This window comes from Macaca fascicularis, chromosome X (assembly GCF_037993035.2).
Source record: "Macaca fascicularis isolate 582-1 chromosome X, T2T-MFA8v1.1".
Taxonomy (NCBI): Eukaryota; Metazoa; Chordata; class Mammalia; order Primates; family Cercopithecidae; genus Macaca; species Macaca fascicularis.
The window spans coordinates 44,193,749-44,465,853 of record NC_088395.1 but is presented as its reverse complement, the minus strand read 5'-3'; the positions used below and the strand labels follow the sequence as shown (position 1 = coordinate 44,465,853).

The following is a 272,105-nucleotide window of genomic DNA, read 5'->3' as shown; positions in this document are numbered from 1 at the left end:
TCTACGAATGTTGTGGCTGGTTTAATCTTCTATCCAGACCACTAAAACTTTCTCTACATCAGCAATAAGGCTGTTTTGCTTTCTTCTCTTTCATGTGTTTACTGGAAAAACACTTTTAATTTCCGTTAAGAACTCTTTTTTTGCATTTGCACCTTGGCTAACTGGTACAAGAGGCCTAGCTTTGAACATATCTCAGCTTTCCACATGCCTTCCTCACTAAGCTTAATCATTTCTAGCTTTGGATTTAAAGTGAGAGATGTGCGACTCTTCTTTTCACTTGAACACTTGAAGGCCATAGTAGGTTATTAATTGGCCTAATTTCAATATTGTTGTGTCTTAGGAAATAGGGAGGACTGAGGAGAGAGAGAGAGAGAGAGACAGAGAGAGAGAGAGAGAGACAGAGAGAGAGAGAGAGAGAGAGAGAGAGAGAGAGAGACCAAGACGAGGGAACGAGCAGTCGGTGGAGCAGTCAGAACACAGAAACAATGTTTATTAAGTTTGTCATGCTCTATGGGTGAAGTTCATGGTGCCTCAAAGCAATTACAATAGTAACATCCAAGATTGCTGATCACAGATTGCCATGACAGATAGAATAATGATGAAAAAGTTTGAAATGTTGTGAGAATTACCAAAATGTGACACAGAGACAGGCAGGGAGCACATGCTGTTGAAAAAATGGCACTGATAGACTTGCTTGACACAGGGTTGCCACAAACCTTCAATTTCTAAAAAACACAGTTGTCTGTGCAGCACAATAAAGTGAAATGCAATAAAACAACATATGGTCTATTCCTATATCGCCACAAAAATAAGGATGTATTCTCTCCTGAAGATACATTCATCAGTGAATTAAGGAAATGACGACAGGGTGGGAGAATGTAGCCAGTCTGTCCCAAGTCATTATTAGTTTTAGAAAAATTCACTTTCCCAGCCGGGCATGGTGGCTCATGCCTGTAATCCCAGCACTTTGCGAGGCTGAGGTGGGCAGATCACGAGGTCAGGAGTTTGAGACCAGCCTGGCTAACATGGTGAAACCCCGTCTTTAATGAAAATACAAAAATTAGCCAGGCATGGTGGCAGGAGCCTGTAGTCCCAGCTACTTGGGAGGCTGAGGCAGGAGAATCACTTGAACCCGGGAAGCAGAGGTTGCAGTGAGCCGAGATCGTGCCATTGCACTCCAGCCTGGGTGACAGAGCAAGACTCTGTCTCAAAAAAAAAAAATAAAAATAAAAATAAAAAATTTACTTTTCCCTTGGTTGATATTTATGAAAACTCCATTATGCTTTAGTTTTGTTTTTTTTTTACCTGCTACCTAGTCTGTCTCTCTTTTTCCTTTCAAGAGTGATCTTCATATTCTTTATATCATTTCTTTAAAAAAAAAGTCTAAGAATTACCAAGACTCTTAATCACTTCCTGCAGGTTTTGTACCTTCTTCAACTAAACTTGATCTGGAGGAAAAAAAAAAAAAAGCCCTATCATCCCCATTCGTGCTTATTGAAAATGGGTTTGTCAGGTGCATTCTGTAAGGATTTATTCCCCCCAGAGTTATTTAACATTTCCTGAAATTACTTAGATGAATAACTTGGATGGGAAACCCTGTACCTACAGCCTTGATATCATAATTGATCACATCCGATTTAAGAGGCAAAGAAGTGGTGGGTGGGCCCACTAAAGGGCAGACTTTCAGGGCTCTGGCCACTTGGACAAAGGGGTAAAAACCAAATGAAGTCTGCTGAACCAAACAAAGGAATTTTGGAAAGCAAACCAAGCAGGCTCTCAGGATCCATTCACTTTCTGTTCAGCCCACTACACATTTCTGGGTGACTATAATAGTCAAATAGGTACAGCTTGTGGTTTTTTTTTGGAAAGAATTCTTGCCTTTTTTGTTAAGGTCTTGCTTTAAATAAACATCATGACCAAACATTAAGGAAAGCAAAATCCCATATGTGAAAAGAAGAGGAATAGTATTGTCTTCTTATTTTTTTTAATGCCTCCATCTTTTTCCATGCATATACTGTATAAAATTTTTCTTATGAAAAATAGGGCCTTTGGCCGGATGCAGTGGCTCATGCCTGTAATCCCAGCACTTTGGGAGGCTGAGGCAGGTGGATCCCTTGAGGTCAGGAGCTCGAGACCAGCCTGGCCAACATGGTGAAACACCGTCTCTACTAAAAATACAAAAATTAGCCAGGCGCGGTGGCACATGCTTGTAATCCCAGCTACTCAGGAGGCTGAGGAGGGGAATCGCTTGAACCTGGGAGGCGGAGGTTTCAGTGAGCCGAGATCGCGCGATTGCTCTCCAGCCTGGGCAATAGAGCGAGACTCCGTTTCAAAAGCAAACAAACAAACAAACAAAAACAGAGAAAGAAAAATGGGGCCTTTTTTGTTTGGGGTCAGGATTTGTGTTTCTATTTTTGTTATTTTGTAGAAGCTTCCTGTGGAAAATGCGGCCATTCTTAGGTAAAATTTTGTGTCCTGTCTTTCCCACACTTATGCATTTCTCCATGTTACTAATAGTATTCAGAAAAATGATTTTAAATAGTCATGTCATAAGCCATTCTATCGAAATACCACTATTAATTTAATTATCTCCTTTTAAATGTATTATGAAAAAAAAATTTAGAGCCAGGGTTGCACTGTCACCTAGGCTCGAGTGCAGTAGCATGATCATAGCTCACTGCAGCCTAGAACTCCTGGGTTCAAGTGATCCTCCTGTCTCAGCCTCCTGAGTAGCTGGGACTATAGGCACGTGCTACCATGCCTGGCTATATTTTAAACTTTTTGTAGAGATGGGGTCTCTTTTTGTTGCCCAGGCTAGTCTCCAACTCCTAGGCTTAAGTGATCCTCCCACCTCAGCCTCCCAAAGCACTGAGATTACAGGTATGAGCCACCGCACCTGGACTTTTAAAATCCTTTACTTTTATTTTTAAATGGAGATATAATTTACATCTTGAAATGCACAGATCTAAAACACACATTTAAATGAGTTTTGACAAATGCAAACACTCTAATCAAGATAAAGAATATTTCCATCACCCCCCAAAATGCCCTCGTGCCTCCTTTGATGGAATATTCCATCTCCTTGCAACCACTGTTCTGATTTCTATCAGCACAGATTCGTTTTGCCTGTTCTTGAACTCCGTATAAGTAGAATGATACAGATATACCCTTTTATGTCTGGCTTCTTTTTCGCTTAACACTTCTAATTCACCCATGATGTTGCGTTTATTAGCAGTTCATTCTTTTTCACTGCTAGTAATACTCCATTGTATGGACATATCACAATTTGTCTCTTCGCCACTTGATAGACATTTGAGTTGTTTCCAATTTGAGTCTATTACGTATAATACTACTCTAAACATTTTTCTTTCAAATCAATTTTAAAGGAGGGTGAGAAATGGAAAAAATGATTGCTGCATTAGTGATGATTTTCTTTTGTAAGAGGAGCTACAGAGAAGCAGGGAATGCAGTTGAAACACTGGGGGTAGGGGAGGTGGATGAAAAATGAAATCAAAGGGGCTTTTGAGAAAGCTAATCCAAGGGGAAAATTAATTTCCCCTTGGCAAGGATACGAAGAAGCAATAAACAAACAAGCAAACAAACCGTTGATGATCGAGAAGTGAGAAAGGAAAAACCTACAAAAATGAGAATAAGTTAAAAAGAATTAGAATCATGACATTTCTGTTTTTAATCATGTTCTTCGAAAACTCTTGGAATGAAGACAAACAAAGTTTTGAGCCTCTTCCATGGGGACTTCAGCCCTTCACATGTTCCTGATGCTCTAATGTTTCACATTAGCTTTTTCTATGGGCAACGTTCTTTCCTGTCCCTGCCAGAGCAGAAGAGTGTTCAAAGCAGCTTTGATCAGGGCAGCACACTCAAGGCAGTCTGTAAGGGAAGCCAGGAGGCTTTTTAATTTAAAAATAAGTGCTGCTTTGTCTCCCATGTTTCCTTAATTGAGGCAGAAGCTGAATCTGGGACACAGCTTGGTGGGAGATTGGCTATGACATGGTCACATGGAGCCTGGATTCTGAGCAAGAAGAGGCTGTGTGTGTGTGTGTGTGTGTGTGTGTGTGTGTGTGTGTGTGAACAGTTACAGGGAAGTATTTTCAACTGTCAGGCCTGTCAGATTAAGACGTCTGAATGGGCTATGAGAGAGAAATAACTGAATCCGCATTAACTGTATTCTCTGTAGAAATTTTGCAGCAGGATTTAAATGCCTTCAACCAGAGACAGAGGGAAGCAAGGAAAGGAAAAAGGGCCAAGGTGGCTACAATTGTTTTTATCTTAAAGAGACTCTGCAGGCCTGAGACTTGAAAAATTGTTTTTTTTCCAGTGATGTTGCTGACATTTTAACGTAGAATATCCGCCTTCTCTTAAAATCAGAGAAGAGGCACAACAATAATTACAGGAAATAGGAGGAAAGAAGAAGGAGGAAATATACAAAGTATATGTGAAGACATTGCTGATGTAGTTTTATGGGGCTTTCTGGCATTCTACCTGCCTCCTCTCCATGGGTTTGAAGTAAATTTGATAGTTAAAAGCATGAAAGGAGGGAGGAGAATGGGCCGCAGCAGCAGTCTACAGCTATTGAAAGGTGTTAACACGGAGGAGGATTTATTTAGTCTATAAATCCCAGAAGACACAACCATGAGGAATACAGTGCAGTTTACAAAAATTCTGATTAAAAAAGAGGAAAAATATTTTGATGTTAGAACTATCGGAATACAGAATAAAATAACATACACAGACACACTTGGAGGAGTAAAAGTGTTATGCAGATTCAAATCATTATTATTATTCTTCCCTTAAGGGAGATGGTGGTAAGTCCACCATGAAAATGCACCAGAGCGGTTATGTAGATAACCTATCCCATAGTGGCTGCCGATACCAAAATACAGCTCCCAGGTGTCCTGGGGACCAGGGGAGATCACAGTGCATGTTGAGGTCCCTCAGGGAAGAAAAAATATTCTGCCTGCTTCCCCAAATTCCCAGGAAATTTGGGAAAATTTGATGGGCTTTGCTGCTCCCTGATGTAAATGGCTGCTTCTGTTGAAAAATCCAAAGTGATTTATGTGATTGAGGCCATTGCTTGGTTTGAGGTGATGAGTTAGGTTAGACGTTAACTCTTCGAGAAACTTGCTGAATTATCAGCTATTAAACGTTAGAGCATATTCCTCGCAGGAATCAGGCTGGAGTGGGGGATTTTTCCACTTTAGGTGTTTGAGAGAAATTGGAATGGTTCGTGTGAGTGTGAAAGAGAGTTCTCTCTGGGAGGCCCACCCCCACCTTTTTTTTTTTTTTTTTTTTTTTCTGAAGACAATGTCTCACTCTATCGCCCAGGCTGGAGTACAATGACATGATCTTGGCTCACTGTGTCCTCGACCTCCCAGGTTCAAGCGATTCTCGTGCCTCAGCCTCCCGAGTAACTAGGATTACAGGTGTGCACCACCATGCCTGGCTAATTTTTGTATTTTTACTAGAGATGGGCTTTTGCCATGTTGGCCAGGCTGGGAGGCCACTTTCATATAAAAAGTACAGTTTTCTGTTCCACTGCATAGCCTGGGGGTGAGAATTGCAGGGATTTCCAGTAATAACAATCTCATCTCTTTTTAAGTTCATCCTATATTCTGTGCCCTTTACACATGTTATCTTGTTTAATATTTATAGCAACCCTATAAGGTAAGACTTTAGGCCGGGCGCGGTGGCTCAAGCCTGTAATCCCAGCACTTTGGGGGGCCGAGACGGGCGGATCACGAGGTCAGGAGATCAAGACCATCCTGGCTAACACGGTGAAACCCCGTCTCTACTAAAAAATACACAAAAACTAGCCGGGCGAGGTGGCGGGCGCCTGTAGTCCCAGCTAATGTAGTCCCAGCTACTCGGGAGGCTGAGGCAGGAAAATGGCGTAAACCCGGGAGGCGGAGCTTGCAGTGAGCTGAGATCCGGCCACTGCACTCCAGCCTGGGCGACAGAGCGAGACTCCATCTCAAAAAAAAAAAAAAAAAAAAAGACTTTAAAAGTGAGTAAACTGAGACTCAGAGATAGTATATAATTTGACCAGCGTTACAGAATTGGGATATAGACAATTAGAGATTAGCATCCAGCCCTATCTGACTTCACAAAGCCGGTGCTTGCCTCATTTCACCATTAGTCTGTCAGCGGATAGTGGTAGCTCTCCTCCCTGCACTGTGCTTCAATGTCTGGGTTTTCATTTGGGTCCTTCCAGAAGCAATTCTTTAAACAAAATAAAATAAAATAAGTTTTGGCTGGACAGTGGCTCATGCTTGTAATCTCAGTTCTTTGAGAGGCCAAGGCAGGAGGTTTGCCTGAGCGCAGGAATTTGAGAGCAGCCTGGGCAACATAGCAAAACTCAGTCCCTACAAAAAATGTTTAAAAATTAGCCGGGTGTGGTGGTGCACACCTGTAGTCCCAGCTACTCAGGAGGCTGAGTCAGGGAGGTCAAGGCTGCAGTGAGTCGTGATTGTATCACTGCACACCAGCCTGGGTGACAGAGCAAGACCTTGTCTGAAAATAAATAAAGAAGTAAATAAATAAATAAATAAATAGTATTGTGTATATTTAAGGCATGCAACATGATGTTATAAGATATATATATACTAGAATGGTTACTATAGTGGAACAAATTTACACATCCATCACCTCAAATTGTTACCCATGCTCCACCTCTCTACCCCCTACACCCACCCCACCCCTTGGCAAGAGCAGCTATAATCTACCCATTTAGCAAAAACCCTGAGTAAAATACGCTATTATTAACTATAGTCTTCATGTTATACATTGGATCTTTCAACTTGTTCATCCTTCCTGCATATCTGCTACTTTGTATCCTTTGACTTACATCTCCCCATTCCCAGGCCTGGTAAACACTGTTTTATTCTCTCTTTACATATTTGACCCTTTACAAACTATTGCACATATAAGTGAGAGCGTGCAATATTTTCCTTTTTTTTCCCCTCCATTCTCTCACGTGAAATATTTTTCTTTGTGTGTCTGGCTTATCTCACTTAGCACAGTGTCCTCCAGGTCCACTTGTGTTGTGGCAAATGGTGGGATCTCTTCTTTTTCTTGAGAGAGAGACAGGGTCTCACTGTGTTGCCTAGGCTGGAGTGCAGTGGCATGATCACGGCTCACTGCAGCTTCGACCTCCTGAGCTCAAGCGATGCTCCTGCCTCAGCCTCCTGAGTAGCTGGGACTACAGGCATGCTTCACCATGCCTGGCTAATTTTTAAAATTTTCTTGTGGAGATGAGGATTCACCACGTTGCACAGGCTGGTCTCAAAACTCAGGAAGGCTCAAGCTATCCTCCCTCCTCCTCATTTAAGGCTGAATGACATTATATTGTGTGTGTATATGTGTGTGTGTGTGTGTGTATACATATACATACATGTATGTGTATACATATACATACATGTATATGTATGCATATGCATAAGTATATGTACATACACACACTCACACATATACACACAGTTTCTTCATCCATTTGTACATTGATGGACAAGTAGGTTCTTTCCATATCTTAACTATTGTGAATAGTGCTGCAATGGACATGGAGTTGCAGATATCTTTATGAAGTGATGATTTCATTTCCTTTGGGCATATACATAGAAGAAGGATTATTGGGTCATATGATAGTTCAATTTTTTTTTTTTTTTTTTTTTTGAGACAGAGTTTCATTCTTATTGCCCAGGCTGGAGTGCAGTGGCACAATCTCAGCTCACCACAACCTCCGCCTCCCGAGTTCAAGCAATTCTCCTGCCTCAGCCTCCGGAATAGCTGGGATTACAAGCATGCACCACCAAGCCTGGCTAATTTCGTATTTTTTTTTAGTAGAGATGGGGTTTCTCCATGTTGGTCAGGCTGATCTCAAACTACAGACCTCAGGCGATCTGCCTGCCTCGGCCTCCCAAAGTTCTGGGATTACAGGCGTGAGCCACTGCGCCCGGTGATAGTTCTATTTTTAAGTTCTTTAGGAACCTCCATACTGTTTTCCATAATGGCTGCGCTAATCTACGTTCTCACCAACAGTATACAAGAGTTCCCTTTTCTCTACACCTTTGCCAACACTTATCTCTTCTTTTTAATAGTAGCCATCTTAACAGGTGTGATGGGGTATCTCACAGTGGTTTTGATTTGCACGTCCCTGATAATTAATGATGTTGAGCACCATTTCATGTACCTGTTAGCCATTTTTATGTCATCGTTGGAGAAATATCTATTCAAGTTCTTTGTCCATTTTTAAATTGGGTTATGTGTTTTTGCTATTTAGTTGTATGAGTTCTTTATAAATCTTGGATATTAACCCCTTATCTGATACATGGTTTGCCCGGGGTGCTGGCTAACTTGGTATTTAGCCTTAATTGACTCAAGTATCCCCACTCCAACCCCCATATGAGAGTGGAAGGGAGTCCAGGCGCCATCTTGCCAGGAGGGAAGACCACGGTGTTGTGCAGAGAGAGAACAATGGTGTTATTTTTCTTACCAGAGGAGTCTTTCTTAGACATATGATTGCCCAGAAACCCAGTGATGTGCTCACCATCTATAAGGAGATACAAAAACAAATTATATGTGACAGTTACTGGAGAGGATGGGAGTGTGACAGAGGATATGCTGATTCTTCTAGATGCTGTATTCCAGCTACTTTGTATGTTACATAACATTCTCAAGGCTCTCCCAGGTCTCTTAGCAATTAACATGTATCATTAAAATCTTATCTACAATTATACTCCCCAACATAAATTGTAGTTTCAAGTCTTTCCTTCCCTAAGCGCACAAGTAATTCAGAGGCCTGCAAAATATACTAACCCCATAGGGGACTTGATATCCCACATCACACTGAAATCTCGAATTTCACCCAAATTTACCAAGAAGATGAAACTTTAAAATAAATCCCACTGAAGCTCAAATGTAGAGGTTGGTAGCTGTTACTGTTAGTTTGGTCAATACTTTTAGTAACAGAAAAATTTTCCTGAAAGTAGCCAAAGAAGTAACTGGGCTCAACAACAGGATGAGAGGGCCTGCTCAAAGACATCAGAGCCACATTTGAGACGTAGACATAAAGACACTTCCAGAGAAAACAAACTGCTTCCTTATTTATTGGGTTGTTTGAAAAAAGTAATCTGAGGATTCTAGTATTTGGATATGCAAATCCAAATGTAGTATTCTCTATGGATTACATTGTATGACTTCTCAAAAAGTGGAAGTTAAGTGTGCCACTTAAATAACTGATTTTCTTACTAATAAAAATCCAAATTCCTAATCAAACAGGACATACTCATTGAGTCAAATACTCTTTGGGACAAAGTTATCCAATTGTAAACTAAGCATCTTGATATTTTCTTAAAATTTTCTGGGAAATTTAGGAAAAGTATTCAGTAAGTCATTTCTTCAGGAAAGAGAGTCAACTTTTGGTCTGAAAACTACATGAAGTTTACATAAGCAGAATGTAGTTGAGGCCCCAGAAGATCTGCAATCCACAAAAAAATGATGGTTCTTTTTATATTATGTTCACGCCTACATGTACACTTTAATAGGGATCATACTTTTTGTATTGTCCTATAACTTGTTAGATTGACTAAACAATATGTGGTAGTTGGCATCTTAACAGCTGCATAGTATTCCATTTGGATATATTTACATAACTGATCTCCTTTTGATAGATATTTAGGCCATGTTCAATTTTTCCCTATGATAAATAATATCTACCATAATTGAGGATTTACTATGTTCCAGGTACTATTCTAAACACTTCATATATAATAACTGCTTTAATCCTCATAGTAAGAATTATAAAGTAAATATATTATTATCCCATTATTGATGAAAAAACTGATGTGAGAGAGGTAAGCAACTTGTCCAAGATTGTTCAGGTAGTAAGTAGCTACAGTATCAGTATTGATGATCAAACTCAACACCCTTTGGCAACCCTTTCTCCTTTATCCACCTCCACCATTACATTAGAAAAACACCTTCTTGGCCAGGCACAGTAGTTCACACCTGTAATCCCAGCACTTTGGGAGGCTGAGGCGGGTGGATCACAAGGTCAGGAGATCGAGACCATCCTGGCTAACACGATGAAACCCTGTCCCTACTAAAAGTACAAAAAATTAGCCAGGCATGTGGTGGTGGGTGCCTGTAGTCCCAGCTACTTGGGAGACTGAGGCAGGAGAATGGCATGAACCCAGGAGGCGGAGCTTGCAGTGAGCCGAGATCTTGCCACTGCACTCCAGCCTGGGCAACAGAGCGAGACTCTGTCTCAAAAAAAAAAAAAAAAAAGAAAAAGAAAAACACCTTCTTTGCAGCTAGGAGAAGCCAATGAGACATACAAAGAAGTCTGCTGGGAGCTTCTTGCAAACACTTTGCATTTCTTATAGTCTTGAACATGGAAGAGATAATTTAAGATGATGCAGCTATCTCACCATCTTGCAAATATAAGGAAAAGGTCAAGGGAGTTGCAGAGATGCTAGACCTGACATTGTTAAGCTTGAAACCAATGTCAGGAGCTGCCTACTTTTAGACTTCATATAATGTGAGAAAAATAAACTCCTATTTTAAACCATTACTGATTTGCTTTTCTGTAACTTGCAGCCTAAAGCATTCCTACCTGATATGTAGTCATCCCTCAGTATTGGGGAGCTTCTTTCCAGGACCCCTTAGGGTAGCAAAACTCATGATGCTCAAGTTCCTTATACAAAATGGTACATTTCATCTGTGTACATCCTCCTATAAACTTTAAATAATCTCTAAATTACCTGCAATATTTAGTATAATGTAAATGCTATGTAAATAGCTGTTACACTGTATTGGTTTTTTATTTGTATTATTTTTATCATTGTATTATTTTTTATCTCTCTTTTTTTTTTTGGAGACAAAGTCTCGCTCTGTTGCCCAGGCTGGAGTGCAATGGCGCAACCTCAGCTCACTGCAAACTCCGCTTCCCAGGTTCAAGGGATTCTCCTGCCTCAGCCTCCTGAGTAGCTGAGATTACAGGTGCATGCCACCACGCCTGGCTAATTTTTGTATGTTTAGTAGAGACAGGGATTCACAATGTTGGTCAGGCTGGTCTCGAACTCCTGACCGCGTGATCTACCTGCCTCGGCCTCCCAAAGTGCTGGGATTACAGGTGTGAGCCACTGTGCCTGGCCATCTCTATTTTTAAATATTTCCCGTCTGCAGAACCCATAGATAAGGAAGGCCAACTGTATTCTTGGAGTGGAGCAGGGACTTGGGTCAGGCCGTCTGCATCCAGAACCCATGTTCTTAATCTCTGCACCGTTGTGCACATTTGTATATCTAAACAAGCTGGGACAAACATCTTTTTGCACACATACTGTTACAAGAAAGAGATCCCAATCCAGACCCCAAGAGAGGGTTCTTAGATCTTGCGCAAGAAAGAATTTGGGGTGAGTCCATAGAGTAAAGTGAAAGTAAGTTTATTAAGAAAGTAAAGAAATAGGGCCAGGCACGGTGACTCACGCCTGTAATCCCAGCACTTTGGGAGGCCGAGGTGGGTGGATCACGAGGTCAGGGGATGGAGACCATCCTGGCTAAAACGGTGAAACCCCATCTCTATTAAAAATACAAAAAATTAGCCAGGCGTGGTGGCACACGCCTGTAATCCCAGCTACTCAGGAGGTTGAGACAGGAGAAGCGCTTGAACCCAGGAGGCAGAGGTTGTAGTGAGCTGAGTTCACGCCACTGCACTCCAGCCTGGGCTACAGTGTGAGGCTCCATCTCAAAAAAAAAAAAAAAAAAGTAAAGAAATAAAGAATGGCTACTCCATCGGCAGAGCAGCAGCATGCACTGTTCACTGCTTATGCTTATTGTTACTTCTTGATTATATGCTAAACAAGAGGCAGATTATTCATGAGTTTTCCCAGAAAGGGGTGGGCAATTCCTGGAACTGAGGGATTCTCCCCCTCACCCAACCGCTTAGACCATATATGGTAACTTCCTGAGGTTGCCATGGCATTTGTAAATTGTCATGGAGCCGGTAGGAGTGTCTTTTAGCATGCTAATGCCTTATAATTAGCGTATAATGAGCAGTGAGGACAACTAGAGGTCACTTTCATCGCCATCTTGGTTTTGGTGGATTTTGGCTGGCTTCTTTACCTTGTGCTTTTTTATCAGCAAGATCTTTGTCACCTGTATCTTGTGCTGGCCTCGTATCTCATCCTGTGACTTAGAATGCCAGACCTCCTGGGAATGCAACCCAGTAGGTCTCAGCCTCATTTTACCTAAGCCCTATTCAAGATGGAGTCACTCTGGTTCAAACGCCTCTGACAATACCAGTTCTCTTGCTGTTTTATTAAGAAATGCCTCTGACAATACCACTTCTCTTGCTGTTTTATTAAGGAAGAAAAGTTTCCAGGATTACCTGTCAGACTCTCTGCTTGTGTCCAAACCAAACAGTACAGATAAAGGATGGGGGAGATAAGTTTCAGCAGCAGCATGCATGAGAACGATTGAAGTAATTTAGTATAAAGAACACTCCTTGGGTCATCTGTGGATGCTGAAAATGCCAACTTGACCTGAAGTGTATATAGAGAATTGTGATGTCTCCATGGAAATGCGGTGTTTAGCTCTGACAACACAAATGAAGACATTTTCTGACAATATGCTGAGTGAAAGAGGCCTTACGATAAAGAACGCTGTCTTATCACAGGTGCATTGAGAGGCAGACACCAAGGCAACATTAAATGGGTAAAAATTTTATCAAGGAAAATGACCAAGAGACAAATAGAGAGGGAGCTGGGGAAAGCTGGGAGAGCTGAATCTTTCCAACTGCTTATAAAAGCTTTGACTAGGCCCTTGTGTAATCCAGAGAGCAGCCTGGGCTGGGCATGGTGGCTCATGCCTGTAATCCCAGAACTTTGGGAGGCCGAGGCGGGTGGATCACCTGAGGTTGGGAGTTCGAGACCAGCCTTGCCAACATGGAGAAACCCCGTCTGTACTAAAAATACAAAATTAGCCAGCTGTGGTGGCATATGCCTGTAATCCCAGCTCCTCAGGAGGCTGAGGCAGGAGAATTGCTTGAACCCGGGAGGCAGAGGTTGCAGTGAGCCGAGATCACGCCATTGCACTCTGACCTGGACAACAGGAGCGAAACTTCATCACACACACACACACACACACACACACACACACACAAAGGTGCAGCCCGGAAGATGGGCCACCAAGGATTTACCAACAGAGTAGGAGGGCACCTATTTCTTTGCCCTTCTTTTCCCCAGGAAGCAACATACCAATGGAGGAGGAAGTTTGTGTCTAAGGAAAATAACAAAGTGTTATTATTACTATTTTGCACAATAACAGGAGGCTTGCAAATCAGTGCAATCAAGAATTAAGAAGGAAAAGATTTTTTTGTGGAAATATTTTAAAACATTTAAAAGTAATGTGGTGGTGGTGGTGGTGGTGGTGGTGGTATGTGAGACAAAGAGAGGGAGAGAAAGATCCATTCACCAGCTCCCTGTTAGATAAACAAGAATGAGAAGACACTGTGCCGTGTTCTCTGATACCAGCCTGGAAACGCCCACATCTGCCCTGAGCAACTGTGCCGGGCTTGGAATCACTTTGGAGCAAATCATCTGGGACAGAGGGGCTTCAACCCTTTCTTATCTTTCTTATCTACCACGTGACTTACTGGGGTTAGACACAGCTTAGTACAGTTTTAATATAGATTCTCATTCTGAAAAGTAAGGATAATCTGTTATCTCCCTTTTAAATGCATGTAAATGCTTTAACTATAATGAAGGTTTACTTTAAGAAATTTGTAAATCTTCTTTCATGTGTAGTTTAAATCTATGTCTAAGGGACTTATCCACGGTGAAAACAGAAAGCAGCTATTGATCATCCTTCATACCATTGTGTTTCTTGTACTTGGAAGCTTTTATATTTTATTTTTTTAAATCCCTACTTTTCATTTTTCTCCCTTCTTAGATAATTAATCCCAGTTTCTCAAGTTTAGTCCTCTCTTTTAAATCTTGGGTCTTTGAATTCTAGTAAAGTGCTTTGCCTCTTGAGGTTACATTTTCTTTTTCTGGGAAGTTACAGAAAGATTAAATTATTCACTTGAAAGTTGTTAAAAGGTTTAACAGCCTCTTTGCCTTTTACGTGCAATTCTAGGTTCTTATCTTGTTGAGAACAGCTATACTGTTTTGTCAATTACCTTTTTTGTTCGTTTTTCCAAAAACAAATTTACATTCTTATTGAGTTTCCAGGAAAGTTGTTTGGAGTATGGGGCCAGGATGAAGACAAGGCAAGGAGGCCTGCTAGGGTGGTTTAGATATGGTTTTGACTGGAGGCCTGGAGATGAAATACATAACCCTCTGTGTTCTCTCCTGCTTCGTGGATCATTACTGACCTATGTTCATGCTATTCTGTTGAATCAGGCATGTTCGATAAACAACATTGACTCTGGGGGAAAAAGAATTGCTTCTTAAGGAATACAGGACCTGTAAATATTAAAGGAACGTTTTCTCTCACAGGGATTGTGGTCAACCAAGCTCTCTCCAGTGGGAAGTGAATTAACTCAGAGCATCAATCTAATTAGAAAAGCCATAGCAATGGTCCTCAAGAGAGGAAGACCTGGAACAAAATCACCCAGGGAGCTACACACATTGCTTCTCCCCTTCTCCCTACTCCCCAGGGTCTGATGGGGGTGAGCATGGCTCAGGGGGAATGGGCACCGGTGGTTTTGATGTGTTTCCCAGGCAACACAAAGAGGCAGCTCTCCCTCACCCAACTGGGAATCACTGGGCAAGAGACATACCCAGTGTTACTTATGAAAGTTTAAGATACATACTCTTGATTTTACTTGTAGAAATTTATTATGCAGAAATACTTGTACATTCATTCAAAGATAAATGTGCAAGAATGGGAATTATAGCATTCTGTAATAGTAATGTAATAATAATAATAACCTTGATGTACATTAGTAGTGGACTGCTTACATTTATGGTTTAGTCATAATGTGGAATTCTGTGCCTTAGTTAGAAAAAATGAGGTCGGCCAGGCGCGGTGGCTCACGCCTGTAATCCTAGCACTTTGGGGGGCCTAGGTGGGCGGATCACTTGAGGTCAGGAGTTCAAGACCAGCCTGGCCAACATGGTGAAACCCCTGTCTCTACTAAAAATCCAAAAATTAACCGGGTGTGGTGGTGCACACCTGTGATCCCAGCTACTCAGGAGGCTGAGGCAGGAGAATTGCTTGAACCCGGGAGGTGGAGGGTGCAGTGAGCTGAGATCGCGCCACTGCACTCCAGCCTGGGCAACAGAGTGAGACTCTGTCTCAGAAAAAGAAAAGAAAAAAGGAGGTCGATCTTTATGGTTCCAATTTTAGTATTTGTGCTGCCGAAGCAAGCATGAGGCCGATATTTTTGCACTAACATGGAGTGATCGCCAAGGTATACAGTTGGATGGATAAAGTAAGTGGCAAAACAATATGTATAATGTGATATTTTTTGTGAAACAAACAAAAACAACTAGATTATTTGTATACATGTTTAAGTGTATAAAAAATTATAGAAAGAGATACACAAATTCCTAGCACTGGTTGCTTAGAAGATGAAAGTAGAATAGGGTGGAACTTTCGATTTTTAAAGTGGACTTTGGAATTTGAACTTTTTTTACAACTAAAATTTATTCATGAATTATTTTTGTCCAGTGAAAAAGTCAATTAAAAAAAATTAGGCTGGGTGCAGTGGCTCATGCCTGTAATTCCAGTACTTTGAGAGGCCAAAGCAGAAGGATCATTTGAGCCCAGGAGTTCAAGACCAGCCTGGGCAACATAGCAAGATCCCATCTTAAAAAAAAAAAATACCTGGGCATGGTGGTGCATGCCCGGAGTCCCAGCTACTCGGGAGACTGAGGTAGGAGGATTGCCTAAGCCCAGGACGTTGAGGCAGCAGTGAGCTGTGATTGCATCCTACACTCCAGCCTGGGCAACACAGCAAGGCTCTGTTTCTAAAGAAAAAAAAAAAAAAAGTAAAGTAAAAGAAAAAGAAAGAAAAGAAAAGAAAAAATGCCCAAGAAGTTTCCTTTGCCTCATGTGGTCCTCAATCTCCTCTCCGTTACCCTTATGAGCCTCAAGGTGACCCTGAGAGGTAGCGTTTTCCAGATTTTATCCAAGCCAATCACGATCTTTCTGTTTTGTTGGTTTGTGTGTGGCAGGGGAATGGGGGAGGTTGAGAAAGAGTCTCACTCTGCCACCCAGGCTGGTGTGCAGTGGTACAATCACAGCTCACTGCAGCCTCCATCTCCCAGATTCAAGTGATCCTCCCACCTCAGCCTCCTGAGTACTTGGGACTGTAGGTGCATGTCACTGTGCTTGACTAATTTTTAAAATTTTTGTTATGTAGAGACAAGGTCTCACTATGTTGTCCAGGCTGGTCTTGAACTGGGCTCAAGTGATCTTCCTGCCTCAGCCTTCCAAGGTACTGTGATTATCAGCATGAGCCACGGTGCCTGGCCTCTCTGTTTTGAATACAGCTTAAAATGTGGACTTGGCTGGCCGTGGTGGCTCACGCCTGTAATCCCGGCACTTTGGGAGGCCGAGGCGGGCAGATCACGAGGTCAGGAGATCGAGACCATACTGGCTAACATGGTGAAACCTCATCTGTACTAAAAATACAAAAAATTAGCCAGGCGTGTTGGCGGGCGCCTGTAGTCCCAGCTACTCGGGAGGCTGAGGCAGGAGAATGGCATGAACCCGGGAGGTGGAGCTTGCAGTGAGCGGAGATCGCGCCACTGTACTCCAGCCTGGGTGACAGAGCGAGACTCCGTCTCAAAAAAAAAAAAAAAATGTGGACTTAAATTACGAATAAGTAATTCTTATTCACAACAGGTCAGGCCCTCATAATCCCCCACTGGGATTAGCCAGCATCTTCCCAAATGGACTCAATGTCTTCCATTCCAGTCCCCTTCAGTGTGTTCCAAGAGATATTTCTTCCTAACATAAACCTCAACACATCTCTTTCTTACTTAAAATTCTTCCGGGATTAAACATTGCCTGCAGGACAATATCAAAATTCACAAACATAGTTTCCAAGTCTGACAATGTTTTCAGTTTTACCTCCTGCCACTTGCCCTACCCTTTGGCAAGCTAAGCTAGTGACAATTCCTTGAACATGCCATTTGTTTTCATTCTTTGGGTCACTGTACATGTGGAATATTGGGGTTTCTCTGATGAATTCCTACTTAATCTTTTGAAACTGAGTTCATGTATCTGAAACTTTTTTGATCCACTTAAACTCTATCTCCTTTACTTACTCCATGTCCTGTATACCTGGTGTTTTAGACATTTGTGTTTTTTTAACCTGTTTTATTTTTTATTTTATTTTATTTATTTTTTTTGAGATGAAGTCTTGCTCTGTCGGCCAGGCTGGAGTGCAATGGCGTGATCTTGGTTCACTGCAACCTCTGCCTCCTGGGTTCAAGCCATTCTCCTGCCCCGGCCTCCCGAGTAGCTGGGATTACAGGCTCTCGCAGCCACACCCAGCTAATTTTTTTGTATTTTTAGTAGAGATGGGGTTTCACCATGTTGGCCAGGCTGGTCTCGAACTCCTGACCTCAGGTGATCCGCCCACCTCGGCCTCCCAAAGTGCTGGGATTACAGGCGTGAGCCACCGCACCCGACCTTTTTTTTAACCTGTTTAATTGTCCTAATAGACTTTTAACTCCTTGAGCATGATGACTTTGTTTTCTTTAATATTTGTATATCCAATACCCAGAAGGCATATGATAGACATTAAAGAAATTTTTAGTCCACAAATAAATAAAAAATGAATATATAGTCAATTGAAATAAATTTGGAGAAGATAAGGATTTGAAGAAGAGCATGTGCAAGAGAGTCATTATTTGAAATAATCTCCCAGGAGGAAAAGTTGAAGGCCATTGATATGCAAGATTGGGGCACCAGATGATATAGAAGAAGTCTCAGAAAGTAAGAGCCTTATTTGAAGAAAATGTGATTATCATTGATTTCGAATATTTGTTTACCTTGGAAGCTTTGACTTTGCTTTATATAGGATTGTATGTTACAGACACGTCAACTACACAGCAAAGAAGAAAAGAGGTGAAAATCAGACCCATACCCAAACTGAGAACTAAAACTGTAGTTGCAGTTCCACACACAACAGATGAGGTGTGGACTTAAAAAAAAAAAAAAAGTGACTGAAGTGAAGAAATGTTACCCAGAGGTGTATTTTTATTTTTGTTCTTTTACTAAGTACCTGCATGTAAAAATTGATATTAAAAGCAGCTGAAGCAAATTCTAATGGGTGGGGAATAATTTTAAAACAGAAACAGTAGGCCACTGCACTTTCTTGTAATTACTCATCTGGGTAAGGGCTTCAAAATGTATTAGCCATAAATTATGGAAAGACTTCAGACAGACATCTGCAACTCAAAATGCTTAGGCTGTTTCAGTTATGATGACTATTTTAAGCACTCACTCACTCACTCACTCTCTCTTTCTTTCTTTTTTGAGATGGAGTCTTGCTCTGTCACCCAGGCTGGTGGCATGATCTCACCTCACTGCAACCTCCACCTCCCAAGATCAATCTCCTCTCCTGCCTCAGCCTCCCAAGTAACTGGGATTACAGGCACCCGCCATCACACCTGGCTAATTTTTTCCTTTATATTTTTAGTAGAGATGGGATATCACCATATAGGCCAGGCTGGTCTCGAACTCCAGACCTTAAATGATCCACCCGCCTCGGCCTCCCGAAGTGCTGGGATTACACTGTTTCTGATCTTTCTCTCTCTCTCACACATACACACACACACCCCCTCAAGGCCCAAATATGTGTTGATTCATTTTACTAATAGGCCTTTGCTTTAGATCTTAAGAGATGGGAATAATGACACAAGCCACGAGGAGAGAAAAAAAAGTACTCATGAGATAAACTATTACCCCAGTGCAGTAAAGAGTTAACATAGAGTCCTAACTGCTTATCCTTAGAAAGGCTTTCTCACAAGGTTGGCTCTTAGCTGGTATCCCAGAACTTGAATTTCAGGAGGGTTCCTACCATTTCTAGAATTGGTAAGAGTGGCTCACTGTCTAAACTTCATGCAAGCAATGTGGTTTATGCTGAACATCTATCTGCTTTCCTTCTGGGAGTCTGGAATTTGGGTACCTGCCAGACAAGGGGTACTTCCATGACCAGCCCCCCAGGAAAAGCCCTGGGTGCTGAATTTCTAATAAGCTTTCCCGGTAGACATTTCAGAACTCATTGCTGGGGAAATTAAGTACATCCCTTGTGACTCCACTGGGTGAAGATTCTTGGAAGCTTGCTCCTGGCTTCCTCCAGACTTCACCTCCATGTGCCTTTTGCTTTTGCTGATTTTGCTTTGGGTCTGTTGGCTGTGTTATGTCCTAACCGTGAGTATAACAGTATGCTGAGTCCTGTAAGTCCTCCTAGCAAATTATGGAAACTGACGATAGTCTTTGGGGTCCCCCACTCCTCCAACACCAGTTTGGATGCTTTTACAACCTTACTTGAAAATTATTCTTATTTAATATTCTCAGACCCTCTCCTGGCATATTTTCCTCTTGGATGTGCTGCAAATATCCACTCACAGCAGAGCCGGCGTTTAAAAACAAATCTCAGTTTTACATACATAGTCCTACAAAACAAAATATAGCTAGAAGTTAAAATTTCCCCCCAAATAAGCCAGCCATTTCTGTCTAAACTTAAAGTATTAGAATATTGTAACTGACTTGATGAAAAAATCTGTAGACAGTGTCACCCTTTGGGAATGTTCTGTTTCCTTGTCAAGTCACCTGCCTGACTTTCTAAAAAAGAGGGATGTCTGAGATTTCTTTTTTTCTCTTTCCCACCTGGCAAATCTCTACTCAGCCATTGTGTTAGTCTTGCGTAGGTATAAAGGAATACCTGAGGCTGGGTAATTTACAAACAAAAGAGATTTATTTGGCTCCCAGTTCTGCAGGCTGTAGAGGAAGCATGGTGCCGTCATCTGTTTCTGGTGAAGCCTCAGCAAGCTTACAGTCATGGTGGAAGGCGATGGGAAGCCAGCATGTCATATGGTAAGGGTGAGAACAAGAGAGAGGGGAAAGTGCCACACACTTTTAAACAGCCCGATCTTGCGTGAATTAACTGAATTAGAAGTCACTCATTACTGCAAGGAGGCACCAAGCCATTCATGGGGGATCTGGCCACATGACCCAAACACCTCCCACTAGGCCCCACCTCCAACATTGGGGATCATATTTCAACATGAGACTTGGAAGGGACAAACATCCAAACCATATCAGCCTTCAAAATTTATTTCAGATGTCTCCTCCTCAGTGCAGTCTTCTTTTGTAAAAAAAAAAATTTAACTTTTATTTTAGATACAGAGCGTACATATGCAGATTTGTTACATGGGAATAGTATGTGATGCTGAGGCTTGGAGTGCGCATCCTATCACCCAGGTAGTGAGCATAGTACCCAACAGTTTTTTTCAACACTTGCTGCCTCCTCCCTCCCTGCTCTGGTAGTTCCCAGTGTCTATTGTTCTCATCTTTATGTCCATGTGTACCCAGGGTTTAGCTCCCACTTATAAGTGAGAACATGTGGTATTTGGTTTTTCGTTCTCACATTAATTCGCCTAGGAGTATGGTCTCCAACTACATCCATGTTGCTGCAAAATACATGATTTCATTCTTTTTTATGGCCGTGTGAGATTTTATCATGTATATGTACTACATTTTCATTATCCAATCTACAATTTATGGGCACTTGGGCTGATTCCATGTCCTTGCTATTGTGAACAGTGCAGCAAAGAACATATGAGTACATGTATCTTTTTGGTAGAATAACTTATTTTCCCTTGAGTAGATACCCAGTAATGGGACTGCTGGGTCGAATGGTAGCTCTGTTTTAAGTTCTTTGAGACATCTCCAGACAGCTTTCCACAGTGGCTGGGCTAATTTGCATTCCCACCAACAGTGTATAAGCATTCCCTTTTCTCCACAGCCTCACCAGCATCTGTTGTTTTATGACTTTTTAATAATAAACATTCTGATTGGTGTGAGATGGTATCTCATTGTGGTTTCGATTTGCATTTATCTGATGATTAGTGATGTTGAGCATTTTTTTCATATGTTTGTTGCCTGCTGATATGTCTTATTTTGAGAAGTCTCTGCCCGTGTCCTTCACCCATTTTTAATGGGGTTATTTGGGTGTTTTCCTTTTTTTGCATGTTGTTTGTTTAAGTTCCCTATAAATTCTGGAAAATGAAACACCTAGGAGTATAGCTAACCAAGGAGGTAAAAGATCTCTACGAGAAGAGCTAAAAAACACTGCTGAAAGTAATCAGAGATGACACAAATAAATGAAAAAACATTCCATGCTCATGGATTGGAAGAATCAATATCATAAATATGGCCATACTGCCCAAAGCAATTTATAGATTCAATGCTATTCCTATCAAGCTACCAATGTTATTCTTCACAGAATTAGAAAAAAACTATGATAAAATTCATACGGAACCAAAAAAGAGCCTGAATAGACAAAGCAATCTTAAGTAGAAAGAACAAAGCAGGAAGCATCACACTATGCAACTTTAAGCCATAATATAAAGCCCAGTAACCCAAACAGTTTGGTACTGGTACAAAAACAGACATATAAACCAATGGAACAGAATAGAAAACTCAGAAATAAAGCCACACACCTACAACCATCTGATCTTTCACAAGGCTGACAAAAACAAGCAATGGGGAAAGGATCCTCTATTCAATAAATGGTACTGGGATAACTGGATAGCCATATGTAGATTGAAGCTGGTCTCCTACCTTTCACCATATACAAAAATTAACTCAAAATGGATAAATATTTAAATAAAATACCTCAGATTATAAAAATCCTTGGCAGGGCACAGCGGCTCACACTTGTAATCCCAGTACTTTGGGACCTGAGGCAGATGAATCACTTGAGCCCAGGAGTTTGAGACCAGCCTGGGCAATATGGCAAAACCCCATCTCTACAAAAAATACAAAAATTAGTAGGGTGTGATGGCTTGTGCCTGTAGTCCCAGCTACTCAGGAGACTGAAAGGATCACTTGAACCTGGGAGGTGGAGGTTGCAGCAAGCCAAGATCGTGCCGCTGCACACTCCAGCCTGGGCAACTGAACGAGAGACGCTGTCTCGAAAAAAAAGGAAACGAGAAAATCCTATAAGATAACCTAGCAAATTCTCTTCTCAGCATTGGCCTTGGCAAAGAATTTTTGGCGAAGTCCCCAAAAGCAATTGCAACAAAAACCAAAATAGACAAGTGGGACCTAATTAAACTAAAGAGCTTCTGCACAGCAAAAGAAACTATCAGCAGAGTAAACAGACAGCCTACAGAATGGGAGAAGATATTTGTAAACTCGGAGCGGCCTTCTAAACACCGCCAGGCTAAGTGGGTCCTTCCTTTATCGCTTTGCACTTTGTATTTTGTGCCCACCTCTTCTGTATACTGATCATGTGACATTAAGATGGTTTCTCTCTCTCTCTCTCTCTCTCCAGAACTTTGAGGTTCGAGACTATATCTGACCATCCAGCAATTCCCGAAGCATACCTAAGTAGGTGAAACAAAGCAGAGACCCAGAGTTGTTTACCACAGGGGAGGAGAAACTTCTTCCATCCTCTTAGTGTCTCTGGCTGGGTCTGAAAACTGAACTGACAAAGTGAAATTAACAGGAGAAAATCACACAAATGTATTTAATGTAAGTTTTCTGTGACATGGAGCCTTCATAAGGAAATAAAAACCCAAAGAAACTGTGAAACCTGAGCAGTCCTTTCTGTACTTGCTGTTTCTCAAATTCCTTCGGCTTAAAACATTCAATATGCCAAGGTGCCATATGTTGGGATAGTGTGTTCTGAACTCCATCATCTCATAATATTAAATGAATCATTAGGCATCTATTTAATTCATAGATCAAATATATTTGTGTTTGAGGGACGCAAATCTTTTATGAATTGTGGTACTCTGAGATACAATTGAATGATCTTGAAATTTTTTTGAAAACTGTAGAGCATTATATTACTTTTGATTTTTATTAATTATCATCATCATTGAGAGTTTGTATTATTATTATTATATTACTTTTGATTTTTATTAATTATCATCATCATTGAGAGTTTGTATTATTATTGTTACTGTATAAAAATACAAGTTCTGGAATTTTGAAAATCTGCAGTTGAGCATTACTGTTCTAGCTGTTGCTGTGGAGACAGACAATATCTCATTACACAATATTTCATCTTTTTAGAAACTGACCAGACGTGATCACAGAGGAAGCAGCAAAGGGCTAACAGTTGTACTACTTCAAAGCAAGCCAGATAACAAGAAAGTACTATTGGCCAGTGGCTCTGGTCCCTTAAAGATCAACAAGGACCTCCTACTTAGCAAATACGGTGGCCTTTTCACCTTCAACTCTCTGCAGTGTCTGAAGCTGTTGTCTTCCTGTTTCGTGAGAGACTCTCTTCCTTTGCTTTCTAGGACCCTGCACTCTATTATCCACCTTCCAGTTTTTCTGTCCCTTCTCTACTTTCTTCTCTGGCTTTCCTTCCACTTCCCACCCCTTAGATGTGTTTATTCCATGACATTCTATCCATAGCCCTCTTTTCTTTCTATTCCCTCCCTTGGGAAATAAGATAGTTAACAATTACTAAGCATTTGCTATTTAATTTAATCCTCAGACTATGGTATAGGTATTATCTCCATTTAAAGATGAGGAAACTGAGGCCCAAAGAGGTAAGCAGTCCAAGACCACATTACTCATGAGGATAGAGGCTGGGATTGAAACTCAGACAATCTGGTTTCAGAGTCCAGGCTCTTAACCACTCCGTCACTCTTTCTAGAGACCATCTGTGAAGCAGGACCCTTTGGTTCAGTCTGGAAACCATTTGCAGTAGAATGCTGAGCCTGGAAAAGCTGAAGATTGGCTGGTTTCTTGTGAATTCCTGAAAGGGATCTCGATCTCAAAATCAGTTTATTTAAAACAGAAGCCACTATTTACTCTGAAGTTGTGAGACAAGGCAATTGAAAAATTCTTGGCAACACTGATCTCACGCTAGTTTCCCTTATGACTTTCCTGTCTCTGTTATTGATGCTACTGTTCATGCTTTCATTAGACATCAAATCTGAATTATCTTTGGGTCTTTCTCTTTCATTTTCCAAATCCAATCTGTTGCCTAGTTTTGAATGTTTATGTATGTATTTGTCTTCCATATTCACTTCAAATCTCCTTTGTTATTTCTCATCTGTTCTCATCTGTTTGTAATAATCTCCCAACCTGTCCACCTGCCTCATTTTAGCTTCCTTTACTATTCTATAGAGTAGATCTCTACTGGCTGATAAATAATAGCCTCACTCCTTAGCCTCACTTATAGGCCTCTTCTCAGTTTGGTGTCAACTCATCACATTCTCAGCCTTATCCTATCCCTAACTCCAACCCAACTGTTCTACCTGTCAATTCTTTTTTTGTTTTGTTTTGTTTTTGTTTTTGAGACGGAGTCTCACTCTGTTGCCCAGGCTGGAGGGCAGTGGCGCAACCTCAGCTCATTGCAACCTCCGCCTCCTGGGCTCAAGCGATTCTCCCACCTCAGTAGCTGGGACTACAGGCGCGCACCACCAAGCCCGGTTAATTTTTTGTATTTTTAGTAGAGATGGGGTTTTACCATGTTGGCCAGGCTGCTCTCAAAGTCCCGACCTCAGGAGATCTGCCCTCCTCGGCCTCCCAAAGTGCTGGGATTACTGGCATGAGCCACCATGCCCGGCTTCCTGTCAATTCTTGAATGAGTCTTGGGCTTTTCCTTATGTTTTTCCTTTTATCTGGAATGTTCTTTTCGCCATGTCCACATATTAGAAGTCCACTCACTCTTTAAGGCCATTCTCCAATGCCAACCCCATTCATTAAGTCATCCATCCATCCATTCATCTATCCACCCTTCTTTCCTTCCTTCCTTCCTTCCTCTTTTCTCTTTTTTCTTTTCTCTTTTCTTTTCTTTCTTTCTTTCATCAAATATTTAATGTCAGACACTGCTCTAGGTTATAAATGTCATCAAATATTTAATGTCCAAGGCTTAGCCTTGCCCTCCAGATATCCATAGTCCCATAGGGAAGAGAGATGGGTAATATAGAGCATGCTATAATCCGCACATGTACATGGTGGCAAGGGAAGAGAGCGAGCAGATCATCTAACTCTTCTGAAGGGGATAGGGCAGGAAGGCATAATGATGGAGGCTTAACAGATAAGTTGTTTGAGCTCCATGACTGTATCAATTCAAAGTAACCTCTTAACCCTCCACTTACTTTTGGTAAGACATAGACATCACAATCAGGCACACAGTCATCTTTTGTGAAAAATATTTAAGGGAGGAATGAATACATTTCTACCAGATTGTAAGTTCCTGAAAAGCAGGGGTGGTGGTTCTCTTAGATTGTATTCTGTAAAGTACCCACTAAGTAATCCTTCAATTAGGTACATCTGTTAAATTCCATTGATTGGAATTAACTTTTCAGTTGGGCACATCTGAATGCAGTGGAAAGCTTATTTCAGGATTTAAGAAATATTTGCATCACTTTAAAGGAGCTTATTAAATTCTAAAAAAAAAAAAAAAATCCAATTTAAAAGCCTTTTTATTGAACCAGGAGCGAAAGTAATGAAAACCAATTTTGTGAAGTTAAAAAAACAGTGAGACTCTTAATAATAATTGTTTTTGAACTCCCTATTGCTTGACTCAATACATTTTGTCTCTAGGTAAAACTTTTCTGTCCTCTTGGGAGCTCCCTAGCCAATCCCAAAGTTACACAATAATTGAAGTTGTTAACTACTCTGCCAAATGCAGATCATTTGCCTGGGAGTTTGAATCACTTTTAAAAGCTTGCTAATATTGCTTGTGGTGAAGGAACAGTTCATGGATGGTTCAGAAAATTCCTGCAGATTCACTTCAGGTTTTTTTCTCAAGTTAAATTAAACTACTATTAAATTTCATATGTTTTGTTAGACATAGCATGTCTAGTCCAACTGTATTCTTATGAAATTACTTCAGGGTGTCTGGATGTGTTATATTCTCTATATCCATCATTGGATCTGTTGACATTGGCTAATTCCATATGATGAGACTCTGGGGTATTTTTACTTTGATGTATTTCTTGATTTTTTAAAAAATAAAGAGCGTTTCTCATTTTTATAAAATCAATGTCATTACTTGATTTAAAAAATTTTACTCTCTGTGTTTCAGATTCAATTCAGACAACAAAAGCCTATTGAGTTTCTACTATATGCTAAGATGCAATGCTGAACAGGATGGGGTTGATTCCCTTAAGGACTTTTTAGGTCAGCTGGAGAGAAAAACATATTCATGGACAAAACATGTATGCTGGCAATATGCACAGGAGACAATGGGAACAGAGGAGGAGTTCTCTTAGAAGAGAGAGCCCTGGCATGACAAGGAGGACAAATAGTAATTGATCAGGAGGCTGGGGACAGGAAAGGCAGAGGTTCCAGCATGAGCAAAGAAAGGGCTAGAGATAAGAAACAATGTGGTTTATGTGGCTCACTGCAAGCCTCGCTAGGATTGCTGGTGAATAACGTGCTTCTTGAGACAAGGTCTCACTCTGCCACGCAAGCGATCTTCTCACCCCAGCCTCTTGAGTAGCTGGGATTACAGGCGCCCAGCTCATTTCTGTACATTTTGTAGATAAGTACAGTCAATATGGGTACAGTGCTGGATACAGTCAGTATGGAAAGATACTAGAGAAGTGTCCAAAGACCAGCTCAAGAAGGGCTTCCTCGCTACTCCAAGCCAGCTATGCCATGCTAGGGAGCTTAGTAGGAAATGAGGCACCATGGAAGGGTTGTGAAAAAGAAAGTGATGTGGTCAGATTTGCAGTTTAAGTAAATCATTCAGGTGGTACCAGGTATGGATGCAAGGCAGGCAAGACTAGAAGTTAAGACCACTTGGGAGGTTTTTTGCCATGATTCTTAGATTGAATTAAAGCAATGAAAGCAGGAGTAGAGAAATGAATGGTGGCTTTGAAGCATAGTTTAGTAGGTGGAATTACCAGCGCTTGGTGTTTGATTGCTGTGGAGGGTGAGAGGACAGCCATAGGTTCATCCTCAGGTTTCTGGTTGTGTGTCTTTTGCTGAGATGAAAGACAGGAGATAAATTTCAGGGAAAAGAGTAATAAGCCCTGTTTTGGATTTTTTGGATTACAGGGGCCAATGGACCACCCAAGTGGGCCCATGCAGCAGGAATTTGGATGTAGTATTCTGTAGGGGAGGAAAAAATATTTTTTTCTTTCTACCCTCCCAGGTTCTCTGTGTGGGGCTCTATAAATTAGGTTGACAAAAGACAGATTAACAAGAGAAAAACATACATATTAACTAAACATAAGTTTTATATGACATGAGAGTCTTCATAAGGAAGTGAAGAGCAAAGAAATAATTAAACCTGAGCATCTTTATACTGGTGTGATAAAGAGTGAAGTGTCATGAAAAAGTGTGATAAGGTAAAGTGGTATAAGCTGAGGGTAGTTAACTGGGGGAAATTTAGCAAGGCCTGTTCATTTGGATTCTTCTTGGTGTACCATCTTCGGTGATAAGGATGCTTCTTTCTTCTTGGTCTAGGGAGGGCACCTCTCACATGAGGGTCTTCAGACCTGCTTCAGGAGAAGGTCAGAGAGTCCTTTCTGTACCTGCTGTTTCTCAAATTCTTTCAGCTTAAAATATTCAATATGCCAAGGTGCCGTACTTTGGGGTAGCATGTTTTGAGCCCTGTTGATTCCAAAGCTCAGGGGACATTTTTGGGCTAGGGCATAGATTAGAAAGTACTTATGGTTAAGTGTATGAGGTCAGGTCATATCAATCAGAGAGCATGTTAAGAAGTTATAGACTGAGGACGAGAATCAGGGAGATTGAGAGAGGAGTGTGAAGGAGACACAGAAACAACATTCAGGGGTCATGAAAAGAGGCCTCAGAGAGTGCAATGCTATTGAAACTGGGGCACTAGGGACTTTCTAGGAGGAACTAGTAGACCCCAGTGTCAACTGCTTCAGGACAGTCTAGAAAGTAAAGACAGTAGATGGCCGGGCGCGGTGGCTCAAGCCTGTAATCCCAGCACTTTGGGAGGCCGAGGCGGGCGGATCACAAGGTCAGGAGATCGAGACCACAGTGAAACCCCGTCTCTACTAAAAATACAAAAAATTAGCCGGGCGCGGTGGCGGGCGCCTGTAGTCCTAGCTACTCAGGAGGCTGAGGCAGGAGAATGGCGTGAACCCAGGAGGCGGAGCTTGCAGTGAGCCGAGATCGCGCCACTGCACTCCAGCCTGGGCAACAGCGTGAGACTCCGTCTCAAAAAAAAAAAAAAAAAAAAAAAAAAAGAAAGTAAAGACAGTAAAATGTTGGGGCCAGGCACAGTGGCTCATGCCTGTAATCCCAGCATTTTGGGAGGCCCAGGCAGGTGGATGACTTGAGGTCAGGAGTTCAAGACCAGCCTGGCCTACAAGGTGAAACCCTGTCTCTACTAAAAATACAAAAATTAGCCAGGAGTGGTGACACGCACCTGTAATCCCAGCTACTTGGGAGGCTGAGGCAGGAGAATCGCTTGAACCTGGGAGGTGGAGTTTGCAGCAAGTCAGGCTGGCACTGCACTCCAGCCTGGGTGACAGAGTAAGATCTCGTCTTAAAAAAAAAAAAGACTGTAAAATGTCCATTGGGTGTGGCAATCAGGGGTTCATTTGTAACCTTTGTCAGAGAGGTTGCAGCAGGTGAAAATAAATATTCTAACCTTGACCTGCATGAGGGCAGGCCTATGGCTAATGGGAGATTTATTACCCAACTTAAGCCAGTCCAAGTCAATTAAGTGTCTTCATACAGTCATGTGTTGCTTGACAACAGGGATAGGTTGTGAGAAATGCATCATTAGGGTGATAGTGTGTGCAGACATCATACAGTGTCCTAACACAAACCTAGATGGTATCACCTACTACACACCTAGTCTGTATTGTATAGCCTGTTGCTCCTAGACTACAAACTTGTGCAGCATGTGGCTATACTGAATACTGCAGACAATTGTCACACAATGGTATTTGTATATCTAAACATAGAAAATGCACAGTAAAAATATGGTATAAAAGATAAAAAAAGATATACTTGTAAAGGATACTTACCGTGAACAGAGCTTGCAGGACCGGAAGTTGCTCCTGGTGAGTGAGCGAGTGGTGAGTGAATGTGAAGGCCTAAAACATTACTGTACACAACCGTACACTTTATATACACTGTCCACTTAGACCACACTAAGTTTATAAAAATATTTTTCTTGGTGGCTCACGCCTGTAATCCCTGCATTCTGAGAGGCCAAGGTGGAAGGATTTCTTGAGCCTAGGAGTTTGAGACCAGCCTGGGTAACATGGCAAAACCCCTGTCTCCACAAAATGTATAGAAATGAGTTGGGCGCCTGTAGTCCCAGCTACTTAGGAGGCTGAGGTAGGAAGATGACTTGGGTGACAGAGCAAGACCTTGTCTCAAAAAAAAAAAATTTTTTTTTCTTTTTCTTTCTTCAATAGCAAATTAGACTTAGCTTAGTATAACTGTTTTACTTTATAAACTTTTTTCTTTTTTCTTTTTGAGATGGATTTTCACCTTTGTTGCCCATGCTGGAGTACAATGGCATGATCTCTGCTCACTGCAACCTCTGCCTGCCGGGTTCAAGCGATTCTCCTGCCTCAGCCTCCCGAGTAGCTGGGATTACAGGCGCCCACCACCACGCTCGGCTAATTTTGTATTTTGACTAGAGACAGGGTTTCTCCATGTTGGTCAGGCTGGTCCCAAACTCCCGACCTTAGGTAATCTACCCACCTTGGCCTCCCAAAGTGCTGGGATTACAGGCATGAGCCACCGCGCCCGGCCAACTTTTTCATTTTTTAAACTTTTTTACTCTTTTATAATAAAACTTAGAACACAAACACATTGTACAGCTATACAAAAATATTTTCTTTCTTTACATCCTTATTCTATGAGGTTTTCTCTATTTAAAATTTTTATAATTTTTTTTCCTTTTTATACATTTTTGTTAAAAATGAAGACATAGGCACACACACTAATGTGTGCTAATACCTAGACCTACACAGGGTCGGGCTCATCCTTGTCACTGTCTTCCACCTCCACATCTTGTCCCACTGCAAGATCTTCAGGGTCAATAACACGCATGGAGCTGTCGACTCTTGTGATAATAATACCTTCTTCTGGATACCTCCTCAATGACCTGCCTGAGGCTCTTTTACAGCTAACTGTCTTTTTTCAATAAGTAGAAAGAGTACACTCTAACATGACAATAAAATCATTTTATAGTATAGTAAATCCATATGCCAGTAACAAAGTCATTTATTATCATTATCAAGTTTTAGGTATTGTACATAATTGTATGTGCTAGATTTTTATACAACTGGCAGTGCAGTAGGTGTGTTTACAGCAGCATCGCCACAAGCATGTGAGTAATGCATTGTGCTATGGCATCACGATGGCTACTGCGTCACTAGGACAATAATAATTTTTCAGCTCTATTACAATCTTATGGGACCGCTGTCAAATATGCAGTCTGGCATTGACCGAAATGTTGTTATGTAGTGCATGGCTGTATCGCCATTGCTGGTGGGGGGAGTGCATCTTAGGGTGCCACTCAGAGTGTAGCCCCTGTATGATCCCAGCCTTGTTTGGGTCCCGGGCGTCTCTCTTGCTCCTGCAGCCTATAGACTTTAGTAGTGTCCTAGTTACTGAGGTTGGGAAACTAACCTGGGATAGAGCAGCTGACACCATCATTGCCTGCTCACTACTCTGATTCTCAGCATCCTCTACATTTTTGGATCCTAAGAGTTTCCTTACTTTCATCAGACTCAGCTATCTATCCAAAAGGAATTTGTTGCTTTTTTAATCCAGGCTTTATACATGCCTCCTAGTGTTTAAAAGGATTTCTATTGTATAATATTGCCAGAAATGAAAGCACAGTTCTTGTTCTGTACATTTATTAAACACATTGCATGTACATAGTTTTTCTTTAGCCCCATGTCTATCTTATTTTGTTGCTTTACCACCTTGCCTTGAGTTCTTCCTTTATTAAGTTCTTCTAAAGCCTAAAATACTCTTGTGGGGATTTTTTTTTTTTTTTTTTTTTTTTAAGATAGACTCTCACTCTGTTACCCAGGCTGGAGTGCAGTGGCTTGATCTCAGCTCACTGCAGCCTCCACCTCCCAGGTTCAAGCAATTCTCCTGCCTCAGCCTCCTGAGTAGCTGGGACTACAGGTGCACACCACCAAGTCCAGCTAATTTTTGTATTTTTAGTAGAGACGGGGGTTTCACCATGTTGGCCAGGCTGGTCTTGAACTCTTGACCTCAAGTGATCCACCTACCTTGGCTTCCCTGAGTGTTGGGATTACAGGCATGAGCCGCTGCGCCCAGCCCAGGTTCAGTTTTCTAATATTTTATTTAGGATTTTAGCATCTATGTTGTAAGTGAGATTAACTTGCAGTTTTTTTCGTTTTCTTTTCTTCCTAACTTTTCTCTTTCCCTTTTCCGCTCCCTCCCTTCCTTCCATGTTTTCTCTTTTTGTCTGGTATTCATGTTAGTATTTTGCTAGCTGTCATCACAGAGAATTGGAAATAATAGATTTGTAAGTTCTTGAACAGTGTAACAAGAGAGAACCTGTTCTTGAAAGAGCTAGGAGACATCTCTCACCAAACCTTCTGGCCATGGTAACGTTTTTGCACATTTTTTGCTACCTTTTACATTTCTTCAATAGTTATTGGTTTATTCAGGTTGTCCACTTTTTATATTAAAATTATTACATAGTCAAAGGATACAAAATTTCGGTTAGACAGGAGGAGTAAGTTCAAGAGATCTATTCAGCAACATGGTGACTATAGTTCATAACAAAGCACTGTATACTTGGAAATGGCTGAAATTGCTAAGAGAGTACATTTGAAGTGTTCTACCTCAAAGTATGTGAGGTAATGCATATGTCAAATAGCTTGATTTAGCCATTCCGCAATGTAGACATATTGCAGAACATCTTGTACACCATAGATATGTACAATTTTGTTTATTAAACAGAAAAAATTAAAAACCCATTGAATTATACACTTTAAATGGCTGAATTCCCAGCACTTTCGGAGGCTGAGGTGGATGAATCACCTAAGATCAGGAGTTTGCGACCAGCCTGGCCAACATGGTAAAACCCCGTCTCTACTAAAAATACAAAAAATTAGCCAGGCATGGTTGCAGGCACCTGTAATCCCAGCTACTTGGGAGGCTGAGGCAGGAGAATCACTTGAACCCAGGAGGCAAGGGGTTGCAGTGAGCTGAGATTGCACCATTGCATTCCAGCCTGGGCAACAAGAGCGAAATTCCATCTCAAAAACAAAATAAATAAAAAATAGGTAAATTGTTTAGTATGTGAATTATATATGTCAATAATGCTGTGACCAAAAATTACCATATAATAAAATTGACTATTTTTCTTTTGATGCACAGTTCTATGAATTTTAATACGTGTAGATTTGTGTTACCCCGCCACAATCAGCATACAGAACAGTCGCAATGCCCCCAAACTTCCTTGTGCTCCCTTTATGGTCACACACTGCCCTCACCTCTAACTTCTGGCAACCATAGATCTTTTCTCTATCACTATAGTTTTGTCTTTTCAAGAATGTCATGTAAATGGGATCATACAGTATGGAACCTTAAGTTGGGCTTCCTTTTCTTAGCAAATTGCCTTTTCGATTTATCCATGATGTCCCATGTATTGAGAGTTCGTTTTTATAGATGATTAATAGTTAATTTTACCGAGGTACCATAGTTTGTTTATCCATTCAGTCATTGAAGGACATTTGTGTTTTTTCCAGTTTTTGGCAATTACAGAGATAGCTGGTATGAATATATGCTTACAGGTTTGAGTTCACACAGGTGTTTGAGCATATGTTTTTATTTCTCTAGGGTAAATGAAAGTGGGATATCTGGATCACATGATAAGAGTATGTTTAACCTTATAAGAAACTACTAACTCATTTTCCAGAGCTGCTATACTGTTTTCCATTCCTATAAGCAATATATGAGAGTTCCAGCCTCACCTGTTTTTGTTCACTTGGCTTGTCTTTAAGTTTCTCTGTAATGTTGATGGTGGCTTGTTGCTGTATGTGTTTGATAAATACTCATTGTGAGCTTTTGTGACTGAAATCTCTTTTTGCTTATTTGGTTTGTGATCTGCTGTACTTTCTGTAAATGATGATTGATGTCATTCAACCCCTCTGGAAAATCTTTAGTCAATACAACTTTGAAGGTTGCTTTTTCAATGTTCTATTTTTTTTTTCTGAAACTCTATTAAGCATATGTTGTATCCTCTCATGCTTTTCTACCTGTGTCTTTTTTTCTCATTCATAATTTCCAGTCCTTACCCTCTTTGTTTTGCATCCTGGGAAATTTCCCGTCTTCCAAGTCACCAATTCTCTCTTCAAATAAATCTAATTCTTTAAATTGTCCATTAATATTTTAGTTTTAATGGTTACATTGGTTGTTTCTAGAGGTTTTGTTTCAATTATTCCTCATCTTGTTTGATGATATATTGTCCTTTTCTCAAATTCTTATTTCTTTACTTTAAATATGTTTTAAACATATTTATGTTACAGTCTTTATTTCTGATATGATTCTAACACCTGCTTTAATTTTTGCTGTTTTACTCCTATGGTTCTCTCTCTCAAAAAAAAAAAAAAAAAAAAAAGAAAAAGAAAAGAAAGAAGTAAGAGCATCTCTTCTTTGAAGGAAAATAGATCAAATAATGAGGGTACACTAAAAGCCCAGACCTCAATATATGCATGTAAGAAATCTATACTTGTACCCCCTAAATCTGCAAGTAATGAGTAAAATGATCCTTAATTTGGTAACTGGGAGGCAAGGAAGAGATCAGCTTACCAACCTGTTCCCTACAATTTTTTCTGATGGAGCTGCCAGTGAACATTGGTGAAACAGTTTTTCTAATTGCATATTTCAAACTCTGTTATTTTTGTTTTTTTCTTTGTTTTTCAGATTATGCCAAAATTTGTAGATCACGGAAAATAGAAAATTATTATGAAAATTATATTCCATATAATGTACTTTGAATACTTCCTGCATGGAGAACTTTTATGAAAACCTCAGCAAAAAAACCACATTTAAAAATAATTTTTAACATATATGTTTATATGCCTAGATATTACTCTCTCAGTCTCTGATCTTCCTGTTTCTAATACAAAATTTAGGCCGGGTGTGGTGGCTCACCTGAGGTCAGGAGTTTGAGACCAGCCTGACCAACATGGAGAAATCCAGTCTCTACTAAAAATACAAAATTAGCCGGGCGTGGTGGCGCATGCCTGTAATCCCAGCTACTAGGGAGGCTGAGGCAGGAGAATCTCTTGAACCTGGGAGGCGGAAGTTGCCGTGAGCCAAGATCACACCATTGCACTCCAGCCTGGGCAACAAGCGTGAAACTCCGTCTCAAAAACTAAAATAAAATAAAATAAAAACAAAGTGGAATTTATTGAGTGCATATTATGTGCATGCTACAACTCTAAGTGCTTTATGTATATTTTTCATGTAATCCTCATGACCATCCATTTTATAGATGAAAAACTAAAGCACAGAGAGGAAAGTGATTTTCCCAAGATTCCTCAGCTAGTAAACAGCAGAGCTGGAATTTGAACACATGCCTTTCTTTCTTTAAGTCTTGTTCTTTCTAGGAAGTCATTTGACTTTGGTAAGAAATATTGATAATTAAGGGAGTTGTCTGCCAACGTTTATTCCCCAGTTGGCTGCTTTGCCTCTTTTATAATCTCCCATTAGAGAACTCGTTTTCAGTTTTAATAGTCATCTGTGTGTAGCTTACTCCCACATATTCTGTCTTCACTCCTAACATCTCCTTTAAACTCCCCTGAATTCTAATATCAAAGGTGTGAAACTGGATGTTACCTAATGAGTATCAAGAGGCACAGTTGTGTAGTAGTAAGGTTCGAAGGCCTTGCATGCAGACTGCCAATGTTTGAATCCTGCTTCTACTACTTGCCAGATGGGTAACTTGGGCAAGTTGCTCAAATTCTGTGTCGAAGTTTTCATTCATAGAAACAGAGTAAGATAAATTTGCTATTACGTCTCAAACATATAATTTCTAAAACTAATCTCTTCAATCTCCCCCTAAAAGCACATCATCCCTCTTTCTAATCTCTCCCAACCATTAGATTTGGGTTCTTTCTTGTCCAATTAGCCCCTAGAGGCCTTCTGTAAAGTGTTTCGAATCTATCCTTTTCTTTCCAGTTCCTTGGCTACAATACTTTACTTCTGTATGTATTACTTTAAGAACTTTTTTTTTTTTTTGCTCTGTTTCCAGGCTTTTTCTAAGGGCTTTTCCCTTTTAATCCATTCTTGTTCATGTAATACGCTTTGAATACTCCCTGCATGTCTCTGATTCTTTGTTATTGATTTTGTTATTCCTTTTTTCTTTCTGATAATGAATTGTGAAAAATTCAACTGTTACAGAACAGAGAAAATGAAAGACTGCCAAACTTGCCCTTGGATATGACCACTATCAACAATTTGGTGCACATTTTATTTAATATTAAACGAAACTATTATTAAAATTTGGTGCATATTTTGTTTAATATTATACATATCCACTGTTAACTTTGTGGTGTGTATTTCCGCTATTATCAATTTGTGCATATTCTATGTAATATTTTATGTAACCACTACTAATATTTTGGTACATACTTAATATTATATGTAGGGTTTTCCAATATTATCATTTAACCATATATATTGTTGACATATTTCCATGGTAGTGATATAGACCTATCTCGTTATTTTTAAAAAATTGGTTCTATTCAACATGGCACATGTATACCTCTGTAACAAACCTGCATGTTCTGCACATGTACCCTAGAACTTAAAGTATAATAATTTTTAAAAATTGGTTTTATTTGGCTGGGTGCAGTGGCTCACCCCTGTAATACCAGCACTTTGGGAGGCCGAGGCAGGTGGATCCCCTGAGGTCAGGAGTTCAAGATCAGCCAGGCCAACATGGTGAAACCCCATCTCTAATGAAAAGTAGCCGGATGTGGTGGCACATGCCTGTAGTCCCGGCTACTCGGGAGACTGAGGCAGGAGAGTCACTTGAACCCAGGAGGCAGAGGTTGAAGTTAGCCGAGATCGTACCACTGAACTCCAGACTCCAGGCTGGGTGACAGAGTGAGACTCCATTGCAAAAAAAAAAAAAAGGTTTTATTTAATATTGATTGAACACAAAAGAATATTTATGAAACTTGTGTAAGTTATAAAGAATTTTTATACAATGATCACCCACATTCATACCACCCTGTTTAAGGAATAGAACATTATCACTACCTTTAAATTTCTATTCTCTTTCCTCTCAAATGTAACCTGTATCATTTATTTCCATTTATCATTTTCTTGCTTTTCTTTATAGTTTGCATATATGTGTGTAACTAAACAATACGTCGTTTGCTTTTGCATGTTTTTGATATTTATATAAGTGAATCATTCTGTATGTCGTCTTCTGCAACTTGACTTTTTCCCTCTCTACATCATGTTTCTTTTAGGATTGTGACTGGAATAACGTTGAGGAGAATTGATATCTTCATGATTTTGAGCCTTTCAACACATAAATGTTATTTATCCATTTATTTAGGTCTCCTTTAATACCTTTCAACATAGTTTATGATTTTCTCCCTAACTGTCTTGCTCATCTTTTGCTAGATTTATTCCTAGATACAAGTCACTTTTTTATATTAATCTTAATAGTCTTTTTAAAAATTAGTTTTCTAGCTGTTTGTTGTTGGTAGGTATGAATGCAATTGATTTTTTTGATGGAATGAAGCCTTTATTTAACGTCTAGAAAAAGGAAAACAACACATTTATTGCTTCTTGGATACATGACAACTTCAGTGGAATTCTATAAATTTGGTTGGAAAAGATGGACGCAAACTTCAGGAGAGTGTTATTTAGAGAGGCAGAGGGAAAGAAATCAAGGAGAGGCACAAAGAGGGCATTAATGGTATTCATAATATTTTATTTCTTTTTGAAGTAAATATGGCAAAATATTAAGATTTGTTAAGGCTTCATAGCTGGTACATGAGTGATTGTTTTATTATTCTTTGTACTTTTTGGAAACAGATCATAATTTTAAAAGTGAAATATGCAGTGTTAGACATATGCTCAAGATAAATCACTTTTATGATGGATGACCTCAGAATCCATTTAATTCCATCAATTATTCTAAATTGGACATTGCAAAATGGGAGCTGTGTGCTGAATTCAAGCTCCAGACGTAATTTTTTTGTGCCCTATGATTAAACAAATGGATCAGTAAACACCAAAGATTTTACATTAGAATTTGGACTTCAGAATTATCTTAAAACATTAGAAAATCTGACCCTACTGTTTTTCTATGTGGTAATAGTCAATTAGATATGAGTAAGTATTGGCTGCCTCTATGTGTTTTGACTGTTTATTATTTAAAGATTTCAAATATTTTCAAAGATAGAAGAGCATAATAATTCCTCAGATACCCATCATTGAAATACAGCAATTTTTGATACATGGTCAATTTTATTTATTTAAGAGGCAGGGTCTTGCTCTGTTGCCCAGGCTGGGGTACAGTGGCATTATCATAGCTCACTGTAACCTTGAACTCCTAGGCTCAAGGGATCCTCCTGACTCAGCCTCCTGAGTAGCTAAGACTATAGGTGTGCACCACCAGCCTGGCAAATTTTTAAATTTTTTGTAGAGACCAGGGGTCTTGCTGTGTTGCCCAGGCTGGTCTCAAACTCTTGACCTCAAGTATTCATTCTGCCTCAGCCTCTAGGAGTGCTGGGATTATAGGCATGAACCACTGCACCCAGCCTGTTTTTTGTTGTTAAAATTTTATTTTTAATTGACAAAAAAACTATATATGTATATAATGTACAACATGATGTTTTGAAATATGTATACACTGTGGAATGACTAAATTGAATGCTAATTACCATGTCCATTACCTCACATATTTATCATTTTTTTGTGGCGAGAACACTTAACATCTACTCTCAGCAATTTTTAAGAATACAGTGTTATTATTATCTACTCTCTCAGCACTTTTTAAGAATACAACATGTTATTATTAACTATAGTCACCATGTTGCTCAATAGATCTCTGGAACTTATTATTTTTATCTAACGGAAATTTTGTATCGTTTGGCCAACATGTCCCCAACCCTTCCTCCCTCTCCCCAGCCCCTGGTAACCACCATTCTACTCTTCGCTATTGTCAGTTCAACATTTTTAGATTCTCTACATAAGTGAGATCATGTGGTATTTGTCTTTCTGTGCCTGGCTTATTTCACATAACATAATGTCCTTCAGGTTCATCCATGTTGATGCAAATGACAGGATTTTCTTCTTTGTAAAGGCAAAATAGTATTCCATTTTATATATATGTATATATATACACACACACACACCACATTTTCTTTATCTGTTCATCTGCTGATGGACACTTAGGTTGATTCAATATTGTGAATAATGCTACAATGAACTTGGGAGTGCAGTTACTTCTTCAACATACAGATTTCATTTCATTTGAATATATACCCAGTACTGGGGTCATATGATAGTTCTCTTTCTTTCTTTCATTTTTCTTTCTTTCCTTCCCTCCCTCCCTCTCTCTCTCCCTCCCTCCCTCTCTCCCTCCCTCCCTCCCTCCCTTCCTTCCTTCCTTCTTTCTTTCTTTCCTTTCTTTCTACCTGTATGTCTTCTTTTGAGAAATATCTATTTAAATCTTTTACCCATTTTAAAATATGGTTACTTGGTTTTTGTTTGTTTGTTTGTTTGTTTGTTTGCTATTGAGTTGTCTGAGTTCCTTATATATTTTGAATACTAATCCCTTATCAGATGGTTGATTTGCAACTAACGCCCATTCTGTAGGTTCTCTCTTCCCCTAATTGTTTCCTTAGCTCTGCAGAAGACTCATGGCCAATTTTGTTGTATCTATTTACTCTGTTCTCCTGAATTCTAGATTATTTCAAATTCTAGATTATTTCAAAGCAAATACCAGATACTTCATTGCATCCATAGTATTTTATTTTATTATTTTATTCTTTGAGACAGAGTCTCACTCTGTCATCCAGGTTGGAGTACCATGGCACGATCTCAGCTCACTGCAACCTTTGCCTTCTGGGTTCAAGCGATTCTCCTGCCTCAGCCTCCTGAGTAGCTCGGATTACAGGCATATACTACCATGCCCAGCTAATTTTTGTATTTTTAGTAGAGATGGTGTTTTACCATGTTGGCCAGGCTGGTCTTGAACTCCTGACCTCAGATGATCTGCCCACCTTGGCCTCCGAAAGTGCTGGGATTACAGGCATGAGCCACCACGCCCAGCCACATCCATAGTATTTTAGTATTTATCTCTAAAAGATTAGTACTTTTAGAAACAATAACCACAATATTATTGTCACGCCTAAAATCATTAACAGTAATTCCTTAATAAAATCAACTATCAGTCAGTATTCAAAATCTCCCAATTTTCTCAACTTTATTTTACTATTTCTTCAAATAGAAATTCAAATAAGGCTCTTACATTGCACCTGCTTAATATGTTTTTGAAATCTCTGGCATCCAGTAGTGAGATCTAGACCAGCAATGTCCAACACAATTTTCTGTAATAACCAAAATGTTCCTTATCTGTGCTGTCCAGTGCAGTGGTAGCTACTAGCCGTATGTACTATTGGGCCTTGAAACATGACTAGAGCAACCAAAATAATTGATTTTTAATTTTACTTAATTTTTATTAAGTAAAAATGATGGCCTGGTGCAGCGGCTCATGCCTGTAGTCCCAGCACTTTGGGAGGCCGAGGTGGGCGGATCACAAGGTCAGGAGATCGAGACCATCCTGGCCAACATGGTGAAACCCCGTCTCTACTAAAAATACAAAATTATCTGGGCATGGTGGAGCATACCTGTAATCCCAGCTACTTGGGAGACTGAGGCTGAAGAATCACCTGAACCAGGGAGGCGGAGGTTGCAGTGAGCTGAGATCGCGCCACTGCTCTCCAGCCTGGTGACAGAGAGAGACTCTGTCTCAAAAACAAACAAACAGCAACAACAAAAATGTTTACTGGCAGCTTTATTGAGATAAAATTCACATGCCATAAAGGTTACCTTCTAAAGTATACAATTCAGTGGCTTTAATATGTTCACAGAGTTGTACATTGTTCACCATCTACTCCAAACATTTACATCACCTCTAAAAGAAGCTCTTTAGCAGTCACTTCTCATTCTCCCAAATCCCTGCCAATCACGAATCTCCTTTCTATCTCTATGGATTTACCTATTCTGGATATTTCATACAAAGGAGTCCTATCATATGGGCCTTTTACATCTAGCTTCTTTTACTTAGCGTCATGTTTTTAAGATTCATCCACATTGGCAGGGCGCGGTGGCTCAAGCCTGTAATCCCAGCACTTTGGGAGGCCGAGACGGGCGGATCACGAGGTCAGGAGATCGAGACCATCCTGGCGAACACGGTGAAACCCCGTCTCTACTAAAAAAATACAAAAAACTAGCCGGGCGAGGTGGCGGGCGCCTGTAGTCCCAGCTACACAGGAGGCTGAGGCAGGAGAATGGCGTAAACCCGGGAGGCGGAGCTTGCAGTGAGCTGAGATCCGGCCACTGCGCTCCAGCCCCGGCGACAGAGCGAGACTCCGTCTCAAAAAAAAAAAAAAAAAAAGATTCATCCACATTGTAGCATGTGTCAGTTAATTCATTTCATCTTATGGTTGGATAATGCTCTATTGTATGCATATTCCTCAGTTTGCTTATCCATTCATCAGTTGATTGACATTTGGGTTATTTCCACTTTTTGACTATTACAAATAATGCTGCTATGAACATTCTTGTACAAATTGTTACGTGGACATATTCTTTCAATTCTCCTGAGTATGTAACTAGGGTTGGAATTGCTGGATCATATGTTAACTCAGTGTTTCATTTTTTGAAGAACTACTGAACGGTTTTCCGAAGTGGATGCAACACTTTACATTACCACCAGCAACATATGAAGGTTCCAATTTCCCTGCATTTTTGCCAACACTTGTGATATTTATTTATTTATTTATTTATGAGATGGAATCTCACTCTGTCACCCAGGCTGGAGTGCAGTGGCACAATTTCAGCTCACTGCAACCTCCGCCTCCCGGGCTCAAGCGCTACTCCTGCCTCAGCCTCCCAAGTAACTGGGATTACAGGTGACCACCACCATGCCTGGTTAATTTTTTGTATTTTTAGTAGAGACAGGGTTTCATCATGTTGGCCAGGCTGGTCTCGAACTCCTGACCTCAAGTGATCCACCAGCCTTGGCCTCCCAAAGTGCTGGGATTACAGGCATAAGTCACCCGTCCCAGCGTGATTTTCTACTTTTTAGAAAAATGATGGTTATTCTAGTGGGTGTAAAGTAGTATCTCATTGTGGTTTTGCCTTACATTTCTCTAATTACTAATGATGCTGAGCATTTTTGCATGTGCTTACTGGTCATTTTTTTATCTTTGTAAAAATGACTGCTCAAATCCTTTGTCCATTTTTAAATTGGGTTATTTATTTTTTTCTTTGTAGTTGTTCTTGAATTGTAAGAGTTTTTACATATAGATTCTAGATACAACTCAGTTGCTTATTAGATAGATGATTTGCAAATATTTTCTCCCATGCTCTGAGTTGCCCTTTTATTTTCTTGATGATTTCCTCCAAAGCACAAAAGTTTTAAATTTTGGTGAAGTCTAATTTATCTGTTTTTCTTTTGTTGTTAGTGCTTTTGCTGTCATATTTAAAAAACCATTGCCTAAACCAAGTTCAAAAAAAATTTACTCCTATGTTTTCTTTTAAGAGTTTTGTAGTTTTTGCTCTTACGTTTAGGTCTCTGGTCCACTTCAACCTAATTATTGTATATGGCGAGATCTCCATGTCTTGGTGTATGGCAGGTGTACAATTCCCTTCTTTTCATGTGGATATCCAGTTGTCCTCATATCATTTGTTGAAAAGACTGTGCTTTCCCCCGTTGATTTGTCTTAGCACTCTTGTCAAAAATCAATTGACAGTAAATGTAAGAGTTTATTTCTGGACTCGCAATTCTATTCCTTTGATCTATATATGTGTCCTTATACCAGGATTACATTGTCATTATTACTGTAGTTTTGTAGTAAATTTTGAAATCAGGAAGTGAGTCCTCTAACCTTATTATTTTTTAAGATGGTTTTTGCTTCTTTTTTTATTTTTTACTTTTTTTGAGACAGAGTTTTGCTGTTGTTGCCCGGGCTGGAGTGCAATGGCATTATCTCCTGATGTCAGGTGATCCACCCTCCTCGGCCTCCCAAAGTGCTGGGATTACAGGCGTGAGCCACCATGCCCGGCCAGTTTCTGTTTCTTTTGATCCCTTGTATTACTACATAAATTTTAGGATTACCTTGTCCATTTCTACAAAAATGGGCAGCTGAGATTTTGGTAGGGATTGCAATTAATGCGTAGGTCAATTTGGGGGCTATTGCCATCTTAACAATATTTAGTCTTCTTGGCTGGATGCTGTGGCTCACACCTGTAATCCTGGCACTTTGGGAGGCTGAGGCAGGTGGATCACCTGAGGCCAGGAGTTTGAGACCAGCCTGGGCAACAGAGCGAGACATCATCCCCATTAAAAATACAAAAATTAGCTGGATGTAGTGGTGCATGCCTGTAGTCCCAGCTACTTGGGAGGCTGAGGCATGAGAATCGCTTGAACCTCGGAGGTGGATGTTGCAATGAGCTGAGATTGTGCCACTGCGCTCCAGCCTGGGCTACAGAGCAAGAGTCTGTCTCAAACCTCCTCCCCCAAACCCCACAATATTTAGTCTTCCAGTCCATGGAAAAGATGTTTTTCCATTTAGGTCTTCTTTAATTTCTTTCAATGATGTTTTACAGTTTTTAGTTCAAGTCTTGTACTTCTTTTGTTAAACATATTCATCAGTATTTTATTCTTTTTGATGCTATTGTAATTGAAAGTTTTCTTGTTTCATTTTTGAATTGTTAGTGCATAGACATACAATTGAGTTTTGAATATTGATGTATTCTACAACTTTACTAAATGTGTTATTTTCAATTGTTTGTGTGTGTGTAAATTCCTTAAGATTTTCTATATACAAGATTATGTCTTCTGTGAATAGAGGTAATTTTACTTTTTCATTTCTGATCTGGATGCCTTTTATTTTGTTTTAGCTTCATTGCCTTGGCTAAAACTCCCAGTACGAGTTGAACTGAAGTGGTGAGAAGGAACATCTTACTCTTGTTCCTGATCTTAGGGTATAAGCATGCAGTATTTCACTGTTAAGTGTGGTGTTAGTTGTGAGTTTCATGAACTGCTTTTGTCAGATTAAGGAAATTCCTTCTATTCCTGGTTTGTTGAGTGTTTCTATTGAAAAATGATGATGCATTTTGTCTAATACTTTTTGTGTCTATTGAGAGAATCATATGGTTTTTGTCCTTTCTTCTGTTCATATGGTACATTACATTGATCGATTTTCAGATGCTAAACTGACTTTGCATTCTTGGAATAAATCCCACTTGGTCATGGCTTCTAATCCTTTTTATAGGTTGCTGGATTTGGTTTGCCAGTATTTTTTTGAGGATTTCTGTGTCTCCGTTCATAAAAGATACTGACCTATAGTTTTCTTTTCTTGTAATGTCTTTGTCTGGTTTTGGTGTCAGGGTAATACTGGCCTCATAGAATGAGTTAGGAATTGTTCCCTTCTCTTCTATTTTCTAAAGAATTTGTAAATGATTGGTGCTAATTCTTCTTTAAGTGCTCAGGATGAGGACTTGAAATGTGGATATAACCAAGGAAGCACAGAATAATGAAGAAGAGTGCTAGCTTTCAGGAGCTGAGAGGAATGGGGCAGTGATATTTCTGAAGATATCAAGAGAAGGGAGAATTGACAGACAAGGCTTCGCTGGAGGAGAAAAGGAAGTTTGTGCAGAAATACCATCAAAGGCACTCCTTCCTGCTGCCAAGGGCTCTTGCATCTTGTAGAAAGGCTCCAGATTACAAGATGACCTCATTCCTCAGAAGAAATTCTCCAACTGGGCAAATATTTCCTTGCTCTTAGGCCAGTTTGAGCTTGCTCAGAAGTGTGAGTTCTGTTGGCCTCCCCTGCGCTTTCTTCATCCACGGGTGTGTAACAGACTCTTTGAACATCAAGAATAGTGCTTCCCAGTGCTGGTCTTGACATGTCCCAAGGTGTCTTCGGTTATTTCAGGGGGTGTCTTGTAATTCCCAGAATTAGTTTACTTTACATTTATTTTAAAAAGAGCTATATACCATTTCAGATGTTCCTTTGTGGTAGACATGTCAGGAGAGGCAGTATGGGAAGATATGTATCACAGAAGGGAAACGAAGCAAGAAGTTACAACTGATAAAAGACTGAGAATCTCAGATCTCGGGTGTTTGGAAGTGTTCACTCTGTCCCAATCACTGATTTGTCCCAGTGTTTAGAAGAGGTTCTGGCATATCAGAGTAGAAGTTCCATAAATATTTGTTAAATGAGAAACTATGGAATCATGATTCTAAAACTCTGTGTGTGTGTATGGGAGAGCAGACATTATGTGGGGAGTATCTAAAGAGGTACAAGAAGATATCATTGTCCCCAAAGGAAGTAGCAAGTATGAACATGTAGGCAGTAGATGGATGTGTATGGTAGCCTTAGGTCCTAGACTTTTCCTATAGCCCTAATTTACAATATTTTCCTTTATCAGTCATTTAAGAAAATCATTCTTATCAGACCTGCTTTTTGCTTTGTAAAACATCCTCACTGCGAAAGGCAGAGACCTTCTCGGTGTAGATTGTGGCTGTAATGGAGCAGTGGTCAGTGTGTGTGAGCTATGGCATATTAGAGAGAACACTCCACTTGGAATCAGAAGGTGCCAGTCCCACCTTGACGAGGTGCCACATAGGTGGGATCACCATAAACATTGATAAACACATAAGGAAACAATCCACCATGAAGGAGAGTCAGCCAACACAAGAAGCAGGGTAAGTGGCACCCCATGAACATAAGAGATCAGAATTGTTGGTTAAGGACTCTGCTAAGTATGTTTAAAATGATTAAAGAGATAAAATTAGCAAGGGAAATTATAAGAGTAAGACTCTATTTAAAAGAAAGAACATACAGATTTAAAAAGAACAAATGAGATTTAGAGAAATAAAATTAAATTTATTGAAATTAACATGTTAATGTATCAGCTATGTTCACTTTAAAAGGAATTTAATATTACTTGGTAAAATTGAAGATGTCCATACCCTATCTCTTGAAAATGTTGTAAGTACAAAGGCAAACAGTAGAACAAAAATACAAGCCTTCCTAAATATTCAAAGATATTTATAAATTATAATAGCAAAGAAAACAACAGCATGAAGAAAAAGAAACAGTAGATATACATAATATACATGGTGATTACAATATAAAATAATATATTGAAGTTGAGACCACAAACATCAATCTTATCAACAAATGTGAATGGGCTTAACTCACCTACTAAAACAAAAATATCTTCAATGTCGCTCATAAAGCAAGACCCAAGTATATGTGGTATATGTGAGATACATCTAAATCAAAATAATTCAGATGGGTTAAGAATAAAGGCATGGGCAAAAAAGTACCAGGCAAATGGAAATAACAAGTAAGTGGGGGCTGAGATCCTGATATCAAAGTAGAATTTAGGCCAACAAATAATTAAATGTGACCAAAAAACAGTCAATTTCACAAGGTAGGTTTAACAGTTGTGACAATCTGTGCACCAAATGACCATCTTTAAAAAGCAGAAACTACAGCTGAAAGGAGATACAGATAGAAACACTCTGCTAGTAGGAGAGTATAATACACTGCCCAGAGCAAAACAGATCAAGTGGTAGAAATATAAGTAAGGATATAAAGTTAACAGCATAGTCAATAAAATAGATTTATCAATCTATACTGAACTTTAGAATCAAATAATAGAGAATACACCTTCCCTCTCAACTGCATATGCTATAGTTACAAAAATTGATCAAATATTAGATCACAAATAAAGCATCAATAAATTCTATACAATAGAAATATTAAGGGCTGGGTGTGGTGGCTCATACCTGTAATCCCAGCACTTTGGGAGGCTGAGGTGAGGGGATCACCTGAGGTCAGTAGTTCAAGACCAACCTGGCCAACGTGGTGAAATCCCGTCTCTACTAAAAATACAAAAAAATTTAGCCAGGCGTGGTGTCTCACATGTCCGTGTGAAGAGACCACCAAACAGGCTTTGTGTGAGCAACAAGGCTGTTTATTTCATCTGGGTGCAGGCAGGCGGAGTCCGAAAAGAGAGTCAGCAAAGGGTGGTGGATTATCATTAGTTCTTATAGGTTTGGGGATAGGCGGTGGAGTTAAGAGCAATGTTTTGCAGGCAGGGGATGGATGTCACAAAGTACATTCTCAAGGGTGGGGAGAAATTACAAAGAACCTTCTTAAGGGTGGGGGAGATTACAAAGTACATTGATCAGTTAGGTTGGGGCAGAAATAAATCACAATGGTGGAATGTCATCAGTTAAGGCTATTTTCACTTCTTTTGTGGATCTTCAGTTGCTTCAGGCCATCTGGATGCATTCGTGCAGGTCACAGGGGATATGATGGCTTAGCTTGGGCTCAGAGGCCTGACAGTCCTGTCTTCTTATGTTAATAAGAAAAACAAAACAAAATGGTGGTGAAGTGTTGAGGTGGTGAAAATTTTGGTGGGAGGTATGGAGAGATAATGGACGATGTTTCTCAGGGCTGCTTCAAATGGGATTAGGGGTGGCGTGGGAACCTAGAGTGGGAGAGATTAAACTGAAGAAAGATTTTGGGGTAAGGGGTGATATTGAGGGGGTTGTTAGAAGGAGCATTTGTCATGTAGAATTATCGGTGATGGCCTGGATGCAGTTTTGTATTAATTGAGAAACTAAATGAAAGACACAAGGTCCAAATAAGAGAAGGAGAAAAACAGGTATTAAAGGACTAAGAATTGGGAGTACCCAGGACATCCAATTACAGAGTGTCCAAGGGGGTTCAGCGTAATTACTTGCTTGGTTGGCACAAGTTTAGGCTCTATCCTTGAGTTTTTTTATGTTGTCATATACCATGCCAGATTGATTTAGATAAAAACAGCACTCTTCATTTAAAAATATTCAGAGTTCCCCCCCCCCCTTTTTTAAGCAATAAGTCAAGGCCTCGGAGATTTTGGAGGAAAGAGAAATGCAAAGCCAGCAACTGTTTAAGGATTAGAGTGGCATAAGAACGGGAACCAGAATAAGAGTATGAAAGTAAAGAATAGGACTTCATCAGGGTGAAAGTATTGGAGGGTACCTTGTCACTGAAGATCTATCCACTTCAAGAGAGACTTAAGGGTGGCGATTTGAGGTAAAACCAGGAGCCACTAAATACCAAGAGCCTGAGAAACTGCTTGGGTGATTTGACTAATAAAGGCCGGTCCGTTATCAGACTGTATAGAGGTGGGAAGGCCTCTATAAAGGTCTTCCTTATTTGACTAATAAAGGCTGGTCCGTTATCAGACTGTATAGAGGTGGGAAGGCCAAACTGAGGAATTATGTCTGACAGAAGGGAAGAAATGACCACGGTGGCCTTCTCAGACCCTGTAGGAAAGGCCTCTACTTGGCCGGGCGCGGTGGCTCAAGCCTGTAATCCCAGCACTTTGGGAGGCCGAGACGGGCGGATCACGAGGTCAGGAGATCGAGACCATCCTGGCTAACACGGTGAAACCCCGTCTCTACTTTAAAAATACAAAAAAACTAGCCGGGCGAGGTGGCGGCGCCTGTAGTCCCAGCTACTCGGGAGGCTGAGGCAGGAGAATGGCGTGAACCTGGGAGGCGGAGCTTGCAGTGAGCTGAGATCCGGCCACTGCACTCCAGCCTGGGCGGCAGAGCGAGACTCCGTCTCAAAAAAAAAAAAAAAAGAAAGGCCTCTACTCATCCAGTGAAAGTGTCTACCCAGACCAAGAGGTATTTTAGTTTTCTGACTTGAGGCATGTGAGTAAAGTCAATTTGCCAGTCCTGGGCGGGGGCAAATCCCCGAGCTTGATGTGTAGGAAAGGGAGGGGGCCTGAACAATCCCTGAGGAGTAGTAGAATAGCAGATGGAACACCGAGAAGTGATTTCCTTGAGGATAGCTTTCCACGATGGAAAGGAAATTAGAGGTTCTAAGAGGTGGGCTAGTGGCTTGTAACCTACATGGAAGAGGTTATGAAATGACAACAGAATAGCATAGCCTGCCTTTGCTAGTGTGTGGCAATTAGGCCCGGTGGAACTGCTATCAATAAACTAAGTGTGATCAGGGTGAGGAACAGGAAAGAAGGAAATACAGGGAAATGGAGTGAATGTCAGGTGGATCAGAGAGATACAGTCATGGGGGTGGGGCCAGACTAAAACAGTAAGGTCAAGTTGTTTGGATAGAAAGGCTACAGGGTGCGGTCCTGGCTCTTGTGTAAGAATTTTGACCTCACAGCCCTGTACTTTGGCTGTGTGTAATGAAAAGGGTTGGGATGAGTTAGGGAGAGCCAGCATGGGGGCAGCTTCTAGGGCTGTTTTTAAGGAACGGAAAGAGGAGTGGCGAAAGGATTTAGGATCTATGGGGTCAGCTAGGTTTGCTTTTGTTAGTTTACACAATGGTTTAGTCACAATGGTAAAACTAGGTACCCAAAGGCGGAAGTACCTAGCCATGCCTAGGAAGGAAAGGACTTGTTTCGTAGAAGGGGTTCGGGTTTTGGAGATTAGCCGGACACGATCAGCAGGGAGAGCATGTGTGGTTTTCATGAGAATTATGCAGAGATAGGTAATGGATGAAGAAGAAATTTGGGCTTGACTGCAGTAATGGGTGCTGTCCATTAAGCCTTGCGGCAGTACATCACAGGTAATTTGCTGAGCCTGATGGGTGTCAGGGTCAGTCCAAGTGAAAGCAAAGAGGGGCTGGGATGAAGGGGCGAGGAATAGTAAAGAAAGCATGTTTGAAATCCAGAACAGAATACCGGGTTGTGGAGAGGTTGTGGAGGGAGGTTTTGAGGATAGGAGACTATATGGCTTTGGCACCACAGGATGGATAGGCAAGACAATTTGGTTGATAAGGCGCAGATCCTGAACTAACCTGTAAGGGCTTGTCGGGTTTTTGGACAGGTAAAACGGGGGAATTGTAAGGAGAGTTTACAGGCTTTAAAAGGCCATGCTGTAGCAGGCGAGTGATAACAGGCTTTAATTCTTTTAAAGCGTGCTGTGGGATGGGATATTGGCATTGAGCGGGGTAAGAGTGATTAGGTTTTAATGGGATAGTAAGGGGTGCATGATCGGTCACCAAGGAGGGAGTAGAGGCGTTCTATATTTGTGGTTTAAGGTGGAAAGATACAAGGGGAGGATGTGAAGGAGGCTTTGAACTGGGGAAAAAGGAGGCAATGAGGTGTGGCTGTAACCCAGGAATAGTCAGGGAAGCAGATAATTTAGTTAAAATGTCTCAACCTAATAAGGGAGCTGGGCAGGTGGGGATAACTAAAAAGGAATGCATAAAAGAACGTTGTCCAAGTTGGCACCAGAGTTGGGGAGTTTTAAGAGGTTTAGAAGCCCGGCCATCAATACCCACAACAGTTATGGAGGCAAGGGAAACAGGCCCTTGAAAAGAAGGTAATGTGGAGTGGGTAGCCTCTGTATTGATTAAGAAGGGGACGGACTTACCCCCCACTGTAAGAGTTACCCAAAGCGTCTCTGATGATCCTGTGGGCTTCTGAGGCGATCGGGCAGTGTCAGTCTTCAGCCGCTAAGCTGAGAAGATCTAGGAAGGAGTCAGTCAGAGCCTTGGGCCAGTTGGACAGTCCAGTTTCCAGTGGGGTCCCACACAGATGGGACACGGCTTAGGAAGAATCCCAGGCTACGGGCATTCCTTGGCCCAGTGGCCAGATTTCCAGCCCCTGAAGCAAGCTCCTGGGGGGAGGAAGTCCTGAAGGAACGCCTGACCACTGTGGCTTAGGCGTTTTGAAGTTTTTGTGTGCTTGAGATATGGCTGGGTTTTCTCTCACAGCACAGGCAAGTAACTGCAACTCTTCTTTATTATTGTACACCTTGAAGGCGAGGTTAATTAAGTCCTGTTGTGGGATTTGAGGGCCGGAATTTAATTTTTGGACCTTTTTCTAATGTCGGGAGCGGATTGGGTAATAAAATGCATATTGAGAATAAGGCGGCCTTCCTCTGGGGTCTGGCTCATGAAGCCGGTGGTTATCAGCATGAAATGGGGCTAGAGAAAAAACTCTGCCATTCATCTGGGGAGAGGGTAGAAGTTAGGATGACATTTAAGTCACTCCAGGTTAAATTATAGGACAGAGGTAGATATCGGAATTCTTGTACATATTTAGTGGGGTCTGATGAGAAAGAGCCTAAAAGCTGGCTGATTTGGGAAAGGTCTGATAGAGAAAAAGACACATGTACCCAGACTATGCCTTCAGCTCCAGCCACCTCTCTAAGAGGAAATTGCTGGGCAGGTGGGGGAGGGCTAGTCGTGGAACGAAACTGTAAGCCGGACCAGGTGTGAGGAGGGGAGTTGATAGAAGGATTATAGGGTGGGGGAGCAAAGGCTGAGGAAGAATTGGGACCTGGATTGGCCTGGTGAGGAGCAGCCTGGGGAGAAGGGGAGAGGAAAGATGAGTCCGTAGAAAAGAAGGATTCAAAGGACTCAGAGCTTGGGGTGGAGACTGAAGGAACAGACAGGAGAGAAAGAAGGAAGATTTGGGACGAGTCTCACTGGGAGCAGAGACTAGGGAGGGACCAATGTGTAAAAGAATGCCTGGACGTCAGGCACTTCAGACCATTTGCCCATTTTTCGACAAAAATTATCTAGGTCTCATAGGATGGAGAAATCAAAAGTGCTGTTTTCTGGCCATTTAGAACCATTGTCGAGTTTGTATTGGGGCCAGGCGGTGTTGCAGAAGCAAATAAGACGCTTAGATTTTAGGTCAGGCGAGAGTTGAAGAGGTTTTAAGATCTTGAGAACACAGGCTAAGGGAGAAGGAGGAATGGAGGGTGGAAGGTTGCCCATAGTGAAGGAGGCAAGTTTAAAGAGAAGGGTAGAGACACGGAGAAGGGGGTAGGGAGCAACCCTGGGCTGCAACATGGGTGAGCAGCCAAAGCAGGCGTCCCCGCAATTGACTTGCCACCAAGGGAATGTGGGTGAATGATCAAGGCAGGCGTCTCCACGGAGATCAGACACCAATGGAACGTGGGTGAGTAATCAGAGAGGTGTCCCTGCAATGACTAAACACCAAGGGAAGGCTGCCTTCCTGAATTCGTGACTGGCCCCGGAGTTTTGGGTCCACAGATAAAATGTGTCTCCTTTGTTTCTACCAGAAAATGAAAAGAATTGAAATTAAGAGAAGGGAGAGATTGAAGGGTGGTGCCAAGACTGAAAGGAGAAAGAGGTTGAGGGATAGTGAGAGAGGTTGGAGAAGAGAGTAAAAAGAGGCCACTTACCCGATTTAAAATCGGTGAGATGTTCCTTGGGCTGGTTGGTCTGAGGACCCGAGGTCGTAGGTGGATCTCTTGACGGAGTGAGGATGAGGACAGGGGACTGGTCTCCCAAAGGAGTCCCACGGACCCGGGTCTTTGGCACCAAATGTCTCATGTGTCCATGTGAAGAGACCACCAAACAGGCTTTGGGTGAGCAACAAAGCTGTTTATTTCACCTGAGTGCAGGCGGGCTGAGTCCGAAAAGAGAGTCAGCAAAGGGTGGTGGATTATCATTAGTTCTTATAGGTTTGGGGATAGGCGGTGGAGTTAGGAGCAATGTTTTGCAGGCAGGGGGTGGATCTCACAAAGTACATTCTCAAGGGTGGGAGAATTACAAAGAAGCTTCTTAAGGGTGGGGGAGATTACAAAGTACATTGATCAGTTAGGTTGGGGCAGAAATAAATCACAATGGTGGAATGTCATCAGTTAAGGCTATTTTCACTTCTTTTGTGGATCTTCAGTTGCTTCAGGCCATCTGGATGCATTCGTGCAGGTCACAGGGGATATGATGGCTTAGCTTGGGCTCAGAGGCCTGACACATAGTGGTATGCGCCTGTAGTCCCAGCTATTTGGGGGACTGAGGTGGGCGAATTGCTTGAACCCAGGAGGTGGAGCTTGCAGTGAGCTGAGATCTCGCCACTGCACTCCAGCCTGGGCGACAAAGCGAGAGTCCATCTCAAAAAAAAAAAAAAAAAAAAAAGAAAGAAAGAAAGAAAGAGAAAAGAAATATTAAAACAAATCTTATCAAAGTGCAATAAAACTAAGAACAAAATAAAAGCTTCCCCCCCAAATCTTTTCCAACTAGAAACTGTTAACATTTTCTATTAAACAACTCTTGGGTGAAAGGGAAAATACAAGCCAAAATCACAGAATATCTAAAAAGCAAACAAATAAACAACAACAACAAAAAGCAAGTAATGAAAACACTACATATCAGGATACTGGATATGTTTAAAGTAGAGATTATAGGAAAATTTATAGCTGTAAACACTTATATCGATAAAAAATGGATGAAAATGAGTGAATTATATTGTCAACTTTAAATAATGATATTCAGGCAGGGCACGGTGGCTTACACCTGTAATTCCAGCACTTTGGGAGGCTGAGGTGGGTGGATCACTTGAGTTCAGGAGTTCGAGACCAGCCTGGCCAATATGGTGAAACCCTGTCTCTACTAAAAACACAAAAATTAGCTAGGCGTGGTGATGGGCGCCTGTAATCCCTACTACTCGGGAGGCTGAGGCAGAAGAACTGCTTGAACCCGGGAGGTGGAGGTTGCAGTAAGCAGAGATCGTGCCACTGCACTCTGGCCTGAGCAATAGAGCAAGATCCTGTCTCAAAAAAAAAAAAAGAAAGAAAGAGAGAGAGATTCAGAAAATATGATTAAGTGTAGAGGTTATCCAAGCACAAAGCTTGAGGATGGCCACTGGGAAAGCATGGACTCCAAACGAATGGGGTCAGTGGTTTTAAAATGGAGAAGTTAAAGTTTCAATTATATAGGCAGAGACAGAGACGATCCAGCAGGATTACGTTTTCCATACAACACCAGTGCACATGCGCCACAGTGATTTGATTGGTTACAGATTGCTACATTCCAATGAAGATTACTTTATTACTCTGTGAGGAGGCGTAGTGACTTGAGTCAGGGATTCTTATCTTTGGAGCTATTTGGTCTTAATTATTTAAAGGAAAAAGAGAAAAAAAGGCAGAAGTTGCAACAGCATGCCTTGTGACCCAGGTTGCATAGTTAAAATCCTCTCAAGGCTCAGGGTAATTTAAAGTTCCAACAGCTTTAAGTTTGAATTATTTAATTTTACAATATCAGCTTAAAAAGTGAGAAAAAGAACAACAAATGAGTCAAAAGAAAGCATAAGGAAGAAAACAATAAAAGTAAAAGCAGAAAAACAGCAAAGGTTAAGAATAGAAAACAGTGGGTCAAATTAATAAAGAAAAATTCTGGTTCTTTGAAAAAAGTAAGAAAATATGTAAACCACTAGCTAAATTAATCAAACTACAAAGAGAGAAACACATTTATACAAAATAAGACAAAGAAGAAATAGGCCGGGCGCGGTGGCTCACTCTTGTAATCCCAACACACTGGGAGGCTGAGGCAGGCGGATCACGAAGTCAAGAGATCGAGACCATCCTGACCAACATGGTGAAACCCCGTCTCTACTAAAAATACAAAAATTAGCTGGGCTTGGTGGCAGGCGCCTGTAGTCCCAGCTAGTTGGGAGGCTGAGGCAGGAGAATTGCTTGAACCCAGGGGATGGATGTTGCAGTGAGCCGAGATTGCGCCACTGCACTCCAGCCTGGCGACAGAGCAAGACTCTGTTTCAAAACAAAAACAAAAACAGACATAATGTGGAATATGAACAGGCGTGAACAGACCAAACTGTTTTGTAAATGAATAACATAAGCATTCTAAACAGGGAAGGGGGCAAAAGCCTAAGTAATTTTTGAGCCTAGTATTTTGACTGTGTACATTAAGACCAAAGAAAAACACTGCAAACAAAGATTGAACTCTAATTAGTAGGTTTGTCTTTTGTTTTACAGAGATATGAGTTAGGTGTTCTGAAGCTGCTTTCAGGGTCTTGTAGTATAGAGCAAATAAGTAAATACAGTTGCCCCTCAGTGTACACGGGGGATAGGTTCCAGGACCCCCGAGTATACCAAAATCCTTGAACACTCAAGTGCCGTGGTTGGCCTTGCAGAACCTATGTATACAAAAGTCAGCCCTCTGTATATGTGGGTTTTGCTTCCCACCAATAATTTATTTTATTTTATTTTTACATGGCAAGGTTGCAATCATCAGCACAGCAGAGAAAGGGCTGTCTGCTCCAAGAATAATTTTAAAAGTCTGCGTATAAGTGGACCAATGCAGTTCAAGCCTGTGTTGTTCAAGGGCCAACTATATTTTGAGGATAATTGGAATGAGATTTCTTACAGCTTGAGCAGAGCGTCACCAGTGCAGAAAGGGGAATACCAGTAGGTACTCTGTTGATTGGAATTGGAGGTATTAGTATAAACTCATGACTTTTAATATATCTATTTCTATGTATATCTATATCTTCATCTTTCTAGCTGTAGACAGAAGCTTGGCACACTTCACCTTAACCCAATGATCAAAGTGAACCTTATCATTGATGGTAAAAATGCACATTATGGACCTGTTCCTTTGATGAACTAGGACACAACAGTCCTGTGACGTTCTTGTCCAAAAGCCATAAACTGAATCTCCTCGTGAGGAAACATTAGTCACACCTAAATTGAAGAACTTTCTACCAAATATCTGGCCTATCCTTTTCTTTTCTTTCTTTCTTTCTCCCTCCCTCCCTCCCTCCCTCCCTCCCTCCCTCCCTCCCTCCCTCCCTCCCTCCCTCCCTTCCTTCCTTCCTTCCTTCCTTCCTTCCTTCCTTCCTTCCTTCCTTCCTTCCTTCCTTCCTTCCTTCCTTCCTTCCTTCCTTCCTTCCTTCCTTCCTTTCCTTTCCTTTCCTTTCTTTCTTTTCTTTCTTTTTTTTTTTTCTTGAAACAGAGTCTCAATCTGTTGCCCAGGCTGGAGTGCAATGGCATGATCTTGGCTCACTGCAACCTGTGCCTCCCAGGTTTAAGCAATTCTCCTGCCTCGGCCTCCTGAATAGGCTGGGATTAAAGGCACCTGCCACCACGCCCAGGTAATTTTTGTATTTCAGTAGAGATGGTGTTTCGCCATGTTGGCCAGGCTAGTCTCGAAGTCCTGGCCTCAAGTGATCCACCCGCCTCGGCCTCCCAAAGTGCTGGGATTGCAGGCGTGAGCCACCACACCTAGCCATGACCTATCCTTTTCAAAAATATCAAGGTCACAAGAGATGAAGAAAGATGGAAGAACTGTTCCCAATTAAAGGAGAATAAAGAGACATGACAACCAAGAGACATGACAACCAAATGCCATGTGTGATGTTGCATCAGATTCTGGGTCAAAACAAATTATTTTTCTTTTTGCTAAAAAAGGACATTATGGGCCAGATGTGGTGGCTCATGCCTGTAATCCCAGCACTTTGGGAGGCCAAGACAGGAAGATTGCTTGGAGCCAGGAGTTTGAGACCAGTCTGAGCAACATAGTGAGACCCTTGTCTCAACAAAGAAAAAAAAATTAGCTGGGCATGGTGGTGTGTTCCTGTATTCCCAACTACTAGGGAGGCTGAGGTGGGAGGATCGCTTGAGCCCAAGAGATGGAGACTGCAGTGAGTCGTAATTTCACCTGGGTGATAAAGCGCGGCCCTGTCTCCAAAAAAAAAAAAAAAATTATTGGGACAATTGCAAAACTTGAATAAGTATTTTAGATTAGAAAATAGTATTAGGCCAGGCGCGGTGGCTCAAGCCTGTAATCCCAGCCCTTTGGGAGGCCGAGACAGGCGGATTACAAGGTCAGGAGATCGAGACCATCCTGGCTAACACGGTGAAACCCCGTCTCTACTAAAAAATACAAAAAGCTAGCCAGGCGAGGTGGCGGGCGCCTGTAGTCCCAGCTACTCAGGAGGCTGAGGCAGGAGAATGGCGTAAACCCGGGAGGCGGAGCTTGCAGTGAGCTGAGATCCGGCCACTGTACTCCAGCCCCAGTGACAGAGCGGCCGTCTCAAAAAAAAAAAAAAAAAAAAAAAAAAAAAACATATGTAACAAACCTGCACGTTATGCACATGTACCCTAGAACTTAAAGTATAATAATAATAATAATAAATAAATAAATAATAAAATAAAATAAAATAAAAATAAAATAGTATTATAAGGCCGAGATGGGTGGATTGCTTGAGGTCAGGAGTTTGAGGCCAGGCTGGGCAACATAATGAGACCCCATGTCTACAAAAAATTAAAAAAAAAAAATTAAAATAGCTGGGCACGGTGGCACATGCCTGTAGTCCCAACTACTTGGGAGACTGAAGTGGGAGGATCACTTGAGCTCAGGAGGTGGAGGCTGCAGTGAGCCATGATCATGCCACTGCACTCTAGCCTGGGCAACATTGTGAGACTTTGTCTCAGAAAAAAGAAAACAGTATTGTATTAATATTAAATTTCTGATTTTAATTATTGTACTTCAGTTATATAAGAGACTGTCCTTATTCTTAGGAAATACACACTGAAGTGTTTAGGAATCAAGGGGCATGATATCTGCAACTTACTTTAAAATGTAAAAAACTATATATGGGGAAAATGACAAAATGAATGTGGTAAAATATAAAACAATTGGGAAATCTGGGGAAAGGATAAATGAGAGTTATTTGGACTGTTCTTGCAACTTCTTACTAGCTTGAAATTATTTCAATTTAAAAAGCAACAAGGAATTTTGAAAATGTTTGCAAGAACATGTAGGAGAATAACTGTTCTTTTGGAGCAGTAAAAGATTTTTGAATTCACATATAAGACACCAAACAGGCCAGGTGCAGTGGCTCATGCCTGTAATCCCAGCACTTTGGGAGGCCAAGGTGGGCAGATCACTTGAGGCCAGGAGTTCGAGACCAGCCTGGCCAACAAGGTGAAACCCCGTCTCTACTAAAAATACAAAAATTAGCCAGGTGTGGTGGTGCATGCCTATAATCCCAGCTACTCAGGAGGTTGAGGCAGGAGAATCACTTGAACCTAGGAGGCGGAGGTTGCGGTGAGCCTAGATCACACCATTGTACTCCAGTCTAGGTGACAGAGTGAGATTCCGTCTCAAAAAATAAAAAGTAAAATAAACCAAAAAACCCACCAACCATAACTGAAAGAATGATATATTTGAGTAAAATAAAATAACAAATTTATGTACAATAAAGAACTCTATATTGAAGTTAAAAGACAAACAACAATGAGAAAATATTTGCTATGCCTCGGATTAGTATCCAGATTATCTATCTATCTATCTATCTATCTATCTATCTATCTAAAAAAAAAAAAAAAACTACAAATGACGGAAGAGAAAAATAAGCAAAGGATGTGAATAGCTGAGTCACAGGAGAAAGTAACAAGCATGGGAAAACATGACCAACTGTACTAGGAATTAGGGAGAAACAAATTAAAATAACAATAGTATACCATTCACACTTATTCAGATGATTATCCAAAATTATATAATTTGGTAATACCTATTGTTGAAAGGATGAACAGGGAAGGGGATTTTCTTAATTGGTTTATCTATCTGGAGATCGTCTAGCAAAATCTAGTAAAACTGAAGGCATGCACTCAGATATGTATGTAATTCCATCTTTCAGTATGTGCCCTAGATTATTGCCAAAGGAACAGGCAGAGTTGCTCACTGCAGCATTGTTGGTAACTAGTGGAAAATTGGAAACAATTTAATTGTCATCAACAGATGAGAGCAGATAGTTAAACAATTTGTGGTATAATCATACAATGCATTTAAAATTAATGAACTCGGCCGGGCGCGGTGGCTCAAGCCTGTAATCCCAGCACTTTGGGAGGCCGAGACGGGCGGATCACTAGGTCAGGAGATCGAGACCATCCTGGCTAACACGGTGAAACCCCGTCTCTACTAAAAAAATACAAAAAACTAGCCGGGCGAGGTGGCGGGCGCCTGTAGTCCCAGCTACTCAGGAGGCTGAGACAGGAGAATGGCCCGAACCCGGGAGGCGGAGCTTGCAGTGAGCTGAGATCCGGCCACTGCACTCCAGCCTGGGCGACAGAGCGAGACTCCGTCTCAAAAAAATAAATAAATAAATAAATAAATAAAATTAATGAACTCTACATGTGTTAATGTGTAGAAATCTCAATAACAGAATTTTATTATTATTATTATTTTCAAGACAGAGTCTTGCTCTGTTACCCAGGCTGGAGTGCAGTGGAGCAATCTCAGCTCACTGCAACCTCAGCCTCCCTGGTTCAAGCAATTCTCCTGCCTCAGCCTCCCAAGTAGCTGGGATTTACAGGCATGTGCCACCACACCCAGCTAATTTTTGTATTTTTAGTAGAAATGGGGTTTCACTATGTTGGCCAGGCTGGTCTCGAACTCCTGACCTCTTGGTCCGCCTGCCTTGGCCTCCCAAAGTGCTGGGATTACAGGCATGAGCCACCGCACTCGGCCTCAATAACAGAATCTTAGGCAAAAAAAAGCAAGTAGCAGAAATTTAGAATGTAAAATTTATAAACACAGAAACAATAATGGATATTGTTGATGAATATAAAAGGAGATACAGTCCCTGCCCTGGAGGAATTTGGGGGCATTTAAAGAAATGTCAAGTAAACAGGTGATTACAATGTAGTAGGATGAAAGCCACGATCAGAATAGACACCAAATACAGATGGAGGTGGCAGGAAGAAGGTGAAAGAATATACTGAAGAAATGACAATACCTTCCATGCCCCACTCCCACGCTGAATCAAGTCCTGAAAGACAAGAAGAGGTTACTTAGGTGAAAGATAGGAAGGAAGGGTGTTTCTAGACGATAGTGTTATTTGCAAAAGCCCCAGAGGAGAAACCGCAGAGCCTGATTTGGAAACTGCCAGTGGTTTCTCAGAGCTGGAGTAGATGGAGGAGGGGGCAAAGAAAGGGATGGAGGGCATTGGTAGGTGCCCCCTGACAAAGGGTCTTCAGACCAGGCTATAAGGAGTTTCACCGCCTTCTGAAGGCGGCGGGAAGGCTAGATTATTGAAGCAGAAGAGTAACAGTTGCATCATGAATTATAAAAACGACGGCTCTGGAGGCAAGATCAGTTAGTTTTTTTGTGTGTTTTTCTTTTTAAAGAAGAAAACCAGACAAGAAACAATGGGATCGCAGCTGAAATAGACGAGGTGCTGACTGAGAGAGAGTATCGAGTCCAACCTTTAGGGCTTCAGGGAGGGATTAGAGGTAGATGTTGGGAGAGGAGGTTCCTGGCTATCTTGGGGTGTACGATGGAGTGACAGGGCTTGCGTTTTGTGACACCTGACTCTGCCCCTGGCCACCCCTTATTGGACCTTACAAACGTTTAGTTCAAATACAAAAATGGGCCGGACACGGTGGCTCATACCTGTAATCCCAGCACTTTGGGAGGCAGAGGCGGGAGGGCTGCTTGAGCCCAGGAGTTCGAGATCGGCCTGGGCAACATAGTGAGACCTTGTCTCAAAACAAAAACAAACAAACAAACAACAAATATAAAAATATCCAGAGGAAAAACTGAAGGCGGTGGTTACCATTACAACGCGTTTTCGTTAGGGGTATATGTGGCTTTAGAGTCATCTTGAACGTTTTAATTACAAAATAAAAGCTGAAGTCTATGCAACATAGGAAAACATCAACTTGTGTAACATCTCAGTGAGCACACGGGCGTCATATTATTTTCTGTACTTTGCTGTGTGTTTGAACCACATAGCAAAAAACTGTTGGCGACAAGAATTGGAAAAGCAAAGTACAAGAAAGGCTTTGAGTTCTATAAAGGGGTTAAACCAGAAAGCGGCGGGGGCAGGGAACAGTCAATCTTTGTGTGTGCACACTGCGTGTGCAGACAGGAGACTCCTCAGGAGACCAGGACCTGTCTGAGTGTGTGCGGGGATGAAGCGGGACGAGGGGAACTGGGGCGGAGGAGGAGGGGCGCGCCGCGGAGGTGCCCCCCGCCCCCCTACAATTCTTCTCCCCACCCCCCCCCGCCCCTCCTCCCTCAGTGACGCCGCTTCCAGTCTCCAGGCAACGTGGGGGCCAAACAACGCGGCCGGGAGGCGGCCGCTGCCTGCCGGGCCCTCTCTTCTGGGACTCTCGATTTTCGGACGCTGAGCGCCATGGCCCTGCCTCTGCTGCCGGGCAACAGCTTCAACCGCAACGTGAGTAGGAAGGGCGTCCGAGGTCACAGCTCCCGGCTGGAGTCTGGGGTCCAGGCAGGGTCGTGGCGTGGCCACTTCCGCGGACTCTCCTGGAGACCCGATGCTGCTGCCCTGGGTTGGTGGCAACTTGGACCAAACTTAATAGGCTCCTTCTCCCATCTCTCCAACTGCATCTGAATGTTTTTCCTAATTTAGAAACATATATATAGACCCCTTATAGGTGACAGGACCCTCAAAGGTAACGAATAATAGTGACGATAACCATTGCGGGTTTAATGTGTGCCAGGCGCTGTGCTTTAATCACCTTATGCAGCATCCAGTGTCCCAACAGCCCTTTGAATTAGGTAGTTTTTATTCCCAGTTACTATTGAGGAAACTGAGGCACAGAGCTACACAGTCTCAGTGGTGAAGCTGGGTTTCTTTCAAACAACCTTGTCTCCACAGCCCAGAAGCCTAATCATTATCCCCCGTATCCTGTGTGAAAAAAGATACCATTTCAATTATCAAATCTAAGAAATTTGGCACTTATCAAGAGGGGTAGGTGGCAGATAAGAGTGGCAGCCTGTAAAGTTTACTCCCAAACTTTATGGAGACAGGCACCCAAACTTGGAGGGATTTTTTTTTCCCTCTATTTATAATTGGGAGGTTGGGAGGGGTTCATTTCTTCTTCTTCTTCTTCTTTTTTTTTTTTTTTGAGACGGAGTCTCACTCTGGAGGCTGGAGTGCAGTGGCCGGATCTCGGCTCACTGCAACCTCCACCTCCCAGGTTCAAGCGATTCTCCTGCCTCAGCCTCCTGAGTAGCTGGGATTACAGGCGCCCGCCACCACACCCGGCTAATTTTTGTGTTTTTAGTAAAGATGGGGTTTTTACCATGTTAGCCAGGGTGGCCTCAAACTCCTGACCTCAAGTGATCTGCCCGCCTCGGCCTCCCAAAGTGCTGGGATTACAGGCTGAGCCACCGCGCCTGTCCTGGAGGGGTTCATTTCAAAAGAACATGAACGTACAGAACAAAGCAACACAACACAAAAAGCCCTGAGCATGAAAGAACTTTTGACAATAAATAGCACCTCATTTAAACGACAGAAGGAAAATGATTCAGGCTTTTGTTTATACTGGTTACTACTCTTCACTTGGGTCAGCCATCTGTGTCTGCAGGAAAAGCTAATTCCCAATTAGATGGGAGGGAATTAGATGGAGCCACTCAAAGCAATTGTGTAAACCTTTGATAACTTTAGAAAGCAGGCAGCAGATTGAAGTACTTGACTTTATAGTTTCCAAACAGTGTCTGTATCTAAGTTGTTGGCCCTAAAGTACCAGTTTTCTTTGTAGCTTCAGGTCATTGAATTCTGACCCCCACATGTCTGGTCAGTCCAACTTTGAACACTGATTTGTGCATTTCTTGGTTGATGGGTAGAGGCTGGCCTTCCAGCATAGCATTGTCCTTTGGTAAGTTTAAGCCAGCCACGCAAATAAGAAAGGTCCCTGAGAGACGGGACATGAAAACAGATTCCAGAAGTAAAGAAGCATGCTGTGTAAAAGTAATTTTAATAAAAAACGAAAGTAAAGCCTACAGCTTTTTGCCCAGCAACACTCTGATTACCAATGCCTGCCTCCTGCAGAAGTATCATAGCTCTCACGTGCAGTGATTAAGGATGGGAAGGAAAAACAGTGGATGGATGAGATATTTATAAATCTGCAAGGTTCTGAGTGTATTTTTGCTTTTTAAAAAACTTTTAAGATCATGAAGTACAACACATATACAGAAAGATGCACAATGGATGATCACAAAATGAACATCAAGAAATTAAATATGGGGGCTGGGCACGGTGCCTCACGCCTGTAATCCCAGCACTTTGGGAGGCAGAGGTGGGAGGATCCCTTGAGCCCAGGAGTTGGGGACCAGCCTGGGCAATATAGTAAGAACTCGTCTCTACAAAAAATTGAAAACATTAGCCAAGCATGGTGGCACATGCCTGTAGTCCCAGCTACTCAGGAGGCTGAGGTAGGAGAATCACTTGAGCCTGGGAGGTTGAGGCTGCAGTGAGCTATGATTGCATCACTGCACTCCAACCTGGGCAACAGAGCCAGACCCTGTCTCAAAAAAAATAAATAAATAAAATAAAATATTACCTGTTCTCCAAAAATACCACCCTTGACTGGGGCTGCTAGATTTAGCAAATAAAAATACACATCTTAAATATCGCATGGAACCTGTTTATGGGAAAGGATTATTGTTTACCAAATTTAACTGAGCATCTTGTATTTTATGTAACAACTCTACCTATGAACCTTTCTGTTCATTACGCCTTCCCTGCTCTCCAAATGTAACCACTGTTCTGGCTCCTATCACTATAATTAGGTTTTGCTTGCCTTTGAACCTTTTATCAATGGAAATGTTTGGTGTTTATTCTTTTGTGACTGGCTTTTTTAGCTCAACAGTATGTTCGTTAGATTTGTCCATGTGGCTGTCTGTAGAGGTAGTTTGTACATTTTTATTACTCTGTAGTATTGCATTGTATGATTTTCACATCATTTATATATACATTTTACTCTTGATAAATATTTGGCTTGTTTGGGGTTGTTAAGAATAGTTTTACTGTGACTATTTTTGTTCGTGTCTTTTGGTAGGATTGCTAGATCATGCAGTATTCATATGTTCAGCTTTAGTGGATGTTGTCAAAGTGATTATACTACTTAAATTCCCACCAACATTTTATGTTCCTGTTGCTCCACATTCTAACACTAGGTATTGTTAGTCTTTTAAATTTTAGATTTTTTGGTTGGTGGGTATAGCAACTCTTTGCAGTTACAATCTGTACTTCCTGATTCCTAATGAAATTGAGCATGTTTTACACATTTATTGGTCATTTGTATGACCATTTATTGGTCACTACTTTTTTTTTTTAGACAGATTGTTGCTCTGTTGCCCAGGCTGGAGTGCAATGGCACAATCTCGGCTCACTGCAACCTCCGCCTCCCAGTTTCAAGCGATTCTCCTGCCTCAGCCTCCCGAGTAGCTGGGATTACAGGCATGCGCCATCACGCCTGGCTAATTTTTTTTTTTTTTTTTTTTTTTTAAATTTTTTAGTAGAGACACAGTTTCACCACGTTGGCCAGGCTGGTCTTGAACTCCTGACCTCAGGCGATCTGCCTGCCTCAGCCTCCCAAAGTGCTGGGATTACAGGTGTGAGCCACGGTGACTGGCTTTATTTGTATGACCATTTATTGGTCATTACTTTTTTATGTAGCACCTACTTATCTCTTGTCTAATTTTTACTGGGTTGTTTGCCTATTTCTTAGTGATTTGTAGAACTTATATATATAAATTTTGGATATTTTCTTGTCTGTGGTTGGTCTTTTCCCTCTCTTAATGATGTTTTTGATGAATAATTTTTGGAAAAGATCACTCTCCGCGTCTCTGCAGAGCCACTTTGTCAAAAATCAAACATCCATCTACGTGTGGGTCTACTTCTAGACTCATGAGTATTTAAAACATTTATTTACTTTGTGCCTGAGAACAATGGGAGTGGGTGTGTGTGCGTGTGTGTATGTGCATGTGTAATAGAGAATGACAGTACCTTGGACTGTCTGTCATTCAACAAATCAGTATCTATTTATTTCTTGAGTATCCTAGTATGTGCCAAAATTAGGTGACTGCATTTAAAAAATTGTTACACTAGCCTTGGTACTAAATGTACTATGTGTTTCCCACAAATTAATATTTTGAAAACTTGTACTTAGTTAAAAGATTGGATGTTCTCTGGCATAGAATGGTCAGAAAGTCAGTAAAGCCATATCTCGCCTTTTAATCCCCCCCCCCCCACCCCTGCTTGCTGAATTAAATTACCGAGTGAAAAACCTTGGCCTCCTGTAGATAGCATAATTACTTGGCTGTTTGGATTTAAAATTATAACACAGCTAACTTTTATTGCTTTTCCATATAAATTGAAAAGGAACTTATGTGCCCCTTACTTAGCTGCCAGTGGTCAGTCATAAGCAATAGATTGATTTCTGTCCACGGCTAGATGATATGCAACCTATATTTCTCTCTCTGAAATACAAGAAGTATTGTGCCTTCTAAAATATGAACATTTGTACCTTTGATGACATTAGAATTATTTTGATATAAGTTGAAAACCTTAGGGAAATATCACAACTAAATTCCAGATACACCGTATCTTTTTTCCGACAATTTCCATGCTGAACTTGTATTGAGCAAGAGAATCTTGGGCATATTATTAAAATTGAAAATATTAAAATTAAAAGGGACATTTCCAGCCAAAGCCAAAAATCCTTTCTACAGTATTTTGGACAGATGATTGTGTGGCCCATCCTGATCCTGAGTGTCTCTAATGAATGATGAGGAGTTCACTCTTTCTGCTTTTTTTTTTTTTGAGACGGAGTCTCGCTCTGTTGCCCAGGCTGGAGCACAATGGTGCCATCTCGGCTCACTGCAACCTCTGCCTCCCAGGTTCAAGCGATTCTCCTGCCTCAGCCTCCTGAGTAGCTGGGATTACAGGCGTGTGCCACCATGCCTGGCTAATTTTTGTATTTTTAGTAGAGTTGGGGTTTTACCATGTTGATCAGGCTGGTCTCGAACTCCTGACCTCAGGTGATCCACCCTCCTCAGCCTCCCAAAGTGCTGGGATTACAGGCATGAACCACTGTGCCCGGCCGCTCTTTCTGCTTTTAATGAAGCTACCTTGACACCATCTTAGGAGGGTTTGCTGTAAATAGCCCACCATCTAATTTGTAGTGAAGCAAAGTCCTCCTTAAGAAGAAAGAAAACATATTTGAATTCACAGCAATTAAAAAAAAAATAATAAGAATGTAATGAATCATGACCAGCATTTGTTTTTTTTTTGGTTTTGTTTTGTTTTTTTTTTTGAAAAGGAAGAAAGAAAAAGAAGAGAGTGGGATAGAATAAAGAATTAGAGTGTATTATGCTTGACAAGAGTTAAGTGTTTCACGGACTTTTTTGTCTTTCCTGTGTGTGCTTGTGTATGTATGTGAACTGGCCTGCACTGAAATATGCCTGGTACTGTGGTTGTGCAATCAGTGTTTGAAAAACATTCTCATTTGAACCACCTCCATCTTTTTTTTTTTTTTTTTTTTTTTTTTTGCGATAGGGTCTTGCGCTTTCTCCCAGGCTGGGGTGCAGTGGCAAGATCACAGCTCACAGTTCACTGCATGCAGGCTCAACCTCCCGGGCTCAAGACATTTTCCCACCTCTGTTGCCACAGTAGCTGAGACTACAGGCATGCACCACCATACCCAGCTAATTTTTAAAATTATTATTGGTAGAGATGCGGTCTTACTCTATTGTCCAGACTGGGCAATTCTGATTTAAATTTAGATCTTCAGCTTCTTTCAAGGTCAGATCTCATCTCTCACCCTTCAAAGAGCCTTGTCAGCCTTTCTCAATATATTTTTAAAAATGTTTTGAGGTAAATTTCATGTAACATGAAATTAACCACTAACTATTTAAAATTATACAATTCAGTGGTACTTAGTACATGCACACTGTTGTGCAACAACTAACACCTCTAACTAGTTTCAAAACATTTTCATCACCTCAAATCTCAATCTTTTTACCCTGGAGGAGTCTTTGAAATGATTTTCAGGTCTTAGAGAACTCCTGCATAAAACCTGTATCTATAGTCCATGGTACATTAGCACAATCTGTGATAATAAATATATAATTACATAACAAGATGTTCAACATTATAGCTATTAGGGAAATAAAAATAAAAATCAAGATGAGATACCACTGTATACCTATTAAAATGGCTAAAATCCAAAACACAATACTAATTGCTCACATGGATTTGGAATAACAGGAATTCTCACTCATTACTGGCGGGAATGCGAAATGGTAATTTCTCATAAAGTTAAACACCTGCCATATGGCCAGTTCCAAATTTATGTGAAATAAATAAATTCCTGTAAATAAGTCTGGGTTAAACTTGAAATAAGCACACATCAATTTCATTTTCAACTGGAATGAGAATATTGTAGCTATAACAATCCAATAATTATCTTTTTAAAGTAAAAAATGGTAGTTTTCTGTGAATCTCTTGATTTCAGCCAACTTATTTACCTTCTCTTTCCCTTTCTCACAAAGGGTATCAACCTTAAAGCAAGTGGGAATGTAATAGAGGAAACTTCAGGTTGTTTTATGGGTAAAATTTCCTACTTGATTTATTTTTCCTTTTTACCTTACCCAGGTAGGCCTAAAAGTTCTCTATAGTTTCTATTCTAGAGGGTGCTATTGAGGAATGATATATGGTATATGGTATGGACAAGAGTGGTTTTCTCCCCTATTAAAAACTGAAAAGGACTTTTCACCAGCTTTTTTGAGGGGAAAAAAAACCACCCAAAACAGGTAGTTAAACTTAGCTTACATTTCTTTCCTTTTCATACATTCAAAAAACTTTTCAGTCAGCATAATGTAAACATGTTAAATAATTCAAGATTATTTCTGTTTATATCTAAGATGGAATTTACTTTTTCAAAAAGTAGGCTAAGATGATTTAATTTAAATAAAGGTTGTAAACTCATTGTAATTAATGCTGTTTTCAACATGAAAATGTATTGACAATGTTACATAATAAAGCTACTAAAACATATGACAAAGCATTATGAGTAAAAATATAACCTAAGATACAATTTTATACAAGACTTAAAAATTAAGTTCTTTTACTGACTGACATGATTGGGCTTAAATATAGGCAGTTACAAAACTATAATCTTGATTTCTTTATAGACCTGTATGTACATAAGAGTTATTTTTTAAAAGCTAAAAATAAATAATAAAATTTACCTCTCCACTCTGAAATCTATGTTTATATTTTGCCACATGAATAATTCCGGGTCAAACTTGAAATAAGCGCACATCAATTTCATTTTCAGCTGGAACGAGAAGATTTCTGGCCTTCTTTTCGATACCTGTTAAACAAGGAAAGCTTTGCTTGCATGTATAAGAAGTTGAAAATTATAGCAAAATGGTCATTGCTTTCCTGTGAATGGCAGGATACTTCCTTTTATGTAAATTTTGAACTGGCCATATGGTAGGTGTGTGTTTATCTTTATAAGAAATTACCATTTTGCATTCCCACCAGCAATGATTGAGAATTTCTGTTATTCCAAATCCTTGTAAGCAACTGGTATTGCCAATGTTTTGGATTTTAGCCATTTTAATAGGTGTATAGTGGTATCTCCTTTTTTTTGAGACTGAGTCTCACTTTGTCACCCATGCTAGAGTATAGTGGTGCGATCTTGGCTCACTGCAACCCTCTGCCTCCCAGGTTCAAGCGATTCTCCTGCCTCAGCCTCCTGAGTAGCTGGGATTACAGGCATGTGCCACCACGCCCGGCTAATTTTTGTATTTTTGGTAGAGACAGGGTTTCACCATTTGGCCAGGCTGGTCTTGAACTCCTGACCTCAGGTGATCCATCTGCCTTGGCCTCCCAAAGTGCTGGGATTACAGGCCTGAGCCATCGCACCTGGCCTGATATCTCCTCTTGATTTTAATTTTTATTTCCCTAATGGCTATGATGTTGAACATCTTTTTATGTGCCTATTTCCCATCTGTATATCCCCTTTGGTGAAATGTCTGTTCGTGTCTTCTACTCATTTTTAATTGGGGTGTTTCCTTACTGATGAGTTTTGAAAGTCATTTTTAATATATTCTGGATACAAGTTAGATGCAAGTCTATTATTGAATATATAGTCTGTAAGTATTTTGTTCCAGTCTATGGCTTGAATTTTCATTCTCTTAAAGCAAGGTTAAAAATTTAAGGATAAAATATAACATGAGTTCAAAAACTATTGTTTCCAATGCAAATTACGGATTATAGGGTTTTTATTTAACTCCTTTGATTTTATATATTTACATGTAATCTTGCTCCATAAGTACATTAGCTGAATTACTTATCCTAACATAAATAAAAATATACAATCACATAATAATTTTTAATTAATAATACCATTATTAACAATTTGAGTTTTGAAAATAGTTTAAGATTTCTTTATAGCTATTTCTGTTGTGAGGGTATATCCCACCAGGAATGTATTGTCAAATTACTGGATTTTAGTTTCATTTAAATCATTGCTGTTAGTATGGTTAAGTTACCAGTTCAGTATCCAGTTAGGTTCATTTGTTTCATTGTGCTTTTGATTCTGAACTTTAAAAAAAGCATTTGTGTGGCCTCAAAGTCAAATTTGCAAACTAAGTTACTTTCAGAGAGCTCTAGCTTTTATTTGTCTCTTCAATCTTATTCTGTCCCTCTCTCCCTAATAACTTTAAAAAAAAACAAAAACCTTTATTTAGTTTGGGGTTATCCTCTTTCTCTTCTTCCTTCTTTCTTTTTTTTTTTTTAGTTTTTAAAACAGCAAATTGTTAAATATATTCACATGTTCCCCTTTTATTCAATACATGGTAGCATAATCTACACAGTCTCTTGAACCTTGTTTTTTTCATTTTAACAGTGTATCTTGGCGATCACTTGGTAGTGGTATAGGTATATAGGGCTCTTCCTCATTTCTTTTTACAGTTACATAGTACTCCATTGTGTAGACTTACAAGTTTATTCAACCCATCCCCTTTTGGTGTACAGTTACATTATTTCCAGTTGTTTGTTATTATCCAATAATGTTGCAATAAATCGCCAAACTGTGCTTCAAAAGACACTATCAAAAAAGTGAAAAAGCAGCCGACAGTGTGGGAGGAAATATTTATAAAGCATATTATCTGATAAGGTACTAGATTCAGAATATGTAAAGAACTCTCAAAACTCAATAATAAAAAGACAAATAGGCAAGGTGTGGTGGCTCACCCCTGTAATCCCAGCACTTTGGGAGGCTGAAGTGGGTGGATCACCTGAGGTCAGGAGTTCGACACCAGCCTGACCAATGTGGAGAAACCCTGTCTCTACTAAAAATACAAAATTAGCTGGGCGTGGTGGTGCATGCCTGTAATCCCAGCTACTCAGGAGGCTGGGGCAGGAGAATCACTTGAACCTGGGAGGCGGAGGTTGCAGTGAGCCGAGATTGCGCTACTGTACTCTAGCCTGGGCAACAAGAGTGCAACTTCATCTAAAAAAAAGAATAATAATAATCCAGTTTTGGTGGTATGGGATTGCTGGGCAGACAAAACAATTGATGTCTACTATGCCGGATCACAGGATGGTTTTGATATAATGAATTATGTAACTTTGTTCCCAGTACCTATTAAAATATCCTTGAAATTACATTATTTCAGATTGGGCCGCTTATTGAAGCTGCCATCCATACTTTGGAAATCACATATTCTATTACTATTCCTAAATGTTCATTTGAAGTTCAGAAATTAGAGTCTCTTTGCCTATTAGGATTCAAACACCTAATTTTGGTCACTGTGCATTCTGTACTGAACTTCATAGCTCTGTCACCTAGGGTACATTTGACTATAAGTGACAGAATACCTGACTAACAGTGATTTAAGCCAAACTTAATTTTCTCATATCATAAGAAGTTTAGAGGTGTAGCATTTTCAGATTTAGGCAGTGACTGATGAATGTCATAAAGAACTCAGGCTCTTTTTATCTCTGCATTCTGCCATCTTCAGAATACTGGCTTTTCTTTCTTAGGCTTGTGACCTCATAGTTGCAAAATAGTTGCCTCAGTTCCAGTCATCACAACTACATGTAACCATGTTCAAGACAAGCAGGAAGGAGAGGGAGGGGAAACAGCTCTTCTTATATGAGAAAATAAAATGTTTTCCAGGAGCCCCCCAATAGATTCCCTCCTTCCATCTTATTTGTTAAAGTTGATGCACATGGCCATCCTTTGCTACAAGGAGTGCTGGGAAATTATCTTGATTTTTTTTCACTATGTACTTTTGGAGATGGGAAAGGGAAAAGAGGGTTCACTAGTGGCTGTTAATAATGGCCAACAAACTTTGTATGCCACACCAGCCACAGACAATACCTGTGAGTCTGGTATTGTCAGACTTAGTAGTATCCCTTTCATTACAATTTCTTTGTGTTTTTAAATTATACAAGTAACACATGAGTATATCATCATTGCAAAGGATTCCAATAATACTGTTCTTTCTAAACTGTCTTCTTTTCCATAATGGAAAATAAGCCTAATACTCCGGTTAATCCAGCATGTTCACTCTCTGTCCTTTGGGTATACTTTGGACTTTTCCACTCAATTATTAGTTTGTTTGTCCCCTTGCCTGATAGCAGCATCCTCATGCCTCTTCCTCTTCCCATCTAGATCCTGACCTTCCCTCAAAACTTGGCTCTAATCCCCCCTCCTCATTAAAGCCTTCCCCAATCTTCTCAGCAGGAACCATCTGTCTACATAATCTTGCATGCTCATATTGCCCATTTACCGCCTTATTTCCTGTGTTGTGTTTTGTGTTCTTTATGTGTGATCATGGCAGTCCTCAGCTGACTAAGAAACTGTGATTGGTGGCTCTTTGGGTCATGTTCTCAGTGCCTTCCTTATACAAACCGGGTCCTTAATAGGTGATTGTCCATTGCTGCCTCTACCTGCAGCAACCATGGTTAAAACATAGACGGGAATAAACACGGCTCGGGGGAATCCTCTCTGGAATTAGTTTCCTGCTTATGTCTTCCGCTGCTGCTGTAGAACAAAATAGTTCTTATTTTAGCAATAGTGAATATAAAGGACAAAGAGTCATTTGTTTTTGTGGCTTAAATAGGAGATAAGCCTCTCAGGATACATGGTTTATACACAGCAGCCAGGGCAATATGAAGATGTCCCTATCTAAATTGTGACTCAAAGCCTCTCTGTGGCCTCTTGTGCCATGCGGAGGGATATTTTTCTCTCTCTTATTGGCATCCAGTTTGGGTTTTCCTGGAAGCAGCAGGTTTGTCTGTGCATATTCATCAGTCAGGACTCCTAAGGAGACCATTCTCCCCACAGTAGGATTCCAGCTATGCTAATGGTACAGATGTAAAGGGATTTCTTAGGCCATTTCCTGGGGGAGTTTATTCTGTTTTTACAGTTGCAGAAAGGGCAGAGCCAACTTCTTCCAGAGGGGGATTCCCTAAAGCAAAGGGCATTTTTATTTCCCCATTACCCAGGCCCCTGGGTGCTCAAATTCTACCTGGCAACTCCAGTGTGGCAAAGTGACCAGCTTGACCAGCTGAAGGCTAAACAAATTATTTGCTTTCCTAATGGTATGTTTGACATCCCAAAGGAGGGAATGGTCAAAACCGCTAGATCTTTTTCGGGGTGTGAGGTCGGGGGGAGTTTAGGTCAATTGCATGGTTTAACTGTAATTTAGATTACCTTTTCTTCTTCATATGAATTTGGTAATTGAAACATACTGTTCTGTCAGATTCAAGCAGAGATGTTTGTTCAATCAGTTACAGGACTATTTCCATATCATTTCGGTTAGAGTTTAGTCATTTGTTGCTCAACTATGTTCAGACCTAAACTTTATAAAAGGCATGTGAGTAGAGCCTCTCCTAGTGACCAAGGAAAGTGGACCTTCTCTTTTCTTTTTTTTAAATTGAAAATTTTAAAAAATTTTAAATCCTTTTTTTATTGAGATAATTGTAAATTAACATGTAGATTCACTTAAGAAAGAATACAAAGAGGTCCTGTTTACCCCTCACCCCATTTACCCCAATGGTAACATTTTTATTTTCTTTTCTTTTTGTTTTTAGGATAGGGTCTTGCTCTGTCACCCAGTCTGGAGTGCAGTGGCATGATCATAGTTCACTACACCCTCGACCTCCCTGGATTAATCGATCCTCCCACCTCAGCCCCTTGAGTAGCTGGGACCGCAGGTGCACACTACCACACCTGGCTAATTTTTTAAAATTATTTTTTCTAGAGTTGGAGGGTCTTGCTATGTTGCCCAGGCTGGTCTCAAACTCTTGGACTCAAGCAATTTGTCTGCCTCGGCCCCCCGAAGTGTTGAGATTACAGGTGTGAGCCACTGTGTCCAGCTCATTTTTCAAAGCTATGGTATAATATCACAATCAGTATCTTGACATTGATATACTCCACTGATCTTATTCAGATTTCCTCAGCTTTACTTGTATTCATTGGTATGTTTGTATGTGTGTCTTTAGTCTATACATTTCATCACATGTGTAAGTTTTTGTGGCTACTACCACAATAAAGGTATAAAACAGTCTTATCACCATGGGGATTCCTCACGTTATCCTTTTATAACCACACCTCACTCCCTTCCACCAACTTCCCCAACCCTACCATTCCTAACCCCTGGCAACAATGAATCTGTTTTCCATTTCTAAAATTTTGCTATTTCAAAATGTTACATAAATGGAGTCATAAAGTATGTACCTTTTGGAATTGTTTTTTTCCACTTGGTATGAGTCCCTGGGGATTTATCCAGTTGTTGTGTGTATCAACTGTTCGTTCATTTTTACTACTGAGTAGTAGTTCATGTATGTATCACAATTTCTTTACATTTGCCTTTAGAAGGACATTGGGGCTATTTCTAGTTTTTAGCTATTATGAATAAAGCTGCTGTGAAGATGTATGTACAGGCTTTTGTGTGAGCATACATTTTCATTTCTCTAGGATAAGAGCTCAAGAGTGCAATTGCGTGTTATTTGATGCTTACATGTTTAATTTTACAAAAAGACTATCAAACTATTTTTGAGAGCAAATTACCATTTTACATTCCCAACAATATGAGTAATCTAGTTTCTTTGCACCCTGGTCAGCATTTAGTGTTGTCACTATTTTTATTTTAGCTGTCTGATAGGTGTGTAGTGATATCTCATGGTGGGTTTAGTTGGCATTTCTCTGATGGTTAATGAATTGAATATCTTTTCATGTGCTTATTTGTCATTTGTATATCCAGCTAAGTGAAATGTCTGTTTATGTCTGTTTATGTCTTAGCACACAGTGCTAAGATTACAGGTGTGAGCCACTGTGCCTGGCCTCCTGTGTTGTTGTTGTTTTTTTCTAAAGGATTTATAGTTTTACATTTTATATTTAAGTCTGTGATCTGCCAGGCATGGTGGCTCATGCCTATAATCCCAGCACTTTTGGAGGCTGAGGTGGGAGGATTGCTTGAGGCCAGGAGTTCAAGACCAGCCTGGGCAACATAAGGGGACTTTGACTCTACAAAAATGATAATACAAAAAAAGCCCCGTGTGGTGGCGTGCAGCTGTGGTCCCAACTACTTGGGAGGCTGAGGTGGGAGGATGGCTTGGGCCTGAGAGATGGAGGCTGCAGTAAGCTGTGGTCACACTACTGTACTCCATCATGGGGGACAGTGTTTGACCCTGTCTCAAAAAACAAAAAGTCTTTGATCCATTTTAAGTTAATTTTATTTAAGGTGTGAGATTTAGGTCATGATGAACATTTTTGGCCTATGGGTGCCCAGTTGCTCAAGCACCATCTGTTGTAAAGGATATCTATCCTTCCATGGAATTACTTTTGAATCTTTTACAAAACCATTTGAGCATATTTGTGTGGGTTGTCTTTTGAGTTGTCTGTTCTGTTCCATTGGTCACTGTATCTATCCATCTGCCATTGCCACACAGTTTTTATTACTGTATCTGTATAGTAAACCTTAATATCAGGTTCAGTTCTTCCTCCCACTGTATTTTTCTTTGTCAAGGTTATTTGTCTTTTTTTGTTTTTCCTAATATATAAAGAAAATTACTCTTTAGATCACTTAATCTTATTCTGCTAAAAAAAAATTAAAAGATAGCTTTTAGAGACTGCATGCATTAGTTTGTAATGCTTTCTCCTGAAAGTAATGGAATACCTGACCAATAGAGGTTTAAACAAGCAGGGATTTATTTTTTTCACCAAGTAGGAAGTCTGGAGGTGTTACCAGTGGAGGGTGTCCAGCTTCTTGGCATTGTGAACAAAGAATTGGACAAAATGTACAAACAAAGCAAGGAAAGAACTAAGCAACAAAAGCAAAGATTTATTAAAAATGAAAGTAAACTCCACAGTCTGGGAGCGGGGGGAGCATAGGGGATCAAGACCCCCTTTACAGAATTTTCTGGGGTTTAAATACCCTCTAGAGGCTTCCTGTTGGTTACTTGACGTAGACCCTATATAAATGAAGTAGTGGCCCAGCAATCAGTTTGACTGGTTGGGAGAAGCAACCAATCAGAGACTGAAGTGAAGTTACAAAGGTTACACCCTATGCAAGCATCTGATTGGTTGTGGAAAGCAACCAATCAGAGTCTAAAGTGAAGTTACATAGTTACACTCCTATGCAGACTTTCTGCAATCAATCAGAGATACTTTTTGCTTTCTGCAGCCAATCAGATACTTTCAGTTTTCCATCTGCCATGCAGAAAAAGGTGGGGGTCGCAGGGGGATTGCAAAGGGAGTAGCCTCCCTTGGGTCCTTTTGTTACTTAGGTGTGGAAAGTTGTGGCTTTCCTTTTGATTTAGTTCTAAGAAGTCAGCGTGAATTAGCCTTAGGTTCCCTGCCTCCAGACCCTATTCTCTTGCCTCAGAGGTAGGTGGCTGCTGGCACATGTTTAGAGGCTCAATTTTGTCTCAGCCAGCATTTCTGCAATCTTGCCCATGATCCCAAGATGGCTGCTGCAGCTCCAGGGATCATGTATACATTTCAAGGCAAGAAGAGGTGAATGAGGGGAACGTGACCTGCATCTGTCCCTTGGCTCAAGGGAGCAAAAATCCTTCAGAGATTCCAAAACAGATTCCTAAAAAGAGGCTGAGGAAACAAGTGCAGTGTTTAGCTTTTTCTGGAGTTTTTAAATGGAGACTTGCAAGGGAGAAGGAATTTGGGAATGGCTGCACGAATCAGCTACAATGAGCCAGTGGTTTCAACTTACTTTGGGGGAAATCTTTAGAATTCTCTTTATTGACTGGTGCCTTAAGTTCAGTTATTTAGAGAAAAAATATCAGAGCCTTGTGAGAAAGATTCTGCAGATCTCCAGATCTTATTGATTTAAATTTTGTTTTTCACTCTACTGATTTAAATGTTATTAAATATATAAAATCAATCTTATTGTTATTTTGAGTTGATGGCTAAGAATCATGAGCACAACACTTTTTCAAGTTAGTTTTAGAAAGAGAGGAAATTAGCTTAAAAAATGTTTGAGGTTTTCTTTGGTGTGCCTTTTTAATTTGCACATTTAGGGTTAGTTTTTGAGTGATTTAGCTTAATTAATAAGTAATGATGGCTTTCACGCTCTTATAGTCTTACACTGTCAGATCCCACTATACCTGAGGCGATTTTGTTATTTTCTCTGGGAGGTTCGCAGTATCTGCTGAATGACTTTTTCTTCTCCATAAAAGTAAAGAAAAAAAGAAAAGAGAAAATGAACTTTTAAAATAAATATTAGATGAAGGAGGAAAAAACCCCACACTATTCACAGAATAGGAGCAAATTAGTCCAGAACCTGATCAGACAGAAATATCTAAGAATGATAGTTTTAGATAATTCTGTATCAAATTTTCTATTAACCTAAAAAAAGAAAAATAAGTTTTGTTAATGTTTATTGCAATATTAAATATTAACTGTCTCTCTTCAGTTCCCAAATTTCCAGTAACTGCTGGTGACTATAGAGGAATTTCTACAGAACTCTCTTTTAATACTTCCCCAGCTTTTAAGAGATTGAGTCTAGATCCAATTATTTGGTCTATTTCCTCCCTTCTGGGTCATGGTGGATGTTTTGGCTGTTATATTTGCCAAAAGCAAAAGTAACAGTTCAACCCTGATGACTTAAGCAAGGAGACATCTATTACTTTTCTCAAAAAAGTACAAAGAATATGAGGCCTAATGCTTAAGGGCTCAGGTGTTGGATTTGCATTCCTGGATTCACCACTTAATACTAGTTGAGTGACCTTGGGCAAATTACTAAAACTCTGTCTCTCAGAATCCCCATCTAGGCTGGGCACAGTGGCTCACACCTGTAATCCTAGCACTTTGGGAGGCCGAGGTGGGCAGATTGCTTGAGCCCAGGAGTTTGAGACCAGCCTGGTCAACATGGTGAAACCCCGTCTCTACAGAAAATACAAAAATTAGCCAGGCGTAATGGCATGCATCTGTAGTCCCAGCTACTCAGGAGGCTGAGGTGGGAGGATTGCTTGAGCCCAGGAGGTTGAGATTGCAGTGAGCCACGATTGTGCCACTGCACTCCAGCCTGGGCTACAGAGTGAGACCCTGTCTCGAAAAGAAAAAGTCAGACTCCTCATGTATAAAATGGGGATGACAATAGAATATACTCATAGATTTTCTCTCTGAGGATTAAGAGCATTTTTAAAAATTTGCATATCTCATTTATTAATGAGGTTAACTATATTTTAGTATGTTTATTGGCTATTTCCATTTCCTTTTTTTGTGAAGTGCCTTTTGAAATCCATTGCTCATTTTTCTGTTGGGTTTTCCCTTTTTTAGTGTACATATATGTGAGATAAAGAGTGGTATTTCCATATGTGTATACAATGTGTAATGAGCAAATCAGGCATATTTATCACCTCAAATATTTATCATTTCTTTGTGTTGAGAACACTCAAAATCCTCTCTTCTAGCTTTTTGAAAATATATAATAAATTATAATTAAATATATTCACCCTACAGTGCTACAGAACACTAGAACTCATTTCATCTATCTACTGTAATTTATCTGTTAACCAACCTCTCCCCACCTCCTCTTCTTCCCCTTTCCAGCCTTTAATACTCCCAATGATTAAGAAAATTTAATGTGGCTGGACATGGTGGCTCACTCCTGTAATCCTAGCACCTTGGGAGGCCGAGGTGAGCAGATCACTTGAGCCCAGGAGTTCAAGACCAGTCTGGGCAACATGGTGAAATCTCGTCTCTACAAAAATTACAGAAATTAGCAGGGTGTGGTTGTGTGCACCTGTAGTCCCAAGCTACTCAAGAGGCTGAGGTGGGAGGATAGCTTGAGCCCAGGAAGTCAAGGCCGCAGTGAGCTGTGATCACGCCACCGCACTCCAGCCTGGGTGACAGAGCAAGACCCTGTCTCAAAAAAAATAAATAAATAAAAATTAATGCTTCTAAAGTGCTTAGAGCAGTGCTACAATTGTTAGCTATTATGGCAACAGAAATGACATTTATATTTGCTTATCTAGCCCATGGTGGTCCTAGTAAGCTGTCCCATTCTTACCAAGCACCTCACTCTACCTGCCTTTGTCCTGTGGTTGTCAAGCATCTGGGCTTTTGAGTGTAGCCTAGAAAGAAACAAGAGACTGCTGTGCTGGGGTTCTAAAACCGAGGTTGCAAACAGATCAAGAGCTCCTAATGTAGATGACTATAGCCAGCTTCTCAGTTTGGATTAACTTTACGGTTTCTGTAGCGGCCTTGATAACTAACTGATTAATCAACTTATGCATGTAATAAAATTGCCCTTCCAATTTTTAGCAGCGAGGAAGGGGTGCTGATATTAGCTTTTAATTTGATATGAAGCAGAGTCTGGATTTGGCTGCCACCTTTCCAACAGTGGTAGAATGGGAATCAGGGAGTTGAGATGCCAAGGAGCACTGATCTAGGATCTAGGAATAGTTATGTTCCTAACTTTATCATTTGCTAAGACATTTGCTAATTTCCTTGAATTGAGACTGAGTACCAATTCACAGTCACTATGGCAAAGGTTAGGTTGCCATGCCATCTTAAGAGGCTATAATGGCAAATCTCAAGCTTGTGTATGTGTGTGGGGGTGTAGGGCTGTGGGGCAAACATTTTAAACAAGTGCCCCATGGACTGTTACATCATATCAAACAAATTCTCAACATGTTAGTTTCTAAGGTATAGAATTCTGAATTGAAATCTCAAGCTAATACTCTAATAGTGCAAAAATGGAGTTTTGCATGCTATGTCAATTAGAATAACAATAGCAATTGGCGTCACTGAACTTAAAAAAAGTGTGTGTGTGTTTTGTTGTTTTGAGTTTGTGTGAATTCACAACTCACAAGCCAAGAGTTTTGGAGAGGTTTTAGCAATAGTTCCTTTCATGCTAAAAACATTGTTTTAAATAATTAGGTGTGGCTGATTTTATTTTATTTAGCACGAGAATTGGAAATATTTAACAAGTATCTGGATAATACTCTTTGGGTGGAGAATTTGCTCATAAATTTAGCAGCAACTTGGTTGAATGAACTGCATTCTGACTTTGATATATTTTGGTTTCTCCTCAATTTTTATAGCATTGTTGGATTTTATGGGCCCCACATGCTTCCATACAACTCTGTTGGCCTTGTTGGAGTTTAATGTTTAAAATTAAAAGGCCCTGTCATATGATATTCTTAGTTATTGTTACTATTATAGCTGGACAAAGATATGCTGGTAAGTTTGTAGCAATTGTGTGTGTGTGTGTATGTGGGCGGTGGGGGGGGCGGGTGTGCAGTGGTTACTGCCCCTCAAAGAAGCAAGCATGTAGCTACCCAATGGGTTCTTCTCACCTGCTGCCCAGATAGAACCGATTTATCAAGACAGAGGGATTGCAATAAAGTTTCATATAATCAGAGCCAGCTAAATGGGAGACCAGAGTTTTATCACTCTCAAATCATTCTCCCTGAAAATTTTGAGACTGAGGTTTTTAAAAGACAGTTTGGCAGGCAGGGGCCTAAGGAATGGGGAATGCTGATTGCTGGTTCAGGGATGAAATCATAGGGAATTGAAGCTGCCGTCTTGCACTGAGTCAATTCCTGGATGGGTGCCACAGACCAGATGAGCCATTTTACCTGTCTGGGTGGTGCCAACTGATCCATCAGAATGCAGGGTCTGGAAATTATCTTGAACACCAGTCTTAGGTTTTATAATAGTAATGTTATCTATGGGAGCAATTGGGGAGGTTAGAAATCTTGTGGTCTCAGGCTGCGTGATTCCTAAGCCATAATTTCCAATCTTGTGGCTAATTTATTAGTTTTACAAAGGTGATCTGGTCCTCAAGCAAGGAGCAGGGGTTTGTTTCGGGGAGGCGCTGTTATCATCTTTGTTTCAAATTTAAACTATAAACTCCTCCCAAAGTTAGTTCGGCCTATGTCCAGGAGTGAACAAGAGCAGCTGGGAGGGTAGAAGCAGGATGGAGTCAGTTAGGTCACGTTTCTTTTACTGTCATAATTTTTGCAAAGGCAGTTTCAGGCATACCTCTTTTGCCCTTGTTTTTTCCAGCCCCTTCTCTTTCTCTTGCAGTGGTGGTGACCAGGAAAGGAAGGTTAGCCTTGTGGAGGGCTCTTGAATTTCAATCCACCTCTTCAGCCTCCTTTAGAAATACTAGCAGAAATGAGCCTTATACCCCATAAGATGTTGTTTAAGTGTCTGACTTTGCTATTTAAGGCTCTCTATGGATTGATTTCCACATTAACTGTTCCAAGTTCATGTCCCACTACTGTAGGAAATGCCCCTGTATCTAGCTGGGTCTAGTCCTGGTCCTTCAACATGCTTCAGCATCTTTTCTCTTACTCTGCCCAAATTCAGTGCATGGTTCAAGGTTCACTTTAAGACTCAAATTCCACATGAAGTTTTCTCTGGCATCGACCAGTCCATAGTATACTTCTTTGAATTCCTATAGCCCTAATCTGTATACATAGGGTTGGCTGTTTGCTACAGTGGGTTGCCCAAAAAATAAATCTTAAAAACAGATGGTATGTTTAAGTTGAAGAACTATTGACTATCAGACCCTGTGTTAAATGTTGAATATTTCTTATTCAACATTTAACATGTGGCCCTGCTTCCATGGAACTAAGAAAAACAGTGTTAAAAGTGACATTTGACCCAGGAATGAAGATCAGATAATTAATGTTCATGGAGCAAATATTATGGCCAATAATGTCATAAAAATGGAGATAAATCTGTAAATCTACTTGTGGAAAAAATTATATAAGCTCTTAGGTTGGTTAGTAAGGGAGTCATACTTGGTCCCTTTTTTTTTTGGATGGAGTCTTACTCTGTCACCCAGGCTGGAGTGCAGTGGCGCGATTTCGGCTTACTGCAACCTCCACCTCCCAAGTTCAAGTGATCCTCCTGCCTCAGCCTCCTGAGTAGCTGGGACTACAGGTGCATGCCACCACACCTGTCTAATTTTTATATTTTTGGCAGAGACAGGGTTTCACCATGTTGGCCAGGCTGGGCTCGATCTCCTGTACTTGGTCCCTTTTTATTGGAGCTCTGACTCAGTTCTCTCTAAAAGCTAATACCAAGTCCTTATTCTTGAGAAAACAAAATAATAAATGCTAACAGGCAAGCACAGTCGCAGATATTCTCTCACTTAGTCCTAACCACTGTCTTGTAAAGCAGGTATTATTATTCTCACTTCAGACATGGCAAGCCAGAGGCCTCTGGAGAAGTAAAGTGACTGCTCCAACATCACATGGCCCATAGAGGCAAAGCTGGAAGGTGAATGCCAGGCTTCTGATGCCAGAACTCCTGTCCTATCCTTTATGACCCTATTACTCCCTGGTTCTGCTCTCCATTCCAAATGTTTGATTATTAGATTTAAGGGTATCTAAGCCAGGTAACATGAACAGGGAAAGATCAGCTGACAGTATCTGATTTTTTGAAAATAATCCACAGCTTATGTTCTATTCATTCAATAGATGCTCATTGAACACCTACTATGTGCCAGGCCCTATAGTCCTTACTGTCAGAAAGTACAAAGTCTGGTATAAAATGCAAGTATATAAACAGGAAACTATAGTATAATATGCTGATTACAGTGATGGCTATACAGGAATTATGGGTATAGAATGAATGAATCAAGAATAAATCTTGTGAGATTGTTTGTTTCTCTCTGTACCACTGCTGCCCTTTCAAGGAGCACATGTATTATTTTTTAAAAAACATTTTATTCTCTGTTCTAGGCACTTCGCCTGGCCCTGGTGATACAGCTGGGGGTGGGGGAGGGGAAAGGGTAAGTTCCTAAATAGTTAAAGACAGGGTAACCTTCCAGACTTTAATAGAAGATCTCTGCAGGAACAGAATGTTCTGTCTCTGGCAGTCAGAGAAGACTTTAAGAGATGACATTTAGATGATCTTTTATTTATTTCTTGCATTTTTCTGAGCTTGGGCTATTTTAAGGAAATTATAAATACTAGAAACTCAAGAGTTTTGATTTGCAATACCTTACCTAGAGCTGTTCAAAGAGCCATATGGTTCACAAGCTATTTCTGTTCCCATGATTCCGCTGCAACCATTCTCGTCAAGGTCACCAGCCACCTCCATGTTGCCAAATCAGGGGGTCAAGTCTCAAGCCTCGTCTTCATTTGACTTATTAGTAGCCTTTAACACAGTTAGTCATGTGTTCCTTCAAATGCTTCTTTATGTAGTTTCCATGATACTGAACTCTCCTGGTGTTCTTCCCATCTTACCAGCTGCCCCTTTTTAGTCTTGTTTGCTAATTCTACCCCATCTCCCTGATCACGTAACATTGGGATATTTTAAAGCTCAGTCTTGGACTTCTTTTCTGCACTGTCATCATTCATTCTAGCACTGTAGCCTTAAATACCATCCATCAACTGATGTATATCAAATTTTTATATCCAGCCTTGACTTTTTGCTTGAACTTCAGACTCCCATATCTACCTGCTAGTTCACATTTCTACTTGCTTGTCTGAGTGGTATCTTGAATGTAACGTGTCCAAAATAGAATTCTGGACTCCTGTGCCTGCCTCCTACCTCCAGAATTCTCATTTAAGTTCTCTCCCACCATTCTGCATCCCAGCACCTAAAACTCCATTCTTCTCGTTGTTCAGACCAAAATACTTGGGGTTGTTAACAACTCATCCCTTTTTCCACACCCTACATCTAATCTATTGGTAAATCCTTTTTGTTCTACCTTCAAGATACACACAGAACTTGATCACTTCCACTGTCTCTACTTCTATTACCCTGGTCTAGGCCACTATCATTTCTTGCCTGGACTATTGCAATATTCCCAGTTTTTTGTATTGTGACCAGAGCGATCCTTTCTATGCCCTGCTCAAAACAAAATCCAGTGTTCTTTAAACCCCTAAGGCACTGGCCCCTGTTTATACTCTTAATCTCATGTCTCAAGTTAGAGGACTCTAGACCTTTCAAACATTAGAATAATGTGGTGTGCTACAAGGTAAAGCCTAACAGGGGAGGTTGTATGACAATCCAGAGTGCAGGAGTGAATGGAGGGGAGAAGGGACTCTCGGTGACTGCAGACTACTGTTTCGTGAAACATGAAGATAGAGGATGGGAGGGAGTGAAGACAGTAATGAAAGCAAGACTAAGGGCTGAAGGAGGCTTTTCTTCCTCTAAGAGGTGAAAGACTTGTCTTTATGAGTCCATTGAAAGGAGGTCATGGAAGGGAGAGGCTAATGCTGTTGATCACTGACTTACCAGGGACACAAGCAAGCCAGTACTGGAAGGAGAGACAGTTAGAGCCCATGTGAATATGGAGATAAAAATTGACTGCAGTCACTTTTGTTTGCTTAGGTGCGTGGCTTTATCCCACCACTTCACTCTGTCTTCTGACCAGAGCCTTCTAAGTATCTTCAGTCTAACCCCTCCCAGCCCTTCTATTATGCCTGCCAGTCAATCCCAGCACCTTCTCCCTTGTTCTGCTCCAGGCTCCTGAACACTGTGGATGTGACACAGCTCCTGAGGGTCACATTGCTTCCTGGATCACTATTCTTCTCTGTCTCCTAATTCCTGCCCTCTTCCCAGGTGCTTTAAACTTATCTACTCTAGGCCAGGTGCGGTGGCTCATGCCTGTAATCCCAGCACATTGGGAGGCCAAGGTGGGTGGATCAACTGAGGCTGGGAGTTCGAGACCAGCCTGGCCAACATGGTGAAACCCCGTCTCTACTAAAAATACACAAAAATTAGCCAGTTGTGGTGGTATGCACCTGTAATCCCAGCTACTTGGGAGGCTGAGGCAGGAGAATCGCTTGAACCCAGGAGGCAGAGGTTGCAGTGAGCCGAGATTGCACCACTGCACTCCAGCCTGGGCAACAGAGTGAGACTCCGTCTCATAAAAATACATAAATAAATAAATTAAATAAATAAATAAATAGTAAAAAAAAAAACTTATCTACTCCTGTGACATTTGTTTGATAGGGTCAGAGGCTATGAAACTTTAGAAGCATACATGCTACCTTTGGAATTTAAAAAATGTATTCGATCCATTGCCATGGATCCATGCCAACCGATCCATTATTTACTTAATATCTCTCTGTGAAATGAATCACTTTTGGAAAACTAAAACCTATTTAAAAGGGAAACTTTATATCCTTACCATAAATGAAAACCACACCATTTGATCTAAGTGGAAGGTCATGGTAAGAAAAAAAGAAAACAAAACAGTGTTTTTAGATTTGATGCCTGTAAAATGTTATGAGCCTGAGGCCTGCTTTCTTTTTATAGGCAAGTATTTGGGAGTATAGTCAGTACTACCAAATTAAGACTTACCCTTGCCTTAATCAAAAGGAAGAGGATAGAGCAAGGTGAACATTCTTGCATACCCGCTGAAATAGTCTCCATTACCAACTAGGGTGGCATCCCTGGAAAGAGTGAGGCCCGGGTGGTTGTGTGCACAAAGTGTTTGTGTGCACAGTTAGCTCAAGTGTTGGCATGCTGTGGCTTGCTTAATCAGTTTCAGTTTAAGATTGGTTGAAGATCTTCATGTTAAGATATAGCAGTGGCCTCTTTAAAAGTCTTTTGTGCCTGTCGCGGTGGCTTACGCCTGTAATCCCAACACTTTGGGAGGCTGAGGCAGGCGGATTACTTGAGCCTGGCAGTTCGAGACCAGCCTGGCCAACATGGTGAAACCCTGTCTCTACTGAAAATACAAAAAGAGCCAGGCGTGGTGGTGGGCACTTGTAATCCCAGCTACTTGGGAGGCTGAGGCAGGAGGATCGCTTGAACCTGGGAGGCGGAAGTTGCAGTGAGCTGAGATCGCGCCACTGCACTCCAGCCTGGGTGACAAGAGTGAGACTCCGTCTCAAAAAAAAGAGTCTTTTGCCTTCAGACCTTTCCCCTTCCAACCCACCCTGCCCACTCTTAGTGGATCTGCCTTCAGATTTGCTGCCTCATATTGTCCCTGTGTCCCTCGGGAAACTTTAATGGCTCCTTGTTGCCTATTTGATCCAGACACAAGGTTCAATTTGGCAACCAGTGAATCTACCACTCAAGTTTTACGGGCTTCCTATATCTGCAGCAATATGTTAGATGGTGAGGGGACATAGAAAAAGGAAGAAATACACACCATGGTCCTAGAGTTTAAAAAATGTGTCATCTGGTTGAGGAGACAAATCAGACATGAGTATGTGCACATATTATGGTGCATGTACATGACGAAGGGCTGGTGGTCAGGGAAGGTCATGAATCTGCCCATCCCTGGGCTTGGTCATCATATAGCTCATTTGTGGTGTGTGAATCTCATGCTGGCTGGGGTTTTCTTTTTTATTGTGGTAAAATACACAAAGTATAAAAGTTACCATTTTAACCATTTAAATTATACAATTCAGTGGCATTTAGTACATTCACAATGCTGTGCAGCTGTCCCCACTATTTCAAGAAAATTTTCATCACTTCAAAGGAAACCTGTGCCCAGTAAGCAGTCACTCCCCATTCTTTCTTCCTCCCAGTCCCTGGCAACCACTAATCTGCCTTCTGTCTCTGTGAATTTGCCTATTTTGTATATTTCATATAAATGGAATCATAATACGTGGCCCTTTGTATCTGGCTTTTTTCTCTTAGCATAATGTTTTCAAGGTTCATCCATGTGGTAGCACGTATCGGTGCTTTGTTCCCTTTGAAGGCAGAATAATATTCCATTGTATGGATATACCACGTTTGTTTAACCATTCATCAGCTGATAGACATTTGGGTTGTTTCCACCTTTTGGCTATGGTAAATAATGCTGCTATGAACATTTATGTGTAAGTTTCTTTCTGTGGATGTATGTTTTCAGTTCTCCTGAGAATATACCAAGGAATGCAACTGCTGGATCATATGATGATTCTATGTTTAGCTTAATGAGGAACTGCCAAACTTTTCCACAGCAGCCATACTAGTGTACATCCCCCACCAGCAAGGTGTGACAGTTCCAGTGTCTCCACATCCTCACCAACATTTATTTTCCATTTTTAAAAAATTATAGCCACCCTAGTGAATGTGAAGCATTATCCCATTGTATGTATGTATATATCTATGTATGTATGTATTTTTGAGACAGGGTCTCTGTCGCTTAGGCTGGAGTGCAGTGGTGCGATCATAGCTTCATACCTCACTACAGCCTCAGCCTCATGAGCGCAAGCAATCCTTTCACCTCAGCCTCCCGAGTAGCTGGGACTATAGGCATGCACCGCCATGCCTGGCTAATTTTTGTATTTTATGTAGAGACAAGGTCTCACCATGTTGCTCAGGCTGGTCTCAAACTCCTGGACTCAAGTGATCTGCCTGCCTAAGCCTCCCAAAGTATTGAGATTAAAGGTATGAGCCAGTGTGCCTGGCTTCATTGTACTTTTGTTTTACATTTCCCTAGTGACTAATGGCATTGGACATATTTTCATGTGCTTGTTGGCCATTTGTATATCTTCTTTGGAGAAATGTGTATTCAAGTCCTTTTGTTACACGCCAAAAGAATGAGGGTCATGGTCAACTCAGTATACCACTGGAGGCTATATGAGTAAACAGCAAACTGTTTCTCATAAATGCAGAATGTTGGCAAACTGACAAACTGTGTCTGCCACCCAGAAGGAATGCTGAGGGCAGTCATGCCCCAAGCGCAGTGTTTCTTGTGATTAGGTACATCTGAAGCCTGTTAGTAATAATATGAACCTGTGATCAATTAAGGAGCTGACCAATCATTACCTCCTCCCTGCTCATTCTACCCAATAAATACAAAGGGCTGTGGAAGCTCAATGGGGGAGCGGCGGGGGTGGGGGGGGCTGCCTTTGCTCACTAGAAGCAGAGAGCTCTCTTCTTCCCTGGACTCTTCCTTTAAAACAGTTTCTTTTGTCCTAAGTTTTCATTTCTATGTTTGTTCCCGTTCATTCAGTCTTGTAATGACGGTCTCAAGTACTAACAGTAGTAACTGTCGTAATGATGGTCTTAAGTAGTAACAGTAATAACTGTCATGGTGATGGTCTCAAGTAGTAACCATGGCAGTCTACCACATCCTTTGCCCATTTTTAAATTGAATTGTTTGTGTTTCTGCTGAGTTGTAAGAATTTTTATATATTCTATATAATAGACCCTTATATGATTTCCAAATATTTTCTGTCATTCTCTGGGTTTCTCTGTTTTTTAGAAATGACATCTCACTCTATTGCCCGGGGTGGTCTTGAACTCCTGGGCTCCAGTGATTCTCCCAGCTTAGCCTCTGAAAGTGTTGCTGGGATACAGGCTTGAGCCACCTCATCCAAACTTCATTCTATGGGTTTTTTCACTCTCTTGATAGTATCCTTTGACACACAGTTTTAATTTTGGTGAAGTCCAATTTATTTTTCCTTTTGTTGCTTGTGCTTTTGGTGCCACATGTATGAAACCCATTGCCAAATCCAGAGCCATAGTGACTGGCTTCTTTACTAGGGTTGGGAGCTATGGCTTGCCCAAGGCCATGTCCCCAAAGTCTCTCACAACTTAGCACCCAATGGATGCTCACCAGATGTTTGTAGAAGGGATGACTATGTAGTGGGATGTCAGCTGGCCCTTGGTGGGGAGAGGGGTTTGTGTAGAGGTATAGCCTGACCAGGGACATGACTTTGAATGGACGTTAAGGTACCTTGTAAGCTGTAAGATGTGGTCTGACCGAAGAGGGGGTACACATGAACAAATTGTGGAATTCTGGGGGATAGGTAGCTGAGTGAGGACTTCAGCGGTGGCAAGGGCTTCTTCCATGTGATTATGGAAACCTAGATCCATGGAGGAAACTTGTGAGTAGTGGAGAAAGTTCCTCGGGGGAGGAAGGCTGGCTGTGACTTCATCTTTATACCATACTCTCTAGAATAGGGCCTGGCCAGTATTAGGCCTTAGTAAATATTCCAGTGGCCTGATGAAGGAGACTTTTAAGATATTTACATGAGAGGCTTTTCATGATATAGTCCTCCTTATATATTCTACTCTAGCTCACCCTCCTTCCAAACTTGACCTTGACTTTCTTTTTTACTAGATTTGCCCCTCTCCCTGGGTGCTGTCAGCTCAGCTGCAGTACATCCCTCATAACCCTGCTTGGAACATCCTTGCCTCTCCTCTCCTATCTAATTCATCTCATTCCTCCAGGCCCAAGACAGTATCCAGTTATCCACAGAACCTCAACACTACTACTCCAGCACATCAGTGTGTGGCTCTGATCAGCCATACACTTAGCCATACACTTACCAGAGCTTAGGGTCACATGATCTTAGGTTCAGATCTCAGGCTCCAGTAGTTACTGTGTAACTTTGGGTGGGCCAGTCTCCCTCTCTCTGCCTTGGTTTCCTCATTGGAAAAATGGCAGTAATAACACTGATAAAATAGTTTTGTGACAGTGAACTGAGATCATAAATGAGATATAAAACCCTTAGTAAAGCATCCAGCTCATAGTAAGTGGTCAAAAATGGTAGCTGTACTGTTTTCTAGTTGTTTTCTGTATTTGGCTGTTCTCGTGTTGCTACAAAGAAATACGTGAGGCTGGGTAATTTATTTTTTTAAAAAAAAGGCTTAATTGGCTCATGGTTCTGCAGGCTGTACACCAAGTGTGGTGTTGGCATCTGCTTCTGATGAGGGCCTCAGAAAGCTTCCAATCAGGTGGAGGGCAAAGGGAGAGCCAGTATATCACATGGTGAGAGTGGGAGTAAGAGAGAGAAGGGGGAGGTCCCAGACTCTTTTAAACAACCAGATCTCATGTGAACTAACTGAGCGACAACTCATTTATCACTAAGGGGACGGTGTGAAACCATTCATGAGAGATCTGCCCCCACGATCCAATTACCTCCCATCCGGCCCCACCTCCAACACTGAGAATCACATTTCAACATGAGATTTGGAGAGGACAAGCATCCAAACTATCATTTTATATATCTAAATCTTGCTTCCTCCACAAGATTGTGGGTTTTTTTCTTCGGGGCAGGGGCTGAGTCTTATGCTTATTTTAACTCGTATATTTGGCACAAAGCTAGGACTATAGTAAGTACTTAAGAAACATTTGTTGGTTTGAGGTGACTTTATGATTACTCGGAGTTACTTGCTTTAGGAGACAGTATATCATTATTAAATTCTATATTATTCCACTATTCATTTTCTGAAAGGCAACTTTTGCTTTGTTTTATGGGGATCTGGGACTGCCTTGTGGTAATCTGATTGTGTGTGTGAGCAAGTGTGTGTGTGTGTGTGTGTATGTGTGAGAGAGAGAGACAGAGACAGAGAGACAGAGTGGAGGGAATGGTGGAGGTAGTGACAATTGATTCCCTAAGGGGCAGAGCCAGCTATAGCTCACCATCCTAACCACTGCATCTAGCTTTCCTCTCCCAGCCCTAGAGCGGGGCTGTTATCTGCCCAGGGCAGCTGTTATGGCCCTGACTCCCCTGGGGAGGGCTGCTCAGGCCTTCCTCATTCTTCCAGGCTGCCTTTTTCCACAAAAGGAAATGAGGTCTTTTTGACCCTATCAGACTTCTCTGCCAAGGCATCATGTTTTGCAAGAGGCTATTGCCCTGGCTATATACAGTCCTGGGCAATGTGCTAATATTAAAGAAGCAAATTCAGGATAATGGTTACCTCTGGAGAAGGGAGGCAGGGCTATGAGCTCTGAGATAAAGCTTCAGTTATCTCTGAGGTGTTTATTTTTTATGCAGGGCTGTGGGGCATATGAGTGTTCATTTATTATCGTGAACATTATATGATCTTGAATGTGCCGCTTATTTCTATGCATGTATTATCCATAAATATTACCATATTTTTAGGGTATTTTCCAGCCTTATATATGTGTTGTGAAATTTTATGTGTACTTCAGCTACCTGTATTTTTTGCCTGACAGTTTTTGAGATTTGTCTGTTTTTTTGTTTGTTTTTTGAGACAGAGTTTTGATCTTGTTGCCCAGGCTGGAGTGCAATGGCATGATTTTGGCTCACGGCAACCTCTGCCTCCCAGGTTCAAATGATTCTCCTGCCTCAGTCTCCCAAGTAGCTGGGATTATAGGTGCCCACCACCATGCTCGGGTAATTTTTTATATTTTTAGTAGAGACGGGGTTTCACCATGTTGGCCAGGCTGGTCTTGAACCCCTGACCTCAGATGATCCTCCTGCCTCAGCCTCCCAAAGAGCCGAGATTACAGGCGTGAGCCACTGCGTCCGGCCTAGATTTGTCTATATTGATATATGTAATATGAGACTTTGTATTAATATTCCATTTTATAAAGAGATATATGTATCTTTTCTGCTATGGGTAGACATTTTAGTGGTTTCCTATTTTTCACTTTTGCAAACAGTGCTATAACAAATAGTCTGGTATGCACTTCCTTGTGCCTAAGAGAAGATACTTGTGTGGGGGTGGACTGGCTAGGCCATAGGACATATATGCCTCTCTCTTTGTTCGTACTGCCACATCGCTCCTCAGAGCGATTGTCCTGCTTTACCTTCCCACCAGCAGTGCACAAATGTTGATGTTGGCTATGTCCTTGCCAACCCTTGGTAGTTGTATCTGTGATTTCTCCTTTCTCTCCAGATCACCAGAAAAGGTGGGAGATAAGGTTTTGCAATTAAAGGAGAATGTCAGCTCTGAAGAATTTCCTGTTACATTTACTTTAATGAGGAAAAGATTTTGTTCTCTGTTTTGGTGAAAATAATGTTTAGACCTCTGTGGAAAACAGTTACATACACTTTTTATTCTGAAGCAGAGCAGTTTTTTCTTTTCTTTTTTTTCTGTTCGCATTCTTGGCAAACAAGTAGGAAAGACCAATTAGGAAGCTAATGTTCTAAATATTTACTTGCAGTAATAGTCATTTTTTTAATGTTTTATGTAGCATGGAGCATTAGGTTTATGTTTACTGCCTTTCGATGTTTTGAATTGGTTAAAATGAATTAAGAGTGTGACACAACTTTATGGATAAAGATTGATCATAATTATTTGCCACTTTATTTGCATTTTGTGAGGGAAAAATACATGGTAAGAAAATGTGTTGACATTTTACAAACAGGTTAGAAAAGTCATAAAGAGTAATTTTGGCTATTTTATGTTGTCTCTTATGTTCACAGGTGGGAAAGGAGAAGTTTCACAAATCCCAACATTGGGGCTTTTGCAACAATGTTATGATGTTAGTGAGTGATGAAAAGCCTGGAATAGGTGGAGAACCACTTCTGGGACAAAAGATAAAGCCGAAATGTAGCATATATCCTAAAGGAGATGGAAGCGATGTACCATCATGGGTAGCCTTTGATAAACAGGTAAGTCACATGACATTGGGAGGAATGCAATCTTAGAATTTTACAGATGCTAAATAGCTTTGAGAAAGTAGGAGTCTTCAGTGTAAATGTTAAGGCTAATTCTTTTTCTTTTTGCCTTTTCTACTTATTATTGCCTTTATTTTTAGTGTTTTATTTTTAGTGTTTCTCCCCTTGTCTTTATTTAAATGGACAAACATAGTTGTTTATATTTGTGGTGTACAACATGATGTTTTGAAATATGTATACACTATGGAATGGCTAAATTGAGCTAATGAACATATGCATTACCTCATGTGCTTCTCTTTGTGATGAAAACACCATCTATTGTCTTACAATTTTCAAGTGTACAATACATTGTTATTAACTATAGTCATTGTGTTATACAATAGATCTCTTAAACGTATTCCTTCTAAGTGAAATTTCGCTTCTTTTGACTAAGGTTAGTTCTTCTGAAAAGATAAATTCAAAGTATCCTAAACAAAGAAAAATTATTCTTGCTCTGCTCTTTTTTGTCAGGCACATTGGTTGCAGGATGCCACATGTTTATCTTTCTTGGCTAATGCTTATTAACCTTTCTCTCATCTTCACTGAACAGGATAATCTGTCCTGTTCAGAGTCTGGTCAGATTGTCACTTTTGGTTTTGAGTTGCCATTGACTAAATAATTGTATTTGAGTCTGAACGTGGCTTTACATAGGAATAGAAAAATGCCTTCTCTTCTTTTCTCCATACTAACTAGTAATAAACCATAGTAATGATTCTCCATCCCTAAGGGCTAAAATGTGATATGGCAAGAAGAATAGTGAAAGGAAGCGATGCCATTATTAGACAAGAGCTGGAATTTTTTAATGTATATGTCTATACACATACACACACACACATACATATGGACATATTGGCAGTTAGAAAAGGGAATGTATTTGAATATTTTTTAAAAAGGCTAAGATCAAAGGAAAGAAAAGGCAACCAGCTATATGGATATGCTGTGTTGATCAGACAGCCCTGTATCCCAGCCCGATGTTCTGTTCTCCAGAAAGAACTAGTTATTAGATTATTTTAGATCCTGTAAGTGCAAGATAGTTCAGGACTAGATAAAGAATTGAAACCATAGCATGCTAAGTTTGCCAGGTGGTTTTTAGCAGCTTTCAACATGGATTGATTGGCAGTACTTTGATTCTAATTAAAATGTCCTCAAATTTGGTAGAATTGACACATCCCCATGTCATCTGTGATAGGGTAGATCAATTAGAGTGCACTTTTTTTTTTTGAAGCCAACAGTGATCTAACAGACCACAGGGAGGCTTCCTTCCTGGGAAACCATCTCTCCTTTCAACGTGGGCCAATATTCTTTTCTTTTCTTGGATTATTTTCAGTACCTGGCTCAGTGCTGGACCCAGAGCCCAAAAATAATTCTGGACTGACTGACTTGGGTGGATTATGCATAGTTTTCTGTTACTCTCAATCTTATAGGATGTTTACTTTGCATGGGCCAAAGAAAAGATTCTATTTTTACCTCATGTAAAAAAGAGGGTATTGACAATATTTTAAAACTAATCCACTACTGAATAAGTAACATAGGCCACAATGTATTAATATTAAACTATTCTCTTGCATTTCAAGTCAAAAAGTCATTTCATGTTTTTCTCAATATTTAATATATGCCTTTCAAGCCTATTTTGCAGGCCTTTAATTACTTATAAAGTTATGTAGAATATTTCGTGAATCCGGAATAATTTTAGCTTCAGACTACTTGAGAAAATGAAGAGCTTGCTCATTTCAGGTCTAACTAAATGCAACATAATTCTTTCAGTTATTTTGTTGGTCAACTTCTATTAAATATTCATTGAGCTTTAAATGAGACACTAAGACTGAAATATTTACGTGCTCTGATGAGACTGTGAACTACAGACTAGATCCTGGTTAATACCCCAAGCAAATTATAAAGCGCTTTCTACAATAGCGGTTCAACAAAAACAAGTCAACGCCTGTTAATCATTTTTTTTAAAAATGAGACATTTTCGGTGCACCCCGTCCCAGCCGCCCGGTCCAGGCCCCTCACTCTCCTTCGCTGCACCGCCACCGGGCTCTCCGTCCGCGTCCCGCTCGCGCACATCGCGGACCCGCAGCAGCTGCAGCTCTCGCGGCTGAAGGGGCTCAGCCTGGGCTACAAGGAGAACACGCCGCCGGCCCTGAGCGGGACCCGCGTCCTGGCCAGCAAGACCGCGAGGAGGATCTTCCAGGAGCCCGCGGAGCGGAAAACTAAAGCAGCCGCCCCCGGCGTGGAGGATGAGCCGCTGCTGAGAGAAAACCCCTGCCGTTTTGTCATCTTCCCCATCGAGTACCATGATATCTGGCAGATGTATAAGAAGGCGGAAGCTTCCTTCTGGACCGCCGAGGAGGTGGACCCGTCCAAGGACATTTGGCACTGGGAATTCCTGAAGCCCGAGGAGAGAGATTTTATATCCCATGTTCTGGTTTTCTTTGCGCAAGTGATGGCATAGTAAATGCAAACTTGGTGGAGCGATGTAGCCAAGAAGTTCAGGTGACAGAAGCCCGCTGTTTCTGTGGCTTCCAAATTGCCATGGAAAACATACATTCTGGAATGTATAGTTTCCTTATTGACACTTACATAAAAGATCCCAAAGAAAGGGAATTTCGCTTCAATGCCATTGAAACGATGCCTTGTGTCAAGAAGAAGGCAGATTGGGCCTTGCACTGGATTGGGGACAAAGCAGCTACCTATGGGGAACGTGTTGTAGTCTTTGCTGCAGCGGAAGGCATCTTTTCTGGTTATTTTGCATCGATATTCTGGCTCAAGAAACGAGGACTGATGCCTGGCCTCACCTTTTCCAATGAACTTATTAGTGGAGATGAGGGTTTACACTGTGATTTTGCTTGCCTGATGTTCAATCACCTGGTACACAAACCATTGGAGGAGAGAATAAGAGAAAGAATTATCAATGCTGTTCGGATAGAACAGGAATTCCTCACTGAGGCCTTGCCTGTGAAGCTCATTGGGATGAATTGCACTCTAATGAAGCAATACATTGAGTTTGTGGCAGACAGACATGCCAGAACTGGGTTTTAGCAAGGTTTTCAGAGTAGAGAACCCATTTGACTTTATGGAGAATATTTCACTGAAAGACGAACTTCTTTGAGAAGAGAGTAAAGGAGTATCAGAGGATGGGAGTGGTGTCGAATCCAACAGAGAATTCTTTTACCTTGGATGCTGACTTCTAAATGAACTGAAGATGTGCCCTTATTTTGCTGATTTTTTTTTCCCATCTCATAAAAAAATCAGCTGAAGTGTTATCAACTAGCCACACCATGAATTGTCCATCATGTTCATTAACAGCATCTTTAAAACTGTGTAGCTACCTCACAAACAGTCCTGTTTATTTATAATGCTGGTAGTATCACCTTTTGCCAGCAGGCCTGGCTGGCTGTGACTTACCATAGCAGTGACAATGGCAGTCTTGGCTTTAAAGTGAGGGCTGACCCTCTAGTGAGCTTGGCACAGCAGGATTAAACAATCATTTAACCAGCACAGGCAGTTGAAAGATGCAGCCTCCCTGCTTCAACACAGATTTTAATGTTTACTTAAATATAAAACTGGCACTTTACAAACAAATAAACATTGTTTGTACTCACAAGGCGATGATAGCTTGATTCATTTGGTTTCAACACCAAATACCAAGCATTCTCCTGACCACTAATGGGAGCCAATTCACAATTCACTAAGTGACTAAAGTAAGTTAAACTTGTGTAGACTAAGCATGTAATTTCTAAGTTTTATTTTAGTGAATTAAAATACTTGTTAACCAACTTTAAAGTCAGTCCTGTGTATAGATAGATATTAGTCTATTGGTGCCAGATAGAAGACAGGTCGTGTTTTTAACCTGTGGCTTGGGTAGTGTCCTGGGATTCTCTTCTCTGAGCAAAGTGTTGTGGGATAAAGAAATCTCTCAGGGCAAGGAGCTTCTTAAGTTAAATCACTAGAAATTTAGGCATGATCCGGGCCTTCATATGTGTGAGAAGCCATTTCATTTTATTTCTTACTGTATTTTCCCCAACTTCTAGTTGATAAGAAAAAAATCTTGAAGAGTTTTCATATGTGGGAGCTAAGGCAGTATTGTCAAATTTCAAGTCATCCTTAAACAAAATGACCCACCTAAGATCTTGCTCCTGTTAAGTGGTGAAATCAACTAGAGGTGGTTCCTACAAGTTGTTGTTTATTCTGGTTTTGTTTGTGTGTAAGTAGGTTGTGTGAGTTAATTCATTTATATTTACTATGTCTTTTAAATCAGAAATTTTTTATTATGTATGTCCTTTTAGATTTTGCCTGTAGTTCATACTTTAAAATAATCACCCAGTGTCTTATTCTAGCATTGTCTAAATCTGAGTATTATCTAGGGGAATCTTAAACTTCAGTAGGAAACCATGAGTTATTAATATGGTTTCCATTCAAATAATAAGTTCAGAGGGAAACAGATTTTTTTTTTTTTTTTAAGACTGAGTCTTGCTCTGTCGCCCAGGCTGGAGTGCAGTGGCGCGATTTTGGCTCACTGCAACCTCCACTTCCTGGGTTCAAGCAATTCTCCTGTCTCAGCCTCCCGAGTAACTGGGACTGCAGGTATGTGCCACCACACCCGGTTAATTTTTGTATTTTTAGTAGAGACGGAGTTTCACCATATTGGTCAGGCTGGTCTTGAACTCCTGACCTCAGGTGATCCACCCACTTCGGCCTCCCAAAGTGCTGGGATTACAGGCATGATAAACAAATATTCTTTATAGGGCTACTTAGAATTAATCTGCCTTTATGTTTGGGAGAAGAAAGCTGAGACATTGCATGAAAGATGATGAGAGATAAATGTTGATCTTTTGGCTCCATTTGTTAATTGTATTCACTATTTGAACATTGTCCTGTTCTATTGTTAAGTTTTCTTCATCATTTATGGTATAGTCAATTTTTAAATCTCTGTAATATACATTTTCCCATCTTTTAAGTTATTGTTACCTAAAGTTAATCTAGATTATATGGTCCTTATATTTGTACAACATTAAAATGAAGAAAGGCCAAAAAAAAAAAAAAAAAAAAAGAGAGAGATTTTCAACTTGTTGCCAGTTTTTCCAGTAGCTTTTAATCCTAGCAATATATCTAGCATTACGCTCTCAAATAATACAAAGTAAAAATAAAGGCGGTTCTTTGGAAAGTGTATTAAAATTAATATTTATAGTAGATGCTCTTTGTGCCCAGCCAGATCCATGCTGGGGTGGTGCTCCCCAACCCCCAGCTGTGACAAATGCTTTGACAAACAGCTCACACCTGTAACCCTCGCTGGAGCCTTGCTCTTGGCTGATGGGCGTTGCATCTCTCAGAGACACCTGGGAGGTTACACTGGCCCCTTTCCACCAAGAGGGGGCAGCTAATAACTGATTTATCAAGGGTAAAAAAAAAAACCAGCTTCCTTGCCTGAAGGAGGGATAATTCTTTGCTATGATTCCGGCTCCATAGCCCCTCGTGCATCAGGCCAAGGCTACACTTGACCTGAGAATGCATCCTTGCTTGCACGGCTCATTTCCCTTTCCTTTGCTGCTTCCCTCGCACTCTTACAGGTTTCTCCCAAGAGTCTGCCCTTAATAAATCACATGCACTAAAATCCCTGTTTTCAAGCTCTTCCTCTATGGAACCCAACCTAAGACAACATTCCAGGTTTTAATCCGTAATTCTGAAAGCAAAGACCAAAATGCCTTGCTCAAGTAGACTATCACATTACAAGCAGAGAAAAGGCCATTTGCAATCACGAAAAGGAGCCAGTATTTGTTATCCCGCATGGCCCCTGTGGCAGACACTTCTAGCTGTTTATCCTTTGTGCATTCTACCCTTCCTTCTTATGGGCAGAACAGTTTTATACAGGCTGGAATTGTGCCCACTTAAACGTGTTACCTCCCCAGGCTCCTTGCAGCTAGGGCTGGCCGCATGACTCACTTTTGGCCAATGATATATGCATTAAGGTTTATTGGGTGGGGCTCCTGGGAAAGTTACTATTTTTCTAATGAAAACAGGCTCAGCGGGTATGATTTCCTTGCCTTTTGCCCTCCTTTTGTTTTTCCTGTCTGGAACTAGTGTTACCGAACCAAACTGGGTCCATTTACCTGCATGCAAGGGAAAGCCGAACGCCAAAACACAAGGTTTTTTCAGCAAGAAAGGTTTATTGAGTTGATTGGCAAGGAGATAGGAGGAAACGCTCAAACCTGTCTCCTGGAGCTGGGGGCTGGGTCAGGTTTTATAAGCATAGTGTAACGAGGTGTGATCTGATTGCATCTTGCAATGAGGTGATGCTGGGAGGCATAATCTAACTGGATCCTGCTATGGGGTGACACCAGAGCGTGATCTCTTTGGTTCCTGGATCCTGCCATATGGGGTCCATTTCTTAATTCAGTCCCTGTTCCTTGGTCCAAGCACTTAGATTTCACCTGTGCACACTTGGTTCAACTGGTCATGCTCGGGTTGTATGACCTTCGACCCTGGGGTCCACGGCAACTGAAAAACAACTCACGATTTTGTTATATAAAAGTTGAACTAGACTAGTCTGGTTGCGGTTACACTAGGACATAATTCCTAGGGCACAGCAGCCATCTTGTGAGCATGACAGAGATAAAGGAAACCTAGGTCCTTGCTGGCATCATGGAGCCACTGTTTAAGGCAGAGGCTGCCTCTCTTCGGACTTGTAGTTATATGAGAAAAATCAAGCCATATTTCAGAGATTCTCAACCTAGCAAGGTATTTGGAAATATGTGGAGGTGTTTTGGGTTGTCACAATGATCAGGAGCAGGGCCGAACTAGGGTAAGGCAAGTGAGGCACTTGCCTTCGGTGCAACATTTAAGGGGTACTCCCACACTCAGCAATTAAGCTAGGTAATATTTTATTATTATCTAGTTATTATTAAGCTAGCATAATGTTTAAAAAAATCAAATTAATGCCAGAAATTCATGATGAACAAAATGCCAACATTTTAATTAAAGACAAGATCAGTTACTGTGCCATGGAAGTTATACTGGAGCCTGAGGCAAAAGGAAAAATCAGTAACACTGATCCAATCTTTTTTTTTTTTTTGAGACGGAGTCTTGCTCTGTCACCCAGGCTGGAGTGCAGTGGCCGGATCTCAGCTCACTGCAAGCTCCGCCTCCCGGGTTCATGCCATTCTCCTGCCTCAGCCTCCCGAGTAGCTGGGACTACAGGCGCCCGCCACCTCGCCCGGCTAGTTTTTTGTACTTTTTAGTAGAGACGGGGTTTCACCGTGTCAGCCAGGATGGTCTCGATCTCCTGACCTCGTGATCCGCCCGTCTCGGCCTCCCAAAGTGCTGGGATTACAGGCTTGAGCCACCGCGCCCGGCCTGATCCAATCTTTATTAAAAATTTGGCATTTTGATATTTTGTTCCTCCTGGATATTTTGCATTATTTTTGTTTTATTTTATTTTATTTTATTTTTTGAGGTGGAATCTTGCTCTGTTGCCCAGGCTGGAGTGCAGTGGCACGATCTTGGTTCGCTGCAACCTCCGCCTCCCAGGTTCAAGTGATTCTCCTGTCTCAGCCTCCCGAGTAGCTGGGACTTCAGGCGCCTACCACCACACCCAGCTAATTTTTGTATTTTTAGTAGAGACGGAGTTTTGCTATGTTGGCCAGGCTGGTCTTGAACTCCTGAACTCAGGTAATCCACCCCCCTCAGCCTCCGAAAGTGCTGGGATTACATTAATTTTCCTGGCTTGCATTAATTTTGATGTTTTAAATCACCTCACCCTAGGGCCAGCCCTGATCAGGAGGTGCTGCTACCATTGAGTATCCAGGGGCCAAGTGTATATTTTATATCCTGCAATGTGGGGAAGGCAACCCTACATTGGGGAATCATTGTTCTACCTCAAATGCCAATACTGTTTCCATTGAGAAACATAGTGTGTGTACTACTTGCTTAAAACCCCTAGCATCGGGAGAATTTCTAAAAGCAGGCAAGAGAATTTTGCTTAATACTGCATCCACCCTTCAAAGACTTAGTTATTTCATTGAATTCATTTAAATAAAAGCAGACTATGGTGGGACCAAGACAAAAACAAGACTACTCCATAATCATAACTGTCTGAACACAGAACACGAACACCGTCCAAGTCACAAAATGCGTCACTCACACCAGTTATTTCCAGTCATCATCCCAGTACCTCCATGAGTAAGAAGCAAATGTTGATGGTTGTCCTCACCGTATAAATGAAGAATCATTCTCAAGGAGAAATGGAGCAGGAACCATAGTCTGAGACTGGGTGTTGGTGGCACTGATTCTGGTTCTGGTCCCGCCATTAACTATACGTGTGATTGTGCCTTAGTCACTTTACCTCTCCGAGCCTCAGTTTCCTTAACTATAATGCAAGACTTGGCTAGCTGATCTGTAAGGCCCTTTTACCTCTGGCAATTTATGTCTAAGACTTGACTAAAGTCAAATTCAGCTTGTTTATCCTAGAACTGAGCCCAGACCCTGGATCTCATGGTCTAGGACTCTCTAATTACATCAGGCACCCACTACTTCATTATTAATTGAAATTTGGCATTTAGCAGTTTATGCTACACTGTGGTGGCTGTATAAGATCTATAGTTAGCTGCTTTTATAAAACGTTGGAATATTTAGAAATATACAAATGACTGAATGTTTTTATATGACTTTCGTCTGGATGTTAAGCCCCATTTACATAGACTCTACAATTTTGCTCTCATTTTTCATTTGTCAACAGCTCCTAGTTAGCCTAATTTGTTTGCTATTTCACAAATGACTCAATTATAGTAAGTGGCAAGATAAAAGTTGATCTTATGGGATATGCATACATTTAAAAATATTATTTCTTTTTTTCCATCTATTGTAAACATAATGATTATAATCAAAACTACTGACCGCACAATTGGAATTTTAATCACTTACATTAATTGACATCAAGTTTGTAATGAGCTGATTATTTATGTAGCACTGTGTGACTCTATGATTTGAACAATATAAAAATAGATTTTTAAAATATAATTTGGTCCCTTGGGTCATCTTGATTTTTTTTTTTTTTTTTGGATTAAACAAGCTAGTTTATTATTCATTTGCAGCAAGGGAAAAACACACCCTAAGCAACTGTGGGATGTCTAATGAAGCAGGTGTTAGAAAAGGCTTATTATAGGATTTGGGCTTGTGTTAAGTAATTGTGGGGAGTGATTAAGGAAGCAGGGCTTTGCTCGGGATTGGGTGCTATCAGGAAGTAGGGGTACTTCTACAACTGGGTATCTTAATAAATCTCATTATAGAGAGAACAGACTAGAGTGAGTCTATACCTATAATTGGGAGAGAAGCAGCTGTCACTTCTGTGAGCCAGGAGAGGGGGGTGTTTGACATTTTGTGGCTGGACAAGGTTCATTTTCTGTCTGTGTTTAGATGTGACTGTGGAGTGGTCTTGGTTTTGTCTTGATCCATCACGGTCACAGAGTGGCCTTGTCTGATGTTGGTGGTCTCTGAAATTATTCTTGTTCAGCAGGAGAACACCAAGGCCTAGCTGTGGGTGCCAGGCCAGCTTGTAGCAGCACGAAGACCAGCTGATGGTATAGGCCAGCTCCTGGATGTCAGGGGCTACTTTTCTCTTTCTTACCCAGTACTAGCTAGAATTTTTAATTTTCCTGCAGGGAGATTAAAGAATGATCAGGTACATTACAATTTCACTTGGTTAACAAAGAATAATACGTAAATACAGATTCTCGAAGTTTTGCCTAAAGCCAGTTAGGAATGTTACAAAATATAATCAGTATATATAAAAATAAAATATAATTAAGCTTTAAAAAAAAACTGGAAAATGCATTTAAACCTTTAAACCATACCTGAAATTTCAAATGGAAATCTTTCCATAGGTTTATATAATTTTTAGATTATCTGACTCCTGCTATTAGCATGTCATAAAAGACACCAACATGTATAATTATAAGACAATGTAATTGTAATACATTGCCATTTTAATCCCATGTTTTACATCACAATTACACAGATCTTCAGCTATTCAGTTTTAGAGAAGAAATAAAAAATCTTGCCTGAAATCAACCATGTCATGCCCCAAATTCTCAACTATGCATTCTGCATTTGTCACTAAGAATAAAACACTTAGTCTTTAAATTTATATTAAAGTGATAAAGTTTCCAAATTCATTATATTATGTGGGTTTCTTTAATCTTCTTTTGAAAATTCAAAAGGCACTTAATAAAAATAATCCCCAAGTCTGGAATAAATGTTTTTGGAATAAAAAGAATGAGAATCATAAATGAACCTTTTACTACAGAAGACAGTTCTTCCTCCCCTCTTTTCTAAAACCTAGAATGTAGCTATTTGACAACATTTTAAGGCCCTTCCCTCAGGCCAAAACTTTTTATCAGTAACTAGGCCTGTGGCTTATTCTGATTAGTCCAAAGTTAAAATTGTCTTTTTGAACTTAAACTTCTGTAGATACCACTACATCCCCATTAGAATGGCTATAATTTTAAGACTCTTACCACTCACTAAGTGTTGGTGAGCATGTGGAGAAACTAGAACCTTCATACATTCCTGCTAGGAATGTAAAATGGTGCTGCCATTTTGAAAGACAGTTTGACAGTTTCTTAAACATATACTTGCTGCATGACCCAGTAGTTCTACTCCTACGTATCCATCTAAAAGAAATTAAAACATGTTCACACAAAATCTTGCGTGTGAATGTTTATAGCATCATTATTCATAGTAGCCCCAAAACAGGGAACAACCCAAATGTCCCTTAAGTAATAATGGATAAACAAAATATGGTATATCCACATAATGAAAACTATTCAGCAACAAAGAAACCTAATGATATATGTTACAACATGGGCAAACCTCAAAAACATTACACTAAGTAAAAGAAACCAGACACAGAAGACTTCCTATTATATGATTCCATATATGTAAAATCCTAGAAAAGGCAAATACATAGGAGAAAGCAGATCAGCAGTTGGCTGGGGCTGATGGTGGGAGAGGGGACTTTTGTGGGGGGGTGATAGAAATGTTCTAAACTGGATTGTGGTGATGATTACACAGCTCTGTAAATTTACATAAAACCGTTGAACTGTATGCTTAAAAGTAGTCAATTTTATGGTGTATAAATTACAGCTTAAAATATTACTTTGTTTGGGTTGCCATTGTAACTGTCCAACTGGTTCACCATGCCTGCTGCCTAGACTGAGCCGATTTATCAAGATAGGGGAATTGCAATAGAGAAAGAGTTATTCACACAGAGCTGGCTGTTCGGGAGACCAGAGTTTTAATATTACTCAAATCAGTCTCCCACAAACCTCAAGAATCGAGATTTTTAAGTATAATTTGGTCAGGGTGGAGCGGGGAGGGGGTGGGTTGGAAAGTGGGGAGTGCTGATTGGTCAGGTTGGAAATCATAGGGAGTTGAAGCTGTCCTCTTGCACTGAGTTGTTCCTGGGTGGGGGCCACAAGACCAGATGAGCCAGTTTATCAATCTGGGTGGTGCCAACTGATCCATCGAAAACAGGGTCTGCAAAGTACCTCAAGCAATGATGTTAGTTTTTTTTTTTTTTTTGACAGAGTCTCACTCTATCGCTCATGCTGGAGGGCAGTGGCGCGATCTCGGCTCACTGCAATACTGCAATCTCCAACTCCCAGGTTCAAGCGATTCTCCTGCCTCAACCTCCCAAGTAGCTGGGACTACAGGCATGTGCCACCACACCCGGCTAATTTTGTGTATTTTCAGTATAGACGGGGTTTCGGTGTGTTGGCCAGGATGGTCTCGATCTCCTGACCTTGTGATCCGCCTGCCTCGGCCTCCCAAAGTGCTGGGATTATAGGTGTGAGCCACCGCACCTGGTGATGTTAGGTTTTATAATAATGATCTTATTTATCCCCAGGAGCAATTTGGGGAGGTTTAGAATCTTGCCGCCTCCAGCTATGTGACTTGTAAACCATAATTTATAATCTTGTGGCTAATTTGTTAGTTCTGCAAAGGCAGTCTAGTCCCTAGGCAGGAAAGGAGTTGTTTTGGGAAAGGGCTAGTATGTCTTTGTTTCAAAGCTAAACTATACACTAAGTTTCTCCTGAAGTTAGTTCGACCTATACCTCAGATTGAACAAGGACAGCTTGGAGGTTAGAAGCAAGATGGAGTTGGTTAGGTCAGAGCTCTTTCACTGTAATAATTTTCTCAATTATGATTTTTGTAAAGGCAGTTTCACCCTAACTAAATACTACAGACTGGATGGCTTAAACAGAAATTTGTTTTCTCACAGTTCTGGAGGCTGGAAGTCCAAGGTCAAGGTGCTGGCAGGGTTGGTTTCTCCTGAGACCTCTCTCCTTGTCTTACAGATGACTACCCTCTTGCTGCCTCATCCTCTGTGCACACTAATTATAGTTATTTTGAACATAAAATCCTTGTCATTTGTAAGATTTTAGTTCACAAATTAGGAAGAAACTGATAGTTACTATTTGACTTGTTGACTTAAATTTTAGGCTGATTTATATTTTGTTCTGAATTTTTAATCTATAGAAGTCATGGTTATTTATGTATTTTCCCCCTCTGAATTCAAACCAGCTACAAGCTTATTTGAAATATTAAAAAAAAAAAAATTCTTTACCTTCCTTGATTTTGCATTAGCAGGACTCTGCCCTATGGTAAACTCACTTTTTGTAACACTGATAGTGGGTGATAGCACAAATGCCATAGACCATATAATCTAGCTGTATTCTTAATACAATTTTTTTGGAGTAATTTTGGACTCACAAAAAGTCACAAAAATGGTACAGAGAGTTCCTGAATACCCTTTTCACAGCTTTCCCCGATGATAACATCTTATATAACCATAATGCCTTATCAAAACCAGGATTTTACCTTCTGCAACATGGTAAAACAAGAACAAAAATGCAGGAAATCAGCATTGGCATTGTGAACCCCAAAGTATCTGAGATGGGTCTCAATCAATTTAGAAAGTTTATTTTGCCAAGGTTAAGGATGTCCTGTGACACAGCCTGAGGAGGCCCTGATGACATGTGCCGAAGGTGGTTGGGGTACAGCTTGCTTTCATACATTTTAGTGAGACATAATACATCAATCAATATATGTAAGATATACATTGGTTTGATCTGGAAAGGCGGGCCAACACAAAGCTGGGGAGAGGCTTCCAAGTCACAGGCAGATCGAAAGATTTTCTGATTTGCCATTGGTTGAAGGAGTTATTATCAATATAAAGGAATGTCTGAGTTATGATAAGGGCTTGTGGAGACCAAGGTTTTATCATGCAGATGAAGCCCCCAGGAAGCAGGCTTCAGATGGAATAGACTGTAAATGTTTCTTATCAGACTTAAGGTCTGCGTTGATGATAATGCTGGTCAATTTTTCCTGAATTCCAAAAGGGATGTGGGTATAATAAGGAATATCTGGCTCCCCCTTCCAAGCATGGCCTGAAACTAGTTTTTCAGGCTAACTTTGGAATGTCCTTGGCCTAGAGGAGGGATCTGTTCAGATGACTGGGGGGCTTAGAATTTTATTTTTGGTTTACAGTATAATACTATTAACTAAACTGCAAACCTTATTTGGATTTCACCAGTTTTTAGATGCACTAACTTTTCCCCCCTTAGTTTAATAGTTCTGTGGCATCTTATCCCATATATAGATTCATGTAACCACCATCATGTTCAGGATACAGAATAACTGTATTCTTTAGGATTTTGCTGTTTGAGTCCTCATTTATTGAGGTAAACTTCATTTTAATTCTTAAAATCAATTTTATTGAGGTATAATTTATATGTAATAAATGAGTCTTTCTTTTTTTTTTTTTTTTTTTAAGACAGAGTCTCGCTCTGTTGCCCAGGCTGGAGTGCAATGGCACGGTCTCTGCTCACTGCAACCTCTCCCTGCTGGGTTCCTGCGATTCTCCTGCCTCAACCTCCCAAGTAGCTGGGATTACAGGTGCCCGCCAGCACTCCTGGCTAATTTTTGTATTTTTAGTAGAGACGGGGTTTCACCATGTTGGCCAGGCTGGTCTTGAACTGCTGACCTCAGGTGATCCGCCCACCTCAGCCTCCCAAAGCACTGGGATTACAGGCATGACCCACCATGTCTGGCCAAAATGAGCCTATTTTAAGTATACAATTCCATTAGTTGTGACAAATGTATGCATCTGTGTAACCACCACCCCAGACACCATCTAGAATGTCTCTGTTGCCTCAGGAGGTTCCCTTATTCCCCCATTTTGTTTAGCCCTTTCCCATTGTTCTGACTTCTATCACCATAGCTTAGTCTTTCATGTTCTTGGATTTCAGATAAACGGGATCTTATGGTGCGTCTGCCCTGGCGTCTAGCTTACTGTTTGAGATTTAAGATTTGAGGCATAGCTTTGACAATGTGTATATAAACAAAGTGTAGCAAATTCATGTAATAATCTACTATACCAGATTTCTGGGCATTTGACAGTCCTTTTTAGTCCTCTGGTTTTATAACCCTTTACTTTAAAACATTCTGGTTCCACTTTTTCAAATTACTCTCTAACCTCCTTCAGGGGTTTTAAAATACTTTAAGATGTTAATAACGCCACATTATTCAAAGGTATGAAGAAATGCTTATCTCCATTCTTTTTTCAATGTTGTCCCATTTCCTTTTCTTTTATTCTATCTCTCTCAATTTTCTTGTCCCTTCCCCTTCTGGTTTTTATTTTTATTTTTATTTTATTTTTTACCTTTTTTCTATTTTCTTTTCTCTTTTATTGGACTTCTTCTATCTCTTCATCCTCATTCTCTTTACTTTCATCAATTTTTATTCATCTTCTATTGTGAGTGCCCTATTTAGCTTTCTTCCCTTCCTTACTTTGTCTTCTCCTGTTTCTGGCCTTGCAGTTGCTGACTTCTCTTCTTAGGAGAGTATCATCATTGTTGTCATCATCATCATCGTCATCGATTTTTTTTTTTTGAGATGGAGTCTTGCTCTGTCGCCCAGGCTGGAGTGCAGTGACATGGTCTCAGCTCACTGCAACCTCCACCTCTTGGTTTCAAGTGATTCTTCTGCCTCAGCTTCCTGAGTAGATGGGATTACAGGTGCGCGCCACTACGCCCAGCTAATTTTTGTATTTTTTTTTTTTTAGTAGAGATGGGGTTTCACTATGTTGGTCAGGCTGGTCTGGAACTCCTGACCTCGTGATCCACCTGCCTCAGCCTCCCAAAGTGCTGGGATTACAGGCGAGAGCCACCGTGCCCAGCCCATCATTGATATTATTACTAGGGCCCTTCCCCTTCCCCTTTCCCCTAGGGCTGGACCCAGGGTATATATGTCTCTTCAAATGGAGTGTTGTCTGAAATTAACTCTGTGTGCAGTGTCTAGGGTATTCTTTGGAAACATGGCCTGTCTGCAATACCTCTTTAATGAGAGGCTGTTTGGTATAGTAGAAAAAACAAGGCTTTTCAGTTAGACTGAGAGTTAGAACCTGGATTTACCATCTATTACCTATTTCATCCTGGCCATGTTTTTAACCTCTCTTAGCCTGAGTTCTCTCATCTGTCAAGTGGGAATAACAAAACCCACCTTAGAGTTTCTGTGAGCATCAAATGGGTAATGCATGTCAAATGCCCAGGACATAGTAGTCACGAAGAATTATTTCCTTACATGGGGTGGGGAGAGCAGTTTTCCTAGGGGAAGTGAAGCATAAGCTGGGACTATCCCAGTGCTCATTTGTGCTACAGGATTCTTGCATTTTTCTTTGGGATAAATTCTGGGATTTTCTAGAATAATAAGTTTGGAGATGCTACCACTGAGACCAGTGAGTTCTAAAAAGCAGCTATTAAGCTATCAATGTATTGCTCTTTCCAATTGTCCTGTGCACCATTTATGTTGAAATTAGGGTAGTTCATAAAATCATATATTGTTTAAACAAAAGATTTTGTCATGTCTCTTCTATTTTAGCAAATTTACTTAATGGTCTTTTAGGAGGAAAGGTGATAAATAACTACCTTTTAAATTATTTTTTCATTATTCTGAACTAATAGAAGTCAGTAATAGGCTGCTACAATTGTATTTACATGCCTATTATTCATAACTGTACTCATAGATTTTATACCATGATCCTCTAGGTTCTAGAAATTTCATGCAGGTCCTTTTATGTTTAATTGAAATTCTACTTCCTTTGCAGTCTACCATGTTCCCCCCCTTTTTTTGGCTTAAAATATGAAATATGTTTTGCATGCATTTTACTATTTCTCTTTGATTCTACTTGTTGATATTTTTCATTCAGAATTTCAAAGCATTTATTTTTGTATTTATATTTGCATATCAAAATATTATATTTTAATAGTTTTACATATTAAAACTATTTTCAATTCTGGTCTACTTGGGTTTTATAGTCAGCTTTATGAATTGAAGCTTTGGTTCTTATGGATAGGTAAAGGAGATAATATTATTGTGTGTTCCCAGCTTTCTCCTTTTCCACATACCCTGCCTGCTGAACAAAAATTTGTCTTTGCTCACTCCACTTTTTTCCGCCTCCATGCTCTAAGGATTCTTCTGACTTTTTCCGTTGTTCTTATGCTTTGTGGGATATAGAAAAGGAAGAAGGGGATAGGAGGGAGAGAGAGTGTGAGTGGGAGAGCACTGATGGTGATGAAATGTGAGACTTGTGATAATTGAAAGAGAGAGAAAAGGCTTTTTTGGGGGGGAAGTGTAGATGTGGAGCATAAATTGGATCACCTTTAGATTTTCCTTGGAGGTCTAAGTGAAGATGAAACAGGATTTTCAATTGCTATTAGTTGTTGGGCCTTTTCTTTGAATATACTACCATGCTGAGACTAAGCCACACTGGCTTATTATTTGAATTGCTTCTAAATGTGAACTTACTAAATTATATGTTTTTGTGTATGCTTACACAAATAAGAGAACTGCCATTATCCACCCCTCTCCCAACACCGATCAGTTGACCTAAGTCCTCTTGTTTCCCTCTGAAATCTCCCTTTCATCAGTCTCCTTCTTTCCATGGCCACTGCTGCCATCCTAGTTCATCTTTCACCTGGAGAGTAGCCTCCATTGAAGGCATCCCTGCCTTCAGTATAATTCCCTTTCTCAACTGCCCACTCTGCTACAGAGTTAACTTCCTAAAATGTTTAGACTCCTTTTCATGGCTTAGGGACCACCTATATTTTGGCTCTTGTACCTTTGTAGTCTCATCTCCTTTGCTCCCCCATCACCACTCAACCCTTAGCCACACAAAATGACTTGCAGTACCCCACATACCGAATACTCCTATGCTCCCATAACTTTGCACATACTGTTCCCCTTTGCAGAGAATGCCCTTCCCCTCTTGTCCACTTCCTCCATCTTTCAGCCCATTGAAGACCCATTTCAGATGTTACCTCCACCATGATGCCTTCTGCTTAATACTTTCAGGTGATTGGCAATTTCCTCTCCTTTTGGAGCATTTTCATAAACGTTTATTAGTCTTCTCTGTGTCCTCCACTGAGCAGGAGTGAGTGGAGATTTTGTGGCAGTTCAGGGCATAGTGGTTAAGTTTGTGGCCTCTGAGGCTAGGCAACTGGAGTTCCCAGCTGTCTCATTCTTTTACTTTGAGACGGTGCATAGATTACTTAACCTCCCAAATCTTGACCTCTATAAAATGAGAATCACAGTATTACCTACTTTATTGGTGTTTTGTGAGGAGTAAATGAGATAGAGTATAAAAGTACTTAATACAATGCCTGACCCATTATAAGTACTTAATCAGTGTTGGCTATTTTATTTAGCTTTGAATTCTCAGGCCTTAGCACAACACCTGACACATGGAAGACAACTTGGCAATATATACAGAGCTGCAATATTATTAAGTCTTTCCTAATGGCTTTTAGCTTTTATCTCCAATGCATTACCATTATTTGGAGGTACCATACTCTGTTTTGCAGTTATTTGCATATAGTCTTATTCCCCTTACTTGACTGTGTACCCTTTGTAGCTGGAGAGATTGTCTTATTGAGTGTTGTATCCACTGCACAGAGCTTTGAACTTAGCAGGTATTCTGTGGCTGGTTGGTTTGTATTATTTTCCATCAGTAAGGGAGGCTTTCAGTATGAAATATCCATTTTGTGACTTTGGTTGTTGATGCACTTGTGGGAAATAAATAACATACTTTGGGATCATTAAAATCATCCAATGTATGGGGAGGTCCAATTCATTGGGTAATTCCTAGAATTATAGAACAAATTCTTTGGATTGGAGAACATAAAGGGCATCATATCCAAGCATCTTTCTTTTGATCTTTTGCATGGAATCCAGCCTTTTAAAAATACATAATGTCGGCCGGGCACGGTGGCTCATGCCTGTAATCCCAGCACTTTGGGAGGCTGAGGGGGGTGGATCGTGAGGTCAGGAGATCGAGACCATCCTGGCTAACATGGTGAAAGCCTGTCTCTACTAAAAATACAAAAAATTAGCCGGGCGTGGTGGCGGGCGCCTGTAGTCCCGGCTACTCGGGAGGCTGAGGCAGGAGAATGGCGTGAACCTGGGAGGCAGAGCTTGCAGTGAGCGGAGATTGCATCACTGCATTCCAGCCTGGGTGACAGAGCGAGACTCCGTCTCAAAAAAACAAACAAACAAAACCATAATACCACAAAATGATGGCATGAAGGAGTGTTTTTGCCTTGGCTCTCATATTATTCCTGCTAATTTTACACACACACACACACGCGCACACACACACACAGAGTATACCAAATCTGAAAACTTTTTGAGTGCTAACATGATGCCACAAGTGGAAAATTCTACATCTGCCCTCATGTGATGGGTCACAGTCAAAATACAAGTGCACAACGCAGTTTATTCAGCATCCCAAGGGAAGAAGAAGCCCTCCCAACCCCCTTCACCTACAATATAGATTCTTTGCACATGCCCAGATTCCCCCAAACAAGCATGCCTACAAAGTATAATAAAATGGCACATGTGCAGGCTGGATATGCCAATGGCACGTTCCCCACAATGCCCCGTGTAGGACCAAGACCTTCGTGCATTACTCATTGTGTATTTTTGCTTATTCTCTGCTCTGTGGTGTAAAGATATTGTTGAAAATGTCAAATAGGTCTGAAGATAGCCTTATGGGTAAGAGGAAGGTTTATGTGTATCTGTAGCATAGAAAGTCAAGCTGTGGGGGAAACTGGACAGCAGTGTAAGTGTGAAGTGTCTTACAGGAGTAGTATGGTGTTGGAGTGACCACAATATATGACCTGAAGAAACAGAATGATAAACAGTTGAAGCTCTATGCAAAAGTGATGTATAGAGGTTAACGAAAAGTAGAAAAACACTGCATAAAGCTAAAAACGAAGGTCTTGAACATGTATTGAAAGAGTGAGTCCATCAGTGTCACAGTGAACACGTGCCATTTAATGGTATGCTGATTATGAAACAAGGAAAGAAATGGCAAAAATTTTGCCATTGCTTTCAATGGCAAAAACTGTAATTGTTTTTGCACCAACCTATAATAGCTGAAATGGTTCTAAATCAAGGTGATGATGATGACATTGCTAACTGTAAAAAAAAAAAAAAGTGCCTATAGATGATGTGGTGAAATTGTGATGGGATTATTGGATGACTAGAGCCATATGCATTCATAACAGAACAAGAAACCATGTCAGTTGATAAAATCAGGGGCACTTATGAGACAAAAACCTCTATTAATGAGGCTGATAACTCTGGAGGAAACATTTAAGAAAGCCATCCAGCAGAATGCCTCCTCATCTCTAGAGGACCTATTTCCTGGTCCCTCAACTGCTTCTGATGTTTCTTCCCCCCTAAAAAAATAGAGCATATGAATTAGCTGGGCATGGTGGCGTGTGCCTGTAATCCCAGCTACTCAGGAGGCTGAGGCAGGGGAATTGCTTGAACCTGGGAGGTGGAGGTTGCAGTGAGCCGAGATCACACCACTGCTGCACTCCAGCCTGGGGAACAGAGCGAGACTCTGTCTCAAAAAAAAAAAAAAAAAAAAATGGCCGGGCGCGGTGGCTCAAGCCTGTAATCCCAGCACTTTGGGAGGCCGAGACGGGCGGATCACGAGGTCAGGAGATCGAGACCATCCTGGCTAACACCGTGAAACCCCGTCTCTACTAAAAATACAAAAAACTAGCCGGGCGAGGTGGCGGGCGCCTGTAGTCCCAGGTACTCCGGAGGCTGAGGCAGGAGAATGGCGTAAACCCGGGAGGCGGAGCTTGCAGTGAGCTGAGATCCGGCCACTGCACTCCAGCCCGGGCTACAGAGCAAGACTCCGTCTCAAAAAAAAAGAAAAAAAAAAAAAAAGAAAGAAAAAGAAATACCTGAGACTGGGTAAATGATAAAGAGGTTTAGTTGGCTTATGGTTCTGCAGGCTGTACAGGAAGCATGGCACATCTGCTTATAAGGAGGCCTCAGGAAGCCTCCAATCATGGTAGAAGGCAAAGGGGGAGTGAGGCACTTCACATGGCTGGAGCAGGAAGAAAAGAAAGAGTGGGGAGGTGCCACATACCTTTAAACAACCAGATCTCATGAGAACTCAGTATGGTGAGGATAGTACCAAGGGGGAAATCCACCCCCTTGATCCAATCACCTCCCATCGGGACCCACCTCCAACATTGGGAATTACAATTTGACATGAGATTTGGGTGGGTACACAGATCCAAACCATATCACATGTGAATAAGTGTAAGAAAATGATTGCTTATCCAAAGCATATAGATTCAGTCAGGAATGATGATTATGCCAAATAACCAGATTGTCCATATGAGTGGTTGAGATAGTGACACCTTTGCTTTCTGATGGTTCAATGCACACAACTTTGTTTCATGTGCAAAATCATTAAAAATAGTACATAAAATTATCTTTAGGCTATGTGTATAAGGTGTGTATGAAACATAAATGATTTCTTACTTAGATTTGTGTCCCATCCCCAGGATATCTCATTATGTATATGCAAATATTCCAAAATCTGAAAAACATCTGAAACACTCCGGTCTCAAGAATTTCGGATATGGGGTACTGAAGCTACATATTTCCATACGTGTGTGTGTATATATATGATAAAGGAAAAGTATTATAAAAGATAAAGGAACAATCATATATATATATCCACACAAACACACACACACACATATATATATAATCATTTATATGGTAGGTGTTTTCCATTTCTATTTTTCGTATTGAATGTCAGTTTTCTTGATTCAGTTTATAAAACTCCATGATTAGCAATGTGACATCTGTGGGATAGGGTGACCCCCTTTCTTCTAGTCCTAGTATGATTTTTCCAGGAAGTCTGATTTTAAACAGTGGTTTGGAATCTCTTCTCTTAGTAATATCAAGTGTTTTTTAATTGCTTGCGCAATAGACTCCATAAGGATGTGAAGACTATTTTAGATATGGTTTTGACAGTATTTTCAAGCTTCCAGCTTTGCATCCTACACTGATTTATATATTATTCAGTATTTTTATACATTCATTTTCTCTCCAAAGCCCTGTTATATATACATAATTTTCTTAATTCTTTAAATAGTGCTGTGGTTATCACTGTGGTTAGCAAGTGTTGATTTTCTAATTTTTGCTGAAAGGTTAATCAGTGAACAAAGAGCTTAAGTGGTTTGTACCATTGCTGTAGTTAATTAGTGATGAAGCTACATGAACATTCTAGCATTCTAGCCACTTCCCGTTCCATTTTTATGCATCATAAAATCATGTCTTTTTTTTTTTTTTTTTTTTTTTTTTTTTTTTTTTTTTGAGACGGAGTCTCGCTCTGTAGCCCAGGCTGGAGTGCAGTGGCCGGATCTCAGCTCACTGCAAGCTCCGCCTCCCAGGTTCACGCCATTCTCCGGCCTCAGCCTCCCGAGTAGCTGGGACTACAGGCGCTGCCACCTCACCCGGCTATTTTTTGTATTTCTTAGTAGAGACGGGGTTTCACCGTGTTAGCCAGGATGGTCTCGATCTCCTGACCTCGTGATCCACCCATCTCGGCCTCCCAAAGTGCTGGGATTACAGGCTTGAGCCACCGCGCCCGGCCAAAATCATGTCTTATGCAGACGAGTAAAACTAAATTTCATGAATGCTTACATTGCCCATACAGGTGCATTTTATCTTAAACCGTAGATTTAGTCATGACAATTTGAGTATCAATTATAAATAGGTTTATGATATTTTTGTGATACAAAAATATTCTTTGGAAGTCATCCCTCTGTAATTTACCTTTTTTGTTATTCATTTATGCAACTTACCTTTGTTGACCACCTCTTATGTTCAACATGCTAAATGAGATTCAGGTTTGTATAACTTGAGTTTTCTTAAAATAAGATACGCCTATATAAACACAGTATCCATAGGAACATAAATTTATCAAAAAATGAAGTGAGAGGGAAAAAAATAAGAATTTGGAGTGAGATTATAACTTGAGCATTGGTATTTAGATGGTACCCCCACCTCCACAATCCCAATTGAAATCACTGCAAAATTTTAAAATGTGGAGAAACTAAATTAGTGTTGGAGGCCAGGGAGGGGTTCCATCTTCATGTTGCAAACTTTTAAGAGTTTCCACCTGATATAGTGCAGATGGGATCATAATGAAAGAATATACCCAAACCAACTTGCAATTTCACTTCCCGAGAAAGTCACAAGAATCGATTTGGGGGTTAGGACAACCTGTAGGGGTTTCCACCTGGTTCACTTTCACAACTATTGATGGCGTAAGAGTGTCACTAGGAGGCCCAGAAATATAGTCACACTGAAGTCAAAGCAGGCCCTGCATTCGGGCTTTTCTCTGATGGAACAGGCAATGGCATACAAAGGACTGGCCACTCTTCCTGGAGTGGAGGTTGGGTCAATTCATAAAATGTTTATATGGAAAATTAGAAGGTTTTCCTGCTGGGGACTACCCATGGTTCCAGCTCCCTTCCTACTTCTCTTGACCACTCTATATGAATTTATATTAACCAGAGAGGAGGGATCTAAGAACATTAGGATAGATGGTGAAGGGAGTGAAAGAAAACCCACCCACCCACCCTATTTTGTGGAAAACACCAGCCTAGATAGACTGCTCTTTGTTCAGGATTGAACAAAGAAACTTAAGGTTTCTGAAAAGATTCTACAACATAAATGGAGAACATAGTATTCAAAAGACAGAGGAAGAAAAATACTTATTTTAAAAGGATGTTTTCTACAGAAAAAATAAATATTTTTGTTAACAACGTGCTTTGTGTAAGGAAGTATAAAACACAAAGTGAGAAGTAAAAGCAAATTAAAATATTATTGAATGAGACTGCAGTCAAAGGGAGATTGCTGAAGAAGTATAAAATGTGAGGAATCTAAAAATGCATTATATGTGGTAAAGAAAAATATTAAAACTGGGAGAATGGGATGAGTGATGGAAAAGGTAAACTTGAGAAATTATCCTGAAATGCAATGGAAAAAGATAACAGAGCAATGAGATAATGGCAGGTTGGACAGAGGATGGAGCTCTAACATGCAGACAATTGTTCCTAAAGAATTAAAGGTTAGATTAAAAGCAACCAAATTGATTAAGCATACCATAAGAAAACAATAAAAACAAAAGCAACTTTCTGGATTATAGAAAGACGTAGACCGGCAGATAGAATACTTATTCTGTACCAGAGAAAATAAAAAAAGAGATCAATAATTAGATCTATCCTGACAAATTTTCAAGGATAAAGCAAGGAAATTACCAAGCATCAGGACAGAAAAAGTAATTTAACCCTCAAAGGAGAAGTTGACTTCGGAATTCTCAGCAATACTAAATGCCAAAAGACAATGAAGCAATATCTATAACTTTTAGGGGAAAATGTCTGTGACTTAGAAAATCTAGACTCAGCCAGGGTGTTATCATTAGTGAAAGCAGCAGTAAGATCTCAGTTATATAATTTATCACAAATATGCTATCCACATACTTTTCCTGAAAAAGTTGCTTAATTGCTAGCCAATTAAGAGATAAAGCAAATTAAACAGTTCAACCATGGGGAGGTAATGAAATAAAAGGATTAGTGGTGAGTAGTGGAAAGAAACATATATAATAGGTCATGAAATAGAAATAAAATTCAAAACATGACATAAACATTTTGAATATTTATTGAAAGATAAAAGAATAACAATCATAAAATGAGCCCCAAATGCAAGATAGGGATAGAAAAAAATATATAAATTATTTAGAAGAATATGCAATTTAACAGAGCTATATGGTCACAACTGTGTCAAGGAAAGACATCAACAACAGTGGGGTTCTAGATAATAGAAATGCCATATACTTTTTCCTGTTACTATTTCCATATTTTTGTAATACATTTGTATTTTTATAGTGTGTAAAGTAAACTTTATCAAAATAAAAAAATCCATGTATACAGCAGAGTTATAATTACAGACACATTTGTGATATTGACTGCTTTGTTCTTGTTCTCCAAATTAAAAATAAATTAAGCATTTAGCTTAGGACATTAGAAAATACACAATAAAATAGACATCAGAGAACAGAAAGAAAAACAAATTTCAAAGCACAATTTTATGTATCAGTAACAATAGTTTTGAAAAAGCACATGCTGTCTGAGTTGATCATTTAAAACAAATAGAATTAAACCTAAACAAAAAATACAGAAAACAATATATTTAAATCATAAACTCAGAGGAAGTAGAATGCATAGCTATGCTAACTATGAAGTGAATAGTATTAACTAGCAAAACTGATGTAAGTACAGTGCTGGAATTTGCCAGTAACTATGGAAATATTAGAGAAAACTGCCAAAGAGCTACTCCAAATGTTAGTGATTGTCTCTAAGTGGGTAGCATTATGGGCTATTTTACTCCCTCTTGGCATGTTTTTTTTTTTTTAATTTTTACTTTTTACTCTTTTCTCCACTACAAGCTACTTTAATTCTTTGAACAATTTTTTCCATGTGGGTAAACTGTTACCATATTTTCCTATTAAGAAATATTTTCAATAGATTTTTTTTCTACAATAAATTTTACTGAAAACATTTGGTTCATTAATTTTTGTCTACATGAATGCTGTCCATCATGGCTTTTGACAATCTGAGTTTTCTTAATGATCACATTTCTACCAAAATCAATTTTCCTGAGTCAAATTTTTTATATCCAGATTTTGCCAATATTTGACTCTTCTATTGATTTTTAAAAAATCAATTTTACCATGTGCATTTTCCCTTCTGTTGCTTTTGTTTGGGTTTTTAAAAAATCACATTTATATTTTTGCTTGTCTCAAAAATTTTTAATAAGCAGGTATGAATTTTGAAGTTAGATATAATAAAAACCAACTGAAAAAGCAAATCCCTCTGTCTCCCATGACAAAGTAGGCAGGTTTGTTTCTTTTGAGCTTTAAGGTAGAAATAGCTGCCTTTCTAAAATTTAAGTGAAGCGAAATGTCGACATGCCCTGAAAGGACTGCCAAGGTTCAGGGAGCCTGTTAATGGGCCTTGAGAGGCTCTGCGACTCTGGACTAATGACCTAGGGACCACTAAGAGTAAACTGAATTTCTAGATTACCGGCTACCTTCACAGCTCTCTGATGCCTCCAGGATGGGAGAGTAGACACACCAAATGCCAGACAAATAAATGCTAAATAGTAATTCTTTGAGGTTCAATGGAATATCTATCACTTACATAGCAAACTATTTACAAAATGTCACAAATTTTGCATATTTGCATTGCAAGATTTTACTAGTAACATGAGTAGGTGCACTGTTCTTTACGTCACTCATGGAATAAGTAAATGAAGATTGTGCTTTTTGATTTAGACCACTCTTTATATACTACACTGAGAACTACATTGCTCGCTCCTCTTCCTAAAGAAATAAAGGTGAATTACAGCAAGGTTCTCTCCTGCATGTTAGAAACACTGTAGAGTATAATACTTGCATTTGCCACACAGAAATGCAGGGAGAGAGGAGCAGGTTGGAAAAGTATTTTTCCCATCTAAAATTTAAAAAAATTTTGATAGAAAAATTTTTTTGGAAAGGAAAACTCATTGTGTGTATATCTTGCTTACCTTGTTCTGTGTATTCTTACGTTTTTTTATTTAAAACATTTTTTTTTTTTAGAGACGGGATTCTCTATGTTGCCTAGGCTGGTTTCAAACTCCTGGGCTCAAATGATCCACTCGCTTCGGTCTCCCAAATTGCTGGGATTATAGGCGTGAGCCACTGCGCCCGGCCTATTTTTTATTAAAAAACATTTTTTTTTTTTTTTAGAGATGGGAGTTTCACTCTGTTGCCAGGCTGGAGTGCAGTGGTGTGATTATAGCTCACTGTAGCCTGACACTCCTGGATTCAAGTGATCCTCCCACCTCAGCCTCCCACATAGCTGGAATTACAGGCGCGTGCCACCACACCCAGCTGTTGTTTTTTGTTTTTGTTTTTTTTTTGTAGAGACAAGGTTTCACTATGTTGCCCAGGCTGGTATCGAATTCCTGGGCTCAAGTGATCCGCCCGCCTCGGCCTCCCAAAGTGCTGGAATTACAGGCGTGAGCCACCACGCCCGACCGATTTTTAAATTTCTTAAATAGAATTCCTATAATATACAAATACAAAAATCACCTACCCCACTTTTAAAATTCTACATTTTTTTAAAGACAAGTAGGAGGGTGACTTTATTCACCAAGTGATCAAAAGCAGGCTGCAGAGGACAGGGATTTAGATCGGGAAACTCTTTGTATTCTATCAAGCTCTCTACTGGCTACCTTAAGGCATTTTTGCTGGGAAGAAAAACCTTAATAACATCAAGGGCAGTTTACCTTAACCCTCCTTCCATCCCATTGTACCCCACCCTACCAGCCAGAAGCAGAAGTCTTATGAAAAAGTTTTGAGGAAAATATCCTGTCCTAGTTTACTCCATTCCAACGAATTCTTCAAATACATCCTTGACCCGGGACATAGGCAGAGTTCAAATCTAGTCTATATGTTTTGTCAGGCTACCAGTCTCCTTTCTTGGGAAGACTCCTGACTGTGCCTTTTCTGTTTAAAGATGGTAGAGGCGACGGGTGTTCTCCCGCAAGATGGCCAAGGTGTGCGAGAGCGAGAGATCTTTGATTCTGGCAATCTCTCGCACCGTATGCAGGGCCAGGCCTGGGTGGGCATACTGGCAACAGCTTTTGGAAACCCAGCGAGGGAGGAAGAAGGGAGCATCGGTTTCTACGATAATTCTCTCTAGCGGGATCTTTTTCACAGTTTCTCGGGCTTGGTCAGCAGAAGAGTAAGTCAGAATTGCCGTGAAGCCCACATACAGGTTGGGAAAGTGGTTCAACAGCGGCTCGATGACTGGGTAACTGCCAGTGAAGCAATGCCGGTGTATCTTGTGGTCAGAGGGCACATATTTTTTCAAGATGCCCAGTAGGTCTTCATCGGCTTCTCGGCAGTGGATCATCATGGGCTTCTTTAGAGAGACAGCCAGCCGCAGCTGTCTCTCAAACACCTTCTGCTGCTCTGGGACATGCGTGGTACACTTACTGGAGTAATCCAAGCCCATTTCTCCAAATGCCACAGCCTTGGGGTGTCGTAACGCTTTTAAAATATTTCTTTCTTGATAGTTGTTATAATAATGGGCAAAATGAGGGCGACAGCCAAAGGCCCCCCAAACCAGATCATCTTTCAACTGATCCTCCCACAGGTCATCACTTAGGTTTTGAGGATTGCAGAAGCAAGAAATGCAGCCCTGAAATTCCTTGGGGAAGGTGTTGCTATAAATTTTTCTGAATTTGGCAAAGGTGCCTTTGAAAGGCAGCCTGGAATACAGCAAGTCCAAATGACAGTGGGTATCAATGAAACCCTGTTGCTTTGGCTGCCAGAGGGTCCTTGGCGGAAAGCTAGATGCATCTCCTCCATAAGGACGTCGTAATGTCTCCTGTTGATATGCTCTCTCCTCCTTCGCCTCTGCTTCCACATTTCTGGAGTAGTAAAATAAGGAAGAATTCTTGGATCTGCCTTCCTCTGTCATCTTCAGATCTCTGGACGTGTTTTGGGAGCTCACTGGAAAACTGGTGGAATAATCACTCAGGAAACTCTGGTGGCTGCTCCTCTCACCCTGGAATATGTTGTTCTTGCTTCTGCTGCTGCTGCTGCTGCTGCTGCAGCTGCTCTTCCCAGCCTGTAATGTGTTACTGCTGCTGCCCAGGGAGGGAGAGCAAGAAGACTTGGTATTGCTGAACCAAGAGCTGGTGTAGTCATGCCAAGGACTATAATGAGGTGGAAAAGTGGTATAGTCAGTGGCGTAGTATGGCGGCTCTGACACTACAGGGAGACACAGTGAGAATGGCTTCTCTTCAGAGAATATAACTGTGGTTCCACCTACATCAGACCAGTCACTCCCTGAAGAGGGGCGCTCAATCACCATCTTTTCTTTGTGATTTTGGATTACTGAATGGGAGTTACAGTCATCCAGAAAATTTAAAGGCGGAGAGCATTTTTCACAAATGACTCTACTTTGTTTATTAGGTCGCCCCTCACTGAATTTCTTAGGAGGACTAACAGTCACCCTCTTGTCATAGGAGCTGCTCATCTCTGGGGCTGACTCTTTCTCTTTTTGAGGAGCAAAGATAGTGGCATTCCTGGCTGCTCTTTCTGCATAGTAGGGACACTGTCCTAGGCTTGATTGTGAGCTAGTGACAGCCTCTTCTTTGCCTTTTGGCATGTCATCTTCCAGGATCTCCTGGAGAACCCTCAGAGGCAATGAAGCATCACAATCCTGAGGTCTGCCCTTCCTGTTCTGGAACTTGTCTGGTTCCTCAGTTTCATTTTGACCCTCACTTCCAGCTGCAAATTGAGGGTTCATGAAATTATAGGAGCTATGTTTGGAATTAATGTTAAGGCTGTAGATGCCCTCCTCCAGAGAAGCCATTTCTTTTAGAAAGGGGCTGGCAGACTGCATTGGGGATCACAAGGACGAAAGGAACCCCAAATGTTCCAAATTAGGCAGTCTTTGGAGCCGGCCCTAATCACGCCAGTGGCTGAGGAATGGGAGGAGGAGGAGAAAGAATTTCTGTGGCAGGATGAACCTCAGGAAAAACACTGTGTGCAGGCCACAAAGTACTCCTTTGGGGCTTTCAGGCCTTTGGGGCCTCTGTCCCCTTCCACACCACGTTACTGAGCTCCCCGGGGCACCTGTGTTTGCCGCAAACCACGTTACTGAGCTCCGCGGGGCGCCTGTGTTTGCTGGGGGATCCTACCTAAGTGCCGCTCCGATGGTACTTTTCCGCGTGCTGACAGGCCCGAGCCAGAGGGCCCTGAGGCCACTCCGGCGCCTCAGGAACGTTTCCTCCTTTTTTCAACTGTCTATCACAGTTCTCCGTGTTCTAGAGATGCCAAAGTCCTTCCACGATTATTTCAAAGTGCTTTGGAGAAGTCCTAAGAATGCAGGCCCAGTATGGCGTCCGAGCCCACACCGTACTCCTAAGACTGCCCCAAATGGTCTGATTTTGCGCTGTGCAACTTCCCGGATGTTATTAAAAAAAAAAAAAAAAAAAAGAAAAGTGCTTCCGGGGAGTCAAAGTGCTTCCGGGGAGTCAAAGTGCTTCTGGGGGGTCAAAGTGTTTCCTATCGACCGGGCGCCCTGGCTCACGCCTGTAATCCCAGCACTTTGGGACGCCAAGGCGGGTGGATCATGAGGTCAGGAGATGGAGACCATCCTGGCTAACATGGTGAAACCCTGTCTTTTGTATTAAAAATACAAAAAATTAGCCAGGCATGGTGGCGGGCGCCTGTAGTCCCAGCTACTCGGGAGGCTGAGGCAGGAGAATGGCGTGAACCCGGGAGGCGGAGCTTGCAGCGAGCCGAGATAGCGCCACTGCACTGCAGCCTGGGCGACAGAGCCAGACTCCGTCTCAAAAACAAACAAAGTGCTTCTGATCAAAACTCTTACTTTTGGCCGGGCGCGGTGGCTCAAGCCTGTAATCCCAGCACTTTGGGAGGCCGAGACGGGCGGATCACAAGGTCAGGAGATCGAGACCAGCCTGGCTAATACGGTGAAACCCCGTCTCTACTAAAAAATACAAAAAAAAAACTAGCCGGGTGAGGTGGCGGCCGCCTGTAGTCCCAGCTACTCGGGAGGCTGAGGCAGGAGAATGGCGTAGACCCGGGAGGCGGAACTTGCAGTGAGCTGAGATGCGGCCACTGCACTCCAGCCTGGGCGACAGAGCGAGACTCCGTCTCAAAAAAAAAAAAAAAAAAAAAAACTCTTACTTTTGGTTTGGAATACAAGGCCCGTTGGAGATGTCAGAGTTCATGAAATGACAACAAGACACTTTAGGGATCACACACAGGGTGCCCCTGGGTGGGCTACTGGCCTAGAGGCCCTGATCCCCAACGGCCAGCTGGAGGACAGAGCAGAACACAGTATAGAAGCAGAGTTGGGAAGCCTGCCCAGCCCCCATCACCTCGCCCACCAGCCTGGGTCAGGGCACCAGCCCGCTCCATCTAAGGGCAACACTCACCCGCCACCCCCCCCCACGCCCCTCCTTTACCACGCCTCTTTTCACTGCCCAGCCACGTGTCTACCGGAGCTGCCGCCATTACATGCTTTTTGTTCCTCCCCTCCACCCTCAGTTTTTTCAAAAAACGTAGTTGTGGTTTATAGAGCATAGTTTAAAAATGTAGTTTTAAAAAACATAGTTATGACCGTGGTATATAACAATTTTCAGTCTTGTGGTTCCCCCCCCCCCCCCCCACGGAGACGGAGTCTCAGTCTGTCGCCCAGGCTGGAGTGCAGTAGCGTGATCTCGGCTCACTGAAACCTCCACCTCCTGGATTCGAGCTATTCTCCTGCCTCAGCCTCCCAAGTAGCTGGGACTGCAGGCTCGTGCCACCATGCCAGGCTTATTTATTTATTTATTTATTTATTTATTAGAGACGGGGTTTCACCATGTTGGGCAGGCTGGTCTCAAGTAGCTGGGACTGCAGGCTCGTGCCACCATGCCAGGCTTATTTATTTATTTATTTATTTATTTATTTATTTATTAGAGACGGGGTTTCACCATGTTGGGCAGGCTGGTCTCAAACTGATCTACCCGCCTCGGCCTCCCAAAGTGCTGGGATTACAGGTGTGAGCCACTGCGCCCGGCCCAGTCCTGTGTTTTATTCACTTAACATTACTGTATAGCCTCAGTATTTTTCTTATTGCCTCATGTTTTTCAAAAACATCTTGCTGGTGTCTTTATAATACTCCATGGAGAACGTAGATGTGCCGTAATTCACCAAGCTCTTCCCTTTTTGTTAACTCTTCAGGTCCCCTTATTCTACCTTTTTTTTTTTTTTTTTTAAATGATAAAAAGCTGCAAAGAACATCTTTGCACATCTAATTTTTTTCTGTATTTTGGGTTGTTTCTTTGGACTACGTGCCAGGAAATGGAGTTCCTGAGAGGAGGTAGGAATTTTAAATTGGTTCCTCATAGCGTTACATTGCCGCAGAAGAATTGTACTAACTTAAAATCTCATCCATGATGAATGGTCCATTTAATAGGAGAAACACACACATAAACCTGATGCCTCGTTGTTATTTTAATTTGCACTTAATCTGACAGTTTCTTAGAGTGAACTTCTTTTTATTTGTTGACCTTCTCATGAATTTTGTTTATGCTCTTTTCCCATTTCTCTTTTAGGGTCTTTAAAAAATTAATTTAAAAATGTTTATAAAATTAAAGTTTAGCCATATTTTCTAAAATTTTTTGTTAGCATGTTTTTGTTTATATTTTAGTATATCAAAGTTATAACTTATTTATGTAGTTAAATTTTAATTTTTAAAAATGTTTTCTTTCTCTTTTTCTCCCAAGCCTGCAATGTCATTCCTCCTTCTGAGGCTTGACACGTATTAATTTTTTTGGAAGGTGAAAGGTATTGATTTATTATATTTAAGCCAATACTTCATCTGATATTTGGGTTGGATTTTACAGGGAGCTATACACTGATGCTTTTCCAAGTTGGTACTTTTTTGATTATTGATATATGACTCCTCTTTCATTATGTGTTAAATTCCTGTTAATAGAGTCTATTTCCAGGCCTTCTATTCTTTTACACCTACTATGTCTCTTGTTATTCTGGTATTGCACTACTTTAATAATTGAACTATTATATTAAGGTATAAAGTCTGAGAGAGCTGTATCTCCTTCATTACACTCAAATTTTATAACTATCTTTAATAGGCTGAACTGTTTATTTTATCAGGTAGACTTAAAAAAATAATTCTAGGCCAGACCCGGTGGCTCACACCTGTAATCCCAGCACTTTGGAAGGCCGAGGCGGGTGGATCACCTGAGGTCAGGAGTTTGAGACCAGCCTGGCCAACATGGTGAAACCGTCTCTTCTAAAAATATAAAAGTTAGCTGGGTGTGGAGACGTGCACCTGTAGTCCCGGCTACTTGGGAGGCTGAGGCAGGAGAATCACTTGAACCCGGGAGGCAGAGGTTGCAGTAAGTCCAGGTCGCACCACTGCACTCCAGCCTGGGTAATAGAGTGAGACTTCATCTCATAAATAATAATAATAATGATAATAATAATAATAATAATAATTCTAAGTCCCTCCAAAATGACATTGAAATACCCACTTGAAAAGTTGTTTTAGTCTCTACTTATCCAGAATATACTTCACCTATCCTTTTAGTCAAGCTCTTCTATTCATGTATCTTCTAGTAAATCGTTTTAGAGTTTTATCTGGGTCAGAGTTTTTATTAAAACTATTTTTAAGTATTTTGTAATTTTTTATTATGAACATACTTTCCCCCCACTGTATGGTCTAGCTGGTTATTGCTGACACATAAGAATATTTTAAATTCAGGTATGGTTGTACTGAAATCTTTGTTAGTTTTTCAGCCTTTGTCTACATCATTATTTTATCTACCCATAATGATAATTTTTGTCTCTTTCTTGCTAATATTTTTACTTCATATCTTTCTACATTGTCAGTGCTTTTAAAAACAATATTAAATAATGATGCTAGTAGGGGCATTATTGTTCTGTTCTGATTTTGGTAGGCTCATATTTTAATTAAGTATTATGTTAGATATTTAGGCTGTTGTTTTAAAGCAGATCCTTTTGTAATCTTGTTAAGGAACTACCCCTTGCATTTAAAAATGTATGTGGTAGGAAATGGTGTGAGATCATTATATATATGCTCATATTTCCTAATTGGGAAACATGTTGGCATCTGTGAGTAAAATGCTGTTTTTTTGTGTGTATAGGTGGCTTGTAACTGTTACAGACTATTGAATTCTGTTTGCTTGTATTTTACTTAGGATCTTTCTTCTATAAATCATAAGTAGTGAAAGTGCTCTGTAGCAGTAGTTCTCAACTCTCGCTTGCAGTTTGTAATCACTTGGGGAGCTTTAAAAATTACTGATGCCTAGGCCCACCCGGAGAGAATCTGATTTCTCTCTCTCTGTGTGTGTGTGTGTGTGTGTGTGTGTGTGTGTGTGTGTGTGTGTGTGTTTAGGGGATGGTGGATGTCTGTGGTCGGGGTGGGGATGCTGGTGGTGGGGACAGTGTGGCCAGTGCATCAGGATTTTTAAAAGCTCTATAGGTGATTCTAAGGTGTAGCAGGGTGAGAACTATTGTTTTACAGTTACTTTTTTTTCATGGTACATCTATTAGGCATAGGAATTCACCTTCGTAGCTGTCCATCTTTTTTTGGTATCCTGGGGAGTTATATAATTTGGTGATTTTCTTTTCCTTGAAAGTTTGAACAAATTCATTAGTAAGTCATCCTGGTTGGAGGCTTTATTGGGGCAATTCTTTGGTTACTTTTTTTCACTTCTTACTTGGTTATTAGCGTATTCATTGTGTTTTTGATAAGTCACGGTTCGTACAGAACATCACTTATTTAATTGCAATTTTAAAATTCATTTTCATATGTTTGCATGATTATTATAAAATAATTTATCTTATAGTTTATATCTTATAATTACATCTCTGTCATGCACAATCTCATTTCTCATTTTATTTATATTTTTCTTGCCGAGCTTTCTAAAATCTTATCTCTTTTATTTATTTAAAAAGTCCTTGGGTTTATTTATTGTAGTTGTTTTTCTTCTTTCAAATTTATATATCCATACTATCTTTTTTGCTTCCTGTTTTTCTTATGACAAATTTTTGCTTTTTCAAAACCTTTCGTTTGTTGTTTTGAGGTAGTCTCATTCTTTCGCCTGGGCTGGAGTGCAGTGGCACGATCATGGCTCACTGCAACCTCTGCCTCCTGGGTTCAAGTGATTCTCCTGCCTCAGCCTCCTGAGTAGCTGGGATTACAGGCATGCACCACCAGGCCCAGCTAGTTTTTTTGTATTTTTACTAGAGACGGGGTTTCACCATGTTGGACAGACTGGTCTTGAACTCTTGACCTCAGGTGATCTGCCCGCCTTGGCCTTTCAAAAAGTGCTGGGATTACAGGCGTGAGCCACCGCGCCCGGCTTTAAAAGCTTTTGTTTGAATCATTGCTCACTGATTCTAAACTCTGGCTATGTTTCAGAATTATCTGGGGAGAGTAGGAAAGAAAAAGGTATTTTGTACTTGCCTATCTCAAGGTTCATGGTTGAGACCTCTATAACAAAAGACAGATTAACAAGAGAAAAGCATACAAATTTGTTTAACGAAAGGTTGAGGAGACATGGAGCCTTCAGAAATGATCCAAAGAAACAGGAGAAAACTGTATTTTTGTGAACAGTCATGTAGAACTATGATTGGAGGACAAAAGGATATGATCTAATGGTAATAAACTGGGGGGAACTTACAATAGCAAGACTTGTTTGTGCAGATTTTTTTTCTTCATCCCTATGTGACACTCCTTTCCTCTGGTTATAGGGCAGGACACCTGTCACATGCGAGTCTATAGGGAAGGAGGAAGGGAGAAGGTCAGACAATGACCTTCCTAGGTTTTATGACCTGCCTCCAGGGAGAATGATGAGAAGGTCAGAGAGAACTTCCTGCTTCTACCTTTTTCTCAAATGCTAAGGTGCCATATGCCTCGGCATATTTGCTGAGGTAACATGTCCTGAACCCCATCAGTAGCTTTTAAAAAATAGTAATAGTCCCCTCCCCAAGGTTTTGATTTAATTTATTTAGGCAAGGTCTGAGTTTTTTGTTTGTTTGTTTGTTTGTTTTTCACGGAACGTCACTCTGTCGTCGCTCAGGCTGGAGTGCAGTGACGCAATCTTGGCTCACTGCAACCTCTGCCTCCCAGGCTCCAGTGATTCTCCTGCCTCAGCCTCCTGAGTAGCTGGGATTACAGGTGTCCACCACCGTGCCCAGCTATTTTTTGTATTTTTAGTAGAGATTGGGTTTCACCATGTTGGTCAGGCTGGTCTCAAACTCCTGACCTCAGATTATTCACTCACCTCGGCCTCCCAAAGTGTTGGGATTACAGACATGAGCCATTGTGCCCGGCCGGGTCTGGTCTTTTAAAACTTTTTTAAAGTTCCTAATGCGTAGCCAAGGCTGAGAATCACTGTTAGCGATTTATCCTGTCTCTCAGACTCTCAATTCTTTTATGTAATAATTTTAATCTATTAATTTACCCCAGATTGCAAATTTGCCTAGATCCTATAGGTTTGTATGGTCTTATATTTTATTATATACTTTTATAGGAATTTTATTTTATACATTTATATAAATTTTATCTTTATACTTTTTATATTTTTAAATTTATTTTTGGTACAATTATGAGGAGTGACAATTTTTGTTTATAGGTACATTATACACTTCTAGTTGTATCACTTTGTGATCAGTGAGTATAACTTGTGTAATTTTACTGTTTTTAAAATTTATTAAAATTTTTGTGAATTAGCATATAAGTTTCAGATATATTTCTGTAAATATACATATTGTCATGTATAAAGGAGCCATCCTCTATACGCAACACAAAATTTATTATCATTTATTTCCTTGATTATGGGACTTCATAATCATAAGAGAAACCATTGATTTAATAATAGCTTTTTCAGGAAGAGTAAGCAACATTGTATTAAATGTACACAAATTTTTATTGTCTACTAACATATAGAGCACGCATTTATCCTTACCATTATGTCCCTTTTATAGTATTTCACAATTTAAGTCTGAGCCTTTTTCATAAAATCGAGCTTAAACATATTAAACTTGGACATGTGATGTTGACCTCTTTATAAAATGTTGAGGTTATTGAACATTGCCAATGTTTTGTCTTTCTTTCCTGATAGCTTCTCTAGAAATTCAGCTGTAAGTTTTTGACACTTAGATGTTTGGTTCCTGAAGTAATAGTCTTTCTGACTCACGTATTGGCCACATCAGCCTCCCCATTTTTAAAAATTATATGATTTATTCTAAGAGATTAGGCTTTGGCTTTTGCCTTACAGTTGCATGGTCTAGCCTGCAATGGACAACCTTCTCCACGCAATTATTTTTTGTGTCATACTGCATCAGACAACAATTATTTTCAAACATTTTAAGTGAAAATTAGGAATCTAGTGTTAAAATCCAGCTGTTTGGGATATGCAATGCAAAGCAAATAACTCAACTGACATGAAGATAGGATAGATCCTACTCTACAAAGCTAAATTTGCACCATACATCAAGTTGGAACTACTTGCCCATCAAAATGCATTCTTGATTGCTTTGAGATTCTTTTTGCTTTAATTGTAAGAAGATCCTGACTTCAGAAATATTAACATTTAAAATTTTTCCTTTGTAATGAGGAAATCATATACCTGTTATTTAAAGCTAATTGATTTCAGATTTCAGAGTTTTTTTCTTTTTCTTTTTTTCTTTTCTGTCAACCAAACTGGAATGCAATGGCATGATCATGGCCCACTGCAGCCTTGAATTCCTGGGCTCAAGCAATTCTCCTGCTTCAGCTTCCTGAGCAGCTTGGACTATGAGGCATGCACCACCATACCTGACTAGTTAAATAAAGAAAAATTGTTGGAGAGACGGGGACCCATGTGTCGCCCAGGCTGGTCTAGAACTCTTGGCCTAAAGTGATTCAGTCCTCCTGATGTAGCCTCTTAAAGTGTTGGGATTACAGGCATGATCCACTGTGCCCAGCCTAAGGTTTTATATCCTCTAGGCTAAGATTAAAATTCCAAATGCCTTGAGGATCAGGCAGGTAACCTCATATAATATAGGGTCTGCAGAGGCCTGTGGAGGACTGAAGATCACATGCCCCCACCAAATGATATATATATATTCTGTTTTCAAGAAAATTGCAGCAAATTACATCCTCTAGGACCTTTTTTTTCTTTTTTATTTCTTTTCTTTTTTTTCTTTTTTCTTTTTTTGAGATGGCATCTCACTCTGTCACCCAGGCTAGAGTGCAGTGGCACAATCTTGGCTCACTGCAACCTCCACCTCGCCAGTTCAAGTGATTCTCCTGCCTCAGCCTCTTGAGTAGCTGGGATTACAAGCATGTGCCACCACACCTGGCTAATTTTTGTATTTTTAGTAGAGACGGGATTTCTCCATATTGGTCAGGCTGATCTCCATACCCCTGACCTCAAGTGATCCACCTGCCTCGGCCTCCCAAAGTGCTGGGATTACAGGCGTGAGCCACCGTGCCCAGCTTAGGACCTTATTTATCTAGTTTCTGCTTGATATCATAAGTGATGATAACACCTTACATCATAATTATGTTCCTATAAATTTTCATTTTTAACAGTTTTTATTTTAGGTTCTGTTTTCTGGATTCTCTGATACATCAAGTTCCATTGCAATTAGATCATTTATTTTTGCAAGATCACTTTTTAATCTATTTGGTGTCTCTCCTCTTACATTCTACTTTGCCACATTTTACAATTTCCTCTTCCTCTTCCTTTTTTATCTTTCCATCTCTACCTCATTCTGACTTGCTCTGTATCTTTCATGCTGGAGTTTGACAGCCCTGTATTCTCATGGGACCAGAATATGAAATATCACTCTGTCCCTCATCTGGACATATTGAAGCCCAACCTAAGATAATGTCTTTCCTTTTCTCTTTATTTCAATTTAGCATCCTTCTCTTTTAATGCATCATTTGATTGATAAATATTTAATGATTACATACATGACGGTTGACCTATGCCAGTTGTCAATTGACCTGTGCCAGTGCAGTCATTCACAAATTTATACTGGTAGCATTCAGTATATAGAGGGGGGTGAGAGCCAAGAATATTCTCTCTACACTTTCCTACTTGATTACAAAGAAAAAAAAATCTCAGATTAAATATTACCTACCCTGAAAGTTTGATGAAGCCCCAGCTCTTTCTCCTTTTAGGTGTTCTAACATCTTTTTTTCCTTAAAAAGATTTTTTTAAAAAAAATTATTTGAGACACAGAGTCTCATTCTGTCACACAGGCTGGAGTGCAGTGGCGAGGTCGTAACTCACTGCAGCCTCAATCTCCTGGGCTCAAGCGATCCTCCCACCTCAGCCTCCCTAGTAGCTGAGACTACAAGTACATGTAACCATGCCTGGCTAATTTGTAAATTTTTTTGTAAAAACAGGGTCTCATTATGTTGCTCAGGCTGGTCTTGAACTCCTGGGCTCAAGTGATCCTCCTGCCACAGGCCTGGGCCACTGTACCCAGCTCCCTCCCTCTACTTTTTAAAAGTTGAAATATAATTCACATAACAAAAACTCACCATTTTAAAGTGTCCAACATGACTCAGTGTCTAATATCTTTTTTTTAACTGAGGTAAAATTCACGTAACATAAAATTAACCATTAGCCATTTTAAAGTGCAATTCAGTGACATTTAGCATATCCACAAGGCTGTGCAACCATCACATCTATCTAGTTCCAAGACTTTTTTGTCACCCCAGAAGGAAACTCTATACTTGTCCAACAGCATCTTATCTGAAATGTTCACTCAATACAAATGTGACAGCATTCTAGCAATGGGGTTTAGCTAACCTAATTGGAGTCAGGCCAGACAAATTCCTTAAGAAAGCAGCTGAACATAGGACTATTTGGGAATGAAGCCAAAGGTGCCATTTTGAAGGGAGTAGATCTCTGGGCTCATCAGACTCTTAGAACCTGTTCCTGTAAGGACAGTGCCTGGTTAGTATTTGTAACTGGTATGTGCATTTTGAATATAATCATTTCACTAAAATTTATTTCTAACATCACTTATGGCAATTGACAAAGCTTCTTATGTTGATCAGAGAATAAGCTACTGAGGCATTTTGTTAGCTACTTCTGAAGTGTGGGCTTCTGATAAAAATTTGCTAAGCACTCCTGGAGTATATATTCTTAATTAGGTTAACTGACCACCACCCCTAGAGGGTAGATTGCGTCTAACAGACTCACTCATATATATCATATTGTCCACATTAAATAACCCTGGAGTTACATCATATGCACAGTTAACTTTTGCAACTTCAATTATAAAAATTGATCAAAAGCGAGAAACACAGAGAATATTTAAATGGAGCTCTCACAGAGCTTGAGCCACAGGTCAAGCTTGAAATGGTAGCCTGAATCTACTTTTCCCACAGTTGTCCTCAGTTACCTTGTCGTGCTCAGTGTGTGAGCAGGATGCCATATTAAGAATGTTTCCAATGGTTAAAGATATATATTATTCATACAACATGGCACCTAAGCATAAAGAAATGATTTTAACTGGTCTTCAACTGAAGAAGCAGGCAGTCATCTGCTTCAATATGGGAGAAAAATGGGCTGTGTTTTACTTTACTGAGAGGCACAGTTTTCTAAAGTAGTTAAGGAATTTTCAAAGATATTTTTGACTATCTCTGAATTTTACCATAACTGCTTTAGAATCCACCTGTCCTTCCCTTCCTTATTCCCTACCGCCCCCATACAAGATGAGTCTGAGTCTAGCATTGGGCTAGGCTCCTTGAGGTTCCCGAAGTGTAAGGTGGCGTCTCCAGGGCATTGGATGAATTTCAGATATGCCTGCTTGGATTGCCTGAAGGCAAGCAATCGTCTGGACTAACAGTCAGGATAATTTTATGCCAGAACCAAGGCAGCTTTGTGTTATTGTTAATGGGGAAAAAATGACAAAACTTATTCATCTTGTGAGAAAGAATATTTTGTCTCTATAACACATACATTTAGAATCCCACTGTGAAATCCCAAAGGCAGACTCTAGTTCAGTTTATGGTAGAGCTGAACGATGGATGTATTACTTGAATATCATTTCCTTGTTCTAACCAGATGGTGATAAAAGTATAAAATAATCTTTATGTATTGTATCTTAGATTGTATATCCATTCGCATAGCTGATGTGTAGAATGTCTTCTTGGAAAAATTCTCTCTACTTTTTTCTTTATATTAACAAAAAGTATGCACGCAGCTGCTATGTTGATTTTAAGTTTGCTGAATTTTCTTTTCATTTCTTAGTTTCTAATTATGATTCCAACAGGTATTATCTTTTGATGCCTATTTGGAAGAGGAAGTACCTGATAAAAGCCAAACCAACTACAGAATAAGATACTACAAAATCTACTTCTACCCTGAAGATGACACAATACAAGTAAATGAACCAGAGGTGAAAAATAGTGGATTGCTTCAAGGTATCTATTTAAAGCAGAGTTATGGTTCCTTCACTTCTGACTCCTGCCTTTATATACTGCCTGCCTTTAGCTTTTCAAAAGACTGCGTGCTACTGTTTAGGCTGTCTAACCTGCTGGCAGTGGTGAATATAAACATGCCATTAGCATGTAGTTATTGATGGTGACTTACCAGCTTTCTACTCTCTGCACCTCAACATTGGCTGGGTCTCTCACTCCTCTGTGGCATATTTGTATCCTTTCAGGTGCTGTTCTGGTATGAGTAAACTCTCCTGTGCCTTTAACTTTTTCCTCAAACCCTTTGGTCACTTTGCCGTGAGCAGATCACTTCCTTCGCAACACCATTAGGGGAGAAGAGAAAGCTGTTCTCTACTGCAGCTTCCAGATTGGCATTCTCTTCTTTCTTGAATTTACTGTCATTTGTTTCAACCACCCCCTCCTCATCCTCATACCTGGTAACTACAGACTTCAATGGTACCTCACCAGAGAGTCATTGTTCCTTCACCCTGTGTATGCCAGTCATCTTTGTCCATACTCCTCTCAGCCACAGATAAGAGTTAACTCTGTGATGTGGCCACCAGAGAAGCTAATCCTATGTTGCATTAAGTATGACAGAGATCAATGGAGGTGACTGTTTTCTTCTGTTTGTGCTGTGGGTCCTTCTCTTGGGATGCTGCTGAGTTCTGGTTGACTTCAGGGGACAGCAACTACGACGGTGAAAGAACTGAACATTTGCCATGTGCAAGACCGAATAGTGAAAAGGGATATTTGTCTGTAATGGGGAGACTCAAGTGTGCTTGATAAATGTCCTCAGGAATCTAAAGGTGTCATGTGGAGAAGGGGTGACCTTATTTCTGTATCTTCATGTCTTCATGGATGGGACCTAGGGATCAGAGTTCAGGTCAATAAGAGGAAGAACTTTCTGGCAGAGAGCTGCTGGAAGTTGTAGGGAATGGACTTGGATAGGGTTGGGGTTAGGGGTCTGGTGTAGGGGCGGAGGAGAGGAGAGTCACAGACTTGTTTGTTCCCTCGTGTAAATAGATGGCCCTGGGGGCAGGTCAGGGGTTGTTTTTCACCGACAGCCTGCTAGAAGTATGAGACGATTTGAGTGTTTGTTTGGTCGCTGGTGTAAATGACCTTTCAGGGTACTTAGTTCCTTGAGGAGCTGATTCTTGGGTGTGTTGTTGTTTCTTTGCCTTTTAGAGTATTGCCACCTCCAGTATCTCAGTCTCTGAAATTGTCTTCTCTAACTACAATCTCTACTCCTTTTACTTTCCCCACTTGCTCATAACTACCATCCCTGTTCTTCAGTCTCCTAGAAAAACATATCCTGAATATGTCCATGTCTTTCTATCTCCTTCTCTACCATCCTCATTCAAGTTACCCTCATCTGTTGACTAGAGGAATGGAATATCTGCCTAATGTGGTCTCCCTGTTTCCATTCTTGCTCCTCCTACAATCTGTTCTGTATGCGGCAGGGAGAGTGTTATGTGGGATGTCACCTATATGCAGTGGTGGCCTTTGAGAATTATACATGCAGGCTGTCCCAGAGGCCACAAAACACAAGGCTTATGGATCACATTAAAATCCATGAATCACATGATACATTAAAGTAATTTAAAACACATGATGAGAAACAAGAGGGAACGAGATAGGGTAGGTTCACACACTTGGGACAGGGTACAAGTAGGCAGAAGGACCATACTGCCTGAATCCTGGCATCAGCAATGGTTCTGTCTCTGCTTCACTAACCTTCCCTGCTACTAGTATGGTTTGGAGACCAGAATTGAGGGTCAAGCAAGTAGAACCACAGACAGAAGGGGCCTCGGGCTGAGGGCACACACTTGCTCTGTTGGAGAGATGCAGGGAGAAGTGTGCCTGGCCATGGCTGTAGCTTGTCAATAAGCCTGCTGTATAGTCTTGGGTTTTGTTTGTGTTTCTTGGGCAGAGGTCACATGGGGCCAAAATGGGTGTCACCGATGAATGAGTGGCCAAATTGAGGCCTCATAAATATTGGGTGCTCATGAATATTTAGTGTCCCTTCTATATTTAACATATCATGAATATTTAGAGCCCAGGTGCCTCATGTATATTTACGACCTACTGAAGATCAGTTATCTTTTGGTTTTGCCATCCCTTTCTTTCTATGTTTAACATGCCCATGCTCTACTTAGCCTACCTTCCTATTGTTATTTAACACATCTCATGATTTCTGCCTATGTTGAACAAATTTTGCTTTCTAATTACTAATCTAGGCCTGAGGGCTCTGTATTGATGTACCACAATGAGTACAAGGGGGAGAAGCAGGGATTTGAGGGCCATGGGCTCTGAGAATAAGGTGGTCATGCAACCTCATTACATGTGCAGAAGACTTCCTTCAATGCTCATGAGATTGAGGTTTTTCTCAGAGCGTGGCTTCATCGTGTCTGGTGGTTGGAATAATGAATTTGGAGCCAGCCAGCATTGCCAAGAAGTGTTTGTTGGATGCCTACTCTGTGTCAGGCACTGTGCTGTGTTTTGGGAAAATGGACAAAAGGACTGAGTCCCATCATAGCCCTATCTCATGGAGCAATAATAGGCCACCAGATTGGAAAGGAAAGGGAGCAAGGCCACCAGTCCAAGAGTTTTGCAATTGTTCAGGCTAGAAATGCTGAGTGTCCAAACCAGGACAATGATTGTAGGAACAGAAAATTAGGGAAGGATTTGAGAGACATTTGGTTGGCAGAGTTGATAGGCATTGGCCTGTGATTAAATACAGAGAGTGAGGAGGGGGAATATCTAATGAAAAAGTGCCTACCTTATCATTATCTCATTTAATCTTCTGATGACCATCTAAAATAGTTATTGTCACTGTCAGCTTTTACAGAAAAGGAAACAGGCGTAGGGAGGTAGTTTGCTCAGTCTGTTTTGCATTGCTCTAAAGGAATACCTGGGGCTGGGTAATTTATAAAGAAAAGAGGATTATGTGGCTCACAGTTCTGCAGACTGTACAAGAAGCATGGTACCAGCTTCTGCATCTGGTGAGGCCTCAGGAAGCGTTTACTTGTGGTGGAAGGTGAAGGGAGAGCAGGCGTGTCACATGGCAAGACGGGGAGCAAGAGAGAAAGGAGGGGATGCTGGGCTCTTGTTAACAATCAGATTTTACGGTTACCAACAGAAAGAACTCACTCATTACTGCGAGGACAACACAAAGACATTCATATGGGATCCACCCCCATGACCCAAACACCTCCCAGCAGGCCCCACCTCCAACATTGGGGATCACATTTCATCATGAGATTTGGAGGGGACAAATATCCAAACTGTATCGGCCTCAGAGGTCTCTGTGGTTGAGTCATGATACCTTTATAAAGCCCAGGAGCACAGAGCAAGAAACAGGATTGGGGTTTGAAGCTGGGGTATGTTTCAGGGCATGAGGCCTTTGAAGGGGTGTTAGGACATCTGTGTGGTGATGTCCCTCCAGGCAGGTGGAAACTTGGGATGTGTTTTCAGGAAAAAAGTGAAGACTAGAAATGGAGATTGGGAATCAGAGGTGCCCAGATCATGACCAGGCTATTCTACCATGTTAGAGGAGAGCCACTGGTGAGGTGACGGAAAGAGAAAGAGAATTCAGTTTAGTGTCTCTACTTGGTTTTACTAGTGGTGGGAAAAGAGGAAGATTAGTATGAGGAGGTATTATGAGCTGTCCTCATTGTTCTTTGTGTTCCAACTGACACACTATCCACTCCCTGGCCATTTTATTTGGTGAATTTGGCTTAATGGTAAATCTTTCAGGAAATAGGGAAATACCTTAACATTTTAAAAACAGGTTTTCACAAATTTTAAGGTTAAAAGTGTAACATTTTACAAAGAGACAAGAGGTTTTAGATTCTTTAGGGTCATTTAAAACATATAAGGCAGTTTTTAAAGAGTGGCGAGAATGCATTAGAAAATGGTTGAAGATTATTTAGGAACAAAGAATTTACAATTTATAATTTCTGTGGATATCTATTTTACTTATGTGTATTTGATTATGTAATAGTATTGCTGTAGCAAAAAAAAATTCTTACAGGTTTTTATCGAAACATTTTGTTCTGATATTCTGTAACTAAGCTCTGCTTATTTTCTGATTACTTTCCCACCATGACACCTAACTTGCAAAAATGATAGACTGGAGGTCACAGGACACCGCAGGCCTGGGTTAGTGACTTGCATTATTGTTTTCATTATTACCTTTCAAGTGAAAGCTCATAATCCTATAGCTCACTGGCTCCTGTCCAGTTCATCTTAGTTTTATTAAACTATCCAAGAAGAAATATGAAATGTGACTTCTTTTAGAATCTTGGAAAGGCTTTTATTAAGACTTCAATTCTTTCAGACTCTTGATTTCAAATCTCACATAGGCAGATTCCAAAGGCAAGCCGAAGATAGTCATAATGATGTACTTGAAAATCATTCTTGTGTAAGGAGGGAGGAATGCTATCATAAAGGCTCAGGAAAAAAAGACCTGAGTAAAAGACAATTTTAAAGTCTCTGGAAATTTTCCGAATTTTTTATTGGTTCACTGTGGTCAGGACATTTCCCTGTGTGAAGACACAGCTCAAGAGTTGTGTATAGAATACACAGTAATCACGCTGCGTAATGACATTGAATTTGTTAGCAGAGTAGAGAAATTTGGAAGGCTGTAGCAAATCCTGTAGAAAGCAAACATGAATAACACTCTGTCACCAAGCTTTGTTTAGAGAGAAACCAGTCTCTCTTGAAATATTTAATATGAGAATTCTTGTTAAGGAAGGTCTATTTGGACTGCAGATAGTTTGAAAAATCATTTAAATGCCTTCTTCGAGCTTTTCTAAATTAAGTGATTGGAAAAAAGAAAACACACTTAATGAGCCAGTGGTTCAGATGTCAGTGGGACAGGGTAGGTAGTGTTTCTTGCAGTTGTGACGAGTGGCCTGGGCTTGCTTTCCATGCATCTGGGCCCTGGGAAGAGGCAAATGGTCAAGATTAGGTGCTGTGCATTGATGGTCTTCCTGTCACTTCCATAGGATTTTGATATTTTCTAAATGAATTTGGAGGTCAGATGCATTTGTTTCTTGTGTGACCATTTGAAAATTTGTGCAACTGGAGGAATTATAACCCTCCCCTGCTCCCTTTTAGTTACCTCTGTTATCATGTAACTTTTTACAGTGGGGGGAGTTTGGAATCAGCCAGAAACAAAAGAGGCATCTATTAGCATGGTACCAAAATAGGCATTCATGCAGCTTCTAATCAGAACAACATATTTTTAATATTCACAAGTTCTTGTTGGCAAGGAGATTTGTGTGTGTTATGAGTCAAGAAAGCCAGTGTTGCACTTCAAGGCTTGCTTTCATTTCTTGCCAGGACATCACTCTCTTTTCGGTTAGATGTGTTATATTTATAGAATGTGTTGCTTTTCTGCTGGAATGTAGTTAAAACAACATTATATCAAGCCAAGAATGTCAGAGGTTAACCCAGTAGTTTTACCTCTAATTGTCTAGCAGAATAATTGTCAGTTAAATACACCAAGTCCAGACTAATCTGTGCTAAAGAAAGCATAATGATTAGAAATGTGCCATGATTTTCTTTTATGGTCTATATCAGTTGTTCTCAGTTGAAAGTGATTCTCAGAATCTCCTAGCCCATCCTAGAATTTTTTCTTCTGTAGACATGGGGTCAAGAACTGGCTTCCCTGTGGTTCTTAGTTCATCTTAGTTGAGAACACTGATTTCCACTAATGACTTGTTTTGGCCCCTTAAAAAGGTAGTATTTCTTATATATATTTTTATTACTCTAAGATAATCTACTTGATCAAGCAAATGTAATCACACAAAATAGAAGTCATTCATTCATATGCCATTCACTCTTATTGGGCATATACTGTATTTAGGTATTATATCCCATAAAGTGGTGGAGGGGTGGTGGGAAAGTTGCCAGATGAAGTATAAGATACTCAGTTATATTTGAATTTCAGGTAAGCAGTGAAGTTTTTAGTATAACTATGTCCCAAATATTGCATAGGACATAGTTATATTAAAGAATTTGGCTGGACATGGTGACTTACACCTGTAATCCCAGCACTTTGGGAGGCGGAGGTGGGCTGATAACTTGAGGCCAGGAGTTTGTAGACCAGCCTGACCAACATAGCAAAACCTCGTCTCGACTAAAAATATAAAAATTAGCTGGGCGTGGTGGCACATGCCTATAATCCTAGCTACTCAGGAGGCTAAGGCAGGAGAATCACTTGAATCCAGGAGGCGGAGGTTGCACTGAGCTGAGATCACACCACTGCACTCCAGCCTGGGTGAAAAAAAAAAAAAAAAAGAATTCTTCGTTGTTTATCTGGAATTCAGATTTCACTGAGCAGCCTATATTTTAATTTGCTAAATCTGGTGACCCTAGAGGGTGAACACTGGGGAGGGAACCAGGTACCTGAGGGATCAGAGGAGGAAAAGCCAGTATCCACTAGAGAAGCTGGCATTTGAATGGTACCTCAAAAGTTTCTCTAGATAAAGATGGAAGAGAAAGGCAGAATAGTCAAAAGGAGCAACATGAGATAAAGTGGTGGGACAATAAATTGGGAAGTATTTGGGAGCAGATCATAGATTGAATAGGGAAAACTGGGCAAGAAGGTGGTCATGCAAGAGGACATTAAAGCATCTGTTATTTTGGTGCTTATTCAGTGGCTAAGGGGGAGATGCATAGGGTTACTGTTTCTTATTGTGAGCAGAAATGTGGAATTTTAAACTTCTTACTCTTGTGCTGCGAGGTGGGTGCCAGGTTATGTATATAAAAATAGTTATTCTTGTGAAACCAAAACTCTAAAGGTAACATGTTAGAATAATAAAAGTAAAAGTATACAAGTCATTTTAGTGGAGGAATATAGTAAGCACAAGAGGAAGAAAAGACTCTGGTATGTGTGATTGTGGTTAAGGCTCTTAGTATTTTTAGGGCACAAACTTGTAGATGGGATGACAAGTGGCAATTGCAGTTATATCTTCATTTACCTAAGAAATATCTGCCTCTAGACTTGGGTGTACTCTAAGTCTGCAGCATTACTAAAATGAAATTAACATACTTAAATTAAAATAGAGGTGACCTAGGTGCACTGGCTCACGCCTGTAATCCCAGCACTTTGGGAGGCCGAGGCAAAAGGATTGCTTGAGGCCAGGAGTTCAAGACCAGCCTGGGCAACAAAGCAAGACTCTGTCTCTACAAAAAATAAAAAATTAGCCAGGCGTGGTGGTACATGCCTGTAATCTCAGCTACTCGGGAGGCTGAGGTAGGGAGGGTCGCTTGAGCCTGTGAGGTTGAGGCTGCATTGATCCATGATCATGCCACTGCACTGTAGCCTAGGCAACCATGTGAGACCCTGTCTCAAAAAAATAAATAAATAAATAAAAAATAAAATAGAGGTGAGAATTTGGAGTCTTAATTCTGGAAGGTGAATTCCAGAAAAGTAAATTTAGTAGTATGAGCAAAGATCTAAGGCAAGTCCCAACTGAATAACATGAAAACACATTAAACATAAATGGATATATGGTCACTTTGATCTAAACCACAGGGAAATGTTAAAAAGTTAAAGCTTGAAAAGTATAGCCTGATAGCAGGGCTTTTACAAAGGAAGAGAGATATAAAACATGAAGATGAAGAAAAGCTGGAAAGCAGGCATCTGATCCCTGGACATGTGTCCTAATAGTCTTTATGGGGCAGTTAAGATAAACACCCGAAAATTTAAAGGGCAAATACAGTGCTTTGGTTGTTTTTCTATTTTGTAACAATATCTTTATTTATCTACCTTGATGATTTCACTTGCTCTTCAATGTGGGCCAAGGACATGATATCCTGCCCATTTCTTTGACATCTCAGAACAAATTCCTGCTGATGGAGTTTCTGCCATTTATCGTGGAAGACTAAAAACATACAAATTCTGATAATTAGAAATTTTAATTCTCAAAGGACACAGTTCAGAAACCCTATGAATATGTTATTGAAAGCTCTCATGTGCAACTGTACATTTCGAATGGCCCACATTGGTTTTCTGATTAATATGGAATTGTGACATTAGATTTTTGGTTATCAAAACTTTACTGTTAGTGTTAGACCTGCCTTTTCTTTCTAACTCATGGGTATTCAGGACTCAGGACTCTTTTTTTTTAACACCAAGAACTTCCCTAGTCTTTTCTGAGAAGTATCTCGTGAGAGAAGTGTAGCGGCTAAGAGAAGGAAGAGTTGGGGGGGCTTGAAATCTGCAGGCTCCTGCAGGCAAGTCACTTGGTGGGGCAGGCCCTGCAGGGTGCATTGCCATAGCAGTGGGTGGGCATCTCTGGAAACTTCCCCTTAGAGCAGAGAGGCTGTTCTTTCAGAAGAGCAGCTTCATCATCTCTCTTTTCTTTTCATGGTGGCTGGTAGCTCTTTTATCCATTTCCATCCTGTTATGCCTATGGCTCTTCCTCCTCAAGTCATATGTAGCTGCAGTACAGTGAGATAGAGCTCAGGGCAAACTATGGAAAGTAATGGTATTTAGTTAGAGTCTGAAAGCCCAACTTCAAGATCTTTTACTGCCATTTGTTAGGGCATGACCTTGGGCATGGCATTTAACCACTCTGAGCTTTGGTTTTCTCATCCTTAAACTGAGTATTCATATTTCATGTATTATCTGCCTTATAGAATTATTGAGGATTAAATGAGAAAATGTAAGTGGAAGTTTATCCTAGGGCTATGATGATGATTGTGATTAGTATTATTTAAAAGTCCAGTGGGTGGGCCAGTTTTTCCCATCTAGAAAAATATAGGACTCCTGTTCAAAGTCTTATGGAACAAAAATCATCACTAACTTGCTTATTTGAATTTCTATAATGAAGTAAAAATTCAAGATAGATGGAATTTTTGAAGAAGCTCCTGACTGTTGAATAATTCTTATATATTTTAAAAACTGTCACAATATAAGTATTTTTAAAGTGGTATATAATGGTTCCTGAAAATACCTGAAATGCCCATCCTTTTATACATGTTTAAGTATGCAATTTGTTCTAAATGTCTAATCGTGAATGATTAAATAATTTGCATGCTGTTTTCAGTGCTATGAATTAAAGACTAATTGAAGTATAATTTTTTTGCAGTAAAATTATATCATCTTTTATGTAGTACATTTAAAAATATTCTAGGCCGGTTCTAATTTTATAGTTTTATTATTTTAATTTAATGCACCAAGTAATTAAAAATTGCTACAAAGAAAAGAAGCCAAAAATGATTTTAGTTAATTTCCCCTCAACAGAGTGAAAAGATGATAAGTAGAATAATGGAAGAGAGCCCAACACAGTTCCTGGCACATAAAGATATTCATTAAATATTCCTTAATGAATAAGGAATGACTAATTTCTAAGTGGCTCTAGACTTTGAGAAAAGGCACCATTTTCAGTGCTGTATAAAATACAAAGAAGATAGGTTGACATCTTCATATTAAAATACCTCCATGCAGAGTTCCCACAAGCCAATTTTTATTGAATCATTAGATCCACAGTTTGCTCTGCTTTCCTTTTTCTCTTTGTTCTTGGAGTAGATTCTCAGGCCTAAGTCAGTTACAGATATTGAGAGACAATTCTCCATGGGTATCATGCATTTCTGTATCTCTTGCAAGCAGAGGCACTGACTTCTCTTTGTTCTGGACTATCTCTTCAAGGATGTTTATATAGCAAGTAGCTGTGGAAGACAAAAATAATCTCTCCCTCTGGAGCAAAGTATAGGTTTGCTTATAGCCTTGGAAGATAGAGGCTTAGTGTCTCCTTCCAGAATAAAGTCTAATAAAGATAGTAGCTCCCTCTGAGATAAAGAGCAGGGATGCTTATTGCTATTTATAGAAGATTTGGGTTCCCTAAGCTAAGGGTTCCTCTCCTGTAACGTAACCCACTGCATGTACAAATGTTACCTGGCCCTTATTGTGTCATCCTGTGGGAATTGGGGCTTAGGAAACTGGAACAAGAAATGCTGATATTCAGGCTACTCTTACTGCTGTTGATTAATAAACTGCCTTTTGTCTCTGACCAAGGCACCTTCTGTCTTCTACCAGCATCCGTGAAACTATGGAAGGCTAACTTGTCATCTTGCAAGTAGGATAAAATCTCAAACCCTAAACAATTCTTTTTTTTTTTTTTTTTGAGACAGGGTCTCGCTCTGTTGTCCAAGAGAGAGTACAGTGGTACGATCATGGCTAACTCTAGCCTCAACCTCCTGGGCTCAAGCAATCCTCCCACCTTTCAGCCTCCCGAGTAGCTAGGACCACATGTGGGCACCACCACACCCAGCTAATGTTTTTTTTAATTAATTTTTTTTTCTTTTGTAGAGACAGAATTTTGCCATGTTGCCCAGGCTGGTCTCAAACTCTTGGGCTCAAGCAATCTGCCTGTCTCGGCCTCCGAAAGTGGTGGGGTTACAGGCATGAGCCACTGTGCCTGGCCCCTAAACAATCCTGGACAACAGATTGCAGCAATATTTGGGTAACTTGGCTGGTATGGTGTGGTGTAGTTGATACACTCATATAGGCAAGGAACCCTTTTACCTCCAGTGGCTGACCACTCTTTTGGATATACGTGGGGACCCTGGGAACATATTCTTCAGCCACCATGAGGAGAAATGAATGGGCATCAGGGCTGGAAGTAGAAGATGGGATGAGACCTAGAACTTTTGGCGCAGAGCCCTGGCTAGAACTATGAAGACTCTGATAAAACTTGAGGTAGTGCTTGGGTGGAGGTGGACAGAGGCTATAGAGGAAGGAGGAGGAAAAATAGGTTGATAGAGGAAAGAAGATTCCATGAAACTTCACAGCAGCCAAAAGTCATTCATCCTTATTGAAACTTCTAAGTCAGCGTTGGCACCTATCATTCCAAAGCTTATTAGCTTTTTTTTTTCTTTTTCTTTTTTTTTTTTTTGAGCCATGAGTACACATTTTTGTGAGTACTCTGCATTGGTGCCTTAATGCCTTGTTGAGTATGCCCACATTGAGTGCTTGCTGGTGGCTGAATGTGAACAGGCTTGTTCTGGGAAAAGACATAATGGCAGCGTCTGGTATTTTTGGTCATTCTGCCTATGTCCCCTTTCCTTCATCCCCCATCCTCACCCTAGTCTTTATGGTTTATTAAAATACTTCCCAGCTACCACTTAGGCAACTCTAACCACGTGCAAGGCTGGCCACAGAGCTCTGAACCTCAGAAGTCTCAGCTCCTTCTGACTCCCTCAGAGTTGGAACGTGCTAATGCTGCTTCCTGGAATGAGCCCTTTGCCCAGTTTTCTGTTGCGGGAAAGTATTTGGCGTTGTTAGTGAATGTGCTGCATCTTCTTACTTGATAGCCACATGATAAAACAGTTGTATTTTCTTTCATGCCATAGGGACTTCTATCCGGCGTCATCGGATTACTCTCCCGCCTCCTGATGAGGATCAGTTTTATACTGTGTATCATTTTAATGTCGGCACAGAGGTTGTCTTCTATGGTCGGACATTCAAGATTTATGATTGTGATGCATTCACAAGAAACTTTTTGAGGAAAATAGGGGTCAAAGTGAATCCCCCAGTACCATGTCCGGAAGATCCTTACATGAAGATTCGGAGAGAGGTAAGGAATTGACGTGCATTGAGTTCTTGTCTTCAAAATAAAAATTCCTTTGGAAAGTCAGTAAAGGGTATTTGTACTCCTGATGCAGATGTCAAAGACCTTTTAGGGCCATAGTTATTCCAGTTGTTTTGTTATTCTTTGGGCCAGAGGGAAGGCTGAGTGTTAGCCACAGAGCAGGAATGACTTCCTCACTGCCTCACCCCAATTCTCTCTGTGGAGAGTCTCTCTTTCAGGTAGTAGGAGTCTTCAGTGAAATGCACAGGTGAGACAGTTTCTAGACACCCACAACTGGCTTTGTGGTCACTGATGGTGTATGAATTGTATCCACACTTCCTTGGCTTGTGTTTTTGCATTTTAGTTGCCTAACTGGCTAGAAAGATCTTTGCTTCTATACTAGTGATTTAGTGAACCAAGCCTTGGGTACACCTTTTTACTTCCCCTTAGGAAATTCCAGGTCCTCTTAGGGTGGCATTGGAATGCCGAGATGCTCTGGAAGAATAAGGAGGACCATGATTCTGGTGTACCCCCTTTAGGAAATGATATTTGTGTACAACGTCTGACCCCAGCTAGGGTAAGGGAGTAAAGACTCAATATTTTTAGTATTATTTTTGTCTTCCTATGTTTTAAACAGTCCCTGGGCCCAAATTCTGTTTTCTAGAAGAATTTGAACACTCACAGGGGTAGAAGGTGGCACACCCAGCTAATCTCTTTGCTGGGACTGGATCGCAAATCTCTTGACTCTTACCCTGATTTCCATCATCATCACTTGTTTCCTTTTTCCTTTTCTATTGAAGTGTGATTACACACAGTAAAATACACAGAAATTAAGTGTACAGTTGGAGTCTTAACAAATACATGTACCCGTATAACCTACCCCCAGATTGAGATGTAGAGCATTTTTCTTCCCCCAGAAAGTCCCCTCATGTGTTTTTCCTATCAATCCCACTCCCCACCACAGACAACTGCTGTCCTCATTTCGATCCCCATAGATGAGTGTTGTCTGATTTTTATTGTTTTAAAACTTACAATTCATTTCCTTGCAGAGAGGTAACAAAATTTAGAACAAAATTCTCTTTGGATTCTGTTTTGATCTCTTTTTAAAAGCCACTTGTAGGATCATTCATCTATTCCTGCCTCCCAGCCCCAGCAAAATTATTCTTTAATGTTGTTGTAGGCATACAACCCTCTGGAGAAATACATATATTGTTGATCTTGGAATATTTAAGGTGAAATGCCTGTATATTGATGTACAAAGGGATATTTTTGGTTTGGATTCATTTTTAGTTTTTCCAAATGCCCTGGATGAAAGAGTCTAGATAAATAGAAAGAATTTAGAACCAGCAGAGAGAACTTGAAGGAAATGGATCCAAATGAATTGCTACCCTTTGCATATGGCTACACTCATTCACTAACAGTTGTTGTTACATGATAGTGATTGTGAATGATGATGGATTATATGAAAATGCACAGAGCATCGTGGGATTTCATAGGTTTATGAAGAAAAAAAAATATATATATATATTTAAAATTATACTTTAAGTTCTGGGATACATGTGCAGAATGTGCAGGTTTGTTACATAGGTATACACGTGCCATGGTGGTTTTCTGCACCCATCAACCCATCATCTACATTAGGTGTTTCTCCTAATGCTATCCCTCCCCTATCCCCCCAACCCCTGATAGGCCCTGGTGTGTGATGTTCCCCTCCCTGTGTCCATGTGTTCTCATTGTTCAACTCCCATTTATGAGTGAGAACATGGAGTGTTAGGTTTTCTGTTCCTGTGTTAGTTTGCAGAGAATGATGGTTTCCAACTTCATCCATGTCCCTACAAAGGACGTGAACTCATCCTTTTTAATGACTGCATAGTATTCCATGGTGTATACATGCCACATTTTCTTTATCCAGTCTATCATTGATGAGCATTTGCATTGGTTCCAAGTCTTTGCTATTGTGAATAGTGCTGCAGTAAACATACATGTGCATGTGTCTTTATAGTAGGATGATTTATAATCCTTTGGGTATATACCCAGTAATGGGATTGCTGGGTCAAATGGTATTTCTGGTTCTAGATCCTTAAGGAATTGCCACATTGTCTTCCATAATGGTTGAACTAATTTGCACTCCCATGAGCAGTGTAAAAGCATTCCTATTTTTCCACATCCTCTCCAACATCTGTTGTTTCCTGACTTTTTAATGATTGCCATTCTTTTTTTTTTTTTCCTTCTGAAATGGAGTCTCACTCTGTTGTCCAGGCTGCAGTGCAGTGGCACGATCTTGACTCACTGCAAACTCTGCCTCCCGGGTTCAAGCAATTCTCTGCCTCAGCCTCCTGAGTAGCTGGGATTACAGGGGCCTGCCACCACATCCGGCTAACTTTTTTTTTTTTTTTTTTTTGTATTTTTAGTAGAGATGGGGTTTCACCATCTTGGCCAGGTTGGTATTGAACTCCTGACCTCGTGACCCACCTGCCTCAGCCTCCCAATGATCACCATTCTAACTGGCGTGAGATGGTATCTCATTGTGGTTTTGATTTGCATTTCTCTAATGACCAGTGATGATGAGCCTTTTTTAATATGTTTGTCGGCCATATAAATGTCTTGTTTTGAGAAGTGTCTGTTCATATCCTTTGCCCACTTTTTTATGTTTTTTTTTTTTTGTTTTGTAAATTTGTTTAAGTTCCTTGTAGATTCTGGATATTAGCCCTTTGTCAGATGGATAGGTTGCAAAAATTTTCTTCCATTCTGTAGTTTGCCTGTTCACTCTGATGATAGTTTCTTTTGCTGTGCAGAAGCTCATTAGCATAATTAGATCCCATTTGTCAATTTTGGCTTTTGTTGCCATGCTTTTGGTGTTTTAGTCATGAAGTCTTTTTCCCTGCCTATGTCCTGAATGGTATTGCCTAGGTTTTCTTTAGAGTTTTTATGGTTTTAGGTCTTATGTTTAAGTCTTTAATCCATCTTGAGTTAATTTTTGTATAAGGTGTAAGGAAGGGGTCCAGTTTCAGTTTTCTGCATATGGCTAGCCAGTTTTCCCAACACCATTTATTAAATAGGGAATCCTTTCTTCATTGCTTGTTTTTGTCAGGTTTGTCAAAGATCAGATGGTTGTAGATGTGTAGTGTTATTTCTGAGGCCTCTCTTCTGTTGCATTGGTCTATATATCTGTTTTGGTACCAGTACCATGCTGTTTTGGTTACTATAACCTTGTAGTATAGTTTGAAGTCAGGTAGTGTGATGCCTCCAGCTTTGTTCTTTTTGCTTAGGATTGTCTTGGCTATATGAGCTCTTTTTTCGTTCCATATGAAATTTAAAGTAGTTTTTTCTAATTCTGTGAAGAAAGTCAATGGTAGCTTGATGGAGATGGCATTGAATCTATAGATTACTTTGGGCAGTCTGACCATTTTTGCAATATTGATTCTTCTATCCATGAGCATGGAATGTTTTTCCATTTGTTTGTGTCCTCCCTTATTTCCTCGAGCAGTGGTTTGTAGTTCTCCTTGAAGAGATCCTTCACATCCCTTGTGAATTGTATTCCTAGGTATTTTATTCTCTTTGTAGCAGTTGTGAATGGGAGTTCACTCATGATTTGGCTCTCTGTTTGTCTGTTATTGGTGTATAGGAATGCTTGTGTTTTTTGCACATTGATTTTGTGTCCTGAGACTTTGCCAAAGTTGCTTATCAGCTTAAGGAGATTTTGGGCTGAGATGATGGGGTTTTCTAAATATACAATCATGTCATCTGCAAATAGAGACAATTTGACTTCCTCTCTTCCTATTTGAATACCCGTTATTTCTTTCTCTTGCCTGATTGCCCTGGCCAGAACTTCCAATACTATGTTGAATAGGAGTGGTGAGAGAGGGCATCCTTGTCTTGTGCCAGCTTTCAAAGGGAATGCTTCCAGCTTTTTCCCATTCAGCATGATATTGGCTGTGGGTTTGTCATAAACAGCTCTTATTATTTTGAGATACATTCCGTCAATATCTAGTTTATGGAGAGTTTTTAGCATGAAGGGGTGTTGAATTTTATTGAAGGCCTTTTCTGTATCTATTGAGATAATCATGTGGTTTTTGTCATTGGTTCTATTTATGTAATTCATTACGTTTATTGATTTGCACATGTTGAACTGGCCTTGCATCCCAGGGATGAAGCTGACTTGATCTGGATGGATAAACTTTTTCAAGTGCTACTGGATTGGGTTTGCCAGTATTTTATTCATGATTTTTGTATCGATCTTCATCAGGGATACTGGCCTGAAATTTTCTTTTTTTGTTGTTGTGTCTCTGCCAGGTTTTGGTATCAGGATGATGCTGGCCTCATAAAATGAGTTAGGGAGGAGTGCCTCTTTTTCTGTTGTTTGAAATGGTTTCAGAAGGAATGGTACCAGCTCCTCTTTGTACCTCTGGTAGAATTTGGCTGTGAATTGATCTGGTCCTGGGCTTTTTTTGGTTGGTAGGCTATTGATTACTGCCTCAATTTCAGAACTTGTTATTGGTCTATTCAGGGATTTGACTTCTTCCTGGGTTAGTCTTGGGAGGGTGTATGTGTCCAGGAATTTATTTCTTCTAGATTTTCTAGTTTATCTGCGTAGAGGTGTTTATACTATTCTCTGATGGTAGTTTGTATTTCTGTGGGATCAGTGGTGATATCCTGTTTATCGTTTTTTATTGTGTCTATTTGATTCTTCTCACTTTTTTTCTTTGTCTGGCTATCTATTTTGACTGCTATCTATATAGACTGCTATCTATTAGCAGTCTATCTTTTTTGTTGATCTTTTCAGAAAACTACCTCCTGGATTCATTGATTTTTTGAAGGATTTTTCATGTCTCTATCTCCTTCAGTTCTGCTCTGATCTTAGTTATTTCTTGCCTTCTGCTAGCTTTTGCATTTGTTTGCTCTTGCTTCTCTAGTTCTTTTAATTGTGATGTTAGTGTGTTGATTTTAGATCTTTCCCACTTTCTCCTGTGGGCATTTAGTGCTATAAATTTCCCTCTAAACAGCGCTTTAGTTGTGTCCCAGAGATTGTGGTATGTTGTGTCTTTGTTCTCATTTGTTTCAAATAACTTATATATTTCTGCCTTAACTTTGTTATTTACCCAGTAGTCATTCAGGAGCAGGTTGTTCAGTTTCCATGCAGTTGTGCGGTTTTGAGTGAATTTCTTAATCCTGAGTTCTGAGTTGATTGCTCTGTGGTCTGAGAGACTGTTTGTTATGATTTCCGCTCTTTTGCATTTGCTGAGGAATGTTTTACTTCCCATTATGTGGTCAACTTTAGAATAATTGTGGTGCTGAGAAGAATGTATATCTGTTGATTTGGGGTGGAGAGTTCTGTAGATGTCTGTTAGGTCCGCTTGGTCCAGAGCTGAGTTCAAGTCCTGAATATCCTTGTTAATTTTCTGGCTCATTGATCTGTCTAATATTGACAGTGGGTTGTTAAAGTCTCTCATTATTATTGTGTGGAAGTCTAAATCTCTTTGTAGGTCTCTAAGAACTTGCTTTATGAATCTGGGTGCCCCTGTATTGGGTGCATATATATTTAAGATAGTTAGCTCTTCTTGTTGCATTGATCTCTTTACCATTATGAAATGCCCTTCTTTGTCTTTTTTGATCTTTGCTGGCTTAAAGTCTGTTTTATCAGAGACTAGGATAGCAACCCCTGCTTTTTTTTGCTTTCCATTTGCTTGGTAAATCTTCCTCCCTCCCTTTATTTTGAGCTATGTGTGTCTTTGCATGTGAGATGAGTCTCCTGAATACAGCACACTGATGTGTCTTGACTCTTCATCCAATTTGCCAGTCTGTGTCTTTTAATTGGGGCATTTAGCCTGTTTACATTTAAGGTTAAAATTGTTATGTGTGAATTTGATCCTGTCATTATGATGCTAGCTGGTTATTTTGTCCATTAGTTGATGCAGTTTCTTCATAGCGTCGACGGTCTTTACAATTTGGTATGTTTTTGTGGTGGCTGGTACCAGTTTTTCCTTTCCACATTTAGTGCTTCCTTCAGGAGCTCCTGTAAGGCAGGCCTGGTGATGACAAAATCTTTCAGTATTTGCTTGTCTGTAAAGGATTTTATTTCCCCCTTGCTTATGAAGCCTAGTTTGGCTGGATATGAAATTCTGGGTTGAAAATTCTTTTCTTTAAGGATGTTGAATATTGGCCCCCACTTTCTTGTGGCTTGTAGGGTTTCTTCAGAGAGGCCTGCTGTTAGTCTGATGGGCTTCCCTTTGTGGGTAACCTGACCTTTCTCTCTGGCTGCCCTTAACACTTTTTCCTTCATTTCAACCTTGGTGAATCTGACAATTATATGTCTTGGGGTTTCTCTTCTTGAGGAGTATCTTTGTGGTGTCCTCTGTATTTCCTAAATTTGAAGGTTGGCCTGTCTTGCTATGTTGGGGAAGTTCTCCTGGATAATATCCTGAAGAGTGTTTTGCAACTTGGTTCCATTCTCCCTATCACTTTCAGGTACGTCAAACGTATGTTTGGTGTTTTCACATAGTCCCATATTTCTTGGAGGCTTTGTTTGTTCCTTTTCATTCTTTTTTTCTCTTATCTTGTCTTCATGCTTTATTTCATTAAGTTGATCTTCCGTCTCTGATATCCTTTCTTCTGCTTGATCGATTCGGCTATTGATACTTGTGTATGCTTCACAAAGTTCTCGTGCTGTGTTTTTCAGCTCCATCAGGTCTTTTATGTTCTTCTCTAAGCTGGTTATTCTAGTTAGCAATTCCTCTAACCTTTTTTCAAGGTTCTTAGCTTTCTTGCATTGGGTTACAATATGCTCCTTTAGCTCAGAGGAGTTTGTTATTACCCACCTTCTGAAGCCTACTTCTGTCAATTCATCAAACTCATTCTCCGTCCAGTTTTGTTCTCTTGCTGGCAAGGAGTTGTGGTCCTTTGGAGGAGAAGAAGTGTTCTGGTTTTTGGAATTTTCAGCCTTTTTGTGCTAGTTTTTCCTCATCTTTGTGGATTTATCTACCTTTGGTCTTTGATGTTGGTGACCTTTGGATGGAGTTTTCATTTGGACATCCTTTTTGTTGATGTTGATGCTATTCCTTTCTGTTCGTTAGTTTTCCTTCTAATAGTCAGGCTTCTCTGCTGCAGGTCTGCTGGAGTTTGCTGGAGCTCCACTCCAGACCTTGTTTGCCTGGGTATCACCAGTGGAGGCTGCAGAACAGCAAAGATTGCTGCCTGTTCCTTCCTCTGGAAGCTTCATCCCAGAGGTGCACCCGCCAGATGCCAGCTGGAGGTCTCCTGTAAGAGGTGTCTGTCAACCCTTGCTGGGAGGTGTCTCCTAGCAGGAGGCACAGGGGTCAGGGACCCACTTGAGGAGACAATCTGTCCCTTAGCAGAGCTCGAACGCTGTGCTAGATCTGCTGCTCTCTTCAGAGCTGGCAGGAGGAACGTTTAAGTCTGCTGAAACTGTGTCCACAGCCACCCCTTCCCCCATGTGCTGTGTCCCAGGAAGATGGAAGTTTTATCTATAAGCCTGTGACTAGGGCTGCTGCCTTTCTTTCAGTGATGCCTTACCCAGAGAGAAGGAATCTAGAGAGGTAGTCTGGCTACAAAATCTTTGCCAAGCTGTGGTGGACCCCACCCAGTTAGAACTTCCTGGAGGCTTTGTTTACACTCTGAGGGGAAAACTGCCTACACAAGCCTCAGTAATGGCGGATGCCCCTCCCCCCACCAAGCTCCAGCATCCCAGATCGACTTTAGACTGCTGTGCTGGCAGCAAGAATTTCAAGCCATTGGTCTTAGCTTGCTGGGCTCTGTGGGGTTGGGATCCACTGAGCTAGACCACTTGGCTCCCTGGCTTCCACCTCCTTTCCAGGGGAGTGAGCAGTTCTGTCTCACTGGTGTTCCAGGCGCCACTGGGGTATGAAAAAAAACTCCTGCAGCTAGCTTGGTGTCTGCCCAAAAAGCTGCCCAGTTTTGTGCTTGAAACCTAGGGCCCTGGTGGTGTAGGCACCTGAGGAAATCTCCTGGTCTGAGGGTTGCAAAGACCATGGGAAAAGCATAGTATCTGGGCTGGAGTGCACTGTTCCTCATGGCATAGTCCTTCATGGCTTCTGTTGGCTAGGGGAGGGAGTTCCCCGACCCCTTGCGCTTCCTGGGTGAGGCAACGCCCCACCCTGCTTTGGCTCGCCCTCCCTGGGCTGCACCTACTGTCTAACCAGTCCCAATGAGATGAGCCGAATACCTCAGTTGGAAATGCAGAAATCACCCCCCTTCTGCATTGATCTCGCTGGGAGCTGCAGACCGGAGCTGTTCCTATTCGGCCATCTTGCCAGCCACCCCCAGAAAAAGATCTTTTGTGCCAGGAATTGCGAATAAATACCAAGAACAGCTAAGAAATGTTTTAAATAATTTCCTTTCAGAGTGGGAACATCATTTTAGCATTTATTCCCTCAGGGAGAAAATTCTTCAATAAATATAGAAATCTTTGGGAAATTAGGAGTTTAATAAGAGGCTTCTATATTGACTTTCATACATTTACTTCTGCAGTGTTTGCTGTCTTGAACTGTAAAGTTAAAATTAAACAATTTAACTTAGACTGAAAAGAATCCCAATGGTATATTATCAATAATGGTTTTCTTAGAGGCCTCATAATGCCAAAGAAACGTTTTTCAATCAATTGAAATTGTGGTCTCATAATTTCATTTAAATATCAGGGATAAGACTGAAGAGTCTTTGGAAAGCCATCATGTCTCCCCGCTGTCTTGGGTTAAGACTGCACCTAGACTGCCCTCAACAGATAGAAATTTCAAGAATTTACAAAAAGATTGTATAACCTGATTTGGGATAACATCTCCCTTGTCAGTGTGCACTTCTTTATGTAACAGTCCTATTTGATTACATCAGATGAAATGGGGGCAGTTTAACTCCACGACAGGGCTGCAGAAGTGCAAATAGAGGGAAGAGTTACATCAAGAAGACTATGGAACTAGTGGTTCCTGGGCCAGAGGACAGCCGAGGCAGAGGCTCTGCAGACCTTAAGTTCTCCATTTGCTGTGCTCCTGTTTCTCCGGGGCATTCTTATCCTTGATACCTAAAGCTTTTTGAGCTAAAATAAAACAGTGAATATATTTCTTCCCTTTTACCTTCACAAAAATCTTTGAATGAATAAGAATTATGTACACATGTGAATTTCCCAGTGAAAAGACAAATTATGTTTTTGGTTGAGATATAATTAACATAGAGTCAATTGTATAAATCTTAAGTGTATAGGTCAACATGTTTTGTAAAATGTGTGCAGTTGAGTAACCAACACAAAAATCGAGATGTAGAATATTTTTATCACTTTAGAAAGCTCCTTTCTCCCCCTTTCTGGTCAAATTCCCTACCTGGAGGCAATTACTATTCTGATTTCTGTTACCATAGATTAGTTTTGTCTGTTCTTAAATAAGAATTTTAAATCTTTGAGAAAAGTCAGTTTTAAAAAATATTAAAGAAGTATAGTTTTTTTCATTTATTTATTTATTTATTTATTTAGATACGGAGTATTGCTCTGTTGCCCAGGCTGGAGTGCAGTGGCACAATCTTGGCTCACTGCAACCTCTGCCTCCCAGGTTCAAGGAATTCTCCTGCCTCAGCCTCCTGAGTAGCTGGGATTACTGGCACCTGCCACCACACCTGGCTAAATGTTTTTGTATTTTTAGTGGGGATGACCAGGCTGGTCTCAAACTCCTGGCCTCAAATGATCCACCTACCTTGGCCTCCCAAGGTGCTGAGATTACAGGTGTGAGTCACCCCGCCTGGCCAGAAGTATAATTTAGTGTATTACTGTTTAATATGAAAAACTTCTTCATACTTGTTTGTCTCTATTCTTAAGGTTAAAACTGGTTATAGATGCATATGTATCTATGTCATAGTTGAAATTAAAAAACAAAATCACAGAATAGTCTATAGAAAAGTAGATCTTTTTTGTTTTCTTTTTTTTTTGAGACAGGGTCATGTTCTGTTGCCTAGGCTGGAGCGCAGTGGTGTGAACATAGCTCACTGCAGCCTTGACCTCCTGAGGTCAACAATTCTCCCATCTCAGCCTCCTGAGTAGCTGGGACTATAGGGGTGTAACACCGTACCTGGCTAATGTTTTTTTTTTAAGAGTTGTGTTTTTGGCCGGGCGCGGTGGCTCAAGCCTGTAATCCCAGCACTTTGGGAGGCCGAGACGGGCAGATCACGAGGTCAGGAGATCGAGACCATCCTGGCTAACACAGTGAAACCCCGTCTCTACTAAAAAAATACAAAAAACTAGCTGGGTGAGGCGGCGGGCACCTGTAGTCCCAGCTACTCAGGAGGCTGAGGCAGGAGAATGGCGTAAACCCGGGAGGCGGAGCTTGCAGTGAGCTGAGATCCGGCCTCTGCACTCCAGCCTGGGCGACAGAGCGAGACTCCGTCTCAAAAAAAAAAAAAAAAGAGTTGTGTTTTTGCCATGTTGCCCAGGCTGATCTTGAACTCCTGAACTCAAGCAATTTTCCCACTTTGGCCTCCCAAAATGCTGGGATTACAGGCATGAGCCACTGTACCTGGCCAAAAATATATCTTTATATATTTGTCACTTGATTGTGTGTATCTTAGAAGTGATTATGCAAACCCTGCAACTATTACTGACATTTTCTCCATTTGCAGGTTCTAGAACACGTAGAGCCCTTACGTCCCTACGAATCCCTCGACACCCTGAAACAGTTCCTCCAGTATCATGGCAAGATTTTGTGTTTCTTCTGCCTGTGGGATGACTCAGTCTCAATGTTTGGAGACCGTAGAGAACTCATCCTGCATTACTTCTTGTGTGATGATACTATTGAAATCAAAGAATTGCTTCCACACAACTCAGGCCGAGATGCTATAAAAATGTTCCTCCGGAGGAGTAAGCTGCCCAAGGTGAGCAGTGGACATAACCACTTTCTGAATTTGCTTGTGAGTCAAGAGACTAGAGTCACTGTTTGGAATGTTGTGTGTTATGACTATGTGATGATAATAACCATGCACTGGTGCAGGTATTTAGAAAACTTTCATTTTGTGCTCTCTATTAATATACATCTGTGAAAGTAATACAGAGAATATGATCAATTAGAGTTGGAACATTGAAGTTAAGGCAAGTAAAGGAAAAAAGTCAAATGTAAGAGAAAGTACCTATTCATCATTGAGTTCATATCCAGTTTTATGAAACTAAATGACTCCTTAGTAAAAGAATTGCTTGTGGCTTTGGACGGGGCACTACAGACTACTGAGGAGAGCCCATGGTTTGGTCTAGGTTGTGAATACAAACACACACTATACACATGCACCTACATGTGCATGTACACATGCACTCACAAACATACACATGCAAATTTACAAACCAAAGTGCCTTTTCTGAGTGTAGCAACTGGTCACCAACTAGCCACTAGCTAGTGGCAGTGATGACTTTTGCATTTTATTTGATATTAAAAAGAGTTGTCAGATTGATTTCTATAAATATTTATGGCCATTTGAGAGCTCATGTAATTTGGGGGCAGCAGAAACTTCCCAGACCTGGATTAGAGTTGTGAGTCTGCCCCTTAATAGTTGTGCTACCTTGGGCAAATCGCATAACCTCTTTGAGCTTATTTCCCTGTCTTTAAAATGTGGTAACATAGTAAAAAAACAAAAAAACAAAAAAACACCATCAAAGGACCTGTAAACACCTATAAGGACACTTAAAAACATAAAGGCTTTTTCAAAAGCTCTGTTATATTTTCTTTCTTATTTGGGTAAAGTATCTTCTTAGTGCACATGGAAAGGTTACCATAACACTGATTTCCGAGGCAAATAACTGCTGACCATTCAGTCCTCACGGGAGGTTTTTCCAGATTCTCTGAGCCCACTGCCAGAAGCCCTACTGCGTGTGCTTGGAGGCAGGGGAGGCACAGTTTGTCCCAGAGTGAGCCCTGGGATACGCATAGCAGGCAACCAGGAGGTGCCAGAAAAACCTGTTTTTAGAATGACTTTGAAAAATAGGCTAAATATAAAATAATAATGACATACCTGACATTTACAGTGTGCCAACATCAGTTAATTCATTTTATTCATTCATTCAACAAATATTCATTGAGTGCCACCTGTATGCCAGCCCTGGAGTTATAGTAAGAAAGGGAATGGATTAAATCCTACCACACCTTGTTTTGATTTTGTCTTCCAGAATTGCCCACCTAGAGTCTATCAACCAGGCCAGATAACAGATCGAGCGGTTCTCAATTTGTATGGTGACTTTATAAAGAACCAAGCGGATGGCTTCCTGATGGATAGATATAAGGGAAGGAACCTCACATTTTATTACCTGTTTCTAGGGTGACTTCTTTGGAACCTGAATAGTGGGGCGAGTTACATACTCTTTTCTTGTGAGATTGTGAATGAAATCGATGATTACATAAATATGCATTGTACTGCTGTTTATTAGTAATAAGCATGCTGAAATGTCTATATAAATATATGCATTGCATTGCAGTTTGTAAGTATAATACTACAGTGCTAAAATAATACTTTAGAACATTAACATCAACTGGTTGCTTTTTTATTTGATTTTTAAAATTTAGTTATTAAAGACTGAAGTTTTATTTTTAATTTCCTTTTTTTCTCTGGGAAGGGGTTCCTGGTTCTTTGGAGGGTCCATGGTGCCAATGCTATGTTCCTTTGTCTTTATTAGCTAGGAGAAGTAGACCAAGAGTTTTACAAAGATAGTGACCTGTCCCTCGGAGTCACCATCAATGTGTGGGGAAGAAAAGTGCTCCTTTATGACTGTGATGAATTTACAAAGTCTTATTATAAGTCTAAATATGGAATTGGTAAGTGATACGTATGTCAATTAAAATATTTTTAAAATTAAACTCTTTGTTCCCCAGTTAAGATTTTACTTTGGAGTTTCAAATGCTAGGCTCATAATAGCTACCACTTATTGTGCATTTGCTATCTTCCAGCTGTTTGTTGTCTTATATATTCCTAACAATTCTCTATGGGTAGGCTCATGATCCCCGTTTTAGAGGTGAAAAAAACTGAGACTTAAAGGGGGCTCATTTGTCCAAGGTTATGCAGTGAGCAAAGAGTGAGCCAAGATTTGAACTTGTCTGCCTGATGCCAGGGACTTCCATTTTCCTTTATAGTCCTCTGCCCCACTCCGGTATGGGGTAAATGTTTTGGCTGAGCAATCAAAATGGAAAATGAATGCTTTTCTTTTCACTTAATTCTTACCACAATGGGTATACCTAATTGAGTTATCAAGGGAATTCTCTTCTGCTAGTTTTGCTCTCCCTTTCCTGGTGAGGCTCAGCCAGGTCTTAAGCTTCTCTCTTCTCAGACATTAACTCCGTTCCAATAAGGTTAGTTCAGTTCAGAATGAAAATGAGCTATTGATTGAGCACCTACTATATGTAGGTCATTGTAGTAGACTTAGGAGATACAGAATTGCATAAGAGGTTTCTAGGCTGGAAGGGGAACTGAGACCTGCAGCGTGTGACACCGTGTTACGAGTGTCTTGGAAGCTGGTGGAGGATGTGACGTGAAACCTAAAACATAAACCCTCATTTGTTAAACTCCCCTCTACCTGAGTCTCCAGGTACCTGCTGCTGCTAGAAATTGATGAGACTTGCTGACGTCCCAGTTTGGGACTGGAGTTGGGATAGGGGGTACTTAGTCCTGTACTTCTCTCTGGACCTTGGAGTATTCATATGAACACACTTCCCCGAGGGGTGAGATGGAAGCCAAGTGCAACCGCAGCTTCTTAAAAGACAAGGAGCTTTGTCTCTAGAATGAGATGAAGCCATACTATGTGTCTTGTTGTCTGCATTGTGTAGTATTCCTGGCCTTCTGGGAGTCTCTATATTGTGAGAGAAGGCACATCAAGCACACAAAGGGGTTAGAGTAAAAAAGGCTTTCAGTTTTACTCTTAGGTTCATTAGGGGAATTTGTTGCACTGCATCTGCATGCCAGATTAGTCAAAATGTATGGGCCCTACTGGGGCCAAATTGGTGACCTCTTTTTATTTTATTTTCTAAAATTAGTCCCCTTCAGTGGACACAGTTGGGCATATTTGCCTTGGGGACTGTGGACAAGAAGCAGCCAGGAATGTGTAGGTGGCAGCTGCTCTGGAGAAGCTGCTGGTGGCCCTTAGACTATGGGAAAAGAATTTGGCCTTTAATAAATGTAGATGCCTGTTTGGAATCCATAAGTCTTTAGTATAGAATGAAAATTTAAATGTATATATCAAGATGAGTCACCAAAAACCATAACTTACACCTGATGATTACCTTAATATAAAGGACGTGGTAAATGTTCCAAAGCATTGTATGATTCCTTAAACATAAAGTCCAACTTTTGGTTGATGTTTGTCTGTCAGCTTGGTGAGAATATGAAAGTTGAATTTGGGAAAATGAATGTCCTAGTGGTGAGACTTAGTATGTTGTTAGGGTCTTAACGGCTTCTCTAGAAAATTTTTGGAGGCAATGTGAATTCCTTGTTGTGCTCCAAATCGAGTCATCCTGGGTAAATGTACCAGCTTCAAATGTCCTATGGTCCATTTCAGTTGAGTCCTTGTGCTTAATTTCTTTCTGTTCACTTCTTTTGTTCACTCTGTGGACTAATTGTATTATGTAAAAAAAAGTACTCTGTGCCTCTAAAGCTAATATAACATGAGCATTATGCATTTAAACAGAAAATTATGCAAATGCAAAATTATGATGCATTTCATAGTCGCACTGACTTTTTATATTTCTCATAACATATGTTAAAATATCCCATTTAACAGACACTATTATTACACAACATTTCTTAAGTTACAACAGTGTACTTAATGTAAGTAAAGACTAGAAATTATATCTATGATGAGGTGGAGGGGAGAATGAATCAGTATTCTCTGATAATCTTTGCGTTTGTTTTTCCTGATTTTTTGGTAAGGTGAAATTAATATCCTTAATGTTACTTAGATACAGTTATTTCTGCCATTTTAATTTTATTTATAGTTCATCCGGTCCCAGCAATTTTTTAAACTGACCAAATTACATGTGTTATGTTTCGGTATCCTTAAAACCCAAACCAGGACAAAGTCCCATCAATCATTGTGGTTCTGTCAATAATCGTGGTCACATTTCCTCCCTTGTCAATTATTGCGTTCAGTAGAAAACCTGGGTGTCTCCACTGTGCAGCACGCAGGAAGGATCTGACAAGTACCAGCAACACAGCTAGGGGCCTCTCTAGCAGGAAGTCGGGGAAGACTTCTAACGCAGAATGCAGCCTTGGTGCTTTAGTACCTTCTCCTGTGTGATGATACCCCAACATATTTTGGGGGGAGAAAAAATGGCAGACAAAGACAAGGAGTTGGCCACAGTCCCAAGAAAGGTACATGGATAACCTTTCTATTTATGTAGAAGTGGAGGGCTTGCTAGAATTCCAAGAGACATTTGAGCTCCTGTGTAAAACTCAATCTCTTAAGATGATTCCTTCATGCTTTTAAGGATTCTAAGGAGAAGGTGATTCCATAGATTTCTTCTCTTTAATAGTGCAGTGTGACCCCCTCCATCAGGCAGTTTGGCCATCCCTCTGGCCCTGGCTTGCCTGCTGGGCTGTAGCATGTCACTCCCTCATTATTTTATGTGAATGAACACCGACCGGCAGATGGAGGTCTGTTGATCTTTCCTATAGCATGAAGGTTGAAAAAGGCTCTAGGGGTTCCAGCAGGTGTTTCTTTCACTAAAAGGACAGGGATCAAATGTAAACTGTTCATACGTAGGAATTTCTGCTTTAGGTTGTTATTTGTCTATCAGTGGACTTTCTTATTTTTTCTTAGTGGCTGGGACAATGAAACTAGTAACAAGACTGTTCATTCTCATTGCTTTTGAACACTTATTAGGCTATACTTAGATTGAACAAAAATCTTAAAGACCTTTAATTTTGTGGAGTCATTTCTGGCCATCTCTGAATTTTTAGGAACAGCAGAACATTTAAGATGAGTGTTTAATGATTATTTGAGGGAACTGGACACTTAAAATTGCATCAATAGGATAGAATTGGCTTCTGGTCTCATCACATGGTCCTGATGGACCTAACAATTTTGTTTTTTTTTGCTTCCCATATAAAATGAAGATGATTGAGATGGGAGGATTCTTAAAGATTTTATAGCTCTAACATGATGTGATTCACGAATATAGGTTTCATTGAAATCATTTGATGTGGGTATTGAATACAAGTACAAGTGGATTTACCTTGAAGCTAATGAATCATAATCTTTAGAGGTCTTCCTTTCCAGGGGTCCCAATCCAAGGCCCTGGCCTAATTTTGTCTTAGTAGTTTGACATTCTTCGTCTAGAAGAGCTTCGCCCAAATTATTTAAGCTTCTAGCCTCCCAAAACCTGTATTCATCTCTAGGCTACTAGAACATAAGCAATGAAATTGAAGGCTTTTCCCAGTAGTCTTTCCCACTGAGATGGGGAATAGAAAATCACCACGAAGAAACATTAAGACTCCTTTGTAATATGTATCATCTCTCTGCCAATTTGTTGGAATCTCGTCAACCATGGATGGACATTCGAGATATATATATGTTTTGACAAGTCACTTGGAATTAGAGAAATCAGATAATTAAAAGATATATCTGTCTCAGGATCTAGCAGAATGCCAACTTAAGACATTGGGGAAGATGCTTTGTACAAAAATGTATACTTTTTCATTTATTCAATGAATATTTTTGAACACCTAAAACATGCGGGATGCTGGGATGATGGAAAACCAAAGTGAAGAAACTTGTCATTCAGCTGTGAGTTCAGAGCTTTGTGAATGTATGCAAATTACCCAGAGAAATGGAATTTAAAGTTGGATCTTGAGCCAGAGTTTCCAAAAAGATGTATGTGGTGGTATAAAAGTCAGGCATGATGGAGTGGAAAAGTTCTCAGCTTTTATACACTAGATGGCACTGTGGGTGCAGAGGAAAGCTCTAAATTGGTTCTTTTGTTACTTAAATCCGTTGCAAAAATTATATGGTTGAGAAAACAACAGTGTGTTATAAGCCCTGTAATTCTGGGGGGAAGTGTAGAATGCAGTCCTAATTACTTTGAGATTCAATATGTGTCCTCTTTTGGTTAGACTGCTTAGATTGGTACGTAGAGTTGTATGTATATGTCTCCTGTTGTAAGAAACTGCTCAGGCCCAGATTTTTTAGTAATCACATAGAGCTCTCCTGCCATGGTTATGATGCTCTTCCTGAAATGAAAGACCAAACAGTGGTGCGTTAGATGTAATGGTTAGCAATGATAGAATCTACTGCAATTCTGCCCAATTCCAAGATTTGAACTCTCCTCTTTATTTCCAAGACTTTTCTTTAATCACCACAAAAATAGTAATAGTTGAAGCTCACAAGTCACTTCTGTACAGGCAGACTGGCTCCCCCCTTTCACTGAGTCACCTTTATAAACCTGTCTGCTGTAAGCAGTCTCTGTTAGGATGTAACAAGACTCTTTTGGGGATTGTGTTTGGGGAAATTTCACACAAAGGCTGCTAGGAAGTCTAAGGAAATATGAAAGCCGAAAATGTTTTCAACAAGAGTTAGAAATGGCCTCAAGCTCTTAGCCTTTTGATCATCAGTTAAAACACAAAACAAAAACAAAAAAACCACCTTAATATTAAGAGTTAGGTTGTCTTGGATGAAAAATTGATCTCCATTTTCTCTTCTAGAGGTGTACACTAAAATTTGTACTCTTCCTCTATGAGAACTTCGACAGTGGAAAAGGAAATATTTGCTTATGTAGAACTCCTTTCATTCATGATTGAAAACACCTATGTCATACTGAAGCTTAGAGAAGAAGTAGAAAATAGATTCTGTGGGAGTTTGTTTTGTTTCATTTTAGGAAAGATCTGGCATCTTTTTTGCCATTTATGTTGGAGACAAACACAGTGACTTGGATAGATCGGGTCAATATGTTCCTTGCTCTGGAGAGCACGGTTGCTTCTGAGATTGTACAGCCTCGCAAATGAGTACCTGAAAGCTCCTAGGCTATTACATATATCTTACCAGCTCTCTCTCCATCTCTCTTTCCTCACAGATGATAAGTATATAAATAAAATCAACAGTATTTACCGCATAGCACTCCCTTGGAGAGAGTAGGCAGTTGGCTATTTTAAAAGTTTTTTCTCTTTCTGTTTTGTTTGTTCACTTCATTGCATTTGAGTGCAATTGTAGTCTTTTCTCGGGCTTAACAAAAGCTACCTGGGGCTGTGGCTGGTGAGAGGAAAGTTTTATTTTGGTGTTTGTTTTTGAACTTCATAGGGAAATACTATGACCTGGAGTTGATTTGGAGGCAATGGAGGGTACTCAAATAGAGGGTGCAGTAGGAGATGGTGGATGGGGAAGGATAAAGGTGAATAGTGAGGAATAAGTCCTGTTTGGAAAAGAATTTTATTAGTGAGTGTTGACTGAGATAGGAGAGGGCTAAATTACAGGTTAAAATATGGAATGAGTGGCATAAAGTTTCAAGTATGAATTTTCATATTATTGGAAAAATCAGAGGAGAACAAAAATTATTCAGAAATGGGAATGTGATGACAAAATATAAACATTTACTTATTTGACATAGATTCTTTTTTTTTTTTTTTAACTTTTGAACCAATGGTGATTATTGAGTTCCATGGTTTTTGTAAACATGATTGAAACGTACTCTCACAGGATTTTGCTGTGTTTTGTTTGAAAGAGTTTAAAATAGTCTACAAAGATCTCCATGTTGATCTTGAAAACATAACAAACCTTTCAAAACAGCCATAATCAGGGCAATAAAAATATTGATGTTTTGTTTGCCTTTGTTTTGTTCTAGAGAACTTTACCTCAGTTTCATGCAAGCCTCCTTCTCCTCCTCCAAAAATAGAAAGGAAATTTCCACCTTACAACGGTTTTGGTTCTGAAGAGGATTCTCTCCGTACCTGCATAGGCCTCAAGCCCACACCTCATCGGAGGAACTTCAAGAAGTTTATGGAAAAAGACAGGTGCTTGAGGGAACCATGATTTTAGTCTGATCTTTCCCAAATGTGTTTGGGGTTTATAACATAGTTCTCATGACAAAACAGATGTCACGCAGCTCATCTAATTGCAAGTCCGGGGAGACATTATTATAGGCTTTTAATGAGGTTGATTAACATGCACGTATTAACAGGTTCTTACTTGAGTGCTTATTTTAGTAAGTATCATCTGGAGGCCCCTAAAGTAATATTATCTCCAATCTATGTTGCCTTTCCATATCTATCTATATGTCTGTCTCCCGAAGATGGGAAAGATGTAGAGTAGGAGTTAGCAAGCTCTTTCTTAAAGGGTCAGATAGGAAATATTTTTGGTTTTGTGGGCCATACGGTGTCTGTCACAACCACTCAGATCTGCCTTTGTAGCGTGAAAGCAACCACAGACAGAATGTAAATGGTCGTGTGTGACTGTGTTCCAATAAGACTTTTTTTATGGACACTGACATTCAAGTTTGATATAATTTTTACATATCACAAAATATTACTCTTATTTTGATTTTGCCAACCATTTCAAAATGTAAAAACCATTCTTATCTCAAAAGTCATATAAAAACAGGTGGCCTGGTGGATTTGGCTCACTGACTGTGGTTTGCCAACCCCTGCTATAGAGATTTCAAGGATTTATACGTGTTTTTAAAAATGTTACTTGGTGATTAATGTTGTTGTTTTCACTTGAGAGGTTGGTTGAGTTCAGTAACCATAGATTTCTCACTTGGCTGAATATAATTTTAAATGATGGACTTCCAGAAGTATTCCTAATAGACATGGAGAAAAACCTGCCTGTAAATCATGCAGATAGAATGTAGACACTGCCCTTGGCTACTTTTTGCTTCTGCAGGGAGAGCAAGCCCTGGAGAAGGAAGTCAGGGGAAAAGTGGTGGGGAAACATTGTAGGTGCTTGAATAGGATGTGGGCTAAGGGTTGCAGTCCTGTGTGAGGCAAATAATGGATCAGGAGATCCTGGGGGAGAAACATTGATAAAGGGAATGTGGTAAGTCTAGGAGAAGGAGAAGAAAAAGACATCCTGAATTTCATAAAATTGATTGGGGTCAGGTGTTGTTGTAGAACATTCGAAGGAGAGAGAACAGTAGTTGTGTTATAGTTGTAAAAGTGGTAAAAATCAATTAAGAATTATATAGAATGTCTAAAAGTCTGCCTTTGCTATGACATGATGTCCTTCGTCTTTCTAGAAATAATCTTTTATTTTTAAAGACTTTAGGGTTCTATTTTTGAGTTTTAGATTTGATGCTTCTCAGGAATGGTCCCTGTACTTTTTAGAAATGCTAATTATTGTGCCTCCCCCCACCCAGATCGACTGAGATAGAAGCTCTGGGGAAGGGGCTCAACATTCTGAGTTTTCTCAAGTCTTCCGGGGGATTCTAAGACACACCAGTGTTTGAGAACCACTGATTTTCATCACATAAGAGGGTTGCCAGCTTATACTCTGTCCTCCCTTATCGAGAACAGTGTTTAGGTGAGGTTCCAGGGTAGGACTTTTGATGACTAACTTCTGTTTTTAAGGACAGCCACCCGAAGGAGGTGGGCAGAAAGAATGTCCCTATTGTAAAAGGAGAGGGAATTTTTCTTATAAGTAAACAAGATGAAATATTATCCAGGGTGTTGCTTCTGGAACCCAGGGGAAAACCGTTCTTTGTGAGTAGTTGATTTAGTCCCTCTTTCTGTCTACATTGGGTCAACTTGCCCACAGAACACCGACTGTAGATGGTATTCTATGTTCTTGTCATGTTTTCATGGCTGAAGGGTGGTAGTGTAGGCACAAATGTCTCTCATTTTGTTCTTTCTGTCCACTGCTCAATCTGTGCCAGGAATACACTTTCCTCAAGCTCTTCTCACACAGGGACCATGTTTCCATAGTAACTAGCACATTCAGCTGGAGACTTATACATGAGTTTGAATAACCCAAGGTTTTAAAACTGTAAGAACCTAAGGAAGATGATTTCACAAAGCATACAAAGAATAGTTTTTTAAAATACAAATAAACTGTGAATTGAGACATGAAATTGTACATGACACTTTGATTATATATATATTGCTATTAAAAATGTACTTGGTGCTATTGTTGTGAGGTTAACGCTGATCTATGAGTCATTGGAGGGAATAGTTTCAGATTAAAGCATATGAGCTTTTGATGGATATAAAGATCTTCTTTATTATCTGGGTAGATATCACTGTGGTAGCCTGCTGGGCAGATTGTCTAGTCTGAGGAGGGAGAGCCAGGATAATATCTTTCTTGCTGCACCAGGCTGGATTAGTTACTCTGTTCTTTGTGTGCCCACAGTACTCTGTTGATTATATCTCTAATAATAATGTTATTACTATTGCTGATTACTCATAATAAGCCATTAGTGGTTACTATGTGCTATGTTACAATACTTAATCTAATTTAATCATCAAATCTTTGGAAAGTAGATAATGTTATTGTAAAACCCATTTTTTACATGAGAAAACTGAGGCTCAGAGAGGCCATGCAACTTCCTCAAGGTCACACAGCTAATTTTTAGTTGAACTAGGAACTGAACCCAGGGAAATCTGACTTCTGGAATTTACCTGTCTTTCGACAGAATCTATGCATATAACAGTGCATGTTAAGGACTTGTTTATGTAATTTGTGGGCTCCTTTTAGACCAAGAGCTCCTTGAGGGCAGGGGCCAGCTTTATTGCTTCCATAAGAGCTGGTGCTGACTATATATTTGGGGATCAATAGTTTGTCTAAGAAGAGAAGGAATGGATGAAGAAGTGAGCAAATAGAATAAATGTTCACTCATCCAATTCTTAATCATGGATAGAAGAGACAGATGACTTCTCACTGGGAGGGTTATTATCCCAGACTTGTGCCAGTCATAGCCATATAGCATCCAAAAATTCGTGGTTTAATCTTCATCTCTGTCTTGTTACAGATATTGTCCATCTGCTTTCCCCACCAGTCATTTTTTTCCTTCTTTTAAAAATGTTTCCCCATTAATAAAAATAAGCCTTCATGTGTCTTCCAACCATAAGATTCTATAGCTGTAGCTATATTTGAGGTTTTTAGTAGGTGTATAGCCCTGGATGAGCCATTCATTATCTTAGTGAACAACTATTTCTTGAATCCCTGCTGTGTGCCAAGCAATGTTCTGAGTGTTTGGGATACATCAGCGAACAAAATAGACACCAAGGCCTGCCATCGTGGAACTTATATTCTAGTTCTGGGAGGTGGACCATCAATTAATACATAAGTAAATTACGAAATATTTACAAGATGTTAAGTACCATTAAAAAAATAAAGAAGGTATTAAGTTGCTGTGGAAAGAATAAAGGCAGATTGGGAGTATGGGGCTGAGGAACGTTCTTGGTTGCAATTTTAAATAGTGTGGTCTTGAGGGACTTTACTGAGGAGAGGAAATGTGCTCCAGGCAAAAGGAACAGTCGGTGTAAAGGCCCTGAGCAAGAAGTGTGCTTGGGATATTCAAGGAGCATCCGGGAGGCCGACATGGATGGAGTAGATGAGTAAAGGGCAGAGCACATGGAGAGGAGATAAGAGTGTATGGGGAACTGGGTACACAGGGCTTTACGGACTGTTTAAGGACGCTTTGACTTTTAGTGATAAGGGGGCCATTAGAAAATTTGAGCAGAGAAGTGACTTGAGCTGATTTTCTTTTTAAAAGAATCATTCCAGTGTAATGTTGAGAGCAGACTATAGATGGCAATGGTGGAAATTAAGACCGGGTAAGAAGCTACTGCAGTAATCCAAGAGAAAAGTTTTGGTGGCTCAGATCTGGGTGAGTGCAGTGAAATTGATGAAATTAAATAGTGGATCCTGGAAATATTTTGAGGGTAGGGCCAGTGGGATTCCCTGACAAACTGGTTATGAAGTATGAAAGAAGTGAGGAGTTAAGATGACTCAAAATTTGGGCTTGAGCAACTAGAAGGGTGGAGTTGCCATCCACTGAGATGAGAAAGACTGGAGATGGGATAGGTTTAGGGACAAGAGTAGAAGTTCAGTTTTAGAATGAGTTAAGTTTGGGATGTCTATTAGATATCAAGTGGCAATACCAAGTAGGCAATTGAATACATGTGTGAGTATAGGGTTCAGAAGATAGGTGGACATGGATACCATCAGCATGTAGATGGTATTTAAAGCCATGATACCAAATGGTATTAAAGCCTTGAGATTGCATGAGATCACCAAGGGAGTGAATATACATAGAGCGGAGCATGACCAAGGAATAAACTCTGAAACATCCCCAATTAGGAACTTGGGGAAAAAAGGAGGAACCAACAAAGGAGACTAAAAAGGAGCAAACAAGGAGGTAGGAGCAAAACCAAGAGAATGCTGGATCCCGGAAGCCAGTGAAGCAAGAGTAACACTGAAGGAGTGATCATTTGTGCCGGTTGCTGCTGATTGGTTAAGTTAGATAGGCACAAAAAATTAAGCATTGGAATTGGCATTGTGGAGATCATTGTTGACCTCTACAAGAGCAGTTTAGGTAGAGCAAACCTAATGGAAATGGATTCGAGAGAAAATGGGAGAAGAATTTGACATAATGATTTTAGATAACTCCGAGCTGTACGTAGAAAAAGTTAAGCCATGGCTTCTGGACCTAGGAATTTATAATTTGTTTGGGGACAACGGGAACAAACACATTTTTAAAACAACCATCCAAGAGTACAAGTCTATATAGAGCTAATTTGGGTGTGATCTTACAATTGATGCAGGAGGTATAAGTAGGTGGTCAGCTGGAGTATTGTGATAAAAAAGAATATTCTGGGAAGTTTGAGAAGTAGTTATTAGGGAAATATCTGAAGACACTTGCAGTGCTTCTCAAAGTATGCCCAGGTGACCACCTTATCAGAATCTTCTGGGGTGCTTATTAATAATGCAGGTTTCTGGAGATGTGAGCTAGCTACTGAATCCCCCCATATCTCTGGGGATGGGACTCTGGATTCTGTATATTTAACAAGCTCCCCAGGTGATTTTTATATACAATAAACTTTGTGAACTGCTAGTCTGAAAATTTTATTGAGTAGATTATATTCTTGATTGATGAGATCTCCAGAACACTAGATTTAGGTAAAAAAAAAAAAAAAAGGCATATTGAATGTGTGAAGAACCCACACTTAACATATACACTTATAAATTATAAGAAGTTAAATTTACAGTAATATTTCTTTTCCTGAAGTTAGACCTATCCTGTTTCAGTGATATTTCGGGTATCTGAAATGTTATGGCTTTTTTGTGTGAGAGGGGCTACCAAATCTATTTGTTACTTACAAACCCAATTATGTACCAGCGAAGATGGTTGACAAGGCATAGCTTCTCCCCGCGCCCCACGCACTATATGAGGTCTGTCTGAAGCCTGGGAACTCGGTACTGAGAAAACAGCCATGCAGACCTGGCTGCTTTGCTCAGGCTGTTTTGGGGTGAGCTTTCCAAACTGCTGCATACCATCTCACATGGGGCCTCAAGCCTAGGAATCTTGGTGCCATCCTTTCTTAGCCATCATTCTTGTACAGCCCGAGAAAGGGGCAGAGAAAAGCACTTTTGCCTCTGCAAGTCAGAAATACTTGTTTTATTTTTCTAATCACTGTGGACACAAGGAAAGAATGATCTTCAGCCTAGGAGACCCTGCAAGGGAAGACTTCTGTGCATAGAGTTGTGACAGAGGACATGGTTTATTATCCTGTGTATCTCCCTGGGGTAATGATTTTAGTTATCAAAGACCTCTCCAAGGGTTTACTGTTTGTTACAAAGTCCACCTTTCACTAGCTGATATCCGCAGACATGCTTCTGCTGACAGATCAGAAATCAGTTTCTTCAGTGACCAGGCAATCAACTTTGGTAACTTTTAATTCTGTAATTTCATCCTATCTTTATCTATGCATAAAATTCTGAGTGCAAATTCCAATCAATACAGATCTCATAACAATTTTCCATAAACATTTATTGAATACTTATAATGTAAAAAGTATTATATTAGATAATGGTTAATAAGACAGTCTTTGTCCTTGGAAAACAGACTTGTAATGGCTTACAATATGAGTGATAAGCGCTATTAAAAAAAAAAAAAAAAGGTGGGTCCATCCTATGTGTTATAGCATTTGAAAAGGAAAAGTTAATTTGTCTCTTGAAGAAAGTTGGGGGGATGCTGGGGAGCTGGAGGAGTGAGTCAGAGAGGGGAGGATGTGGGCTGGAAAACAGAAAAGCAAAGGGCATGAGACAGTGAGTGGTGAATGGGGGAGGTAGCCTCAGATACTGGCAGAGCCCAGGATTGCCCACGCAGTAGGGCTAGGTGCTTGCTCTTCTTTCCAGCATGATTATTGTGATTGGTGACTAGCCTCGTCATTAGAGAACAGCCAGTTAGCGCAGCTGGTTTGAGCAGTGTGTTTATGACGTTTGTTTTGGGTTCATTTTCCCAATGTGTTACCCAGGACATGTGAAGAATGAGAGATATCTTAATATACTGAGAAAATTCCTCTGCATTTAGATTTAGAACCTTAATTAGAAGACGGTTGAACTCTTTCACTTTGGACAGTTTATGCCTACTCTATTAAAGCCATATTATACCTTTTGCAGACTTTTAAAGACATAATATGTGGAAGATTACCTGTATAATGCTGTAACTCTCATTTCTGTTCCATTTAGCTATGGCTTCAAAAGCAATATACTCCGTTTTTTTGCAAAACTAGTCACAGACAAATGTGTTGACTTGGACAGGATGTTTGTTATTTCATATTATCTCAGTGATGACACCATTTCAGTGTTTGAACCTATAGAGAGGAATTCAGGTAAGAGATATCCTTCTCACAGTATTTTCTTGAGAATGTTTTAAGTGTCTCTTCATGTTGAAAATTAGGGAACATGATCTGGTTTTGTAGCCTAGATTATCTACAATAGAGGCTTTATTTAAAAAAAAAAAAAAAAACCCGAACAATAGAGTTCTTTTTACAAATCTCTTAAATGGGAACCTAAACATTTAAAATGATAGAAGTGAAACAGTTTTGGTTGGCTTAGGGCCAGGGGACCTGGAGTTACTTCCTTTTTGCCACTATCCCCACTTCCACTGTGACTTCTGAGGCACCTCTGTGGAACCCAAGGGCTTCAAATTCATGGTCTGGGTACCACTAGTTTTACTTGTAGCCAGCAAGCCAAGAGGAAGTCTGCATTCTTGATAGTCCTACTTACAAAATTTTTGTTTGGCTGTAAGACAAGAATCCCAGATACACAAATTCAATCGTCAGGGTCCATCTTTATCTGGTCCTTCTGTCTGTTGAGGTTGTTGCCAAGGTTCCCGCACTCAGACCCATAGAATGCCTCTCTGCAATATGCTGGTACCACCGTCACTGCTGAGGAGAGCCATTGACTTACCCAATCATGGCACTGTAGGACCCTGTTCTTTGTCTCAACACGTTTAGAACTTTTATCTGTGCTGAAGACATGCATTTGGGAAGAATAATCAGTGATGTGCTGGTTAAGTGGCTCTTTGAAAAGATTTTAAAAGCCCTGATTTGTACTGTTTGCCAGTTTCCATGGTGTGAATACCCCAACCATGGCCAATTTCAAGCAGCCAAGAGTTTAAAAACTGGCTTGCAAAATCTCTGAAAATTCGACTCTCAGCTCCTATGAGCTGATATGAGCTACTTAGCACAGCGATGAGTAATGAATAACTTGTATAACTAAGGCTCCACAGTGATTTGAATAATGGATCAAATCTTAAAATATGAAATTGCATAGGGATGAATATAAGTCATGCTCTTACAGGTCAAAAATCAACTCTGTACACTTAGAATGGGGGAGATGTGGCCAAACAAGTTGCAGCATGTGTGAAACAGAAAGCAGTGATGATAGTCAGCAGCAAGCTTACTAGTAATCACAGTGGCCATGATGGAGAACTTACTATTATCCTTACAAGGACTTTATGAGGTTAGATTTTGTGTTAGTCCAGCTCCTCCGAGAAGCAACTACCAAGACAGGATTAAATGTGCAAGAGATTTAATAGGGGGAATGCTGGTGAGGGAAAATGTGGAAGGAGCCAGAAGAGGCTGGGAGAGCTGTCAGACTATAGTGCAGTTCTGACACCTGTGAAGCTCAGAGGGAAGGAAGAAAGAGGGAGTCTTAGACTGCAGTGAAATTCTAAGAAAATTTCGACAAGGTCGACAGGGAGTCCTTGAGGCAAAGTTGCTAGTTGGAGGAGTCCTTGTTTTGTAGGAGTGAGCCTGTCTTACTATCCCTGCCTTGGTCACTCATCTATTGGTAGCAGCCCGTGGGAAGAGTGACCTCAACACACACCTGAAGATTGATTTAAGAACACAACAGCTGGGGCCTTCCATCAGTTATGTTCTTCGCTATAGGCGACCTGAGAAGTACATTTTCTGGACCTCCACACATCTGATTCCCATTGTACCAATAAGAATTCAGAGAGATTAAATAACTCCTAAAGATCACCCAGCAAGTAAGTGACAGAACTCGGAAGCCTGTGTCTTTTTACCACCTATCATTTCTGAATGTGGTAGGAGAAGGGGGATGAAGTGGCCCAAAAGCTTATCTGGTCTCAGGCTATATTTATAGGTCTGTAGATTTCAGTTCAGTATCAGAAGATGCTGGAGTTCCCTGTTCAACTCTACTGGCTACTTTCCAAGAGGTCACAACAAATAATGTCTAGAAGAGAACAGATGAAATGGTGACAGCTCTGGAAACTAATATGAAGCGTTACTAAAAGAAGCAAAGGGATTTTACCTGTAGGAAAAAATGACTTAAGGGGACTCCCATAGTTACCTTTAAACACTTAAGTAATCTCCTTTACAGAAGTAGGGCATTTGCTACTTAATCTGCATGTCAGATTAAATATAAGACATCATCTGGGACAAATAGGTGGAAATATGCACAAGTGAGGAATTTTCTAACTGGTACTGTTCAAACATGCTCTAAAGATGAGTATCTTCCTGATGTTCCACACTCCCAGTATGCTGCTGGGCATATATAGGAGGTCCCTGCCAAGTGCTTATTGGACTGGGAAGAGAGTAGAGAGAGAGAAAAAAAGGCTAGAATTACACATCATTTTCTCTCTCTCTCTCTTTTTTTTTTTTTTTTGAGATGGAATCTTGCTATGCTGCTCAGGCTGGTCTTGTACTCCTGGCCTCAAGCGATCCTCGTGCCTCAGCGTCTTGCGTTGCTGGGACTGCAGGCACATGCCACCATGCCCGGCTTTGCTTTTTGTCTTGAACACCCTTGCCTAGGAATTCTTACTCCTTCACTCACTGCCTCATTCTTCCCTTAAGTCCAAAACAATAGGCAATATTAGTTCACAGGTAACTTATATGGTGGTCTGTGCTTGAAGATAAAGTAACTCTGAAGGCAAGTCAGATGGTTCTTTTAAGAATAAAGGCTGCTCATGAACTTTTCTATTTTTCTATAGGAATTACCGGTGGGATGTTCTTGAAAAGAAGTCGCGTTAAGAAGCCTGGACAAGAAGTCTTTAAAAGTGAACTATCTGAATATATCAAGGCTGAGGACCTGTACATTGGAGTCACAGTGAATGTGAATGGTTACCTATTTCGTTTGCTCAATGCTGATGAGTATACCTTAAACTACATGGAGCAGAATACAGATAAGGTGAATTTACTTTGTGTAATTCTTCACTTGCCTCTCAGCCCTCCGCAGTCTGTGTTTTTCTTTCTCTAGGGCCTTTTCTTCTTCATCTTGCCACCAGTTTTACATTGTGCATTCATACATGTGGGCATGAATAATGGATTCGTGTGACTTGGCCACATGTCCCATCACAGAGGCCAGGTTCTTGTCTACTCTGTTTACATGCTGGGTTCTCCTCTGCCCAGCATCACAGATTCCAGGCACAGGCAGGAGGCAGGGCCAGCGTTGAATCAAGTTTCCTGGGTTTTTTGCTGACACTAACAATGTTTTCAGAAAGAAATTCAACTACTATAGGAAAGGAAGAAAAATCTGGTGCCACACACTGTGCCGTCCCAGTTAATTGGCACAGGCCAACAGAGAAGGCCAAGACCTGAACAAACAGAAACCTCAAGGGAACTGAATAGTTGCTGGAGTTGCAACTTCCCATAACAGTGGCCACCTGAGGCCTAAATAAGGATTTCAGGATAAACTGGCGACAGTGAGCTCAAAGAGTTTTTTTTTTTTTTTTTCAAATAAGATGGCAGATGGGTACTGTTACTGCAGGTGCCATTATGGCAATGCTGTTCAGTAAAAATAACATATTGATAAAATCTGGATTTTAAATGTGGGCTAGTTCAGTGTACAAACATGTTTATTTGGGAATCATTGCCTAATATGGAAAAATCTATCTGGAAAATTTTATTTTAAAAGTTTACCTATAAGTGATAATATTTATGTAGCATTTATATACATACAGTGCCAATTTTGTCTCATTTATATATAAAATGCCTGGGGTTAAGTTGCTAAGATCAGTGTCTCTGGGTACATCACATCATTCATATCAGTTTGGGTCCTCTGAGAAGCAGACGCCAAGACAGAATGAGAAGTGTGAGAGATGTCGTGGGGGAAATTTCTGAGAAGGATAAAGGGGGAGGGGGACAGGAGCGGGCAGGGGGGCCTTCAGACCAGGAGACAGGTTGAACCCCTGTGGAAGGAGAGAGAAAGGAAGGAGGGGTGGGTAGGGAAAGCCTCAGCTGACAGCGCAGCTCTGAGAATGTCTCACTTTCTCAGTGAAGGGGAGCCCCAGAGCACAGACTGCCCATCAGAGAGGTCCCCTGTCAGGCAGGAATGGCCTGGCTCTAGTTCCCCTGCTGTGCTGTGTCATTGGGTGGGAACAGCCTGGGGAGAGGGTGGCCCCAGCAGCGACATTGCCTGTGAACTCTGTGTGAATCTGGAAGATATGGCAGCTGGAGTCTGTCAGGCAATGATGCTCTTCTCCACAGGGTCTCTCTTGACAGGAGGCCTGCAAAGCGCCCTCCATGGCTGCCACACCATCTCTCCATTTATAGTCTTAGGGATGCAGGTTATCATAAAACCATGAACCAGGAGCTATTCGAAAACACTGAATCTAGACAAGAAGCTCAGTAATCGGGAGTTTAGATTTCTGGAAACCAGCAGGCCTGGCTTGGGAACCTGACTCCACGTTAATAGCTGAGGGACCTTAGATACGTATTTTTCCTGAGCTTCAGTTTCTTCATCTTTGGAATGGAAGGAACAACAGTGCCTATTTGATAGAATTGCTATGAAGATTAGATGTGATAATGTGTGTGAAGCTCTGAGCTAACCATGAGGCCCATGGTAAGCTCAATCAGTGTTACTATTGTAAATTAGAATTCTATTTCCAATCAGAGGGTGAACCTATACCGTAATATAAAATATATATAGTATAAATATAAGATATAAAGGTTTTTTTTTTTCCTTTGGGGACAATAAAAGCAGGGTAGGACATTATCTGGAATCAGCATCCCAAGTGAAAACTGCATTATTTTAAAACTGCCCTTAACAAAGACATTCTAAGCAGAGAAAGTTTGCTATACTGTTTAATATCAGCCTGAGGAATCTTTTCAAAAGAGCTAATAGATCCTGTCATGGAAATAGATGAAAGGAAATGCAAAAAAGTGGGAGGAGTAGGGGTCTGCGATAGGTGCCAAACCACCTGGGTCATTTTCTGGTGGGAGAGAGGGATCTTTAGACTAAATTGCCATCAACGTTTTTATTTTAAAATTTCATCTTCTCATTTTTGATCTCTTAGCTATAATTATTTACGACCTTATGTTTCACTGGGATGCAAGAAGTATTCTTAACAAGTCAAAAAGCTAGTCACAGGATAAGAGACAGGAACAGTAGACAGCCCAGAGAATGACTGTGCGAGGGGTTAGGGTGCCTGTGTGGATCTTCCATACCCAGCCTTGCTCTCATTAGTGCATTGCCTAATGGATAACAGTTCCAGGGGGACCCCATTCTAAAGATCTAGAGAAAATGGAGGGCTACTTACCCAGTTTTGAATCCCCATTTTCTCCGTCAGGATATCCGAACATATTGGGCCGATATCCAAGGGTTATAGGGAGGAGGCTGAGATGGAAGCAGGGGTTGTTTTCTGATCTCTGTGGCCTCGTGTTCCTTAAGCTCGTTTCCCTCAGAGCTGGGGCCTATGCTGATGTCAGCTGTTGTCCAGAAGCTTTAACTGAGGAGATTCAAAGCTAGTCATGCCTTCTCGGTGTTGGTTTCTTTGCAAAGACAAACCTGCTAGCTTCATGTGCACAGTGTGAAGTCCCTTTACTGGCCATGAGCAAGATTGGGCTCCTGAACTGTTAGGAATATTTAAATATGTTTTTCCTTTCATTTCCCCCTTACAGTATCCTTTCAGTAACCTCAAACTTGCCCTACAAAAGCTGAAGCAAGAAGAGGCAAAATCCAGAGAGCTCAAGCAGATATTCAGAGCTGCTGACCGTAAGCACACAAAGAAGGTGGATTATAATACATTCAGGTAAGCCATATTCCGCTAACAGTCATCTGTTTTCCCCTCAAGGCTGTCCAAAGAACAGAAAGAACTGTTTCTTTCCTAATCAGTTAACTATTTTTTATTAGGAATTGGCATTTCTTTGAGTTTGTATTATTTTGTAGTCAAGTTTTGGCCACGAATACTCTAGTAAATGTTATGAATTTACATATAAAAGGAGTTTATACATGGGAACAGAGGGACAAGAGCATAGAAAGTCAGTTGGTGACATTGTCTTATGAATCAGGGAGTTGAAGGATCAGCAGAATGCCAGGAATGGTGCATCTGAGTGAGAAAGACAGAAAAAAGCACTGCTAAGAGCACCTCCCCACCCCACCACCGAAATCTGGGGGACAAAGGAGGGACATCTCCAGGAATGTGATGAAGTTGGAAAATAGTAAAAACTTCACCGATTATCAGAGCAAAGGTGATATGTATGCATCTGTGTATACGTGTGCTTGTACACATATGTGTATTCTGAAAGACATGAAAATACAGGAATCGAGGGAAAAATATGTGACAGTAGTGGGAAATATTATAACAAATCTTGATCAAGGTTTTCTCTAAGGTGAAGCTGAATTCTGGGACTATCCAGTGGCTGACCGAGGCAAATTTTCAAACAGCGGAAACACAGGGAAATTCAAATTCAGGGTCTAGTACAATTGTGAGACTTCTTAGGCTGAAAACAAAGTGAATGGAGCGTTTAGGAGAATAAATTAAATCATGGATGGAGGACAAAGGGGACTTTCTCTTTAGGCTGAGAATTCTGGCTCCTGACAAGGATAGTGGCTGAAAGCTATATAGTAAACTCTGCTTGATGCAGTCAAGATGTGGGCTGAGAAATGAGGAAGTGAGCCCAGGAGAGGGTAGCAGGGAGGTCTTTCCAACTTTGTGTCTGCAGTCGCCTATTGCATCACTACCTGGTGGCCTGGAGCCCACCATTAGGCCCGGAGTGTCCCAAGAGCTCATTTGTTGTTTTAACAAAGCTCTTTTGTGTCTCCAAAATGTTCTTTGGAGAGAAGCAGTCAGAGGACATATTTTTATTGTTTAGAATTCCCAACCTTCTGGGATCAATAAGAATTTATAGTTCTTCGTTATTGTTCATAGTCACATACACATGTTCATAGTGTTTTGGAAAATAAATGGAGACAGTAAAGAGCAGAGACAATTACTCAGGCCATGGGCTAATGGAAAGCAGTGGAGGAGAAAGCAAGAAATTTCCATCAGAAATGAGGGAGTGGTTTTGTTTTATTATTTGTGTCCTTTTACAAAAGCATCCATTTTTCCAACACTTGCAAAGTCTATTGGAAACACTTTAGTGAGTTTATAGGGCTTTTTGGGAAGCACTTAAGCCAGGCAGGCGATCCAAGGAGGAAAAGTTGCTTTGCAGATGGGGGCCTGACCCTAATTGTGGGTGGGATAAAGGACCACTATGCTGTGATTGGAGGGGTAGCCTCAAGGAGCTGCATGCTCAAAAAGAAGGACCTCCCCGTCCCAGAAATTCCTTAAAATGAAACTCAGATCAGGTTCAGGTTTCGCCTGGCTTGAAAAATCCTTCAGTGGCTTGCCATTGTCCTCACAATAAGATCCAAACATTTGACTGCAGCCAGCAAGGCCTTGAGTGATGTGAGTCTGTTTGTATTTCCAGTGTCATCACCTCTTTTTCTGCAGCCCTGTCTTTTGGCCTCACTGACTGTCTTTCGGTTTCTCAAACACATCAAGCTCTTTCCTGACTCTTGGCCTATGCACACCCAGTTCCCTCTGCCTGGAGTGCAGTCACCACCACCCTCTGCGTAGCAAACTCTAGGACTCATCTCAAATGCCGGCTCCCAGAGGGGCTTTCATTCAGAGGGGCTTTCTAGATCCTATCTAGAGTAGATCACCTGCTGTTATTCTTAGCCACTTGTTTATATATTTTTCCCAGCACTTAGCACAACTTACAGTTATTTTATTTAGAGATCTGTTTACTTGGGGGTAGTGCGTCTATGTGTGTGTGCTGTGTGTGTCTTCTCCTATTCGCATGTGAGCTTTCTGAGGGCAGGGAGCTCAATGGTGGTGTTCCCTGCAGCATCCCCTACTGCTGGGCGCGCTCTCTCTCTCTCTCTCTCTCTCTATACACACACACACACACACACACACACACACACATTTATATATATATTTATATATATTTATTTATTTATATATTTATATATATTTATATATTTTTTTATATAAATTTATATATTTTTTAAATATATATTTATTTATATATATAGCTACCAAATGAAATAATGAACCACTAGAGTTGTTCCTGGGGGTTCTAGTTTGGAGGTGATGGCATGACCTCCAAATAAGAGCATAGACCAAAAGTCTAGATGTCTCGATCCATATGACATGCTTGGTGCCGGGTGCTGAGCCCTCTGTGCTTGAGGCTGCTCGTTTGTGCTCGGCCCACAAATGTGGGTCCCTGCACCTTGTCTTCAGCCCCATCTTATGCTTCTCAAACTCTTTCCTGAGCAAACAAAAAGGAACTACGTAGCCCGTGTCTATCACATCATATCCTAATTCAATTCTTTGCTCAGTGCTTTTACTAGCTAATATTTTCCTTTCATTATGTGTGTGTATGTGTGTGTGTGTGTGCGTGTGTGTGTGTGTGTGTATTCTGACTCTCCTCATCAGAATATAACCTCTTTGAGGGCAGGGGCCTTCTCTTTCTTATTTTCTGCTTTAGCCTTATGACTTGTTTCAGTGTTTGGCAAATAATAGGGTGTTAATAAATACTAGTTGAGTGGGTACATTTTTTGTTTAGTGTTTAATATGCCTCAGATGAAATCTACTGAGATAATTCTCTGCTTTTGTGTCTTTTGTGTTCCACTTTCCCTTTTCTTTTCCTTTTTTTTTCTTCTTTTCTTTTCTTTTCCCCTCCCTCCCTCCCTCCCTTCCTTTCTGTTTCTTTTTTTTTTTTTTTTTTTTATACTTTAAGTTCTGGGATACATGTGCAGAACCTGCAGGTTTGTTACATAGGCATACACGTGCCATGGTAGTTTGCTGCACCCATCAACCCGTCATCTACATTAGGTATTTCTCCTGATGCTATCCCTCCCCTAGGCCCGCACCCCCTGACAGCCCCTGGTGTGTGATGTTCCCCTCCCTGTGTCTATGTGTTCTGAATGTGTACATTTTATCTAGCCTTCACTGCTTTGGCTCTGACCTGTAGGGTGATTGTGTACATGCTAGTTCCTCAAGCTCAGACCTTTCTCCTGAACTATAAACCTGGAAATATGCATACCTCTGGGACATATGCCCCTCACATGTCTTTTAGGCATCCCCCAAAATAACTTTCCCTAACTTGACCTCATTTTCTTCTTTCGTAAAGTAGCAGCTAGGGGACTGTATCCTGATAAAGGCCATCATGGGCATCCCTAAGAGTCCAGACCAGGGGTTGGCTTTGTGTCTCCCCTCTCTCGACCTCTCCCACTCACCCTTTGGAAGTATATGTCTTGAACTACCTCTGGAAACTTTCCCTTCTTTCCATCTGCAGCTTCACAGTTGTAGTTCAGTTTTTCATCACTGTTTACTTGAACCCTCTGGAGAGCAGTGTAACTGATCTCTTTCTCTTAACTCTCATCCTCCAAAGTTTTGCCAGAGTGACCTTCCTAAACTCTGATAGGATCATTCCTCTGCTCCTAATCCTGCATCAGTGTATCACGTGAGTTTGCCTACCTTTCTCTCCATATTTCCATCTCACTAGAAGAATAATACTTTTGTAGAAGCCACCATGTATTGAGCACTTACTGGGGGCCAAGCATCGTGCTAAATGCTTTCCACCTACTATTTACTGGTAGCCTTCTGTCAAGTTGTTGCTTATTTGCTTCCCTGCCTCCACATCAGCTCCTGCCAAGTGCAATAGATGTTTGCTGAATAATTTAATGAACGATCCTATTTCTCAAGGAACGTTCAGTCTAAAGCTTGCAGCAATCAAGTAAATAATTGATTTCTTTGCACCAGGGAAGGGCCATCTGGCTCTCACTTAGGGAAGTAAGGAGAAGCTAGGCCTGATCTTCACCAGCCAAGTAACTTGGGCAATTTACTTCACCTACCTGTGTCTCACTCTTTTGTTCATATATTGGTCTCTGAGGTCCCTTCTAGGCTCTGACAACTGGAAACTCTGAAAATGTAAGTTTATAATATTCTTGTAAAATGTTCTCTTTTCAAATTTGTACATTGAGATAGTGGAGAAGAGCAGAGGCAAGCAAAGGCAGGATTGCAGCATAGGTCTATGGGCTTGGCCTCTGTGGCCCTGACTGTCTCCTGCTTAGATACCTGGCGCTCTCAGCATACACCTGGGGCTTCAGGGCCCAGACCTGCTGCTCTGGGCAGTGGTCCAAGCCCCCAGCATTACCCTTCTTCTCAGAGATGTGCATCTCCTCTCAGGAAAACCTTGAGGGTAGGAACTGACAAACTACCTCTGCATAAGGTGCCTTGGTCAATAATGGATTAATGTGTGGGCCTCCCAGAGATATTTGACTCAGAATAGACCTGATGGAATGCAGGGACAGGCAGCTATCAGGAAATGGAAGTAAGGAATGTTTGGTTTTTGTTTTTTTGTGTTTTTTTGATTTTTTAATCTGAGCAGGGAACATTTCTCTTTTGCCTTGTGGGAATTCACCACTTCTGCTTCTATTTCATTGATCCTCTCTAGAATCTTTTTGGCATGGTCTGTCAAATTCGCTTGTGAGAGCTGCTGATCGTTATCCAAGAGAGTGCAGATAACCTTTCTCAGAGCCTTGGGATAGATACCTGGTGGCAGTGGTGGGCAGATTTCAGCAGGGAGCAGGGCAGGGACTAAGCTTGGCAGGGCTAGTATTTCATGCAGCTGGGAACATGGGCAGAGTGGAGCTTCCCAGTGAGGGCCCTGGACTCTGAACCACAGGCAGCAGCAGCAGCAGCACAGAGAGCCCAATGCCAAGGAAGATGTGGTCAGTCCATCTCTCTGGCCACCTCCCTGAGCCTTGATCTACCCATCAGAGATGACACCTGGCCCCATGTAGCCTATGTGTATTTTGGTTAGCTGAGTGCTTATCTCTTCTCCCCACCTAGGGAAGGTCTCAGAGGGCAGGGCCCGTGCCTGGTTCACTCTTGTGTTTTTCCCAGATACCTCCAGAACCCAGTGTATCAGACTTCAATGAACATAGTGAATTATTATAGATTTTTTCTTCAGGCTCCCATTATCAATTGTAGGGTCAGTAGCTCTCCTGTGAACATCCATGTAATAAATTCCTTCTAAGATTTAGAACCTCGAAGAAATTTTCTCTCTTGTAAAACTAAAATTATTCCTAAAAGGGATAATATAATAGAAATAGTTCTTATTACTGGTTTTGGAGTTGGCAAACCCAGATCCAGCTCTTGGCTCTCTTGTTTACCAGCTTAGTGGCCTTGGAGAGGCTGCTGAATAATTTTTTCATCTGTAAGATGGGGATAGTAATACATAGGACACAGCTGTTGTGATGAATACATTTGATACTGATATTAAAATTCTTACTGTAGCTGACTAGTGCATGGTAGATACTTAGAAAATGAAAATGCTTTATCCCAATAGTTATAAACTGGTGTCACCAACAACAGTAATAGGAATGTACATCCTGTTTTCAGTATTTCTATAAGCTTTATATTTACTCATGGTGGGGGTCATTCAAAACATTCTTTAATAAATGAGGTTGAAAGAGAAACTCTAAAAACTTGTCAGCCTTGAAGATGGAAAATAATAAACATCATTGTTGGTGGACCAAGGCTAGGAAACATTAATATAATCCACCGTATTGGTGTCCTTTACTTCACAGAAGCAGATTGTAAATTTAGTGCTTAGAACATGGTAATGATCTCATCCTGATTTATCTAGGGCAATTACCTCTCCCTTTGTATGGTTTTGCTCTATTTTTATTTGGACTACTCTGTGTACATTGCTATTGGTGTTTTTTTATTGTAAGCAATCTAGCATCTTTTAAGGAAGCCACTAGTCTGTGAATCTATATGAACAAAAGCAAAAACAAAGATAATAAAATCCCAAAGCACTCAAACATAGGTTCTTATCATGAACCGAATAGATTCTTTGACAGTATTCATAGCCTGTTTCAAAATGGAAATTTCAATATACATTTTTGAAAACAGCATTTTGAACTTTCCTAAAATATAAATATAAATAATATGTTGTTGTAGAAAGAATGCTAGCCTGGGAGTCAAAAAGATGGAGATCTTTGATTTGATTCTGTCACTGCCTGGTGGTGGTGTTTGTATTGGTGAGGGCTTCGTTTTAAAAAGGAATATCCTCTCTGGCTGGTTAAGCAAAAAAAGGAATTTATTAAAAGGAACCTGGGTGGTTCACAGTGTCTTTGGAAGGACTGCAGAAATAAGCTTAAGGCTGAACTATAGGAACAGTGCCCAAAACAGGGCTGTAGAGCTTGTCTGATGAGAAAATGAACTCTGTTACCACCACCACCACCACCCATGACTCATTGCTGCACTTGCATTGCTGCCAAGAACTTGATTTTACCACAGCCATAACTACCACTATTTCTGGCAATCGTCCTTTACCACCCCTGAAGGCTGGGCTCCTTTGACTCCAAATGTGGCCCACCCTGAGCTGCTTTTCTTCTGTTAATGCCTTCTGAGGCACAGTCTTACTTCCCTGATTGGTAGAGAGCCTGGGTCACCTGCATATTTCTAACTGTAAGGAAGTCTGGGAAACTGAGCTCTGACCTCTGTTTTGGGGTGGTAGGAAACTTATGTGGGATTCCCCAAATATAGAAAGGCTATTTAAGAGATAGCCTTTGTAGAAAGTTTCAGTTAGACAGGATGAATAAGTTCTGGAGATGTGGAGATTTATTGTACAACATGGTGACTATAGTGAATAATGATGTATTATATACTTGGATTGCTAAGAGAGTGGCTCTTAAATGTTCTCACCACAAAAAAATAAACGTGTGAGGTGATAGATATGTGAGTTAGCTTGAGTTAGTTATTTCTAAATGTATACGTATATCAAAACATCACATGTGCTGTAAATATATACGATTTTATTTGTCAATTATACTTTCATAAAGCTGGGGGGAAACAAAATAAATAAAAGGTACCCTTTTCGTTTGCCATGAATATTGCAGGGATAGTAAATCCAAACCAACATGAGCCAAACAGGGAACAACGAATGTATGTTGACAGCAGAGACTAAAGTCTTTGTTTGTAACCAAACCAAGCAAAGCACCTACATAGTTTTAGTACTTTGAAAATATTGTTTTGACTCGCCAAGCAACTAAACAAGAAGCAAAGCGCTCCCCTACGCTTGGCTACTTTTGCAATCTCTGATGAACCTTTCTGAGTTTCCATTGCCTTAAACAAAGGTATTGAATTAAATACAGGTTTATAGGTTGAAAGCTGGCAGTTATATTTTGTTTGGCTTTTGTTTAATGTTTTTAAAATTAGGAGTTTAAACCTAAGAATATATGTATCTGGTGCCTCTTGGAAAATAGAAATTGGACCCACATTTCTCCATGGCAACGATCTTTTGGGGGTGAATGGCACTTGCCCTCCTAAGATAGAGATTGTTCTCTGCATTTCTTCTCAGCTTCTACAAGTCCTTATTGTCTCACACCAAGGCACTTTCTCCTATTTATCTTACATACCTACCCCAGTAGGTACTAGACTAGGTAATTCTTGGATTAGATCATTATAAGGTACCTCCCAGGCATAAAATTCCATTATTTTGTTACTCTAGGTATTGTGGAAATAGGCATTTAGGAATCACTGTATAAATAGTTCAAAATAGAACTGAAGACTAATTTTTAAAAGTTAGAATCCAAATATGATTGTATACTTGGAAAATCCAAAGGAATCAATTTTAAAATGGTTGGAACTATTAAGAGCATTCAGGAAAGTAGCTAAATATAAGTAAGCTATATACAGAACAATAGCTTTACTTTATATCAGCAATAACTAGTTAGGAAGTGTTCTGAAAAGGGGAATACTATTTGCTGTAGCAACAAAAATGAAATATCTGGTAATAAATTGGACGAGAAACGTAAGACTAAAATGAATGCAATTTTTAAACTTGATATCTCTGAATAGGAAGGCAATATTGTGAAAATTCGAATTTTCCAAATTTATAGATTTGAAGCAATTTCAATCAGAATTACACAGTAGGTTTTTGCTGTTGCTGTTGTTAGATTTGGTTTTGTTTAACAGGGTTAGGGGAGATAAATTGACTGATTATGAAGGTTCATCAAGAATAAGGGGTTGAGAATATCCAATAAAATGTTGAAAAGAATATTAAAATGTAGATACTAGAAAGGTATATGATTTACATACATTTGAAAACATTTTCTAGCAGAGAAACAAAAATATCAGTGAAATACAGTGTAGAGTCCATAAAAGACCCATTTTTATGAACTTTCGTATAAGTATGGAGAACATTTCAAATCAGTAGAGAAAGAATGGATTATTAATAAAGACTTTGGTGACAATCAACTAGAAAATGCCTTTATACACTTATTTTGTGGTGAAGCACAGTTTCCAAAAGCCATAAAGGAAAGATTATATTGACTACAGAAAAATTTTATATCTCTCTATAGAAAAAGATATCACAAACTTAAAAGACAAGGGACAGACTAAGAGAAAATATTTATAACCAGTGTAAGAGCCAGGGGATTAACCTTAAGTACTTAAGAACTCCTATAAAATCAACAGACAAAAATGGATCAAAGGCAGGAATAGTTCACAGAAGAAATACAAATGGTCTTTAAACCTGTTGAAAAGATGCCCAATAATGACACAAACTGAAACAATGATGAAATATTATTTCCAGTTACTCTATTGGCAACATTTAAAAAGAATGATATAACTGACTCCAGGTGAACATGTGGGGTAACAGGTACTCTCATTTTCCACTGATAGGAGTTTAAATTGGTTCAGCATTTTGGAGGGCTATCGGCAGAATGTGTCTGATGTTTAGACTCTTTTACCTGGTAATTGCACTTGTAGAAATTTTTTATTTGGAAAAATTTGGACAGGTGGATTGATAAATATGTGTATGTGCATGCACAATATTTATTGCAGCAAACTTTGTAATAGTAAACATTTGGAAAAATAAAATGCCCAACAATAGGGAAATAGTTGGATATATTCTATTGCATTAATTTCAGACAATATTTTTTAGCCATTAGAAAGAGGTAGACCACATATGCATACCAGAAAAAATGTTTAATGTATCAGTTAGGATTGGCTAAGTAATGCTGCAGTAACAACAACCCCTGAATCTCAGGGAATTAAATCAACCAAGGTTTATTGTTTGCTGACTTTATGTATCCGTTGTGGTTGTCAGGGGAATTTTGTTCATAGTAGCCACTCAGGGACTGAGGCTGACAGAATAGCCACTACCTTGAATGTTCCCAGTCACAATGCCATAAAGGAAAGAGAATTTTAGAGGGTCAAGTACAACAAATTCTTATTTGGAAAGAAATACATATCATTTACACTCTCAATTTATTGGCTAGCACTAGTCACAGGACCCCACTCATGTGCTTAGAAGAAGGAGGGAAACCAGATCTTGGTGAACAGCTATGGGTGGCTACCACATATGTGTTGTGCTGTTTTGTAGATAAAGCAAAATCCAGAAGTATGTTAATATCCTACTTATGCCAAAAATGTAAAAGTTGTGTGCGCATGTGTGTGTGTGTATATATATATATATATATATATATATATATATATATATATATATATATTTCAAGGAATGTATATCCTTTGAAGAAATGCTAGCGGGCTACACACTAAGCTGTTAGTGGAGCATGCTTCATTCCTTGATTTTTCAGTTTTTTTTTTTTGCAATGAGCAATTATTTAAAAAAAATTCAATTTAAATAAAATAAAACCCAAACAAATAAAACCAAAAAGCCTGGGCAAAGAGCTTATGGAACATTTTTTCAGAAAGAACATTTTTTATTTCTTGCTTCAGTTTCCAGAAACAGCTAATGGCAGATGCTGGCAGGATGTTCTGAGCAAAAGTCAAGAGGCTTGGAATTGTACAGTAGGGCACAGGTTGTTGTAGTTGATACTCTACTTACTCTGATTATTGACTACAGTCAAATAATTGTAATGTGCTTACATAAAGTTCTTATTTTAGGGGCCACAATATTTTATGTTTATGCAATTACAAAGTTTCAGAGGTTTAAAGTTAAGTTTTGAGATGAAATAGTTTTTATAATTTTCAAATTCCTATCAAATTAGCATGTTTTACCCATTCATTTTCTCCAGCATTCTATGAGAATTTTAAAACATCCAGAAAATTTGGCAAGATTAAACAGTGGACACCCCATATATTTACCATTGTACCATTGTACCATTAACCTCTTACTTTATTTGCTTTATGACACATCTCTCCATTTATACATCCTTATATCCATCTATTAACCCATCTTAATTTTGGTGCATTTCAAAGAAAATCACAGACATCAGTTACTTCCCTCTAAATATTTTAGCATGCTTACTATTTATTTATAGTTTTTCTTTTGATGTAAAATTTATGTTCAATAAAATGCACAAACTTTATACATTTGCTGAGTTTTGACAAATATATGTTTGTGCAACCCAAATCCCTACTAACACATAGAACATTACCATCACTCCAGAAAGTTCCCTCATGCTCCATCCCAGTGAATTCATGTGCACATCCACCATTCAAGAGGTAACTACTGTTCTGATAGGGTTTTTTTTCCACTTGAGGTGCTTTTTTTTTTTTTTTTTTTTTTTTTCAAACTATTGGTGATTTTTCTCTGTTCTAGAATTTCATATAAATGGAATTATACAGTGTGTACTCTTTTGTGACTTCTTTCATTCAGTGTGATTTTGAGATTCATTCATATTATAGAGTGTATCAGTAATTCCTTTATATTACTGAGTAGGATTCCATTGTATGAATATACCACCATTTGCTGATTCATTCCCCTGCCAATGGATACCTCGGTTGTTTTCGATTTGGGGCTAATATGAATAAACCTGGTCTGAATATTCCTGGCACAAATATTTTTATAAGCATGTATTTCATTTCACTTGGTTATATACCTAGGAATAGAATTGCTGGGTCACACATAAAGTAAGTGTGTGTTTAGTTTTTTGAGAAACTACCAGACCTTTTACCAAAGTGGTTGTATCAGTTTACATTTCCAAGTCCACATTGTCAGTTTTTTATGGTTGTTGCTTTCTGTGATCTGTTTAAGATGCCTTTGGCTGGCTCAAAGTTGCCTAGATAGTCTCCTATGTTTCCCTCGAATAGCTTTATGGTTTTAGCTTTCGCTTTTAAGTCTATGAGTTATCTCAAATTAAATTTTGTATATGGTGTGAAGTAGGGATCAAGGTTCATCTTAAATTCTTAAAATTATTTGAAATTCTAATATTATGGGCCAGCATATTTTATATTAAAGTAAAGAAAAAATAACTCTAGAGCTTTAGAATATAATTTTGAAATGAAAGAGTTTTCATAATTTTCAAATTCTTATTCAATTACAGACATCTTACCCATACTTTTTTTTTCTTATTCTATGGTATAGTTTTGACTGTTAAAATATCAAAATCTCCTTTGCAAAGGAAGCTAAAATACTGGCCTTTTATATTTTCTCAATTCTTACAGTTTTCAATATTTCCTTATGTAATACATTCGTATTTCTTGAAAATTGAAGTATTCTCACTGAAATAATATCCCAACTAACTGAGGAATGCTGGATACCAATGATCTTATTAACTGAAAGAAACTGTATACCACACATACAGTGGATTCTATTTTCCAAAGATTGCTTCAACAGTATCTCCTATCCAACATGCTCCCCTATAATGTGAACTTGACCCTTCTTCTTCTGAGGGATAGGGCTATGTCATTTCCCCTTGAATCTTTTTTAATTTACAATTTCTTATTTTTGTGGGTACATAGTAGGTGTATATATTTATGGAGTACCTGAAATGTTTTGATACAGGCATGCAATGCATAATAATCACATCATGGAAAATGGAGCATTTATCCTTTGTGTTACAAACAATCTAATGACACTCTAAGTTATTTTAAAGTATGCAGTTAAATTATTATTGACTATAGTCACCCTGCTCTGCTATCAAATACTAAGTCTTATTCATTCATTCTATTTTTTTGTACCCATTAACCATCCCCACCTGCTGCCCTCCCCACTCCCCCACTACCCTTTCTAGCCTCTAATAAGCATCCTTCTACTCTCTATCTCCATGGGTTTGATTGTTTTGACTTTTAGATCCAACAAATAAATGAGAACATGTGATGTTTGTCTTTCTGTGCTGGGCTTATTTTACTTAACATAATGAGCAAATCTCATACTTTTCTTTGACTGAATACTACTCCATTGTGTATGAGTACTACATTTTCTTTCTTTACTTACCTGTTGGTGGACACTTAGGTTGCTTCCAAATCTTGGCTATTGTGAACAGAGCTGCAACAAACACGAAAGTGCAGATATCTCTTCGATATACTGATTTCTTTTCTTCTGGATATATACCCAGCAGTGGGATTGCTGGATCATATGGTAGCTCTGTTTTTAGTTTTTTGAGAAACCTCCAAACTGTTCTCCACAGTGGTTGTACTAATTTACACTCCCACCAACAGTGTACAAGGGTTCCCTTTTCTCCACATCCTCTCCAGCATTTGTTATTGCCTGTCTCTTGGGATATAAACCATTTTAACTGGGATGAGATGATATCTCATTGTAGTTTTGATTTGCATTTATCTGATGATCAGTGATGTTGAGTATCTTTTCATATGCCTGTTTGCCATTTGTATGTCTTCTTTTGAGCAATGTGTATTCAAATTTTTTGCCCATTTATAAATCATATCATTAAATTTTTTTCCTATAGAGCTGTTTGAGCTCCTTATGTATTCTGGTCATTAATCCTTTGTCAGACGGGTAGTTTATAGATATTTTCTCCCATTCTGTGGGTTGTCTGTTCACTTTGTTGATTGTTTCCTTTGTTGTGCAGAAGCTTTTTAACTTGATGTGATCCCGTTTGCCCATTTTTGCTTTAGTTGCCTGTGCTTGTGGGGTACTACCCGAGAAATCTTTGCCCAGACTGATGTCCTGGAGAGCTTCTCAATGTTTTCTTGTAGTAGTTTCATGGTTTGAGGTCTTAGATTTAAGTCTTTAATCCATTTTGATTTGATTTTTGATTTGATATGGTGAGACATAGGGGTCTCATTTCATTCTTTTGTATATGGATTTCCAGTTTTTCCAGCACCATTTATTGATAAGACTGTCTTTTCCCCAGTGTTTATGATCCTGGCACCTCCCTTGAATCTCGAGTGGGCTTGTGACTCACATGTAACCAATAGAATATGACAGAAGTAATGCTGCGTGACTTCCGAGGCCAAGTTAGAAAAGGTGCGGGTTGTGCATTGTCTGCTATGACACTTCCCTTTGGAGCCTGAGCTACTGCGTGTGTAAGAGGTCCTGCCACCTTGAGGCTACTATGCTATGAAGAAGCCCAGGCTACACTGAGAAACCAACCACTTGTGGGTGGTAATTCGATTGAGAGCCCCAGCTGATATCTCAGTTAATGGCCCTTGTCATGCATAATTCAAGTCTCCAGTTATAGAATCTTTCTAGTTAAAGCCCCAGACATTCTTCTGTGCTCTGTCTGAATTGCTGACTCTCAGAAACCATGAAAATAGCAAAATGGGTTTGATATCCTTTAGTGCCTCAAAGTCATGGCTTTCCAGTTTTTTAAATGCAGGGGTAGAGAAATCTCGTGCCACAACTCGGAAGAATCTCTTGTTAAAAGACCTTCCCTTGTCATATATATAATTAAAATGCAGAAATATGTATGTGTGTGGATATGTATAGATACACACACACACGTGTGTGTGTGTGTGCATGTGTGCATGTCAAGATTCTTTGTACTTGTATCTTCAATCTGCAAGAACAGTAGGGAATATCTTCCTTTCACCTGAATTCAGCCAGGTGAGGTGGAGGCTTTTGTGACTTTAGATGTGTTTTCCATCCAAAGAAGATGTGGTCTCCTTTTCTAAGACCACATTTGATTTTTAAAATTTTAATTTAAATTAAATTCATATACAATAAGATTCACTTTTCTTGGTGTACAATTCTGATTGTGATGCATTCCTGGAGTTGTGTAACTGCCATCACAATAAAGATACAAAACAATTCTATCACCCTGCCTTCCCCCTTCCAATACCCACCCCCCCCCACCCCCCTGGAAGTATGCTTTCTCTTGAGTAAACGCATAGGAGTTGAATGTCTTGATCATATGGTAGGTGTATGTTTAAACTTTGTAAGAAACTATCAGTTTTTTGTTTTGTTTTAGAGGTTTTCTACCTCTTTCATTAGATTTTTCCCTATATATTTGATATTTTTGATGCTATCGAGTGGCATAATTTTTAGTGGTTGCCCTAGAGTTTGCAATATACATTTACAACTAATCCAGATTGTACCAGTCAGTTCTCACACTGCTATGAATAACTACCTGAGACTGGGTCATTTATGAAGAAAAGAGGTTTAATCGACTTACAGTTTTGCAGGCTCTACAGGAAACATGACTGGGAGGCCTTAGGAAATTTACAGTCATGGCGGAAGGTGAAGGAGAAGCAAGAACCTTCTTCACAGGGTGGCAGGAAAGAGAGAGACAGCAAGGGGGGAAGTGCCACATGCTTTTAGACCATCAGATCTCTTGAGAACTCACTATCACGAGAACGGCATGAGGGAAATCTGCCCCCATGGTGTAATTAGCTCCCACCAGTTCCCTCTCCCAACACTGGGGATTATAATTCAACACAAGATTTGGGTGGGGACACAGAACCAAACTAACTAAGTTCAGTTTCAGATAACACTATACTAGCTTCACCAGTAGGCCAGTACTCCTTCCCCCTTCTCTTGTACCGTTGCTGTCATTCATTTCACTTACATATAAGCATACATAAGTTTAAAACCATACATAATCACATACATTGTTGCTATTATTTTGAACAAACTTTTATGTTAGATCACTTAAGAACAAGATAAATAAACGTTTTTACTTACCGTCACTTACTCCTTTTCTAATGCACTATCTTTCGTTATGTAGATCTAAGATTTTTACCTAGATAATTCCTTTCTCTTCAAAGAGCTTCTTTTAACATTTCTTGCAAGGCAGGTCTGCTGGCAACAAACTCCCTCCATGTTTGCTGAGAAAGTCTTTATTTCTTCTTTACTTTTGAAGGAAAAATTTCACAGGATACAGAATTTTAGATTGGTGGTCTTTTTCTCTCCACACTTTAAATATTTCAGCGTACTCTCTTCTTGCTTGCATGGTGTCTGAGAAGTCAGAAGTAATTCTTACCTTTGCTCCTCTTTGGGTAAGATTTTTTTCCCTGTAGCTTCTTTCAAGATATTTTCTTTAACTTTCATTGCCAACAGTTTGAATGTGAAATGCCTAGGTGCAGTATTTTTGTTTTGTTTTGGTTTTGGTTTGTTTTGTTTGGGGCATTTATATGTCTGTTCTCTGAGTTTCCTGGATCTGTGATTTGGTGTCTGACATTAATTTAGGGAGCTTCTCAATCATTACTTATTCAAATATTTCTGCTGTTCTTTTCTTTCTTCTCCTTCTAGTATTCCCATTACCTGTTTGTTATGCTTTTTGTAGTTGTCCCACAGTTCTTGGATGTTCTGTTCCATTTTCTTTTTCAGTCTTTTCTCTCTTTGCATTTTGGTTTTGGAAGTTTCTATTGACATATCCTCAAGGTCTGAGATTCTCATCCTTGTCAGTTTACTACCCCATTGAAAGTATTCTTCATTTCTGTTATAGTTGTAAACCAAAAATAAAATTCAAAGCCCCCCACCTCATCTGGATGGACCCCTCCTCTCAGCAAGGGTATCCCTGAGGGACTAACCTGAGGGACTAGTTCAGGTCATGATGAGGGGCGGGGGTCAGACATACCTCATTATACCCTCCTCCTTTTTGGAATTACTAACAGAACATACTCTTTAAGTCTGATGAGAAACGTGTACAATCTATTCTCTCTGAAGTCTGCTACTTGGAGGCTTCATCTGCATGATAAACCTTTGGTCTACAATATGCTATCATTGTAACCCAGACATCCCTTTCTATTGATTCAAGATCTTGAGATAATAACTTAACTCTTTCAACCAATTGCCAATCAGAAAATTTAAAAATCTACCTGTAACCTAGAAGCCCTCGCCCTTTGAGTTGTCCTGCCTTTTCAGACCGAACAAGTATATCTTGCATGTATTTGATTGATGTCTTATGTCTCCTTAAAGTGCATAAAACTAGGCTGTGCCTCAACCATCTTGGGCATATGTTCTCAAGATCTCCTGAGGGCTGTGTCACGGGCCACTGGTCACTCATATTTGACTCAGATAAATCTCTTCAAATATTATAGAGTTTGACGCTTTTTATCGACATAGTGTTTTTGATTGCTAGCATTTCTTTTTGAGTTTTTCTTAGAATGTCCGTCTCTCTGCATACATTATTCATCTATTCTTGCATATTGTCTAATTTTTCCATTATAACTCATAGCATATTAATTATGGTTATTTGTTTTAAATTCCTGGTCTGATAATTCCAACTTCTCTGCCATATCTGAGTCTGATTTTGATGCTTTGTATTTTCAAACTGTGTTTTTTGCCTTTTAGCATACCTTGTAATATTTTGTTGAAAGCCAGACATGATGTACTGGGTAAAAGGAACTGTGGGCCAGGCACAGTGGCTCACGTCTGTAATCCCAGCACTTTGGGAAACCATGGTGGGCGGATCTCTTGAGGTTAGGAGTTTGAGACCAGCCTGGCCAACATGGTAAAACCGCATCTCTACTAAAAGCACAAAAAAATTAGCCTGGCATGGTGGCTCGTGCCTCTAATCCCAGCTATTTGGGAGGCTGAGGTGGGAGAATCACTGGAACCCAGGAGGCAGAGGTTGCAGTGAGCCTAGATCGTGCCACTGCCCTCCAGCCTGGGTGACAGAGTGAGACCCTGTCTCAAAAAAATAAATTAAAAAAATAAATAATGTGGCAAGTAGGCCTTTAGTGATGTGATGGTAAGGTATGGGGGCAGGGAAATATTCTCTGGTCCTCTGATTAGGTCTCAGTCTTTTAGCGAGCCTATGTCCCTGGACTGTGAAGTACCCTCAGTTCCTCCCCTCCCCTCCCCCTACTCTAGATGGGACTGGATATCTGGAGGGGACTGGAGTCAGGTATTTCCCTTCCCCCATGTGGATGGCTAGAGCAGGCTGCAGTTGAGTATTACCCTTCCCCTAGATTGTTAGGCTCTGATAAAACCCCAGTAGGTCAGGCTCATGGTTACTTTGCTACTCTCCCTGCCAGAAGTCTGAGGGCATATTTTTTGATAGTCACTGTGAGAACCTGGTGGAGATCATGGAGGTAAAGTTCATATTAAGTGTAGGCTGTCTTCCCCACCCCCCTCATCCACTTTGACTGGGACATCTAGAGTTTTAAAGGGCATTAAAAAAAGTTTTGCTCTTTTTTAGAAGCGGGATCTTGTTACATTGCCCAGGCCGGATTCAAACTCCTGGGCTTAAGCAGTCCTCCCACTTCAGCCTCTCAAGTGGCTGGCATTACTGTGTCCTGAGACCTCAAGAGTTTTTATCCCTCAGGCATATCCACATTGAGTCTCCAGCATTCCAATTACAGTTCAGAGTTTTCTACCTTGGTACTGGTTCCCACAGAGGTTTCTGCTCCAATATATTGTGATTCTCTGTATGTTCCTGCCTGTCTCTCTAATTTTGGGGACAATGATTTGCTCTGTGACTTCACTTCTCTGACAGATCTAAGAAGAGTTCTTGATTTTCCAGTTTGTTCGTTTTTTTATTTTTTACTTCCCAAACTGTTTTTTGTTTGTTTGTTTGAGATGGAGTCTCACTCTGTCGCCCAGGCTGGAGTGCAATGGTGCGATCTCAGCTCATTGCAACCTCTGCCTCCCAGATTCAAGTGATTCTCCTGTCTCAGCCTCCCGAGTAGACGGAACTACAGGTGCACGCCACCACGCCTGGCTAATTTTTGTATTTTTAGTAAAGACGGGGTTTCACTATATCAGTCAGGCTGGTCTTGAACTCCTGACCTCAGGTTATCCACCCACCTCAGCCTCCCAAAGTGCTGAGATTACAGGCGCGAGCCACTGCCCCTGGCCTCCAAACTGTTTTTTAAAGTAGTTGTATATTTTTCTTTTTTATCAGGAGTCTTGGAGAATTCTAGTACCTTTACATGCTTGTCACCCTTGATATGGTCTGTCTTTTAAATTTTAGCTATCCTAATAGCTGTGTAGTAGTATCTCACTGTAATTTTGATTTGCGTTTCCCTAATGATTAATAATGTTGAATATGTTTTCTTCGTTTATTTGCCATCCATATATCTGGTGAACTACCTATTCAAGCCTTTTGTCCATTTTTAGTTTCTCTTATTCCTGAATTTTGAGAATTTTAAAAATATATGCTGGACCCCAGACCTTTATCAGATATGAGATTGCCAAATATTTTCTGTTTCTCTGTGGATTTTATTTTTTTTAAAGTGTCTTTCAAAGAGCAAAAGTTTTAAATTCTGATTAAATCCTATTTATCAGTTTTTGCTTCTATGGATTATGCATTGGTATTGTATCTAAGAAGTCTTGGCCTAATCCAATGCCACACAGGTTTTTTTTCTACTGTATATTCCTCTAGAAACATTAACATTTCAGATTTTATATTTAGGTCTATGATCCACTTTGAGTTAATTTTTGTATGGGTGTGAAGTATTTGTTAAAAAGTTTTGCTGTTGGGAGGCCGAGATGGGCGGATCACGAGGTCAGGAGATCGAGACCATCCTGGCTGACACAGTGAAACCCTGTCTGTACTAAAAAATACAAAAAACTAGCCGGGCGAGGTGGCGGGCGCCTGTAATCCCAGCTACTCGGGAGGCTGAGGCAGGAGAATGGCGTAAACTCGGGAGGCGGAGCTTGCAGTGAGCTGAGATCCGGCCACTGCACTCCAGCCTGGGCAACAGAGCGAGACTCCGTCTCAAAAAAAAAAAAAAAAAAAGTTTTGCTGGTTTGCATGTGGATATGCAATTTTTTTTTTAGCATCATTTGTTGAAAAGATTATCCTTTCTCCACTGAATTGCCTTGTTGAAAATCAATTGTCCATGTAGGAATGGGCCTATTTCTGGACTCTATTCTATCCAATTGACCTATTTGTCCATTTTGATACCAATACCACATTTTCTTGATTACTGTAGCTTTATAAGTCTTGAAATCTGGTAGTGTTAGTCCTCCAACTTTGTTCTTCTTTTTCAAAGTTATTTTGGCTCTATACTGGATCTTTGTAGTTTCTTATGAACTTTGTATCAGCTTGACAATTTCTATAGCAAACCCTGTTGGGATTTTGATTGAGATTGCATTGACTCTATAGATAAATTTGGAGACAATATTGAGCCTTTTGACTAATGAACATGGTATGTCTCTCCATTTATTTTGGATTTCCTTTATCTCAGAAATGCTTCATAGCAGTGATCCTCAACCTTTTTGGCACCAGGGACCGGTTTCATGAAAGACAATTTTTCCACAGACCCAGGTGTCAGGGCTGGGAGATGGTTTCAGGATGATTCAAGCACGTTACATTCATTGTGCAATTTATTTCTATTATTATTACATTATAATGAAATATATACAACTCACCATAACGTAGAATCAGTAGGAGCCCTGAGCTTGTTTTCCTGCAACTAGAGGGTGCCATCTGGGAGTGATGGGAGTCAGTGACAAATCATCAGGCATTGGATTCTCGTAAGTAGCGTGCAACCTAGATCCCTCGCATGCACAGTTCACAAAAAGGTTTGCACTCCTATGATAATCTAATGCTGCTGCTCATCTGATAGGAGGCAGAGCTTCGGCAGTAATGCGAACAATGGGGAGTGGCTGTAAATACAGATGAAGATTCACTTGCTCTCTTGCCCACCCACTGCTCATCTCCTGCTGTGCAGCCCAGTTCCTAACAGGCCACAGACTGGTACTGGCCCGTGGATTGGGGGTTAGGGACCCCTACTTTATAGTTTTTAGGGTATAGGTCTTGCACATCTCGTGTCAGACTTGTCACTAAATATGTTATTTTTAATATTTTCATAAATGTTTTAAAATTTAATTTCTTATTGTATATTGCTAATATATAGAAATAAGATTGATATTTGTATATTGATCTTATATTCTGCAACATTGCTAAACTCATTTATTAGTTCTGGTAGTTTTCCTTTTTATTCTATCAGTTTTTCTACACTGATGGTCTTGTCATCTGTGAATAAAGACGTTTTTACTTCTTTATTTTCAATCTGGATTCCTTTGATTTCTTTTTGCTTGCTTTATTGCACTGGCTAAAAGTGCCAATATGGTGTGTTTTGTCACATGAAAGCTTCAAATTTTTAATTATACTTGAATTTGTCCATCTTTTCCTTTATGGGTTTGTGAATTTTGCATTCTGTTTAAGAAATTATGTATGCCCCACATATATGAAGATATTCTTCTCTGTTTTCTTCTAAAAGTTACAACATTTGCCTTCCACATTTGGGTCTTAAATTAATCTAAGATTAATTTTTGTGTCTAGGTTAACATACACACACACACACACACACACACAGATTGCCAATCAACCCAGTATCATGTATTGTCTGTCCTTTCCCCAGTGGTTTGTACTGATACATCTGACATATGTCACGGACCCATATCCATATGAATTGATTTCTAAGCCTTCCAATTTTATTAAATTTGTTTGCTTGTCTATTCTTAAGTCAGTATTATCTGTTTTCATTTATTACTATAGCATCATGATATGTCATGATGAAATATAAGGAGGGTAAGTTCTAATTTTTCTTCTTCAGATTCATCCTATTTGCAGACTTTTAATTTTCCATACGAACTTTATGACCACTTTTTCTAGCTCTCTAAAAAGGTTGATTGTATTTTGATTGGAATTGTGTTGAATTTATACATTAATTTGATGACAGAAATTTTTCAAAAAATTTTGGATTCAGGAGGTACGTGTGCAGGTTTGTTACTGTGTATTTTGCATAATGCTGGGGTCTGGGCTTCTATTGACCTTGTCACCCAAATAGTGAACATCGTACTCAATAGGTAGCTTTTCAACCCTCGCCTTCCTCCCTGTCTCCCCCTTTTTGGAGTCCTCAGTGTCTATAATTTCCATCTTTATGTCTATGTGTCCCTTTTGTTTAGTTCCCACTTATAAGTGACAATATGTGGTATTTGATTTTTCTCTTTCTACATCAATTCACTTAAGATAATGGCCTCTAGCTGCATCCATGTTGCTGCAAAGGACATGATTTCACTCTTTTATTTATGGCTGCAGAGTATTCCATGGTGTATATGTACCACATTTTCTTGCACTGATATGTTTATAAAAGTGGTATTCACAATAACAACCTCATAGAATCAACATAGGTGCCCATCAACAGTGGACTGGATAAAGAAAATGTAGATTTCTTTTCCTTTGGGTAGATACCCAATAACGGGATTGCTGGGTTAAATGGTAGTTCTATTTTTAGTTATTTGAGAAATCTCCAAACTGCTTTCCACAGGGGCTGAACTAATTTACATTCCCACTAACCACGTATAAGCATTCCCTTTTCTCTGCATCTTCGCCAACATCTGTTATTTTTTGACTTTTTAATAGCCATTCTGACTGGCATGAGATGATATCTTATTTGATTTTAATTTGCATTCCTCTGATGATTAGTGACGCTGAGCATTTTTTTCATATTTGTTGGCTGCTTTTATGTCTGTCTTCTTTTGAGAAGTCTCTGTTCATGTTCTTTGCCCACTTTTGAATGTTTGTTGTTGTTGTTGATTTAAGTTTAGATTTGGTATATCAGTCCTTTAGTCAGGTTCATAGTTTGCAAATATTATCTCCCATTCTGTGGGTTGTCTGTTTACTCCATTGACAGTTTCTTTTGCTGTGCAGAAGCTCTTTAGTTTGATTAAGTCCCATTTGTCAAATTTTGGATTTGTTACATTTGCTTTTGAGGTCTTCAGTATAAATTCTTTGTCTAGGCAAATGTCCAGAAGAATTTTTCCTAGGTTTTCATAGTTTTAGGTCTTACACTTAAGTCTTTCTTTCTTTCTTTATTTTTTTAGAGATGGAGTCTCACTCTGTTACCCAGGCTGGAATACAGTGGCGTGATCTCAGCTCACCACAACCTCTGCCTCTTGGGCTCAAGCGGTTCTCCTGCCTCAGCCTCCCGAGTAGCTGGGATTAAAGGCACATGCCACCACACCCAGCTAAGTTTTCTAGTTTTGTGGAGACGGGGTTTCACCATTTGGCCAGGCTGGTTTTGAACTCCTGGCCTCAGGTGATCCACCCACCTCAGCCTCCCACAGTGCTGGGATTATAGATGTGAGCCACCGTACCCAGCCACATTTAAGTCTTTAATCCATTTTTAGTTCATTTTTGTATATAATGAGAGTTAGGGATCCAATTCATGTCTAGCCGGTTTTCCCAGCATCATTTATTGAAGAGGGTGTCCTTTCTCTTTTGTTTATTTTTGTCAACTTTGTCAAAGATCGGTTGGTTGTAGGTGTGTGGCTTTGTTTCTGAGTTCTCTATTCTGCTCCACTGATCTATTAATACTTGCCTATTTTTGTACAAGTACCATGCTGTTTTGGTTTCTATAGCCTTGTAATATTGTTTGAAGTTGGGTAATGTGATGGCTCTGGCTTTGTTATTTTTGCTTAGGTTTACTTTGGTTATTCAGGCTCTTTTTTAGTTCCATATGAATTTTAGAGATATGTTTTTTCTAATTCTGTGAAAAAATGACATTGGTAATTTGATAGGAATTGCATTGAATCTGTAGATTGCTTTGGGCAGTATGGATATTTTAATGATGTTGATTCTTACAATCCATGAACATGGGATGTTTTTCCATTTGCTTGTGTCATCTATGATTTCTTTCAGCAGTGTTTCATAGTTCTACTTGTGGGGTCTTTCACCCTTTGATTAGATGTATTCCTAGGTATTTTATTTTTTGTGGCTATTGTAAATGGGATTTCATTCTTCATTGGTTCTCAGCTTGAATGTTATTGGTGTATAGAAATGCTACTAATATTTGTGCATTGATTTTGTATCCTGAAACTTTACTGAAGTCATTTTTCATGTCTCGGAGTCTATTGGAGGAACCTTTGGGGTTTTTTAGGTATAGAATCACATTATTGGCAAACAGATGATTTGACTTCCATTTTTTCCTATTTGGATGCCTTTTATTTCTTTCTCTTGCTTGATTGCTCTGGCTAGGACTTCCAATACTATATTGAATAGGAGTGGAGAGAGGGGACATACTTGTCTTGTTGCAGTTATTAGGGGAAATGCTGCCAACTTTTGTCTTCCTGATGTAAGCCTTTAGCACTGTAAACTTTCTTCTTAACACTGCTTTTACTGTATCCTAGAGGTTTTGGTATGTTGTGTCTCTGTTTTCATTTGTTTCAAATAATTTTTTGCTTTAATTTCATTGTTTACCTAAAAGTCATTCAGGAGCAAGTTGTTTAGTTTCCATGTATTTGTGTGGTTTTGTGAGTTCCTCTTGGTTTCTAGTTTTATTCCACTGTTGTCCAAGAAGATGCTTAGTAGAATTTTGATATTTTTGAATTTATTGAGACTTATGACTGAGCACGTGGTCAATCTTAGAGAATATCCCGTGTGCAGATGAGAAGGATGTATATTCTGTGGTTATTGGGTGGAGTATTCTGTAGATGTCTATTAGGTCCATTTGGTCAGAAGTCCAACTTAAGTGCAGAGTTTCTTTGTTAGTTTTCTGCCTCTGTGATCTGTCTAGTCCCGTCAATGGGATGTTGAAGTCCTCCACTATTATTGTATGCCTGTCTATGTCTTTTCTTAGGTCTAGTAGTAATTGTTTTATAAATCTGAGTGCTCTGATGTTGAGTGCATATATATTTAGGATAGTTAAATCTTCTTGTTGAATTGAACGCCTTATCATTATGTAGTGCCCTTCTTTGTCCTTTTTTAATGTTGTTGGTTTAAAGTCTGTTTTATCTGATACAAAAATAGCTACCTCTGTTCTGTTTTGTTTTCCATTTGCATGATAGATCTTTCTCCATCCCTTTACTTTGGGCCTATCAATGTCATTACATGTGAAATGGGCCTCTTGAAAACAGGAGAAGGTTGGGTCTTGTTTTTTGTTTTTTTTTTTTAATCTAATTTGCCATTTTATGTCTTCTATGTAGAGCGTTAAGGCCATTTATATTCAAGGTTAATATTGATATGTGAGGTTTTGTTCCTATTTTAGTGTTGTTTTAGCAAGTTGCTTTGTAGTATCAATTGTGTAGTTGCTTTATAAGGTCTCTGGGCTTTGTACTTACGTGTGCTTTTGTGGTAGCAAGTATTGTTCTTTCATGTCCATGTTTAGAACTCCTTTAAATATTTCTTTTGACTGGTCTGGTGGTGATTAATTCTCTTAGCATTTGCTTGTCTGGTAAAGACTCACCTTTGTTTATGAAGCTTAGTTTGGTGGGATATGAAATTCTTTGCTGGAATTTATTTTCTTTAAGAAGGCTAAAAATAGGTCTCTAATCTAAGAGGTCCACTGTTAGTCTGATGGGATTCCCTTTATAGGTAATTTGGCCCTTTTTTCTAGCTGCTTTGAAAATTTTTCATTATGTTTTGACCTCAGATAGTCTGATGACTGTTTGCCATGGGAGTGGTTGTCTTATGTAGTATCCTGCAGTTGTTCTCTGAATTTCTTGTATCTACATGTTGACCTCTCTAGTGAGATTGGGGACATTTTTCTGAATTATAGCCTGCTTTTTCTCCTTCTCTCTCTCGAATGCCAGTAAGTCATAGGTTGGGTCACTTTATATAATCCCATATTTCTCAAAAGTTTTATTCATTTTAAAATTATTTTTTCCTTATTTTTTGTGTGACTGGGTTAACTTGGAAGACCAGTCTTTGACCTCTGAAATTCTTTCTTCTACTTGATCTAGTCTATTGTCAAGGCTTCAAACTGTATTTTGAAATTCCTGTAGTGAACTTTTCAGTTCCAAAAGTTCTGTTTGGTTCTTTCTTAATATATCTATTTCATCTGTCATTTCCTGGATCATTTTTCTGTTTTATTTGTGCTGGATTTCAACTTTCTCTTGGATATTGTTGAGTTTCCGTGCAATCCATATTTTGAATTCTTTATCTGTCATTTCAGACATTTCAATCTGGTTAGGATCCATTGCTAGGGAGCTAGTGTGATCTTTTACAGGTGAGAAAACACTGGTTTTCTGTACTGCCAGAGTTCTTGTGCTGATTCCTTCTCATCTGAGGCTGTTGCTGCCTTTTTTTTTTTTTTTTGGATTTGCTACCATTTCAGAGGGCTTTCTAAAAATTTGTTATTCTTTTTTCCCTTGAGGGTATGACTGTGGTGTATGTTGTGTGTGATTGGTTGGCTTCTTTTCTGGATGCTTTCAGGGGGCCAAGGCTCTGTACAAGTTCCTTGGTTGCAAATAGGTTCTGTGCTATGACTTTCTCAGATGCTGCTTATTGTAGCAATGCATTTTTGTTTGGTGGCGCAGTTCAGGCTGCAGTACAGTGGATGGTGCTGAAGAGTAGCAGCCAGTAGGTAGGTTGGTGTCCAGGTGGATGCACCTGCCCTGATGGTGGTGGCAGGAAGAGATGATAATGGGGTGTGCTAAAGTCTTGAGGGACCAGGCTTGGTGGCTCACACCTGTAATCTCATATTTTAGGAGGCCAAGGCAGGAGAATTACTTGAGGCCAGGAGTTCAAAGCCAGCCTAGTTAACATAGTGAGACTGAATCTCTACGAAAGAAAAATTTAAAAATTAGCTGAGTGTAGTAGTGTGTACCTGTAGTTCCAGATACTGGGGAGGCTGAGGTGGGAGGATTGCTTCAGCCCAGGAGTTCAAGACTGCAGTGAACCATGACCATGTGACTGCATTCCAGTCTGGGCAACAGATCAAGACTCTGTCTCAAATAAATAAATAAAGTCTCAGAGGTGGATTTAGGGAGTGCACCAACTTCTTGTCGTAGACCAGCAGGAATCCATCTGTTTTCTTATCACTTCACTCTCACAGGGCTCACAAGCTGTTTATAAAGGTTTCGTCCTTTGGTTCTATGCCATGGTGTGGCTGTGGGCCGTGAATCCACCTTTCTGATGGCTACCATTAGAGTGGGGGTCAGGGCAGAGCCTCTTCCCACAGTCCAGGGAGGGTAACTCTGAGGTCTGTCCTCTATTGCTAGGGTACTGCCATTCTGTTTAGGGAGGGGGAGTTGGGCCTTGCACTCCGTGCAAGCACAAGCAGACACGGGCTTGCTTTCAGTGGGGGTGGAGCTGTGGGAAAAGTGTGACAAGCATTTTCAGTGTGAGCTCACTTTCAGCAGGGGTAGAGCTGCTAGAAAAGCATGAAGAGTGCTTTCTTTCAGTGCACTCTGACTTTCATTGGAGGTAGAACTTCCAGAAAAGTGTGAAAATTGCTTTCTTTCAGTGCACATTCACTTTGAGGGGGGATGGAGCCCCTGGAAAAGTGTGAACAGTGCTTTCTTACAGTGCATGCTCATGGGGCCCTGGTGGGGAGATCTGCTGCTGCATCTCCAACAGTTACTGGGAGAGGGGTGAGAGATGACCCGTCTCTCCATATCTGTTCCCAGGCATCAGTAATATCCCCTTTAGCAGTTAGTACCACACCCATCATTCCTTTGTCCCAAAGACTGCTTTGGTGGGTTGTGCTCCCCTCTCCCTTAGGGGTAGCCCACACTGAAATTAGATCTCCTGGGGACCTACTGAGCCCCTGTGCTTGCCAAAATTATAGTGGGTTCTGGGGTATGTTTGTGGGCCGTCTGGTGGTACAGTGGCTCTAGGGCAGAGGATCCCTGGGCGCGACCGTGGCACCACACATGCACAGCTGGTATGGTACCCTCCATCTCAGTTTCAGTCTGAGAGTTGTGTGGCATGGCTGCATAAACTGGCCACCAGATTCTGGGGACACAATTTCTGTCACTTTGAAATAGAAACTTCTCATCCATAAATATAATGTATCTTGTTTTATAATACTTTATAGTTTTGTTGTTATTGTAGATGGTATATTTACTTCAAAATTATATTTTCTAGTTGATGGTATGTATGAATGCTATTGTTTTTTGTTTGTTTGTTTGTTTGTTTGTTTGATGGAATCTTGCTCTGTCGCCCAAGCTGGGGTGCAATGGAGCGATCTCCGCTCACTACAACCTCTGCCACCCGGGTTCAAGCAATTCTCTGCCTCAGCCTCCCGAGTAGCTGGGATTACAGGGGCCCACCACCACGCCCGGCTAATTTTTGCATTTTTAGTAGATACGGGGTTTCACCATCTTGCCAGGCTGGTCTTAAACTCCTGACCTCGTGATCTACCCGGTTATGTTTTATATATTGATCTCATTTTAATTTTTGAATTCTCAGAGTCTGTAGATTCTTTGGATTTTAATTTTGGACCATATTATATAAACTATAAATAATGACAGATTTGCTTCTTCCTTTCTAATCTTTATGATTTTTTTTCTATTTTTATTATATTGGCTAGGGCCTACAATGCAACATGTGAGTAGTAATAGCAGATCTCCTTATCTTTTTCCTTACCTTACAAGAGATATTTTTACTAAGTACTTAACTTATTATGAGTTTTTGGTAGATGCAAATATTTTATTTAGGATTTTTACATCTTTGTTCATAAAGGAGATAGGTCTATACTTTTTCTTTCTCATACTACCTTTGTCCATATCAAATGTGTGTTTTATAATTGCTTCATAAGATGAGTTTCAGAACATTCACTGTTTCTTAAAGCAGCTTGTAAAATGTAGGTATTGTCAGTTTTTTTAAGGTTTTGTGTAAGTTGTCTGTAAAACCATATGGCCCTTCCTTTTTTCAGTGGGTAGATTTTTAATGATTCACTTCCTCTAAGGGTAATACATTTTATTCTGGATTTCTCTTGAGTTGGTTTTGAAAATTATGTAGCTTCTAGAAACTTTTTCATTTCACCTAATTTTAAATTTTTTATCACCTTTTTAGTCCTGTTACTGTTGATTTGTACCTTTGTAAAAATTCAATTTTACTGGAGTTGTGTTTTAGATTTTTGTAAACAACCAAATTTTAACTTGTTAACCCTCTTTTTAAACTTTGTTTTTTATTTCATTAATTCATCAATTTGTATTCTTATTTTTATCATGTTGTTCTTTGTACTTTCTCTGTGTTTATTTTCTAACTTCTTGACTTGGGTATCTGTTTCACTGATTTTCAGTGTTTCTTTTCTTTTCTTTTTTTAAAATTTTTTATATACTTTAAGTTCTAGGGTACATGTGCACAACGTGCAGGTTTGTTACATCAGTGTTTCTTTTCTAAGAAATGCACTTAAGGCTTTAATTTGCCTTCTGAGTATTACTTTAGCTGTGGTGTGTTTAGTGTTTATTATCCTCCATATATAAATATTTTCTAGTATTATTTCTTTTTTGGCCAATTAATTATTTAAAAGTTTGTTTTGACATTTCCATATGTGTATGAAGTTACTCTCTTTTGGTTCTTAATTTCTCTTTTTATTACATTTAGTTAGAGAACATTGTCTGCATCTTCTTGGTTCTTTGATATTTAATGAGACTTGCTTCATAACCCTGGGAATTAAGTCTTAATTTCTGAAATGCATGTATTTTTCTCTTACTTTTGAAGTTTAAATGGGTACATAATTCTAGATTTAACTATTTTCCTTTGATCTTTTGAAGATACTCTATTGTCTTCTGTCTCCATTGTTGGTACGTCTCTTGTTAATATAATTGTTCCTTTGTAGTCATAAGCCTTTATTCCCTCTGGCTGTCTTTCTTTGTTTTTGGTGTTCTGCAGTTTTATTACAATGCATCTTGGGACTATTTATAATTCTTCAGTTTGAGAATTATTCTGAGCCATTATCTCTTCAAATAACTTCTCTTGTTCATTTTGCCTGTTTTCCTTCTCAAACTCAACCTGTTCTTGTTATCTCTTAATATCTCTGTCAAACTCCTCTTTTTTCTCCATGTCTTTTGATCTTTCATTCTTTTCATTTATTTTTCATTCTGTGCTGCTCCATTTCTGGAATTTGCCTTAAATTTCATCTAGTTCATTGATTCAGTGACTCTGCCTTCTTATTCTTTAAGTACTATTTAATTGTTGTGTTTCATGTTTCCGTTCTTTTTTGTAGAATCTTATTCTTTTCTTATGGCTTCTCTATGTTTTATCTGTTTAATAATTTTAAATATAATAATTTCATGGTTCATTACTGATTTTTGTTCTATTGTCCCAAATTCATGGAATGCCAATTCTTCTGTTATATCTGCTGACTTAGGGTGGGTTGTTTGCTTTTGTTTTCTGAGCTCATCTTAAATTGGACTTTCTTCCTCCACTTCATTGTTCCTTTGTTGCTTGGGTTGACCATTTAGAGTAGTTTTTAAAAAATCTTTTATTTTGAACTAATTGTAGACTTACAGAAAAGTTACCAAACTAGTACAGAGAGTTCCCATATTTCCCTTACCCAGCTTTTTCTGTGTTAACATCTTACCATAGTGTAATTATTAAACCCAAACAATTAACATTGGGACAATTCTACAGACTAAAAATTTCATTTGAATTTTACCAGTTTTTCACTAATGTCATTTTTCTGTCCCATGATCCTATCCAGGATCCCACATTGCATTTAGTAGTTGTTTCTTGTTAGTCTTCTGTGGTCTGTAACAATTCCTCAACCTTTCTTTGTCTTTTATGAGCTTGATACTTTTTAAGAATAGTGGTCAGTTATTTTGTAGAATGTTGTTCAATTTGGAGTTGTCTGATGTTTTCTCATAGTTGCACTGAGATTATACACTTTTGTAAAGAATACCACAGAAATGATGTTGTCTTCTTAGAACATCATATCAAGTGGTTCATGATGTCAGCATGTCTTACTATTGGTGATGTTGGCCTTGATCACTTGAGTCAGGTAATGTCTGCCAGGTTTCTCCATTGGAAAGTTACTATCTTTCCTTTTGCATTTAATAAATACCTTGAAAGAGATACTTTGAGACTATGCAAACCCTACTTTTTCTCAAACTCACCTGCTAATTTTAGCATCCAGCAATAGAACTCTTTGAGTAGTTTGGATTTTACCTTTCTGGGCTGGCTTACAAACTGGTCTAATTTCATGTTATTTTTGATGTTAATTAATTGCCTTGGAACATGGGTTAGTCAATTTTTTTTTTTGTTATAAAGGAATGCCTGAGGCTGGGTAATTTATAAAGAAAAAATGTTAATTTTGGCTTATGGATCTTCAGACTGTACAGGAAGTGTGGTGCTAGCATCTGCCTCTGGTAAGAGCTCAGGAAGCTTACCATCAGGGCAGAAAGCAAAGAGGGGAGCTGGCATATTACATGGTAAGAGGGAGCAAGAGAGAGAGTAAGGAGGTGTCAGGTTCTTTTAAACAAACATCTCATGTGAACTCAAAACGAGAGCTCACTCATCACTGAGGGGACGGTGCTGAGCCATTCATGAGGGATCTGCCTCCATGATCCAAATACCTCCCACCAGGCCCCACCTCCAACACTGGGGATTACCTTTCAATGTCAGATTTGGAGGGGACAAACATGTGAACTATATCAGAGCTTTATATAGTAAGTGGGCAAAATAAATTTATACTCTAAATTCTTATTAGGTGGAATATTGGCTTTGATTTGTATCAGATAACTTTTTTTTTAATACCCTAGAGACTCAGCAGAGAAAGGCCTCATTGTCATCTCTCTTGTTCAATGGGTAGAGTTTATTAATTCTTTCACTTCACTTGCAGCCTTTTTACAGTTCTAGCTTTATGCATAGGTTTAATGTGTAGGAGTTCCCAGTTGCCACTGTCCTGGACTGGAGGTCTTGTCTTCTGTGCCCCGGTGAATGTTAAAAATCTAAGCTCTTACCTGCTAAAGGGTTTGATCCCACTTCCTCCCCACCCCAACTACCTCTCATCCTGCTGCCACCTATTCACTTGCTCACCTTTCTCTCTGGCTGTCAGCTACCTCTTCGCGTTGGTACCTGGAGACATTTCTCTCTGTTTTCGCAAGCTCAGCCAGGAGTGTGAGTTTTAATTGCTGCCTAGTCTACCATTTTGCCATGCACAATCTCTCTCCCATGCCATAAGACTCTCTAAAATTACACTGGGGAAAATACTGACTAGACACGTTATTATTAGGGAATGTCACATTATTATTAATACCTGTGCTAAACTGGATTTGGCTGTGATCGTATAGGCCTAGTTAAAATCAGTTCCACTATTTAAAAATCTTAATCATGCTTAAGTTTTTCTCTTTCTATTTTTTGAAGCACATCCATTCTTATAACCTTGAATTTTATGGGACGCTAGAAAAAATTATTGGCATTTTAGAATAAATAAACCATATAATGTTGTGCCAAAACAGATAGAGTGTTTCTTATGTTTCTAAAGAGTGGAAAAAGGGCCAACTCTTTTTCTGGAGTTTTATATATACATATATTTTTATATTGTGTTTATTTTATTTCTTTTTCCATGATTATATTCCTGTGGAAATGAGGAAATCATTAACAGTGAAACTACTGTTTCGTCCAAAATACAATGTTCTAATGGTCTGTTTTCTAAATGAAGCTTCTATGAATAAAAGCAAGGCCGCTATATAGCCATTTAGTTGCTAACAAATGACCCAGTTAGTGCCACCCATGATTTCTTCTTTAATTAGATTGCAAATTTTGTGTTTAAAAATGGGAGCAGTAAGTAAATGCTAATTTGTAGTTCCTCAAAGGGAGAATTATGATGTAAAAATTAGGATATAAAATGAGAGGATACTGCAGGGCAGGAGGGTAATGGCACTTGGGCCACCATAGGGCAGGCCCTGCCAGGCTGCTTTTCATTCAAGTACATTTTGCAACTCAAAGTACTGGATTTGGAAGGCGTGCCACATAGTACAGTGTTTAATCATGTAAGTTTATTATTTCTTCATTCATTCAATAAAATATATATTGTGCATGTACTCTGTGTCAGGTCCCATGGTGGATGATAGAGGCTCAGAGATGAATGAGCTGCCCTTTGGGAGTGCCAGCCTCATCTGTGGCCTTGTACTGCTGGTTCTGTGCTGCCCAATCTGGGTCACTCTCTTCCCACACCATTTTGGAGGGGTCTCTCCTTTGCTGTCCAGTTTCTCCTGCCTGCTCCTGAAGACATGGACTAAATTATATTTCTTCTCTTAAGATGTTCCTTACCACCACAGCTCACAGTAATCCTTGCCTCTTTGAACTCATTTTATTTATGGCTGGTGTTACCCAGCATATCTTTTTATTCCCACATGTATGTTAGTTGGAGAATAGATAAATGAATGAATGAATGAATGAATGAATGAATGAATTAACAAAGGTGGTGCCTTTTGTTTGGATTCAATTTTCACTCACTTAATAGGATCATATTGACAGGGCATTCCTAGACTTATTTTGACCTTTCTTGAAGGATGATTCATTCTACCACTTACTAATAATTATCATAGTAGCTAACATTTATATGCTTGCTGCTTACCGTGTGACAAATGTTGCCCTAAATGCTTTCTACATATTAACTCATTTACTCCTCACAGCAATCCCACAAAGTGGGCACTATTATTATTCCCATCTTGCAGATGAGGAAACTAAAAAGCAGAGAGGTTAAGGAATGTACCCAGAATTACATATTAAGTTGCAAAGCTGGGATTTGCACCAGGCAGTCTAGCAATTTCATCATGAGTTAAGATTTAGAATCAAACTAGCTAAGGTTGACAATTCATTCTGCCTCTCTAATGCTTCAGGTTCATCATCTGTGAAATGAGAATCATTCAGGAGCTTACTTGGGGCATTAGATGAATTAACATATGCTAAACACTAAGCCAGCAAATATCCATGGCATTAGTTCCATCTGCTTCTTACCACTGGCCACATGGAACTTACACTCTGTGTCTAGAAAGCACGTATGTGCCCCTGCATGGCTCAGCAGCTGTCTCTACCAACTTTGAGATCTTGGCTCTGATTAAAATCTTTTTCCTTGACTCTGCCTTTCCTGGAAGACTGTCTTTTGGAATAGGGGCAGTTGGGGTAGGATTTAAAAAAAACTTTCTGGGTAAATACCCCTTCAGTTCTTCTCGCTACTGTATGTATTTTTATATTTATCTATTTTGCCTTGTTTCAGAAATGGATTTAAGGTAAGCTAGAAAGATGTAGACAGTTCTATAGCATAAAATGAATATGCAAATACTAAAAAGAAAAAAAATAAGTAGGAAAGAACAAGGGAGCCAGGAGTGGGGTTGGCATACAGAGTATATTTACAGGCTCTGAAGTTAGGGGCATTTACTAGCAGTCAGCCACAGGCTTCCTAGAGGTCAGTGCAAAATAGGAGACCATGATCAGTTCATGGTGTTCATAAAGCAACTATAAGCTGGGTGTGGTGGCTCATGCCTGTAATCTCAGCACTGTGGCAGGCCAAGGCTGGTGGACCACTTGAGCCCAGGAGTTTCCAACCAACCTGGGCAACATGGTAAAACCCCATCTCTACTAGAAATATAAAAATTAGCTGGACATGGTGGTACACACCTGTGGTCCCCAGCTACTAGGGAGGCTGAGGTGGGAGGATCACCTGAACCTGGGGAGGTCGAGGCTGCAGGGAGCTGTGATCACACCACTATACTCTTAACTTGAACAACAGAGTGAGACACTGTCTCAAAAAACAAACAAACAAAAAAACCAAACCCCAAACAAAAAAAAACATAAAGCAACAATAAGCCAGTTGCTTAGGAAAAGGGATCCTAATGCAGAGTGCAAGAAAGACATTCTCCACTGGCCACTCACAGAAAGGACTCTCTGGTAGGTGAGTGGTGGTCTCAGTAGCATGCCCCAGGATACCCAGGGATGAAGGACAGGTGGCTGTTTCTGACAGTATTCCTTAGAAGAAAATAATATCATTCCGTCAGAATACTGTTCAGTCAAATTAATTCTGCCAGAGGCATCATGTGCCATAGCCCAGGTGTCCACATTCTTGAGGTCCAGCTTAACACTGGGGTTTGAAGCTGCCTCTTAGCACTGGGGTGTGAAGGAGAAGAAAGTGCAAGAAGGCAGGACTTAGGAGAGTACATCTATCATCATTGCCAGAATTTTGATGTGTAATAAATGACCTGAAAATCTCTGTCACACAAACACACACACACATACACGCACACACACATTTATTTAGCTTACAGGTCTGTGGGCTGGCTGAGCTGGGCTTACAGGTCTGTTCGTTGATCTGAGCTGGGCCCAGCTGGGGTGGCTCTGTTCCACATGTCTGTCATTCTCCTTCAAGGAGCAGCGGGCTAACCCAAGTATGTCGTTCTCTTGGCGATGGCAGAAGTGCAGTTGGAGTGGGAAACAAGAAGACCTCTTGAGGGCTAGGCTCAGAACTGGCACACTTTGACTTCCACATCATTCTCTTGGCAAACAAGTCCTGTAGCTGACCCCATTGTTAAAGATCAGGAAAATTGTGCCGCTTTAGAGAGTGCAACAGCAGAACGACACGGGAAAGGGCGCAGATAGCGAGAGGGAAGTATTGAAGGCAATGGTGCAATATCCCACAGAGGGAATGGAAATGACTTTGAGAAAAGCTCACTGCCCCTTGAGGCACAGAGGCCCCTGCACTGTTTGTATCTGCTGCCACCATGCAGGTTTAATTACCCGCTGCAGGAGGCTTGGGCATGAAGTGGCTCTGGTTGTGGCTAGTTACCATTGCAACAAATGAGCTCAGTACAAATTGGACCCCGTGAGTGACCATTCTGTAACCTGGGTAGAACTTTGTGCCAGTGCCTGCTAAAGTTGCACACTCCCTCCCTAAGCTGGAATATGGCTGGGTCCCTGAAGTGGCAGGGAAGTTACGGTTGTAACTGACAACCAGCTTCCCCATTTTGTTTGATCTTAATTAATTCACGCTCATTTTCCCTTATATTTTATAAGTAGAAATGTGAAACACTTACTAGGTGAGCCTATTTACTTTATTTTTGATTTAGAGCCACCTAAGTTTTAGAGATGAAGCTATCAGCATATGGATTTCTTCCATTACTTTGAAAACTGCTATATTTAGGACTGATGTTCTGTGGTTACATGCTGGGATCCATTACACAGAATTTAAGCACAGAGTGTTTAAAACAAGGAGCCAAGAACAAGTTCTCATTACATTATCTGGATTGAAAATGATTTCTTACTGACATTGCAAAGTTTCAAAGTTCCAGTCACTGTCAAAATGTAGCCGGATAACTTGCCTAGATCGTGTCTATGACTTCTAATTCAGATAAGTGATTTGATTTTCAGCCCAGTACTACCCTCTCCCAAGCTCAGAATTCTTCATAGAAGACCCAAAACAAATAAAAAAATAGGCCACAACAATAAAATGTAAGAAATTCTCCTATTTCATGTTCTGGTAAGGAAGTAAATCATTTTATTCATTGATGGACTTATATTTCTGCCTTTTTGATTTATTTCCTGGCATGAGAGACCTAGTTGCCTTAGTGACAATTTGTCAATTGAGCACAAGCCCAAAAGTCTACCCTAGGGCTTCCATGTGAGTCAGTGGTCCCAGGGAAGAGCCACTGCTAAGGGTTGTGCTGGTTGTGAACTACACAACTCTGGAACACTGCATGGAGAGCCTCTCTTGGAATTCGTTTGTCAGTGGTTGGGGTATTGGGACAAGGCTCCCAGCTTTTACTCTGCCCCTCATCCTCTTCTTTTCCTACCAAACACCTATCCCAAATTTGGCTTCTTGGTCTCTAAATCAAAAGCTGGTCTTTCTTCCTCCCTCCCACCCTCCTTCCCTAAATAAATGTGCCCTCTTTTCATAGTGATTTGGCACATTTATTTATGACGGATACAACTAGGTCCCTCCTTTCCTTGGCCACTCTCCCTCTGTCTACACACACGGACACATACACATGCATGCGCCATCTGTGACAGAGCCTGTGGAATTTGTGAACCGTAGCCACACACCAATGCCCAGGACTGTTCTAGAGACCTCTTTGTAAAGTTGCATGAGCAGAAAAAAACTAAATCATGCACTACAGGAGAATCCATACAGATTCTGAAAGTGATTTGTTGTATGAAAAGTTAGTTTTTGTTTGTTTGTTCTAAGAAACTAGTTATGTTATTGTAAACCAAAAGTATCTGAGAAACGTCTCAATCAATTTAGAAAGTTTATTTTGCCAAGGTTAGGGACATGCCCGTGACAGAGCCTGAGGAGGTCCTGAGACATATGCCCAAGGTAGGTCAGGGCACAGCTTGGTTTATGCATTTTAGGGGGACTTCAGACTTCAATAAATACATGTAAGATATACATTGGTTTGGTCCGGGAAGGTGGGACAATTTGAAGGGGTGGAGGGTAGAGCAGGCTTTTGGGTCATAGGTAGATTTAAAGATTTCTGATTGGCAATGGGTTGAAAGAGTTATTATCAATAGAAAGGAATGTCTGCATTACTATAAGGGGTTGTGAAGACCAAGGTTTTACCATGCAGATGAAGGCTCCAGGTAGCAGGCTTCAGAGAGAATAGATTGTACATGTTTCTAATCAGACTTAAAAAGTCTGTTCTATCAATAATTCCAAAAGGGAGGAGGGTATAATGAAGCATGTCTGGCTCCCACTTCCCATCATGGCCTGAACTAGTTTTTCAGGTTAACTTTGGAATGCCCTTGGTTGAGAGGAGGCGTCCATTCAGATGGTTGGGGGGCCTTAAAATTTTCATTATGGTCACAACAAAATATATCAGAGTCTCAGCAGGAGCAAGCCGTTTTGAGAAGCAAGCAGAGAAGAATAAAGAAAGATGTGTTAAAACTTACAAAACACATTTTATGAATTAAAAATTAAATTAGAGGCACTGATAGAAAACTGGACACTGCAGAAACTTGGTAATAAACCAGAGAACTATCTTCGGAAACACCACCAAAAGAAGGATTGAAACAGTGACAAAGAAGAGAGCAGAAAGGAAGGCAGAGAGAACTAAATAAATGCAGCTAAAGTGATCATCAAAGATCTTTTCTAAGCTCAATGAAGTATTTGTAAATTGAGAGAATTCACTCTGATCCATGTAAAATATATGAAAAGGGATCATTAAATATACCTTGGTAAAAATGTGAAAGGTCACATAAAAGAAAAGACTCTTATAAGCATCAAAGCAAACTTATCCAAAACAACGCTTAAAAATGCCACCATCACCAGCAGAACCAATGCTCTAAAACCCAAAAAGATATTACCTCAGGCAATACACAGAGGCAGTGGTTAAATCTTCAGTGCTTTGAGGGTAAACAAGTTGTTTTTTATGCATGGAACAATAGAAATGTTTTTTAAATCTTTAAGAAAACCAAAAATATCTAGTTTCTTTAGTAAATTGTTCAAAGTAATAGATTACTTTAATAACTTAATCCAGAACATGATGAAAAAAATCAAAATTAAGAACTCAAAGAGGACATCTTATCTTTAAAAACTGGAGCAGCATTGGACATTAAAACAGATTTTATACACACACACACACACACACACACACACACACACACACACGCTTACATAGTGAATTCAAAGCAAAAACATGATTTCAAAGAGGTGAATGACATGATTAGAAAAATTAAAAAGGTAGATGATATGGGTTATGCCACAGATAAAATAACCGAAACTCAGAAAGAGAGAATAAGGAGACTAAGGGCAAGATTCCTCATATTGTATCTGAATGTGAAATCATATTTCACCTATTTCTTTGATAATTAGGTATATATAGGTTTAAGATATTTTAGGGCAATTTCAAGTTAATCAAGAATAGGATTCTAAATGGAATTGCAGAACCTAAGAGCAAACCAAATACGGTAAATCCTTAATGCTGTCAATAGGTTTTCAGAAACTGTGACTTTAGGTGAATGACATATAATGAAACCAATTTTCCCTTAGGCTAATTGAGGTAAACAAAAGTGAAGTTCCTGCAGCATAGTTCTGTTCACAAAAAAATCACCAAACTTCTAAATAAAGACCCAAACACTTACAATATCAAGCATTGAAATAAATGTGAGCCATACATACATTTAAGAAAGATGAATAGACCGGGCGCAGTGACAAATGCCTGTAATCCCAGCACGTTGGGAGGCCGAAGCAGGTGGATCACCTAAGTTCAGGAGCTTGAGACCAGCCTGGCCAACATGGTGAAACCCTGTCTCTACTAAAAATACAAAAAATTAGCCGGGTATGGTGGCGGGCGCCTGTAATCCCAGCTACTCGGGAGACTGAGGCAGGAGAATCGCTTAAACCACGGAGGCAGAGGTTACAGTGAGCCGAGATCACCCTATTGCACTCCAGCCTAGGCAACAAGAGTGAAACTCTGTCTCAAAAAAAAAAAATTAATAAAAACAAGACAATGATTTACCCAATTTTGGTGAATCAGTGAGTGGCAGTGGCCGTGGTAGTGATGGGTGAAATCAGGGAATAAATGTTTGCAGAGCAAACACCGTAAGGAGCATCTTTTCCCACCTTGCAGTTAAAAACCAAAAAATCAGAAGTAGAGCAGGCTTGCTGAGCGTTTTTGTCCCATGTCCTTTATCATCATAGACTTGATGAGTTTTTATTTTATCCTAATTTGTATTCATTTGTTCATTCATTTTCCAACCCACTTATTCCAGTTCAAGGTCATGAGTGGCTGGAGCCTGTCCCAGCAGCTCAGGGTACAAGATGGGAACCAGCCCTGGACAGGACACCATCCCATCGCAGGGTGCACTCACACATCCACACTCAGTCACACTGGGACCATATGGACATGCCAGCTCACCTCATGTGCACAGCTTCGGGACGTGAGAAGAAACCAGAGAAAACCCGTGCAGACATGGAGAGAAAGTACAAACTTCATGCAGACAGTGGCTCCAGCCTGGAGCCATTTTTTTTCCCAATCAGCATTATCATAAAATGATGTTGAATGAGGTGATGTTATTCAAGAACCTGCCACATTTAGGCTGTATTGCAAAAGACAAGTAGCAATCAATATAAGGTAATAGCAACAATACATGAAAAACTGAAAACACAAAATAAGATGACAGGAGGAAAAGAAATCAAGAGAAATCTTCACCATAAATGTGAACTCCTTGATTGCCCTTGAACCATCATGACACATGCCACCTGCTCCAGATTGGCATGTGGTCACCTCTCTTTTACTTTCTCATTTAATTCCCATTTGCCATATTATCTGGAATTCCTCTTGGAGATTTGTCAGTCTATTCTTGAGACCTCTTCTCTTTTCCTTTGCCCTTTGTTGTCCAGGAACCCCAGGGATGCTTATTTTGTCTGGGGATGGCCAGACCACTGCCAAACGCCGCTGCTGTGGCTTCTTCTTGTCACCAGGCTGCTGTGGAAGACAGGTTCTGCCAGGCTGGTGGACACTACCAGGATGACTTTACTGGGCAGAAGGTCATGGACTGGGTTTTGCTGTTGTTTTAAGTTGAGAGAGACATGAACATTCTATATGCTGAAAGGAAAGGACCAATAGAAATCAAAGGCACAGATGACAAGCTGATGGATCAGTGAGTAGCTGAGGATGAAGAAGCAGTTAAGGAGGGAATCAAGGCCTAGTACCTGTTTCCACTCTCCACAATGGATATTTCAAACTTTCTCACTCTTAAGCTCCTAACTTCACCATTTTCCTCCGATTTATAACAGAAAACCTCATCTCCAGGTTAATAGAGCATATAGAGATCCTGAGATGTAAACCACACCCATGCCCCCACATCCACAACTTGGCATTCCTTTTTCATCTCAGTAGAAAAGGTGTCCCTCCTGCTGTCCAAAGCTAGCTTCCATGATGGCCCTGTCTCCCAGACACTCAACAAGAGGCTTAGAGTCCATCCGAGGTCCAGCACATTCAATTCTAGTTTTGCCTCTGAGCTGCAACCTCAGCCCATTCTCTTCATCCCAGAAGCACTCCCGTGCCTACCTCTGCATTGCTTCCTGAGTACTTGGGCTTCTAACTCTCTGCTCATATTGCTGTCTTGCTCAACACCCTTCAAGAGATTCCCTTCACCAACAGAAGAAAACCTGGGTATCCTAACATGGCACACACATGCACCTCTCGTGATTGGGCCCCACCTGCCAGCTCTCTAATTTATCTTTTGCTTTGTTTTCACTATATTCTAATCATTCTATGAACCCTGAACATCGTGGTTCAATTCTTGGCTCCACTTCTTACTATTAATAGTATTGTGCCCTTGGGCAATCTGTTAAAGCTGTCTGGGCCTTAGTTCCTCATCAGTATAATGGGAACCAAGTTCCTACTGAAAGGATTGTCATGAGGGTTAAATGAGTCTATGCATGTGAAGCAGATCAATGTTTGACATACACTGAGCTCTTGATAATGTCTGTGCCTGTTATTAACACTTTGTACAGCTTTTCAGATGTATTATACCGTCTTCTTGCCCTCTTTTTTCTTTTTTCGAGATAGAGTGTTGCTTCATCATCGCCCAGGCTAGAGTGCAGTGGCACAATCTCGGCTTACTGCAACCTCCGCCTCCTGGGTTCAAGCAATTCTCCTGCCTCAGCCTCCCAAGTATCTGGGGCTACAGGTGTGCACCATCATGCCCAGTAATTTTTTTTTTTTTTTTGTATTTTCAGTAGAGATGGGGTTTCACCATGTTGGTCAGGCTGATCTCAAACTCCTGACATCAAGTGACCCACCTGCCTCAGCATCCCAAAGTGCTGGGATTACAGGTGTGATCCACCGCACCTGGCTCTTCTTGCCCTCTTTGAATCTTTGAGGATATGATTCTTTCTCCCATTTCTCTCAGCCTCCTTCCGTTACTCAGCTCCCACTTCTCTGGTTGGCAGATTGCCTTTCATCTTCAAGATCTGCTCTGCTACCATCTCTGCTGTGAAGCTTTCCTGATTTTCTCCCTACATGTATACACATGTCAGACTGGATGAGGGGTACTTTCTCTGAGCTTTTGGACATATCTTTATTGTAGCACTCTTTCTACTTCACTGACTTGGCTTTTCCTCTAGTCTGTGGTTAATTCTAGGATGTAGATATTGAGGATTGGGAGTCAAATCTGGTCCATTCCTCTATTATTTTCCATCATTCAACATAAAGTTAATGTTCAATCAGTGTTTATTGAATGAATGAATGAACGAATGAATGAATGGATTCATGGACAAGGGATGTGTGCAGACAGAACACAATAGAAGAATATTTCTTAAATAAGGGGAAGAGATGTTGAAGTTTATTAGCAATCAAATTATTATTGATTAAAATGAGGCATCATTTTTACTTGTTGAATTAGGAAACGCTTTTATGGCCAGGCATGGTGGTTCATGCCTATAATCCCAGTGTTGGGGAGGCTGAGACAGGCAGATGGCTTGAGCCCAGGAGTTTGAAACCAGCCTGGGCAAAACAAAAAGCCAACCCCGTCTCTACCAAAAAAAAAAAAAAAAAATTGCTGGGCGTGGTGGCACATACCTGCAGCCCCCACATACTCAGGAGGCTGAGGTGGGAGGCTCACTTGATCCCAGGAGGGAGAGGTTGCAATGATCTGAGATCGCACCACTCCACTCCAGCCTGAGTGACAGAGCGAGACTCTGTTAAAGAAAGAAAGAAAAAAAAAACCACACACACACTTTTTTTTTTCTTTTACTTCCGTCTCCATATTTGACAGGAAACACCTTTTGAAAGGATATTCCATTGCTGAGGACTCTTCCTCATTGCTGATGGGAGGGTAAAAGCAACTTAGTACTGTGTGTCAAGACCTTTTTAAGTGTTACTTTCTTTTTATTTTTATTTTATTTTTTTTTTTTTTTTTGAGATGGAGTCTCGCTCTGTTGCCCAGGCTGGAGCGCAGTGGCGCGATCTCGGCTCACTGCAAGCTCCGCCTCCTGGGTTCGTGCCATTCTCCTGCCACAGCCTCCTGGGTAGCTGGGACTACAGGCGCCCGCCACCACGCCCGGCTAATTTTTTGTATTTTTAGTAGAGATGGGGTTTCACCGTGTTAGCCGGGATGGTCTCGATCTCCTGGCCTTGTGATCCGCCTGCCTCGGCCTCCCAAAGTGCTGGGATTACAGTCTTTTTAATTGTTATTTTACTTTTCTTTTTTGAGACACTTTCTCACTCTGTCACTCAGGCTGGAGTGCAGTGATACCATCATAGCTCACTGAAGCCTCAAACTCCTGGACTCAAGCTATCCTCCTGGCCTCTCAGTCTCCCAAGTAGCTGGGACCCTAGGCACACACCACAATGCCAAGCTAATTTTTTAAAATTTCTGTAGAGATGGGGTCTTGCTATGTTGCCTAGCTGGTCAAATGTTCCTTTGTTTTGCCTGACTAATTGTACTTCTGGAACACCATCCGAAGGGAATAATTGTAAATACAGACAAATGTTTATGCATATAGATGCTCATTATGGCATTATTTGTATAAAAATTTGGAAAAAAAAAAACATGTAATATCCAGTAACAGAAGTATGGTTTAGCATTTTGGTTTCAGAATAGTCTGTAATAACATGGAAATGTATTAGTTAAGTGAAAAAGATGAAAATATGTTCACACCTATTAAGAAAAAGACAAATGCCCATGCATAGTAAAGAGACTGCAGAGGAGTGTACCAGGATGTTTACTTGGTTATATTTGGGTGGCAGGGGTGTGTATGGTTTTTCTTTTCTTTTTATCCTTGCTTTTACATATTATCCAAATTCTCTATAATTGGAAATGTATTACTTTTATAATGGAGTAAAGCCTGTATATATATATACACATTTTGTTTTCCTTTGAGACATGGTCTTGCTCTGTCAGCCAGGCTGGTGTACAGCAGAATGATCATAGCTCACTGCAACTTTGACCTCCTTGGCTCAAATGATCCTCCCACCTCAGCCTCCCAAGTAGCTGGGATTACAGGCACGTGCTACCATGCCTGGTTAATTTTTTAATTTTTTTGGTAGAAATGGAGTCTCATTAGGTTTCCCAGGCTGGCCTTGAACTCTTGGCTTCAAGTCACCTTCCCACTTTGGCCTCCCGAGTTGCTAGAATTATAGTTAAGAAGCTCCGTGCCTGGCCCAAATTTTATATTTTAAAGTGTGTGTTCAAAAAGATTTAAGAATCTGATTATATTACCGATAATTATTTGATGTGAGTAAATCTTGAATTACTAAATTGATTATAAGCACCAATAGAGCACAGACCGTGTTTTGTATTCACCTGTTGTATGATCAGCTAACCTGTGGGTTTAGCTGGGGGCACCCTTCATCACACAAGGCCCTCCGATTGTCACAGAGCTCACCATGATCTTGTAGGCCTCTAAACCATCTGGTAGCCAAGTGAGAGACAGTGAAAAACAAAAAACCAAAGAAGTGGGGTTTGCTTGGAGACAAATAATCCCTGAACGTAAAGTGGGTGTTAATGCAAAGGCAGTGGTAGAAAACGAAGAACTCTGCTTGTAAATGAAATTAATATTCACTCCTTCTGCTTACCTTGCATGGTAAGCACCGGTATTGAGACTTCATTTGCTGTTACCAGTTACCAAAAATGTTGACACAATTTAAAAAACAAAACTAAAAAGCCCACTGTTGCTTTAGCTTGTTTAAATGCATATTGTACCAAATCATGGAAGAATTATAGATGAATATTTTAAAGGATTTCTAAAATTATACTTCTGTGAAGAATAGACTGTTAATGGTATACAGCAATTACTCTTAACTGCATGAAAATATCTCATTTTGTTTGGCTACACTTAAATAGGCCTGAAGTCGAGTGTACCAAGACATACTGAATTTCAAACTAAATAAATTAAAATTACCATGTACATTCCACTACATGTCAAAACAGGAAAAATCATAGTATTATAGTTGATGTGAAATGAAGATTAGAACAGTAATACAGAGAAAACATGAAGCTGCTTATATTTATTTGGAATAAGACAACAGGGTCAATGATTTTCACTGCAGATGTACTTACTTCTCTTTGAGAAAATATATCAAAAACTCAATTTACAAGGCAGATGAATTTGGCTGTTATTATTTATAGTATGTAAATGTTATTTAGTTTCAAAAGGATTTCTTTAAACTGGGCACAGTGGCTCACACCTGTAACCCCAGCACTTTGGGAGGCCAAAGTGAGAGGATCACTTGAGCCTAGGAGACCAACCTGGGCAACATAGCAAGACCCCATCTCTACAAGAAAGTTTAAAAATTAGCCAAGCGTGGTAGTGCACACCTGTGAAGCTAGCTACTTGGGAGGCTAAGATGGGAGGATTGCTTGAGTCCAGGAGTCCGTGGTTGCAGTGAGCCATGATCACACCACTGCACTCCAGCCTGGGTGCAGAGTAAGACCCTGCCTCTTAAAAAAAAAAGGATTTATTATTTCTTTCAGGGTTCATTGTGCTTGCTTGTCATTAAGAACTTGACAGAAATTAGAGGAATTTAAAGCTAAGATGTTAGATGCCATTGCCAATTTAAAATGACCAAGATAAAGATAGCATATCTTTATATGTAATAGAGAGTGAAAGAGGGCATCTAATTCAATTTCTAAAAATTAAGTATTTATGGAGCATTTCAGATCTATTCATTGTATAAAAGGAGGCATACCTGGAGTTTATTTTTTAGTACTTTAGACTTACTCCTGAATATGACTGTTTAAAACAAGCATGCCATTTTCATTTTATATCCTGCAGATAGATTGTAAGGTTTCAGAATCATCAAAAGCATTTCACATTTCTCCAAGATAAACTTACTTAAGAGAAGTAGTGCTTTCAGTTTAACACAACTTGAAATTATCTCCATTGTGAGATGATGAGAATAATAAAAATTGCTATCATTTATTGAGCATTCATAGTTCAAGGTACTATGCGGAATGCTTTTTATATCTTGCTAACTTAATCCTCATTTTTCATTTCTTCATCAGACTATTTGTTATAGAGAGCTTACTATGTGCCAGGGGCTATTTAAGGTGTCACAGATTCAACAATGAACAAAATAGACAAAAACCACTGCTCTCTGTGGATCTTACACTCCAGTGGGGGTGGGAGGGAGATAAAGACTATCTTCAAAATAAGTAATTATATACCGTTAGAGTGTGATGAATGACACTGAGGAAAAGAAAGCAGGAAACGGATTAGGAAGTGCCAGAGTTGTGGAGGAAGGGGTCACACTTTTTATTGTTTTTATTATTATTTTTTTGAGATGGGGTTTCGCTCTTATTGCCCAGGCTGGAGGGCAATGGTGCAATCTCAGCTCACTGCAACCTCTGCCTTCCAGGTTCAAGCAATTCTTCTGCCTCAGTCTCCCGAGTAGCTGGGGTACAGGCGTGCACCACCACGCCTGGCTAATTTTTGTAGAGACAGGGTTTCACCATGTTGGCCAGACTGATCTTGAACCCCTGACCTCAGGTGATCTGCCCACCTTGGCCTCCCAAAGTGCTGGGATTACAGGCATGAGCCACCATGCCCCGCCAGGGGTCACACTTTTAAGAAGGTTGGCCAGAGAGGGCCTCACAGAGAAACTGACATCTAACAAGATAAGATGCCCTACAGGAGGTGAAGGAATAGCCTGTGTGACTGTCTTGGGGAAGAACATTCCATTCCAGGTAGAGAGAACAGCAAGTACAAAGGCTCTGAAGTTGAAATGTGCCTGGCTTGTTTTAGGCAGGTGTAGAGGGAAGGATGGGAAGAGTTGTAGAGGATGAGTTCCTAGCGACAGCAGAGGAGGGGCCAATCATGTCAGGCCTTGTAAGCCATCATGAGGCCTTTGAGTTCTACTTTGAGAGAGATGGCCAGCCCTCACAGGGTTTTGAATAGGCAAAGAACATGGTCTGACTTCTGTTTTAACATATCATCCTGGCTTCTATAGGAAAATAAAATTCTGTTTCACAAGTGGTCTTGTCCCATTTCACAGGTAAGGAACTGAGGTTCAGAGAAGTTGAGTAGTTTACCACAGTTCCCATTTACTGGTGAATTAGTGGGACTGGAATTTTAATACAGGTCAATATAATTTGAAAGCTCACACTTTTTCCACTAAAGCACACTGCCTCCTGGTTGAAAACAAGCTTGTGACCTCAGCTGGAGTAGATAGTTTTCTGATAGTCTGCAGTGACCCCTTTTTTTCTCCTTTTCTGTGGAATTCCTTGGTCTGTCTTGTGAGGTCACCATGTTGCATAGCTCCAGAAGAAACCACTTATACCACAAGTCTATAACTGCACTCTCTGGAGGTGAAGTGGCCATCTGTAATGGCCTTGTTCTCCAGTGGAGTTGAAGAGCTTTGTACATGGCATTAGACTCTGGTTAGGCCTGTAGCAAAACCTGTTTGGTCAGACATTTGTATTGGACTCTCTGTGATGTATTTTCCCATCTCTCCTTCCTCTGACACATATTCTACCAGCTATCTCTACCACCCTCTACTGTCTGGCAATCCTCTAGCCACAGATTCAACAATGAACAAAACCACAGTATGACATGCTGGAATATAAGTGACAATACAGCAAGGGTTTCTGTTTTGTATGGGCAGCTTAGGCCCACAAGTGTAAGGGAAAGCCTGAGGGAGGGTAGAATATGAGCAGGTGTGCACAGCTTCTGATTACAGGAAGCAAAACACATTTTATTTGATGAATATCAAATTGAAAGTAATGAGAAAGGGTGCTACCTAATTGTCGCCAAAACTGCTGCTTGGTTTAATTTAGGCTCAACTAGATTTTGCTGTATGCCTTAGGGTCTGAAGGCTTAGGCTCTTGAGCCCTTGTTTATGCTAAAACTATTTTTTTTTAGTTTATTTGAAAGACATTGCTTAAACTTTAATGATTCAACAAGTAAGAAAATACCCTGAGATTCAGAGCTTTAAAAGGAAGTTTTGATTCACCATTTTACTGGATGACTTTAATGGAATTATGTCTTATAAAGCTGTTTAGCGTTTCATGTTTCAGAATTCTGCATAGAATTCTCAATACCCTAGAGCATCTTGGCATTTTTTTGAGTCTTATGACTTTAGTTACAAAAGCCAAGAGAAAATCATGGCAGCATCCCTTATAAGATTAACTAAATAATACTGTGATATTATACTATTATACTGTATTAAAATATTAGTTCCAGGAATGTAGTACAGTGTTGGTTAAAGGCAAAGGTAACTTGCTATCTAAATCTTCAAGATTAGTAATAATAATCACAGGACACAAGATCAATACAATCACAACTGCCTTTTAAAATACATTTTTATTTCCCTGAAATGATTGGTCAAGAAGTACTGAGATCAGATTTTGCTATCAGATCTTATTTCAAGTTCAGTATGACGTTTTTAGGTGAGGAATGGCTATGCTTGATGGAAGTTGGACCTATGTTTTTGTGGCTGCTGCTAAGCAAAAATAGAGTGTGCAGAAAGCAGTTTGACAGTGCCACAATAGGTTAAACAGACTTACCTGTGACTCAGGAGTTTCACTCCTTGGTATATGTAACCCAAAGAATTGAAAACAGGTGTTTACACAAAAACTTGTACACAGATGTTCATAGCAGCACTATTCACAACAGCCGAAGGTGGCAACAACCCACATGTCCATGTACGTATGAGTGGATAAACAAAGTGTGGCACATTCATACAATGAACAATAGTATGATAGTACAATGAATAAGAATTCAGCAGTGAAAAACGATGAAGTCCTGATACATGCTACAACATGGATGAACTTTGAAAATGTGCTGAGAGAACCCAATCACAAAAGAATACATATTACATAATTCCATTTATATAAAATATCCAGAATCTGGCAAATCTGTAGAGATAGCAGATTAGTGGTTTCTGGATAGGGAGGAGGATTAGGAAGGAGGGAAGAAAGAGGTGTGGTTGCTCAATGGGTATGAGGTTTATTTGGGGTGATGGAAATGTTTCAGAACTAGATAGAGGTGGTGGTTGTACAACATTGTGAATATACTAAATGTCACAAATGGGAAATTTTATGCTATGTGTATTTTACTACAATAAAAAATGGAATGTGTGACTTTTGATTTTTAATTCTTTGTGAATCCTACTAAAGTTTAACAGGGCGGGGTGAATCCTGAAAAACACACATGTGTCAAATGCGGGGCAGAGTGGCGACAGCCATCTGAGGTCTGCAAGGTGAGGCTTGTACATCCTGATTGAGATCCCTGGTGCAGGAACCTGCCTCACGTGGGCACAGCAGCCACACAGGCAGCCGCTCCAGGAGCCCCTGATGCCCTGCAGGGCTGTCAGCAGTTTCAAGTATAGCGCAGCTTGTTTGAAACTCTCATGTAACGCCATGTAAAACTGGAATACTGAGCTGTTTAAAACCCAAGCATACAGAAACCCAGCAGATATAAATTTTAACTGCAGTGAAGCCAGGATAATTTCAGTTTATCCAATGAAAAGGAAAATAAACTTTTATGTTCTGGTGGTGCTATAATAAGTTTAGTGAAAGATGTATGGAAAGTTTCTAGTTATTGCTTCACATGTCCTTTTTCCTTGTCCTTGGGAGCATGCCACTTTCTCTTCTTCACGCCATATTCTACTCTCAAAAGGAAATGCTTTCAAATGTTTTTTTTTTCATTTAGACAATGAAAATAATATTTGATTATTACAAAAATTCAGAAAAAAATGGAAATACGTTTTGTTTTAAAAAGACATCTCAGCCATTCAGGATAATACTATTGATGTTTTGGCATGCATCCTTCTGGTCTTATTTCTATGACCATATGTGCACCTGTATTTTGATTTTTCACTGGGATCATACTACATTTATCAACATAGCATGGACATCTATCATACCAATAAATATCAATCAATACCATACTTTTCTTTTTTTAGAGGTGGGGTCTTGGTCTGTCACTCATGCTGGAGTGCAGCAGTATGATCATAGCTCACTGCAGCCTCAAACTCCTAATTTCAAGTGATCCTCCTGCCTCAGCTTCCCAAGTAGCTGGGATTATAGGTGCATGCCACCATGCCCAGCTTTTTTTTTTTTTTTTTTTGGTAGAGATGGGTTCTCACTATGTTGTCCAGGCTGGAGTACAGTGGCATGGTCAGAGCTCATTGCAGCCTCAAACTGCTGGATTGAAGCAATCCTCCTGCCTCAGCCTCCCAGACATCATAACTTTTTTTTTAACTTTTAAATATATTCTTCTATAATCTTCTTTTTTATTTCTATTTATTTATTTTTCTTTTTTGAGACAGAGTCTTACTCTGTCACCCAGGCTGGAGTGCAGTGGCATAATCTCAGCTACCACAACCTCTGCCTCTTGGGTTCAAATGATTCTCGTGCCTCAGCCTCCTGAGTAGCTGGGATTATAGGTGTGCACCACCACGCCCAGCTAATTTTTGTATTTTTAGTAGAGATGGGGTTTCACCACGTTGGCCAGGCTGGTCTCGAACTCCTGACTTCAGGCGATCTGCCCATCTTGGCCTCCCTAAGTGCTGGGATTATGAGCATGAGCCACCGCACCTGGCCCCAAACATCATACTTTTAATGATGGTGTAGTGTTCCATTTTACACACATGGCATGACTATTTCTTGACCAGTGTTGTAGAGGAGCCAGGGGCTTTACTTGGAGTGGCTCTTTTGTGTTTACTTAGCCCTGTGTCAGTGATGGTTGGTGACTCAGGTTTTCTGAAATTATTTTCTCTTAGTTTTTAAATAATGGTTAGTGATAGCCCTCAAAGCAGAGATGACAGACAATAAAGGCAATAGAGGTTCATAAAAAATCAGCTTAAACCCCACTGCCTTTAGGCAGATTTCCTGACTGAGCCCCACTCCATCAGTTCTCTCCACCTTCTGTGTCCCAACAGAAGAGGGATAGAGTAGTATGCAAGAGCATGGGCTTTAGAGCCAGACTACATGGGTTCACATTCTGGCTTTTGTGACATTAGGCAGGTTACTTAACATTTCTCTGCCTCAGTTCACATCTGTACAGTGGGGATAATAGTAGCATCACCTCCTAGGCCACATGTCAGAAGTCCCTGCTAGCACAGGACCTGGCACACAGTTAGTACTCAACAAATGGCAGAAGTTATTGCTATTACTGTTTATTTAAGTGGCCCTACCAGTTTCTGGCTTTGAAATTTCTTCTATATGCTTGGACAGTGCAAATAGATAACAGACTCGGAAAAGTTAAAATGCCAGAGAGCCTTTTACAGTGTTTTCCATATAGCGAGCCTCCTGCCAATATTACTAATTGGTTGTCTGACCTGACTTGCTGAAATTCTGGGATCATCTTGGTTGGATTTTGCATTCATTTCTCATTAAAAATACAAAAGCAAAACCAAATTTAAACAAAACAAAACAACCGAGGAAACTTGAGAAGTAGATGTAGATGAAATGAATTTCCTTTAGATAGGTCAACATCATTGCTGTAGGCTTTCCTAGACTCTATGGAAATTCTTGACTAGGAGAATCTAGAATTATTAAATGATAATGTCCAGAAATACCTGAAAGAACTGAAAGCATTTATTCTGAAAGACCTCTTTCTAGCAGAAGGCCAAATAAAATTTTCTATTCCCTTGTTTATTCAGGATTCTTAGAAACTGAATTATTTCCAGTAAATAAATTTTCTAGACAGTGGAAGCTTATTCCTGTAACAGCATAACATTTTGCATTTTAATCGTTTTGATGTAATTCTTTCTGATGTATGCTGCATAGTTTATGGCTTTCACACAGAGTTACATTGAAAACAATTCAGCCAATTTGTTAGGCCTCGAGTCTTCTTCATTGATATGTTGTTATTTAGTTTTTTAAGCTCTACCTAATAATCTCAGTATCATTTGCCTTCTAAAGATGCAGATAGCTGTATGCTTACATAGGTCTTTTAACGTTTCATTTTTTTCTTTTTCTCACTGCTAGGGTGTGTCCATTTTTACTTTTTATTACAGAAATGTGCGTGATTGCTTTCCCTATCCCAAAACACCTTTCTAATTTATTAACTTAACAAATCTTATGTCCCAGGAAACCAGAAACACAAGCCTGTTACTATTTTGTGTAAGGAAGATTAATAGGCATTGAATAAAGTCATGTACTTGGTGACAGGTTTTTTGACCATTCAAGGCCTTTAAAAATTTACTTCCTGGTTGCAGGCTGTTATTTGGTAGGTGTTTGACTCTGGGCAAAATGCCATTTTTATTTATAAGCTACAGTGCCTATGATTTTCCATTCTGGCATTGGTGCCTTCCTGCTGCTCCCAAATTAAGTAGAGAAATTAAGTTTAAAAAAATCACCTGACCTCTGTACAGTTGGTAAAAGTTTTATAAAATGGAATTTGGATCTTTTAAATAGAAGGAGAGGTAAAATACTGTATTCTTATGTATCAGCTTATAAATGTTTTTCCCTTTTTATTACAGAGACATATTGATGTCTTTTACTGTTGGAAACCTCTCAGAACAAGAATTTGTAACCATTGTACGTCACTACCGTGCACCTGAGGACACCTGTTCAGATGTGGATTTCTTAATCGCACTGGCCCACGAAAAGTTCAAGAAAAATATGTTTGAGAATTTCGACAGTTTCATTTATTCCTGTGTGTATGAAGATCGAGAAAAGTAAGCTTTTGTTTTATTGATTCTAATCATTTACATTTCTGTGAACCTGAGTAATGAAGGAATTTCTATTTTATCAAAAAGGGCAAAAAGAAATTGACATGTGTCATCATACTCATACTCTACTATTTAGCACAGACACCTTAAATCATTTTCGGAGAAGTATTTGGGTACATATATTTCCCAGTGATGGTGAGCTTTGTGTGTGTGTGTGTGTGTGTGTGTGTGTGTGTGTGTGTGTGTAATATGGCATCTGGTTCTGTCACCCAGGCTAGAGTGCAGTGGCATGACCTCGGCTCACTACAACCTCCACCTCCCAGGTTCAAGAGATTCTCCTGCCTCAGCCTCCTGAGTAGTTGGGACTACAGGCTTGTACCGCCACACCCAGCTAATTTTTTTTTTTTTTTTTTTGTATTTTTAGTAGAGACAGGGTTTCACCATGTTGGCCAGGCTGGTCTTGTTGATGGAATAGGAGAGGCCCTGTACCTTTGAAAGAATAGGACTCTCCCTTGCATGTTCTTTTCATTTGTTTCTAGAAGCTTTCAACTGAAGCATAGTAAATCAAAATGTTAGAAGGGTTAATTTGAGTTGTGATCTTTTTACATTATTTTATTACTGATGGGGATTTATACATGTAACTTTTATAATAAACAGAAAATGGAATTTTCAAGCAAACATTCTGTAGAATTTCTTTGAAATTATTTCTTCTTGAAAATAATGAAGCTCAGCATAAGCTATTTCTTATACGTTGATTGTCTGCATGTTGAGCTTCATTAAGTCATTGTTATATACAACTGGATGCAAACATCTTAATTTTTTTTTATTCATCTTACAGACCTGATACAGTGGGGGAGAAATATAAATTTACTGATTTCATCTAGAATTAGAAAAATCTTAGTTCTCACTCTAGCTTTTAATCCTTATGCTGCACACCACTGCCATCTCTCTTCCTTGTGACCTCTTTCCTTATCCCCAAACTTGAAGTCTGCACCCAAGTGGCTAACTGCATACCCTGAATATCTGTGCAGGTCCCATAGTTTGTCTTAGAAATAAACATTTTTTTATTAATCCATAATGCATCCTCTTTGAGTTTTTATAAAGGTGGTATTTTTCCTTGACTCTTTAAGCTTCCCCAAGCTTTCTAGAAGATGTGTGACCTGAGTTTTGCATGGCCCTGGCCCTGCCTTCCACCCTGGTGGTGCCCCTTCCCCAGAGTGAGAAGTGTGGCCCTCCTTCATTCAAGGAACACTTCTTGGGAACAATGGGGCTGCTTGACCAGATAACCTGAGGTTCTTCCAGATCCAACAAGCTTTCATTCTAGATATAAACATTCTCATTGCAAAGAAAAGAGCCAACTTTCTTTCCTGTTGGTTCTAATTTTGCCTGATGCCTGGAAAAGTGTTGGCTGAATGAGAACATTGGACAAGCATTTCTTTGCCCCCAGAAGACTGGAGAAAATGACTGTTGGGCTGCTCTAGAGAAAACTGCTAGCATCTGAAAAAATTGAAGTGAATATTGAGGCCCCAGCTGGGGCTTCCAGGTTATAAGGTTTTGGGTCCAAGGAAAAGAACAGAAAAACACCCTCAAGTCATATCATACTTGTGTTGGAGGCTCTAGATGCCTGTCAAATTAAGAGATGTTTTCAAATATCAGAACCATTTTTGACTAGTGGTCAAGAATGCAGATCAATTACTTAGAGCAACACTTGTGGCTGCAGCCTTAATAGGCTGTACTGTCACCAACCAAGAATCTGCATCTTGAAGGAAAAGCCTTTGTAAGGATGGAATCTGGTGGCCTCTGAAATAGAAAAAGTTGATGAAATGAAATATGACTGTTCTTCCTTATTGTGAATTCCAATGCCAATTTTCATACTTCCATGTGTACATTCTCAGGAAACATCACAAATGTATTTTCTTTCCTATAATATGTAATTGTTACTAAAGGTATACAAGGTATATGAAAGCTCATTTACTCTGTTTTAATGCAGAAAAAATGTATTACCCACCAAAGACATTAAAAGGCTGTGCAAATCCTCCAGATTACCTCTGAGTGATGATCTTCTAGAATCCTTATTGTCAAGGTAAGTTAGAGTTCCACTCTTGATAGGGATTGGCCTGCATAGTTTTATTTGGGGGACCATTCCTGGTTTTACATCTTCCTTTAATTATCCTTGATTTACCCTTAACTGTTTTGATTATATTATTGGTGACCTACCTCCATTTAAGTGTTACTGAAGGAAAAGTTTGTCTTGATTTTGAATGTTAGAGAACCTATTACAAATTATTGTTTTATCTTTTTAACATGAATACACACTTATATATCCACAGATTCCTGGGGCAAAATGAAATACACAACTTTGTTGGTTAGGAGGACATTAGATGTAAAATTCAGGGCAAGTTTTTCAAAGCAGCAGTTCCTGATAGCTACAGACATGCAGTAAGATAACCTAGGGTTATTAGCATGGGGCTCTGTCCTGATAGAGCACCAGATGTAAAACGTAGAGATTATGATGCTATAAAAGGAGAGCATGGTGAACTGCTTTCTAAAACACATCAATTCTACTGTTGAACCTGACTTTTGATTTCCTGGCATGTCCCTCTCAGCCACCTAGACTCCATCCACCTCTTATGCGTCCTATAGCATCACTCACTCTAGCTCCTCCTCTGACTTATATATCTTGATAATTCTGACATTTTTGGCTGTGTTCTAGGCATTGTGATCATTGTTTTGGACACATTATCTCATTTACTTTTTGAGTACAGCTTGGTGAGGTTGGAACTGTTACCCTTCGTATCTCATACATAAGGATGCTGAGGTTTAGAGAGACGAGGTTTTTTGCCCAAAGTCACATAGTGTGGAAGAAGAAGAGCTGTGACTTGAATCCTGAACTTTTCAAAGGCACATCCTCTGCTTCTAATTATTTTGAGTTACTGTCTACAAATAGCCAGTAGATTAGAATGTCTTGACAGTTCTACCTCTTCCTTACTGCCTGCGTCTACTCTCTCCTCTCCATTTCCACTATCATCATTCTTGTTCTGACCCACATTTTCTTAAATACTGCAGTGCCACCACATTGGTCTTTCATCCACCAGTCTCTAAATGTTTAAATTCATCTTTACATGTAGCAGCTAAATACCTTCTAAGAGCAAAAATACGTGACATCATATTGCACTTTTACTCACAAACCTTCTGTGGTGTCTCTTTGCTTTCTAAGGAAGGACCATCTCTTTAACTTTGAATTAAGCTCCTTCTCCATAGTGGGGCTTCGGGTTGACAGTTGGAGCATTGTTCTCAAATAGGGTCTGAAGTGGGGAGTCCTTGTTTGAGACAAAAGGAGAAACCAAAGGAACAGATAAAGCCAAATTCTATGTCAGAGAACTAGGGTCCAAGGTGTCAGGAGGGAAACCCAGAAGAGGGCAAATCTAGTTGGATGTGTGTGTACATTGAATCGACCTGGAATAATTTTCTAGATTATCAGCTCTATTGGTTTTGTTTTGATTTTGTTTTTGTTTAACCCTATTTGCTTTTATTTGCTAGCAGCCGTGTGAGGGATCCTGCTGTAAAGGAACTGAGATGAAGTAGGCAGGCCTTGGACTCAGAGTTCTTCACAGTTATCATCCCCCACCCCCAAAACTCCCCTTCCTGTTCCCAGTAGTGTAACCACATGGGCCGTTTAGCGTTTTATACATATACCTCCTGCCTTCCCTGGCTCCCTTTTTTTTTTTTTCCCCCTCTGGCCTTTTCTCTTGCTATTTCTTCAGTAGGCAATAGCTCCCAATGGTTTTCACTTGCTGAAAGCTTGCTCTTCCTTCAAGACCCATTTCAAGTGGCACCATGTCCATGAAGCTCTGTTGCATTTGTTTGGCTGATCATCAGAGTGATTATCTCCTCCTAAGAATCCTCACAGCACTATTTATGTGTCTCTTTATCCCTTACCTTGTAATGAAGAGTTGTGACTTGAACTTTGATTCATTCAGATGCAGATACTGCTTCTGTTTGATTTACCACCTATAAATAACCAATGGGTTGTCACATCCTGACAATTTTACCCCCTTCCTCCACTCCCATCTCTTAAATTCTTTGAGTCCACTTATTAGCTGTGTGATCTTGTGCAAGGGTTTTGACCTGCCTGAACCTCAGATTCCTTATCTCTCGAATGAGATAACAGTACCTATTTCCTAGTGGTTAGGAAGATTAATTGAGATAACATACATAAAATACCCAGCACAGTACCTCGTGCAAAGAATTGATTGAGGACTAGGAGAGAAATTTAAGTCAGGGACCATAGACCACACACTCGTACTTAGAAATGAACTGGAAGAAACCTGTGTCTTTCTATGTAGAGGAAGCCATGTTTTTCAACAATTGGATCTGAATGCCTTTCACACATTAAGCTGTCTTCTAGTCAGGAAGCTGCGGATGTTTATTAGATTATCTTGTGATGGCCTTGAGGATGAGTTGTCCTGGAAAGTCCAGTAATGTGGGAGCCTGGCCTCTGGAGGACCTACATGTTTCTTATCCAGTGCTGAGGCCACCAAGTCATCATCCTCTCATTCTCTCAGCAGACTGTTTTGTCTTTGCCTTTACGATTTGACATTAAATGCAAAAAGATTGTTTCAGAACTTGCTTCGAAGTCGTCTCAGTCTCTGAACACATCTGTCTCCAAGCCCAGCTTAGCTTTGAGGAGGTCATCCCGCTCAGCTGCTAAGCAGACCATGTTCAGTCTAACTTTGCCTCTAATTGTGCAGTGACCCTTCTCCACACTCAGGGGAAACTTCAGACTAATCAGATTAGAAAATGTCTCATTCCCATTCCCCTCTCCCTCCAATATGCCCTGCCATGATTTGGGTCACATGCTTGGTGTTTTGCATCATCTCTGCAGATTCCTTTCAAAGACTGCCCTAATTCCTAATGGGCCCATCAGCCTGCAGCTTACATTTATATTCTGCATTCTTATTGTTCCCCACAGACTCCACAGGGCTTTACAGAGCCCTGACCAGAGTCTCTTTCTGCACAGCCCTCCTTATGGCACGCTAAGCCAGAGCCCCCTCTGACGTCTGCAGTCTCCCGTGGGAGGCAGGCATGGAGCTTGTTGACTTTGTTCAATGCACGCTCTTGCCCAGTAGTAGTTTTACCTGCCTTGGGATGAAGCTGGGCAGCTGTTGAGCAGCCGTGTAACCCTGCTGTGTGAATTCAGATCAGGAGATGAAAAACAATATGGCTAAAGGGTTGGATGCTTTCTTTCACCCAGTAATTGTTACCCTTGTATTTCTCCTAACCCTATATTTTGGTACCAGGATTTTACTTCTACCCCATTCCCATTTTTCTTATAATTCAGCTTGGCCTTTTCCTATTATGTTAGCATAACTCAAACTGGAATCAAGACTTCAAAATCTTTTTGTATCTGGTTACGTCAGCCCCTGTCAGTTTGTGCTGTGGGAGCTGGTATAAGGTCACCTTACTTACCAAGCAAATTCATTTCATTAATGTACAGAGCATCAGACTCAAATGTTCTTATAGTGGTAGCGATTATCCATTAATAATAGGAGTGACACTTTGTATTGATGTAGTGCTAAGGGCCTTAGAATATTCTGCAAATTTTTGAGCATATTAAAAGGTACATTTTAATTGACAGTAGGCATTATTCCTCATTTCATAAGTGTAAACTCTGAGGTATAAGGAGAGTCTTTCACTGAAGACTGTGCTCCAGGCCAAGATGAGCCTCTAATGGAAGTAGAACTACAACTCCCTAAGATACTCTAAGCCTTTGCCTCTATCTGAGCTCCTGGGGGTAGGGACTAGATCTCGTTCATTTTGCAGCCTCAAAGACTTGTCCTGTGCTAATGCACTGCACACGGGGGAGAAAAACATGGGCTTGGTATCCACCAGAGCTGCTCCTGCCTCTGCAGGTCAACTCTACTGCTTCTTGGCCATGCGATTCTTGGGCATTTACTCAACACCTCTGAGCCTTCATTTGGATATTAATGTTCCTCTGTAATAATAAGCAAGAAATTCTGATTTTTAGATCGTAAGAGGTAGAGGGAATTCTGAAGTCATTCCATGTATTCTTTGTGGGACTGGGAAGGAAAGAGGCAGCCTTCTCCCCTAATTGTGGCCTTCTGAATCTAGACTTGGAATAAGTAGAGATTCAAGTGCAACTCTTTCCCCAGCAGCTCTGTCCTGAGCTAGACTTTTATAGTTGGCTTTGGGTTCCATGGAATGCCTTAGAACTGGCCTCCCAAGAGAGCTGGTGCCTCATCCAGAAATATCAGTTAAAACGGAAAAAGTTAACAGGGCTTTAAAATCATCTCATTATAGTCTACCCAGCCCTGCCCCCTGCCCCGCTCCCAGAGGCAGGGTTAGGGCTCCTGTGATTTCACCCAACAATACCTGGCAGTAAGGGTGAAGGGCAAGGGCTGAGCCATGTGGTAGCTATTGTGGCAGAGTGTTTGGTGTACTGATGAAGTTTTCAGAGAGAAGCCCCTTCTCTCTATCTCTCCCTTTTTTCTATTTTGTGTGCTCTCTCCTCTCACTCTCTCTGTCTCTTTGTCAGACACATCCACCCACCCAGATGCTTTCTACCTTTTCAAATATAAGGGAATTTCTAGTTGAAAAGATTTTTCTTTTAAATCCCAAACCATGTGGACAAACAGAGCATTGACTCTATGTACAGTCCTTACCTGGCAGCTGTGACTCACCTCACAGAGATCTGTGCTGTAGTCAGAATTGGAATTTAGAGGCATGACTATTTAGAGATAACCAGAGTTACTTGTTGGCAACTTGACGCAGGGGCCCAGAGCTCCACCTCTTCTCAAATGTCTGGCCTTGATGACTTTTACCAGGTGTTTCAGGATGCACCCCTGGGTTTGTTGGGTAATGGACTGAAACCAAATACAACTGAGTCAAAAATGGATCTTCACCATCTTCTCTCCCTTCCAGATCATTCCCCTAAATGATAGGGTGACCTTTGCAATAGAGGAGAAGAAGGCTCCTCTTCAGCAAAATACAGCTGCCACTGAGCCTTTTACCTCTACCAAGGGTGGAAATAGAGCAGCTCAGGATTATTCCCCATAGCAAGGAGATGGATGGCTTCTGTGGTTTTCAAGCCATTTATCATTTTGGGGAGGGGGAGTATGAACATCAGTCAAACGTCACATCAGACTCAGTTCTAAGAACTCCCACCTAGCAAGACATCAGGAAGCATGTTCGAGGGGTCGTATTATCTAGAAAGGAACCAGAGGAATTGCCTTCCCTCCCCCTTTTTCCACAAACATGTCTCTGAGTTTGTGTAGTGGAGAAAATGGTGGATTCGCGAGTATCAAAGGGAAAGAAGAATTTATGGAGGTTTTAGGAAAACACTTTCACACTGTGAGCTAGGACTTGAAAGTAAGAAGGCTGACTTTTTAACAAGCGTAGAAACACTTCAAAGCCAGAATTAGTGCTGCCCTTTAGGGCAGTCACCCTGGAAGGCTGCACACTGATTCCAACAATGTGGCCATAGAAAGTTCTTCTTTGGAATTGCCTTCAAAGCCTTTTGAAAAGAATTTCCTCCAGAGTGGCAAATCTTTGTCCTTTGACCATGGATCAGAGTTTTAACAAGAGCCAATGTCGTTTGGAGAGGAGTGAAGCAGGGGACTCAGGTGGAGAATTGGGACCATGTTTTTTATGGAAAGCACAGCATGGCCATGAAATAAGGAGATTTATCTTCTATACAATTCATAGGCTTTTCCAGATTATTTTGAAAGGATGGCTAGGATTTGGTAAATGATGCTTCTAGCCATGAGACAGAGGGAGGCCTCCCTCCCCGTGATGGCAGACTTGGGGAGATAACCTTCAGGGGTAACTGTAGTCACTGACTGACTGATTTGTTCTCACTCCTGTAATATTCAGACCTTTCTCTGAACTGCTTCCCCTGCCTCCTCCTCCTCCTCTGACCTATACTATTGTTAGGACTGGAGATCTTCCTTATGTCCTGATTCTCTACTTACAACCTCATCTAGCAAGCAGGGTGTATATTAGAGTGCATGTTATATAGCAAATGATGGCATGAAAAATCACCTTACGTCAGTGGCCCAGGAGGCTACGGGCAGAATTTTGGAGCAGGGAGGAAAACTGAGAGACTCATTCCTCCTGAATATACTCCCGACTAGTAGCACTTCTTTCTTTCCACATCTGACTTTTACATGTTTACTCCCTGGAAAATCATGTCTCAGAGTCTCTCATCTGCTTTTACACTCCTTAAAATTTTATTCGTATCAAACTGACATATGTTGATAGTCAAAAATTATCAAATCATTCTAAAAAGCTTATTTCAACAACAGCAATCTCTGGCCACATTCTTCTCCACCCCCTAGACCCATTCACAAGAAGGAGCCACTTTCAGCACTTCTAGCTGCTTCTGCTATTTAAAATAGCATGTACATATTGAGTGCACTGCACATGATACCATAATTGATCATTTGCAGATACTGTCTGCTAACTTCCTGTTATAGTGACTGAAAATTTAGCTTAATATTGATTTCCATTGCTATTTATTCTTTTGGAATGCTCTTAGGATCTTCTCTTTATTCCTGGTATTCTGGAAGTTCATGATGAGAGAGAGAGAGAGAGTGTGTGTGTGTGTGTAACTATATATGGATTCATTGTGCTTAACACCCTATAGGCTCTTCTAGTTTGGAGTCGCTGTCCTTTGGTTCTGAGAAATTTTCTATTAATTATTTAATAATTTCTTCTCTATTATGAGAACTCCTATTGCTAAGATTTTAAGGCCAAGTGTGGTGGCTCACACCTGTAATCCCAGCACTTTGGGAGGCCGAGGCAGGAAGAGACTTGAGCTCAGGAGTTCTCGGCCAGCCTGGCAACATAGTGAGACTCTGTCTCTACAAAAATAAAAATAAAAAAATTAGCCAGGCATGGTGGTGCGTGCCTGTAGTTGCAGTTACCCAGTAGACTGAAGCTGGAGGATCACTTAAGCCTGGGAGATCGAGGCTGCAGTAAGCTATAATCGTGCCACTGCACTCCAGCCTTAGCAACAGAGCAAGACTCTGTATGAAAAATAAATAAATAAATAATAAATAGAAAGATTTTAGATCTCTCGAATTTGGATATTTTCTCTCCCAGATTTTCTTTTTCATTAGGATGCATTTACTAAGGGATTTGCTTAAGTTTATATTCCAGCCCTTCTACTGCATCTTTTACTATCATATTAATATTTTTAATTCCAAGAGCACGTTTTTCATCCAGATATTCCTTTCTTGTAGTCTTCTGTTCTATTTTCAGGAATGTAATACATCCTCATATCTCACATCTTTCCCTCTGTTCCCTGAATTGCCGTTGGTTCCCCCCTCTTTTTTTTTTTTTTTTTTTTTTTTTCTGTTGCTGTTTTGGCTTCTCTGTCTTTAATGTTGGATGCTTTGGTCGGGGGAAGGGGTTTGTTGATTAATGGATTTCACTGCCCAGTCAACTCCTGAGGCTTCATTTTATTAGAGAATCCCTAGAAGCTGGAATCTGGAGATTTCTTTTTAACCATTCAGAGTATGGAAAGAAGAATCCTACCTTCTCCTGCAAAGACAGGAGCGAGGGTGTGATGGGGGAAAGGGAGAGTTTAAGCATGGCCACTGGTATTCTAGGAACAGAAAAGGGGAAGGAAGGCGCCTGACCGCCCCCGTCTTCTGCAATCCATTTTGCCTCCTCTCCCCAAACTGGAGCTTCTTTCATTGAATTTCTCTGGCGAACAAGCCTCTGCTCTCTACAGGGAGGAGCATAGTATGGAAGAAGATACTTGGCGGTTCAGTTGCTCTTGCTTTCTTCAGGCTTTTTATTTTTTTCTTTTGAGACAGAGTCTCACTCTGTCGCCCAGGCTGGAGTGCAGTGGCCGGATCTCGGCTCACTGCAAGCTCCGCCTCCCGGGTTCACGCCCTTCTCCTGCCTCAGCCTCCTGAGTAGCTGGGACTACAGGCACCCGCCACCTCGCCCGGCTAATTTTTTGTATTTTTAGTAGAGATGGGGTTTCCTCCGTGTTAGCCAGGATGGTCTCGATCTCCTGACCTCGTGATCCGCCCACCTTGGCCTCCCAAAGTGCTGGGATTACAGGCGTGAGCCACTGCACCCATCACCGCTTTCTTCAGGCTTTCAAACAATCCGTGTTTTCGGTGCCACACCGTATCCCTCCCTTTATTGGCACCTGGAGTCAGCAGTCACTCAGTCTCCCAGGAATTTTGTGGGCCAAATCAACTGGACTCTGAGTGCCCTCTCCCCACTGACAGGGACATTTAGGGTTCAGCTTCTCTTCCTCAGCTCTGCCAAGTTATTTACCAATCCTCTGTTTACTTTTCATCTTGAAAAGAGTTTGACGTCTCTTCTCTACCATTGTCTTTTTTCCAATTCTCTTTGTCATTGTGGGTTATAACCTATTTTTATTATTTTTTGGTCATTTTGGTAGGATTTGGGGGAAAAGGGAGAGAAATATTTGTGATTGATTCATCATGATTTACTGCAACTCTATCTACTTCCCAAGAGCAAAGAATTCTTCTAAGAAACATGAGCTAGTTTTATTCCTTTTGATTGAAATATCCTTTGTTCTTTTCTCCCTTGTGCCTCTTGGGGGGATTCCCACACACACTGAGATCCTCTAAGACAGAACTGAAAAGAAAAGCTTGGAGTATTTTACCACATTACCACAACTCTTCCTTTAGGCCTGGCTCTGGGATTTTGGAAAGATGAACTCGTTCAAGCATTTTTTCTCAAAAAAATTTAGACATTATTTCTGAGCTATGTATACTTTTATTCAGTGGACCTTCCTGAATATCATTTGATTCCTAAATATTATTCTCAAATGTCCCCCTAAATGGATAAATGGTTCAATGTTTTGAGTCTGACATATGAACTGGGCAGGAAGGAAGACTGGGTGTTATGAGGTAACAGGTAAGTATCAGAGTTAGTGGTAACAAAGTCTAATAATAGGACTTCCTGTGGTGACTTCCAGAAATTTTCCAGTAAGTTCCAGTGCCATCATCTAGGGCAAATGCAAATTCAGGCATAGGGACTCAGATAAGAGGAACTTCAGGAGGACTTTCTAAGGAAGCAGCATTTGAAATGGGACTTTCCAGACAAAGGGACCAGAAGTGCAAATGCCTTGCATTTCTCCCAGCAATCTTGGCATGATCAGGGAACTAGAAGAAGGCTAGTTTACCTGAAACATTGTAAACAGAGAGAGTTTTCAAGTGAGGAGATGTAATCAGAGAGGCCATCAGCAGCCAGATTAAGTTGGGTCTTATAAACCCTGATAAGGAGTTTAGCTTGTGTTCTAAGTGGACTGGGAAGCCACTGCAAGCAAGAAAGTGATTAATCTGATCTGTGTTTTAGAAAGAGCACTGTGGTGGAGGATGGTCTGCAGCAAGGTAAGAGTAGAAGTAGCAAGACCAAGACAGGAAGTTATTGCTATAATCCAGATGAGAGACAATAGTGGCTTGGAATTAGGGAGTGGTAAAAGAGATGCAGAGAAATAGATAGACTTGTTATATGCTACAGTGGTAGAACCCACAGGACTGCTTAGTGGATTGTATATGAGGAGTGAAGTCTGATGTGATCCCAGATTTATTTGGTAGTCTTTGACTGGTTCCCAGATTACTGGGATACTATACTTCTGAAACCCCTAAGATTGAGTAAGTGCCTCTTATAATTGATGTAATGGGAATTTACTGACAAATTCTGTACTTTAAGAACAGACAGAAGAACTTATGTTATTGATGATCTCCTCAAGTCTCCCAATTTTATGACTTTAAATACATTCTATATGGCTAACGACTCCCACATTTATATCTTCAAATGGACTACTTCCTTGAACTTCAGACTCATAGCCCCACTTTCTCACTTTCCATCCAAATGCGGCATAAACAAAACTGAGCTCATGATCTTTCCAACCTGCAGCCCCTGCAGTCTTTCTCATCTCAGTTAGGGCAGCTCCATTGCTCCAGTTATTCAAGCAGAGGCGTTGGAGTCATCCTGAATACTCTCTCTTTCTCTCTCTCTCTCTCTCTCTCTCTCTCTCTCTATATATATATATATATATAGTCTTTTAGGAATCCCACATTCAAAGTATATTCAGAATTGCCCACTCCTCACTGCCTTCCATGTGCCACTGCCCTCATCTAAACTGCCATTTTCTCTCATCTGGATCCCTGCAAGGGACTTCTAACTGTCCTTGCCACTTCTGCCTTGCCCTCTGTGTTCAACTCTGAATATATCAGTCAGAGTGATCTTTTAAAAATATCACAAGTCCCTTCTTAGTCTGTTCGGATTGCTACAACAATACCATAAACTAGGTGGCTTATAAACAACAGAAATTCATTGCTCAGAGCTCTCATGGCTGGGATGCCCAAGACCAAGATGACAACAGATTTGGGGCTGATGAGGGCCCACTTCCTGGTTCATAGACGATGCCTTCCCTCTGAATCCTTAAAGGATTATATGGCAGAAGGGGCAAGAGTGCTCTCTGGGGTCTCTTTAATTAATATAAGGGCACTAATCTCATCATGAGGGCAGAGCCCTCACTATCTAATCACCTTTCCTAAAGCCCCAACTCCTAATATCATCACATTGATGCGGTCTCATTATATGAATTTTGAGGGGGCACAGACATTCAGAACATTGAAGGTCTCATAACCTTTCTGTATAATATGCTCCAGTGGCTCTTAGTTTTCCTCAGCATAAAAGCCAAAGGTCCTACATGATCTCATTCTTTGACCTTAGCTCCTACTCGGAATATTAGGAAATACTTTCTTTCAAGGCTCTGTGCTAAAAAAAAAAAAAAAAAAAAAAGTTTGTTATGAGACATCTTTAACTGAGTTTTCATTCTTCCCCCAAAACATACACAAATAAAAGAAATAATGGTCCTACATTTTGGCTATAAATATTTCCATAAACAGAGTATGTCCTTTAAAGGAGTTGGACTGACTAGTGAGCCACAATTTAAAGGGTAAACAGTGGGTAGGGGGCAGCATATTGGAATTGCAGCTTAGAATCCTTGGCCAAAGAAAATGTACACAAAAGAATTACAGAATTCCCCTTTCCCCTCTTCTGGTCACTTTGTTTATTCCATTTTGTTTAGATTGATGAGGCTATGTGACTTCAGCTTGTAACATTTAATTTATTGCTACTAATTTTTATTAGTTTATAAATATAAGCTATTAATTTTTTAGTACTTTGAGAAGAAAAGAGAAAAATCTTTGGACTGATTAGGAGTATATTTTAAGGGCAGGAGCCTGGAATAGGGTGCCTGGAACAATGTCTAGTGACCACTTTGTACTTTGTATTTTCCTTCAAAAACTGGTGTTACATGATAATCAGCCTTAAAAACTGGCAGAACATGATCAAATTTAGGATGGGTGGCATTGAAGCATTACACTAAGAAGTATTTTGTGTTTTGGTCATTGTAGCAATTGTGTTGAAATTACTGTATCTTCATGGCCAAAACTCTATTATGGTTAAGGAAGAATTTTAGCCAATGTCCATAATTAGGAAATAGTAGTCAAAGAGATTCGTAATTTTTGACCTGTATTTTTATGGTACAGAATAATCATTTGTTAATTTTTTTTCAAAATGAAAATGGGCTGAAGTTTTTCTGATTATAAACTTAAAACAAGTCAGATGATACACAAAAGTCTAAAGAAAAAGCAAAAATCAGAATCTCTCTTCCCAGAGATATCTGTTCTTAATACGTAAGTCTATTGCTACCATACTTTTTCTGTTTTTTAATAGAAGTATAAACCTAAAGTGGGATCATAACTCTACATACTGTTTTACAGCCTCCTTTCTGCTCAACAGTGTATCAAGAACAAATTTATATGATAGCAAATTTGGATCTAAATAACCCCTTTTAATGGCTACATAATACATGACAAAGATGCCTTTTATTTTTTCAAAAAATATACCGGTAGACAAATGAATCTAGCTTACCTTAAAGATTTAAAAGGTATACAATTTAAGAAATATAAGGACATTCTATTTTGCTGACATATAATATCAACCATTAAACTAAAAGGACTTTTAAATATTTTTAACAAAATATCACTATAGTCTTAGTCACTGAATGAGCAGATTCTGTGGCAACTGCAACAAGTATTTATTGAACACCTACTAAGTGCCAGCACTGATCTTGTTGTTGGGGATATTTTGATGAATTAGATAGGCAAGATCCCTGCTCAAAGAATTTACATTCTGGAGGGTCAGAAGCAATAAGAAATTGTAAGAAATAAGAAAAATCTCAGATATTGAAGCATATACGGTTTTATGTTTTCATGATAAAAATTGAAACCGACATTTTGGTCTTGAATTCGACAGATTGAGTCAAATTATATATTACAATTATATTTTCAGGTTTGAAGACAGTGAAAAACAAATAGATTATAAGTCATTTTTCTCTGCCCTGAACTGGAGAAAGAATCCAGTGCCTGAATTGCAACCAGCATCATACCTTAAAGAGGTAAAATGAACACTTATTTTAAAAACCATCTATGGTTACTTCCCTTGCATGTTTAATATCCTTTATCTTTAAATTATTTTTCATCATAAAATATTAACACCAGTGCTTTTGGAAAGAGTGCTTATGTGTTTCTGGGTATTTGTGTTAAAGGCTAATTTACTTTCCATGCTGAGCAAACATCTGCCCTGTAAAAGCATGACTTTTCTTATGCAGCTGAATTTTTTTTTAACCTCGGTCGCATCCAATTATATGGAAAATAGGAGAATAGGTTACAGTTATAAATAGATATAAACACTGTTATCAAGGGATTCTGGTAACATCATCATAAGCCACAAGAGCAAATCTCAAATGGTGCCTATGGCAAGAATCCCTAGGGTATCCGTGACTGTGCACCCAGGTTTGCCATGGGTGAAACAATAGAATATGGGGATGCACATTTCACGGTGGAGCCAAATTTAAAATCAAAATTCCATAGAAAAATGCTTGGTTAGGGAAAACAAAGTTCACGTGATCAGATGGTGCTCTCAACATTGTGGAATTGTCTGAATTCTCTAAGATCTCTTTAGACCAATTGTCTTTAAGAAGTGGGTGGGTGGGTGGTGGTTTGTTTGTATTTTAACATGCTCCAGAAATTGATTTTCTTGGGAAAGTCCCTTGATAAAGCAAATGTCATGTGGTTGATACTCCCAGAAAGGAGGCATTTATTTCTCCCGGTCTCTGCTGACCAGCTCATTCTGGCTGGAGCTGGTCTAGTGCCCCTGGGAATTCCCTCAGGCATGCAGCTACTCCAAGGGCAGCCATAGAACTTCCAGATGGTTGGGGGAAAGTAGTAGCCTTTGGAGTCAGACAGAGCTGGGTTTGAATTTTGGCCCTGCCACCTACATAGCTGAATGACTTTGGGTCAGTTAAGTTACTTATCTTGTTCATTTATGAATGTAATCCCCAGACAAATCAGGATTAAGTATCGACTCTCATCAGGTTCTCTGCTCTAGGCTAGGGTCCAGAGACAAAAATTGTCATTGCTACCTTTGAGGGGCCCACTACTGATGCGGGAATTGGTACCCTCATGATTTGGAGTGCGGCGTGATACAGCCTGCATGGGATTCTATGGGATGAGGAGGTAGCTGCTTCTAAACAGACTGGGGGGAACAGGAAGTATTTTCAGGGGAGGTGACATTTGAAATTTCAATGATGAGTAGTAAGAGTTAGCAAGGTAGGAAAGTGACATGGTCTGGAAAAAGCATTTCCAACAGAATTCTCTGGACATGGGACAGCATGGTACTTGTACAGAACCAGGAGGAACTGGTGTGGCCAGAGCAAAGGCACATGGGAAAGAGGTGAAAAGGATGAAGCTGAGATACCTGCACGGGTAACATTTGAATATTGTCCTGTGAGGTCTGGAGACCACTGACTAACTTCAAGGAAGACAGCAACATGATCAAGAGTGCCCTTTACACAGAACTTGCTTTGGCTGGATGGTGGGTGGACTGGAGATGGAGTCTCACTCTGTCACCCAGGCTGGAGTGCAGTGGTGCGATCTCAGCTCACCACAATCTTCACCTCCCGGGTTCAAACGATTCTCCTGCCTCAGCCTCCCGAACAGCTGGGATTACAGGCATGTGCCACCACACCCAGCTAATTTTTGTATTTTTGGTAGAGACAGGGTTTCACCATGTTGGCCAGGCTGGTCTCGAACTCCCGACCTCAAGTGGTCCACCCGCCTTGGCCTCCCAAAGTGCTGGGATTACAGATGTGAGCCACTACGCCTGGCCATGGAGGCTCTTGTCCTGTTGTCCCCATAAATAACGGCAAACACTTAAAGCATTTACTGTGTGCCAACTACTGTTCTAAGATCTCAAAATCACTTAGCTTATTTAATCCTCTTAGCAATCTTAGGTACTTTTATTATTCCCAGTTTAGAGATGAGGAAGTTAGATAAACAGCAATGTAAGGCAGAGTCAGAATTTTAACTCAGGTCTCTTGCTGCAAAGAATAAAAAAGAAAACTGTCCTTCAAATATAATTATTTTTGAAGATACTGGATTGGATTAACCCAAATCTGAAATACTATCACAAAAACAAATCAGTACTGTCATTTGCCCTGATAACCCTTTCATTCTTATCCATGTGAATATTTAATTTTTACATACAAATAGAAACATGGTAGATGGGATTTATATTCTTCTACCTTTTCATTGAATGTTCTAGTAGTCTGTATTGACTGCATCCCTATGTCCCTTTAGGACTGCTCTCCAGAGCCCTTTACCGTGCTCTGACCCTGCCCAGGCCAGTCCTTGGCAGCTGACCTTTGTAGGCCACATGAGTGGGTCCCCTAGCCCTCTGGCCTCCAGTTGGGTTGACCAGTGGGATGCACCAGCAGGAGAGTAGAGGGTGAAAGGAGAGAGCAATCTTCTTCCTCCCTGCCAGTCACACCAGATTGACGGCCTCCTCCTTCAAAGTCCACAGCACTTGTCTAGAGGCTCTTTGCATATGGCTGGCCACTCTAGGCTCTGGTGACCACCTTCATGTGCCCCTTCAGCCTCAGGCGGTAGTAATGGCTCCCTGCTGTTATAAACCCAGGGGATTATCCCCTGTTGGTTTTCCTAAACACTTCCCACAACTTTGTAACTAGTCACTTTATTAAACTCTTCTCAATTTCCACAGTTTGCATATGTCCTCCATTTCCCATGAGACCCTGAATAATATATAGGACATACCTATTTTTGCTATAATCCTTTGTCATTCTTTTCCTTACTTTCTACTTCTCTCTTTCCTCTTCCATTCCACTCAGTCCACCACCCAAATGTTTACCTCTGTGTTGGGGGTTTTATTTCATCATGTATTGTGTGAAAATATGTTTATACCACATGCATTTATCTGGAGTATGCTTTTCTTTCTTAATCATGGAAAATTTCCCTAGTTTAATATGTATAGGCCTAAACCATTCTTAATAGCTGTAGTGTGAATATATAATAATTTATTAATCTCTTTTTTTTTCTTTTTTTTTTTTTGAGACGAAGTCTCACTCTGTTGCCCAAGCTGGCGTGATCTTGGCTTGCTGCAACCTCCACCTCCCAGGTTCAAGTGATTCTCCTGCCTCAGCTTCCTGAGTTGCTGGGACTGTAAGCATACGCCACCATGCCTGGCTAATTTTTTTGTATTTTTAGTAGAGACAGGTTTTTACCATGTTGGCCAGGCTGGTCTTGAACTCCTGACCTTGTGATTCGCCCGCCTCGGCCTCCCAAAGTGCTGGGATTACAGGCATGAGCCACCGCGCCTGGCTCTATTAATCTGCTCTTTATTGACAGGCATCCAGGTTGTTTTTTATTTTGCCTCTGAAAACATACCTTACTACTTACTACTTACTACTTTAAATTTTATTTTCCTGATGACTATTGAGTTTGAATGAGATCCAATCATCTTTTTGTACTACAACCTACAGTAAGAAAGATACTTTTTTCATAACAACACAGCATGCACATATATAACGGAATCTAAGATTTCATGGATTAATACTGTTCTGACTACATGTGGTGTAGTATGATACAGTCTTTTCTTTTTTCATTTCTCTCTTCCTTTCTTTTCTTTTCCTTTTTGTCATTACCCACTACCTCTTTTTCTCCTCTCTTTTGAATGTTGTTCATGACCCATTAAATTGATTTCATGACCCACAAAAAGATCACCATACACACTAGAAGAGAAGTCACCGCATGGGATGGCCAAAGATCCACTCTGCCTTTAATCACCTCTCCCCAGTTTCATCACTTTTCAACTCTGTCAACCGGGATAGGTATCGAGCCCTGGACCTCAGATGCTTTTGAGAGGCAATGTAGAACAGAAGGTCTCCAATCACAGGGACCCTGGTTCAAATCCTTAGCTCTATGATCAACTAACTGGGTGACTTTTTACAAATTACTCAACCTTTCAGGTTTTCCCATCTCAAAAATGGTGATAAGAATAGTACTTCCATTAGGGTTGTGAGGATTAAGGAAGTCAATATACACAAGTCACTTATCACAATACCTCTGCCATAGTAAGGGCTTAAGTGTTGGATGCTATTATTTTTTGTAAAATGGAGATGTCTTACTTTCCTCAAGTCAGGGGGCTGGGCAGTCCCTGCCAAGGTTAAGATGGGAGATTCTATTCTTAATGGCAAGAGAATGGTTCTAGGCCAGGAATGTCACATCAGAAACAGCTTGGGCTTCAGCACTAGGTTCTTCTAATTGCAATTCATTTATGGTGAGAACTTTACTCATAGGGCCTCATCAATTCTGCTGATAAAGCCTAGAAGTATTTCAGTCTGCAGGAGGCATTCGGAAAGGACTATTCTTTTTCAGCCACTTAAAAAAAGAAAAGAAAATAGATATAAAATGGTACCTGATCAATTTCACCAACAATGAGAACTTCACTAGATTCCAAAGAGTTTGAAGCACTCTGGTACTGATAAGCTTGTTATTATTTCATAAAGACATAAAATAGCTTGGGAATATTACCAGTGAGCCTATAATCTCATGTGAAAATATTTAGCATGAAGGGCTTGAGCACAATGTTGAATAGTTTATTCAGTAGAATACAGGAGCAAAAAGTATAATATCTACTGACCCATGTAAATGTGCTCACATGTTATTAATAATGTTGAATAACTGCTGGGTCAGAGTTTGTCACAGGTGGGGTTCTCCAGGAAGCAGATGGAGTCTAATGTGTAGGATATTTATTTGGGAGTGTCCTTGGGATCATCTCCCATGAAAGGTGGGGGAAAAGAAGAAGAGTGGGCAGAGGGAGAAGTTGAACTGTGATACAAGCCCAAAGATAGCCTTGGCCAACCCATAGGGAGCTCTGGAGTTAGCATGTCTTTTCAGCGTTGTCCTGAGTTGGGCCAGAATGGCCTGGCCTTTGTCCCGGTGGGTTGGTTCAAGAAGAGATATGACTTTGTGCAGCGTGGCTCTTTGCAGCCAAGACATGTTTGTAGCTCAGGAAATCCATGAAGGGGACTCCCAGCAGCTGGGCCACCAAATCCCTCCTCAAGGGGATTCTGGATAGTATATCACAGCTTGGCAACCAACTACTCTTGAAGCCCCTGTTGACTTTACTTGGTATCAACTGAGAGCCTGGCAGTGTGACAGCCTCCTCCCCAGCTGGTTCACTGGTTATTTCCTAATCTTCTATTCATAGTAGGGAACTGAGAGGAGAGTGGTTATGCTATAAGAGACCGTGGTGGAGTCAGACCAGATGTGTAGGTCCTGGGGGCGCAACTGGGCAGAGAAAACCTCCCAGTTATGACTTTGGGGATTGCCAACATTTGAGGAGTCTTCCATAGCCAGTCACATGTAGGGCTTCAGGGTAAGATCCATCAGGTTGTGAAGGCACCCCAGCCCTGAGTGTGAAGTGATGAGACCAAAGGTCTTTTGAGAACAAGGAATGGCAGGCTGAGCTCCTATGCAGAAGCAAGGCTTAAATGGAGGCCCCAGAGTTGGGAAACTGCACCCTTCCTCCAGTATATGAGCCCGACAGGCTGGCTCAGGTTAAAGTTTCAGAGGTGTTATAGAGAGCTCTGTAGAAGTTACCAGTACAGCCACCACCTGGAACCTGGATATTTTTACTCCTGGGCTGAATATTGTCATCAGCAGGATCTCATTTCTGGACTGGGAATCTTACTGAGAAATGAAAAGAAACTTATTGGCTGATGAAAGCTGAGTAGGCCTCAGTACTAGATTCAACTCTAATTCTGTCTGCATCAGCATGAATGGATAGGATGGATGTTATGGGTGGAAATTTGGGACACCTTCCCAGTCTAGTGTGACTAACCATCATGGGGTGAGAAGGGAGAGGCCAGAAACCAGGAACAAGACCACAGGATTCAGCCAACCACAGGCTGAGTAGGGGTGTGGTCTGGTCCACAAGACTTGAGACTGGAAGGGAGTTCTAGCAGGGCATCCCTCCAAAACAGTGAGCATAGTGATGGGGAATCTTGAAGTTAGCACCATTCAGCAATCAGAGGAAGCCACTCAGCAGGCTCAGACCAAGCTTTCACCCTGCCAAGGGGACAGAGCTGGCTAAGTCCCTAAACCCGTGAGGTTACAGCAGGAAAGACGCAGCATACTCAAAGGGATCCTGGAGATGGATTTGATAAAGGGACTGTTGATGGGGTGGGTAGGGTTAAGGGAACCAAGCGGGCGGGGACGCGGGGGAGGGTGGAGCACTCAGGGACTGGCAAGAACGGGAGAAGCAGGGAGGGACTGGGGGACTGGTGTTATTGGAGCCCAGCAGAGGAGCTGGACGATAGCAGCAGGTAGAGTAGTGTAGCCACTATAGCCACTCCCAAACCATGGCCTGGCATGGAGGGAACAGGGTGAAGGGAAGTAAAATCCATACTCTGACCTCTTGCTTATCCTGTTTTCTGATCTCCTGATGCTGCTTCACATTGGCTGAACCCACCCAGAAGCCAGAGAGCAAGGAAGCTTGAGGAGTGATGCAATCCACAGAGTCGGTCTCCCAGGGCAGAAAGCAGAGTGAAAAGGGCAAAGAATGGATCTTGAGGGGCAAATGGAGACTGACCCAGCACAATCTGTTTGTTATCAGAATAAAGCCTTGAGCTCAGAACAAGCCCCACAGCCAGGATAAAAGCTAGGTCTACACTAACTACTTCTGGGGCTTGGTCTGCTGGATTTGAGGACCAGTTTCCTGGACTCAGAGGTGGCTCCCCTACATGTGCTTGTCAGGTGGCCTCAGCTAGTAAGAATTGGGGTCAACCACAAACAAGGAGAATTTAAAGAGTACTATAGTATAGCTAGTCTAGCTTTGATTAGTCCTACTGCCCTTTGGTGACAGGTTTTTCCTACATGGTTGGATGTAAGCTGTCATCCATCATGACTGTTGGCTATGGCCTGTAGCCAATGGCTTGTAGCCTGGATTCTCATTGGACTCCCTTGCTTATCCCTCTGCCTGGCCCCTCAGCAGCCCATGGTGAGCCATGGGGCTGTAATTTAACTCTCACTCCATTATGTGACTATCTATGGTCTCAGCATGTTGCCCTGGCGCTGTCATGGCCTGGAGACCCCATTTCCATTCTATTGTGTTTGCTCACAGATGGTAGCTGTAAAACTGGCAGAATAGGTCCCACTGTTTAGAGCCTGTCTGGTTAATCTCAGAAGTCACGTTTTAAAAAATAACACTAAATCGGTTCTCATATAAACTTTATAACTTACACTGTGTGACTGGCGTCTTATCTTTTGACATTTCTGAGAAAAATTGGATATGGCTTCATTTTATGAACATCGTCACTGTGAAAAAAAACATTAGCAGTCAGCTCGAAAGCGCTCTCTTTCACAATAGGATGATATAGGGCCTTGGCATCAGGAAGTAGGGGGCAGTTGGGTACACCTTGGGAAACGTCTTTGGACACCCACCTTGTTGAGATTCTCCTTTTGGTATTTAGAGCATGGAATAACCTGTGACATTTTGTTGTCCCAACAATCTTGCAAGAATAAGTATTATCCCCAATTTCTAGATAGGAAGCTGAGGTTCAGAGATATCCCTAAAGGTGAGGATTATATAGTCAGGGACTGGTGCCAATTTTTTAAATAAGTAAAGTTATTTCTAATATTTGTGGTTGAATATAACAGTCAAAATAAAAGGTTGTTAACCATTCCTCTTAGACTTAAAAAATAACTGGCAAACACATACTGTTGACCTAACACAGAGCAATAACCTAGTAGGAAAGGATACTCCTGAAATCTACTTTCATCTACAGCATCAGGTGATGTCCACTTGAATTGTACACATAAGCCTGTCATTGAAGCTCAAAAATCCACATCTCCCTGAAAACTTTACTTGCCCTGCATTGCACTTCCAAGGAGAGGTTTTCTGTTTAGAAACTACACCTGTCTTTTAGCTACAACTCACATACAGATGACAACTCTGTTGAAGCTTTGTCTAGAGAAAGGGGAAACAATCATGAAATATTGGCATTGCTGTAAAGACAGAAATGTATAGAAATATAAGCTAATCTTCTGGCTTTATATATGAGCTTTTCCTTATGTTATCAGAATGCTCTTGATTATCTCAAGAAATATTCACAAAATCCTTTCCCCAAATTTATTTCAATTTGATTTGCTTAAAATTTAATTGCTTTTATGATTTTGTCAAACTAATTAGATTATTTCTAAAGCCATGTTAACTTTATTTGAAGGGAGAAAATCTAAGAAAATCACAATTTTAATACTGTATACACCACTGGCCTTTTCCATACATTTATAGATCTTTCTCATAGAAACATCCTTTTCCTAGTGAGTAGAGGGGAGTAACATGGTGAAATCACTAACATGACTCTATCTGCCTTGCATTTGGGAGGAATAAAAATAACCTTGTTTCAGTGAAGCATGGAATTTAATTGGCTCCCGATCTTTCCCCTCATGCATCTGGTGGCCAGTATTACAGTAGAAAATTTTAAACAAGAAGGAGACATAATCCAATTAAATTTCCTTTTAAAAATGTCAAAGCAAATAAATCTAGGGCCCATTAGCTCACACACAGCTTTGCTATTCTCACTGGGCAGCTGCTGTTTACTGGGTTTTCATCCAGTGCCATCTTTGCTTCCCATTTCAAGGGTGTGCGATTTTACAGATCGGCAGCTACATTTTTTCACCACTGATGAACGAGTAATTTATTGCCAACTGGTTTGACATCTTAAGTGCCTCGAGTGACAGCCAGCTTGGAAGATGTCATAGGGCCTTCTTGGAGACAATGATTCCCAGACATTTTAGAATCCTGATTTTTGTATCATTGAATTTCACTCTGCATTTCATAGTTCTTCCTTCTTCCAGAAAACACTACGTGGCATGTATTGTTTATGCTCCAGATTACATCAGATTTTGTTCTGAGATTTGAGTGCTGTCTTTTGAGTTATCTGGAAGTCACTTGGAGACTCTGGATTCATCCAGTTTGCCAGGAAGTTGCTTTGTTTCAAGCTGTGCTGTGGCTTTCTTAGACATATTCTTAATTTTGATAAATGCAAAATTGCATAGAATCTACATCTGACTTCCTCTAGAAGCAGACTTGGAGACAAAGATTTAAGTGTAAATCATTTTGGGGGGAGAAGTGAAAACACTAGTAAGGGAGTGGGAGAGTGAGAAAGGGAAGGGAAGGAGCTACTAAAGGCATATTAACAAACCAGTTACAAATGTAGATGATGTAGACGATTGAAGGTTTTGTTTTGTTTTGGGACAGGGTCTCACTCTGTCACCCAGGGTGGAGTGTAGTGGCGCGATCATGGCTCACTGCAGCCTTAAACTCCTGGGCTCAAGCAGTCCTTCTACCTCAGCCTCCCAAGCAGCTGGGACTACAGGCCCACACCACCACACCCTGCTTTTTTTTTTTTTTCTTTTGTAGAGACAGGGTCTCACTGTGTTGAACAGGCTTGTTCAGAAGTCCTGGCTTTAAGTGATCTCCCACCTCAGCCACCCAAATGGTGGAGTTGCAGGTGTGAGCCCCCACACCTGACCTAATGATTAGAGCTTAATGCAACTGGGAAACATTGATACTTCAGAGTCATCTCACCCAAAGTACAAGGGAGCCGCGGTATTCATCCATCAACTCCCATCAGTCATTGTTTGAGGGCTGCTCTTGAAGTGGAGCAAAGGAAATAATTCCCTGGCACTTGTGGCTTGCCACAGGGGCAGCCAAAGCAAGCCTCAGAGGCCAAAGAGAAGCCCTAGGGCAAAGGAACGCAGGTGCTGGCCGTTGGAAGTCAGGTTGATGTGCTCCAGAGTGGAAAGGATGAGGAGATAGGAAGGGGTGCTGGCAGAGCCTGCTACACGTAGACAGTTAAAATCCCAAATTCCAAACCTGCACTGCCAGGGGAATCTGCTTTACAGAGATGCAAGTAAGCTTGTTCTCACTCAGAATGGGCAGGATCAACTTCTGTGGATGACTCCTCCTGTTGTAAAAGTACCACACAGTTATTCCCACTTAAAACTGATATGCACTGCTGGGAAAGCCATATGTATGAGTTTTCTTTGCATTGCATAGTGTAGGGTTAATAAAAAGTCAATGAAGACAGTATTTTAACTCACTGCCCAGATTTTCATAAAGATTCTACAATATTTGGAACATTTGCAGATTTATTAGAAAGTACAATTAGGCAGTGGTAGTATGTGGATTTCTTATGTTGCCAAAAATGTCTTCATTTTACCAAGGGGCTAGCCATGAGATTCCTTAAGTAGATCCAATTATAGACAAAATTATGAAGAAAGTGCCTTTCCCTCTACTTTATTGATGCCCCTCACCCCATCCCCTGAGCCTTGGAAACCTCTCCTGTTTCCTAACCTTCCTTTGGTCCCAAATTTGATTCCATTAGTCCATTTTAAGCCAATAGGTGTGAAAATCTCCCTGAAATGGGAGTTGGCAATAGATGGACCCACAGCACTGCTAATGTGCTTGTGGCATTTATGAAGTATTTGGACAGAAAGTCACTCCCACCTGGAACCTAAGGAAGAGTGACAAAAGGAAAAATAATCAAGGGAAGTGGCATTGATTCGAAAGAAAGAGCACAATGGGGCCGGAGTAGTCAGGAGAGCTTTGTGCGAGTCATGGGGTTTAAAGTGGTCAGGATTTAAAGAAATGGACTACTGTTATCTTTTCATCTTAAATTATCCTTAATACCAAATCTCATGGATATTTACTTGAGTTTCATTGTGCCCAAGTTGCTAACAAATTTGATCTCATCTCCAAATTCTTGAGTTCTCATGATTGCATTGTGAGTTCTATTATTTTCTCTTTATTGTCAGCATTGAAATCACAATTCCTTGCTCCAAAAATACAAAAACAAAACCACTTTTGCTAACTCATAAGCTATGAGGCAGAATCTTCTAGTCCTGACCTGTTTCATAAGAGGATCCAGTCCCTGAATAATTTCATCATATTTATATGAGTTACATAATGCATTATTTCTGTGTTGAAAACTTTTATTTAAAAGACCTATTAGAGGATGGTGATTTCTGAAGGCATATATTTGTACTATTTCTCTATACTGAGATAAAATTTACAAACATCACTTAAGAGCAAATATTGCTATAAGTTTTGTAATGAAATTTTTGAGGGCATGTTAAATACTGGAGTTGAATGACTATTGATCTTAGCCTTCATTGATTAAAATATATTGTTTAGTGTGTGTGTGTGTGTAATGGTTTACTACTTTTTGGTGTAAGGAAGGACGTTTTACCAAGTTCTATGTGGTATGAGTTGCACAAAACACCCCTTAGGAGTGGGTTTAGCCATCAACCATCTGAATGGTCATTTCACTCTTCATACTGCCAGTTGGTGGTTTGGGCTCAACTTCTGAGAGGCAGCATCCTTGAGAGAGAAGAGTAGTGTCACTTCAAGAACTGCCTTGTTTTGTACTTAACTTTTCTTGTTGGAAGTGTGAGGACCAAATGTAGCTGTGTAGGATGAAAGCCAGCTGCTTCTGAATAGATCCTTCTCAGCTCTGGAGGGTTGCCCCGCAGATGAGCATAGTTCTGTAGCTCCACTGCCCAGGTTATTATAATCCAGGCTTCTCCACTGACTGGAGGTTTGACTTGAGACAATCTATTTAATCCTTCTGTGTCTCAGTTTCTTTTCCTGTAAATAGATTATCCTCATAATACTTATCTCTTAAGGGGTTTCTGTGATGATTAAATAACTTAATACATGTAAAACACTTAAAAGAGTATCAGCCATGTAGTAAATATCCAATAAATGTATTGTTATTCCTATTACTACTAGGTAATTACAAGATTCCTATCTATAACCCTGCACAAATCTGCAACTAGTTTATCATCATCATAAATCATCTCTTAAATTAAGGTTTTACACCTGAATCAGAAATGCTGGTACTTAGTTATTGTCTGATTCTATGACAGGGTTGTCAATTGTCATAGTTTTACATGTCACTCATATTCCAGTGACTTCTATATCTTTGCACAGTTCTGGATTCTAGCTCTGTGCTATATATAACCATATTTACAGATGTTTACCAGAATCTTCACCTTGATGTCCCATGGACACCTGAAAGAAAAAGTACCCACATTCTTAGCAAACTATCACAAGAACAGAAAACCAAACACCGCATGTTCTCACTCATAGGTGGGAACTGAACAATGAGATCACTTGGACTCGGGAAGGGGAACATCACACACCGGGGCCTATCATGGGGAGGGGGGAGGGGGGAGGGATTGCATTGGGAGTTATACCTGATGTAAATGACGAGTTGATGGGTGCTGACGAGTTGATGGGTGCAGCACAGCAACATGACACAAGTATACATATGTAACAAACCTGCACGTTATGCACATGTACCCTAGAACTTAAAATATAATAATAATAAAAAATAAATAAATAAATAAAAAAGAAAGAAAGAAAAAGTGCCCACAACTGAACTTAGAATTTCCCTCTGAGCCTTGTTTTCCTACTAAAAAATGTTTTAAAACTCTTCCTGCTTTCCTTATGATATTACACTGGGTTGAATATTGTCCCCTCCAAAAGTCATGTCTACCCCAAGCCTCAGAATGTGACCTTATTTGGATATAGTCTTTGCAGATAAAATTAATTAAAATGAAGTTATGCTGGATTAGAGTGGACCCTAAATGCAGTGACTGGTGACTTGATAAGAAAGCCGCATGAAGACATATTGGTATACACAGAGAACACCATGTGAAGTTGGAGGCAGACGCTGGAGTGATATGCCTACAAGCCAAGGCATGACTGCCAGCCACCACCAGAAGCCAGGAGGGAGGCATGGAATAAATTCTCCCTGAAAGCCTCCAGAAAGATCCAATGCTGCCAACACCTTGGTTTTGGACTTCTGGCCTTCTGAACTGTGAAAGAATAAGTTTCTGTTGCTTTAAGCCACTTCCTTTGTGGTACTTTGTAATGACAGCCCCAGGAAACTAATAACAGATACTGTCAACTATTATTAAATTTAGAGTTCTTAGAACTATCCTTACCTGTATTAGTTTCCTAGTGATGCCCTCACGAAGTACCACAGACTGAGTTGCTTAAAACAATAGAAATTTATTCTTCCACAGTTCTGGAGGCTAGCAGTCCAAAATCTAGGTGTCAGCAGGGCCACACTTTCTCTGAAACCTGTGTGGGAATCCTTCCCTGCCTCTTCCTAGACTCTGATGGTTTGCTGGCAGTCTTTGGTGTTCCTTGGTTTGCAGCTGCAAAACTCTAATCTCTGCCTCTGTGGTCACCTGGTGTTCCCCCTGTGTGTCTCTGTCTTTACCTGGCTGTCTTCTTATAGGGAGGCCAGTCATATTGAATTAGGGGCCCACCCTACTCCAGTATGATCTCATTTTCCTCATCTTAATTTACCTAATCACATCCACAAAAACCCTATTTCCAAACAAGGTCACATTCTGAGGTACTAGGGATTAGGACTTCACATACCTCTTTTGCGGGGGGGCGGGGACACAACTCAACCCATAGCACTACACCTTTCTTTTTTCACCATTTCAATTGATCCCCTTCTAGCTATTTTATGTTCTCCTGCAGCAGCATCTCTCAGAGGTAGCTCCTGTCCTCCATGCCCACTTCAGCTGCCCTGGTTATGGCACAGTCATCTTTCAGCGGTATTATTGCACTCACCTCCAGATTGCTTTTCTTACTTCATTTCATTCTCTGTACATCCAGCAAGTTAGCTAATCAGTTTCTAATCAGATTTCTGTCATTTCACTGGCCAAGACCTACAGTGACTTCCCGTAACCACAGCCTCAAGTAGAAACTAGCACAGAAGGCCAGAAGTTTGGCCCCAGCTTCTCCTTCTAACCATCTCTCTTGCCACTTTGCACCATGTGCCGCATACCACACTGGGCTACTCACCCTTTCTTGAAAATAGATTTTAGGTCTCCAGGCCTTTGCTTACACTGGTCCCTATGCCTGGAACACCCTTCACGACCCTAAACCCTCTGCTGAACTGTTTTTCATCCCATAAGGTGCAACTGAAACACCACTTACTCAGCTTGCTTCCAAAATTCCATTACATCAAATTATTGAGCCTTTACCTATGTTTCTGTGACACCTTGCGATTCTCGATACTAATGTAACACTAGTAAAGATATAGAACCTCTTATATACAACAATTAACCTTGACAGTCATATTTTAACCTTGACAGTAGAAATATAAGCAGGCATATATATGGACTTTGCCTCCTGTTGATATTAATTAACCATTGCAGCATATTCAAAAAGTTTGTGTGTGTGTGTGTATATACACACATATTTACATATTATATACAATGTGCATCTGTGTGTGTATATGTATACACACACACACACACACACACAAAGTGGCTTATCTGCAAGATCACACTGTGAGTGATCCAGTGTTCTTTTCATTGTTTACGGAAGAAACAGTAACCAAGCAGCCAGTATAGCTACCAGTTTGTATTTTAAAAATTGGGTTCTTTAGGCGGCAGTTCACGCCTGTAATTCCAGCACTTTGGGAGGCTGAGGTGGATGGATAACTTGAAGCCAGGAGTTTGAGACCAGACCAGTCCGGCCTATATGGCGAAACCCGTCTCTCCTAAAAATACAAAAATTAGCTGGGCGTGGTGGCATGTGCCTGTAATCCCAGCTACTCGGGAGGCTGAGGCATGAGAATCACTCGAACCTGGGAGTCAGAGGTTGCAGTGAGCAGAGATTGCGCCACTGTACTCCAGCCTGGGCAACAAAGTGAGACCCTGCCTTAAAACAAATAAAATAAAAATAAAAATTGGGTTCTTAAGAAAGTATAGGAGGATCTATCACTGTATTAATGCTGCATGACAACTCCTGAAATTTCAGTGGTTCACAAGAAGGCACATTTCTTTTTCTTTTCTATGGGCATGTAGGTCAGTGAAGCATGGCTGGATTCAGCTAAGCTTGGCTCTTAGTCTGCAAGTCCAGCCTGGTCTGATCCCCCTTGGTCATTCTAAAAACAACAGCATCCTGGGCCATGTTCTTTTCATGGTGATGGCAGAGGCACAGAAGGCCAAGCCAAATGATGCCAGCACACTAGAGCCTCTGTTCATGATATGTCTGCTAACAGTACATAGGTCAAAGCCAGTCATGTGGCCAACCACATATCAAAGGAACAGGAAAATATACTCTTCTTACTCCACGGGAGGTTCTGCAGAGTCATATGACAAAGAGTGTGGGCACGTAATTCTTATACAGGGAGGGAATGAAGAATCAAGAACAAGTATCCAGTCTACCACAAAGTCTTTATGAACCTGAAGTAGATGGTAGAAATTTTCCCTTTGAAAATAAACTTCGGTGTTGAATTTTCAAAACTGTACTTTGAAATGTGGTTCTAATCATATCCATTTTTGTTTTTTTTTTCTAGAGATGTGAAGATATCTGGCTTGGCATGCCATCACCTATTCCTGCGAAATACATTGACTACTTGACCCTTTTGAAGGATGTGTTTGGCTTAGAGGAGGAATAACCATGCCAGTTTTGGTCAATTCTCTTTGATTTACTTCTCTCATTTTGCCACATTTACTTTAGTAGATATAATTTCATTAAAAACAAAAAAGAAACAAGGTTTATATTAAATGGAAATCCACAAATCACAATTAATCCTATTTTGTCATGTTAGTTTTTCAGAACATCATGTTATATTTCTGCCGTACTGTTACTATTTAAAATGCCATCTTAAAACATGTTGAATATTTTTATTATATGTATATTTTATTAATACCAAAAAATCTTCTGATAATTTTTCATCCAACGTAATTTGATTCATTAGTATATGAACAGAAAATAACTTCTGAAGGTTATACATGACAATACAAAATCAAATTATATCACAGCAATAAGTTGTGATTCTATTAAATATTTTTGAAACCTTTTTGACACATTTATTACTTATATAGTTAAGTTTTGTAGCAACCCACCTCATCAAAATAATTCTTAAACCTCTCTAGAGTAAATATGTTTATTTTTTAAACTTAGTAAAGCTATGGGAAGAAAAAGAACCTCCCCAAAACACACACACACACACACACACACACACACACACAGGAAACATATGCAGTATTTATATTTGTAATGCCCTTTTTTCTATCTAAAGTCAGCTTGTTAGCTTAGGAATATATGCATGTGTATATAATTATAGTTTGACCAAAAATTTATTATGTCTAAAATATTTACAAATGTGAAAGCTGAAGATTTTGAGATTTTTTTTTTTTTTGGTTTGTTTTACACACACATCCCACCCGCCCCACCCTAGAGGTTTAAATATTCAGAAACTACAACATTTTTCCCCTGCATTTTTCTAGTTCTATTTTTATTTTTCTTCAGCAGAACTCTTGTCATGTAGTATACATTTGATTAAAACCCATAGCCATGTACCTCTGGGAATTCAGTGTAAGAAGTCTATCCCCGTCTATCCCATTGTTCAATGTGGGGTGCTATGTATCATAAATCCATTTGCCTGGTGTTCTGGGAGACAATGGAGGTCTCTCAAGAAGGAACTGCAGGGACTACTCTGAGAAGAAGAGGAGCTGATGACATCTCAAGGGACCCTTCGGACTCATTATTCTTTCACTCCACATTTGCAGCAGTGTCTTGCTGGCTTCTTGGCACTCAAATGTACCAATTTACTCTTGACAACAATGGCCCTTTCATTTTTAAAAAATTGAAGTTAATCAATAAACGATTTCTATATATAAACCTAGAATAATTCCACACGTGCTATTGTTAGAATAGATGCTCCCCCCCAACCCTTTCAGGACTTAACACTAAACTAGTATACTCAATTTATATACCAAAACTATCTACCATAAATCCTAAATTTGACTACTTGATTTTTGTCCCAGGTTTTTTTTAAGGCAACTGACAGTGCCAAGCCATTTTGTCACTTTAAGATTTTTCATTCCCCAGAGAGCAAGCTTTTAGAAGGATGACACTTTCCTGGAACTTTTCAAGCTGACACATTCGTCACTTACCTATTCAACTCTTCAGTCAGTTGTCTTTCCTTCAAGAGTTTAAATATGTAGATAATTTAGCCCTTGTAAAGGCTTATAATGTAGTTCATTTGAGAAGCTGGGGGAGAAAAAGGAAGCAAACCAATGACAATGCTCCTGAGTTTGTGGGGTGACAACTGCTTATTCTATTGCATAGATGTGTGTTACTGCTCTGGTTGTTTCTGGTTCAAGCCCACAATTAGCAATGAAATGGCCATTATAGGATTCATGCCGATAAACATGATACATTGCAGCCATACAGACATTTTAAATAATTATTCTTTTTATAACTAAGCCATATACTGAACAAGATTTATAATTTAGAGATAATATCCCCATTAGTAAAGTTTATGACCCAATAAACAGCTCCCACTAGTTAATAAATGCCAAAGCCATAAAAACAAAGACTATTAATGTAATAGAATTTCTGTACCTCCCTCTTTTGCTGGTGGTCTCAAGACACTGAAAGGAAATGCTATCTTAGGAAAAACATTTATTCTCGTTATGTAAATATCAGTGAATTGTCTTACAATCCATCTGGAAGTCTCCCAGCCCCCCTTGGTCCCAGGTGGTCCCAAAATGCTGATGCATTCTGCTTAGGTTTCAAGCAGTAGATAACTGTGGTTTTCAGCACCAATAAATCCCGAGACTAAAATTTTGGGGGAAGGAGGGCTGGAATTTCTGCCTCTTCTCTTCCCTCTGCAAAAGAGAAATCCCAACTATTGTCATTGTTCCAGGGTAATAATTTGAAAGAAGTTTCACAACCTTTCCATATACTTATATTTTCAGCTGCTAACATGCTCTCATTTTGAAGAAAAAGCAAGTGCTGCCTTTGGATGTCTGGGTGAGTTGAAGGTTAATATAGGCAAACCTTTTGTCCTAAGAACTAATTGTTATTTAGTATTCTTGGAACTGTGGGAATGATTGATAAAGCCATTTGAAAACCCAAATCAAATCATGTCTTTTCATACAAAACTGATTAAAAGCTGTTGAAGTTCACATTAAGTGGTTTGCTGAGGCACTGTTGTGAGGTATTGTCGCCAGCAGAGGATTAATTTGCAGTACTTATTTGCCTTTTATTACCTTTTTTACCTAACCACTTGAAAAGTAATGTGGGTAAGTCTATTGGTTTACTTTAGCTTAAGCTTACTAAAATAGTTATAATTTTAGACAACAGAGGGGAGATACAGAGCTTTGTAACTTTCAAGCATTTATAACAGTTTAAACATTTTGCCTACTTTATTTCCTGTATTGCCTTTGATTCAATTACTGACAAGTTACTATTCTTGTTATTATATTTTTTAAAGACTAGAGTATTTGAAGTTTGGTTATTTGGGGTCATAGAGCTTCCAGGCTTTATGGACCCCTCAGTCATGAGTTTAGAATATTTAAATTGCCCTCCCTTCTTTCAAATAGGGAATTATTGATGAGTAAAGTGAAATCTCAAATCAATACAAAACACAAAACTCTTGCCTTTCCAACTTGAATTTATCTTGAGTTGGGGTTGTTTCCTAGCCTTTTCCACTTATTTCTTCTTTCTCGTTTCCCTTCCACCACACGATTTAGCTATAAGTTTAGTAGTTGGAGTCATAACGAAATAGGGTCTTCCACAAAATATTTATGATATTGAATAATGCAGAAACCATTATAATCATTATAATGAAGTGTCATGCTTCCAATTACATGTACATTCATTTTAGTTATGAGTATAGATCCCTGAATTTTGAATACCCTTAAAAAATGGTCTATAAATGACCTTTCAGACAAACAGCTTCCCAGTGATGGTGGAAACATATACACGAGTGATGCGTCTCTGCTCTAATGATTGTTTGTGCAAAGTCTGAATTGCTTCAAGTTGAAGGCAGGTTAAGACCTTTTCGAAAATGAGTGTTTTCAAGTTGACTGAGCATCTTCAGAGACACCGTGCTTTTCAATTCCCAAGAGAATGTCATGTGTAAAAATGGAAAGCCCACTGAGGCAAGATCAATGAGGCTATTTAGAAAATAATAAACCTGGGGCGATAATGGAGCAAACATTCATTATTACAAAGGGTAGGACTGACTGTGCAATTAGTTTAAGAGAATTTTGTAACTCACCTCCTCCCCTTATTCTACCAGGTTATACATATTGGTTTAAATATACATTTTCATTCAAGGTCAATTAAGTTCCCTAAAACTAAGAGTTCTGAGACATCTTTGTCAATGGAGTGGCTAGAATATGCATCTTCTTTGTAATTTGTTCCTGGTCCTCAGAAAAATTCCTTGCAAGGAGACTTTCAAGCCCATTATGTGTCTGGTGTGTGGTACACACAGGAGCCCAGGGGTCAGCACTGCGGCTCAGAAGCAACTTGGTAAAAGCTAAAAAAATGTGGCCGATGAAAAACTCCACAGCGGCTCTGCAAGCAGAGAATTAATGACTCGCTGGAATCAGTAGGAGCCTTTACTTCTAAATACTCATTAGTTAAAGCAGTGAGGCCTGATGTTATGCAAGTTAGAGAGGGAAAGGGGGGACTGCCCCTCCCCATTGTCTATTTTGAACAGAATATGCACATTTAACTCAAAGTGCTGAATGATTCAAATACATCAAACCAACTATTCATCAGTCTCCTAGCTTCCTGAGCACCACTTGCATCTGTGTAAAGCCAACAATAGAGGAAATGCTTGTTATGACCCCACTATAATATTAAAATCCAGAGGGGCCGATAGCTTGGTGAAAACATAAAAATGCATTCTCCTTTAGAAATACTTCCACCAAAGTCATCTTTGTGTTTCTTTTTTCCTACTTTGCCTATACAACAAGAACCTCTGACTGAAATAGGAACTTGATAAAATTACTTTTGCCTGCTTTTTTCTCCTGTGCCACCACTGTTCATTATTGCTGTAAGGCCACCCGTTGAATAAAAAACAGGAGCTGAACGGCCATTTCAGACGCCTGTGAATACCCCCAGTTTTAACTATGACTGGAGCTAGGAGAGTGAGAAGGGAAGTGGCAAAAGATGACCATTTTAGAGGGGAGTTGGGACAAAAATAGGGACCACCTTGTGTGTGTGACTCATGTTGAAGAGTTTGCACTTCATCCCAAGGCAATGAGAAGTTTCTGAAATATTTTAATCTGGGGAATGGAAAGATCATGTCTGTATTTAAAAATCTCTGGCTGCTTTGTGTGTGTGAACTCTAAGAGTGAGTTTGGCTGCAAGAAGACTGATTAGGAGACTGTTGCCAGAGAAGTGATGGGTAGTTTGGATTAATGTAATGTTGGTGAGAAGTGGAGGGATTCACGATGCATTTGCGATGTTGGAGATGAGGGAGAAGAAATCAAAATTATGACTGGGTCATTTTCACAGCTGGATAGATGGTGTTGCCTTTCATTGTACTGGGGTACATGAGAGAAAAATCAAGTGAAGGGAGAATATCAAAAATTCTGCCTTGGGCATGCTGAATTAGGGTGCTTGCAGAACTAATAAGTGGCCATGTTAAGGCAGCTGGATTAACAGGTCTGAATCTTAGCAGAATGGCCTGGGCTGGAGATACATACTTGGGAATCATCAGAGTATGGATGGTAATTGTGAGTTTGGATAAGATTACCCAGGGGAGGCATATTGTCTGAGAACCATAGTGCCTTGCATATTACTAACAGTAATAACTTTCTAAAAACCAGCTTTATTGACTTAACAGTAAACTGCACATATTTAAGTATACAATTTGATGAGTTGGTATATGTATGTACCCACGATACATCACCCCTATCAAGATCATAAATTGTTAAATTAAACTAAATTTGGCCTGAGGCTGCCTTCCTACTTTGAGTCCTAGCGTAATGAACTATAAATAACTGAAAGCCTGACTTAGGAGTGTCAGAGACATTTGAACCAGAGCGACTCCATCTTGAACAGGGGCTGGGCAAAATAAGGCCGAGACCTATTGGGCTGAATTCCCAGGAGGTTAGGCATTCTTAGTCACAGGATGAGATAGGAGGTCAGCAGAAGAAACAGGTCACAGAGACCTTGCTGATAAAACAGGATGTGGTAAAGAAGCTGGCCAAAAATCCACCAAAACCAAGATGGTGATGAAAGTGACCTCTGGTCGTCATCACTGCTCATTATATGCCAATTATAATGCATTAGCATGGTAGAAGACACTCCCACCAGTGCCAGGACAGTTTACAAATGCCATGGTGATATGGTTTGGTTCTGTGTCCCCACCCAAATCTCACCTTGAATTATAATCCCCATAATTCCCACGTGTCAAGGATGGGACCAGGTGGAGATAATTGGATCATGGGGGATGGTTCCCCCATGCTGTTCTCATGATAGTGAGTCAGTTCTCAAGAGATCTGGCATTTCCTCTGCTTGCACTCACTCCGTCCTGCCGCCATGTGAAGAAGGTGCCTGCTTCTCCTTTGCCTTACACCATGACTGTAAGTTTCCTGAGGCCTCCCCAGCAATGGGGAACTGACTGTGAGTCAATTAAACCTCTTCCCTTTATATATTACCCAGTCTCAGGTATCTCTTCATAGCAGTGTAAAAATGGACTAATAAACATGTCAACATCCGAAAGTTACCCTATATGGTCTAAAAAGGGGAGGGACCCCCAGTTCTGGGAAATCTCGGTTCTTTTCCCAGAAAACTCATGAATAATCCACCCCTTGTTTAGCATATAATCAAGAAATAACTATAAGTATAATCAGTCGAGCAGCCCATGCCACTGCTCTGCCAACGGAGTAGCTATTCTTTTATTCTTTACTTTCTTAATAAACTTGCTTTCACTTTATGGACTCATCCCAAATTCTTCCTTGCATGAGGTCCAAGAACCCTCTCTTGGCATCTGGATTGGGACCCCTTTCCAGTAATAAAAACCCAATACCCCAAAGTTTAGTACCTTGGTGTGCTGAGTACTTTAAAGGAGATTTGAAGTCCTCAGAGGCAAGGTCTCTCTGACCCTCTGCTGCCCTCCTCCCTCTATTCCTGGTTTTCTCCTAGAAAAGTGTCATAGAAACCAGAATTCCTCTTCCCCAATGTAGGTCATAGAACCTAGAAAGGTCATTCTCTGACCTTCCCCTTTTCCCTTGGAGACCCTCATGTGACAGGTGTCCTATCCTATACACAGAGGAAAGAAATGCTACACAGAGAGGCCAAAAAGCTTATGAATGGACAGGCCTTACTGAGCTTCCCCCTTCAGTCTATTACCATTAGATTGTACCCTTTTGTCTAATCACATTTCCACACAGCTGTCCATTCTTCATCAAACCTAAGCATAAAAATAGACAGTTTGTCCTGGGTCTTTGGGTCTGAAGGCTCCCATGTCACATAGAACCTGGATTAAATAAATTAGTTATGCTTTTCTCTTGTTAACCTGTCTTTTGTTATAGGAGTGTTGGCCGTGACTCTTACGGTGAGGAAAGGTAGCACACATTTCTACCCCTACACTTGTTATGGTTAATCCTTCAAATTTTAGCCATTCTAATAGCTGTGTAGTAGTACAGTCAATTGTTCATCTCCATGGGTTCCACATATGTTGATTCAACCAACTGCAGGCAGAAAACATTTTTTAAAAATTGCGTTTGTACTGACATGCACATATGTTTTCGCCTTGTCATTTTCTAAACAATGCAGTATAACAACTATTTACATGGTGCTTACATTGTATTAGGTATTGTAAGTTATCTAGAGATGATGTAAGGTATATGGGAGGAAGTGTATAGGTTATATGTGAACACCTATGCCACTTTGTATATCAGGGACTTGAGCATCCACAAATTTGGGTATCTGCAGGAGGTCCTGGAGCCAATCCAGGTATTGATATCAGATATCAAGATATCAAGGAAAGACTGTAACTCATTGTGATTGTTTATATTCTTCTTATTGAGTTTTGAGAGTTCATTATATGTTCTGGACACAGGCTTTTTATCTGATGTGTGATTTCCAAATATTTTATCTCGGACTATAGTTGTCTTTACATTTTCTTAACAGGGTCTTTTGGAAGGCAAAAGGTTTTAATTCTGATGAAGTCTATTTTATTAATTTATTATTTCATGGATTATGTTGTTGGTGTTATACTTAATCTTTGTATAAACCAAGTTCACAAAGGTTTTTTCTGTGTTTCTTCTAGAAGTTTTGTAGTTTTAGGTTTTTCATTTAGATCTATAATCCATTTCAAGTTCATTTTTGTATATAGCACAAAGTATGGCTCCAAGTTTATTTATTTATTTTTTTGAATATGGATATCCAATTGTTATAGTATCCTTTGTTGAAAAGATTAACATGTCTCTAGGGAATTAACCATTGCATAAAATCAGTTGTCAATTATGTGTGGATCTATTTCTGGATTTTCTATTCTGTTCTACTGATTTATGTGCTGATTTTTACATTAATACCACACTGGCTTGTTTACTATAAGTTTTTAATAGGTCTTGAAATCAGTAGCTTTAATTCTCCAACTTTGTTCTTTGCATAGTAGTTTTGGCTATTCTAGATCTTTTACAATTTCCTATGTATCAGCTTGTCAATTCTAAAATCATGCTAGGATTTTTATTGGGATTGTACTGAATCTACAGACCCATTTGAAGAGAATTGTTATCTTAATAATATTGAGTCTTCTGGCCCATGACCACAGTATGTCACTCTGTTTATTTAAGGCTTCTTTATCTCAGCAATGTTTTGTAGTTTCCAGTGAGCAGGTATTGTACATATTTGACAGATTCCTCCCTAACTATTTCAAATTTGTTAATGCCAATGTAAATGGTAATTTTTGAAAATTTTAATTTTTGATTGTTGCTAAACGATAAAATACATTTTTTATTTATTTGATTTTTATACATTGATCTTGTATCCTTCAACCTTAATAAACTCATTTATTAGTCTTGCAGCTTTTTTAAGACATCATCAGATATTTCACATGGACAATACAAATAGACAATCATAGATGATCAGATTTTTCATATAGATGATGTTAGTCCATGAATAAAGTTTTACTTCTTCATTTCAAATATGGATGCCTTTTATTCCCTTTTCTTGTTGTATTGCACTGGCTAGAACTTCCAGTACAACATTGAATAGAGATGATGAGGGTGGACATCCCTTTCTTGTCACTGAACTTAGAAGGAAAGCATTCAGTGTTTCACCATTAAGTATGATGTTAGCTATAGGATGTTAGTAGACATCCTTTATCAGGCTTAGTAAGCTCCCTTCTATTTCTATTTTGCTGAGAGATTTTATCAGGAATGGATTTTGGATTTTGTTAAACATTTTGCTGCATCTATTAAGATAATCTTATTTTTCTTTTTAAATATAGTACTTGTTTAATATAGTAAATGACATTAATTTTTAAATTTTTTATTAAGATAAAATTCATATAAAATTAACCATTTTAAATTGTAAAATATAGTGGCATTTAGTACATTCACAATGTTGTGCTGCCATCACCTCTAGTTCCAAAATATTTTTATCACCACAAAAGGAAAACCCCATACCCATGAAGCAGTCACTCTCTATACCTCTTGCCTTCAGCCCCCTGGCAACCACTAATCTCCTTTCTGTCTTTATGAGTTTACTTACTCTAAATATTTCATATAAATGGAATCATACAGTATGTGACCTTTGTATCTGGCTTCTTTCAGTTAGCATAATGTTTTTGGTCATCCATGTTGTAGCATGTATTGCTACTTCATTTCTTTTTGTGGCTGAACAATATTTTATTTTATGGATATACCACAATTTGTATATCCATTCATGCATCAGTGGACATTTGGGTTCTTTTCTCCTTTTGACTTTTGTGAATAGTGCTGCTATATAAACACATGTGCACATGTACTTTGTTTGAGTACTAGTTTTCAGTTCTCTTGAGTATATACCTAGGAGTAGAATCCTAGGGACATATAGTCATTCTCCATTTAACTTTTTGAGGAACTGCCAAATTGTTTTCCGTAGTGACTGAAGCATTTCATATTTCTACCTTAAAGGTATGAGGGTTCCAGTGTCTTCATATCTTCACCAACACATGTTATTTTCCATTTTTTAAAATAGCTATCCTGCTGCGTGTGAACTGGTAGCTCGTTTGGTTTATATTTCCCTAAAGACTAATGATGCTGAGCATCTTTTCTGTGTTTTTTGGCCATTTGTAAATTTTCTTTGGAGAAATGATTACTTGAGTCCTTTGTCCACTTTTTAATTGAAAATGACATTGAATTTTGAATATTAAAATTTTGAAACCAACTGTGCATTACTGGAATGAACCCTATTAGGTCACGATGTGTTATCCTTCTTATAAATTGCTGGATTCAATTTGCTAAAATTTTGTTGAAATTTTTTCTCCTATGAAAATCTATGAAGGACATTAATCCTAGTTTTCTTTTCTTGTCATATCTTTGTCTGGTTTTGGTTTCGTGATAATGTTGGCCTCATAGAATAAGTTGGGAAATATTCCTTCCTTTTCAATTTTATGGAAGAGCTTGTATAGAATTGGTATTATTTCTTCCTTAAACATTTAGTAGAATTTACCAGTGAAGCAATCTGGTGGACAGTTGCTCCTGGGGAAGGAATTTATGACGATTGAGTTCTTTTGGGAGGCACTGCTTTTAGGCAGAGAAAGTTTTTCAGGAACTCAAATGCCTTCAGCTCAAAATAATTTTTATGCCACAGTGGCTTATTCTGGACCCTTTCATTATAACTCTTCAATTTGTTATTATATTCGTTGTTTTAGGGTTTGCAGTATATGCCTTTAACTTAGCACAATCTACCTTCCAATGATGTATGGTATAGTATAGTAATCTTAAATAGTATACATCCATTTCTCCCCTATTAAATCTTGTGCTATTGTTACCTTACTTTTCATATGTTTTAAGCCCCACACTGCATTGCTATTTTTATTTAATAGTCATTATCTTTTAAAGAGATTTAAATAACAAGAAAAAGCTAATGTAGTTATCTATGTAGTTACCATTTCTTGTGCTTTTTAATCCTTTGTGCAGATCCATATTTCCATCTGGTATCATTTCTCTTGTGCCTAAAATACTTCGTTTAACATTTCTTGTAGTATGGGTCAGTTGGTGATGAATTATTTTGCTTTCTTTTTAAATGTCTTAAAATGTCTTTATTTTGCTTTCATTTTAGAAAGATATTTTCACAGGGTATAAATGCCTAAGTTGAAAGTTTCTTCTTTCTATATTTTAAGTACATTGCTCCCCTTATTTCTGGCTTACATTGTTTCACATGAGAAATCTGTCAACTTTATTTTTGTCCCTCTGTATGTAATATATGTTTTTTCTTTGGCTAATTTCAGCATTTTCTATTTATCACGAGTTTTAAACAATTTGTTTATGATGAGCCTTGAGCTAGTTTCCTTGTGCTTGGGATTTGTTGAGCTTCTTGGTTCCTTAGATTTATAGTTTTCATAAAATTTGGAAAATGTTGGCCATGCTATCTTCAAGTGCCTTTTTTTTTTTTTTTTTTTTTTTTTTTTTTTTTTTTTTTTGAGACGGAGTTTTGCTCCTGTTGCCCAGCTGGAGTGCAATGGCATGGTCTCGGCTCACTGCAGCCTCCACCTCCTGGGTTCAAGTGATTCTCCTGCCTTAACCTCCCAAGTAGCTGGGATTACAGGTGCCCACCACCATGCCTGGCTAATTTTTATATTTTTAGTAGAGATGGGGTTTCACCATGTTAACCAGGCTGGTCTCGAACTCCTGACCTCAGGTGATCTGCCTGCCTCAGCCTCCCATAGGGCTGGAATTACAGGCATGAGCCACTGCACCTGGCCCAAGTGCTTTTTTAGTTACCACTCCTCTCTTTTCCATTGGTAACTCCTATTACATATATATTAGGATGCTTAAAGCTGTCGCATGGTCACTGATGCTTTGTTCACCCTTTTCTCATTTTTTTTGGGGGGGGTGTAGTTCATATTGGATACTGTCGTTTGCTCAGTCTTCAAGTTCATTAATAATTTTTTCTGCAATATCTAATCTGCCATTAATCCCACCCACTATATTTTTCATCTTGTACTGTACATGGTATTAGATTTAGGTCTTTTTATATCTTTAATGTCCCTACTTAAGATGCTCAGTTTTTCCTCTAGCTTCATGTATGTATGGAATAAAGTTATAATAATGGTTCAAATATCCTTATCTACTAATTTTATCATCTAAGTAATTTCCATGTCTGTTTTGAGTGATTTTTCTCCCCATTATGGATAATATCTTCCTGCTTTTTGCATGCTTGCTATTTTTTTTTTTAGATGCCAAAATTTAGACTTTTATTTTGTGGTGTGCTGAATATATTTGCATTCTCTTAAACAGTTGTGAGCTTTGTTCTGGGGTATGGTTAAGTTACTTGGAAACAATTTCCTTCTTTAAGGTCATGCTTTAAAGCTTTGTCAGGCAAGACAAGAGCAGCCTTTAGTTTAGGACTAATTTTTTCCCAATACTGAGGCAAACACTTCTTAGCACTCTACCCAATTCTTCATCATTAGTAAAGTTTTTGACTCTGACTGATGGGAACAAGAATGTGGTGGGCAGAATTCTAAGATGCCTGCCAGTGACCCATACCTTTATATAATCCTTTCCCATTTGAATATGGTTGTGAATCATGAATATGATAGGATAGTCACTACCATAAGTAAGTTATGCTATGTGGCACAATTGATTTGAAAAAGACTGGGCTGGGCATAGTGGCTCATACCTGTAATCCCAGCCACTTGACGTTGGCAGGCCAAGTCAGGTGGATCACTTGAGGCCAGGAATTCCAGACCAGCCTGACCAACATGTTGAACCTCGTCTCCACTAAAAATACAAAAATTAGTTGGGTGTGGTGGTGGGCACCTATAGTCCCACCTACTTGGGAGGCCGAGGCAGGAGAATCGCTTGAACTCTGGAGGCGGAGGTTGCAGTGAGCTGCGATCGTGCCACTGCAGTCCAGCCTGGGAGACAGAGTGAGACTCCATCTCAAAAACAAAAAACGAAACAAAACAAAAAAATCAAATTTAAAATATCAAAGTCAAGCATTTATTAAGTGCTTACTATATATAAGGCATCATGCTAAACACTGTGGAAACTAGCAAGAAGTAGAAGTATGATGCATATGAAGCCAAAGAGAAAAATGTTTAGAACATTACCAACTAAATTGCCACTAGAACTGGCACTAGAACTAGAACACTACCAACTAAAAATTATATAACTACTGTTATATAAAAGTGTGGTGAACCTCACTTTTACCCTAGATTACTCCCTAGAGAGAGTTTCTCACCAATGTTGAGGGAAGAGGTAAACCAAGTCGAATATAGCAGACCCCATGACTACAAGAGATGGGGTAAAGAGTCTAAGAGTACCCAGGGAGCTAGAGTTCGCAGGACAGATTATTTGACAGGAGAGAACTGCACGGAGATAGAACTTCAAAATTCTGCAGGGGGCTCCTCACATATTTAGCTGAGTACTGAGCAGTGCATGTGTGCAAGGAAACTACCCAAGACTGGAGAAAGAAGCACCTGAACGGATTAGAAGAAATAATACTTGGTACACAAACATAGTAATAATGCCTATTCTCAACAAACTGTCTGAAAAGTCTTATAATTCATGGACTATTGTACCCAGAACGTTCTTGCCTCAGTAATGAGAAATAATTAACCCTAGATGAAACATGGTTTTATCCCACCTAACAAATTTCAAAAGCAAGACCTAAAAGGATCAAACTGTTTCCAAGTAATTTAGCCATGTCGTAGAAAAAAAGCTGAAGAAGGCCAGCACAGTGGCTCACGCCTGTAATCCCAGTACTTTGGGAGGCTGAGGTGGGCGGATCACGAGGTCAGGAGATTGAGACCATCCTGGCTAACACGGTGAAACGCCGTCTCTACTAAAAATACAAAAAATTAGCTGGATGTGGTGGCGGGCACCTGTAGTCCCAGCTACTCGGGAGGCTGAGGCAGGAGAATGGCGTGAACCCGGGAGACGGAGCTTGCAGTGAGCCGAGATCGAGCCACTGCACTCCAGCCTGGGCGACAGAGTGAGACTCCATCTCAAAAAAAAAAAAAAAAAAAAAAAAAAAAAGGCTGAAGAATATCTATAGGAATACATAAATATCCAGCACTTAAAATGGTAAAATTCACAAAGTATGGCATCTAGCAAAAAAATTACCAGGCATGGATAGGAAAGGAAACTTCAACTCACAATGAGGAAAAAAAAATCAATAGGAACTGATCTAGACCTGACATAGATGTTATAATTAGCCAACAAGGACAATTAAACAGCTATTATAACTATCTTCCATATGATCAAAAAGTTAATGAGAGATATGGAAGACAAGGAAAGACTGGACTTCTGATAAAAACTACAGTGTGAGGTGAGATGAAAAATACTATAAATGTGATTCATGGGAGATTAGACTTTGCAGAAGAAAAGATTAGCAATAGAAATCCCAAAATGAAGCTCTAGGAGTAAGAAGATTGTTTAAAAAAAAAAAAATGAACACATCAGTGAACTGTGGGACAACTTAAAGCATTCTAATGTGTGATTATAGTAGCGGAGGGAGAAGAAAGACAGGGAAATAATGACCTCAAGTTTTTCAAATTTTATAGAAGCTAGTAACATATGAATCCAAGAATATTAAAAAACAAGCACAAGAAATAGAAAATCAGATCAAGGAACATCATAAACTTCTCAGAACTAGATATAGATTGAAAATCTTAAAAGCAGCCACAGAAAAATTATATGTTATGGACAGAGGAACAAAAATAAAGATTTCAGCAGATTTTTCTTCAGAAACAATGAAAGCAAAAAGATAGTGGACAGATATCTTTAAAGTACTGGAAAAGTAAAACTGACAATGTAGAATTCTATGCCCAATAAAAATATCTTTCAAAAATGAAGGTAGAACAGGAACTCAAATATTTATGCACAAATGTTCTTAGCAGAAAACAACCCAAATGTATATTTATAGATGGATGAGCAAATTATGGCATATATATACTGTGGAATATTATTTAGTCGAAAAAGGATTGAGGTATGGATACATGCTACAACATGGAGGAACCTCAAAAACATGCCAACTAAAAGAAACCAGATACAAAAGGTCACATATTGTATGGCTTTATTGATATGAAATATCCAGAATGGGTTAAGTTCATCAAGACAGAAAGCAGAGTGAGCTGGAGGAAGGAAGGAATGGGGAGTGACTGCTTAATCAAGACAGGGTTTTCTTTGGGGACAATGAAAATGTTTTGGAACTAGACACAGGTGGTGGTTGTACAACATGGTGAATGTACTAAATGCCGCTTAATTTTACACTGTAAAATGGTTAATTTCTTGCAATGCGAATTTCACCTCAATAAAAATGTCAGTTGACTATGAACTGGAAGGCTCAATATAATAAAGATGTAAATTCTCCCAAATTGAAATACAAATATAATGCAATTCCCACTAAAATTTCAGCAACATTTTTTGTAGATATAGAGAAGATTATTTTAAAATTTATATAGAAAAAGAATGGAACTAGAAAAGCTAAAATGATTTTGAAGAAGGTCAAAGTGGAGGAGCCAGTCTATCTGATTTAAATATTTTTATGATACAGCTACAATCATCAAGACTGTTTGGTATTGGTAGGAGCATAGAAACATAGATCATTGGAAGTGGATAGAGAACCCAGAAATAGACTCACACAAATATGATCAACTGATTTTTGATAAAAATACTAAAGCAATTTCACCAAGTGGTGCTGAGGTAACTGAACATTTATAGTCAAAAAGAAAGAAAAGCCTTGACTTAAGCTTCATGCTTTGTACAAATATCACCTCAAAAAGGATCATGGACTTAACAGTAAAATGTAAACACGTAAAAGGTTTAGAAAAAAACCCAGGAGAAAATACTCAGGATAAAGGGTAGGTGAAGAGTTCTTAGACTTAACGTCAAAAGTGTGATCCATAAAAGAAAAAAATATAAATTGGACTTTTAAACATTTGCTCTGCGAAAGACCTTATTAAGAGGATGAAGAGACACGCTACAGACTCAGGGAAAATCTTTGCAAACCATATATGCAACAAAGGATGAGTATCTAGAGTAAATAAATCTCAAAACTCAATCCGTTACAAAAGACACGAACCAACATTTCACCAAAGACGACATACAAATGAAAAGCACATGAAAAGACATTCAATGTCATTTAACCATTGGGGTAACACAAACAAAGTTACAATGCGATATCACTACACATCTATCAGAATGTTTAAAAAAAAAGAAAGAAAGAAAATAGCAACATAAAATACTGGCTGGTTGTGGAAAAGCTGGATCACTCATACGTTGATAGTGGGAATGTTAAGTGGTACAGCCACTACGTAAAACAGCTTGGTAGTTTCTTTAAACACGTAACTACTATATGACCCAGCAATTTCACTCCTGGGTAAAAAACCTATATATGAATGGTTATAGTAGCTTTATTTACACTAACCCAAACAGCCTAACTGTCCTTCAAAGGGTAAATGGTTAACTGCAGCACCTCCATACTGTGGAATACTACTCAGCAATAAAAAGGAATGAATTGTTGATACAATGTAACAACTTGGATGAGTCTACAGAGAATTAGCCTGTGTGAAAAAAGCCAATCCCCAAAGATTATATACTATATTATTCCATTTATACAGATATATTGACAAAATTATAGAAATGAAGAACAGATTAGTGGTTGCCAGAGTTTAAAGGGGTAGTGTAGA

At 40.1% G+C, this 272,105-nt stretch overlaps 1 protein-coding gene, 2 long non-coding RNA genes and 2 pseudogenes across 3 annotated transcripts; 3 read left to right on the top strand and 2 right to left on the bottom strand.

The window, feature by feature from the left end:
- The first annotated feature begins 22,250 nt into the window (after window positions 1-22,250).
- Window positions 22,251-22,794, top strand: LOC135969036 (uncharacterized). Its single transcript, XR_010584090.2, has 2 exons — window positions 22,251-22,427; window positions 22,535-22,794. It is a non-coding gene; the product is annotated as an uncharacterized lncRNA (long non-coding RNA).
- Window positions 22,795-49,027: 26,233 nt separating this feature from the next.
- Window positions 49,028-59,025, bottom strand: LOC141409407 (uncharacterized). The gene is made up of 3 exons (XR_012429960.1): window positions 58,984-59,025; window positions 51,626-52,336; window positions 49,028-49,937 (listed from the first exon to the last, which is right to left on the bottom strand). It is a non-coding gene; the product is annotated as an uncharacterized lncRNA (long non-coding RNA).
- A 1,274-nt stretch (window positions 59,026-60,299) lies between these two features.
- EFHC2 (EF-hand domain containing 2) lies at window positions 60,300-256,036 on the top strand. Its single transcript, XM_045383159.3, has 15 exons — window positions 60,300-60,426; window positions 90,583-90,771; window positions 131,156-131,306; window positions 142,689-142,912; window positions 153,536-153,787; window positions 155,067-155,180; window positions 155,571-155,709; window positions 161,716-161,884; window positions 168,558-168,700; window positions 171,328-171,524; window positions 174,236-174,366; window positions 225,764-225,961; window positions 227,946-228,038; window positions 240,335-240,440; window positions 255,801-256,036. Exons 1-15 carry the CDS (start codon window positions 60,385-60,387, stop codon window positions 255,900-255,902), a joined length of 2,250 nt encoding a protein of 749 aa, XP_045239094.1. The 5' UTR covers window positions 60,300-60,384; the 3' UTR covers window positions 255,903-256,036.
- Window positions 92,885-94,159, top strand: LOC102127502 (ribonucleoside-diphosphate reductase subunit M2 pseudogene; annotated as a pseudogene).
- Window positions 116,267-120,319, bottom strand: LOC102118328 (putative deoxyribonuclease TATDN2 pseudogene; annotated as a pseudogene).
- Window positions 256,037-272,105: the final 16,069 nt, after the last annotated feature.

Excerpts from the sequence above, each read along its gene's own strand:
- EFHC2 (XM_045383159.3), top strand. The coding sequence starts at position 60,385 with ATGGCCCTGCCTCTGCTGCCGGGCAACAGCTTCAACCGCAAC. Across the intron at positions 142,913-153,535 it reads ACATGAAGATTCGGAGAGAG|GTTCTAGAACACGTAGAGCC; the intron begins GTAAGGAATTGA and ends CTCCATTTGCAG. Across the intron at positions 153,788-155,066 it reads GGAGGAGTAAGCTGCCCAAG|AATTGCCCACCTAGAGTCTA; the intron begins GTGAGCAGTGGA and ends TTTGTCTTCCAG.